Source organism: Thunnus thynnus, chromosome 15 (genome assembly GCF_963924715.1).
Source record: "Thunnus thynnus chromosome 15, fThuThy2.1, whole genome shotgun sequence".
NCBI classification, from domain to species: Eukaryota; Metazoa; Chordata; class Actinopteri; order Scombriformes; family Scombridae; genus Thunnus; species Thunnus thynnus.
Genome location: NC_089531.1, coordinates 27,139,078 through 27,427,435, shown reverse-complemented (window position 1 = coordinate 27,427,435; position 288,358 = coordinate 27,139,078). Strand labels below are relative to the sequence as shown.

General features: G+C 39.8%; 3 protein-coding genes and 3 long non-coding RNA genes across 11 annotated transcripts; 5 read left to right on the top strand and 1 right to left on the bottom strand.

Moving 5' to 3' along the window:
- The first annotated feature begins 5,579 nt into the window (after nucleotides 1-5,579).
- On the top strand, nucleotides 5,580-8,514 carry LOC137198016 (uncharacterized). Its single transcript, XR_010931566.1, has 2 exons — nucleotides 5,580-6,786; nucleotides 6,980-8,514. It is a non-coding gene; the product is annotated as an uncharacterized lncRNA (long non-coding RNA).
- An 11,291-nt stretch (nucleotides 8,515-19,805) lies between these two features.
- foxo6b (forkhead box O6 b) lies at nucleotides 19,806-63,061 on the top strand. Its single transcript, XM_067611598.1, has 2 exons — nucleotides 19,806-21,361; nucleotides 58,792-63,061. Exons 1-2 carry the CDS (start codon nucleotides 20,864-20,866, stop codon nucleotides 60,517-60,519), a joined length of 2,226 nt encoding a protein of 741 aa, XP_067467699.1. The 5' UTR covers nucleotides 19,806-20,863; the 3' UTR covers nucleotides 60,520-63,061.
- Nucleotides 63,062-134,157: 71,096 nt separating this feature from the next.
- On the top strand, nucleotides 134,158-137,282 carry LOC137198378 (schlafen-like protein 1). Of its 2 annotated transcripts, XM_067612166.1 has the most exons (7): nucleotides 134,158-134,264; nucleotides 134,416-134,463; nucleotides 134,826-134,887; nucleotides 134,990-135,204; nucleotides 135,771-135,867; nucleotides 136,420-136,826; nucleotides 136,938-137,282. In XM_067612166.1, exons 3-7 carry the CDS (start codon nucleotides 134,830-134,832, stop codon nucleotides 137,217-137,219), a joined length of 1,059 nt encoding a protein of 352 aa, XP_067468267.1. In that variant the 5' UTR covers nucleotides 134,158-134,264; nucleotides 134,416-134,463; nucleotides 134,826-134,829; the 3' UTR covers nucleotides 137,220-137,282. The 2 variants fall into 2 exon arrangements, with proteins under 2 accessions (XP_067468267.1, XP_067468266.1); XM_067612165.1 differs by having other exon boundaries at nucleotides 134,159-134,264; nucleotides 134,826-135,204.
- An 8,793-nt stretch (nucleotides 137,283-146,075) lies between these two features.
- On the top strand, nucleotides 146,076-270,322 carry LOC137198013 (uncharacterized). Of its 5 annotated transcripts, XR_010931563.1 has the most exons (11): nucleotides 146,076-147,184; nucleotides 163,001-163,106; nucleotides 174,850-174,966; nucleotides 201,736-201,922; nucleotides 207,877-208,047; nucleotides 208,134-208,221; nucleotides 209,892-209,986; nucleotides 237,333-239,307; nucleotides 260,230-260,330; nucleotides 260,440-260,482; nucleotides 269,621-270,322. It is a non-coding gene; the product is annotated as an uncharacterized lncRNA (long non-coding RNA). The 5 variants fall into 5 exon arrangements; XR_010931562.1 differs by having other exon boundaries at nucleotides 207,877-208,221; nucleotides 209,895-209,986; XR_010931561.1 differs by having other exon boundaries at nucleotides 207,877-208,221.
- On the bottom strand, nucleotides 168,894-172,961 carry cited4a (Cbp/p300-interacting transactivator, with Glu/Asp-rich carboxy-terminal domain, 4a). Its single transcript, XM_067611596.1, has 2 exons — nucleotides 172,313-172,961; nucleotides 168,894-170,761 (listed from the first exon to the last, which is right to left on the bottom strand). The coding sequence occupies exon 2, from the start codon at nucleotides 170,743-170,745 to the stop codon at nucleotides 170,041-170,043; it is 705 nt and encodes a 234-aa protein (XP_067467697.1). The 5' UTR covers nucleotides 170,746-170,761; nucleotides 172,313-172,961; the 3' UTR covers nucleotides 168,894-170,040.
- On the top strand, nucleotides 178,630-187,436 carry LOC137198014 (uncharacterized). Its single transcript, XR_010931565.1, has 3 exons — nucleotides 178,630-179,926; nucleotides 180,758-181,423; nucleotides 181,512-187,436. It is a non-coding gene; the product is annotated as an uncharacterized lncRNA (long non-coding RNA).
- Nucleotides 270,323-288,358: the final 18,036 nt, after the last annotated feature.

The window sequence follows — 288,358 nt, the reverse complement described above, 5'->3', positions numbered from 1 at the left end:
ATGTAAGTGAAACTGACTATTAGTTTATTACCGTAGCAAAAGCTGGCTACCTGTGCTGAACAAGTCTGGGCAGCATACAGCCAGGAGGGTCTGTTCCTCACAGGAACAGTGTGATAGTCCAGAGAGCAAATGCACTCCAGGAATCAAACATTAAAACTTTTAAATGTGTGACCAGCCTTCTGGTTTAACAGGAAGTGCAGCAGTTTGCTTTCATATAAGAAGTACACTGGCATGAAATTAGCCTAACCAGCCACCTGCCACCTCACTTAAAAAAAGAGCCTCAAAACACAGCCGCAACAATTTACACACCAGTGTTTATCAGTGTTACCCTTTTTCATAATTGTAATCTGAGCTGTTTGTAGACACAATTTATTTTCCATCTGTTCCAGTTGTATTGGAGTGCTTCTTTTTTGTGAGAAAACAAAGTGCTTGTCGAAATGCCACAAGCAATGTTAATGACAATCTCAATGTAGTTTAGTTGCTCACAAAAGCCCTCACTGTCCTCCATGTTTAATAGGCAGCATGTCATTATTTAATCATAAAGCAAAGCCTCTGAGTACTTGCCTTTGCATGCACATCACTACAGCCTCTTCTAGCTAATACCGACATGACAGTTTGCTGGGAGGATGGTGTTGCACCTTTGACTTGCTCTTCTGACTTTTTAGGTGGTACAATATTGAAGTTGTACTGGAGTATTTTAAGACGGTGTTGCAATATTTATGTTCTTAACGCAATTAACTGACTAATGATTTATCATTAACATTCCTAGCCACTTGTAAATATGAAATATCACAATCGAATGTGCAGATTACATCACATTTACTTTCATGCACATTCATGTTCCCCACAGGATGAACATGATTAGACTTTTAATTATCCTGAGCATCAGAATAGATGTATAAATTTACCCAATATTACCTACCTGGAGGTTTTTCTATGGATATTGAATACTTGCCAACATCCACCACAGCATGTCATGGCTCATTTTTAGGAAAAGGCATCGGTGAGCTGGTTGGATACTCTGAAACAACACCAGAGATGGTGCTTTTTAGCCATGCTAGCAGCATCAGGGGAAGCAATGTCGGCCTCTTGGTCCACCAGACAGAAACGTCTCAACCGTAATGACATTTTGTACAAATAGTTGGGGTTAAAATTTCAATTTGTCCAGTACTTCACTTTATACCAAATAGAGACAAAAATGTAGCAAACCTGCTAACAAGCTAACTAACATGGTGGACATGGTAAACAATACCTGTATTTGCAACTTTTCGCTGTGTGTACAGTTTGTCAACAACTCTTTTGTAATTCATCAGCCAACCAACCTAATTGTCTGAAAACTACATACCTTGCCAGATGTGAATCATTGTAGAATTACAATGGAAAATGTTGTTTTTGTTACCTGGTCAGGGACACCTCTCCCAAGACTTCACCTCAACGTGGTGAAAGAAAACAAGCTAGACGAGGTGAGATCAATTATCTACTGCTCATCAACATCCGCTGTGACCTCACTGACCTCAGCCATGAACTGAGCAGTCTGACCTCAGAGACAGGACGTGTGCTGGGTGCATTCTGGGGCCAAAACAAACCATTAAGAGTCTAAGAAATACATTTTCCATGACATCCAAAATAAAAAATAGATAAAGAAAAATGCATAATTAATAAATGGCTGAATGTCCTAGTTTGTGTCAGTGATTTAGCATCATGTGTTGGCCATATGTAGAGTATATTGGTATGTTTTCTATCTTGGCCCATACACATTTAAGCTGGGACTAACCTGGACAAAACAAATAACTTCATTTACAGAGTGTGCACTATAATGAGGGCTAAACCAGTGCCACTGACACCCTGTTTGACCAACATGTCTGTAGTTTCACAGACTCTGTTCCTCTCCCCATGCAGAACAGCACCAATAACCATCCTTTAATGAAATATATGTCACATATAATTTAATTTGTTTAATTACTGATCATGCTGTAACAGTGTCTATTTCTCTTTATGTGTTATATCATTTGAAGTTTAAAGCTGGATTCACATTTCTTTGTTTTTTGGCCACTTGGGGGCAGTGAAGCAAGCAGTAAACAGAACATTGACATATTATCACCCTATGAAGTTGATATGGCAAACTTCTTAAAAATGTACATGTTCAACTGACATGGAGCAACACTGGCATTCATTTGAACCTAGTCTGGTTTCCAACAGCTCCTGAGAACAATATCTGTCTCTTAAGTTGCTAAATTGTCTGCTGGTCATTGGAGCTGGGTAGACAGTTTACTGTGGGTTTATCAGAGTTTTTCTTGCTGCAGGAAACAGGTTCTGTTAAAGTTACAGGTTGTAAAAACACAATGAAAAAAACACCCAATGAACTTCAAGATGCTAGAAGGGAACAACACAGATGGTTCCTAATTGTTCTTTAAGCACTACACATTCTTTGAGAAATTGAAAAATACTGATAAGTGCAGCTTAACAAATCTATAAAAACAAAAATAGGGGACACAAAGTTTAAAGTGTGTGTCCTAAGACATGTAGAAATGATAGTCATTGTGCACTGCACTTTTTCATTCAGTTTGTGAAAAGCTCTTCTATTGGTGAAAAGATGTACAAAATATCACTGACATTGAACTTCATATTAATGTGTCCTTTCAGTTATTTGCTGCTTACATATGCAGTGTGGTAGCTACACAGCAGTGGAGGCTGGTCCATAGAGGCAGAGGAGATTGCTCCTCCTCTATTTTTTGAGAGGTAAGAGGAGATCAAAATATAAAAAAGAATATTTGGTTGAAATAAACCATTACCAATCTCAGTATTATTTATAAAATATTTCTCTCTTCTTTGGAAAAAATCCATTATTGAAATTCTGGTTAAAATGCTTCAACAGCGACACCTGCAGGGCAGGAGGAGAAAGGGCAGTGTGTGTGAAGTGGTGGTGGGGGGCAGTGGGGGAGAGTGAGGTGGAGTGGGGGACAGAGGAGGACGGGTGCCTGCTGTCCTCCGCAGGGTGGGCTCTCTTACATCGATTTAATGCTAATGCTTTTCATGCTAATCTATGATTGGCCAAGACACGTAAAATGACGCTCCAAGGGAGGACGTCCTCCCTAACCAATCAACAATCAGAATGCAATATTGACATCACGTTGGTCCAATGATAGTTTCCAGATTTCATCTTCAATTCTCTCCACTGTAAGGCAGAGTAGCAGCAGTAGATAACGAGCAGTAGATAGCTCCTTGTGTTAGCCAATGCAACAGTTAGCTTGTTGTGGCAGCCTGTAGGAGTCTTTATACATCCATGGAGGGACTGTTAAGGACTGTTGTTAAGCTAACGGTGAGAATGGATTTGGATTATGCAGCGCAGCAGCAGCAGGACACCGCCAGGGAGCGGCTGGAGAGAGTTCCGTTAACTAACAAACAAGATGACCAACACCTACAAATGGACGCTATGACATGAATACTTCATCTCCATGAAAGAAAGGAGAAGATGTCAGATAACGTGAGTCAGATACAGCTTCTCTCTCTCTGTCTCTTTGGTCGGTAATATCATCTCTGATGGTTAAATGTCTCTGTTGCTGTTGTGTGAATTTATCTCCTCAACAAGAATGCAACAGAGATCATATAATGTGCTGTAGGTAGTTTGCTTGTTGAAGTTACAGTGAACTGTCTGAAGTCACTCATTCATTGGAATTGATCCAGTTTTTAATTGAGTGGTTGTTCAGTCAGCTGTTGATGTTGTGTGATTAGTGAATGAGTGTGGAGGAGGTCTGGCTGCTTGTTGTGACATTTTCTTCAGTTTGTTTTTAAAGCTGAGTCGTATATTGAGTAATAAGCTTAAAGTAACCAGAATAACAAGTGTTAACATGTCAGCTTTGTAGACTATATTTAGTATGTCGTGCATATAGATAAGAGTGTGTAAGTCATGTATGTGATACATGCATTAATACTTTCTGATGTGAACCTACACTTTTAGATCTGTGAATGTTTTTAGTGTTCAATCTTTCTAGTATTCAGCACTGATTTGAACCTCAGAGTATCAAATTACAACCTTTGTGGTACTTTATATATTTCTATATACTAAGAAAATAGATAGGAAACACATGTAAATCATGTGATATGTTGTCTGTTTTTGATGAGAACATAAATCTGTTGTCACAATAGAACAATACTATAAATTTGAATTTCGCTTTGTTGGTTAAATGACACATTCTAAACCACTGCACGGCTAAAATGAGCACTTCTTTGTTTAGAAACAATATGTGTATGTTATGTCTTCACCACTCGGGTTTTTGTTTTTGAAAGCAAATTGTTTTATTGGCATATAAAATTGCCCCCCAGCCCTCCAATTTCATCAGATAGAGACTATGGTATAGTATGATGTAGTTTGTTGTAAGATTCCATGTTGGTTTTCCTCCTGTCCTCCCCAATTTTTTGAGTCACCAGCAGCCACTGACCTACAGACACATTGATACATTGTAAACAGTGATCCAACATTGCATTCATACTGGAATGAAGTGAGAAAGATCAGCAGCTGCTTACTGTTAAATGTAAATGTAAATACCCAGTTTGGGTCAATATAGCACCTACACAATAAATGTTACCCAGAAAGCCACTCAAGACAAGGGGTTGTTTTAACCCAGTTTTAGTCTTTTAGTTCCAGTTTTAATTTTTATTTTACTGTTGGGTTATATACCCAAACTAAAGCTTGTTACAACAGATTGCTACTGGGTAAAGTTACTGGTGCTATATTGACCCAAACTGGGTAAAAGTTTAACTCAGTGATTTTCATTGTGCAGGAAAATACACTGTACAACTCACTCCAACTGTTTACATGCTATGTCAGATGGGACTTACCTTGTATCCTCCTGCAGAAACTGATCATTGATGAAAAGAAATGCTACTACTATTCTGTCAATATCGTCATCAATACAAAAATCTGTATCAGTGATCAACATTATGGCACCTAATGAGGTTTAGGTATTACTTTTAATATTAAGAATAGAACCTATAATAGTTAGTGGCAGCCTAAAACCTGAAAATTAGATGAGCTGCATAATATATGAAATGTGAAATAAATATAAGAGAGATAAGAGATTTGTTAGCATTGATCAGAGCTTAACAAATTTTGCCAACTGGGAACTGGATCTGAACAATCTGAACCCATCCTTACACATTACTCATGGTTATTTTATCCATTTTATTATAAAACTATATTGATCAGTGCACAGTTAAGCCTGTAATTGTAAAAGCTGGCAGCAAATTTCTTGACAAAGTGAGCAATAGAAATAATATGGTGAGCACTGGCAGTTGTCAAAACCAAAAAAAAAAGGCAAATTAATTCTCAGTTGTTCTTTTAAAATTGTATGTGACCCTGATTTAATAGACTTAAATCCATAACGGCAACAAAGCCAAAGCAAGTTAGTCATTGAGGCTAGTGTGTTTTCCTTCAGCGGCTGAGAGAATTTAGTTCATCAGATGTTATCTTGTGAAAGACACTACACTGGCACTATGGTAACTATGAGCGTGTGGGTGTTTGCAATTTCAGAACAGCTTCTTTGACTTGTTAAAAATGTTCATTTTAAAACATTTGAACACAAGATTCCATCCAGCTACTAGTTTAGGGTTTTGAGTAAATCACAGAACGTTGGGAACTGCTTCTAATATGGCAATTTAATATTTACATTTTTGAAAATGGTTGGCAGGTGTGACTTGATATCCATGGCTGAAATTTGTTTGTGAATGTCTGCACAGTAGTTTCTCTAGTCACTAAGTAGGTATATCGTGTTTATTGCCCTTTGCAGAGACTTTTCCGCACCAGGAAGAGAAAAAATTCTGAGTGAGAAACATCATAATGGCATCAAAAATGTTGTTTCTGCTATTTGTCTCATTTCCATGTTTCACTGCCATTGTAAAGAAATCAATGAAAACCGGTCTTCGGCCCTGGTGTTTCACTGCAGCACATGGAACTTTCCTGGGATGACCACGCCTGGATCCACACAAGCTCAGCACGTTCCATTAGTCCCCACCATGTCATCTGGGGCATCTACACGGCTGTGCATTCTTGGGCAAAAAGCCCAGACCCAATACAGCGCTGCCCAAGGGGAGCTGGCAGCAGGGGGAGGATGAAGAGCTGAAAGGCCTGCTGGGATTGCTTGAAGAGGAGACGGAACTAGACTCGCACAGATTCAATCTTTGTTCGCCACTGTTGTTTCTCAGCAGGGTGTTTAAAATAGTCTGAATTCAAAGGGGAATCACTGTTACCTTTTGAAAAAACCCCCCTGAATGCGAGCAGCACCAAACTCCAGATGCATTTGCAAAAGAAATCCAGCATGTCTTTGGATCTGACAAAGCTGAAGATTGACAGCTGTAGAGGCATTAATAATTCACAGCTTGTGCTGGTTGTTATTTTACACAAAAGGGAAGTTTTACTTGAGGTAGCCCCAGAAAACAAAATCCAAACGGCGTCCTCCATAAATCATAAGTTTAAGAAATTAGCATAGACATTTTGTTATTAAAATTGAAATGTGATTCCAGACTTTTGGAACACACTAAAATTTATTTTTTTACGCTTCTCTGGTTGAAATATTTCTCATTAATCTGTGGAATAACTTGGAATAAATTGTCAAACTTTATGATACAGAAACAGACTTCAGAGTTCAACAACAGCAAGCACATCTCCACCTTAACCATCAAGGAGTGCAACCTCGACATCAGAGGCCAAAGAGGAGGAGGAGGAGGAGGAGGAAGAGGAGGAGGAGGAGGAGTTCCTGTGTGTCCTTCAGTGATGAAGAGTAAATCCAGGTAAACAGACAAAAACATACACTTGATATATTCCCTCCACAGAGGATGTTGAGCCCTTTATTGGACGCTTCAGGAACCTGATTCAGTTAAACAAGTTAAATTTCTTTTGGGAGCTGAATTTTTTTTTTTTTTTTTTTGCCTTTACCAATCAGTATTGAGTAACATATCCAATGTATCTGACATTTCCAAATAGATCTGGACACAGCATCTACCTATTTCAATGACTGAATAAATCTGAGATGCAGGCGGTGATTCAGAGGTCTGGAACCAGGCAAGTCTCATATGCAAGTAAAGTGCCTATGCCAATGATAAATCCTACACATTCAAGCTGCATTCAAAAAGAACTAGAGCCATGTTTCTTGAAAAAAAAAAAAAAGGTGAGTGATTTTGTGTGTGTATGTTTTTATTTTTTTCAATACAAATGTCAAGGATTAAGAAAAGATTAGAGACATAAACCTCTGTGCTGGTTTAGAGCTGCAACTAAAGATAATTTTCATTATTTCATAGTTTGGTATATAAAATATATAAAACATCAAAAAACAAAACAAAAATGCCCGTCATGATTTCCTAGAGCCCAAGGTGACATCACATGTCTTGTTTTGTTTGGTCAACATCCCAAAATCCAACGAGAATCAAAGTCCTGTAATGTAAGATAAACAGAAGCATCAAATATTTAGCTCTTTTGCTTGAAAAATGTTCTTTTTATATGATCTCAAGTCACTATGTGTAGACTGTTAATGTGATCATATAATCTTTCAAATTGTTCTGTGCACGTTTTTATTTAAACATGACACTCCCAGTGAATATGAATCCTACATATAGTGGGTCTGAGTAGTGATCTCAGTTGCCTGCAACATTACTTTCCACCCTCTGAATGACTTAATTGTCACTTAATGTCACTCAGTGTAATTGAATCATTATTTAAAGATGATTGAAGTAGATAATACCTCCAGAAAACTATTAGTGACCCAAGCGTTTTATAAAGGCATTCAGAAACAGTCTCTTTTCTACTGTTTGTACATACAGTACAAGTAGTTACATCCACCTGTTGTCCATGTGGAGGATGGTAGTTATTGAAAGTTCTCCTTTTTGACCACAAGCTACTGTACTCAAGTTAATATTTGCCCATTGATTTCAATCTTTATGGACAAAATTAACTAATATCAAAATAAATATGTATCAGTGATCCAATTATCGCCTATACGTTTCATCTGTTTTTGTTTTCAGATAATGTTAGCTTGAGAACTAGTTTGCTAACTATGCTATCAGAGCAGGTAACTACTGCTGTTACATTGTTAGGCTGAACTTCCTGACTTATAATCCATAAGAAGCTTTTGCACACTCAATCTTGCTCTATTGAGCCAAAGTTTCAGTTTTTATCAGAGCATGATGAAACCACAAGCGCTTTGGATATTCTCAACATATGATTGTCTCTCTAACGTTAATAAGCTGTTAGCTGTTAGCCTGTTAGCATAGGCAGTTGCTGAAGAGGTAGTGCAATAACTTGCTATGCCATAAACAATGCCATTAATGTAATGAAACTAAATGTAATATGTTCAATGAATTAGCCAAAACATAAAATCTTCATAGTATGTAGTTTCTTTTTCACTGGTTATTACGTTACTGACTTTGTAACCATTTTTTAGCTGAATAATGGCAGTTTTAATAATACTGTCTGTTTTTGAAAACCAATTTAAATTAAAGTGATAATTCTTTAGATTTTCATTATATCAAGCCCCATTTTTTATGCTCACTATGGCTGACGCTGTAGGCATTCAATATATTTATGATCAGTGATTGTTTCTCTATGTAGTAGTTTTCATACTTATTGGCAGAATCCACCTTTTCTGCAAGGATTCAAATTCCGTACCCACTTACAATGGATTCACAGGAAACGTTTATACACATGGCGGTCCGATTGATAGTCTGGGATTTTCAAAACATACATACCGTTACGGCAAGTACCCACAGGCCAAATCAAAAAGAACTGAAATCTTTAACGTACCTATTAAAGCAGCATTAATTGTTTTTTTTCATTTGGACTCTTGTTTCTGGCTGCCTGACAGTTTCTAAGTCCAATGTTCACTCACCTTTTCGCACCATTTGGTTTCCACTAACTCTTAATAGTTGCTGAAAAGTGCTTCCTGCTGCAAATGAGGTAGATGAGAATGGAGTTAGTCACCTGTAAAAACAAAACAATGAGCTAAAAGAGGCTAAAAAAAAAGCTTTGCACAGCTGACAAAACTGCAAGCCACACCTGTCACATTACAGGTTTGTGCCATTGTTTTTATTAGAATAATAATTACTGCAGCTTATTTACTTAATTCCAAAATGCACCTACATGTAGACCACAGCTCTCCTTTTTTGTCTTATCTGGCTGGTTATACATTTAGACATTATATGAGCAGATTCCAATTGTGGATGTGTACAGATTTATTATAAAGACTCCCTGGATAGTGTAATTGAATACAGTTACTGTAAGCCGTGACCATAAGAACATAAGGAGAAAATGTATTATTCTGAGGACACAAACAACGCTATATCTGATATCTTATTGGAGATTTAAATTTGCAAACACTGTACTAGCTGCATAAGGTAAGTTCTAACTATTGCAGCTTTGTGCAGAAATTAAGAGTTCTTATATTCTTTCTGTCTCATATACAGTATATTTTTCCTGACTGCTGACTGTATGAGTTCTGCCTCATTTGAATTAAATCTGGTCAGTAGATGGTGTACTCATAAAAATAGGAAGAAAATGTCACAAGCCAGGAAAGGAACAGTAGACAAACCTGTAATAGACTGTGACAAGGCTATGAACTGCGGGTGAAGACTGACATCAAAGGAACTCAATAAAGAAACCGTTATTTGTGACAGCGAAATCAATGTTTTTTTATTCTCTTTTTCTATTTTTAAACCAGAATGTGGCTTTTCAAGCAAGTGCTATTGTCAGATATTTATGAAACACTTAGAGTGAGAGGGCTATAATTGATATGACTGTTATTAGAATTCATCTATGCTTGATATTTGTATAATAAACTATAATCCATACTTCTCACTTGGCTGTGTGGAATGATGTGGAGGAGGATTAGTGAGTCCCTAGAGAAATCTCCCACTGAGCTTACTTTACTTTCATGTACTCACTTTTGTCTGCACGCTGCCAATGGTGCCATCTATGGCAAAAAAAAAAAAACCCTTGAGAGTGCTAATTAAGTGATCTTTTTTAGCAAACTGATTTTGATAGCATGTCTCTAGCACATGCTAAATGTGTCATTTTCTTCCCATGTTGATGAAGATGTTCTCTGAAGATTTTGAGCACCTATCTGTTCTTTCTTTTTGAATCACATCCTGATTGGTGACAGGTATTGCTTTTGAAATGGCTCAGCTACGCTTTTCAAATCCAGTATGTTTTTTTTCCACTGCTTTATTTTTCATATTATGGCTGTACTGAACTCTCTTAACAGCCATTAATAATTGTCCTTACCACATAATGAAGTGTCTCTATGCCTGGAAATATGCTGCCTGCTGCTAGATAAAGCTCCAGACACCCTTCAGCAGCAAGGCGTGCAACCTTAAATTTTGTTGTTTTTCCACTAGAGGGCAACAAATGTACTGTAATCCACAAACACCCCCCTATGTCTCCTTCACTCCACAGTCCTCTAGATGCCAATCACATCCATTTTTTATTTTACAAAAATATTTGCAAGACTATAGTCATAGACAGCCTATTGTGGATATAAAAATGCCATATATTCTAATGAGAAACACCTCCAGTGGCCTCAGATTTCAGAATATTGAGACAATGATGGCAAATAGAAAACTAAAGCCTTGTTTCACCTCATACCTCTTCTTTGTAAAAGTGATGCAATAAATGATGCCAAATTGTTTCCTTTTTTACACAGTAAAGGCTGAATTTGTGTTTTTTATGCATTAAATGAAATATAAGAGTATATTGCGGCTGTGAATAAAGCACACATTGCATAGCTTCCACCTTTAGGGGTCTCTCAAGCTCTGTGCAGGCCCTGCTGTCTAGCCAGTACAGATAAATGGCACCTCGTTAATCAAATCTGCATGAGTGCGCTCAGGTTGCCATGGCAATAATTATCAGAGCTGCCTAATTAACTTTCTCAATTGCTTAATGATATACGACCCTCTGAACTCCCTCATTTTTTTCCCTCTAATCCAAGTTGTTGTGTTTTTATTCCTCCATTTTCACTCCCCAGTGTTAACCCGTGACCGCCAAGATAATAGAAATTATAGAGAAATTAAATTCAGCACCACATCATTTCCTGTTGGCCCACGCAAGCCTGTTCCAGGGCTGAAAATGGGTGGTGTCAGACTTCACATGCATGTACAATGCGTTGGCATTCACACACGGCCGAATGCTGACGCATGTGGCCCGCGTGTCTGGCCTGTACAGTGTGTGACTCGCATTTACTTTGTCTTCTGCTGTGACCTCGTGTGACAGCTGACTGAAGGTTGGGAGCAGTGGCCCTGTCGTCCCTGATCAGCCAGGCGAAACTCTTGAGATACACCAAGACAGGGGGAATCGTACCTGGTGACACCCACCCTGCCATCCCCTGTCACAGCCGGCCTCCCGTACTGTCTACCACCTTTCTCTACAGCCTCCTGTCAGCCTGCAGCCCCCTCACTAGCTACAATCCACACTGAACCCAAATTGTTCTCAGCTAGCATATTCATATCTTTTAGTCATGAGTTTAAAAGTTCTTTGTGGAAAACGGCTTTCTTGGGCCAAAAGTGTCCTTTTATTTATAAGTATTGAGAGTACTGTCCAGTCACTCTCCAACTCTTTTACAGCTTTTCAAAGAACAAAACTCTGGAAGAAACACTGAAGCCTAGTTCATTTATCAGAAAAGGCTCCAGATTATGAGTATCAGCCCAAAATATGAATATCTCCCCCCTTAACACCTCATTTATGGAACTGAGAATGTCAGCAAAATGACTTTATTTGTTTGGTCAAAATCGACATTTGTTAAAACGTTTGTTAAAAGAAAAGGAAATTCATTGACAACTGGGCAAACTCCATGTGCTAATGAAGATAATGTGATATGATCAAAAGCTCCAGAACAGTTACTAAATGGATCTTCAGGTGAGATTGTTCTCTCAACTTCTGAATGTAACAAACCTCAGCCTAATATATAGTTTAGGTTGGAGGAGACCAGTTTTGTTCGCGCTGCTCCTCCTTTTGAACCCTCAGTTGTGTCGGTCGTGCAAAGGCCATGTAACTCAGAAAAATGGCTGTCCAGACTCATGCCTGAGTTCTGGGATCAGTTCTGGGTCAGCAGACCGCAAGGCCTGGAAGAGTTCATGTGATTAACTTTCTGCAACCACCATCAGGAAGCTTTATAGGACTGGGTCAAATCAAGCCCTGGCAAAAACCTTACAGCGTGGTTACCACCAATGTCTGCCATATGTCTGGCACCACCCGCTGACACAGTGTGATGCTATTCTCCCTTTTTATTTCCAACATAACCTAATTTCACAAAAACCTAACCTTCCCCCATTGCCTTTTTCGCTCAGAAGACCTACCCGTGCTTTAATTGTACCTGCTTGCTTTTGTTGCTTTAAAGCCAGTGGGGAAAAGTGGCAGGGGAAAGATTATCTTTGTAACACCTCTGCACTGCATCGCTGTGTATTTTTTCCTCTTGTGAGTGGATTTCATGGTTGAGAGTGCAATTTGAAATAGGATTAACAGTAGGTGTTGGGTAGTGTTAGCTAAACCTCTTTATGTCAGGTATGGCAGAGAGAAGTCTGTCATTGCGTCTGCCTGAACCCTTTCACATTGAACATTGCTTGAGGGGGGATTCTTTAAATATTACTTAAACTGTGTTTGTATTCATCAAAGGGGCTGTGAGGCAGGCAGGCACAACACAATGTTGTGGTTTCTACCTATAAAAAGCAGAAGAAAGAATCCACGCGTGCAGTATTAGACAACCTCAACATGTACTGCCAATATGGGAGTAAAATGCAGCCTTTTGTTTTATGGAAAAAACCTCCGAAAAGTGCTCTGTCTTTTTTTTGTCTCGGTGCCTCGGTGACATTGGGAGGCCACATAGTTGGCTGCGGCCCAGACCCATGGAGAGGATGCATTCCTGGGATGGCCATCGGCAGAGTACAGGCTGAGATGCCCAACCCTCCGCTCCCACAGTTTCCGCACACAGCAGAGAGTCCCGCTGGAAAACAACAGTTTCGGCAGTCTTATGTAACTGGGGTTGGTTGTAAAGAGAAGGGAGGGCTGGAGGGAGGGATTATGGACTGATGGAGAGAAAGAAGAAAAAAATGGGTTGTTTAAGGCTGAACATTGAAACTAAGTTATGTACAGTAACTGACTTGCCCAAAGACATTTTATAACCTGATGCAGAGATTCCCAACCAGGTGCCACGGAGGCCAAACAGTATACAGGTTTTCACTTTAGAAAAGCATTACAGCAGGTGATTTCACTGATTACTTCTTTGGTTGAATGTGTGCTTATCAATGACCTGCACTGCTTAGTGTTTGATATTAACAAAACAACATGTTTTAGCTGTATTAGCCCTTGCAAAAATTCTTTCTTAAGACTTAAAAATTGCACTAATTAATAGAGGTGTAATGGTACATGTATTCGTCCCAAACTGTCACGGTATGAACGTTATGGTTCGGTGCATGCAGCTGTTGAAGCTGATGAATACGCTCCTTGACCTGAACAATTACTGGCAAAACAGTTTAATAATCCACTTAGTCCGACATGTGGAACAATAATTCTAGAGCGTGAGTTCTACTCAGAACGTTTTGGCAGTATACCATTAGCATGCTCATGGATTTGTTAGCTGGCTTAGCCAAGGTAGCCTAGGTTACCCTGTCATCAGGATGACAAATGAGAGACCCCTGACACTAACTGAGTGCAACATTATTATAAAAATATGCTACGTCATCTCCGTAGTGAAACAATACCCGTCTTCTTGTCCCCCTCGCTTCTCTGTGATGGTCGGCTTTTCACTCTCTAAGTCTCCTCTAAGTGAAGCCGTTCAGAATTATTTGATTTCTGATGTGGTCAGACAGCATGTTGTAAGAACCAGTTCTGAGAGACAGAAAAATGTAGTTAAAAAGTATTGCAGTAAAAGTAGTGGTTTGGTCCCTCTGACTGATATATTATCATATATGACATCATTAGATTATTAATACTGAAGTATCAGTGTGTAAACAGCATGTTACTGTTGTATCTGCTGGTGGTGGAGCTAGTTTGAACTACTTTATATACAGTTAGACCATAAATCAGCATAAAACAGCTGTCAGCAGGTGTCCTGACTCTTTGCAAAAAACATGAGGGTTGTTCCCCTTTTCCACTGCAGCACAGTAAACTGTTTCAGTAATAGTTATGGCCAATGAGCCATTGTTGGATGTCTATATTTTTCAAAATGAAAGACCAAAATTTATTTTCTACCTTTCTTTTTTTCCTGCTGTACCAAAATTGTACCGAACCGTGACCCCTAAACCAAGGTACATACCGACAGGTGAACTTGGTGTATTGTTACACCCCTACTAATCAATATTTCTATATTAACAATAGATCAAATGAGTAATGTGTAAATGGTTACTAGTAGTGTTGAACTTAGAGAATTCTTCCTCAGCAACACAGAGCATTTTAGCATCTTTAAGCTAAGTGCTTTGATTTTATGGCTAATAACTTTACTATTTTTGTTAATTCTTGCCGCTCTCATCAACATTATTGCTAGTAGCAGAAGGTAGCTGTTTTCAGTGGAAAAAGTTAGGGGCCGGCTAGTAGAGCATTTAGCAGCTAAAGAGCCAGATATTTCTTCAGGAATTGGTGGAAACCAAAACAGAGCTAAAAGGAAAGTGGATATTGGAATACTGGGCACAAACATAACTTCAAATAAATGTCTATAGGTTGCACCATGACTGGTGATTGTGTGAACAGCCATTTGTTTTACTAACACCGTCGCCATCAACTGTTTAATATGCCAATGTTGTGTTTACAGCTAGTTTCATTGCCCCCAAGTGGCCAAACAAATCAGTTATTACTGCTTTAAAGGATAATTCCTCAGCATTACATCCTGTATTTGATGTTTGTAGTTTTGGCCATCATTTTCATTGGTTCTGATAACATTGCTAAATAGAAGTCTAATGGGACAACGGCCAGTTGATCAGCCAAAAGTTCAATCAGACTATCTAAACCACTTCATTTGAAGGTAAAAACCACAAGTGAGGGCACCTGAAATTTTGCTAATAATCCCTCATTGCACAGGTGAAATATGTGCATGCATTAATATGGTGTATGATCAAAGCTGAATCAGGAAGTTGGTCTGTATACTGTTTGCAAATGACAGCTTGGATAATAATTTTACCATTTGCCTTTTATGTCCTCTTTTACATAAGTTTCTCAAACCTGGTGGTTAATTAAAAACCTGTCTGATAGTCTGACTGTTATTCTTGTTCCATCTAACTTCTGTATAATGTTGTTGAAAAGATCTGGTGAAGAAGCTTTAGTATAATCTTATTATTACCAGTAGGATTAATGGCTAAAACAAAGACCAGTTTTCATAAACCAGAAATATCCTTTAAAAGCTTACTGGTTCAAGCACCTTGAAGGAGCTGTAAGGTCCTGACACATTTACTCCCTCTGTGTTGGGTTGGCATGAGGACATCCATGGGCCATGGTTGCATCTCAGTTTTATGATTAAATAAAGTGAAACAGGTGAGTCAAAAAGTCAGTGTGCAACCATCTCTTTCTTTCTGTTTTGCCTCATTATGAGCACAGAAGAGCACATCCCAACTTTCCTGATTGAAAGCATCGATGGCAGCAGTCAGTGTTACTCAACAGTTGAAAGCCTCGGGGTTTCCCAAGGCAGGGAGTGGCATCCCCCCTCTGTCAGTAAACACATCAATAATCCTGCAGGTTGACTGACTGGCTCACTGGATAAGGCATGAAAATGAAGGAGGAAGACCTGTGGAGAAGAGGCAATTAGTGTTCACTCTAAGGTATACAGGCGCCTTGGACTAGTTAGTGATGGAGTGTTGAGAAGGAAAGTAAACCCTGAGCCCCAGTTGGTGATCAGCCTAATGCAAACAACCGTCAAGAGAAAAGAAAAATCTGTTAGTTTCTCAGAAAGGCATGAACTTTTTCTCTTTTAGAACATATTTACAGTTAGCGTTCATAAACTGGACACTACTTACCAAGCTGTATACTATGTATACTATTTAAATGAATACTTAGACATTTTAGACAGCACACTCTTTGTCATTTTACCCTGAGTTAAAAAAAAAAAAATCAATAATAATTTCGTCTCTGTGTGTCCAGTAGCCAACTGTGTTGGATGTGTTTAGTATAACTTTAACACACACACACACACACACACACACACACACACACACACACAAAACACAAACAAACCTGGAGGCAGGGGTTAACAGCTAGCCTAGCTCTGTCAAATCACAAAAAACTTCCAACAGTTCAAAGCTGCCCTTTACACACACTGAAATGTAAAAACAAGACAGAGTGGTTTATACATTACACAAGTCTCCGTGACAAAGTAGGTCATGTCAGAACCTTACAAAACAACCCACATAAGCATTTACTTATCTGCCACCTCTATGATTAAAGCTGCATTAGTTGATTTTTAGGCAACTTGGGGACAGTGGAACAGGGTTTATGAAGTTGTTGTGGTGAATGTGTTAGCAAATACTTGCAACATTAGCAATAATTTGGTGTTTACTACATGACGCCAACTAGGCAGGTAGTGTACAGTGTTTGGTTTTTGTTTTTTTAGAACTTGTTTGCTTCAAACAGCTGTGTGACGGTGGAAACAAGGTTGATGAGAGCAGTAAGACTGAACCAAAGCCGGAAAATTTACGGGCCTTAAAACTAAAATAAGTTGAGATGACAATGAAGAAGGAGATGACTAACTGCAAAGTTGGGTGATAGTTCTGTGGGTTTGTTACTGTGGGTTACTATATACTACTACCCTTCTCAACATTCATAGACTTTTGATCCATTGTTAATATAAAAACATTGGATTAGTGCACCTATTAGATTTGGTTATGCTTAGGCAAAAAAGTTTACTTCAAGTACTTCAAGGTTCAGGTAGGATCATGATCATGGTCAAAAGAAAACAAAGTCAAAACATCCAACCATCCACTCCAACTGCTTAACTTTATGGCACTAGGACTGTGTCATCCTGAGTCACAGTCAGTTATAATTGGCCTGACTGCAAGAGGTTGTCAGGAAAACATAAACATAGCTTGTTTTAATGGTTTGAAGAACTAATTAAGCCAGATGATTTTCTGGTCTACAACATGTAGATTGGAAATATGCTAGCAATTTCCCTCTACTTTCAGTATTTGTGCTAGGGTAACACATCCTAGACCTACAGTATATCTGCACTAGATGCACAGAGATGAAATCATATCAATCCTCTTATCTGACTGTAGGTTTGATGGCAAGCATATTTCCCCAAATTTTGGATTGTTCCTTTAAACTAGATATATTTCTGCCATCCTGAAGCATGCTTATTAGCATGGTTATTTACCCTTTGTTACATCCCTTCATTTGGGCATCTGTGGACATAGAGATCAATAAGAGGAGGCAGCTTGAGGGAGGTTGTAGTGACAGTCAATATGCATATCATGAATACTTGATGATGAGATAATAGGGGGACAATGGATAAACATGAATCTCACATGGATCCAGTTGGCAGAATCAGTTGTCTGTCAAATAATTGCTGGAAATGAAACACTGACGCAAAAATATGTTTCTTGGAAGAAGGAACTGTTCAGTCTTGTAGTCATATTTTGCACAAATGGCCAGAGTATCTTTGACAAATCCACTGCCTCTGTGTGAAATTGTGTAATTCTCTGTCTGCCTCATGTCGTGTCCAGCCGTGTGACTCATGTTTCTCATGTTTACGCTGCGGCGGTACATCACCTAGCCGTGATGACGAGGACTTTTGCTGTAAGCCACAGCTAAACACCCTATATCCACCCTCCTGGCATGGCTTCAGTGTTTTCATTCCATATGATAGGAGTCACACCACATTCCTGTTACAACTTCTCTGCGGCGCATAAAAATCTCCTCTCAAAACCGCAGAGCCATGTGTTTTGAATTTTCCCTCTGTTTGTTCCCATTTACAGCATCTCTCTCCACTTTTTCTTCTGCTCTTTCTCTCTTTCTCTCTCTCTAACACACACACACACACACACACACACACACACACAAACACACACACAGATTGCTTGCTCTCTTCATGTTGATAGGCCCATTTAGTCCTCATGAAAGCATTCCATTTAGGTGCATTTGAGGTTATGGTTGTCACTGACAACCGGCTGTCAGAGAGTGGCAGCCTCTATCAGTGTTGGGGGTTTCCAGAGGAGCTTACAACAGACAGAGCAGCTATTGATGGAGCCCGCTTTATGGACTTAGACCCACCAAAGGCGATGGTGTGTGACAAAGACAGTGAGGGGAGTTTGTAGTTTGATTCGTTGACCCCCGCAAGCTTATATCATGAGGTTGTGATGAGCTGCGCTGTGTAGATGGGGAAAAAGAACCCCATCTGCTAAATTATTTGATTTTTAGTATAATACACTGTTTCATATGTTAAGAGAATAGTTGAAACTAGATGGTTGCAACAGCAAAAACCCTGCAATTAAGATGGAAAAACAAACAAAAATAGGGATGAAAAATATGCAAATGAAAAAAAGTAGAATGTGAACAATCTTGAAAGTTTTGAGGGACTCTGCTGGTGAGAATATAAACAAAATAAGTAGTCTAGCAGCACCCATAATTGAGCCCAATTCCATCGCAGCAACTTTTCAAGGCACCGAGGAACCATTTCAGGAAGTGAGGAACCTTACCTTCTCTTTAGTTCCTCAGTCTTATTTCTTGGTACTAAAAGAGTCCTTGCTCTGGAGGGTTGTACTTCCTCCTCTATTTGGTCAAAGAGAGGCAATGACGGACACTGACATCATCTGTATTTTATTTATGTATTTGTCTTGGTGAATTTAGGGTTTTGTTTAGCAACCATGGAGGATTACATTCTACATTTAAAAAACAGACCAGTAACTCCAGGATTGTGTCCATACTGGAGAATTCCTCACCTCATCATCTACATCCAATGCCAACATTCAGCGCCAATGCAGGAAGTCATTTGTCCTTTACCTAGCAAAACAGATCAGCCTGACTTTCATGCCAAAGTTTACATCCTGTCACAGACCATGGAGCTTAAAAAATGTTACTGAACATAATCTGGAGTTTTGGAGAATCATCCAATACCGACATTCTTGTGTGACAATAGGGATGTAAAAAATATACACATATATATTTTAAAAGCTAATTTGAGTATTTTTGTACTCGAAATCTTTAAATTCAGCTGCATTTTGGACAAGAATATAATGAACAAGTAAAGACTTAAACAAAAATCTAAATAATACATTTTAGGGATAAGCGTGTTAGAGGGACACTCCTGACCTCGGTATCTGGAAAATCCTTACTACAGCCCTGAGAGAAGGTATTAATATTCACATATACATGGATTTACTCCTAGTTATTTGCAGCTGCAGGGGGTGGCTTATGGATTACTACATTAGAAAATACATAAATGTTGACCAAAGGTCATTATGAATCATAAACGCTATAAATCAAGGCTAGGCTCCTTCATTAATCTAATCTACACAGAAACACTATGTGTAACCTTCATATGGTTTTATACATGAAGAGTATAGGCTGTTTGCCTGTAGAGCATCTATAAAAAAAACACACAGGCAGGAAGAATTTCAAACATTAAATTATATTAATAGCAACAAGTTTTCTTTGGAGAGACATGAATTCATTGATTTGATGCACGGTTTGTCTTAATTAGGACATTTAAAAAGAAGAAGAAAACAGGAAAATTAAAGTTAACATTCATCTTTAATTAGAGATAATTCAATTAAAACTCACCTTGACTGTCACTTGTGAAGAAATGGATGAAAACATTATGATGAACTATGTGATTAAATTTGTCTTATGCTGCATTTAAATGACTGCTTTTTGAAATGTATTGTTGGGAACATCACACGCAAACACACACACACGCTCACACACACACACCCTTCCCACACCCTCCTCCTCCTCCTCCTCCTCCTCCTCTGGAAACCTGTTCTGGAGGGAGTGACTTGATCCAGGCGGCGTCCAATTATATGGAAGCAGCACTTATTCCACTTTATTCCAGGCTACAGTTAAGTGGCTTGAAGCCTGCAGAGACACACGGGCTTGTAGTATAAAGGCAGAGCAATAGGAAGAGAGACGGTACCCATGTGACATGTGAACGGAAAAGCTAAAGACAAAGGTAGAAATATCTACTATAAGAAGTGAAGCGTCTGGCGGCGTGCAGAGGAGACACAGAGGATGCTCCAAATCAAATCCATGAAGGCATTTTTTTTTTCTCGTCTGGAAATTCACGGCTTCATATAAATGATTCATGAGAGCCTGTTTCTATTTGTAAGGGAGTAATTGCGCTCGCAGTGAGTTTTCATTTCAGCTGAAGCCGGTCACCAGCCAATCTGCAGAGAGACGGTAGAAAAAAGCTGGGATGAGACCCTGGAGAAAATTATAAAGTCAATTAATTTGGGAGTTGATAAGCGTTCCTTTTAACCTGCACTGGACCTCATCTGTCAAAGGGATCAACTGTTGCTGCAGCCGGAGCGAGCTCAGAGACATTCTCCAAGTGTGTCTGGCTTTCATAATGGATGTTTGACCGTCACTTGGTCCTGCATGCAGCCACACAGCCGGTGTTGTGCAATTAACATGGAAGAGAGACTGATACTGTTGTTGATGCCTCGGATACACCTTCATCTGTCCTGATGTGATGCCACATTGTTGCACCAAGGAGAATGATAATATCCCACACCGCTGCCGGCTTTTACATGTTGGTTGATCATCTCTGTGTGTGAAACAATACAGTTTGTTCTTTTTTCTTTTGTATAAGGGCACAGTTTGGGCATTTTAACTCACTGGCAGACGTCAAAATTGACAAGCTTTTTGTTATAGTGACCTTGCCCGGTTTTGACATCTATTCAGCGGGAGATCATCATGCTGATGATGATGGAGAACAGCGGCATGGATGCGCATCAGGTTGATATCGATTCGGAATTTGAGCCTCACAGCCGGTCGCGGTCGTGCACCTGGCCGCTGCCGTGTCCGGAGGATTTCCCCGGGGGAGAAGAGGCGAGCCGAGGTCTGGCCCTGGCATCGGTCAAAGTGGAGCAGTACAACGTGCCCGCATGCCGGGCCGAGAGAAAGGGCGGCGCACCGGCGGAGATCAAGCACCCAGCCGGCGCCCCGGCCCCGGTCGTGGCCGCTCCTGCCTGCATGTCCGGGGCTGCGCTCGACGTGGCCGGCCAGCTGCGCAAAGCCAAGTCCTCCCGGCGGAACGCGTGGGGAAACCTGTCATATGCAGACCTCATCACCCGTGCCATCGAGAGCACCCCGGAGAAGAGACTCACCCTGTCCCAAATTTATGACTGGATGGTTCGCTTTGTTCCTTATTTCAAGGATAAAGGCGACAGCAACAGTTCAGCCGGATGGAAGGTAGGCCACATGAAAGAATTTTCTGATACCACATGGTGAAGGTTTTAGAGGAGAAGCTACACTATATTTAGCCTCAGTCTGTGTCTGCAGCATAACTCCTTTTCTGCATATTTGAAAGCCACATAATTGACCCTTGGTTCCAGCAATTTATGTCAGTGGCGGGTCCTCATGTCACTCCACACTACGGTGTGTGGAAAGGGGCGGAGAGCATGGTTGGATAAGGGTTCACTGGGTTCATCGTATTTAGGGATGCAGCCTATGCATATAGGAGAACCCACACTCCCCCTCTTTATGGTTCTCTTTGGATAGGCAAGTCTAACGCGCTGTGACGCATTCATAAAGTGTCTGGTTTCAAGCCTATATTTCTTTGCGTTATCAGGTCACGCCGGGGACAATGTGTGCCTCCGCGACTGGAGCGTCACCCATGCCGCCGGTTGGGTGCTCGGGATAAACCGTTTGGAGCCACCCCGCCCCCCGCGCACGTTGAATTACGCACGGGCTGCGCGAAAGCATGGCACAAGGCGAGGGGTTTAAAGGACAATAACAAGAGATGATGACATGGAGTGTCACAGCAAACAGATGTAACTACAGATTATCCCTTAAATTCAAATTAATATGAGGTTAATCTAATAGATTGGTTGCTGTAATCTACTTAAATTTACCACCCATTCTGTGTGAGGATTAGTAGTCTTTTGTTTCCAAGCCCTGTACTGTAGCTTCCCCGCACACACTTCTTGATGTTGTAGGTTGACAAAGTTTTGCTTCCACGTGTCACTTTCTTTTTTTTTATTTCAGCCATTTCAGAGCAAGCTGAATATCCTCTAAATCACTTCTGCTGCTTAAAACTGCAGTTCAGTTAATTCATCATAAATGTACACTGTGTTCCAATATCTGGACTCCTGGCATTAAATGTTAATTGTCTAAAGTGGGCTTTAAGTCATATTTAAACACAAGTATATGTCATCTGAATTAGATATTTTTAGGAAAGGAAAAGAAAAAAAAACCCCGCAAGACATATTCAAAAAAAATTTGATCTGCTGTGTTTCCACTCTTATTTTATGACTGTTTATTGAGGTGTTTAATCAAATGGCGATAAGGGTCACTGCAATTGATGAGAATTTCTGCAATGGATGCACATTGTTAACTCCAACAGAAGTGGGGAGTAACTCCAATAACTCCCCTCTTGTTAAATTGACAGCAGGAGTTGGTATTTACTGGCATTATTCTGTCCAGGAGCTTTAAAAAGAGATACATCAACATTATCGTAATGATGTCTGGGAGGCACATTTAAAGGGCCACTCCAGTGATTTAGTATTTTACTTCCATAATGTTGGGGGACTCACAGAAGACAGATTAAAAAAAAAATGTTCAAAATTGAACCATCAGAGGCAGAGATATCCTAATGTTTAGTCTGACCCTAGATTGAATCAAACTCAAAAACACTGGATCCTACATTTACCATAATGCAACTCAACTGTATCTTTTATTAGACTCTCTTTCAAACTCCTCACCTCCGATTTGTAATACAGGTTTTCTGTTAAAAATATGAAGTCTTGAACCCAAGCCGAGATAACCCTGATGACATCACTCTGACATCATCGGGGTTATTTTTTTCAAACAGAAGACAACAACTGTTATCACAGGCTGAGCGATACTCGTTGTGACGAGTAAACGGGAATTCATGTGTAGAATCGGCGGAGAGCCCCTTTAATACTCTTTTGATGCTTTTGAAATTGCGCTTTGCTGTTTTCTTCTTTACTGAGACAGCCAGGCGATACTGTAAGAAGAACACAGAAGAAGAGGAAACACAAGTTGCTTTGGGATTAACAGGCATTTTACACCATCCGAATGTCTGACGCTCAAGTTGATCCAAAATCCTCTATCTGCCGCTGCTGTCATGTTATCATATCGTTACAGCAGTTTTTGATAAGTGCCATTGTCTCCCTCCTTTTCTCTCACACACATAAACAGGGTTTCTTAAACGCTTGCCTCTGCCTCGACATCTCATTTGGCTCCGTACCAGCTTCCAACTGAGCAGTATTAAGATGCAGATTAATCTCAATAAAATCACCATTTGATTTAGGACTGAGCGGAGTGGCAACAACCCCTGTCCAATCTTTATGGTATGGGGGTTTTAAAATTGGATTTAAAGCATGGCTTAATTCCCGGGGCCTTGTTTGTGCTGCCCAGGGATGCCCAGCTTGATGCCTGCTCCTGTCCCAGCTTTGCACGGAGGTTTTGATTGGCCGGCCTGGCAGGAAGCTGATTGGTGGAGAGAGGCTCCAAGTCAAGGCGAAAAACAACTTGATTCAATCATAATAACACTCCTCAACAACAACAAAAAAAAAAAAAGGGGGGGGGGGGGGGGAGAGACACATGCACGCACATGTTGGACTGTAACAGTTGGCAGTGATTTTAATGAGATTTGAAGCACCGAGGTACAGAATATGTATACTCCCTCACACATTCCTGTATGTTTCTGCTTAGATTGGGGGGGGTATATATGGATGGATGGTTGGATGGGATGAGTGGGAGGGAAATAAGATCCAGTCAGAGTCTTGCTATTAAAAGCAGTCTTTAAGAGCTGTTGTGTAATCCTGTCTGAGAGCTGCTGCTCAATTCAGCCGCCGGGCTCTTTGTCTTCATCTGGGCCAGCAGCTTCTCCTGCCTCTTAATACCACACACACACACACACACACACACACACACACACACACACACACACACACACACACACACACAATGTTGCTTAAGCATCTGGCAGCAGGGTTACCATGATGACTATGTATGGATTTCTCTGACTGTGGTTCAGTAATTGCGGTCAAGTGTTTTGGCCATGTTTGTTATTGCATCTGAGGTGGGAGGCTGTGTTTGGTCATGTGAAGTGAGTTCAGTTCTGTAGGTGGTCATGGTGGTGGTGGTAGTTGGGGGGGGGGGCGGGGGGGGGGGGGGGGTATGATGCACGCACACACACTGTTATGTTCATTTCACAAGTGGCTCTGCGTGGGAATGGATGTGCTGAGCTGTGGCCTGTCTGCAGGCTGTACTGTACACAGATTCAGCACCAGGCAGGTAGAAGCTCATGACTCTACCTGAAGGCTTCACAAAGCAGCACGTTGAAGGCACATCGTGGGTGTATGACTGTTGTAATCAGACTGTGATATAATGAATAGCTAGAAGGCAAACAACAAGCAGCAAGACACGAGGATCAATTATAAATTCAGAGAGGCATTAATTCCTGTTTTTTTTGTCCTAAACTTATGAACGTTTGGTCCGTTTTATGGTATTTTTCACGTGGTGAGAGTTTCTTTGTTTTTGTCATGCAGCACCTTAGAGACGGCTACAAACATTAATTATCTAAAGTTGTGTACAGTAATTGCACATGAATGCACAATTCTGGCAAATGTTTTGATCGGTTTGAAGCTGCGTGTTCACACAGACTTCTGTCAAAATGATAGATAATCCCTGCACACAGTATACAGAAGAGTTCTGCTACCTGACACGAACACTACAGGTCGAGACAAAGAATGAGGCTTCAGGTCAAGTTTAATATGTTTTGTGGGTTTGGATTAATTTCAAATTTATTAATTTACTATTTTTCATTCTCTGACTGTGCCAGTCATCTGCATCCGTTCGTGTCAAGTGTTGCAAGTAGATGTACAGTGCCTGACTGGAAGAAAGAAAGAGACAGATACTGTGTCCGGAATCACTTATTCACTGGTTCCTATTTAAAAGCAAGTCCAAACACTGAATCATCATCATTTTGCGTCATCACTAACAGGTGTAGAGTTGTAGAAAGTCTATCTATAAAAGTGTGACGCATTGCATTGTGGAATTGTTAGCAGAAAGTAGTGTGAATGTCATGGACACTCCTTCTAGTGTACAATGAGGACACATGACAGACAGTGAATATGGTGTATAGAGTGTAGCCAATGCGTTTCATTAGCCTGCCGAGCTAACAGTATCCATCAGTATCGAGTCAGTTTGGGTCTCAAATTTGCAGGCACCAGTAAGCACTGGTTATGTCATAGGTACAAGCTGATCTCAGATCTCAGTTTTAGGTCTTTGCAGAAGTTTGTTTAGTATAAAATATACAATGAGTAAAAATAGTAAAAAGTCGCTTATTAAATAGTCAATTATATACATACAGTACAGTACAGAAAACCCTTCAATAACAGACACAAGATAAGTTGAAACATGATAATTGGGCAATACACCGAAAAAGGTCTATTTAAGAAATTTACAGTGATGATGGTGTGCATGAGCATTTATTTATTTTTAAAAATTTCTACTCATGCAGACAGGAAAATATTCTTTATAAAGTAGTATGGTACGCTGTATATATGGAAACACTTTTAATTAGAACATAAAAAGATTTATGTCAGCCTTAAAAATAGTCAAGCTGACTTTAAGTAAGTTTACCTTCATCTACTGTATAACGTTGATTGCTGACAAAGTGGATCTTTTCCTCTAATATGCTTGTAATGCATCTCAATGCACTTGACGTAAAGTATTACCGCCCACGCTGATGGCCATCACCTTGCTCTGCCGACATCCCAGTTGCAGCATATAGAGAAGGAGAATAAGGTGCAAAGAAAAAGAGAGAGAGAGAGAGAGAGAAAAGAGGAGGCAAGGAGACATTTTGAAGAACAAGGTATTATTTGTCTTGCCAATAAAACCCTTTTTGAATTGAATTCAGAATTGAGTGGGAGAGGGAGAGAGGCGGAAAGAGAAAAGATAGAGCGAGTGCGAGAGTGGTGGCGGTGGCCCCTGCTGCTGAGCACATTGATAGCAGCCTTAATGCCTGTGATGCTCCAGCGCCAGCCGAGACAGAGGGGAATTGGTTGGAGATGGTGGAACAGGCTTAGAGGGTTCCCTGTGCCAGCCGGCCTGGCGCTGGCTCAACAGAAAGCCCTCTGCACTGCTACACAGTTATTGTTATTATCACAAAGGCGCAGCAGAAGGAGAGGCAGCTCTCGAGTTGGCGGGCTTGGTGCTGGGTTAACCGGGGGTGGGGAATGGGAAGAGGAATTTGGAAGGCAAAGGGGGTTGGTTGTTGAATCTGGAGACCACAGTAAAACTCATCTGATCAGTCCTGTGAATGGAGAGAAAACAGTTGGGAAAAGTCGTTGGGGGCTTGAATGGAAAGGAGGCCATGCAGAGATGGACAGATTTTGATCCGAGAGGATCAGTTGCCTTGTCAGTTGATGCAGAGCTACAAAAGGCCTTTGAATAGAGTGCAGGCAGCTATCACTTCAATCTGTAGAAGAACTTGGATGTAAACAAGGGATGCACCGGCAGTGGAGGCGGGGTGTTCACTGCTTAAATGAGTCATAGTGGTTGGAATAGAACATAATATTCTCGCCCTCAGCCCTCACACTTCAATCAGTTGGAATAAATCAGCTGGAATAAAATGTTGAGAAACACTCTACAGACGGAAATTCCAGAGAGAAAACCGAGTCCAGACACACAACAGTCAGTCAGGCAGGCGGATCTTGGGAATCATGCCTGGTTGTGTGTCGTAAAATGTCGGCCCAGCACACATTCTCTCCATGTTGTCTACCAGACCTCAGGGCTTCAAAATGTTCTAGTGTCTGGCTTGGACGATGAGCAAAGTGCTAGTCAAAAAACATTCAGTCTTCTGTCCTCACTGTCACACTGTGACTCAGGAACAAGTCACCACGTAATGCTGTTACACTACTAACAAGGACCATACCAGGAGTTTAGCATGTGTTGTGTGCTTTAGATCACAACTAAACATTTTGCAAACCATGTTGCGTTTTAGAAATTTGGTTGTCTTTGGTGTACTGCTCCAGTCAGCTGTTGATTTCCATTCAATTTGCTATGATATGACAATCTATTTGCAGACTCTTTAAACTTGCCTGAGCTGTGTAACCCATTAAAGTAGCTCCTTGACTGATATTTAACTTTGAACGTTGTGTTGACTACACTGGGCAGCCATTGGATTCCATTCATTTTAGTATTGTATGAAAACCTACCAGCATACTTTTGAACCTTGTTTAAGTTATGTAATCCCCTACAGCAGGGGTACCCACAGTTTTTTGGCTTGCGAGCAACTTTTAAAACGACCAGCTCAACATGATCTAACAACCAAAAAAAAAAAAAAAAAAACCCCAAAATCTCATTGGTGAAAATACATGATGTACATGAATGAAAATGTACATATCATTACTGTATGGACCCTCCACATTACAATACATATCAATATATTTAAGGCCTCTACCTTATTCTGATGACTTACACTCAATGGAGTCAGCCAGAGTTGCATAATCCGCACAGTAGCTGCTGGTAGCTAGTCTCAAGCAGGCCTCCAAATAATCATCAGTCATAGTGGAACGGTATTTGGACTTAATAATCTTCATGTGGGAAAAGGCTGACTCATATAAATAAGTCAAGCCGAAAAGTGCACTCAATGAGGTAGCACATATCCTCATATTTGGATACTTTTCCTCCAAGAGTAAGTTCCAAAACTGTCCAGATGGGCCCGCACCTTCACTTGAATGTCAGCCTGCAATGACAAGATCTCGTTTGAAAGCATTAACTGAGCTGATCATGTCGACCGCCGTTTTGTCATTTCCTTGCAGCTCTAAATTAAGCTCATTCAACATGTTGGTCAGATCTGTTTAAAATGCCAAATCTAGCAGCCACTGATCATCATGAAGTTGTTTGTATTCTGCATGTTTAACGCCAAAGACAAACTCCCTTATCTCCGGATGGAGCTCTTGAAATCCCTGTAAGAATTTCAACGTCGGCGTGTTGCAAGAGGTCAGTGCGGTTGCAGTCAGCCTCCTCCAGATATGCACGAAACAGCTGCCTTTGAAGAGATCTTGCTCGAATAGAACAGACGATTTTCATTGACACATCCATGACCCCTTTCATGTACAGCATTTTTGCACATAGTGCTTGTTGGTGTATTATGCTGTGATTATTAAGGAAGTTGGGAAATGTGTCCTCCTCCTATTATTTGGCAATGAATCCATTAGAGCGGCCCACCATCGTAGATGCACCATCGGTGGTGACACCAACTTAGACATTGGAAGCTGGGTTTTGTCAACAAAGTTTTTGAGTGTCTGAAAAATGTCCTCACCCGAGTGTGTTCTTTCATTGGTAACATTGTTAATAGTTCCTCTTTCACTGTCATGTCTTTTAACACCATCCTGATGAAAAAAGTGATAAATGCACAATTGCACTGTATCACTTAGGTCCATGGAATCATCTTGCTGCAGTGAGAAAAGCTCGCAGTCTACTATGTCCTTTCAAACTTGCTGTGTCAAATCATCAGCCATTACTTCACCGCACCATGTAACTGTGCTTCTGGGTAACTGAACAGCTTTCATAGTGGATACTATTTCAGGTTTGTTTTAAAATCCTGAAATGAGTGGAAGGCCTTTTTATGTTTTATGATGGTATGACTCACCCGGAATGATGCCTCGGTGGCTGCCTTTGCTTTTAAATTCGGCTGTGTGAAAAGTGACTGCTGTCCGATTAACCGTGATTTCAGTTCCCTCACCTTTCTCTTTCTCATCTCGCTTTTGGCACATTGCTGTCGTAGTTTTTATGAAGGGTTTGAAAGTGCCTCTCCACATTTCCTTTCTTTGGAATAGCGATGCTAGTTTTGCATTTCAGGCAAGCGCACTTCGAATAGCACATGGTGAAAAAAAAGACTTCCTCCCCTTCTGCATGGAAGTGGTAAGTTTTCGGCTTCTTACTTGGTCCAGCACTCATCTTTTTATCATTCTTTTGCTATTACATATTAATTTGAATTGGTGGGCTAGGTTGCTTTGAATGAATGAGGTTAGTTCACTAGAGTTTTCTGTTAGCTAGCTTTGCATTCTGGGATTCTGCGCAGTGCTGACTACAGAAGACGTACAACACTTTAACAAGTTAGTTGTAATGGTAAACTAATGTAACAAAGTTCTCATCAGCAGCAGATTGGCCGCTCTTCATGTCAATCATGTGAAAGAGGGCACAGGGAGGAGGGAGGAAATTTGAAAAATCTGATATTAAGATTTGAATTTTTTAAAAAATGGCACACAGTCTACCAGCATGGCCTTTCCAATCGACTAGTCGATCACGATCGATGTATTACAGTGCATTACAATGACCTTAAATTTGGAAATAATTTTTGTCAGTTACATTATTGCTGTGAGATAATGCAGTGCATACATTTCAAAGCAGTCTGCCCTTCAATTGGACAAACGCTCAATGATAATGTAATATTGACAAAAATCTATGCTAACTGGTCTAACCTAATCTAATTAAGTTATAACAAATGAGACCTTACCTGTAATTTGTGTGAGATGATTCAAACGCAACCACCTAGCATAATCCTAAACTGCTTAGAATACGCATGGTAGAGCTGCTTCACTTGAGTGACAAGCTAACGTGACTGTAACACAGTTGCATTCTACAAAGTTGGCAAACAGCCTTAACTTGATCAAATCATTGGCCTCTATGGTATTGAATCCAAAGTACGTCTACACATTACTTCTCAGATGGTTTGGTGTCATCACTTGCTAGTTTAGTCAGTTTCCGAAGATAACAATTGCCTAGTTTACTGATAAATTATGAATTTGGACATTACAGATCAAATTTTAGATTTTTTTTTTACCACATTCAAATACATTTGAATATGACATATGGGAATGAATGGAAGTCGATGGTAGCAGATAGATAGCATCATAGTTTGCAAAATGACTACTTGTGACGTAAGATATATGGGATTGATTGATTTTCACACTATACAGAATTGAATGGCAATCTATGGCTGTGTGGAGCGAAGACAACATGCATCCAGAATTTGTTAAACACAACAGCACAGTTTGCAAAATGGGTACATCACATGTACCCATTTTGTACCCATGTGATGTGATTGTTTGATTTTGGAAACCAAACAATGGAAACCAAAGGCTGCCTGGAAGGTAGGAAAAATACATCAAAAACTGTAAACAGTCAGCAAAAATGTGAAGTTTACATGATTTGATGTTAAGGAGCTAAAACTTGCAGATTGGTGTAGTGATAGTATGAAAGCTATGAGAGGGTTATTGTAAATCACTAAATTCTTTATTTTTCTGCTATATTTAATTTGACAAACTGTGAGTAACAATACAAAACACACAAAAAATGTTTCATGAAACACTTTCAACTAACCTTGAAAGACAGCCATTACACAAGGAGCTGATTTTGAAATACAGTCGCCCTAACAAACCCAATACATCAACTCATAGCAGCAACAAACTGATTATAATCCCAATGGAATCAGTGCAAAAATCTTATAATGTAATCATGCATCTGAAATTGCACTAAATTTTAATGTGATTAATGACACAGTTGCTTCATAAAGTATTCAACCCCCTAACTTTGTGCATATTGTACTCATTATACTATGCACCAATTTTAATAAATCATCATGCACTCACAGTGTGTTTATAATGGGCTTTTGATGCCTTATAATGCCTTATGAGCACCACTTCAAGTAATGTGTTGCCCTTATTTTTACTGCAAATGGGATTCCTTTTTGAGTTCCTGCACATGCTAAAATGGGTTTGATAGAAGTTTGTATGGATCTGAAGATTCGGTGTGTGTGTGTTTGTGTGTGCATCTGCTCTTGTTGTTGTGTTGCTCGGTCTGATGGGAGTCCAGGTCCAGGGGGTACAGCTCTAGTTAATAATTCAGATGAGGCTCATTATCAAGGCAGCACAGATCTCTCTCTGATTCCACCTTAATTGCAGGCAGGATGTGCCTCTCAGACACTCTCAAAGTCACTCCCCCTCCTGTCTGCAGCTGCAAATGACTACCACACTCTCTCTCTCTCTCTCACACACACACACACACAAGCACACACGGGTCTCCACTGGTACTGTTCCAGACCTCACCTCTTCACAGCAGGTCCCCTCGCTGACATCAGGCCAGTATCTTTACGTGAGCAGGTGAATGGACATTTGGAGATGAGTAGATAAATCCCACTCAGAGCTTACTGACTATCACAGTGTATTGTCTCAGAGGCCAGGCATGTGCTCCTATTATGAGTCACTTACATTTTTAATCAGATCTTCATGAGGGCTTTCTCCTGTTGGAGGGCCCAGAAAAGCAAGATTGATGGGAGGTAATCAGTCAGAGGACAGCAGCTCTGTGATTAATGCTGCCGGAGAGTGAAACTCTCAGCGTCACGCTGTACAACCTGGATCACGGCTTTTCAACCCCAAAACTTCTGCAGAGTTGAAGAGGGGAGGGCATGTAAAAACAAGAGCACTGCTGCTGCTTGACAAGTAGAATCAGACTTGTGTTCCATTTAAATTATGGCCTGCTATTTCACAGTGAAGTTATTGTTAAAAAATGTGATTGCACCAGATATCACAATTAATATCAGTCAAACAGAACAAATTTACAATGCCTATATGTTAGTGTATGAAGTATAAACTAACATGCCACAACGTATCAATGTGTAGATCCTAGGTCCTTCTTAAAGATTTGTTGGTCATGGTGAGCTGTAAGGTATGTGAATAAATGTGTCTAGCATTTGTGCTGCTTGTGTTCTTAGAAACATTAGCAGTTATTAGTCGTAGCCTGCTATTGTCAAGTCAAAGACAAATTTCTGGAGTGGGAATGGTATTCTGAGTCGCTGAATCGATGCAGTTGTGATAGGTGGACATCGCTTTTTCATTGGGGAGCTTTTAAGTGGACATTTATACTAATGTTAATGATAATGGTCTTCTCTGCAACTCAATAGACCTAGTGTAGTGTTCGGGACTCTTAGACTTAGATCTCTGACTTACTTTTGAATAAAGAAGTGAAAGGAAATCAATGGCCCCCCAACCCAATGAGGTGAGGTAGACCAGCACAGCCAGGGCTAGGGTAAGAAAACCTATCACATTCAACAACTTATTCATATTTAGAATTTCCTTTTAGGTACAAAAAAAATTCATCCGCCTGTCATGTACAGTTAATTTCCACGGGTTATCAACACCTATTTGATTTAAAAATTATAATCCTTAATCTGAATACATTTGGAGTTTAAAATAAGTACAAATACAGTAAATAAATAACTTCATGTAAAATGTATGTTTTGCAATTACTGCAATAGTGTCGTAGTCTAGATCACAACCTTTTTAAAAGCAGACATTTTGATTAGTCATAATAGGAAATAAAGCACAGGTGTAACTAATAACATTAACAATGTCTCCATTGTATTCAAGTGTCTCAGTAAATCAGGACAGCATGACAGTGAGTTAGCCTTGTTTGGGACTAGCCCGGATGTTTTCAATGGAAAAGTTTTGAAAAGCGTCTGGCACTGCTCTTCATTGGAGGTGGGGAACCAGTTGGTCTTGAAGGCTTCTCTCTTGTAAAACAAAAAATACAGTTTGGAAACACATCTGATAAAGCATAAGTTTCACTGTTGTGTCAGTTGTCCAAGTCAGGGGGGAAAACCACCCACTGCAATGGCGATTCTCACTGTGAAGTACCAGTGGTACTTTTCTCTGTCCGAGGAAGATACCGCACTTGAAAAATAACTTGGACAAGTGACACAAAAGTAAGATTTATGCTTTATAAGAAGTCTTTTCAAACAGTATGTTTCAGTTTTACAAGAGAAAAGACCTCAAGGAGCGGGACTAAGTGGTTGGTTTGGCAAAGGTACGTCTGGTTAACTTCCCCGCCTTCGATAAAGAGCAGTGCACAACCGCTTTGGGTAAACCGTTCTTCCTTTATAGTTGTCTTGGTATGGATTTGTGATATCAAAGTGTTGCCAGCTGTAATAGTAGCTTCAAATTTTTTCAGATCCACTAATTTCACTACTGACACGACTACATTTGCAGAAGGATTTGAAGCTCAGTGGTGTGAGATTTCTTCTTTTTACTGGGTGATATTTTTGTGAAACAAACTTGGCCGCAAGTGGAATAGAACATGTAGCCTTATGGAGCTTTATGGCTGTGTTGATTATGTTGATGATCAAATCTCATGTATGTGCACCTCCTTGTGAACAGGTGGCATTCATCAAGTTGAAGAGCGCTTTGTGGCAAGTTTGTGCAGTTACGATCTGATGTGGAACATTAATACGGGCAAGGCACAAGGAAAAAGTAAAAGAGGTTTAAGGATAAGAAGACAAAAATGTTCTTGCATGAGGCCCAATAACTGAGTTAATTCAGAAGAGCTAAAATAGTATCTGACAATTGGAGAGTTTCAAAACTACTACGGATTTGTACAGTGAAAGATGCTGAAATGTTAATTATTTGATGGAGATTAATATTGCAGTGGTTAAAGAACACTGTAGTAAAAAGCTAATCTATCATTGTACAAAACTATCAATCACCCTTAATGCGTATTGTTCTCAGTGTCATTCAGTCATGTTCAGGTGATGTTCAGCATCAATCAAGTCACATTCATTTGCTGGCAATTGAATCAATTTCCATTAAAGATGTCTGTAATTGCACTTTGATCATAGTTGATAAAAGCCAGTTGAAAATTAAAGCCATTAGTGTCTAAAGAACAGGATCATTGGCTGTGTTTTAACCAGACTTATTTGCTCATTGTCTTTTGTAAAGTCTATTAAAGCAGTTGCTACACTCAGGAAGGTGTCTGCTAACGATGTCAAGTTGAGTCTAGACATAGAAAAAGAACAACACGCCTACTGTCTATTGTCAGCACAAAGACGGGTCAGGGAAGAGTATTTTCTCTAATGAATATTCATCAGTCCAACGGCATATTCGGACAAATTACAATAAAAGCCTTTCAAGCCAAAGCTGAATAGAAATAATTTACAATCTAGTCATTTTGGAGATTATTAATCAAACATCATTAAACTGCTTTAAATCACAGTTAAGCAGATTTATACTATGGTATGTACAGATCGTACAAATTGTGTGTGTGTGTGTGTGTGTGTGTGTGCGTGCGGTCGGTCCGGGAGGCAGACAGAGGTTAGCAGCGTAAGACGGCCTCTCAGTGGAATTCTGTGTCAGTTTGATGAAAATAGGTCAGGATTCAGAGCCCGGCGTTTAGCATTCGGCCCATGTGATGGCTGACGCCGAGCCTGACGACAGCTAGCCTCGAATGAACTCCAGACTCTTTCTGTCTCTGCATTTCTCCCTCCCTCCATCCCCACCTCCCTCCTCTCTGTCTTTTTCCCTCCCCATTTCTCTGTAATCTAAACTCTGTCCTGTCATCCTCTGTCTCTCTGCTGTGGCTTCCATCGCTTTGAGCTCACGTACAGAAATTCAAATCTGCGGCCGTAGATTAAGCTCGCTCCTCCACAGAAATTGCACTTAAATCCACAATAGTCTGCGTCTGGTAGAATTTATTTGATTTAGATGTACTTTTGAGTATTGTAGTCCCGCTTTTGAGAGAGAAAATAGATGTGCTGTGAAGTTTTATGAGGATAATATTTCAACTGTGGCCAGCAGTGACCTAACTTAGCATAAGGTCTACAATATGTTTGGTCACCACTAGAAGGGCTTGATTTATTACACTCCTACAGTGCAGGCCCTCATCTCTCATGTCTGCCATGCCTTAAAAATGATACTCTTAAAGGTGAATTCGCTTACAGATTAGCCAGTTCAATGTTTGGTTAAATCAGAGGCACAATTGAATCACAACAGCCACCTCTGGAGCGTGGAGAATTGGCTGTACACAAATAATGAGTAAATGTAAAGCTAACAACAAGAGGAGATAATTGAAAAGACTGCTGCAAGGTCAATTCTGGTAAGTGAATTTTCAGATAAGGTTGGTTTGTGTACAAATAGATTACCAAGACAGAAAAAGGTTGTTTCATACCCTTCAAAACACTGTCTTGTTGCCTTAGAGGGGTCGCTGTCTTAGCCAGCAGCTAATTTAGCAAAACAGCTAATGTAATTGTGAACACTAGCCACAGTACTTCTAGTTTTTGCTCTGATAGCACCATCCACCACGACTGAGGTGTTTATCAGTTCATCTATCCAACACTATTGCAAGATATTTACGATTACTGGCCAGATTGTCTTAAAATTTAGTATGGATATCCATAGTCTCCAGATTTTAATTCATAATGATTTTGATTAGCCCATTAGTCTTCCTTTACTGCCATTGGGAGGACACATTTTAGAACATTTGGGAGTACTGCAGCACCAAAGCAAACAGCTGATTTAATAAAAAAGAGGTGCAACACTTTCTCAAGGATGTAAATGGTGGATTTATTTAAAAAAATCAAAGGCATAATATTTAGATAGTAATTAATTTTAGTGGAAGTATATTCATGCTCCCAAGAGGATGAACTCTTATGAGTGAAATAACCCCATATACACCTTTACCTGAACAAATTCTGTATTATTAATCTACAACTAATAAGGCTCTGAGAATTGTAAAATCATAAGTAAGTTTTTAGTTCTTTTCAGCATCTTCATATTGTTCACTGCAGTGATCATTTCAGACTGTAAGCCCACTAGCTTCATTTTTAGGTTCCTGATTTGCTGTCAACAGATCCATCAGTAAATGAGAGAAAATCAGATGTGTTTACAACAAGTAAAATAATCACATATATCAGCAATTAAAAAATCACCTCTGGTAACTAATCTGGTTTTCAGTGATTTGAATACTGCGGACTTGTCTTGACCGCAAAAGTACGATATCAACTAATTAGTGTTTGCTAATTCTGTGGCCCCATCATGTAGAGGGGCCCTGTGTCAAAATCTAGTTGTAAGATCCTATTATTTTTTATTGTATTGGGCTCACATGTGGACACTCCTAAATTAAGTGTTAAATCAAATTACCACAAACGAACCAACATACAGACTACCTGGTGTACTGGCTAGTCTCTGGGTGTCTGTGTCTATAATGACACTGTCATGTGTAGATAGCGGTAGATGGGGGATCAATACGGGCCCAACAGTAAACCCCCTATCAGGTTTATATGGCCATTCTAATAACATTCAGCAATAAAAGTAATCATGTTTGTTTATTCCTGAAGAGAAGACCACGTCATTAGTTTAGAAAAGCCGCTCAAAGTTGTTCAATAGCTGAGTACTTCCAATATGGTTGCCAGCATATCAGTAATGTCACCTGAAAGTCCTCTTTAGAAGAATAATAAGTTGGATGCTTGCACAAGTGTACATGTCCGTTGTGTTTATTTTCTGTAAAGCTTGATTTGTCTGTTTCCTCCTTTGTCAGCCTTTACCTTGTGAAGTGTTAGATTGCTCCTCCCTAACTGATTTATTGGCCCTCTGAAAGTCTGACTTCATCAAATCCTTGATACCGCTAGTCATATATACTGTCTTTGATGAGTGCCAGCGAAGTCGATGTGTGGATTTAATAGCAGCATTAATCTGGCTGTTTAATGGTGTTGTTGAGTGGAAGGTGGTTACCGCAAGACGCAGCACTAAAAGATGAGTTATGGGACCAGCCGGCGAACGATGAAAGGGCAAAATGCAAAGCAGTTGTGATGTGGAGGAGAGTGGCGGAATTAAACAAGGTCTTCCTATACTGTACAGGGGGAGAGGACTAAAGCTAGTTACTGAACATGGTGTGAATTAACATTTCAGACATCACTGTCTTAAGTTTGCAGCAAGTTGTCACCGGTTTGTAGGTGTTGCTAAACACAGTCTGAGGTGATATTTTATTTGTTGGCACCATTTGCGTCTCTGCTAATTTACTGAGACTACATGATAATTTATTCTCATGTCACATTTTATCAGATTACACAAATGTGCTTCATTTCTCATCTCATCATAACTGCGTTTAGCTAATGAACCTTGTACAACATCATACACCTTTTTTTCAGGTGTTTTTTTCCAAAACAGTCAAAATTGCAGCTTGTCGTTTTTTTGTAATGAGGCCCAGTAAGGACTTTATGCCATGTTTAATTGGATGTGGTTATGAAAAAGGTTACACCAGTATACTCTGATGATAATAAGCTTTTATTATGTATTGTGTGCCATCAGCCAACTGTACTTAAATACAATTTTGGGATACATCATTTTTCTCCACTACATTTACATACAAATCATGAGCAGCTCATGAAATATGATATTAATATTGATTAAACTGCCCAAAAAACTAATTAAAATGAGCTTTCTTACACTTTAATTCATCAGTAATAAAAATACTTTTACTTTAGGTATACTAATACTAATATAATAATACTAATACTGCTAAGACTAATACTAATACTAATAATACTAATTCTAATACTTCTATAGTTATGTAAATATAAAAACTCTCATCTAACAACTGCATCTCACAGTCCTCATCAGCGGACGGAGTTTCTTCCATTAATAAATACTAATAATATATTGAATGCAGAGTTTTGCTTGTAATTAGCTTCTTATTATGAGTGATGGGCTTTTACATGAACACCATTTTCTATCAAAGTTGGAACAGTTTTTGTTATTTCACTGGAAGTGATGTCACATTCTTCCTTCCACCAATCAGGATGTATGCTTTACTATTTATGGTGCCAGCCCACTGTCAATCAAATCTGATCAAACTACTCTGTCACAGTCCTGATGAAGCAGATCTGTTAAACTGTGAATAGATTATAAATGAGGATAATATTTCTGAACGTTAACTGTTGCATATTCAGTCATAAATATTATAGAGGAATACTTTTATGAAGATTTGAAGTCAACCAAGCTTTAAGTAAAATTCCACCACTGATTACCTGAATCTAATACATCATTTTGACCAGCTGCTGTCACATGACTGTAATCAAAATGATAATATCAAGAGTTTAAATGATGTTTTTTCACCCTGATTGATAACAATACTCTTGGAGGTAGTGTGAACATTTAAAAATATTGAATTATCAAAAAGCATTCAATTTGCTATTTTAATCAATTTCCACATATATTGACAGATCTAGTGTAAGATGCCAGCTGAAGCAAACAGTAATGAAGCCGACGCGAGGACAGAGGAGGACGGGATGGTCGTAGCGCTGCGATTGCGTGACTGAGCAGTGCACGGACCTATGTAATTCTCGCAAGACGGATATTAAAGACGCAGCACTGAGGCCTTCCCTCCGCTCTGTCCCTGCACTCCCTCTCTCCCTCGCCTTCCCCATTCTCCCTTTCCCTCTCTTTCCCTTTCTGTCTACGTCTCTGCTAATGATCTGCTCCGCCTGTCGCTGCCTGGCTGACTGATGCCCACTGACAGCCCCACTCATGTGGAAAGGCTGCAACCCTCCACCCCTCCCCTTCACACACACACACACACACACACACACACACACACACACACACACACAAACAGAGTAATGAACTCCTACACATCCGAATGCTACATATTTACTATGCATGTGTGACACACATGCGCCATGCACGCCAACTTGCATAAGCGCTCACGGTGAGATAGATAGATCTACATTAACAAATCACGCCCATTTGTTCAGTCACATGTCAACAGACATATATGTAGAACAGATGACAAACACACAAATAGACCACACCACAGTATGCCTTATCCACAGATAGCACTCATCCTCTTCTATACTGTGTAGCATCCTTATAGAGCAGCTGACTTCCCATCCATGCATTTTTATGCAAATGACAACATATTGAATTAGATGAGCTAAATGGGAAATGGCACATCTCAGTGAAATTCCTGCAATGTCGCAAAATAGTTTTTTGTTTGCTTGAGGCAGAAAACTTTTCGTTGATAAAGAAATAATGTAATAAATAGAGATGGGAATGTATTAGTCATATGAATAATATTCAGGTTTGACACGATAAGCTTGGTAAATGCCTCAGTCTTTCAACAGTTAGTGTTGAAAACATAAAATATTTCTGTTCTGACAAAATAACAAAAGAAAAGGACTCATAGTTGTATGACATTTACTTTGTTTGCATTTGTAGAAAGCATCATATGACACCACGTACGGTATTTACACATTCAGAAAACCTATTTATCCACTAGAAATACTACCCACTATTGCTGTAATATTGCAGCAATATTATATTGCACTATGTTTGCAGAATGCAAACATAGTGCCTCCTTTAAAAAAAAAAAAGGGCTTTGGTTGACAACTCTAATCGAAACATTTAAAAAAAAAACTGCTGGTAGGTGAGATTTTCTCCCAATATTAAATGTATTTATGCGCACATTAACCAGCCTGAGATGAGGCAGAAGCACTCCAGTGGTGCTCAGAAATAAATCGTCGCCACTTCACATATTTAGCAACACCTACAAATTGCAGCTTGTGGATGTAGCCTACTTTCTCAATAAAATAATAACTGGAAAATCTCCATTCTTTCATTAGAGTGTGCTCAAGCACTAACGCGGTATTCTCCTGCTGCTCGTGCTCTTAATTACTAATTGGCCCTTACTAATAATAAACAGTCATGCATATGGAAATCTGATCAAAATAGCTTATTTGAATCAATTCAGGGTAATTTATTCACACAGACACCCAGTGAAGTATTGATCAACTCTACAATAAATATATAATCAATCTGTTATATATATCAATGAATGACAGTGAATTGTTCAGATCTGATTTTTAACAGGATACCAATTTATCTAACCGTACACGGCTCAGTCCCGCCCCAGCATCTCAACATCAGGGCCCTGCCTGGGGAGTTTCAGGGAGGTAAGAAATGAGGTCAGTAAGCAACACTCTGATGCAGGGCGACACCCCTGGGCTCCCCTCAGTCCCAGCCTGCACACGGCCCACAATCCCCCAGCTGATGGCTCAGCCTTGCCGTTACACTCAGCCGGGGTTACGCAAGGCTCTGTGAGGCCTGCCGGCTCTGGCACAGATTAGAGCGGGAGACTCGGCCAGGTTCTTCACTGCTGTACAGTTTACACGAAATATATCTGGGCTGGAGACCAATATGAGAGTTAAAGAGGAATACAGATCATACTGTAGTGGATCGGGGACTGTAATCTTCTGCCAGTGCATAGTTTTTTTTTGATTTAATAGAATATTGGGTACCACTTTTTCATAAGGCACATTAGAAAGTCAGACCTTGTGACTTATAATTGATGGCTTTTATAATGGTTAATAAAGTAATACTTTATAGATCAGTTATATGCCATTAATAGCAGTAAGGTTTGGGTAGTCAGGTAATAAAAAATAGTCATCAATAGATGTGATGAGCTTCTCACTGTCTAATAATCCTACAGTTATACATGTCATTAAGTCATCAATAAAGTCTAGTGATCATCAATTCTATAGTTACACTAATAACTGCATGACTAATAAATTGTCATTGATAAAGAGACATGAGTTATTAACATTATGGATGGTTGTAAGTCATTTATAAAGGACTTTTTACAATAATCCATCAGGTCTGCAGTTGTAAATGTTAAAACATATCAACTACTGGATGAAGATCAACACCAACCAGATTTTTCACAACTTCGCATCCCATAATGTGTTCTCAATAACGGCTAATAACTGTCCTATGCAGTTCTATAGGAATGGTGACATCAGTCTCATAGTCCACCACTTTTGTCCAGACTGAAATATCTCAATATCTATTGGATGGATTACCATAAAATTTCGCACATTCATGATTCCCATGTGATGAATCGAAATGACTTCGGTGACCCTGTGACTTTTTCCGCAAGTGCCACCATATAATTGACATTTGAGGTTTTGAATTAAATGTCTCCACAACCGTTGAATTACCATGAAATTTGATACACTCATCCATGTTCCCTCTGATCCTTTAACTTTTCCTCTAGTGCCATCCTAAGGTCAAATTTTCAATTTGTCCTTAACTTTGGTTTATAACCAAGTACCTGCAAAGCTAATGACACTCCCATCATCATCAGCTGCACTTTGTGGTTTGGTGCTAATTAGCTAATGTTAGCATAGCGTTTAGCTCAAAGCACAGCTGCCCCTAAAAGCAAAGCCTCACAGAGCTGCTAGCATGGCTGTAGACTCTTCTGGTGAATTACAGGATATTTGTACAAGTCAGTCAATTCAAATAATGAGGTTAGAGGGGAAATCTTTGGTGAAACTGCTTACAACTCATATGTATATGTAGCTTGTGAAAAGGAGTCATACATAGACACTGCTTCATTTTAAGGGATCATAAGCCAAAGCGGTCGGGAACCACTGCTTTATTACAATCTATAGAATTATATTAAACAATATCTTATTTTTAGTTATTCATATTAATAAACAATTCAATCTCCTGATGAAGCCCATGTAAGCATTTCTGTTCAAACATACATGTCTAACAAGAAATGAAACGAAACAGGACTGTTAGAAAAGTTTGACACACACACACACACACACAAAAAAAACACACTGAAAAACAAAAACCCATTATCATTTTGTTTCAATTAACAGGACGGGTTTCCAACTTTGTTAGCTGCCGTCTGACCGTCGAGAACATTGAACTTAACTTCGCAGTTCAAGAAAACGCGACGGCGCTTAGATGTGCAGCAGCAGGAACTTCAAGCCTCTAATGAAGTTTCTTGTCTACTCTTTGAAAGACTGAATGCTCTGCTATACTCCACCCCTCAGCTATCAGCTTGACCCCCCTCCCCTCCCACTTCACACACGCACACACACACACACAAACACGCACACACAAACACACACACACACACGTGCAGACACTCAAACACACACAAAAAAAAACACACATTCCAGCATCCCCATTAGCAATTCATGAGCGGCGTCTCATTAGACTTTAAGTTTTACCATAGGCCTCTGAAGTATATGGCTGGAGCAGTTATTAATATTTCATAGTCTCCCATTGAGGAGCTAAAAACGAAGTCGACCCGCTTCCACTACAAAGTGACTCGCGCTCCTCTCTTCTTCTACTTCTTTTTTACCCCCTCTTCTCCCTGTTCGTTAGACTGTCTCTCTCTTTCCCTCTCCTTGCCTTTCGCTCCTACGCCGTCGCTTTCTCTCTTCAGCTTCCTCGCTTCCGATCCCTCTCTGCCACACAGACCTTAACTCAAACTGACTTAATTGGGCTGTCTTTGTTCTGGGAAATGTGGGCATACCTTCCCCTTCTCCCCAGCAGAGAGAGAAAAGAGAAGTAGAAAGTGAAGAGGGGAGGGAAACGACAGAGGAGGAGGGAAACCATGGAGGAGAAAACTGAGTGAACCCCGATTACTCTATGAGTACTCCCTGTGCCATGCTTGGTTTAGGGGCGCTCAGGGGTGGCGGGGGGGGGATGGAATGATGAGAGTGTGTGTGTGTTTGTGTGTGTGCGTCTGTGTCTGTGTGTGGAGAGGAAGATGGGGAGGGGAGTCTCGAGGGTTCATGGGGTGTCTGTCAGACTGGCAGACAGGAGCTCTGCCCCCGAAACAAACCCATGCATGAATAAGTCAATAAAGCCATGTCTGTGTGTGTGTGTGTGTGTGTCTGAGGGTGAGGATGAGTGAAGAGAGGGAATAGGAGAGCATCAGATGAGGATGAGGGTGATGAGGCTTCTTGTTTCCCAGCGTCTGTGACAATGAGACAGACGCCACATTCCCTCACAATGAGAACCAGACCGAGGTGCAGAGAGAGAGAGAGAGGGAGAGAGAGAGAGAGAGAGAGAGGAGCACTTTGAATTGGTTGGGACATTTACAGCATGTTGGCTCATTGCACGAAATTGGTTGGAAGCAAAACTATGTGGATGCTCTGTGCTGCATGTGTATGTGTGTGTGTGTGTGTGTTCTACACAGGCCTAAAACTGAGACCTGAACTCAGCTGAACCCGACTAAACCTGGCTGGTACCACTGAATGTGAGACCCAAACCTGACTCAATATCTGAGGCTATTTGTTTGTTATTCATTTTTTTCAAAGACAAAGAGATATACTTGGTTCAGATTGACAACAAAATATTTTCTTGCTTATATAAAAACACTGCCAAAAGTATATGGACGCTCTTATTAATCTCAATCCAAAACCGTGGGCATTAATCTATTGCTATAACTTATATAACTCTTCGGGCTTTCTGCTAGATTTTGGAACCTAACTGCAGGGATTTGCTCCCATTCAGCCACAAGAGCATTACGTAGGTCCAACACTGATGTTTCGTGATAACGCTTGGCTTACAGTCGGTGTTCATCCCAAAAGTGTTGAATGGGGTTGAGGTCGAGGCTATGTGCAGGCCAGTCAAGTTCTTCCACACCAAACTGGGAAAAACATTTCTTTATTGTGCTGGCTTTGTGCACTGGGCCATTGTCACGAAGAAACAGGAAAAATTCTTCCCTATACTGGTGCCACAAAGTTGTACTGAGGTCTAATTGGGACTAAAGGACCTCACCCAAATCATGAAAAACATCCCCAAACTACAAGGGTGTCCACATAGTTTTGATCATATAATGTAATTAATCGAACAACATCCAAATTGTGGCCGGGCAGCCCTCCAGCACAAAGCACCAGTAGCTTATACCAGCTAATAAGGCATTCCTCTTGTGTGTTTGGTAGCAATGCCACAAATTGCAACCAGTTGCCAGCACTATGGCACGTCATATATAGCAGATCATAACTGTTAATTATCTGCTTACCTTTTTGTCCATACCAAGATCAACTCTGTCTTTTCTCAACGTTGGCCAGATGAAAATGGCCGGTAAACTCTGAATGTTTTTCCCAGCTGAGTTTGACAGTCATAAATGAGAACAAAATGAAATACAGTCATGATTACGATGCTCTCTATTAGTAGAAGTTGTGGAGTTATGTGGAATTCTTCACAGCCCTGAACCAGGCCTTTATCCACATCTTTAAAGCCTGACTCAATTAAACCCGACAAGTACTGGCCTATGTGATGTAAACTCCTTCCAAGACCTGAAGCTATAATTTTTTACTTTTATTTCACACAGTCAGAGAGAGAAAGAAACACATTTCTTGATCAATTCTTGATGAATTACACCCAAAAATAACCAAACCTAACCCAATCCAATCCCAAAGCTTTATGCAAAAAAACAGCCTGAACCCAACCCAAAACCTAATACTTTGTTGGGACTTGTCAAGTTCAGGGTGGGTAGCAGAACTCTAAGCAAATGAGTTTTAAAGTAGTTGTGACTGTATGCTAATAACGCCCTCCTTAAACAAGTTTTTGATTTATTTCATCCATTCCGAACTGTTAGCTCACCAGGCTAATGCAAGTTGAGGGCTATGCTGCCATCTTTCCCTTTTTTAGCATGCAAGTAACCATACCTTGACCAGAGTTTCTTTACCATTACAGCAATCTTTCCTTAACCTTTATCATATTGTGGTTGTAATGTGCAGATATTGTAAAAAATTAAAAGAGAATAACGAAATGTTGGTATTAGATGTTAAAAAAAACGAATGCAGGGTTCTTCACAACCGTCCAATATCAATGTAATGTCTGACAACAGGGTTGGACACACATGGGAGGAGATGATGTGGCACAGTCAGTCAGTGAGAGAAAAGGGGAAATTTCTTGATAAATAACATTTGAAACCCACCCGAAATCAGGAGCTTTACGCAACAAAACGGGCGTCCTGCCACCCGACCTCAAACCTAATACTTTGTTGCGACCTGCTGGGTTCAGATCAGGTAAGCAGAGCTCACTGAGTGTAGGGGTGAGGGTGTAGGCGCTTTAGGTGTTAATAGGTTGTAGCTTTGCAATTACGGCGCCCCTGACGCACATGTGCACACGAACCAGTCCCTGGCAATGAAAAGAATGATTTAATAAGAACGAATGAAGTAAGACAGAGAAAAGGAAAGAGAGAAGAGAAATGTGGGGAAGAGGGAAGGGGGGGCGGGGGGGTTACAAACAGTGACAAAGAGAAAGAAATGGAGGATGGAAACAATTCAGTGTCCTTGGAAACCAATAAGGCTAATTTGAATTTGAGACTGAGTACTTCTCCTCTCTTCTTTTGCCTTGTATGACCTCCGCCTCGCCCTTCTTCTGCGTTCCCCAATCAGTTTAATCTCTCTCTGCTCATCCCTCCCAGATGCTCTCCCTCTCTCCCTCTCTTTTCTCTCTCTCTCCCATCCGTCGTTCATTACCGCTCACTCTCACCAAAGCAGATTTCTTTCCATGACGGATGGGCTCTGTGAACGCTCGTCCAAAAGCACTGTCAGATCTTCTGCTCGCGTAGTAAAAGCCGAGAGGCGGGCGGTTCACTTGGGGACATGCGTGGCATTATGGGATGGGGATTGAGGGAGTCAAGAAGGGGTTTTGGGTCGGGAGGGGGTATTTAGCGTCATTTTGGCGTCTTTGTCAACGCCTGGATCTCGTTGTGGTTGGCCAGGCAATGATCATGTTGTCCATGGGAAAGCTGCCGCACGCACATTGCTGCTTTCAAAGGAGAAGGGGGACTTTTTTTTTTTTCCCAAGGTCTCCCTCTTTTCCTGCTCTCACCCCATCAATTTCCCCCGCGCATTATTTCAACAGTCTCTGTGGTTCTTCAACAAGCTCGTTGCCTCGCAGGCATCTTTACAAGTCACCCTCTTTCAACATCTTAACCATAACCCCCTCCAGCCTTTCTCTCCTCACTTCGTTCTGCCCTCACTTTTCCTCCCCGTCTCTCTTTCTCTCTCTGTCTACGATGGTCAGGTCTCATGGGGGAAGACAGTTGGCAGGATGCAGACTTGCTGCCATGGCAACAGGAACCCTCCCTCTCCCTCAGGTCTCCTTAGCAACTAGTAGCTTGGCATTGTAGTAATGAGCTGGCCCAGCATGCCATGCTAGTGAAGCACGAGATGTGTGTGAGTGTTAGTGTGTGTGCGTTTGTGTGGCTTTGTCTTGCGAAGGGTGATATGCACACTGTCAGAGTGGGGTTTTATTTCTACCATGATGTCAACTGATGATACAGAATGAAAAGTTCTGTTAACTTTGTCAATATGGATATCCTCTCTCCCCACGTCTCGTCAGTTTCTCTTCATTTTCCAAATACATATCCTGTCTTGGATTTACGACAGTCAACACACATCACAAATTGGCACTTCAAAAGAGCACACCTGATGAGAGATGTGTTTCTCTTAAAAGAAATTTGGGTTCTCAAAAAAGTGTGACAGTGTGAATTGGCAAAATTGTTCTCTGGGAGTCAAGTCATATTCCCATGGGTTGAAGAGTATTTTCAAAGCTAGCTGAATAAAAAGAGACTGATTGAATCAAACAAAACTGTGAAGTATTTATTGTAGGCTATAAGTGTGTATTCTTCCCATAAATTTCATATCATTACTATTCCTATCCAGCTTTGGTATTTGAATGTGGGCCCCAAGGCAGGTATCGAGTTACAGAGATGCAATTAAAGATGAAGCTAATGATGATCCATTATGAACAGAGACACGCCACCCAGGTTGCAGTGAAATATGATCCTGATAAATCTGTGTATGTGTTTTGCTGTGATAAATATTGCCATCAGGGGTCAATATGAGAATTACGCTTCATGAAATGTGGCTCATTTAAAGTTTTGCAGAGTGCTGATGTGATGTTCGTTTTCCAGACCTCTGAATCTCTGCCCACGTCTCAGAATTTGTCAGCAATTTCAATAGGTCTGGTGTTGTGCTCATTGACGGCTGATTCAACTGTGCCAATCAGAGCCTTGTAGGCGAGAATAAGAATGGAGGCATCATCTTCCTGTACCAGAGCCAGAAAAAATAGATACATTCATGAAAACCAGTGACAGAATGACAGAAACATTGCCACAAAAATGACGACAAATGTGGATGAGAACGATTTGTTTGGGTTTGAACGGGTCTGCAATAATTCTGTCTCTTCTTGCTGGCTGTGAAGCAATGCATTCATAGAGCAACTACACTGTAAAAGACTGGGGACAAAATCTGCAGTCCTCATACCTCATAAAATGCAAGTTCAGCTGAAGCTAATATGATTCTTCAGCACTCTCAGTTAGCCAAATCGAGTGGGTATCTCCATATAGGTCTACTTCTGGTGTTTTGCCCCAGCAACAAAGCTACTTGTGACTACCAAGAAGTACCCCTTTGCTGTGGCTCAACAAAGAAAGACTGTATTTTCTTTTAAAAAGAAAATACAGAAAATACACACACTTACACACTTTTGTAAAACAACTACTCTGTAGGAAAAATGAGCCAAGATCCACAGTCCTTGTTCTGTGCAAAAATGTATTCCTATATGTATTCCTGTATTGTGTCCTGGCAGTCACGTGTAGATTTATTGCTGCCATTGAACCTACAAAGTATCCGTCCACCCCAGCTCAGCAAAGAAACACTTTAAAAGAAAACCATAACTAGAAATACCCACTATAATTGGCTAACACACACTGCTGAAACCTCATGTTAGCTTAGGCTAAACTGCCATCTTCCAACGTACTGTACTGTAGCAGTCACCCATTTGTGGGACTTGCTATCATTTCTCTGTCTCCCTGTTCCAAATTTGGATAGTTGCATGTTTGGGTTGATTGGAGGGTTAAGCAGATCACCTGTGTGCAGAGTGTGTGGACTGGCTCCCAGGTGGTGATTGAGAGCAGCTGGGTGCGTTCCCGTCTCGGCCAATCGGGGTGTGATAACGCCCTTTTTCTGGGGTTTAAGAGAGGAGAGAAACTGCACACCATGGTCACTCTGTTCTTTCCTCCACTGGTTGCAGATCTCATTTGAAAAGATTGTCAGACAGAAACTCTGGCCTGTTCAGGCCCTTTTGTGTCTTTTTTTCTGGTCTTTTTCTTTCTGATGTGAGGGTACCTTTTGAGGGAATACCATGACATAAACCAAGTATCCTGCATTGGTTTCTTAGTGCCCATTTAGCAAGAAGTTGTGCTTCCCCCGTGATAGCCTAAACACCTGCAGTTTCCCATTGTGCAACACCTTGTGAGGTTTCTCCAAGTGAATATTATTTGTTTTTTCTTTTATTTCTTTATGTGGCTGGGAGCTGGTTTTCCGACTCCTTACAGAACATCTATGTTCAAGGGGAATCAGTACCGCCACAGTACATATGAATGTTCTGAACCTATCCTTTTTAAATCAACATTTTTCTTCAGTCATAGTGAAAACAGTTAAACACTGCTAGCCACCACCAATTTTTGTGTGGATTGAAAATGATATTGTAGAGATGGATACGTTACTCACTGTAATTGTTTAGGGCAAAATGAAATAATATAGCAACCCCTCCCAGACTGGATGAATTAAGTGAAACAAAATGGCAATTTAGTCTGATAAACAGGTTATTGATGATCTATGTTGAATTAGTGAATTCAACTTAGTAGTTTGATATTTTTATCAAGCAGCAGTTTGGGGACAAGGGTGCTCAACCTCTGAGTATTCAACAATACATCCTTTTTATTAAACAAATAATGAATTTTCAGTACAAAATGTTGACAGTAATGATAAAGGAGCTCTTCAGTGCATATTTAGATTAAAGCAAACTAACCTTTTTAATTGAGGTACAGACATTTTACTAAATTTGATCACCTCTTCTTCAGAGGTCTATTATTCATTCAAGGCTACAACATTCTCTGTTTGGAATCTCTCTAAGTTTGGATAAAAGGTCAAAGGTGGAACTTATTATTTGAAGATAAGAGGAAAGTTGTTATTCTTATAGCAAGTTGTGGCAGTATCTGAAGTATGTTCCCATCTATCCAACACCTGAAGTCAATCCAGCCTTTGTTGCTTTTTATTACTGTGCCATTCAGAACGTCTCATCCTGTGTTTCTGCCAGTGTATCAGCTTTTGACTGTGGATCAGTGCATTTTGTTGGAGTTGTCTTACAGCCTCAGTGTGTGGATGGATGTGACAGCTGAGTGTTGAGGTGGGTGGTGCTCTCCTGAGACCCGGTGGCAGGTGTGATCAGGCCTGTTTCTCAGCTTCTCCTTTGGCTCCCATAGGTGTCACGATGCTCCACCTGGCGTGTGAAAGCTCCCAGGGGAAGGATAGAAATCACAGCCGTGGAGGTCACTCCTTTTATGACTGTGAGGCAAACGTGTAGGTGACAAACTACATTTACTCTTGTTACTATAATTGAAGGTTCTTTTTTCTGTATTCGCACTATGTGTGAAGCTCTTTTGGATGCCAGTCTTTTAGAACCCAGCCGTATCTTATCTGTATCATCGTGCAGAGAATACATTAGACTAGTTATAATACTAAATAGTTGTTAGGTTCTTTTGTTTTTTGCTAGTTCACAAGGCTCGAAGCTAGCAAACTAGTAAAAGAACAAGCTTGTCTTGCTAATTGTCTAAATGTTTGATAGCTAAAATCAAAAGAACTTAAGTGTATGTATTTTGTAATTGCTGGAAAACAGAGTTAATAATGTCATGCAATATACATTGCATGGGAACAACAGAAGAAACTGTTGCTTCATTGTTCCTCTGGTTCATTCAGCAGCTAGCTTGTAGGTTTTACCAGAGAGAAGCCAAAGAGACAAAGCAGAAAAGTTTACACCAGTACAAATCAAAAAGATGAGGGATGAGAGAAAACATCCCTTTTTTATTGTTTTTATCCATTAAAAACTTTCCCCCAAAAACCATTACAAAGTGAAAAGAAAAGAGCTAAATATCTGAACATGAGACACAAAAAAGGATGATGTAATTTTAATTAAGTAAATGGAACAAAAGAGCATTTTTTAAATTTTATCCCAGCCACACAGTAGAGGCCAAAATGTTGGACCTGACCTGAAATGGACCTGTGGAAAATCTACCCAAACCATTAATTTTCAAAAAAAAGAGAGACCTGACCCGAATAGACCAGAACATAACAGACCTGAACAGAGAGAACACAAACACCGGCAGCAGCCTGATGCACTATCAATTAATTTCGATCTATTAACAAGCAGCCACAGTGGGAAATAATAATAATAATAATAATAATAATAATAATAATAATAATAATAATAATAATAATAATAATAATAATAACCTAAAAGATCGAATGTAAAGTTATAGAAAAAACCCCATTAATTTATATGCCTCAAACACATTTATAACATATAATAATAGTAGCTGATAATCCTATCCACCTCCTGTACAAACAATAAAACCTTCTGTAGCAAACTTGGTGATAGATAGACAAAAGACAACGTTCTAACCTATTTACTCTTTATTTTATTATAAATTAATGATAGATGTAAAATCTGTGAATCAAATTCCAAAAATCCCCATTTTACAGCATAAATCTTGTAGACGACTGATTTTCCTTAAATAATTTTGTCTTCAGTTCCCTTGTCAGAACCTTTTTCTCATCTTTGACTGTTTGCATAAAACAGGAGCTAACAGCTGATACCAGTTGGTTTTTCCTTTTAACTTGTTCCTCACGTCGATTCTCTTCAGTTTACATTCTGCTCTCACTCAAAACACACACCTTGTGGTCAGAGATGATACGCATACACTTGGGTATTGGATATATTGACATACAGACTCCAGACCTGCAGCAGTAAAAGGACCTGACGTGATTAGCCTGTGTAGAACATGGACCTGGTCTGACTGTCTTGGTTCCTCAGAACTTAGTGCTTCATTCACATTTTAAGCAAAGTAAAAGTCCTCGAGCAGGACATGTAGGTGTTCCTTCCTCCTCCGGTGTTCGTGATGTAAGGATGGCCAACAGGAAGGAAGCACCACTCATGGCCACTCTGGGTCCGTCAGTCTTTACAGAGCTGGCTGTGGCCTGAGGACCGGGCATCTCTGGCATGCAGGGAGGATTTTCCGATCCCCTGCCCCGCTTTCAGATGCTCGTTAATCTGCCGGCTCTATTTTTATCTGCCCTCTCCTCCCGCCCCCGGGCTCTCCGCCTTTACTCGGCTCCTAATGTCCATGGAGGGAGAGGCTGCCTCGGCAGGCCGGCAGCTCCAATTAGAGGCCTCTCCGCTGGGGATTGGGCTCGCTGTCCGCCCTTAGCCCCTCAGGCTCTCTTCCTGTCTACCTTTCTCAGGTTAGCCTCAGACAACGCCTCGGTCCCTGCCTCTCTCTACCCGTCTTTTCCCTCCCTGTCTGCCTTGTTTCTCTGTCTTCCCCCCAACAGAGCTTGTGGAGCTCCACAGGGAGTAAGGGGGAGTGAAAGGCCTTCTGTCGCCTGAGGGCTGGTGCTAGTCCCTTGGCTGTACTTTGAGGAGAAACTAACTGGTGCACCTTTTCAGGAGGCGGCCTCAGTACAAATGCTGGAGACACTAACTCTGATTGTATTGTCACAGATACTGCAAGTAAACAACTGTACCTTCTGCTTGTACTGTAAACGCTATTACTCATCCAGGAGGGTTCTTCAAAGACTCTTTGACAAGGACCAGGACAAAGACACCAATTACAAAGACCTACAAATACCCAGTCTTGTTCTCAGAGGGTTCCTTGTTTTAACCTACTGAATTACAGCATTCTGTCTTTTTTCTTTTTTTCTTCACATCACAATGTTCTTTACATTTAGTCTTTATCAAATGGTTCTTAATGCCACTGTCAAATGATCTACTAGGTGGTGCATGTCTCAGCCATTTTCTGGTGCTACAGTAAATTAAACAGTTCAGTTATTGTTACAGCCACTATGTAATATATCAGTATTTGCAACTTTCCACACTGCATTGGCGGTGATGTTTTAATGTTAGCAGCAGCACTATTGTTGTCTTTATTGTAACTGATTGGTCTATGCTGTTGCTGGCCTTATACACAACTAAGTTATTGTGTTCCTTAAATGTTCCTAGCTACACTGCATTCCTCTGGATGCTCTGACCTATTATTTCCCTGCAATCCACCAAAAGAATAGCATCTTTCTTCCCAGCTTAGCCCCCACCCGAACTCCACATGCTCACACCTTCTCCAACCCCATTAATCCCTCAGCCTCCCACTTCTTTATTTCCCTTCAAAGAGACAAGCGCTGCCCGTGACATCAGTCACAGGAAGTGAATCTTTAGCGTTGACTAATTTCCATCGATTGCCTCCAGACAGGCTTAGCAGACGAGACCCATTCCCACACAGAGCCTGGCTGCTCTCATTTAAGTCTCTCCCCGCCTGCAGAAAACGCTCCACAATGAACGCAGTCAGCGCTTTTATCTTCTCCCCCACTCCTGCTTATTATCAAATAAATGCGCAGCATAGAGAGATACCCATTGACAGGACCGTGCATAATGACTCCTGGCTGTGTGAAATGGATTAATAAATAATGGTTGAGCAAGGGGAGAAAACGGCTTTGCTTAGTCCCACTACTTCTCAACAAGGCTGCGTAGAACAATCTCCACAACACTTGGCTAGATCGTGCCGTACCACATCTAATGGAGCACTGCAAGGAATTTAAAACGCAACCTTCCTCTTGAATGTGCTGTGGAATGCGTCATAAATTAGGGGTGGGCTCCTTAAAATGTGAAGCAGAAAGCACTATAAAATCCACTACATGATGTTCTACTGAATCCTCAAAAGAATCCCCTCCAAGAGACTTCTCTCCTGTGAGGATAGAGAGGTAAAAGCAGCCTATAAAAATGTCCAGGAGCAGAACTCCTCTGCAAACTGAACTCCTCTGCAACCCCGTCTCGCTGCTGACAGAGCTGCAGCAGAAGGTAAATCAGTTTCCTCTTTGCTTCTGCTTTCACGCTCTCATGAGTATACCAACGGTTCAAACACACATATCCTGCAGTTTCCATGTGCAAACTCAATTGAACAGGCACACAGTCGAGTCTACAAACACCAGAGGCCTCCTTGTTTTTAACAAAGCGTTCCCATCTATTGCCTCTCAGTGACATATTGCTTCATTAACACTCTTGGCTTTGTGTATATTGACAGCTTCTTCAAAATGGCAGAGAGTGAAAGTGTTCCTGCCGTCTGCTCTGCACCAAAGGGGCTTAAACAGACTATAAAACCCAAACTGAGGCTGTGATAGTGAAATGTGCTCTGACTGCCACTGTACCTCTGTGCCAAAGTAATAAGTCTGTCTGAGACACGGGGTGAAAAGGTCTCAATCTCCTTAACGCTAGATTAAGGAGCAGCTTGATCAAGGCGTCTTAAGTGCTTCATTTTGGAATCAGGATCAATAGCCGCTAAGAAGAATTGAGCTTGGAGCTTGGGTAGGTAGAACTGATTGAATAGAGGCTAATGACTTCTCAGAAGGCCCTTACAGCGAAGGAATGGGTCATACAGTATATCCTGCTCTTGTGTCTTGTATTTTAGCATTTTATTTCCATTCCTTTAAATGATACAGAAAAGGTTAATCTATCCCACCAGCTCAGGTTGACACAACAAGCACATAAAATAACATGGTCTTGTATTAGCGTGGACATACTAACATGTAGTGAAAAACATGTTTTGGACAGTAAGGCTGTGATGTGACGTAGCAGGGGTCAATCCGGCCGTTTTTGAGGACCCATGAAAACCTGTGCTTGTTTTTCTTGGCTTCCAATAACTGTCCGACCAATTACGTCTATCAATGCCGCGCCCACCCTCAATCTCCATGATCCGACCAATCCCCACCCTGTCTCTGTGGTTGCAGGGTGAAACCCAGCTGAGGAGTGCCCAGAATTAACCAGGATTAGCCTCGGATTGTCGGGGATTACTCAGGCTGGAGAGGGATTAAGTATGATTGCCAGTTTGGGGTGGGTGGGGGGCGTGAATGTGTGTGTGTGTGAGTCTGGGTGCGCGTACACATGGAGGTGAACATGTGTCAAGTTGTGAAATATATATATGGTGGCGTATGTTTACATGTGTAACGTGTGGGTACAGTACCACCTGGACCGGAAAGTCTGGAAAAAAATGGAGCTGATTTTATTGACATTACTTTGACTGTAAACATTATATTTTTGAGGTTTGGAAAGGTCTGACTTTTTTTTTCCTTATAGCATAATAGTCTAGTTTTAGTTATATTTTGATACAAGTTGATGTATAGAATTAATATAGGAAACTTGTATCTGCTCAGTCAAAGCTCAGTTGTGAGAATTGCCTGTAACAGAGAGACAGCAAGAGGGAAAAGGGTGCAAAGAGTTACATTATTCTCGTTGCTATGCAACACAAACTGGAAAATTTGCAATAGATGTAATTAACGCTAGCCACATAACCCACAATAAAAAAGGGACAAGGAGGCTGAAAATAATAATAATAATCAAGAAAATTAGCCATTGCTCTGTTATTGCTATTCTGAAATGGAGGATGTAGGCACATGGTATCCTGCTAAAGAGAACACAGTTTCTGACCGTTTAAAATACAGTTTGGAGACAATAAAAATGTACTGTTGGTACAGCAGGTGGATGAAATAACAGCACCTCATAGTGTGACATAATCTAGTACAACTGTAGAGTTGAGTCCACTTTTCTTGGCCTGAAACAGTCTCAACAAAAACTACAAAGGATGTACGTATTTCTGTAAGAAAAGCTGTACTGTATTGCATCAGACTGTCCAGATGTTCCCGTTATTGTGTCCATGTGTATGTTCAAGTTGTAATTCCAAGAGGAGTACATTAAAAGCCACCCCCAAACACACATTAAAAAAAAGGATGAGACACGTAAGAGCCACCCTTAACCCCTTACCACAAAAACAGTATTCAAACATGACAAAACAATCCCAACTCAAGGTCCACTTGTTAGCTTTTTCTGGTGAGTTTGACAATATCACACAGTCTTCATCAGTAGGTTGACATAATAAGCATGATTAACATGTTGATGCTTAACTTTTGATGCTTAAAATGACAAGCAGGTTAGGGTTCATCTTATAAATGCATAGCTATAAATATAAGTTCTATGGATGAAATCATAGCAGCTACTGACCTTGCATGTCAACAGATCTAACACCATGACAATGGAGATAACTCAGTCCACTGAAGACAGTGTGATATGCTTGAAAGCTTTAGAAAAAAACTTGTACTGTGTGAACCTTGAGTTGGGATTTTCCTTGACATTGACGAACTTCTTTCAATGTCAAGGCTTAATATTCAAACTGCATTATATCTAAATGTTCAGCTGTAATTATACAGCATATACAGTGGAGTGAGATGATGTAGTTCAAAGTCATATTGGCCTGTCACTATCAGTATTTATCACCATGCTGAACACTGACCAGTATGTTCAAACCAAGCCATAAATATTTGCCTGGTCTGGCATTTTGAAAAGGAATCCTGTGTGCAGATAGATCTGTGTGTCCATGGGCCATTAGCTAACCACTGGACTGACTATCCCCTGACTCAGTGAAAGCAGCAGTGTGTCAGGGTCAAACTCAGTCACTATTTATGTATAATATACAGTAGTAGAGCTGGATACAGTGCAGTGCATTCCCTGTAGAGGGGCAGGGTGGATGTGAGGACAGATTCAGTCACCGTTTTCTCTGCAACAGTCCATCTCCTCCTGCATTAGCAGAAAGCCAAAGGCTGAGAGCAGAGGGAACCGGCTTCTCCACTTCAGAATCAGTCTTTCTGTCAAGTTAATATATATACAGTGAGGCAGGGATGGGCAGCCGTGTGCCATGGAAGGCTGATAGTCTGCAAGTTTTCATTCCAACCAAGGACCACGCTGAAAAATTTCACTGATCAGCTCCTCCTCTGTGGCTGACAGCGTACTAATCAGTGCCATCTCCTGTTATATAATATTTGATTGCAATAAAAAAAACGCAGTGCTGGACTCTGAATTATTTTCTTTTTGAAATGTTGTGGTGGTGTTTTTCCTCGTTGATGTAACTAGCCATCAGTCACAGTGGATGGTATTGTGATGCCGTTTAAAGTCGAAGAATGTAGCGTGATTGATTATGCATTTATTTTCTTGATAAATTGCACAGTGGCTGTCAATTGAAAACCCTTACCCTGAGTTGATTCATGTTGATCAGATGCCACACACATGAGAATGAATATGTTTGTCGAGAAATTTAGTTCCATCAAGAAAACTGCAGCACATCTTGAAGAGCTCTAGAGGCCTCTATATGTAGCGTCACTCCAACCTCTTCTAATTTGTTGAGGATTCATTGGCTTCTTATTGCTCCCCTGTGTTCAGATAATAGGCCCTTACAATCACAAATCATCATGTTTGGAGACTGAAGTGTTGAAATTAGGTGGTGAAGGTGTTCAGTATTGGCACCAAACTTTCACTATTAGCAGTTCAGATCCAAAAATGTCAAGAATTTGAAAAGATGTTAGTTGAATATATATATATATGAGAGAGAAGACAATGCAGAGAGCAGCCACATTATAGTATAGTATGATATATCAGCAGGTGAAGGAACAGCAGTTTACTATTGTGGTGTAATTGTTGCTCTGGTAGTTGTATGTATGCTCTCCTCCTCTCTCACACACACACACACACACACACACACACACACACACACAAACTGCTAATCACAGCTTGGTACAGGTAGTGAGGCATTGGAACTACTGGTGATTGAGCCTCCCTGGTGGATTGGAAGCAGGAATCTGACAGACTCAGATAAAAGGCTGTTTGGAGTTGCCTGCAGCATCAAACAGCATCAGCCCCCTCTCCTCCCCCGCTTCCCCCCCATCTCCTACCCACCATCACCTCCCCTCTCTTCATTTCTCCCTCTTTTGGTTTACTCTGTTGCCATGGCTACGCCCAGCCGTCATGTTGAGGAGGAACCTGTCAGGGCGCCGCTCTCAGATCACCTGACGCGGGTCACCTCCACTTGCGGCCTCTTTCACACGGCGTCATCGTTCAATTTGGCTTTGATTAAGTCTGCGCTTCATAGCGCGCCGCGGTTGAGAAGTGCAGTCGGCTTATTTCGCCGCTGAACATTGAGCTCGTGCAATTTTTTTGCCGACCTGGTGTTTTGAAGAGCACCCCTCTGAACAGCAGAGAAAAAAAAAAACACATCCAATCCAATTGCCACATCTGTGAAGAGAGTGTAGTCAAAGCAGCGTGATTTGAGTGGAGGATGGGATGAAATTACCTGTTTGGAGTCATGCTGAGGGGATGGGTGTATGTGGAGGGGGCTTTTCTACATGAATGAGAATAGTAGTAGGTAGGATACAAGACTGATTTGAAACCCACTTAAGGTTGAATTCCCCCTGTAAACACTTTGCAAGAAACCTATTACCTGCTGTTCTGGATGCTGTGCTTTTCATAATATGTTGAAACAACAAAAAGCCGTCACCTCTTTTAGTTGGCTGTCCAGTTCTCAGCAATGTGGCTCAGTATGCAGCCAGAATAGAGGAAGGGGTACATATGCTGACTGTATGGATTGCGCTGAAGGGTGAAATGTAAGCTGGCCCCCCTCGAACACAGATTTGCATCTCCTGCTGTTTGTTTCCGATATTCCGCTCGCCTATCAGCGTGAATGAATGAATGAACGAAGGAGGGGAAGAAGGGGGTTGGAAGTTGTATAAGGTGATGAGAGGATGGATGTGGAGAGAGGGAGCGAGTGAGCAATGTCGTGATCAAGAGACGGTGAGACACAGAGAGGGAGATGAATGGGACTGAGAGCAGGAAAATTGGACAGGAGGCGGGGAGTGAATGAAGATAGAGAATGGCCCGAGATATCAGGAGACAGAGATTGTGAGCTATGTGCAGGTAATAAACAAGGCAGAAATAGATAGATATCTCAAGAGAGGAAAAGAAAAGTGTGATTGCGCGCTTGAGGTAGAGGATGGAGGTGGAGGTGGAGGGGTGGGGGGTTGGGGGTTGTTGCTCCCAAAAGATCAGAAAAGAGCGAAGAGGCAAAAGAGAGGAAAGAAAGAGAAGGCGGAAAAGCGAGGGGAGGAAAGCTGGAGAGAGTGTGAATAATGACACAAGCAGGAAAGATTTGGATGAACATGCTGTACTTAGACTAACTTGGCCAGCTGAGATGATGTGTATCCCTGCTAAGCTCTCCTTTAGGCAGGCTTAGATCTCATCAACTTACACCAGGTTGGCACCGGCTTCAAATGCTGCTGGATTAACTATACAGCTGCCACTCAGACAGTTAAACAGGGGTCTGGAGAGGCTTATCCTATACATCCCCCCGCACTCCACATTCACCCACAACCACCGCCGCCGTCCTCCTTCAAAGCTAACTTGCAGGAAGACTTTATCATAACGATATCCGCTGCTGTTGCCTCTGGTCATGTTAATTGTGTCATGATTTTAAAAGAGGTTAAATGAGCATGTCCCCCCCCCCCCTCCACTTCCCCCGTTTACTTCCCCTCTATCTTATTCCAGGCCTATGTATGAGTGTTTCTTTTTTCATTCTGGTGCTCTTCCAGTTCTTCTCCTGCCAAATCACGCCTCCCCCTCCCTCCCCGTCTCTGGCTGGAACTCAGGCTCTCATATTTGGAGGCCCTGCAATCGATATGGGCTGTCTGTGATTGGGTTGCCTCGCGTGATTCATTTCTGTAACCTTGGTGATGGTTTGATGTGGAGGCTGCACCCATGTCCATATTATGACTCAGTGAGCGCGTGTGGAGAGGAGAGGCTGGTCAGGGGAGGTATCGATTGGTCTTTCACTCTCCCTGCCCTCTTTGCTCTCCCCTCCATCTCCCTCTCTTTCTTTATCCATCTTTTTTCTCACTCGCAGTGCAGCCTTGATAGTTTGGCCATAATTTGAAATGACTTTGTGTTCTCAAGAAATGATTATTTAACCCTAAATGTTCCCTCAGGTGTTAATGTTTATCTCTTTTCTCTCTCCCTTTTCCATCTCCTTCTCCCTCTCTCCTACCATCTTCTTCCCATCTTTCTCTCTTATTCCAGAATTCGATCAGGCACAATCTGTCCCTGCACAGTCGCTTCATCCGTGTGCAAAACGAAGGGACGGGGAAGAGTTCCTGGTGGATGCTGAACCCAGAAGGAGGGAAGATGGGCAAGGGACCCAGACGACGTGCAGCCTCTATAGACAACGGCACCCGCTTTCTGAAGACCAAGGGTCGCATTAGCAGGAAGAGAGCGGGGGCCATAGGCCTTGGTCGGGGACAAGGTCAAGGACCTGGACCTGCAATGCAGGGCTCTCCAGAGCATGGCAGTCCAGCTGGGAAAGGAGGTGTTGGCATGGGGGGTGAGGAGTACGACACCTGGACAGATCTCCATTCTCGCACCTCCTCCTCTGCCTCCACCCTGAGTGGCTGTCTGTCCCCGATCCTGGCTGAGGCAGAGGCTGATGAACCAGAGGAGGGGGGGCTGTCCTGTTCAGCCTCACCACGACTGTACCCCAGCCCCACCAGCACCCGCTCCCCGGCCCTGGGCACTGGAGGCCACTGCCCCACTGTGGAGCTGCCACAGCTGACTGATCTGACTGGGGCTATCAGTCTAGACGAGAGCGGCTATCCCCAGCCACCGCAAATCAAATGCAACGGATATCCCTACGTGCCTGGGCCCAAGGCAGAGGGCTCCTACTGCGGGCCTATGTATGGGCAACCCTCTATGGGTATGCTCCGGCACCACACTCCCATGGAGACCATCCAGGAAAACAAGCCAACCAGCTTCCAGCGCCCAATGAGGGGCTACTCAGAGACCAATGCTCTGCAGAGTCTTCTTACTGGAGGTCCTCCGTATTGCAACAAAGACACAGTGCTGGGCCAGGGACGGGAAACACACACACTAATGACACAGGGAACCAATGGCATTCACAACCAGCACAGCCACAATCAGAATCGAAGCCACAATCATAACCACAGTCACAGCCAGGATCACGCACACAATGCCAGTCTACACAATGGCCACGGCTCAGTCCATGACCAGAACACAACCCACCATCAGAACCACAATCAGGGTCACAAACACCAAGCCAGCCTCGACTACAGCCACAGCCACAAACCCCACCCCGCCCATGACTACGGTCCGAGTCAGGAGCACGGTCACAGTAACAAAGTAAACCCCAGCCATGACCACAACCCTCGCTCTAGCCAGAGCCACATGCACAACCACAACCCCCACAACCCTCATAACCCTATGCACAGTGGGCCTCACCCCCAGGCCCTCTCCCCACGGGTGAGCACTGACATACTGCAGCCCTACAGCCTCAAGACCTCTAACCACTACGGGCCCCGTCCTCACCTCCCCACATCGCCATCCCTGCCACCTAACCCTGCTGGTGTCATGGACGTTCCCCAGGACCCTTGCCGCCTGGCGTCTGCACCTCACCCCCGTCACCAGCCTTACCCCGGAGCTCACCATCAGGGTATGACCGACTCCTGGCACGGCTACTACCACAACAACCACCAGTCGGGGAACACTGGTTACCAGGGGCAACAGCACAACTCCCATAGTAGAATGGCTGCTAACTTGGAGATGGAGAACGTCCCCAACAGCCTGGACTGTGATGTAGATTCCATCCTGCTCAATGACTTTATGGACACAGAGAGCATGGACTTTAACTTTGACGGCTCTCTGTCCCAAGGCGTGGGCATGGGGATGGGCATGAGCTTAGGGGCGTTTGCTTGCCCTCCACCGGCGCACAGCAACCAGAGCTGGGTGCCAGGGTGAACCCAGGCCCAAGGGCTTGCATAAACACATGACTGGAACGCTCACCCAGTGGGCCAGGCTGCTGGTGGGCTGTACCCTTGGACTGACTGACTGTGATTCTGTTTCTCTGAGACTGTAGAACAAAATACGTATTGTCATTTTGTTTCCTGGGGACTCCCTACACACCCACATCCTACTCTTCCTCTCTTTCTCCCCCCTTTTTATAAAGCCTTCTGTCTCCATATTGAACCTGCCCCCAATGAGCCCATCGCTAAAGCCCCCACTGTTCATGCCCTTCAGTTATTTTTTTAGTTTTTTTTTTATGCTCTCCTCCCAATGTCGTCCTGCCTGTCCCAAGCTCTCAAGCACTTTACATCCATCCTTTCATTCAGATGCAGTAACACAAAGACCAGGCAAAGTCACGTTGTTTGTTGGCTTAAGTTTAATGTATGCAATCCACTTTACAGTATTATCTCCTCCTACAAAGGAGGTGTTGTTTTTGACTTGAGAACATGATCAAACAGCTGCATAAATAGGTTTCAATGTAGAGGTGTTCTCAGATTGGGGGTTATAAGGCAGGGGAGGCTTTGAGGTTTAAGGATGAAGAAAAAAGGAGGTTTTTTAGAAGAAGTGGGAATAAGAACTAAAGGGATGGAGGGATAGAAAGGAAGGAAACTCCAGGGTCAGTGTGACTTCTCCTCTCTCGGTGGACAGCGGTGTTTCCTGTTCTGCTCAGTGCAGCAGGACAGTCATCCATCAGGCAACCATCAGCACCACTCCATTGAAATGCAACGTCCCTTCTTTAATCTCCAAAGTAATGCCAGAGTGATGCATCACTATTGCAAATCTAATGTGCCACTCTGTGTTTTTTCAACCCCCCCCTCTCCCTCTTCAACTCCGGACACACCGGCTTAATGTGTTTTGGCGAAAGTGATGATTAAAGTCACTCTGCACTAAATGGGGGAGGGATTGAAAGGGGTGGTGTTGGGGAGGGGGGCATTGAGGGGAGATGATAGGAGAGGAGAAATGCAAATATTCCCTCTGTGCCTCTTCCTCTCCATTTTGTGGATTTATGTAGCTTTCCCCATAATGAAATAAGCAACGATCAGAGCCTGCTGTACATCCTGAGGAGCTCTCTGATTGGCCTGCACTGGGCTGCCTCAGCGTGGCTCCTTCACCGGCTGACCCCAGAACAGCTTAGCGAGCAGCTGTGGTCAGGCGAAGATGTTGATGGAGCTGCCGTCCTCAGACCCCAGGCAACCTTGTCTAATTCACTAACACCCAGGTTCAAGCCCACTATGTGCTTTTACTCCTGTGAATTGCACGCTGATGAACAGCGTCAGCAGATTACTATTTGGTGCTATCTCCTCTTCCCAGGCTCCCTCCTATCGCGCCGCCCCATCCCGAGGTTACTCGGAGGGTAAACAAGAGTAATTAACCGCCAAACAAGATGGATGATTTATGCAAGTGTGTGTATTCGCTCATCGGCACAAAGTCATAATTCTTCCCCCCGCCAAGCACAAGGAGGGCGATTTTTGAGAGGTTGCGCCCAGTGACAAGGTAAAGCGGCTGGCAAGTGGTGTGCTTACATCGTCCTTCAAGTCCTTCAAGTCCTTCAAGCAGCCCCTTTACAAGCGTTCCCCGCCCCGTCCTGGCCCTAGCTTTACTTTGCTGTCGTCTTTTCTTGTGCTTGTTCTGTGATTGTGCATTTGTCTGTCCTGTTTCAATACAAGCGTGGATAGGAGCTTTCGTGTGCATTTTATTTTCTTCGTCTCCAGAGGGGGACAACAGGCAAAGGGGGCAATCGCCAACTCTTGTCCTGGCACCATTCCCACTCAAGATAGAGAGAATAGGAACAAGAGAGAGAAGAAAGGTAGATAGATACAGCGGGAGACTGGATGGGAGGGAGGGAGCTAGATGAGTAGGCAGGATCTGTGAGACTGGGGAGAGATTTTCCAGCTCGGTAGCTTTCTGTAGAATTGGCTGTTTGAATCAGGCCAAATGTCAAGTGCTACTCAGCCAGCTTCGGCGAGCTTTGACCAGAAAGCCACTTCTCCCTCATGATCAAGGACAATGACGGGTATTTCCATACAGATTCCTTTTGCTTTCTTCTTTCCTTTTCATGAGTTAAGATGGCCCATTGTTGTAACCCAACTGTAATTTTTTTCTCTGGCCTGTGTGCACTTGTGTGTCAAGCTTCTCGTGGGTGTGTGAGTGTGTGTGTGTGCGTGTGTGTAGCACAGTGATGTACAAGAGAACTGATTAAGGGAATATTGTTGAGAACTAACTTGCCCTGGTATTGTCCAGGCCTGGCTGAGTGCAGCATACATAATATATACAGTTTATATTTATTGGTTAGGGAGATGGGTCTATGGAGGACCGCTCAGACCCGTCACTGCTTTGTCTTCTTTATGACACAGAGGCAGAATGCTATTTCAGTTTGACTACATTTCATTCTGTACATAATCTATATTGAGAAAATTGTATTCTAATTTTTTTGCAAATATCAATTTCTTTTCTAAAATGATGTATCTGCTCATCTGGTGACCGTAAAATAAAAACAAATAAGAACATAGATGTTTTTTTGTGTCTCTTTGTTATTTGCATACACAATGTACACTGCTGCCAGGTGAAAACCTTGTATCTTCTGCATATTAACTCTGAAAGAACTATGAAAAGCAGTTTGTTTTTTGTCAGACCCACATTAGGTCAAATCAGATTTATTTATAGAGCTCAAAATCACAAAGTACAGTTTGTTGCCTTAGAGGGCTTTACAATCTGAACAGCATACTGTCATTAGATTAGGTGTGTTTTATACAAAGTGGGCAGAAATATCAGTAGTAAAATGACAATATGGAGAAGTAGAGAATGACAATAAAAGGTAAAGAAAGTGCAAACATATGTGAAGTATATGGATCAGAGAAGACATTAAGCAACTTCCAGATGCTGGCAAGTGCCGGTAGGACATTATAGACTTCCAGTTCATTACAACTTTATTATAATGCTACACTAATGAATGCAAGATCAGGAAACACAGGTCAAAAAGCATGAGGAGTCAAGACAACAGACAGATTATCTAACGTCTCTTTTATTTGAAGGTAAAATGGAAAGTGAGTGCACAAAAATGTATGTAATAATCCATCATTGCACAGGAGAACTGTCCACACAATGGTAAGTAGAGTAGGCCAGAGGAAGGTGGTCTGTAAACTGATGTTTACAGTGGACACTTTGGGTAATCATTTTACTGTTTGTGCTCATTTATTTCCCAAGTAAGTTTGATTAAACTAGAGGTTGTGGTTCTTGTCCTGGCTGACATATTTCAAGTGATGATACCATGTTTCCAGATGCTAGCAACCTGGTCAGTACAATGTTATTATTACAGATAGAAATAATGACCAAAACAACACAAATAAGCACCAAGATGAAATAGATTGGAATGATCCTTTCATTTTAATTGACTTTTTTTTTTTTAAACAATCAAACACAAAAATCACTGGAGTTATGAGCTTTTCACACTAACAGTAGTCATACAAGCTAATATATAACACAGTTGAACATCAGTGAACATGTGTTATTATATCACAAGATACATCATTAGTTGAATGTGTGGGAGTATATGCACATGCATGTGTTGGAGAACTGTTTTTATAGAACACACATTCCTGTGTTGAGTATGAATGTTTGTGCATGTGTGTCTGCGTATACGTGTGTGTGTGTTGTGTTGTTTGAGTATTCAGTATATGGCAGCATGCATGCATGTGTTTTTTGCCGTGTGTATGTATATAACATAAGGTGTGCTCGTGAATATTAAATGTATGTCTTAGGATTCACGTCTCTGTGTGCACACGTGTGTGCTATGAGAGTGTATTTAACTCACCAGTGTATCACCCCATACCACAGTTTTGGGACTGTCTGAGTGTGTATTTGTGCGTGACTGCCTGCATGTGTACATGTGTTCGTTCCTGTGGTCTGTCATAGGCTACTTTTGGGGACGAATTTCAGACTCAGGACCAGTTAATTTGGGACGGCTTGTCTAATTTGGGACAAAAGCCATGTCCTGAATTGGGGAAAAAGCAGTTTTTTGGGTCAGTGGTTAAGGTTAGGGTGAGGGTTAGGGTTAGGCAAGTAGTGATGATGGTTAGGGTTAGGGTGAGTCTCCAGGAAATGAATGTAAGTTTATGTAATGTCCCCAAAAGTGACCATGGTCTGATGTGTGTGTGTGTGTGTGTGTGTATGTTTTGGTGTGTGTGTGTCTAGTCTAGCGCCTGTGCGATAAGGCTCGTTAGCAACCCGATGCCGTGCCACAGCTGTGTCTGTCCCAGCGGAGGCTTCCTCACTGAGGGACTGACTGCATCTGCACCACTATACTGTGCCACACACACAAACACACACACACACTCACACACACACACACACGACTGAGTCCTCATTGCCCCCTCACCTTTGTTGCTGTGTGTGTGGTGTGAGCCTGCGGAGAGAAAGTCAAACTAATACATAGTTAGTTAGCAGCAGCTCACCTGACAAGATGGCTGATCCCTGTACACCTGGGAAGATGGCGGCACCTGGTGCTACACACACACACACACACACACACACACACACACACACACTGTCAAAAGCCAACAACAGCTCTCCATCATTCCCAGCTCACACCGTTTTTTTATAAGATATGCCTCTCGGATGCTAGTTAGTTCATTTGGTAGAGAGAGGAAGGTTAGTGTGAGACAGAATGCATAATAAGGACGGGCTCCTGCTGCACTCCATGCAAATGTGAAGTCTGATGTGTCAGAGCTGTGATGGATCTGTTCTGACAGACACGGTGACAGCCTGGTGACAGCAACTTAAAAACCTACACTCCTCTCTCACTCTCTCCCTCCTCGTATATGTTTACAACGAGAGCATCTTAATGCACTTTTCCTCCCTAATCTTCCATGTTCCTCTGCAGCTAGTTCAGAGATGTCTCCATATTTCACAGGATTTGGAATTGTGTGATCTAACAAAGGTTGTAGGCTGATATGCAAGCTCTACATTAGTGTATGATATCTGCATAAACTGTATGATGCTGTATAATGCATAGTGCATATGTCAGAAAATATAAGTGAGAGACACTGAACTCTCCACTGAAATCCAGAATACTAGTGCTGCCCATCCTACCAATCAACCCCTTTATAAATGACTCATGCAATACAAAGGTGAAGCTTTGCAAATATTGTAAACTTCTTGATAGATAATTTCATGCCTATATCGTTACTGAAAAGAGGACTTCTATTTAGGTGAATATAATTACACATTGTCAACTGTAAATCAGAATATAAATGAAAGCAGCCCTCAGTAACAAGCTACACCAAACAGATCATCCTATTTCAAGTTTAATCAGTGACAATACCTCATATAAATCATTTAATTTATGGAGTTTTGTTGGAATGCAACAAATTCACCAAAAACTCAAATGATCAACTTCCTCGTTCGCATCTGCACAGACTATTACGAGAGTGAGTCAATTTTAACTACATAGAAAAGCTTCTGTGCAAATTCCACACACAAAGGGATCAATAACACGTACTATTCATAGTAAAAGGCCAGTATTGCCAAATATTGGTATAACTACACTGTACTTTTGTCTTTACTTGTGCATCACATGAGCCTTACACTCTATTTTCCTTGTATAGTGTGTAAGTATACACATTTTTCTAAAATATAGTTTTTAAAAACTAAAATAAATAAATAAATTGTGTTAAGCTTTTTTGATGGTGTGTTTTTTAAGATGATCCAACTTTTTTTTAAAAAAAAAGGCAGAAAGGGAACATTTCAATCAGGTGCTCAACCTCAAAAAACCAACAAAAAACCCCAAAACAAAACAAATCGGTTCAAAATTAGAAAAAGGTGGCAGACTGCCATAGCAGTCAATGCCTGTGGAGATTCGTATTTTATCAAAATATCATTGCTGACGTGTTTTGGCCAGAGGCCCTCCTCAGAGCATGAATAGAGGCCAATGCAATGAAAAGAAAGGGTGATGGTGGGCCATGTTTGGCCTCTATGTAATGTCTTGCATCATCTGGATTACCTGTTCTGATGGCTGTTTTGTGCTCGAAATATGGACTTTAGGAGTTCTTTTATTTTTGTCTGCTAACCTCTGTGAAGGTAACTTTAGATGTGGACATTGTGTGCAATGTAATTATGCTTAAAAATGCAAGAGCTTTAAACATCCATTAACAGGTGAAAAGTTTTCCATAAATTGTAACTCCACAAACTCCACTACATGTTGATAAAGTGAAGCCGGAAGAACACAAAAAGTGAAAGTAAGTGTTCTGATGAGTATTACTTACTATATCATGACAGGATGGAATATATTCCTGATATTAAGCCATGACCACTTACCAAAGAACAAGCAACTCTACAACCACCCTAGTGGCTCCATGAGGCGGTACTTATAGTCACAGTATTACTTTAAGCTAAATGCTAACATGCTGATGTTCAGCTGGTATATATCTTAGTACAGTATGTCAGTGAGCAAACTTTTGCGAATAAGCACTTAACACAAAGTACAGCTGAGGCTGATGGGAATGTCATTAGTTTTGCAGGTATTTGGTCATAAACTAAAGTACTGGGCAAGTTGAAATCTTGACCTGATGATGGTGCTAGATGAAAAGTCAGAAAGATTTATCCTCTAGGAACCATAAATGTCTGTAAAAAAATACCATGGCAATCCATCCTGTAGTTGTTGAGATATTTCAGTCTGGACCAAAGATTGACTGACATTGCTATCTCTGGCTAGACTGGTAGCCTTTCAAAAAACAAAGTACGCTGTCTTTAAATCATCAACCATTTTAAAAAATGTGTTTGTAGTTGGCTTATCTGGTCAGTTTCAGTGAGAGTTATCTCATAATGTAGCATTAAATGGAAAACATTGCTGCTATGGTTAACCACTGCTTAATTTACCTTGTGCACTAATTTAGAACAGTGGACGAACTGTACACCGAATCTGAAAGGATGCCCACCAGCCAATCAGAAATGAGTTTCTGAGCCTAATAAATGGGAAGAATTGTCTCAAGACTAACAGTAGCATGTAAAGCTAAAAATAACCATATTTGAGGAATCTTTTTCACTGGACTGCAACAATATTTATCTTGTATTTGACGTTTGATTTCTCTTTCACAAAGGATGTAAAATGTGACACTGGTGGTCAACGGACATACTGCACAGTTATGTGTCATGATCCTGTCTCAGTGGCCTCCTGACCCCATGCAGCTCCCTGAGAGCCAGTGGGACAGGCTGATGGGACTTCCTGCTGGCAAATGCGTATACAGTGAGCTCACTGCTGTGGTTTATTACAGCAGAGTCTCCCCAGGGATTCAGCTGATGGCGAACATCAAAGCTGTGCCTGGCATATTAGAACAGCGAGAATGTGGGTGGAGGTCATCTCCAATGAATTCTGCCTCATATATGGGACAAACGCCTTCAGCACGTTGCATGAATGCTCATTATCAATTCATGGAGCCATTGAACACTCCCTGTTTCTCTTCAAATTCTTTTTTTTTCCTTGTCTTTAAAGAGAGCTGAGTTTTTTTTTTTTTCTTTTTGAGCATGAATTTCGACAATTCAAACTTCCGCTCAATGACAAGCTACGAGTCCCACGCTGGAAAAAAGGTCCCATGTGTTTGAAGCATCTAGGCCGCTCCATCTTTTTGATCAGCAGCTCGGCTGTGAATTCTGCAGATCAGAAAGTGGATCAGAGGCTCCCTGGGGACCGCCATTTACGTCTGCCACCAGCAGAGGATAGAGAACGTAATTAAGAGTTTGTTAAGATGCCCAAATTCCTTCTCATTTCCACACGCCTCCCTCCATTCGCCTCCCACCCCTCCTCCTCCTGCACCCAGTAGCTCTGATCTCGCCACAGATTAAACCTCTCATTCCCCGAGAAGACGGAGCCATGGAGGGGAGCTGAATCTCCAGCCACACAGGCTGATTATCTTAAAGAGTAATTAGTGAGTGTGACAATCCCAGAGACAGAGCGCTGTGTCGACATGATGGAGATGGATTATTCTGACTGGGGTGTACACAGGCCCCTCTGAAAGGCACAAGAAAGAAAAGTGCATGTGTTGCATGTGCGTTAATTATCGGTGTCACTCATTCTTTATGTGTCTTTATGTGCTTGTTAGTAATTACTGTTCATGTATGTGTATGTATCGGTGTCAGTCAGTCAGTCAGCAAGCAACTTCAAACCACCGCAAGGCAACAATTATCCCCTCAATAATACACGGCTCAGGCTTAGTACATACTGTGAGATTTGAGACTGAATGCTAATTGATCTGGAAGTTGATTGTTACTTTTGTGGGGGAGGGTGAAGACTTGAAAACAGATCTTTCTTGCATAGAAATCTGTCTGGGTCAGTCAGTATGAGAATATATTTCATATTTTATGAACTTATACAGTTCTATTAAGTAATTGGAATCACAAGCGACTAATTAAAAAGGCATAAAGAGCTATCAAAAACAGTTTTGATATAGTGTGCAAAAGATGAAAAATTGAGGAGATATGTGAGGAGTCTTTGGTGATTAGAACTCACTGTGACATTATTGTTTTACACCATGAGCTGTACACGAAATATACCCCTGAAGGAGTCTGGACACTGGTGGTGGTGAAAAAGTGAAAGTAAAACCTAAGCTGAGTTATATTAAGTGTTTACTGAGTGGAGATGTATGTGTCACTATATTAAAACAGTTGCACCAAGCAAATTTGTTCTTATGTAAAGATTAGTTGTTGCTTATAGGCCTATATGACCTGTTTTAGAGAGAAGAGTAAAAGATCAATCAATCAATCAATCTTTATTTATATAGCGCCATATCACAACAGAAGTCATCTCAAGGCACTTTTCACATAGAGCAGGTCAGACCATACTCTTTAATTTACAGAGACCCAACAGTTCCCCCATGAGCAAGCACTTGGCGACAGCGGTAAGGAAAAACTCCCCTTTAACGGGTAGAAACCTCAAGCAGACCCCGGCTCTTGGTGGGCGGCCATCTGCTTTGACCGGTTGGGTTGAGAGAGAGAAAGAGAGAGGGAAAGGGGGAGGGGGGACAGAAGAAAAACAATGACAACAACAAACAACAACAAGCACAAGCAGCAACAGCCAGGGAAGGATGCCATCAGGACTGTGAAGGACCGCGAAGGTTCGGCCCGGGAGTCAGGTTTTTCTGTGAGATGAGAAAGCACAAAAAACTCCGGGGAAGAAGCAAAGTTAGTGACATGCATTGATGTTACATGAATGCATACAGATGGAGAGGAGGAGGAGGAGAGAGGAGCTCAGTGCATCATGGGAAGTCCCCCAGTAGTCTAGGCCTATAGCAGCATAACTAAGGGCTGATCCAAGGCGAGCCTGGTCGGCCCTAACTATAAGCTTTATCAAAAAGGAAAGTTTTAAGCCTACTCTTAAACATAGAGAGGGTGTCTGCACCCCGGACTGAATCCGGTAGATGGTTCCATAGAAGAGGAGCCTGATAGCTGAAGGCTCTGCCTCCCATTCTACTTTAAAGACTGTAGGGACCACCAGTAAGCCTGCATACTGGGAGCGCAGTGTTCTAGTGGGATAATACGGTATTATGAGCTCTTCAAGATATGATGGTGCCTGACCATTAAGGGCTTTGTAAGAGGTAATGGGATATGGTTGACATATTTGTCTTGGCACTTGATCAAGATTCTGTTGAATAATGATGTAACTGGCAAGATTTAAAATTCAGTCTGAACTGAATGAATACTTCTAACTCTTAAACACACATATTTGAAAATGTATGCACATATATATACAAGAAATACCCACATTTACAGTGGATTGGCTTTTATGTACTGTTTTGGCTTCTAAAACTCATGGAACTATTCGCTACAGTTACTTCCTGTTTAGTAGTTGATAAGAACTCAGGATGGACTTTACTCACAGGGTTAATTAAGGATTCACGAATAGCTGGTGCAACCCAAACCTGAAGTGGAATTCCTGATGAACTTACTTGACGGATCCTTTAAACAGCCAGTTGTGATGGAGGTGAATGGGTTGGAGGTGGGTGGGATGGTCAGTCATCAGAATAAAATGTTGACCATTGTACATTTCTGCAAACCACGGATATGTTTAATCTCCATGTTGCAATGCGTTTAATACGTAGCCTATCAACATTTCTACATTACGTATCAAAGGAAAAGTGAAGTCGTTCAGATGACATCTATATGAGCTCACTTCCATGTCTGGAGGAGGCCAGTTGAGTGGTTGGCTAGAGAGTTCACATCAAATCAGCAGAGACCACTGTTTGAGACCACTGCTCGCTTCACATTTCAACTGATGTTGGGACATCTGCAGCCGTTTTTCTGGTGACAAAAACCAGGTATTTTAACACAAACCATGATCTTTTCCTAACCCTAACAAAGTGGTTTTTGTGCCTGAACCTAACCAGACCTTAACTACATTGTTGTCACACCATAAAACATAATGATTCACCTGATAATGGTCATTTAATGTAGCATTAAATGACATGTGAAATGCTTAAAATGCGATCAACATTGCAACACAGAGACTGAAACATAGAGATTCAACATATCCGTGATTTGCAGAAACATACAATGCCAAAGTTTTATTCTGGCGACTGGGTTGATCAGACACCAAAATGACAGCTGGCAGCAGCAGGAAAAGTAACAGGTTTAAAGTTTAACAGCAACAAGATAATTCACACACAAAGCTCATGGCAAAATCAGTTTGGTTGAAGTGAAAAATGTGAACGCCCTCTGTCAGAGGACTGAGTTGGAAGCAGGAAAGGAAAATCTAAGTTTATAGTGAGTGTAAACATAAAAGATCCCAACTGAACTTTTGCTAAGCTTCATAAGCAGCTCCTTTTTATTAATACAGTATTTAAAATTACTCAAAGGTGCACTCCCTGATTCTATTATTGTACCTAATAATGCCTCTAAATCCCCATATTTCCTCCCAGCTCACTGTTGATGTTTTAAATTTCAAGATTTATTCATTCAGTGTGCTTCTGAAAAAGTCTTTTCAATTCTTTTGATTGGAGTTTCCATTAATTCTTAGATGTTTTTTTCAGCCAAGCATTCATTATACATAACTGAAGAAGCAAAGCCAATGCTTTGGTAATCAGCAATTGTCCCAGCTTTTGTCTAATGAAATTTATTACACATTTCTTTATTTAAACACTATTGACAGTAGTCTGCTGGAGAAAAAAATCCATTTGTCCAACCATTACCTTCTGGCCTGCCTGCTGTCTGCAGCTGCTCATCAGTATGCGGACATTGTTGTCTCGTGATAATTTTCAGAATCCTTGCACAACGCCCTTACTTTACTAGTATAGATCATTTGTCTATGAAAAGTAAAGTACTGGGCTTTTGATGGGGTAGTGGGCAGGCTGCAGCAATTTAGACTGACGAGAGGAGACATGAGAGCTTTTATAGGCATTCGGGTAAAACAGGCTACATAACCCGACATATTGGAAATAACTGGTTTTGGTGATCCTGCACACATGATTAGTAATTGATGAAACAGAGATAGGCATAAAGATTATCTATTTAATATACTGCCCATTCCAGAGAGGCAGGCATCTCTCCCTGCAGGCACTGAGGATAGATTTATATTTTATAATATACTGTAACTCTACTTTTACTTTTATTACATTTTCCTGTTTCTGCTCAGTCAAATTACAAATGAATGACCATGAATTGTCTGTGAAATAATTTGGAATACAGTTCATTAAATGCAAGGTGAGCTCAGACAAAAAGCTGAGCTGTGTTACGGTTTCCAAATCCATGTGCAAATATTGCACCAAAAAATCCAAATCTAGACAGTCTTGAGTGAACTTGTTGAAGGTTTGTTCCAAACTAGGGAAATTCTGCAGTTTGTTCTTTAAAGACTTTCTAGTCTTAGCTCAATCTCTGTGTCATTAACTCCTAATACATGATGCTTGGTTATATCATTTTTTAAAATTTGTATAGCACTTTTGAAGTTATGCTAAAAGTGCTTTCCAGGGTGAAGTAAAATGAAATGCAAAAAACTAAATATATATATAAAGCTTTATAATTTCAACACAATACATACAGTAGAAAGAACATTAAAAAAATCAATATGGGATCACTGTAGGACAGAAACAGTAAAATAGTCATGCAAATCCAGCATATTAAATACAAAAAGATGAAATCAGACATGTGACGTGAAAGAAAAACTGTATACATGAACTGGAAGCTGCTGCCATCTCAGTGAAACTATATGTTGGTTGATTGCATGTATATCATTTCTTTGCTTTTAACACTAGCAGAATTTAGCGATCCTACTTCTAGCCACTCTCTGCTGCCCCTGGGACTTTTTCTTGTTGACTCCATGTTGAGATGCCAAAACAAGCAGCAGAGAAAACAGATCAATGAAACACCATATCAGATGATGGAAAAAGCTGCGAGAGAGGAGTGTTAGCGGAGAGAAGCGAAGATCAAACTGGGCAAACAAGGGTGACATCATCACCTCTCGCAAACTACCATCACACCACAGAGTTTGAAAGCGGTTCCTTCGTGATCTAACTTTAAAGTGGCTTTAAATCCCAGATCTGAGATTGATTATCAAAATGTAAAAGTATAAATCACTTTTACAGTTTACACAGACTGTCCTCTAAAAGTAGAACTCTCTATAGCTGTTTTCACATATGAACTCTGGACAGTGGGCCTTATTCACTAATATGTGCAAATAAATGCTCTTTGCACACAAAATAAGTGTGCGTGCAAAATTACCATCAGATTCATGAGACATTCACACCGGCCCATTTTGTTCTTACCACCGTGCGTATGTTAGTGAATCAGAATCATTCTATATTGACAGGCACGTGCCCACTATTGGTGATTAGAATACTACCACGTCCCCTTTTCTCTATATAAGGAAAGCTCTGTTGGAGCAGTGCAACAGTGGAGAGAGCTGTCACTCATTGCAAAGAGGGTCATGATGGTAAAAATGTAGAAAAACTTTCCTGCTAGTGAAATACAAACAATAGTTTCAGAAGTAGAAGCAAGAAAAGGCAGATTTGGCTGGTAAACATGTCATTGGCATAACCGTTTGGAGCCCAACTGTGAATCCTGTACACAGCCTGCATACCTGTTGCACCACTACCACACACTACCCTGTGGAACTGATCTAAATAAATCTCTACTGCTGCATCAGGTGTGCATAGTGTTTTGTCTCTGTCCACAAGAGGCTGTGATGTCCTGAAAGCAGAGCGTCCCTCCCTGTGCCACTACTGAACTGTCAGGCTGTGAGGACACCGAACAGGCTGCTGGTTAACCAGCTGCATGTATCACGGCCGAATCTGATGGGGGAAATTAATCGGTGTCATATTCCCATATGGAAATTTGGAATTTTTCGAGCTTTTCATCAGAAATAAAACAGCTTTCACTTTACGAGAAATCACAGGAAGTCCTCTGTCCCATTAGCGCTAGCTACACAACGGAACATGCAGGCCCAGTCAAAACAATGCAGCTTAGCTGGCCTGCTGCGTTTATCCAGTGCCAGCCACATGTGTAAAATAGTGACTGTGAATGAGAGGAGAGTTGACTACTGGAAGTCAAAGACGTCATATTTAAGTTTATGTTCTGTCTGTTCGACAGCTGTTTGATAAATTCCTTGTACCATCTCCTTTACTGCCAGATGTTGCACTTATGGCAGCGAGCAGTTGTAGCCCACTCACTCGCTGTGAATTCTCCGGAGAACATTACACAGTCTTTGTACTGGGAAGCTGGCAGGGTAAAGTCTGTTTAATATCCGGTCTGACTGATTCGGACATTTGTATTAACACATACAGCTCCTCCAGGTAATGTCTGGAGGACGGGGTTATTAGTAATTTCACCTAAATCCAACTGAAGTTGTAATCACTGGTTGATTTGATGACACTGGTGGTAACTGAAATGTGTTTTAAAAATAAAAGGTTCCAGAGTTCTGTTCAAAATGATGTGCATCAACCACTTGGGGCAGCAACCACACCTTGAGCTGCCACAGAAGAACAAAAGAAGAGTAACTTGTGTATCTGTTTACAGCACAACCAAACAAACTGGAGGAAACCAAGCTTTGGCTGTAGCCACTGGCTTCAACCATATCACGATGCACCACGTGCACTGATTCAATCATGTACGTACATGCATACATTGTTTCCTGTGAATACTGTATGCAGTATTCAATTTAAATCTTGCGTGGGAGATGTGGAGTCAGTAACAGAAGAGAGTCAGAAAACAACGAATGCTGTTAAAATGCTAGCCATAAATAGTATCAAAACTGAGGTTCTATATAATATCACTCAAGCTTAAGCTGAAAATAAGACATAGCTGACATAAAATAGACCAACACTATTGATAGACAAGAGCATTGATTCTGGACAATTCAGCAAATCCATGATTGCATTCAGTCAGGCACGTGGCAGCTAGGGTTAAAGTTCTGGAAATGTTATGCTTATGGTTAATAAAAATGCAAATATTGAGTGCAGGTCTGTGGTGGAATTGGAGGTCTGGTCTCTTGCATGTAAGTCAGACATGCTAACACTCATCCACCCCTTGACCACTCTTACCCTTATTTTCCCACCTTGCATGAAGGACACACTCTTTCCTGGCTGGGTAAAAATGGACATAGTTCTTAAGGATACTGGGCTGCTAAAATGGTTGTGGTGAATGTGTTAACAGTCCTGTTTCTGGTGACCTGGTGAATGTAAGTCCAATATTCACTCTTTGAGCTCTGTTTTGGTCCAACTCCTGAAAAAATGTTTGGCTGCACTATGCTCCTACTACATTCACCAGCTGGCTGCTAACTTTGTCTGTTAGCCGTCTAGTGCTGGGCAGACACATAATCATTTGACCCAAAAATATTGATTTGTGCATCTCTAGGGATTATAACTTTAATGAAAGATTTACGTAGATCTTCCCCGTAGTAACGAAATCAACAACTCAGCACCATAGCAAACTGCAACATAGTATATGATGTGTTTTTTTTTTCCATTTTTTAATAACTAGGAGAAGTGATGGCCAGAAAAGAAAAATGACTCTAACACTTCATCAACTGAAAAGCTCACATCGTGTGACTGACAGATGATCTCTGGGAAATACACCACAACACAAAAAACACCACAAAGACCACTTAGCACCAAAAATTGTGACAAACTAAAAGATTTTTTTCAGGGCCATAATTCACAGTGCCTGTAACACAAGTGTGTGTGTGTCCGTTAAGCAAACTGAGGTTTGCATGAGCCACAAAAATTCTGTCAGGAATGTTGATTCTTCTCCATCTTACCATGACTAAAACTCCATTTCAGAGGATATGTGAGGAAACCTGCAGGATGAGAGCAGACTGAGATGCAGGAGAGGGCAGGAGGAGTTAGATTGGATGGCAGGTAGATTGCATCTATCACAGAGGAATCATCTCCCTCAAAACACTGTCCGCCTCTAGTCTCCTCTCTCTTATTTTTAGGTAAGGGGGGCAATTCTCTGCAATTCCCGAGGTGTCAGCCAGCGCTATCATATCACAGTCTTGCCATCCAGCTCTGGCTAGCTTGAAACAGAAGGGGTGACGTTGAGCCAGGCGATAGACATCTCATTACACTTTCATATGCTGCTAACCGCCGCGGGTTGGCCGGCTGGTCAAAGAAAGCCGAACACAGCTTCATTGATTCAGATGGCTGCTTTGCTCTGCAGCCCAGAGGCAGGTGCTTCACTCCTTTCCCCACGTTAATTAATTTCCTAACGCATCACTCTTTGTCATTCCCCGCAGTCACATCGGCTGCTCTGTTTCCTTTGGCACTACTTTTATCAAAGCTAGATGTTTGACATCAAAAAGGTCTGCTGCGGTGCCGAAGGCCTGAACCCCTCATCGTCCATGGCCGGGATTTGACCTGGTCTGGCGTCAGCTGAGCTGTCAGCCAGAATGCAGCCTGAGCTGACAGTGTCTCTCTGTCTCAACCCCAACACTAGAGTCATTATTTCTTTGCTGCAGCGGTCCCTGCAGCAGGCCGGGCATATGGCTGACATACATCGCCCAGGGTTACGCCTGGGGGCTGGCGTCACTTCTCTGTAGGCCTCGGCTCCCTGGAGAAGCAGGTGGTGCTAGATAACAGCTGCTGGATGCAGCAGGAATGGTCTTTCCTCTCATGCACCCTCAATTCCCCTTCTCCCCAATCCAACCGGTAGGCTCTGTACACCAGTGGTTTTCTTTCAACAGTGAGCCAAGGAGGCCCAAGACTACTTAGAGGTCTGTCTGCATATGTATGTCTTCAGTCACATGTCTGATTGTACTGGTGCCATCAAATGAGGTCATGTTTACAGTTTCATATGAATGTCCCTCTGTTGTGGTATTCATGAGGTGAACGTTTTCTGGTAGTTCCACACTGATGATTTTAAAAAATGACAAAACCCATAGCTGTCTTTGTCATTTGCTCTTGTTCATTAATGAGCTCATTAAAATGATGAAAACCTACTGCTAGGCATAATTTGCACTCCACTTCCCATGTCCAAAACCAGATCAGTACTCCTAGGAATAATGTCCACACTGGACGATTCTGCACCTCAAAATGTATGTCCAATGCCAGCGTTCATCAGGAAGTTGTACGTCCTTCAAGAATTAAAAAGATGTTGGGATTGATTGAAATCTGGGGTTTTGCAGTCCATTCAATATTAATGTTGTCTAGCAATAGGGTTGCCAAAACAAGAGCTCAAGTTCCATTTATGGGCATCACATTTCTCTGTTTAAATATGACTAAGTTTCATTTACAGCTTTTGCCAATTTCACAGGAGTAGATCGAGGAGTACATCCAGAATTTTTGATGCTTAGAGCAGCAAGGACACGCCACTGACCATTAACATACTTTGTTTAAAGTGAAAAAAGCCACAGATTGCGTGACTCCCCTAAAGTATAGAAACAATGGATAGATTATAAAGTGTTTGCGCTGAAACCTTTTTGAAGTCAGGTTTTCAAACTGATTTTTTTTTTTTTTAATCAAATTTTGACCCCTTTGCAATAAGCTGAATAAAAACAGAAAATCACTGATTTTATTTCAAAAAGTACAAGTTGAAATGAACCTTAAACATAACTCAAAGACAAAAGGAAACCCCTCTGATGTTGGGATGGTAGTGGTACTCAGCTGAGGACTGTAGACCCAGTAGCTGCAGCTTCACACAGGTCAGAGAAGGTAACATCAGTGCTGCCTCACTACCTCTGATCTGCTCTGACAACAAGCCTGTCATTTGGCTGACAGCTCTTCTGTATTTAGCTGGTTGAGACCAGTTGTTTCTGACTCTAGAGTGGTTTAACTGACCATAAGCACACTGTAATCACACAAATCTGGCACAGGTCTTGATGAGATGGGGGTTTTGTGTTATGGCTGAAAGACATCCTTGAGCTTTGCTCGGTGTTACTGATCTGACCAACTACAGGGAGCACTGTACATGATCTCAGAACATCATTTTAAGAGCGCTTACGTATTTGCTCTTAACTACACATTTGCATGTGCATGATGGCTTCCCTGCATATCCTGCACACCTTTGGATCATTGGTTGTGCACATGCTCAAAAATGAACGCTACGTACATGTCCACATGATGCAATTAAGCACATGTTGTTTGGGGGCAGTGAAGTTCGGTTGACTGCAGACTCTGAACAATTAACAACAGCAACTACTGTATGGTGGAAAGTTTAGAAGGGAAAATGATAGAGCTTTTTAGTCATTTTTTTGCAAAGTATACAATATGGTAACCCCTTGAAATGTCGCCATGTTTTGGTATGTTTGTGTTACGCAAAACTGGAAATCATCATCGTCATCAAAGATGCCCATGGATTTTTTAAAATATATATATATATATATATATATATATATTAGAAAAACGGGAGATAGATGGTAGGAAACAAGGTGAAAGAAGGAGATAGGGAATGACAGTGGGAGGGCAGGCATTGTAACCACACAACACCTTGTGGTTATCCTTAATCCTCAGAACATGCAAAGTACGCAGGCAACTATGTGAACAATGCTACTCATATGGCAGCTACTTGGCCACATGCAGGCATTGTTAAAGGAATAGTTTGACAAAGCAGAGATGATCAATTTTATCCTCTTTGTTTAATTCATACACAGAAATGTAAAAGCTGCAAGTTGTGGTTTTATGGGGAGTTAGGTGCTATAACTGCATCAGGCTGCTGGTCTCCATGTTACCCCCAGTAAAACCACAAATAGTTGTTTTTGCATTATTGCAAACAATGAGATACAATATGTTAGTTAATTAGTTTTAAACATGTTGGTCGGTATATTTCTGAACTTTGGAGAGCATCAAGCTAGCTGTTGCTCCCTGCTTCCAGGTTTTTATGCTAAGCTAGACCTCCTGGCTCCAGCTCTGGACTTACATGATAGTTATCGATCTTGTTATCTAACTTTAAGCAAGAAAGTGTTTTTCTCAAAACTTCTGCCTGCATCAGGTGAACTCAGTGTTGGTGAACTCCACTATCAGCTCACACCACTTTTCAAAGCTATTTTAAAATGAATTTCTACCATATCATAATATCATATTCAGAGAATTGTGTTTGTTTGTACTTTAACCTTGGCTTGCTCTTGCACCCGGTTGGGTGTAAAAAGTTGTAAATGGAGTTTCCCCCCCCAAATCCTTCTCCCAGACTTTCCAACCAATGAACAAAAGCACTGCTTCCATGTGGCTTCTCTTGATAAATTACAGCGTGCTTGAAGTTTTGCCACATTAAAAATAACCTGAGCAATATGTAGATGTAACAAACCACAAGCTTATGCTCTGCTTCAGGCCAAAGCAAACACACTTTATGTTTGCAAATACCTTTAAAAAGAGAGAGAGAGAGGCCATTACCAGGCCACAGTGACCTAGAGCAAACCTCGCTCTCTCTCTCTCCATCTCGCTCTTTATCTCTCCCAGCCGCTTTGCAGCCATACTGGTACTAATTGAAAGTGCAGTGAAATATAGATGAACACAGGAAGCAAGCAGGCTGTTCCTTCCTTTTCCTCTCTTGCATCCTCCATCTCATCTCTCATCCCTCTTTATCCTTTTATCTCTTTATCTTGTCTTTCTCTCTCCCCCCGCTGCTCTCTTTGTCTCTCTATCGCTAACTCTCTTCATCAAGAATCTAGACATGTGAGGTGTAAGGGTGAAGGTTTGGTTTTAGAAGTGGGGGGCACTATGAAGTCAAGCTTTTTCAAAGTCCCCCTCCACTCAAAAATGTGTTTTTCTTCTTATTCCTTCAGTTGGATGTTTGAGCTTCTCTGTGCAGAATGATGTATGAGCAGAGTTTGTTCTCACATTCATCGGCCTAAAGTGGAGAGTTTCTCTGTTCTCATCAAAAATCTGAGTGTATTTACAAGCATGATTTGTGACATCACAACTAGTCTGGAAGCTAAACATGGTCCAGTATGCAACTTATATATACATAAGTGTGATGTGGAAACTTGAAGACTCCAGTGCACAAACACTGGGAATGGACTTTTCAGAATGGAGCAGTTCAACTTTTGAACTTTTGAAATGAACAATATTTACATATTCATAGATTCTACATTTTTAGATGAGGGAGAGGAAGGAGATGTCATTTTAAGGATTTTTACTATGGAAAAACATATCATATATATGGTGAAGATTTAATGAAGTGTTCTTGCTCATTTTTAAATTGAATGACTTTTATAACTTTTATAAGCATTTTGAAGAAACATCATATGACACCAACCAGAGAGTAGCATTAGCAAAGTGAAGCACCAAACTTTAGTGCTAACAAACAAGCCCTCCAGCCAATACACACTGCAACACTTTAAATTACTTCCAGCCAGCTCTGATCACGCCTAAAAGTCTACAGCCTGCTTCATTGAAACAAAGATCTGTACAGCATTGTGGAGAATGATGCAGATCCAACACTCAGGACACATTATACAGTACATATCGACAGGCAGAGGACTATAACATCTTCCAAATTATTGAAGTTTTTAGAAAGTTTTTTAAAAACCTATGTACTCCCACACACTTTATTTGTTTGGACAGACTTTGTTGGCCTGTTATGTTTCATAGAACAATTCAGTGGACTAAGACAGGAGAACTTGTAGTGTACTGGAGTAAGAGCCTGGAGATATTGCCTCCTTTTCTATTAAAGTTATTTTGAATCAAGAATGAATCCAATCGAAACACCAAAAATTTAAACTGATTCCCACCTCTGCTGCCCAAACTGTAAAAAACAAAAGACCAAAAGTGCCCAAAAGTATGTGAACAATGGTGTATTTCTAGCATTCAGAATGCTAGAAATACACTATATATATGTATCTATATATTTCAATCAAACTACCAATAATGCATTATGATGACATTGCATATTGCCTATAACTGGTGTCTAAACATGAATGCACTAACCCTACTTCAAAACACATTCTTTGATTGGGACCTGATTTTTAATGATTGGTAATGTTCCCAGCTTTAATAAACACAGCACTGTCCTTCACAACTTTTACGGATATTCAAATCTACTGTCTTGTAGGACATGCTTCCTAACCTTTTTTGTTGTTATCACTCAGTACAGTAATAAGTAATATTTGCTTGTGAACCCTTGTCACATGTTGCATGTCCATAAGATGTAAGCAGTTCAGTCAAAGAGTAATTTTCTTGCCCCGTGTAGGTAAAACTATAAGTGTTCACTAGAAAGAAGGAAAATTAGAGAAAATATGTATGAAAAATGTAAAGATTTTGTAGTGGAATTTGTAGTTTAGTGGCAGCACATCATCCTCTCAGGCTGCACAGGACCCACAAACTCCAGCAGTCAAAGGTTTAGGGCAGCCTGTATGTATCCTGAAAGGTAAAACTTGGGGCAAAAAAGTGGATTTGAGGATGACCCAGATGAGCGTATCAACATTTTTATCAACTAGGACCTTCTCTCATGGTGGACAGACAGCGAGAGGACAAAGATTAGACTGGTTTTAGTGAGTAAATCAAGCTGAAGTTGAGCTGGATGAAGGGACACAAATGAGATCTTAAAAAGTGGAGTGGAAATGAAATCCTTAGGGTCTTGCAGCTTGTAGTAAAGGGTTACAACCTGCTGACCATCTGTGTGTGTAAGAGGAGCTGTGATTGGCTGCATTGTATACACACCGACACACACACACACACACACACACGCCATGTTGACTGCGAGCCTCCGGTTCACACGCGGCAAAGAACTCAAGGTTACCAGGCCTGCAGGGGCTCACTCTGCTCCAAGAAAATGTCTCTGAGCGTCAGCACTTTCACTTTATGACTGCCTCATGCAGACACACACACACACACACACACACATACACCCACAGAGCTCGCTACAGTAGTTGCTGCTGCGTGATCATTTGATATGGTTATCTGTATAAGCTAATGTTCTGTGTCTGTGACTGTGCGAGGAGAGAGAGAGGGAAAAAAGCTTGTTTGTGCGTTTGTGTGCGAGTGTTTTGAGTTGATCCCACTGAAAGTCACCTCTGATAGCCATTATACACCCACGCGCTGAAATATCCTTCAATTTCTCTTACCCCCTACCAGCTCACTCCCCCACAACGCACACTAAACAGACATGGTTTGTTGCTATGTTTTTCTGATTTGCAGGGGATTTACAACAGTGCCACGGCCATATTAAAAGGGTGGTATATGCTTCATGGACTGGCTGGTGGATCTTAAGCACAGCAGTAGATCTGTGACGCGCCGCTGACTGGAATGAGTTTAGATTTTGAGGTTTGGGAATCAAAAAAAGTGATTCTGACCATCAATCAGTTTCTTTCCACCGCATATTGTAATATCTTTGGGGATTGGAGTCAAGGTGTGGCTCTTTGTGTGTGAGTAAATTTATGTATGCGCATGTTTCTTTGCTTTTGAGCATCTTGTTTGTGTGTGTGTGTGAGTGTGTGTAGAGCCCTGGCTGTGATTTGAACGTGTGCATCGCGCGCAATTACGCAGGGAGGCCTGTCCGCCTTTATTTGTATGTGTGTGAGTTGTATGAGGCTGTAAATCACCTCTGTGCCTTTGTCGTGCCGCTGCCCGCCTCTCAGTCTGTGTTCTGTGATAGATCCTGACAAGCTGCTGTCTGAATTATTGATTCTCTGATCTGAAAGTTTGATGCTTAGCCTGAGGGCTGGATTAACCTGCCGACAGCACCGCCGTCTCCCCTCACAGCACAGACGTACACACACACATGCATATTCAAGTACATGCATGTGCACATATACACACACGCACACACCAGGTAACAGTTGACGTCGTGTGTGTGTGTGGACCCTCCCCTCGGCTAGTTAGACAGAGCTGCAGATGACATACAGCCTCCCACCCACACATACTGTACAAGCAGGCTGATTTCACTCTGCTGCTCTGTCTGCTCATTTGTCCTCCTGACCCCCCTGAATGGCTCTGGGTGGGTGGGTATCATGGGTGGGGGGTGATCAGAGCTTCGAACGGGAGACTATAATTCTCCATGTGAGTAAAATTCTCCCTGAGTTAGCAGCTCCTTGAGGCAGCGTAAGCCATCAACAGAGTTTATTTCAAATAAAATTATAAAAGAATAATAAAATAAAGACATTCAGCGAAGAAGATTTTGTTGCAGGTTTTAAAACTATTTTATGAAGCTGTGATCAGGGAGGAACCTCCACAGCACTGCATGTAGAAAAAAACTGTGTTGCTTGAGTGCTGTTCCCATTCAAGCTTGAAGAAATAGGTCAACATTTTGGGAAATACACACATTCATTCATTCATTCATTCAGAGAGTTAAATAAAAGATTGATACCAACCTAATGTCTAGGTGAAGTGCAGAGCTGGAGTCTGGATGAGGTTAGCTTAGCTTAGCATAAAGACTAGAAGCTGGGGGAAACATCTAGCCTGACTCTATACAAAGTTTAAATATTGTCCTGCCTGGTTTGTTTAAGGGGACACAAACATAAATATAAAAGTGACAGTGACACAAAGTTGTGGTTTTAAAGCAGTTTATTTATCAGTCCAGCACTTCTCCAGCTAGCGTCTCCAGTTGTAGCACAGGTTGCCATGTACAGTCATTGACAATGGTACCCAACCTGCCCACCTCACTGTAACTCTAGGAGGTTACTGTGCCTGGCTGTTGTTCGCCAAAAAATAGTTCCAGCATGTCATTCCACCTAAAGCCACAAATTCTTTGTTTTTGCATTTTGGTTTGTGTGCATGTTAAATAATAATAAAAAAGATGCAATGTGTTAATTAGTCAGCTTTGAAAGCATTTTTGAAGGTGTGTTTTTGAACTTTCTCTCTGCTTCTAGTCTTTATGCTAAGCTAAGCTAACCCCCTCCCAGCTCCAGCTTCATGCTAAATGCACAGACGTGAGATTGAAATCGATTGTCTCATCTAACTCTTGGAAAGAAGGGAAATGAGCCAATTTATTTAGTTATTCTTTTAAAGAATCCACACACACTCTGGTAGCTATGTGACATCTGACATCTCTTCAACAGACAGAGAGTTTATAGCTTTTCATTTGTGGTTTTTTTATTCATGATGGTTTCAATTTTGAACAAAAATACAAAATAGTGTTGTAATTCTGCTTTTTTTCTTCTCTTTAGATGTGAAGCACCTCATGAGCTGGTGTCACTCACTCACATCAACCTTCCAAACCTGTTTCTGAACTTGTAAACATTAGTAATCCTGTTAGTGAGGAACAAGGCAAAATATTGTATCCGTACCTCCATCCACTTCTTTTGTGTAAAAGTTTTTCCTTTAGTGCTCATCCAATATAGTTCAAGCACTTTCATTCAAAGTAGGAGCTGATACAGTGCAGTATATCACTGATGTGAGGTCAGATGGTTTCTGCTCAATTTAGCTGGATTGGATTGCCTGAGGAGGAAAAATGTTGCTGGAGAGGTAGATTATATTGGACTGTTTTTGGTGTCAGCAGACATCCAGGCTTTTTTTTTCACCTTGTTCAAATATTAAACTAACCTACCTCGCCCTTGTTCTGGCAACATCTAAACAGTACCGAGCAGCCTTTATTGTTACATGCAGTATAGTATAGTATAAAACACCAATGCATGTTCTGAGCAGTAACATTACTGTACAATCAGGGAGGCAATGTGTAAATAATAGTTATTTAAAGAAAATCATAGAGGGATGTTGAAATCTTCTCTTTTACCCTCTCCTTCTCTTTATTGCAGTTCTCTCACACTCAGCTCAGCTCATCATTAAGTGTACATATGTGTCTGCCTGCAGATATACACAGTCTCACAGTACTTTTTCACACATACCAGTGTCTGTGTGGAAAGTGACTTATGCATCATTTATACAGGATGAATGGTGTTTCACATATATGGCACTACTGTATGTCCTTCTTTAAACTCTGTCTAGAGAGGACTTTTCATCATCAGAGACAGTCAGTGACAGCCCTGCGTGTGGCTTGTTTGGTTATGAAAGTGACTTACCATTAGGTTTACAGTTACACTTAAAAATGACTAAAGATCTTGTTGGTTTTTTTTGGTTTTTTTTTTAAGCAAATGTTGCAAAAAATATGTGTGTGGAAGCAAAGAAAGCACATGGGCTGGTGGTCATGTATATTGTATAATGTGATTTTATTTCATGAATCAAACATGCCAGCTGTGGCTATGTTTTGTCACTGATAGTAATGATCCTGTCAAACTGTTTCCACACCTGATTTCCAGCGAAATTGAAGAATAATGGTCATTGGCTGACTAATCATTTACATCCTCCAAAAAACCAAAAACATAACCTCAGTGTTATCAATGGTAACTCTGACCCTCATTATCAAGCATTATTGTAAAGTAGCCAGACTATATAGCTATATTATTACTGTTATCTGCGTTGACAATCTGTTTCTGAAGTTTGAATGAATTTGCGCCCCTTCAAAAATTTTTGGATTTACCACTCCCCTGCTGTGATATCCCGTCTTGTTCAATGACTACATGACAAATTGACAAATTGTCAATTTCTCTTGATGTTTCAGCTGAGTGATTTGTTACAAATGAAGGGTTTCATTTGGAACACGTTCCCTGTTTGGAAACGGCCATAAAAAAAGTATTCTTGAGTGATCAGATGACAGATGAAGGTATATAGTGTAGTATATAGTATGTTGTAGATTTAGCAGTAAAGTAATTACAGCCTTGTTAGGAGGTGCCATAAACTAATGGCCTACATCAAACAGTGCTGCTGTCTGTATTGTTAAAATGCAAGTCGCTTTATTTATCGGTCTCTCTGCCGTCAGTCCTGAACCTCTCTCCCTCTCTCTCCCTCTCTCTCCCTCTCTCTCCCTCTGTCTCCTCCTGTGTGCTGTTTCTCTTTGCTTATCTGTCACATTGCTGAGGTGAGTCCTCTGTCTCCTGATTTATTCATGATTCGACTTTTAATATCATTCACTATGACACTGGAGTCTGCATCTCAAATTAAAATCCTTCAGGCAAAAGTGTGTGCTCAGTGTGTGTGTGTGTGTGTGTGTGTGTGTTTGTTTGAGAGAGAAAAAAAGACTGAAAATCTACTGTATCTCCATCGGTTTATACGGCACGGTGAGAGCAGATGCTTAAATAATCCATTATCTGATTACATGAGGGCGCTGCATGCTAATGCACAACTGCAATACTATATGTTTTCTCACAAATATATCAAAGGTTTGTTTATTTATATATATATATATATATATATATATATATATATATATATATATATATATACATATATATATATATATTTAGAGAGAGAGAGACTTTATATAAAGTGTGTGACTTGTCTTTGTCAGTCTCTCTGGTAATGTGGCATCTCAACAATTAGCCAGGTGTAATTGAGTGGGGTACATGATTGTCACTGGCAATTGCAGTGATGGAAATGCACGCCATTCAAGAGTGTGTGGGTGTTAACTACGAGCGTGGCTCCATGTGTGTCTCCGTGTTTTAATGGGCGCTATAAGCTTTGATGGAACATTACCAGTTTGTTCATGAGCGTATGTCAACATATGTGGGTGGAAAGGTGCGCTTCTGAAGAGCTTTCTCTGTTTAAACATGTGGGTGGGATTTTGTATGTGTTTATCAGTATATTGGAGAATTTGTCAGTTGGAAGTGACAAAGAAGGGGCAAAAGCCAAGTGAAGACTTAAAGACACTGAAGTGTTTTTACACGGCGGTATTGTTTTCTGTCCGTGTTGCCTCCTATACGTTTGTCGATTCTTGATGACAACATGCACCCACACTTTGTAGCTGCTGATTGCAATCTGCTTGTTCTCACCTCACACCTGATCCTGTAGCTTCCACTGCTTCTTTTTTCTCCTGCTCTGCGTTCCACAAAGAAACTCAGTTGCTTGGAAATGCAATTTTGAGCTCAGGTCTGTTATGAATGACAGCACCAACACTTTAATGATATGGTGGTTGCACCCTTTACACCCTCCGTCTGTGTCATTACAGGCTTTCACACACACACACACACACACACACACACACACACACACACACACACACAAAAAAAATGCATGTGATCTAAAGGCATTCTGGTGGAAAGAATTCAGAGGAATTCTGTGTTCTGTCTGCTTGCTCTTGGGCCGGGAAGTCATTATGTGTGTTACCACCTGGCCCTCCTTTTACCCATAATGCCGTATTGCTCTGCGGTAACAAATACCCCAAGGACGATAAAGGGACGACATAGGATGGAGATGAAGAGGAGGGTGGGTGCATGTTGTGCCTCAGAGTGAGGGCATGGCTCAGCAGGCTCGGCGGTGTCCCCTCGATGCTAGCTGGTTTTTGATGTTGAGAACTCGGAGTGGGCTTGGTTTTTAATGTTATGCAACTTTGAAGATGGAGTGTTTGAAGTTATGCATGAGTTGGACTCATTTCCAGCTTCTTCCTGATTTGTTTTTGTTTTTTTTGTTTTTTTTTACCATCTCTTTCTTCTCTTAGAGCTTTTTTTTCTTTTTTCTATGAGGGGCACAAGTTATGTGTTTGAAGTGAAGGAATGTTTCAAGGGTATCTGCTGAAGCGCCCATTGTGGTAGTGGTCTTTGCTGTGCTCATCCCTTAATTGTGTCTCTTAAGTAATTGTTGCTGCTGTGTTTCCTCATTTGGTCTCTCCTACAGAATCTACTGTATTTCTCTTTCTTTAAATTGTGATGTCTCTCTTAGGACTTTCTATTTATAGCCCTTTAAATAGAATATAGGGGAGAATTAGTGCAATCTTTTGTTAGTTTGAATTAAGGTCAATGGAAGGTGAAAGATTAAACAGTGAGTGAAAGGAATTTCAATTGGCTGACTTCTAAACTCAAGTTAACATATGTCCCTTAAAGAGACACTATGTGACTTTTGAAATGAAAAGTTAAATTCATAAGTAATAAAACACACTCTTGCTCAATTCAGTACACTCAGAATTTTTTGCTACAGCCTTACTCGGTAACATGGTACCAAGTAATGTTAGTTAATGTTATACTGAGTCAGTTTGTTGTCTTGTTTAACTTCTTCTCTATCACTGATACACCATGTTATAGCATTTATCACAATCCTGTAAATACCACCTGTGGCAACTCAACAGGCAACGGTGGCAACTGTTCAGCAGTTACATAAGCTCACTTTAAAGGTGCATTATGGGTTGGTTTTATTGGCCCTTTTTTTGGAGCAGTGGAACAAGGTGTAAACACACCACTGACATATTATCATCTTGTGATCTTGTTAAGGCAAACATATTGGCAACCTATTGCCTGTTTACAGGCAGGCATGGAGCCACATTAGCATTTGTTTGAAGTTGAGTTTCTGGACGGCTGACAAATGTAAGGCTAATATTCACTCCTCTTTTAGGTCTGATTTAGCCTCTTATCACAGCTTTTTCACTGAAAACAGCTGCCTGCTATGAGATTGATGAGAGCTGTATGAGTGAAACAAAACGGAAAATTTGAAGGCTGTTAAACCAAAACAATGAGCTAAAAAGGGTTAAAAAGCTCCACAGAGCTGAGTGGAACTGCAAAACTGAGTGATAATTCTCTGTGGTTTTGTCACTTTGAGCTACACTTTTCTTATTACACATAGTTTATCAATTGTTAATATGGGAATTTTGATTGGTGCAGCTTCACAGCCACAAATAAATTTAAGCATCTTTAGCTTCTGTAACATGACATATTTCTGTGCGAAACAGAATATGTAAATGGGGTTTTATTTCAAGAGGGATTTGATCAAATTAGTCTGAGTTTTCATTTGATCAGAGGTGGGCATGGAGACTCAAAAGAAATGGAAGACTCTTTTTGGGACCACTGTGACCTAAAATCAATGGAGTAGCTGAGCTAGCACTACTACTAGCGAGCTAATCTGCTACTATATTTCACTGTGTCTTTAAGTCTGTTTATTTAAAGTGTATATCTTTTTTTAAATCACATTTTCTGCCTCTTTTAGAAATGTGTACAGAGTATAAACATGTATAGTATACAGAGTATCTATTGATAGATGTGAAGATTTACTGGGTGACATTTAATCAGATGCCAGCCTCCTTAACAATGCCAACATGTATTTGATCTCGCCTCCTCTGAAGAATCTTATTTAAAATTTTAAGGAGTGCAATGAAAGCAATATTTCAGCTCGATACAGGATCTATTTTCATTCAGCTCCAGATTTCTCCATTTACTTCTCCCAATAAACAACACAGAGCTGCTCAGCACCATCTATTCCTTCAGCTGCTCCTCTCTGCCCCTTGTCAAAAAAGACAAATGATGTGAATCCTTCCTTTTAAGAACGTTGCAGCCCATTTTGGATCGTTCTGCGGGAGCAATAGCACTGTTCAATATTTAGGATTAGGCTTTGACAGGATGGAGGAGGAACCATTATCCCATTGTCGTGTGAAGCTGGAGAGAGCGGTTTGGATCTCTGTGATGTGCACTTTTAATGAGGCCCATTAAATCAAGTGGCAGTTCCTCACAAGGAAAAGTTGGTTGGTGTTTAATAGTTTCACCGCAAGCTTACATAAGCCCCCTTAATTCAGCGCTCGGGCGCTCTTTCCGGGCAGCGCCGGGAGAAGGCTCCCTTGCTCCGCCGAGAGGCACGCAACAGCAATTAGCCGTCCTCTGGAGTCTTAATTAGGCAGCCACGTCGACCTGAAGATGAGCGCGTGAGAGGACCACACGTCGGTCAACAGCCAAACAAAAATAGATGAAAAAATAGAGGCTCCAATTAATTACAGACTCCAAATGAGCATCCAAGTAGTAGCAGGCCTTGAGAGGCAAGTGGAATAAAGTCAGGCAGGGCTGCTTAAACTCTACTGTAGTGATGGAGGGGTGCCACCAGTTAATACTCCGTCTTTTACATCAGTCCCTACATGCAGAGCTCACTTTAGTGATGTGGAGGAACGCTTATCAAGAAGCTTGCAGCGCCTCAGGGCAAACTGATCTGAGTGATCTTAGATTGTATGCTATATGTTTTTTAATTAGCTCGTAACTGACTTTGAGGGGCTATTGTCTCCACTAGCTTATCCTTCATTTGCTTAATTGGCATTCAGTGCATGCGCTACTTTTTTTGTGTGTGTGTGTGTGTGTATGTGTGTGCCACCTGCTTTTGTTCCACCTCTTTTCCTCAGTGTGAAGCAGGTACTGCTTACTGTGGCCATGGTGATGAGAAACAGCATCAGAGAGGATGACAAAAGACAATTGCCATGGTGACGGCGTACAATACTTGGCATTCATGTGCCAACGGTTAAGATGATTCGGTGAAGATTTCAGAAATGGCCGTTACGTCGGTGATGAGAATTACCATTATAATGACATAGAGTGCTCAAGGAGCAACAGTGACAGAAGCGAGGGCTTCGGTGATGAGTGTTGCGACGACGAACATCACGGTCTCGATAGTGACGGCGCTGAGGCCTGATGCCCACAGCGCAGGCTTCTGTACCAGATTACAGCAGGTCTACAGGCAGAAGACAGCAGCCTCTCGTTAACTTTAATGAGATAAAGACATGCCCTGCTCTTTGTCTGGGGAGTTCTCTTTGTGTTTGTGTGTGTGTGTGTGTGTGTGTCTCTGTAAATGTGTGTGTGTGTGTCTTTTGGAGGAATGCTGTTCTGCCGCGACCACAGTAACCTCACAAAGATAACACAAACAGAATAATGTCATGTATAAGAGGAGAATGTCAAATCTGATCATCAGTCATTTGTATTCCCTTTGATTCTTCTGCGTGTAGAGTTCTGCATTAACCATGTTTGCGCTGTATACTGTTGATGTTTGGCTTATTTGCAAATGAGGAATGCTCTTGCTTCAACAGACCTTGACAGCTGACATTTTACCAATGCTACTTTGCATCTGTGTGAAAAACTAAATGTGTGTGCGCGCCTGTAAACTGAGTACATCTTTGCATGTTTCTATTTGTGTGTTGGTGAGAGTGTGTGGCTGGGCGCCATGTGAGTCTCTAAGTGACAGCACCCCCTCTAGTTGGCGCATCTTTGTCTCAGAAACTAATGGCACAGAGAGAATCAATTACCGCCATAATGTTGGTGATATGCCAGAGCTGCTGGGCGGTGGAGGAGAGAATAAGCCTTTCCCATGCGCCCTCCGATTTCACCCACCTCTCTTCCTCCTCCTCCTACTTTTCCTTCTCCTTGTCCTCACATGTCAACCGATGGCCGGTTTCAGATGCTGACATGTCCCCTCTCTTCCCGTCATCAGGCCTCTGTGGATCACCGCAGGGAGATGGCATCCATTCCAGACACTCCCGAGAAGCCGCAGTCGCACCCCGTCATCAGAGAAACCGAGGATCCCACCAGTGAGGCGGGGAGGTGCAGAGAGACACATAGTTCCGCTCCACCACTCAGTGTGGCAATACTTTACAATTAAGTTCTTTAAGCACTGTAGGTCATGCTCAGTGATTTTGAGTAAGTGAGCTGGTGATCTTTATACTCGCTGTACACTGCTGCTAATCTGTTCAGTATGTTGCTAAAGGGCACGTTGGCAGGACACATGGTTGTTAAAGGGGCACTTCAGTGATTTTACATGTCAGATTTACTACTCATGAGGAGCACTACTCAGCCTGTGAGAACAGTTGTATAATATCTTCTGTGGCTCAAGTCTGACAAAACAACTCTGATGACATCATAGTGAAGTCATCAGGGTCATCTCAGCTTGGCATGGACACTACCAATAATAACAGAAAGCCTGTATTAAAAATTGTGGATGTAATGTTGGAAAGATGTAGTGGGTGTTTGTGAGGCAGAAGGGATGTAACAAAAGATGCTATGAAATTGCATTATGGGAAATGTAGGATCCAGGCTTTTTGGGAATAGAAAACAGTATATCTTGACCTCTGCTGCTTGAATTTTGAGCATTTAATAGAAGTATTTTATGAAAGCGCAACACTAAATCACTTAAGTGACCCTTCAGTAGTGATCGACTTGAAGCTTTAAGCTTGCACTTGACTTGCTTGTGAACCTGAGGCAGGACATTCATAACAGTCGAATCTGAAAACTCTTTGCTGTGAGCCTTCTGCAACTCTTAAATGACCTCTCTGAAAAGGTCGGAGACTCTTCACTTTCAAGTTTCATGTTTCCTCTTAAAGTCCCTGAACTGAATTGAATTTTTATGTGAAGTTTTTGTTTAAAAACAGAATGAAACAAATCTAGTGAAAGTTGGTGCAGTCTCTGTGTTGCCCATCCATAATGATCTGTGCCCGGATCAGATCAAAGGGTTGGGGGGGGTAGCAGTGTTGTCTTTTTAGAAACTATCACTCGGAGTGCCAACTATGAAAATTGTAAAATTCTAGCTACAGTGGCTTTAAAAAATGGACTTCTTTCAAAATAGATTCAAAACTGCTTTTCTTACATTATATATTAATTTATATTTATATATCTTTGTATATTGTATTTAGCATTCAGCACATATACCTATATTCATATTATGTATATTTACATTATTTAGTATAATACATAGCTATAGCTTTCTGTGTCTACTTGTCAAGCCATGATAATACCTGAATAAAGCTTGCAGAATTGCACAACTGATTTAATTATATTTGCACAAATATTTTCATTATTCATGTTAATGGTCTATTGGTATATACTGTATATACTTTATATATACACTGTATATGTATACATATATGTATGTATATATATCTACCATTTATGAACTGTTTAAAGTCCTATTAAAATTGCATTTCTTTAATCTCTTATATTATTTTATTTATTTCATTTTAAAAAACTGTCCTACCTCTTAAGTTTTGTTTTGTGCCATTTTAACATGAATAAAGTCTAATTCTATTTTATTTTATCTTATCTTCTCTTATCTTATAATTATTTTCAGTTTATTTCAATTGTTTTATCTAAGTTTTTTATTTTATCTTCACAGTCATGTATCTTACCCTCATATCTTATACATAATTGGTCTACTTGGTTTTTATCCAGTAATGCACTCAAATAAATAAAGTAAATAACAGTTTTTTCATGTATAATTAAAAAAAAAAAAAAAAAAAAAAAAAGTTAAATACTGATACCTTGTATTTGTCAGTGTGGAATGAAGCCACCAGGAGCTCAAATTTTTCCATCCCCCACATTCAAGCTGAACTGAATTTTCCCGCCAAAACTTCTCATAAATTCTCTTTTAATTCTCTTGACAAGCTGCTGAAAAGCATTTTCACCAGCATGGGATGGTAAATCACTGCACTGCAATACAGGATTCAAATGATAAAATATATTGAGTATCCCATTAATGCCTCATTACAATCAGTTCTGTGAAGTATCAGTAAATTCTGCTTTCAAATAGTCTGGCTGTTTGAATTATTTAAGAGTGTTTGTTGATGTCAGTAATCATACAGGAATAGAGAAGGATGCTGGGATTATCTGCAGGTCTGTTTAAATACACCTGATGTAAAACCACAAATATTTGAAGTAGAAAGTCTTCTCTGCACACTGCATTTTTTAATACAGGGTTTCTCAACAGCCAAACAGCATGAACAGCCACATGAAAAGCTTGTGGCTGTAGCTAGAGTACATAAACGGTCTCAACACGCTGACTGTTGAATTTAAAGGGCCACAGAAAAAGAACAAGATGCTTTGTACGACCTGTTTTCTAAAGCCCAGCCACCAGAAACGAACATCGTCTCAGCCGTGATCTTGCACGCTGAGATTTTCAAATTATCCACCAAACAGGATCAGATTGTCTCTCTTCTTTCACAGCTTCAAACAGTGTGCTAGAAGAGAGAGGAGGAGGAGGGTTCGGCTGAGAGAGAAAGAGAGGTGGACGGAGGCATCTGACAAACTCATCTGCAACGTAGAGGAGAAGCAGAGTGTCTGTGGTAGGAAAACTAAAAGAGATGTCTGTCTTCTGCTGTTACAGTAAATAGCTTTTATATACTTGGATAAAAAAAAACGTACCCTACCCTGGCTTTGAAAGCTGTCTCGTCTAGACGTGGTAAACGGGCTACATTTGAAGTGTTGCCAAATAAAAGATGAGCTGTTACTCAAAGGCCTCCTCACTCTCTTTATCTTCCCTCAGTCTCTCCTCCCTCTGAAGTTTCTACCATTCGTTGCTGATGGCACCTGTTTTCAGGAGGACAAGCAAAAAAGTTAGCAACACAGAAAAAGAAATACTTCTCCATAGGGGTGTTCACATATAAACTTTAGCTTTCGGTCAGTTAAATCATAAAAAAAGTCAGAGTTGGTTGTGGTCAGGAGGCTGCGCTGTCAGAAGAAAAGCTATTAGCTTTTTTTTCTCTATAATATATTCTATAGCATTTTCTGAAATTATAATTAAAATAACACAAAAAGCTCTTTTTTACGCAAGTGTATTGTTGCCATCATGTCAAAAAAAAATGTGCTCAGTTTCTCGTTTTAACAAGAAAACAGTTTCTTGTTTTAATGAGAGAAAGTTTCTTGTTATGAGAAAAGTTTTCTGGTTTTTTCCTTATTACAAAATTCACTGATAAAGTTTTCATGTCAAGGAAGTAATCCATAATACATCCATGTATAAGCAGTGCATATATGTAACCATGGTAATGGTGGGTCATGGTAACAAGTAAGTTACACAGAATTTCCCCAAACAATCAGAAAGTGAAAAGTGTTTAAAACAAGACTTTGCTGTGCTCCTGTCAGTCTGTGTTTTAGCAGTTACTCATTAACAGAGTGAAACACAGTGACCACACAGTCATTATCTCCCCTGGAATATTACCATCCTGTTTCTACCTGTCTGTCATTATCCATATCATGGTACAGATCTACTTGTAGTTTTTACCAATAATATCATAATGAATCATTTCACCATGAGCTCTTTTTGAACACCAGAGAAGAAATCAGCACATAAAGAGCTACATAACATGTTGTTTTTCTCGTTATAATTAGACCGTGTCATGCTGTAATGAAAAGTTTTTCTTGTTATATCATGAAACTGTGCAAATATTTTTTTGTCATAATGGCAGCAATACGCTGCTGTATATTTATTACTAGCAGTAGTAATGAAATGAGTAATGAGACAATAGTTGTAATAGCAGCAGGAGAATTAGTTAATTTGTTCATTTAAAATGACATTTCTGAAGATTTCTTTACTTTTTTCATCATTTACAAATTGCAGATTTCTTCATCGATCCATATTCTGTATTTTACACCATAGTGGCAGATTTCTTCTTCCATATCATTTCTCAGTTTCCTCCTATATTTAAGATTTTTTGCATATATTGAAGGTATTTTTACTTATTTCTACCACATGATGCTTTTCATCATGTTTGAATTGGAAGGACTCTGACCGCTGTACAGAATGCAGTTTCCATGAGTAAGGTATGCTTTTGTCTGGTGCTCTGAGGTCTAAGACAATAATGATGTATTGTTGCCTTTTATTTTGGTCCACCTCATGTTCAAACTGACTCATTACCATTGAACCAAGAGTACGAGCTCACTCTTATTCTTAACTGATTGTGAGCATTGTTAGTTGAGACTGTAGCTGGATGTCATGATTAATGGTCATGGGCAGGTAGAAATAGGAAAAAACAAAGTGTTCTTACCACAAAGTTTAAGACAATAACTCCCACGTCATACAGTGATTATGCAGAGGTGTGAAAGTAGGCAGTATTTGAACTTCTCACTCAAGTTTTCTCTCAAAAATCTAGTTTTAACATTTCTTCAGATTCTGCTCACAAAGAGCATAAAGTTGTGTTAAAATTGCTTCAGACTAACTGATTTAGAGAAACCTTGGGTCCATGTGGTACAGTGTACTTAATGGGAATATGGAGGTGACATGGCACCAATAGGGGTCAATAGGGGCCTAACAACCAGTTCTTGCACAGGGTCTTCTAGCAGTTTAATCCAGCCATGTAGCTGTTGTTCAAGTATTTCAAAGTTCTACTGTAAGCACCATTATATTTCCCTGTTGTTGTATACTGTTACTGTTTGCAGCTCCAACAACCAAGTTTAGTTATCTTATGATCAAAAATGAGCACATGCACAGTCAGTTACCAGAAGTGCAGAGGGAGAGCCCAGGAATGGGCTTTAGGCCTTCAGCCCACAGGGTGGAGAGTCTAGTGGCTGTGTAGGAATGTGTTTAGCCAGACTCGAGACTCATCGCTCAACCTCTCAGGTCAGATTGCCGGTAGCCCTGTGGGAAAGAGGCTGCATTATCAAGAGCCATGGTATGGGCTGGGTTTGATGAGGTGGATGACCAGTGGTTGAATCATGTAAGATCACAGGTTTCTGTGGGCAAAAATTTCCTTTTCCCCCCCAGCACTGACAGTAAGGACAGTATTTTAAGTCTGCGGGCAAAGATTCCGATAGTGTGAGATGGTTGTATTCATCACTCGTTAGGCAGCTTCGTCTCTACACATACATACACACGCACGCACACACACACTATAAACACCATGTACTAGCATTCCTACCCACAAACGTGTTTTCATGCAACACATTCGCATGCACCACACACCATTCCAGCTGTAATGATGGAGAGTTCCCGCCCCTCTGTGCCACTGCAGGGGATGTCAGTGGGACAGATATGACAGTTCAGTTCTGCAGAGAGGAGTTTCAGTCTGGAGGTGCACTATACAGCTGCAGTGGAAGTTAGAGTCTTCAGACAACATGTAGAAGGATATAAGATAATCTAACATATCTTCTGTCAACCATAAAGTCCCTCAGCAAGAAAAGGAAAGTAAAGTTGTAACAGAGCAACTCAACATATTGAGATTGACACACATGCAGAGAAATGCTACTATTTGGCAGAAAAGATGCTTTTCAAATATATTAAAGCTGCACACTATGAAGTATAGTGTTTCCTTAAAGTCCCCCTCCACTCAAAAATGTGTTTTGGCTTACTGTTGGATGTTTGAGCTTCACTGTGCAGAATGATGGTGCAGAGTTTGTGCAGAGTATCATCAGATGAAAGTTAAAATTCATCTGCTGAAAGTGGAAAGTTTCTCTGTACTCACCTTAAATCTGATTTTAAGTCATGTACCTACAAGCATAATTTGTGACATCACAATTATCACAGTATGCTCTTATTCAAAAGGCAACATAAAAAAGACAACATAAAGAAATACTACTACTACTACTACTACTACTATCATCATCATCATCATCAATAATAATAAAGGGCATACGGTGTAAAACATATGCCAAATCAAATATGCAGATGATAAATCAGATTTCCATACCAGATTGGTCAAGGCCTGGGTTACCAACGGCCACCACTGGTACTGTTGACCAGCAGGGTGCCGGTGTAAACTAAGCTACTGTTGGGCGAAGGAGAGGGAGAGGGGGAAGGCATGTCAGGAGGCAGCAGGAGAGGGGGGAGGGTAGGAGTGTGGATCTGAGAGTTGGAACTTTGAATGTCAGCAATATGACTGCTAAAGGGAGAGAGCTGGCTGATATGATGGAGAGAAGGGAGGTAGGTATACTGTGTGTGCAAGAGACCAGGTGGAAGGGATGAAAGACCAAGAGCTTCGAAGGTGGGTGCTGTTCTACCATGGTGTGGATGGGAGGAGACATGGGGTAGGGGTAATCCTGAAGGAAGAGTATGTCAAGAGTGTGTTGGAAGTGAAGAGAGTGTTGAACAGAGTGATGAGTATAAAGCTGGAAACTGGAGGTGTGATGATGAATATTATCAGCTCTTATGCCCTGCAAGTTGGGTGTGAGATGGAAAAGAAAGAAGAGTTCTGGAGTGAGTTGGATGAAGTGGTGGTGAAGAGTATACCCAAGGAGAAGAGAGTGGTGACTGGAGCTGACTTCAATGGGCATGTTGGTGAAGGGAACAGAGGTGATGGGCAGGTATGGTGTCAAGGAGAGGAATGTGGAAGGACAGATGGTGGTGGATTTTGCAAAAAGGATGTGGTGAATATGTATTTCAAGAAGAGGGAGGAGCACAGAGTGACGTATAAGAGTGGAGGATGGTGCACACAAGTGGACTATGTCTTATGCTGGAGGTGCAATCTGAAAGAGATTGGAGGCTGCAAGGTGGTGGCAGGGAAGAACGTAGCTAGGCAACATTGGATGGTGGTCTGTAGGATGACCTTGGAGACCAAGAAGAAGAAGAAAGTGAAGGCAGAGCCAATGATCAAATGGTGGAAGGTGAAGAAGGAAGACTGATGTGTGGAGTTCAGGGAGGAGTTAAGACAGGCGCTGGATGGAAGTGAAGAACAGCTAGGAAGGTACTTGGTGTGTCATCTGGACAGAGGAGACTTGGTGGTGGAATGAGGAAATACAGGAAAGCATACAGAGGAAGAGGTTGGCAAAGAAGAAGTGGGATAGCCAGAGAGATGAGGAACGTAGACAAGAGTACAAGGACATGCAGTGTAGGGCGTAGAGAGAGGTGGCTAAGGCTAAGGAATAGGCGTAGTAGGTGTATTGGCAAGTTGTATGAGAGATTGGATAATAAGGAAAGAGAAAAGGACTTGTACCGATTGACTAGGCAGAGGGACTAACCTGGGAAGGATGTCCAGCAGGTTGGAGTGATGAAGGATAGAGATGGGAATGTGCTGACTAGCAAGGAGAGTGTGTTGAGAAGGTGGAAGGAGTACTTTCAGGGGCTGATGAATGAAGAAAATGAGAGAGAGAAGGTTGGATGATGTGGGGATAGTGAATCAGGAAGTGCAGTGGATTAGCAAGAAGGAGGTGAGGACAGCTATGACAAGAATGAAGAGTGGAAAGGCAGTTGGTCCAGATGACATACCTGTGGAGGCATGGAGATGTTTAGGAGAGATGGCAGTCGAGTTCCTAACTAGATTGTTTAACACAATCTTGGAAAGTGAGAGGATGCCTGAGGAGTGTACTGGTACCAATTTTCAAGAATAAGGGTAATGTGCAGAGCTGTAGTAAGTACAGAGGTATAAAGTTCATCAGCCAAAGCATGAAGTTATGGAAAGAGTAGTGGAAGCTACTGTAGGTTAAGAGGAGAGGTGATGATTAATGAGCAGCAGTATGGTTTCATGCCAGGAAAGAGCACTACAGATGCAATGTTTGCTTTGAGATTGTTGAAGGAGAAATATAGAGAAGGTCAGAAGGAGTTGCATTGTGTCTTTGTGGATCTAGAGAAAGCATATGACAGGGTGCCGAGAGAGGTATTGTATGAGGAAGTCAGGAGTGGCAGAGAAGTATGTGAGAATGGTGCAGGATATGTATGAGGGCAGTGTGACAGTGGTGAGGCATGCAGTTGGAGTGACGGATGGGTTCAGGGTGGAGGTGGGATTACATCAAGGATCAACTCTGAGCCCTCTCTTATTTGCAATGGTGATGGAAGGGTTCACGGACGAGATCAAGCAGGAGTCTCTGTGGACTATGATGTTTGCGGATGACATTGTGATCTGTAGTGAGAGTAGGGAGCAGGTTGAGGAGAGCCTGGAGAGGTGGAGGTCTGCACTGGAGAGAAGAGGAATGAAAGTCAGTAGGAGCAAGATGGAATATGCGTGTGAATGGGGGAGATGACAGCAGAATGGTGTGGATGCAAGGAGTAGAGGTGGTGAAGGTGGAAGAGTTTAAACACTTTGGGTTAACTGTTCAAAGTAATGGGTAGTGTAGAAGAGAGGTGAAGAAGAGAGTGCAGGCAGGGTGGAGTGGGTGTAGAAGAGTGTCAGGAGTGATTTGCAACAGAATGATACCAGGAAGAGTGAAAGGGAAGGTTTACAAGACTATGTTGTATGGTTTGGAGGTGGCAGCACTGATGAAAAAACAGGAGGTTGAGCTGGAGGTGTCAGAGTTGAAGATACTAAGATTTTCATTGGGAGTGACGAGGATGGACGGGATTAGAAATGAGTATATTAGAGGGACAGCTCAGGTTGGATGGTTTGGAGACAAAGCAAGAGAGGTGAGCTTGAGATGGTTTGGATATGTGCAGAGGAGTGATGCTGGTTATACTGGGAGAAGGATGCTGAAGATGGAGCTGCTAGGCAGGAGTAAAAGACGAAGGCCGAAGAGGAGGTTTATGGATATGGTGAGGGAAGACATGCAGGTGGTTGGAGCAACGGAGGAAGATGAAGAGGAGAGACAGAGATGGAAACAGATGATCCGCTGTGGCGACCCCTAACAGGAACAGCCAAAATAATTATAATCATTATTTTGTTTTTTAATTTATTTATGTTTCCTTTTGACTAAGAGCACACTGTGATAATTGATGTTATTATTATATTATTATTGAATGCCCACTCTCTATCAAAATGTCTCCAAATGCCACATTTTCTGGTTCCATGAATGACTTTCAAGTCAAGTTTTCTGTCGCTGATTGTAGCCTTGAATATAAATGATTTATGGGTTTTATTTTATTTATTTTTGCATGCATAGTTTTTTGAATCTTTAATTGATAAATTATTAATTACTCCTCTGACAACCAAATATTAAGCAAAATTCAACTCTTCATTAAATCATTATTATTCTAGATGTCTTGTCCATAGTTTTATACATATTTCCTCAAAATTTAGTTTGGGATCTTTGGAAACTTTAAGCTCTTGAGTAGAATTTGTAAAGTTGTGGGTTTGAATAATATATGGCTGCACCACCTGAATCTGTAAGTATTGTCCCACTGCCTGGGCGCTGCTTGGGTGAAACAATTCTTGCTCATGATCCTGATAACTTTAAAGAAGCTGGCATGTTTGCATGTTTGAGCTTACTTAAGGATTTGTTGCTTTGACAACAGCTCCAGATACATTTTAAGATACCTCTGGAGAACTGAAATATCCAGACTCATGTCCAATCAAATTAATTTACAGTGTAACTAAGTTTACCTTGTACAAAGAGCAGACCCTATCAGACAAATATCCCTAAGAGATCCTGTAATGCACAATTAAAAGTACAATTAATAAGAAACCAGAAAAAGAGAAGACTGGATGGTGCATGAAGAAATCTGCAGAACCAGTAACAGCAGCATACAGCCAGTGAAAATAAGCAGCATGAATGATATGAGCGAGAGTGTGAATTTATCTGTTCATAAACACTGCCTCACTAACATATTTTAACATGATTGTTGATTGCAGGAGTTGGCTGATGCTAATCATCAGATAACATGCGTTGCCTCATTGCTGGCATGCTCCAAAAAATAAGTTATTTAGAATATTAAAAGCCAGTTTTATCTCTGTTGCTTTCCAATGTATTTGAGAACATTTTGTTGTATATAGCCTACAGTATACACTATTTGATTCTGGTACACATTTATGCAACATATTTTCCCACCGCCATCCCACTATAGGGTGCAGGACCTGGTTGCTAGGAGACTTCTGATGCAACTGCAAAGCTTTTTTAGATAAAAAAAAAACACAACATGACCTCACGATCAATTAGTTTGGCCAACAATAGTCTGTAAACAGGCGTTGGCTCAGTTTACAGTGTGTGAATCTATCTGTACACTATGTCCTCATTAACATTCATGAGTAGTAGAGTAGAGGGAAGTTTGAGATATTGTGCTACATGTGTACACAGAGTTTCTCTCCATAACTTTGTGTATGTGTTGTGTGTGCCTTCTACCCGAGGGACATCACAGCAGTATCTCATTTCACATGAAAAGGCCCGGGCTCGCGGGAAACTGTTTGTGCGGCGAGCACTGCCTCCACCATGCATCTCCCCCGCCACCCCCCCAAAAAAATAAAGAAGAATTTTTGATTACAGTAACAAGCCCATAAATTATGCAGGGCGAGCTGAGGATGATGAGCTGATGAAAGACAGCCCCTTTTAACCTTTTTCCCGGCAGAGGAAGAATCACCCTCCCTCCCTGCTCGGCCACATGCAGCGAGGGAGAGTCAGAGACTGGGTCTAGACATTAGGGTGATATGTTCGGGGTGGGGGGTCTCTATTTTCAGTCTGTGAGTGGGAATACATTCTGAAACATGATGGCCTTGCGCTGCATCTGTTTCAATAACTTCTCCTGCTCGGCTCTGTTTCACTGGCGTCACCGGAGAAGGAAGATTCCAATTGATTCTGCTGCTGTCGCCATTTTTGTCATGGAAAATGTTTTGTGCTTTCTACTGCTGTGATGTGTATACTTGTGTGTGTGTGTGTGTGTGTATATGTGTGTGTGTGTGTGTGTGTGTGCGTGCGTGTGTGTGCTGAGGGCTGGGGGAAAGCTGTTGATGTCGGCTTCGATCAGTGTGGCTGCTGGGAGCATCCTAGTAGGAAACGGGCACGCCACTTTCAGAGTGGCTGGTTGCTAATGTGTTCCTGTGTAACACAATACACACTCCCCACCCCCCTGCTATCATCACTACTACTACAACACACACTCATTGACTCAAACATACCTGCCACATAACACATACAGTCACACCAGGGTTGCAAACAAAGACAATGCTAACAACTTTGGAAACATGACAACTCAACAGTTTGGTTCTTTTAAAAGATAAGGCTGGGTATATTGTATACTTTTCTTATTAACAAGCTAAACTTATGAAAAGACCAAAACAACAGTACATTTATCCTCATAAGAAGTGTTATGTGTGATCTTATTCCTTTAAGCCATAGAGAAGAAAAAAAAACATATCAATGAACCACACTGTTGCATTGGGTGACATGTTCATGAACACACACACTGTAGTTTATTTTGACTCAATGCCACATACACTGTCTTGCAGCCAGAAATGCTTAGTAGAGCACTAAACAGTGATTAATCCACCACTGAAAATAGTCCTCAACAAATGCACTATTCTATCCTGTTTGAGTAATGTTTGTTAGCAACTACAGTGTCCAGCTGTTTTGGGAACTGAGCCTTTTTAAAAAAGAAAATACATTCACATTTCTGTGGGAACCAATGGCCTTGGAGTTGAAGCAGGCAGGATAGGTGAGATGGAAGGTATCTTATGGAGTTATGGCCACAGTGACTTTGACCCTTGACCTTTGACTATCAAATTCTAATCAGTTCATCCTTGAGTCCAAGTGGACGTTTGTGCCAGATGTAATGAAATTCTCTCCAGTTGTTCCTGAGATATCGAGTTCATTAATTCATGAATCAGTTAACTGATTCGATAATAATAAAGTGTGATAAATCATTTATTGTATATATAAACAAACATATAAAACAAAGCAATCAAAGAACAATAAAAAAAGACTTCCCAGTTCCCTATCTTCTCATATCCTATTCCCATGTCTACTCACTGAAGCTCTTTTTAAAGTTAGTTTACCTAAAATCTTATTTCAAGGTTAAGGGGGTAATAATAAAACAATATTAAACAATAATTAACATACATGGACAAATCACAAATATACATACATAAATATATCACAAATATACATTCACATGTATTCATTTACATACATACATCTTATACAGTATATTTTATGAAAATGTATACAGTATCAAGGAAATTCCTGATATTTCTAGTAACTCTACCCAACAAATAATCTTCAGGGATTTTGTTGCTTTTAACTTTGGAGAGCTCTACATGGGTGAGAATAATCCATTTATATATCATATATGCATAGCTTATAACTGATCTAGAAAACATTAGTAAATGGTAAATTAACCATTAATAAAACTATGGCTTACAATTTACAAACATCGTATAAAGGGTACCATATTATAAAGTGGTGCAGAATTCAGCGAAAAAGCCAGCTTTATACTTAAAGGCAGTATCAGTACAAAGTTTTGAGTGAAATAGTTCATTATTGACATTGGAAAAAGTAGTTTGACAAAATAAGCTTAACTCAAAGTCCACTTACTAGCTTTAAGGGCTTTCAATCACATCTCATGGCCCACATCAGTGGATATAGTTTGCTCAGATTTGAAAATAGAAAACCACCTTTTTTTTGGAAAGAGCTAGTAGTTGGAAGAGCTGGTAAGTTAACCCCACTAGACTAGATTATTGTTAAAAAACATAAATACATGGTGAATGCACTATCATCATTTTAATAAAAACATGTGATTATACTGGGGAAAAAATATAGAGTTGAATTGTGTACTACACACAGTTTTTAACACCATAATATGAATTAAACAAATGTATTTTTATATTTTTCTGATTACAACAAAATAACTGTGCTTTAAATTGAGCTTATTGTAATGTTCTAATTCATCACAATTCATATCAAGCATTATGCTTCAGTTTAAACACAAAGAAATATGAGGAAAGATTCACACATGTGCATCTACACATGCACCCGAGGATATTTTGGCATCTTCCCAAATCCCATATCCCGCACAATGAGCCATTGTAGTTAGCTATGATAATGAGCTCAATATGCCCTCCTCAGGAATGTGTGAAAACGGGGCTGTTTCAGTGTAGAAATGCCCTCTTTCCCACAGTCTTAAAGAGGCAGTGGCCCCTCCGAAACATGACTGGCATACAAATGCCTTTGTGCCTCAGTACGGGGCCAACATTTTGGCGGGTGGGCAGACGGCCGGGCGCGAGAGGGCTCCCTGGCTGCTGCCCAAAATCCACAACGGCCATATGCAGAGGAGGTGGAGAAGCATCTCCCTAGTGCCTAGAGGTTAACTGTGGACCAGCAGGGCAGTGAGCTCTGATTAGTGATTAGTGAATGAGGGAGCAGGCGTCGGGCTCGGAAAAGCACTCAGATATACGAGCCAAGATGGTTATGGAGGAGATGGTGCCAAGATGAAAACATTACAGGTGGGAGGGGGAGGAGAGAGGGCAGTCTGTGGGTACATATTACATATATACAGTATGTATAAAGGTGTGAAACTCCTCAGAACACAAAGCTAATTTGATCTTGTAGTTTCAATTAAAATATACTGGAGAACAAAGATCAGAGAAATAATGTAAAAAATGTGTTTGGAAGCCAAACACATTTTCAAGTAAAGTTCTGTCTTGTGGTAGGAAATTGGCTACTATTCATTTTATTTTTACCTTAGAGCTTATAAGATTATTTAGAGTAACAATCAAGAGACACACTCAAGAGAAAATAAGTGAAAAGAAAATGAATAGAAAACAGACGCACACTCCAACACATAAGGAAGTTTTAGTGAAACTTTTTTTGGTGAAAAGGTCCTCAAACCTAAACAACAAAAAGTTTTTCATTGCCTTTCACCGTAAGCCTCATGAGCGTTTTCTGAAGGGTTGCACCCAATGTTAAGATTTGGTTAAAGCTGTACTATTTAATCTTTTATATGAATGGTGAGTAAAATTACTACTTGTAATGTCAAAGGTATTGTTCATAGTGACAAACCCACAGATGATTATTGCCTATCTGCAGTTCCCCTCAGGTTCACTAAGCTTTTTAGCCTCTTTCAGCTTATTGTTTTGGTTTTACAGCCCGCAACTTTACTGGTTTGGTTCATTCACACCATTCAACCTTGTTTCCAGCAAAAAGTAGGCAGCTGTTCTGCTCAGTGCCAAATGGCAGACAGTCAAGTTTAGCTAGCTGATTAACACAGTGAACTTTCAAAGAACTAGATATAATCTCCAGAGGAGAACAAAAAATAACAGAAAAGAAGAGTGAATATTGGACTTACATTCACCAGGTGTCCAGAAACAGGTGTTTAAGTTCACCATATTAACTTTATAAGGCCATAATATGCCATACATGTGGGTATTTTAGCTTGAAAAAGAATGAAACAAAAAAAGAAAACAAAAACGGATTCTTGCTGCTTTAAACTTGCATTAATCAGTCATTGTATTTGTCCCCAACTGCTTTCAGGTTTAAGGTTAGGGAAAGATTATTATTAGATCATTAAGATTACACGTTGGTGACCAGTCCATCCATCCCAACCTCCTTCCTAAGATGTTTTGTGGCACTACAATGACATCATTCTGCATTTTCTTTTCCAGCTAAATGTTAACGTAGGTCATTTTAAGCAACAAATGCTTTCATTTTTCTTGTGTGGACAGTTTTTAATGAACACTGAAATGTTAATTACCTGAAAGGAATTCTAAATGTGCTTTACAATAAGAAAAAAAAAAACTGGAAGACACAGTCAAGACAAAATCAGTGAAAAACAATATATGAACAGATGAAAAGGGTTTTAGATGTAGGACTTTGTCATGATGTAGGGCTGAGAAAACCGACATCTCAATAAGCAAAGAAAAGCCATTTGTTTGTTCCATTTTTAGCTCTATTTCATATAAAAAAAAATTTCAAATACAAATACTCAAAGCTTCCAGTGGTTGAGAGCAGTTATTCTCTTTCCAGACTTCCTCTGAAGACTGAATGATTTGGAGTTGATGCTAAAGAGAACAGTTCTCAGCTCAGCGCGAGGTCTGGTTTTGATTTTTTCCGCTGCCTCTCCAGGATCTCTGAGTTCTTAGTCCCCGACTGGTGGTCCTGACCTAGCGGGCCAACACGTGGGAGGTCCCGACAGCTTGGGTCAGTCTCAACCGAGGTATCAGGACCTGTAACAGCTTCAGCTGGAGGGGAGGGAAGGAAAAAGGTGGAGGGTGACGGCTGGAGGAATTGGCTGAAAGCCTGCAGTTAAAGAGCAAACTGCACCGCCACACATCCTGTACAACTTCAGGGGGTCTGCACTGAATCCAGCAGCTAGTAAAATACTTGTGACTGAACTGAAATACTTGTTGGCCTGAAATTAGAACTTTGCATGTTTTTATTGGAATTTTTCACCTTCAGTTCAACCTTTTGACATGCAAATGCGGATTATGTTCAAAATTATTAGCAAAATTCTAATATATTAGAAAATGCCCTGACGAATTGGAAGTGGATTTACCCATTTGAATTCAAGTTTATGAAAGCCATTAATTTGCAATATTTTTGGATTGAAGCCAGATGCCAATATATTGCTGATATTCAACATATTTAAAGATAAAAGAATACCCCACTGATTTGGCATTGCACTCCTACAACACTGTGGGACTCATGATGGTCAGTTTTTTAATCAAAATTGGTGTAGCAAAATCAGAGATGTCTTTTTATTCCATGCTTTCTTCTTCCTTGTCAGAACCTAATGCCTACATAACCTAAAATGGAACCTGACTGCTGACAATTCAGTAAGAGATACTAAGAGAACAATTCAGATACTCTCGAACAGCTGGAAACAGATTTTGATGTGTAAGATTGAGGAATTGAGTTCCCCTTTAATGATCTGTCTGCCTAAATGACCACCAAAATACTAACAGACTGTTTAACCACAGGTAACTACAGCATCTCCTATGGGTCAGGATCCTTACAATGGCTTCAAAAAGTTAATGAATGCTGCCTAATAAAGTGTGGCTAGTTCATGAGATCCAAACTTTTTGTTATCACAGTGTACAGTACGCTCAATATTGATTGGTCCACTGGTAAAACAAAAACATTTTGTTAAGTCACAGGAGTAAAGAAATGATATATAACAGATTTAGAAATGACTAGGTCATCTCAAAGGAGAAGTTTATAAAAACAGAAGTTCAGAAGTTTCAGAAGTTTAAAAACTGCATAAAATGTAGGGTAATACAGAAGATTTCATGTCACTGTCTTCAATTCATTTGTTTCTTAAACTTTCAAGTAGGTCAGACTGCCATACTGCAAGAGGGTCAAATTTGTACTGTGTCAGTGGCAAGATAGATTTCAAACCTTTTGGAGCTATGGGCACTAAAATATCTGAAATTCAGTCAGTTTCTTTGTAGAAGATTAAGTTGTGGACAAAGTGCAGCCTCCAATAACATCAGTGTGAACAACAGTGTGATTGATTTTACAGTGGGACTCGTCTGACTTCATGTTCGCCCTGAGATGACTTTTGTTGTGATTTGGCACTATACAAATAAAAATTGATTGATTGATTGATTGATGTTTAAAATGTGTTTAAGATGTGTTGAAGATCCTCCCACATCTGCGGATATATATAGATGTTGACTGTTGAATAAAAAGACTCAAAAGATATCTATGAATAGATCCCTTCACCCAATCACATCATTACTTCTGGTGATTGTTGGCAAATATGATTATTGTCATAATTGCTAAAGAAGGTAATAAGTAACTGTCACTGCATGTTAGCTTTGCAAGGAAAAACTACTGTATGTATTTTGACCATTTCAAAAGAGTACAGAACTTTATAGTGTGGCGAAGAATGTGGTAAATAAATCCAATCAGATTCAGTTTATGTATGTTTCTTTTTTTATTTCTGACACAGTAAATAAGCATGTTGATGGTTCAAATAAGAACAAAGCCATAACAACATTTGTCACATTTTCAATTCTGCTTTTGTTTTTAAGTTACAGTCCTTAAGATTTCCATACTGGTTGATTTGGTGACAGAAATATAACAGAAGAGCAGCTGCTGTAGGTCTATCTGTTTACAGTAAGGCCAACCACACGTGTGTTGTAGGTGGGCAGGCAATTTGAATCCAGGGCGGTAATGGTGGACTCTGCCACTAACAATGAAAACTAAAAAATGCCCACCATAAATAGTATTAAAAACAGAGTTTGATGTGATGAAAATGTTGAGGATTATAACTTAAAGATATTTCATATAACTTACATCATTGTGCTACTGCTTAACATGTTGTACACTGAATTTACATCGTTAACATTTACATCAGCCAGAAAATGTGGCTAAACTAGGATTAGGTGACTTTACCTCCCATTACATCACTGATCAAAATTCCAAACTTCCCTTCAAGATTTCATGTCTAAATCTTAGAAAACAAAAGTACTGAAAGTTACTCTGCTTTAATTTGTAGTTCTCTTCAGCTTTTCTCCCTCTGTGCTTCTTTAGTTTTCTGTCTCTCACACACGCGAGCATATTTCCTATTAACAAAACTCCCACCTCATATTCGCACACATGCATTGTACACAAACACACTTATTCCTTAACTTTAATCTTTATTTACTAATCTTTAGCATGAACACAACATCCACACATAGACAAGCACTGACACATTTTAAGGCATTAATCCATGTTCCCTATTTTGATACTTTCATGCTCATCAGCATGGTGGAAAGCAAGGATGTGTGTGTTTTTGGGTATTTAGACATCACTCTGGGATGCCAGTGGGCCACTGAGCAGTCAGGGTGTCGTTGCAAAAGTCCAATCAGCATGGTGGGAAACAGCAGGGCTCCCAGCAGTGCATCTATCTTCAAGGCCAGGCTATAAGACGGAACATAATGATGAAAAATCCGAAGTCTGAAGGAAATGATACCAAAATCTTGTCATTATCGACTAACCCCCATGTCAGTGGAAACTTATTTGAAGTTCATACAACCACCCAACCTATCAGCAACTTCGCACTCACTTTCTCACTCTCCCTAACCAGTTCTTTGGTTCTCAACTTGCTCAGGTACAAATCTGTCTTCCTTGACAACCTGTTATATATTTAGCTATTATATGAGTGCAGTCAATTCTCCAATGGGCCTCCGTGACAGCACCAGCTGTGGTTGCTAGGAGAACTGTGAAAACGATGCCAAAGCCTTTATATTGGAGCTACAGCGAAGGAATGAATGACCACAATGAATGTACTTGGTGGGAAAGAAAAACAACAAAGAGAATGCAACTGAGGATCAAAGTGAGAAATGCAAGTGTCATGTTCATTCATGTTGCTGCTGCTGTTTCCTTACAGTAGTCATTTATCTCCACAATATGATACAGAATTCCAACTGCATGTTTCACAACTTCCTCTATGGTTCACTTCTCTATGAATGTTTCAAACAGGTGAAGTCACTGAGGCCTGATTGTTCATTAAAAACTTTCAAAGGTCTCTGAACAGCTGGTGCAGCATGGTGTTCTGAAACCAGTTGATTGCACTGTGAACCCAAATAGCCTTCATTATGTCTTATTGTTTTAGGCATTAGAACCAGTTGCTGGCAACTTGTAAACAAGCTGCATTGTGCTGTTTCTGTTGCCATGCTACACACAAAAAAACACCTTTTTTTGTACCCAAAACTCTCAGTAATACTTTGGCTGCAAAACATTAAGCCACTGAAAGGAAAATAATGCTTCTATGTTGTCTTGAAACTAACTTGTGAAATCTATAATATGTGACTTTTGAAAGAAGAACTAACTAAATATTCTATTTCAAAGCAATAAAACCCATCCTTGTTCAATTCAGATTCACTTAGGGTCTTTGCTTATACAGCCTTATGACCAGTAGCTTATGGTGGCTAATGTTAGCAAACTTTAGATATTTCTGTATAAGTGGGTCACAGATAGGGCAGGGTGATATGGCCAAAAATGTTATCATAATAAAAATTTTCACATAAGTTGATGATTATCACAATAAATCATTATTTCTTTCCAGTTTAAAGGCTGATTTTTGCTCCTGAGTGAAAGTTAAAGAAGCCCGATGCTTAATTGTGATTTTAAATTATTCTTTATGGTCATAAAAAAAAAAACACCAGCGGGACATTTCAAAAATCTTAGGTAGAACATTCAAAACAATTAGAATGATCAAACATTTTTTCAACATCAAAATATGCATGAGTAAAATTAAGTAAAATCCTTTGCCAGTCCTTTTTCCTCAACAGATTAATTATATTAATAGAAAAATTAAGTGCTGTAGTGTGATACACATGTAAGATGGCTCAGACTGCAAAGTTAGTTAGTGTCCAGTAACACATGATGACATAAGCATTTAAATTCCAACTAAATTATACAAATGAAAACAACCACAATAATGTTAACCTCCAGAAATCACCTCTGCCCAGATTAAGTTGTGACCTCAAGTACTGTAGTAAACTTATTGTCTCATTTGCGGTTGCCGGCGTTCCTGTGTTACTGGTAGTGTTTTGCAGTTCTCAACCCCGGTAATTTTGCTATATTCTTCAGTGGCTGATTACCTGCTGTACATTTTAACTTGCACTAGTTCTGCTCAAGCATTCAGCTCTCTCCTTCTTTTAGCAACTTTCATTAATCCCACAGTTGTTTACACGCTATTCAGATCTGCTAGTTACTTTAGCTTAGCAGTTAGCGATAGCTTCTCTCTCTCCCTTTCACTCTCCTGCTCTCTCTTGCTCGGTGTGTCTAATGTTTAGCTATTCCCCTGCCTCCTTTAGTGATAATGGTACATGTAATAAATGTAGTTTATTTTCCATGTTGGAGGTGAGGCTCCAATTGGAAGGGTGGCTCCACACTATGGGAACCCAATCGTTAGCTACTGTAGTTGGCCAGCCCACTCAGCGCAGCTCCTGCGATAGCTTCTCTCCCTCTCAGTTTAATTATATTGAACATTTATTGAACATTTGTTATATATCTATCGAGGAAAAGTAAATTATTTTTATTGTTTTATCGCCCAGCCCTAGTCACAGTTGTGGAAAGTAGGGGTGTGCCTGAATACAAATACGTTATTTGGCAAAGCACATGGGGTTTTTTTATTTTATTTTATTTTATTTATTTATTTCGTACAAATGTTTTAAAATTATTTGTTTTTGGGAAGAAAAAAAAAGTCAAATACCAGCATGCAGGTCATTATATCGCTATCTCACTCTCTCTCTTCTGCTCTGCTGTTATGTCTATCAGCAGGTCTCAATGAGGGGAGTCACATCCACCTGCTACATGACACACATTTCCTTATTTGGATGGCACTTCTGGAGTTGGGGGTGCTCCCCAGAGATAAAGCTGAGCTATGACACACACAAAGTGCTCCGAAGGGACTCTCCATAACTTGTTGTTCCCTTTCTCCTTTCCACAAAGTTAGGTTGTAAAAAATAGGCAGTAAATGAAAAGTGGAAAGCAAGAATCGCCTTTGAAGTTCTACCCCACACGTTATGTGCTGTCTGTGTTATGGGTGTATAAATAAGTAGAGGTCTGTCTGCACATTAGTCATGCACTCGGTTTAGCTCAGTAGTCAGCGCAGTCATCTATGATCTGGGAGACTCAAGTTTGAGACCCAGTGTGGAAACCTCCTTCATAAGATAGTTTATTCATAAACACTTATTTTACCACTTTAATATCCTAAAATTAAAAGCGTAATAAAAACAAAAACTGGATTTTTACACCTATTTCCAAACAAATACAAATACAAATACTGGGCTCTCTGCACATCCATAGTGGAAAGGGGGGGGCTCTGTGGTTTCAGGGTTGCCACGGGTGCACAGGCGTGTGCGCATAGACTACAAAATCTGATTGATATCATTTGACAAACTGTAAATAAAATATAACAAGGTGAGACAACCCTCCGCTTGAACAATAAAACGCTAATCAAAATCATTCTAGATACTGTTGGCAGTGCACAAAACAACAGCTGATGACTTAATCTTTCTGTAAGTGCACTCTCCTGTGTATCTGTAGTAAATATAGGAATGCTGTTGTTACCACTAAGGGAGAGAATAATGATACAAAGTAATATAAATAGAACAGTATGTTTAATAGTTACAGTAAACTGGAATTAATTTACATCTTACAATATTATATACACAGGGTGCCAACATCTTCTCAAATTTCCAAACCTTACCCAAGATAGTTTAAACACCTTTTAGCTAACAGTAGTAAAATTAAATCATACAATCAAGTTGACATTTTCTCATTTGTGTAAACACGTCACAAAAAACACAACTTTCAAAAACAACTACCATGTTTCAATTTTAATGTTGCTATACATCATGTGCACACAAATGGAAAATGAAATCTCAAGTGATTTCATTGAAATATGGTCAGCCACTGACTTCGCTATGTTACAGGCTGTGACACAGGTAAGCAAACATAAAATACATGTATTTTTGAACACATACTATAGAGAGTATGATGATGCAAGTCAAATGTGGTTACATAGCATGGGAGTGTGGAGTGCAAAGCAGGCTACTGCACACTAAACCAAATGACATGTTTGGTCTTTTAATTTGTGCCTTTGGGTCTAAAAGGTGAAGGAGAATTCCATAAAAATACATCCTTGTGGAGAAAGAGAGTGGCCTACATTCCCAATAAAGTATTATCATGGCACAGAAATAAGGCAAAAAACAATTTTGTGCAGAGAACACATCAAAATGTACTGCTGGTATTGTATGTCAATACTTGAAAATATGAAAACAGACAGCTCCTAAAACAAACAAAAATGATTGTCATGTTCATATTTGAAGAATCTTAATGCAATGTTGCAGTCAACATTTCAGGAAAGGTATCTTCCATTCCACAGGTCAGACAAGGCTGTCATTTTAGACACTCTCCTTTTTCAATTCAGTATGTGAAAATATATATAGCACTAAACTGTTTCACCAGCGCAAACGATGACAGTTTGATGAGTCACAGTTGAGAACAAGCACCAACCATCACTGCTTACTCTGTTTTGCTGCTTCCTCCAGTTAGTTCATCGGATCCTAGATTTGTCTACACGCTGCACGCTGGTCTGCAGACCTTCTGGTAGCTGCCCACTTCCTGACATAATTTGTGGCATCCCAAGAGTTAAGAGGAGGTCCAACCACTTTAATGGACATTAGAGCAGAGACATTTTCAATTTTCATTTGTGAGTGCAACAGTGTCACAACTGCATTTCAGAGAAACCTCTCTCACACTCTGCACTACTCACAGCAATGGTTTCCACTGGACTTGTGCATTGATGCACTGGCATTCTCCTTAAAATCCCTCTAACTCTGCTTAACACCAGAGAATCCTATACAAAAGATTGCATAGCTCTCTTACTTCATTTCTCCATACATAAATAGTAGAGAGCTTGGTCATGTGTTCTTATCCAACACACTGACTTTTTGAAAGAGTGATTCCTCTTCATTTGTGACCACTCTTGTTATCGTGCTTTTGCATAGTGCTTCATAGAACATTCTGGGATCTATTACATTCTGCCTGCTGTCACTCTGTAGTGTTGTGTTTTCAAAAGCACCTTGCTGCACAGCCTCAAATGCAGTTTTGTAGAATGGACGACTGTCTGGTTCCCGCTCATGGTATTGAAAACATCTAGCTGCCTTTCTTATCAGATTGACTGATTGAGACAGTCTAATGTCTCTGGACTGCAGAGACTCAGACAGGTCCTTAAGCTCCTCAAGTGCGTCCATCATCGACCCAAGGTTTTTAACAAAAGCAATTGAACTCAACTTTGCTGGTAGCCCCTCATACATACATCTTTCACTAGAATTTTGGTTCACATCTTAACTTGCAGCTGTGAGGTGATTGTAGAGTGCAGCAGACATCGTCAAAACAGCGTTCACTGTTCTGAAAGATGAAGCAACTCACCTTATCCCTAAGACTTTGCCAGTTCTTCTTAAACATACACCTACTTCAGAGACTACAGCATCAAGCTCTCTTAAGTTCTTTGGTGACTGATTATACAGACAGTCCAACATGTCAAGAAAAGCTGTGAAGTGGTTGGTCTCTGTGTAGTGCTTGACTGCATCTGATAAAGACAGCTCCAACCTATGGTTCAGACAATGCCAGCCTATGAGGCCTGGGAACTTACTTTGCAGCTTTGAGTACTCTCCTTTTTTTTTTTTTTTTTGCCTACCATTACAGAGGCTCCATCAGAGCAGAATCCCACAAGACATTCTTTAAGAAAAGCATCATCTAGGCCATGTTTCAGCAGGCAGTTCAGTAGTTCACTAGTGATTCCATCTGTGGTTGTATTCTCTAGCTCAAGAAGATCTAAGAAGAAGGTCAACGGCTCTGAGCTATCAACTGACATTGTGAGGTACACAATAAGACAAGACTTTTTACTTAACAGGATACTTTCATCCACACTAACAGTGAGCTTTGCTCGGGTCACTCTGATACTTGCAGATAATGCTTGCCTCATTTCTTTTGATATGAAATGTACAATGTCTGTACGTGTGAGATTTGAATAAAGAACACAGCCAACATTTACCCCATTTATCATCTGTAGCCTGTTAGTCCTGGATGATCAGAGTAAGGCCTGTTATTTTTGGCAATATAGTATGCTGTTCTGAAGACATTGTGGGTTAAAGCTAAAATTTCAGCTTGTGTTTTAAGAAAGCTTGATTCTAGAGCTTTCTTGTCTTGTATTTTCTGTATATCTTCTGCTAATTTGTGACTGTGCGAGACACCGTGTTCATTTATTTTCTTTCTCAAATATTTCATTTACTTCTTGTTGTTGCCATATAGGCCTACCCTACAGCTCTGCCATTCACTAGAGAATGTGTACCTCAGTTTTCCTGTTCTCATTGCCCCAAGTGACCCTGCTTCCCCGTATGATTTGCATCCAGATTTTTTATTTTTAACTATAAGAAATGGGTAAAACTTGGTGAAATATTCAAATTGATTTCTATTCCAGCAGTCAAGTAAGCTCTCATTTGCTGCTCCTACACTGCTCCCCTCTCCTGCTCCTCTATCCTGTCCAAGCTACTCTGCTCCTCTCTCATCACCTGCCCTGTTCTGCTCAACTCTGCATTTAAATGAGGAGAATTAATAAAGGAAAAGGAAAACCTTAATATTAAGTGAAAGCACTGATGGCATGATATGATGATGACAAATCTGAGAACAGATTGAAAATGTGCCAAGGGACAATAAACTTGAACTAGCTTGGCCATTCAGTTTGGTACTTTTAGATCAAGAAATGAAATTATGATTTGATTACCTATTGAACATATTACAAAAGATACAAATGGCTTTGGCACATGTGCCTAGGTAAGCTAGATCAGTAGTGATGTCGGATGTACCGTTTGAAGAAGTGCATAAGCGTCCTCCTCTTTGCTTCAGTAATTTCTCTCTCCTGTACAAGTTGCTCTGCTCCTCTCTCCTGTGCTCCGAAAATACACACTTTTAACCCAAACCATGATCTTTCCCTAACTCTAACCAAGTGTGTTTTTGTGCCTGAACCTAATAAGACCTTAACCACAGCATTATCACACCATAACACATAATCATTTTTTAACAAGCACACCAAAACACACTAAGATATTAAGGGCAAAAGACAGAGGTAACCTGATCTGAATGCCTAACCATAAAAATAGCAGTGCATCATTATTGGTTATCAGACACTGATCATGTTTATTACCCGACAGAGTCAGACTGGCCATCGGGAGCACCAGGAGAAATCCCAGTGGGCCAGTTGCTATCTGGACCACCTGAGTAGCCCATTACACAAAAACACAAGAGTGAGTGTGCTGTTTGAGCAGCCCATTATACAAGAACCAGAATGGGAAAGATGCATCATTGGCCCAGCAGCAACACCCTACCACCCACCATTAACAATGTGTTAATAGAGGTCTCCCTCTGACAGCAGGAAATGGTTAAAGACTTTATTTGCCTCTTCATCATTCATTTAAAATTTAAATTGACTTATCAAACAGACTTTTCCCAATTCACTCACTTCTTCTGATGAATTCAGTGTCATGTTTCACAAAGCAGAATTCTGATTTGATGAAATCTCATGTTATAAAAATTGCATGGACGTGTTCTTCATAATGTCAAACAGTAACATTAATGTTACACATCTTACTTTGGTTTATTTAACTTAGTTCACAGAAAGCTGAGTCAGTTTGCCGACTTTAGAACATGCCACAAATACACATTTCAACGGTAATTGCTAGTGGTGGTCACAGCTGTTCAGCAAAAGTTAAGTAGTCTGGTTTGAACTTACTGCAGTATGTAGTTATACAAACTGGCCACAAAAACAGTCAACATGCCCTGTGCACACTGAGCCTTGTGTACTTTACTGCACTTGAATCGGAAAGTAGGGCTAATTTTTCCAGCTGTTTTTGTGATTTTACAAAATCAACAGAAAATGTTCCCTCTTTGTGTGGATGATGTTGGCCAATGATACACCAAATCCTAAAATCCTTGAAATTTGGTTCGGACAGTCGTGCCCTCCTCAGGATGAATTGTTTTTCTGTTTTTTTTCATGACCAAATTGTTGAGTTTTCTGCAATCACAAATTTGAATTGTGCACTTCTCTACTCTGCTTTTAAATCTGTGGAGCATGCATGTCATCTGACCTCACAAGTTTATTAATCCTATCTGGGACAATAGTGAAACTAATCTAACTTGTTTTATGAGCTCATGTTTAATGAACTCTGTAAGCCTTGCATTTTCTTTGAGGATTACTACTTTAAGGGCTTGGATGACCTCCATGTTAGACCTTCCCACTTTCCCATCCTTCCATCCCTCCTCAGGCAGACAGCAGGGGCAGATGGGTGTCCACTAGGGCAGACTCCAGGGTGTGTTTGACACCCAGCTGGGAACTCAGGCCTCAACCTCGTCAGCACTCCCCCACGGCTTTGAAAGGAATGTGGGGAAGTTTTTCTGCAACTGTCGATGATACGTACTCCTTTCATCAGAAATAACTCATAATAAGTCACAAGAATGAACTATTTTTCCCCTCTCAGTAGAACATGCATGTATGCGGCTGCTATGTGCTCTCCCCCAATGGCCACCAGTCTGACTGGAGGATGCTGCTGTTGAGGTTATGGAGATCACGCTGCAGATATTATGCAGAGATAACAATATTTGATTTACTGCAACAGTGTGATCATATATATATACACACTGTGTATCTTCTTGATCTGATAAAAACTTTAAGGTCAGATCTGGATGCACTTGGAGAGCACAGTATGAATGTAAAACCCATTCGATGCACATACCCGCCTATCAGTTCTGATCCTTTCTCCCCTTTTGTGTTTAACTACCATTCAGATTTAAGAGAAAAGTGTGCAAAGAGCACTTCAAGTGTCCCCTTTTCATATATTCTTTAAGAGGAAAATTCCCGTCAAAACAACAGTGTTTTAATTTGAGTGGAGTTCTTGATAGTTTGCTGTAGTGTGGTAGTTTTACATAGAATCACAATGATGCAGTTTATCAAAATGAGGATATCAATAAGTGCTTTAAAAGGTCTTGTCTTGAAGGAATACTCCCATAAAGTAGGAGGACGTGCAAGAGAAAGATGAAAATGGAATAATCAAAGTTGATGCAGTGGAGGCCGAGATATCCTTACTTTAGAATTTGAATGAAAAGCCCCAATAACACTGGACAGTATATTTCCCATAATACAAATTAATTGTGGCTTTTTGTTAAACTATTCCTGCCTGGTAAATGCCCACATCTTTTAAACTAACACCCTGAGTTTCTAATGTAGGTTTTCTGTTTAGTCCCTAATCCCAAACTGAAATAATCCTGATGACATCATCTGGGTTATTTGTTCAGACATGACAGAACTCCTTCCAGCACGGCCATAGCTACTGCTGACGACACTGCAGCCATGTCCTCTGAAATATTTAATGACATAAAGAGGAGTTTACGTTATTTGATTATACACAAACTGAATTATACATGTTGGGTTAGTCAGTTCGACTATCTTAAAATTTGACAATTTTAGGCAAAAAAGGGATGTTTTACTCTCCACCATAATACAGACATGGCAGTGTAGAGAAGGAAACTTTCTGTGAAACTTTCTCATTTTCTTTCAGGGCTCAGATTTTGTTTTTAGACATTGGTTGGTGAGCAGTTGAAACATTTCTCAGATGGGTTGTGTTCTGTTGGAGGAATTTCTGATATCTGAGTGTAGTATTCCTCAAGACTAGTAAACTGACTTTAGTGTCTTAAATCTGTGGAGTTCCTCTTTGAGGTGTCTATTTGTGTAGCCATATAGTTTACAGTGGAATGGAGTGAATGGTACTTTGGGGGTTTTTTCTGTGTATCTTTTTCTTCAACAGAAAATATCTAAATGAAATGTGTCCACAGAAAGGTCTATCTTTTGTCCTGAGTAATCGAAAGGTGTTGCTGTTAATTTTTTTCAAATACATATTTTCAATCCTGTGAGCAGCACAAAAGGAATTCCCCTCACCTCCGTTGAATGGAGGTGGAGGCAGATATCTCAAATCCCAAACGAATAAAACCAAAACTGTCTGCATTTACTGATGCCACAAAAGGTGTTTGTGTAAATTTGTTTATGTGTATTGGATGAATTGATGTTGAGTTACTTCAATTTAAGCCTTTAAAATCAATACAATCAATCAAGTTTTTGTGTCCCTTTTTATTTGTTATATTTGATCAGGGAGAGAGTGGTCTTTTATTTTGAATTTTAAAATGGGATTTAAATGTACTTCCACTAAGAATAACATATTTTATATATGATTTTTTTGTTAAATTAGCAGATGCCCTTGAAATTACTGTAGAGTTTGTTTTCTTTCTTAAAATGACCTGCTTTAGTAGATCTACAATACTAAATATACTGTATCTGTTATATAAGAGTGCAAGTTGAATTCTTGATCTGTTTTGCTCTATTCTATTTTTCCATTCACTTTTCAAGGAATTTTCCATTCTTTTTTTTTTGTTGCTTTTTCTTTTCTCGTCATTTTTGTCTCATCCACTCTTGTCAGGCAGGGTTTAATCTCATTTATTCCACTCTTCTTTTTCTCAAGGTCTAGGACTATGGCATTGTATGTGCATTAACGTCTCCTCCGACCATTCCCCCGAGCCACTCCAAAGAGCAGGGATTAATATCAATTATAGACGGGTGGGAAAGTTCCCCACCATGTGCCAGATCCTTAATAGGGACATGTGTAAGTCATTACCTCAACACTTTGGGCTCCCAACACAGTTTAAGTATGTGTGTGCATGCATGTGTGTGTGTGTGTGAGAGAGAAAGAGAGAGATGATTGATGATAAAGAGGAACAGAGTAAAAGGGGTAGTTGACTATTTCTTTCTAGTTTGATAAAGCTCAGAAAAATGCAGAGAAAGTGAGTTTATATTCTCAGAGAAGCGTCTGTTCTCTTTTGAAAACTGATGAGAGGCTCTATGGTGACAAACCTTCTATCAGAACTTTAAAAAACCTCTTTCTCAGCTTCCATTGCTTTCACCAGCTCATACACCCACGCCCACACGCACACACACACACACACCTCCATCAGCAGCAGCAGCAGCACCAGCAGTCGGCCTGGTTCCATCAGAGCTCTGTGTTGTTGACAGTGTTGAAGGCCTCAGCTCAGACAGCTCTGACACAGCTTCTCTCTTCTCTCCTCTCCCTTCCTTTCCCATTCCGTTGCCTTGCGTTTGTGCATGGCTGATCACAGTCCTGCCGGCCTCTCTGACTGCTTCACAGGCTCAGCTGGAAAAAAAATGCAGGCCGTCTGATGAATGGATGCCATGACGGGGGTCAGAGCGATATATGGGTTAGCCAATACTGGTCCTGATCTCATTAAAATATGGAATAGCTGCCAGTCATTTTCGACTGAGGTTGAGTTTAAAATGCAGACTGATATATCATGTTATTGGCATTATGAAAGCTTTTACTTATCTTTATATTTGCACTCATGTCCTCCTTGATTTAGTTTAAGTCCTGCCTGAAGCTAACACACTGGTAGGAATTTCCCTCCGGTCTTTAGTGGAGAATTTTAGGGCTGAAAGTCTTTTACAAAGACTGAGGATGTGAGAAAAGAAATGATTCCTATTGTTTCTTACTGGAAATGGAAATTTGACAATGAATACAGTTGGCTATGCATCACGTAAGTTTTATTACACTACAGTAAAGCTGGATTTATACTTGTGAGTCACAGCGTACAGCAATCTGGCCATATATGGATTGCCATGGATTCCAGAGAGTTGAAGTTCAATGCCACTATCATATAGTCAACTTATAACACTTGGAGTCCGTTAGGGGATTGTTCTGGGCCCCCTCTTGTTTTTGTTATCTGTAAATTTTGTTGGATTGGCTTCTACTGAAAATGTATTTTTATATGCTGATGACTCAGCCAGTTTGACCAGGAGTCACACATAAAAAAATCAGGTGCCTCTCGGGAAGGGTTGTTTTATTGTTCGGTGGATGTTTTGGATTTTAACAATTATTAGCTATTTCACATGACTAAATTAGTATGTTGTACACACTGTCACTTTGTGATGTTGAGCAACAATTGGAAGGTTTGCCTTGTCTAGATAACTACTGAAGACAAAATGAAGCATCTAACTCCCTGTAAAACCTTTTTTTAAAAAATATTTCTGTTAAAGATTAAACAAACAAGATACATTGTGTCAATAGTAAACTGTAGATGTGTTAATAAGCATTTTTTTTTTAACTTTTAAGTGCCAGGCTAGCTGCTTCCACTCTTTTTGGTAAAGTAAGCTAACCACCTCCTGACTCCTGCTCCGTACTTAACCCAGACATGAAAGTGGTATCAATCTTCTCATTTAACTCATTCAAAAATTTCCATAATCCCAGAATAACTGTCTCTATGTTAGTATCTAGAGATAACAACTTATCTGAATCCTCAGTTCTGTGAGAACCTTATGTATCCTCTTGAAAGCCTTAAGTGGAAAAAGCATGATGCTAAAAGGCATTCTAAGGTTACAACTGATATAATAATTTAAGGTTAAGTTAATTAAGTATGTTTATACAGGAAAACCTTGCCATGTACAATTTAAAGACAGGGTGTTCCCTATCCTCCATTGCTCCTCAAATAGCTCCTTGCATCTCTCTCCCTTTTCTCTCCCTAGAGACTCGCAGTGGACAGATGACCTCGCTCGCAGCCAGCACTCTGGAGCGAGCTGAGCCAGCCAGCCAGGCTCCAAGTCACTCCCAGTGCTCTCCGCTGATTATAGTGGGTGGATAGGAAAGCGGTGGAGGTGTTGAGTCTCAGACACAGAGAGCCACAAAACTGGTGCTGCTGCTCTGTGGAGCTGAGACAATGCCTTTTTACAAGAGGGATGGATCAGCACAGCGAATAGAAGCCAATAAATCCACATCGCAGTGGAAGGCGAGACAACACCATGTGCTCTTTGTTTTATGTTTTCTGTGTGTATCTGTGTGTGTCTGTATGTGCATGATTCTGTGTGTTTGTATGTGTCTGTATTTAAGTGTCTTCACCTCAAAAGGAGTGGCCCTCATCACACAGCTACTATTGTTGCAAGCCTCTCCGCCTTCCCTCCCTCTGCTTCACAATGCCTCAGTGGTGGTGCAGGAGGAGAGGAAGGGAGGCGAGAGAGAGTGCGTTGTTGAGTTGGACCGGTAGGGGAGGGGAGGGGGTGAGGAGGAGTTACAGGAGGGGAGGTGGTGATGTGAGCCTGGGCAGACTCCTCGGAGCCGGACGCGAAGCTCCGATTATAGTGGCGGGGGACCGCAGCGAGACGTCGCCCAGCAACACCAGCAGCTCTGCCCGTAAATCATGTCACTGGGGCTCCTCAGTGGCGCCCCGAGCCTCCCATCCAGTCTGTCAGCATCCCGGCTGGGGCCAGGGGCCTTCTAGGCCTAAGGGCCAACAGGACCAGAGCTGGGGTTGAGGACATTTGGGTCAGAGTCCATCTAAAGACACTTCACCTGCCTTCAAAAGTAGAATATCTAACTTGTAACTCTGTCCTAAATGGAAGCATTTCATGACCCTTGGCCCATTCAAAAATTGAAACAAAGGTTCTTTAGTTACTGCTCATTCTGGTACTCCTATACTGTGCCCAGTAGCAAGCATACAAGGAAACAGCATCTAAGGTTACTTGACTCAGCACTGAGACAGATTAGGGTCAAATGATGAGAAATCCCAAATGAAAGCTAAAAGAATCTCCTGACCTGTCTGTCTCTTTCACTAGTTGTAAAAAACCAGTTTGCTCAAATATCAATCCCTCATTTCATCAAGACGGAGTAAAAGGCATCATATCTTGCAAATACGAATAAAAATGACAGATTACTTACACTGCAAAGGGTTCATTGAAGGGGACACAACTGTCACAAAGGGTCATCAGCCTTTCACTCGCTCTGATGAGAGCTTACTGGCCCAAACATATTAGTGCTTTGTAACGGTTGCTTACCCTTCAGTAATCCTACACTCTTAACAAAAAGGGTCTGTCCAAAAATGGTCTTATAGGCTTGTACTGTTACAGAATCGTCTTTGGGAAGCTTTGAGAAGTGTTCCCTATAGGGACATATTGAAATGCTTGTGCATACATTTATTACTGTGCTGCAAAGAAGCATCTTTTAGTTTTAGTATGAATTACATTTTTAAACACTCTACAAAGGTTTCTTCAGGTCACTATGGTCACCGTTGAACAATTGCTCTAACCAAAATTAAGAACAATTCTTCAGTGCTGAAGTGCTGATACTGTCACAGCCCAAACTATATTTAAGAAAACTTTAATTAATGAATAAACCAGACCTCTGAAAATCAGTTCAGTAATCATGAGCAAGACAATGATCTGTTCTCCTTTTTTATTCTCATAAAAGGTGCTAGCCGAGACCTTTTTAACAACCACTGTGCTTTTGACTCAGATTTGAGTCATTACCCAGCAAGCATTTGATGGATGGCAAAGAGTGAGAAGTGGTCAGTTCAACATTACCCATAAAAAAAGCCCCAGATTTTCACAATATGATATTACAGCATGGGAGACATTGATATTGAAACAGCTGTAGAAAGTGTTCTGGACTGATGGTAGAAAGTCTGGGGCTGGAATTTAGAAAACAATTAAAATGTTTTCTGTGCTGCTGTGTTGGGTAATTCATACCTTAACCAAGGGTATGTGTAGTCAGATGCATTTAAATTTAATTTAATGTATTTTTCTGATTATAATTATTACAACTCGAGTATTGTATTTGTAGATTTGGCCATCTCTTTTTTTTAGCTTAAAATAAAATTGTAACCACCATCATAATTACTAAGACAATAGAGCAAGAATTACAACCAGTCAGATGATCAGACAGGTTGTAAACAAGCTAAAAGTTTAGCCAAATTATGCCACCACTTTATTTGGCAAAACCAAAATAGGGCACAACCGAAATGTTGGTAATCTTTAATTGAAAATTGGAAAATTTAATCAAGAAACTGATAATCAGAATTGACAGTTTGGGTAATAATTCTAATGTCCACTGTCATTTTCTCTTGCAAAACAATTAGGCTGAACTATGAGGGATCTCAGCAAGTAACACGTAAGTACACTTTCACATATTACATGTGGCATCTCTTGCTGTCAGACAATTCAATGCATATCTACATACACATTTCATGATCCCATACAAAAATGACACAGATACATACACTGCCATTCAAAGCCCATTTGATACAATTTGAATTTGCCATGATAAGCATTTTATATTTTTACTTTTTAAATAATAAAGAAAATTATTACACAGTAGTTAACACAGGCAGTTATTAACTTTTTGGCCAGTCACTAATGAGGATGAATATAAATTTTTCACAAGATGCTGCTGGCTGGGTGTCATCCTTCTGACTTTGCTGTTTTTAATATGGTGCTATGTGTCTGTAAAAAAAAAAAAGCACACATCATATTTTCTAAATCAACGTCGTGTTTTGAAGACTGCTAATACAATGTTAAGATTTCAGACAGTGAACACGACATTTCTTTCAGTGTGGGAATGTTATGAACGGCTTGAAGCAGGTCTGTTATAGGGGATAGAGGCGAGCTAACTTTTGACAGCTATATTGATTTTTTTCCTCCAAGTTTCATGCAGAATTTGTGTCAGATCTGTAATTATATATCGATGTAGCTGAATCTCCGACTCTTGTATCAATTTTTCCGATATGTATCGGTTTATCTTCACACTATGAAAATAGGACCCGAGTTGTAATAAACTGTAATTATCCTTTAATTTGTTGTTTTGACTTGAATTTTACTAAATCTACATTGGACTTCTGTAACTGGATGATTATTTGAGCCACATTAGCGAGTCTATGTGTTTTGTGTGCTTTTGGAAGTTGTATTCAAGTCCAACAGTCCTCATTAACACCCTTCTTCTTGAATCATTTTCTCTCCCTAATATAATCTGATAGACCTCGTTGGCCTGGATGAGTGGCACCCTGCCCATCTCTATCCAGGCCCCGGCCATGCTAACATGTCATTTGGATGCCCCTACTTGCCCTCCTAGCGCCCTGCAGCGTCTGGCAACCCTGTAAACCCAGAGTCAGTGTCTCGTTAGCATGCCGGTGGCCACTCCATCTCGCCGTCGAGCAAGGTCACCGGAGACTGAAGGTGGTCGGAGTGCATTGGAGTGAGTTGGTGGAGGATAGAGGGATGGGGGGGTCGAGTCAGTCTACGCTATTAGCATTCACCGGCTCCCCGCGCATCGCTAAATTTTTCAGTAACCTCCAGCTGCTTGATGTTGGAGCAAATCACCAGAGAGGCTCACCGCGTGCCTATCCGCCTTAACACCCCTCTTCCCCCCTCAAACCACCCTTCAGCCCCCCTACCCCCTCCCATCTTCTCCCCCTCCGGAGTGCCGTCTCATCCAGGCCTCTTCACTTATTCATGTGTTTATTTATTATTTCATCGGCTGCGTCTGAGCCAGAGAGAGGAGGCATCTAGTTGTGAGAACAGTCATTAATTCATTAAAGCCTCTCCCTCTCTCCTCCTCTCTCCTCTCCTATCCATCTCTTTCTTTATCTCCCCATCTCCACTGGAGGGGACCCTTCCCTCCCGCACAAACACACAGCCATGCTGTCATTCCTCTGTTGCCCTCTTGTCTCTTTTACTCCACCTTCACACTCTTTTCCCCCTTTTCATTTGCTATAAACCAATTCCTTCCACCTCTTTCATTCACTTTCTCACTCCTTCTGTTTCCCCCCTGCCTATAGATATGTTGAAGGACAGGTGCTTGGCTATGTTCAAAGGCAGAGAGGGAGAAAGTGTAGAAGCTGCCCAGTGATCGAAACTGATATCTGGCAAAATAAGTCTATGTGGGTAGATTCACAGATCAATAAGAGCTATAGAACCATGAAGAAGCTCTTCATCCCCTCTTCCCCTCTGGATGTCCATCTTCTTCTCTGCCATATCTTTACTTTCGTCTATAAATGAAAAAAGAGGTTTCACAACTCCAAAGGCTGGGTCGTTTGAGTTCACTGAGACCTGAATAGTGTTCAAGCATTCCGATGCTAAGAGCAGATGCGTGAAATAAGATTTAACTGTCAAGAGACCAAAGCGAAACAAATGCCAAATTGACGTAGAATGTTGTGTACGTACTGCATCTTGATTTTAAAGAGTTACTCTCACCATGGGTGCAACGGCGGAAAAGGAAGTGTTGCTTTGTGACAAAGACAAGAGCAGACACTTCTGCCAGGCTCCTTCACATATTTTATTCTTTTGTCTGTCTCGGGTGAATGGACCTGGAGATGGGAAGGAAAAATATGTAAGAACATCTGAGACCATAACCTCTTGTGTTACTGCTGAGACATTTTTTTCACTCCAGGTGTAGCACTATTCCTCACAGTACACATGACTCCTCTCTATCATGTTACCATCAGTAGTCAGACTAGTTGGCCGATGTGTGTATGTGTGCCTCCTCAGGGGCCAGTGTAGGGGCCCTGGCGGCTGCTCTGAGGGTTATGTATGGGAGCAAGGCTCCAAGGTGCTGGCAGGCCTGTCTGGGTTATTAATGACAGCGATAGACCGGACCTCACACACTCCATCACCTAACGCCTTACACACCACCAGCTCATCTACCACGCTGACACCTGGCAGCCTCACCCTGCCTCACCTTGCCACCAAACCAGCACAGGAGCGATGCTTTCTGGGGGCCCCTGACAACATTTTGGCTTGGCTGTCAGCCACCTCTGAGCCTGAAGTTGCTCCTATCCTGTCTGTTTTAATGACATCATGGTTAACGTGATGGCATAGGTTTAACCAATCAAAGGTGACAACCAGTGTCACCCTTGTTAGCCAAAGCTAAAAGGAGAGTGAATATTGGACTTACATTCATCAAGTGGCAGGAAACACAACTCCAAACGAATTATTTTTTGTGTCTGCTGGATATGTAAATAGGTAAGTGTTTGCTTACATGTTAAGCCATGACAACTTTAATAATATATCTAATAAACTAACTATCTAATATATCAGATGTTGTATTTACAGGTTGTTCTGCTGACCTCAAGTGGTCAAAAAATTAGTTATTGCAGCTTTAAATCTAAACTTAATAATAAGACATTATGCATACTTGCAAGAAATATCATCAAAATCATTCATTAGGATAAGATCAGGTAATGGGTTTTCAGTATCAGTTTAGTATTGATCTACAATATACCATATTGGCCCAAATATAAGGCAACCCTAATTATAAGACGACCCCCTCTTCTCCAACACCTGCTTTTGGAAAAAGGCTTAATATACATCACACTATAATCACATACTCACACACTCACAGAGGTCAAAATTATGTTCTCTGGCAGTTAGCATTTTTCAGACTGCCTGTCTTTTTGAGCTCCTCATCATCTGTGACAGTGGTAATTGGCAGACGTAAAGACGTCGGAAGACGCTTTGACTTGTTTTCACTCATCATGAGTTTATTTCCTCCGTGGCAGACAAACACTTCAGAGACTCCTGCAGGTTAAAATGAGCTAACCAAACACTTTTAGGGCTGACTGACTCTAACACACTCACTATAAACAAACTGGAAGAAACTCGCTAGCCTAACAACATTAAAGCTACAAACAACCTGGAATGCAGCACTCTCTGTAGACTTTCTCCACAAAAAGAATATCTGATGTTGTGAACATTTCATTGTCTAGTCATTGAATATAGAACGAAATATACTTTTTCAAATTTAATTTCCAGAATAAATATTTGTTTCATATTTGTGCCAATAAGGCTTACAGCTACAGTTAACAATTACTCTCCCTTTTGTCAAATGTCAAAAACAAGTGACAAATGTCCAACATAATTTTCCAGAGACCAACACATCAAGAGATATTACATTTAATAATATAAAACAAAGAAAATCCTGCAAATCCTCACATTTGGGAAGCTGGAAGATAATCATTGGCACCTTTGCTTCATAAATTAATTAAATTATGAATCATTGTTGACTCATTGTCGTACATGTATTATATACATATGCATAATGTCCATACTATCAGAGATAGATAACAGACTGATTTATTTTTTAATAAATAAATATGTTCAGATATGTTTAAGCCTGCAGGGAGGTTTCCAAAGAGTTCAGATGTGAAATCCTGTCTTTATATTCCGCTGTAATGCAATTAGAGTTTGTTTCTTAACTCAAAAAATGTCTTAATAGGCCATTACTCATCTTTTCCGAGGGAAAAGTAATTCATAACACCACATATTTTTCCATGACACCCTGTAGTTTATCACTACATCCTCTCTTCCCTTCACAAATTAGTCATGAGCCAGTTGTCTCCCCTGTGATTGATCGCTGTTCTCACCAATTCTTTGCTCAGTAAAATCAAAGTCGCAGAGTTACTTCCACCTAGAGAGAGTCATATTTACTGCCATTTCTCATAGAATCAAGCTTCACATAAGAGGACAACTAGAAAACAGATTGTGGGATCAGTAGGGATTTAGTTTTTGGATAATTCAATTGATATTTAGAAGGGATCAAGAAATAGATTTGTTACACTACTTGAGACTGAGGAAATAATAACATTACCATAAAGCATCACTGATCTCGAAGGGCATTGTAATGATTCTGGGGCTGTAATTATCATTTGCAAGGTCACAGTAAATTGAAAGACACAATATCTGATCAACAAAAATAAGCTTAACAGGCCGGTGGAATTAGAGAAAAATCTTTTTTTTTAAAGAACTCTGACCACTGTCATGAAATGGTACAATACACAACAATGATTTCTGCCTCCTGCTCTTTCTCAGCTGCCTTCACGTGTTCCCGTGCCAGTGCAGCTGCCAGTCAACCCAGCGGAGGACTGGAGGGCAGAAATGAACAGAAATGAGAGGAGGAATGGGGTGAGATTGGCAGGCGTGAGGAAGGCCACAAAAGGTGAAGAAACCCGAGTGAAAGAACCAACGGAGGTGTGTGTGTGTGCGTGCGTGTGTGTGTGTGTGTGTGTGTGAGGGGGAGGCGTGATAGAGAGTGTGAAAGAGAGGTGGGAAAAGAAAAAAAGGGGGGACTGAGGAGAGACGAATGAAAGAGAGAATGAAAACAGAATAAAAATAGAGGCTGAGAGGAATCCTCATTTTTCATTTCAGCCGGTGGACTCGACGCCTCGAGATCAGACAATCAGACCTGATGGCTTTGGGAGGCTCAGCCAGCTTAGGGCTCGGAAAATGATGGGAGGATGATGAGGAGGGTTAGAGAATCTCAGCGAGGAATAGAGGAAGGAGGAGGAGGAGGAGAAAAGAAATGGTGTTGGAGTAAATAACAGCAACACAAAAGGACAAAGGATTCAGAGATGGAGATTGCAGAAGAGCTGTACCACTGGCAGAGGAAGTGGGGTGATTTTTCTGCTGAGGGCGATGTACGGTTTTGGACTGGATGGGGTATTGTTTAGTGTCACCAAACAGACCCCGACCACCAACACGTCCCTGGGCGTAAACAGCCGAGTCGAAGGTGAAGGGCAGCGGGGACGGATGGACAGATGGCCGGATGGAACGATGGAATTTCTTCTTTTAAGAAAGCCGTCAGCGCCGGGTTTATGTGTCCTTCACCCTGATCCCATAGGAATAGCATTAAAACACCACCTCCCCTCCTTCTCCCCCGTTTTCTCCCTCTCTCTCTGTCTCTCCTTCTCTCTCCACCCCCTCTCTCATTAAAACTGTGCGCCTCGGCTTCTAATTAAATCCCACTTGAAAGTCTTAAAAGTCAGACTCAGATTGATTCAATTTGCATTTCTGAACAGGGAACATTGCCTAAAAGGATTAATAAATCGGTTGAAAATGCCTCTTTCTGCAATGTGCTGTTGTTGCTTGTAAGACAACACCCATCCAATACCTCTTTTTCTCGCATTCTTTCACTCTTTTCAACACATTCACTCTGCAAACACACACACATACACACAAACCAGGCCCTTAAAGCAATGAACCTAGTTGCCCATTCATCCATTTGTCCAGACACACACATGCTTGCACACACATACTCCTCGCTGTGATTCCTCCCTTCAGTCGTCAATTGAATTCACATGTTCGCGAAAAACACTGTGTCCTTAAAAGTGGTGAACATACACACATCACATCTTGCATCTGCACACGCACTCGCTTGTGCACGCTCATGCAAAGCACAGTCCTACACGCACACACACACGCACACACACACACAAACACATACACACTTGCCACATTCACACACAGCAGCAATGTAACACCGTTGGCAGACCTCCAAATTTTTCAGCAGAATGTGATGGAAGCATGCAGGGGAGGATGGCGAGTGTGTGCGTGTTTGGGGGGAGAGGGGTGAGAGATATAAAGCAAAAGAGAGTGAAAGAGAAAGAAGGGGGTGTGGGGGGGAGGGAGGCAATCGCTCAAACAAGGCACGCTGGGGGATTAAAAAAGCAATAGGAAGATTGGCATGAAGAACCTCAGCAATGTTGACGTGCCGTTGATGACTCACTTGGGTGATAATATGCGAGGTGCACTGCTGCAAGAGGAAGACTGGCCACGGGTCAATGACTCTCCTCTCCCCGGGGCACACCGAGTCAGCTAACTTACCGAGTCCCAAGACCTCACAGTCACTCCTCACATTCCCTGTGAAGTGGCTATTTATGTCTACACCCACCATAATTACAGTCTGCTATTGTTGCGAACAGATCTAGTGCTAAAAACTATGAATTGATTAGTCAATTAACAGAAAACTTGGGTTTTGGGGAACTATGATGGGCATCTTTCACTATTCTCCGACATTTTATGAACTAAATGATTAATTGACTGTTTGCTTGACACCTCCCTCTAGCAGTAATTGTCCAATAATAGCTTAGCAACTGTAACTATGCATTGCAGGTTTGTCAAGCTGTGGATTTCGCCACATGTTGAAGTGGTGTACATGGTACTGTAGTGTGAGAGATAATCAGCATTTAAAGCATTAGAGCAAAAGCAAAGGTGTAAGGAACAATTGTGTGTTTGCCTGCTCTAACCTAAGCTGAAAACATTAGCACACCTGGCTATCTAGCATAGGCTACTACCTACAGTATTGAACATTACTTTACACGGAGCACATCATTAACTAACTAAATTAGTTTATGGGTTAAAGGTGATGTTAGAAAAAGCTCAGTATATTATTAGCACAACCATTGTATTTCCTCACTGAGTAGAAGCCAGTCCTAGATGCTATATCAGTGTTTAGGCTAACGTTAGCAGCTCTGTGCTGTTCAGTTTAAGCTACATGTGAAAGCATTACTTTGCCAGACACATCAGTTATTCCTCATCCTAAAAGCATGTTCTCTTGCAACGTGAAAAGGGTTTGAAAGTAAGAGGAATGAACTAAGTAGCCAAACAGGGTTATGTTAGAACACTATTCCGGTTACAGAGCTGGCTAGCTTGTTGTGCTACATATCACAACCGCTTGACTTTTTGAAAAATTTAATGTACACGGAACTACTCTCTGGAGAGTGAAAATTGCTGCTATTAGTCTTGGGATCCATTTCTAAACAAACTTACATGCCCAAAACTCTTTGTGGTGAGGGAACATGTCACTCAATGCAACAGTGTGGCTCATTGATGTGTTTTTAATAGTTTTTGGACAACAACGAAGATCTACAGCACAAAGGAATAAGATATATCAGGCTTTGGATACACGCACAATACTTGTAAGTAGGATGAGTTCATTGTTGGTTTGGATCTGCACATGAGATTTATTGACAATAGGAAAAATACAGAAAATTGCCAGCCATAATCTCTAAGACCACTTTTACAAGAGTCTTGTTTTAAAAGGAATACGTCGGAAATAATAAAAAAATCAAAAGTATGTGGTCGCTGGCTATGATATGAGAAGCATTTTGTGCACTTCTGAAATGTTGGGCCCATTGTCACAAAATTTACTAAGAATTTCCAGTGGTATGTGCCATGTGAGAACAGAAAGCTTGACAGATGAAACAATGAGGGAGGGGGCCTAGGGGACAGTCAATAGATAAGAAAATAATCAACAGATGAATTGATCATGAGAATAATCAGCAGTTGTAGTCCTACATCTATCTAAGAAATTAAAACTGTATATACATATAACATGAGGGAGGTTAGGTGACGTGTCTGGAGATTTACATGTGTGACCTCAGTAAAGCTACGGCCCTAGTAGTTACCATTTAAATAAGACTCTTCTCGAGGAGGTTCCACTAAAAAAATAGTTACTCACTGTATGATTTCCTTCACTAGAAATGATTCCAGTTTAAGAATTAAAAAATACAAACAAAGCCAGTCTTCCCATATGGAAGACTTGGCTTGAAATCCTATTTACATGAACACAAAATTGACATGAAACCATTTGGTGTAATCCATTTCTGCCCTCCAGCAGCTCTCTGCTACAGCATTTCCTCTGAATATTTCAGTTTCATGTTCATGTTACAATGACTGCTGGTTTACTCTGCAAAATGTCTTTTTCCATTGTGTTTGAATTGCATAGAAACCACTGCCTTGACACGGATCTTCAGAGAGCCTTTGTTTCAGGCATCAGCAGATTGGCACTGCTTACACTTAGGATCATATTATCTACTCAGTTCTTGATCATCTCAGGCTGAAGCAGCACATGGCCTTTCTTCACTGAGGTCATTTGCTGGGCTCCTATGTGTTGACCTCAGATTCAGGACATCAACACAACCAGGGGAAAACATGGCTCTTAACTTAGAACAACACTGACCTCAAGTGGCTATTTAACAACATCTCATTGACTAAAATAGAACTGTAGCCACAACACTCTTACATATTGTGTTTATGATATTATGTTCTGATTACAGTAATTATCATGCACTCACAATGTGCTTATACTGCTCTTCTGATGTTTTATAATGTGGAATGAGCACCACTACAGGTATAGTGTAACAGCTTCACAACAGACTGTATTTGTGCTCAGCGTTCTGCTCCACTTACTCAGTCAGTGAGGATGTGCTTGTGTACATTCCACTATTTAGTCAGTAAATGGCATGGAAAAAGAGATGAACTTTAAGAAATGTGGCTAAATTCCATTTCTCTGTAAATAACACTCTGGGTCCCTTCAGTGTGTGTACAATTACCCATCAAGTACTGTGCACAAAGTAGAATACACATGACATCTTCATTATATTTAAACTTGAGCTCTGGAAACATAGATAAAGAACACTAGATGCAACATTATGTCATAAATCATGGGATAACTGTCCACCATCTTACGTGGGTATTGTTTACAATCATCTCCTATTAGCAACAACTGTGGTTGTCAGCTGTGCAGCACATAACTGCTTTACCAAAAGGACCACAGAGACCAGGGAGGCTGTCAATATAGAGTAGATGAGAGGTTTTTTTAACATGTGGGTCAACTTTGTACCCGTCAGTCATTATAAAAGTTAGTGAACTAGGTAACTAACATCAACTAATGTTAAGTCACCAAGTAACTAAGTAACTAAGTTCTAAGTCAAAGTTATTGCTGAATGCTAGCTCTCAGCATTGATCTGTTAGCTAAACAGATATATAGCCAGCAAACCTTGTTTTAATGCTAGCTATGCTAACTTAGAGGTCAGAGATAACGTTTAGTAATGTTATTGATTGAATGATTATTTTTTTATTTCAAATATATTAAAATGACAAAATAAAACATATAGGCAGCAAAACAAAACAAATAAAAATAACAGCAAACTTTCAGTAAACAATAATAACCATTCAGTGTTCTAAAAGGGCGTAGGATGAAGTAAAGAACTTTTCTAGTCCTACCCTATTTTTAATACCTTATCAATCAAATGAAAGCCAAAAACATTCAAAACAACACGAGAGAATAAAGATAACTAACATAGTTATAACAAAGGTATCAATATCACCCTAACATTTGACCACTAAGCAGCTGTCAGTCAACTGTAAAGTAAACATACAAGCTTGCAATTTTGCTAAATTCCTGCAATTTGTCCGTATTATCATCATAAATTTAATATCCATATTTTTATGTGATGAGCATAATAGACAATTGCGAGGAGTCCATCAGGAGTTCTGCTGAAGGCAAAACTTGCTTTATCAACAAAAATAACTCCTTATTTACAGTTAGCAAGATTCTTCAGCCTCTCCTCTTATTATCAAAACAAACCCCATGCCTGTTAACTGAGAAAACAAAACAAAACAGCAAAACAGGAAGTATTTGCCATGTATGTGTGTGTGTATGTGTGTGTGAGTGTGTGACAGAGAGGGAGAGAGAGAGAGAGAGAGAGAGAGCTTTCCTTAAGTATAATTTATGAAATTAATCAATATATTAATATATTACAGTAGCTTCTCTCTTGTGTCTATGATTGTAATTGCCTGTCAATACAGGCCAAAATACAGAATTTTATTTAGGATTTCAACATAAGATATTGTTTAATATAGTATATTAGCCATTCAGAATACCAAAGACAGTTCTTACATATTAAGTAGGCACAGCTGTCTTACACTCATTACTTTTAATGAAAAACAGTATTGGTGTATTGGTAGAAATATACAAGGATTATAAAGACAACATAAGCCTCTGACACCATAGGTTCCAATTCCAGCAAGTTTGGAAACTGGACCCAGGAAAGATGGCTGCCATATGGTTCCATCCCAGAATGGCAGGTCATTATGACACGTTGCATCTTTTATATCTGTCTGGAAACCAACCTCCTCTCTTGGAATACACAAATCTAAACACAAATTGTTTTTTTTTAAATTTAATTTGCAAATTTACTTTGGAATATGCATCATTTAAACACTGTAGCAACTGAAATAACAAATGTTTTAAATACATTTTGCTTTAGTATATTGTGGTCCTCCTTAAAACAAGAAGACCCACCTTAAAGGGTAACTACACACTTTTTTCCTCATTTTTTTGTGCTGTACACATTATCCAATAGCTTCTTGTTAGTATATGATGTTAATACAGATGATGTTTCCAACAATACACATATTGTGCGTAAAAACTGCTTTTTCTGTTCAAAATGATCATCCACAGTTTAGAGGGACACTAACAGGTTGACTTTCACCAGCGTAGCAGGAAAAGGTAAGATGCTCAACTGTACATTGCTGTATAGCTGCACACACTCATAAACTTTGTCATCATCAGCCTAGTGCCAGCACTGCTCCCTCGCCATGCCTCGTGGCTTTGATTGATCATTGTTTTGATCAGCCTTGACTTGATGATTTATCAAGCCTCCTCGTGTTCATTTATCTATTTAGCACACTGACGCCCCCTTATTATCATCTCACACTGTGTATCTTATGCTGAATCACACACAATAAGCTTCTAGACTTCCAGACAACTTACTGTTTGTCTAAAAACTCACATGTGGCGACCTGTAAAATACAGAGCTTTCTAAGTTATTGTTCTGCTGTATTGTCAAGCAGCTTTTTTGTTATTCACAGCATAATGCATCAGCGACACAAAAGCCCAGAACCCTGCAAGTGGAGCAGGAGGATGAACCCAGGTACGAGGAGTGATGTACAGACCTCTGCCTCCTCGACTCCTTCCACATCAGCTCATGTAAGGACCGGTCTGCTACAATCAAACCAATCTGTTCGCTCAACAGTTGCCAGTAGAGCTAAGAAAAGTAAAAGGAACAGAGCCAATCGTGCCTGGACATGGAAACGTTTTGGCTTTAAAGGGAGAATGAGACTGAGGGGCTCCAAACGGCCTAAAAAGAAGAGACGCTCTGGGCGTTCCACCCTTCAGCCACAGAGCACACAGCAAAGCAGCGACAGTGCAGCTCAAATCCAGACTGGTCAACAGATAACATCACCACAGGTGAGATCAGAGTCACCAAGAATCACTAGAGCTGGAAGGATACATTGACAGGCTAATAACATCAGCTGATATTGTGTCACACATAAATAGATATGAGTGTGAATGTTGGCACAAATGCAAAAAAAACAAAAATTGTAAACAGCAAGAAATATTTTAGTGGCTGCATTTTTATGAATATTTGACTTCTCAATTAATCTTTTATAGAATTTTATGTTTTTATTTAATAATTTAAAATAATTTTAGTGATGTTTAGTGTTCAAAATTTATATTACTGTCATAAAGTGTTTTGTTCAACTGTAAAATATATTTACTCAGACATATATTTATCACAAAATGTTTTATGTTATGTATTTTTTGTTACTGTATGTATGAATATTAGCTCATATACATTTATTTCATGTATTGATATTGGTACTGGCTTCCAAACGGCCTCTACCAATGACCTTGATGACATAGAGATGAATCCACTATATGATTGTAATGATTTCAGTTTGTAACAATATGACACTTCACTGACCTGCTTCACTGACCCAGTCTATTTTGTTCCTTCTCTCTATGACACCCAGTCTATTAGTGAACAGGACATCACCAGTTGCCAGTGGCTCTACTATGGGGCTCACATTGGCAATGAGACCCGCAACATTGAGTTCAAAGTCGGTGGAGGTAATATTACAACAGCTGACAAGTTATATCCTGTTAAAATTGTTAGGCCTTGGGTGGTAGATGGGGCTGGAAAATGTCAGACAATAGTGAAAAATGATGATTACAATTTCCCAAAGACCAAGCTGATGTCTTCAAATGCCTCGTTTTTTTCCGACCAACAGTCTTCAAAACTTAGAAATATTCAATTAACAACGTTAGAAAATATGAGGGGTGTCACATCCTCACATTTGAGAAGCTGGAAAGAGAAAATCTACAGCATGAATATTACTGATTGATATTGTGTGTTTACATTTGTGAATGATTTGTTCATTAGCGCTCTGTATAAATGTATTTGCAGCTGTGCATTATTTAATAGTTAAATTGAATTTGCTCAACTTATTCCTGTCCTATTGAGTTTTTAAAATTCACTAAATTGCTGTTTTAGAAAAAAAAAATGTTGCAAGTGATGATTGTGTCATGCACTCCATTCAATTTTAAGTAAGATAAAAGGTGATGAAGACCATGGGGGTCAGAGACAGAACCAAACATAAACATGAAACTTCCTTCCTTCAGGAAGTTACATGCAGCATAATTTCTGCCAACACGTTTGTGTCTACGCAAGTGCCTTCCTGAACAGCGGGGGAGGCAGTCTGGTGGTCGGGGTGAATGACAGCGGAATGGTTCGTGGTCTGTACTTCAGCCATGAAGAGGAGGACAAGACTCGCCTGCAGGTGGACAGGAGTGTGAGGCTCATCCATCCTCCTCTCCTTCCCCACCAGTACAGCCTGCGGTTCCTACCTGTGGTAAAACCTGGGGTGGAGGAACACTGCTTCAAAGTGCTGTGCCTCACTTTCAGAGCACCTCCAGCTTTCAATGAGCCAACCCTCTATCAGACTGACCAAGGGAAGGTGTACATGAGGCGGGATGGGAGTGTCGAGGGGCCCCTGGCTAACTCTGTCATCCTGGAGTGGTCCAAACATGTAAGAAAGTCCATGACTATTATTTTTATTATATACAAAATACATATTTGTATCAAAATGACAAATATATTTCAAGTGCTGACATGCTGTGTGTATGTGTGTGTGTTCAAGATGTGGATTGGAAAAGTGCAGCAGCTGGAAAAGTGCCTGCGTACATCTAGGACTGATATCCACAGGCTACGCCAGCTCATTACTCCACTGTACCACATCATAGCCTCATTACAGGAACAGCAGAGGACCACTCCACCCAGGAGTTCTTCATCAAGCCCAAGCTCAGCAGCCAGCCCTGTCCGACCTCCTGTGGGAAGTCCATATGTCAGGCCAGCTCACAACAGCAGAGCCCCAGATCTGGCACTGGAATCCCCTCCACCTCCAGAACACAGGCAGATGTGAATTTGTCTGGCTGTGAAGTTTAGCTGAGATGCAGAGTAGTAAAATAAATTCAACAAAATTATAGTCACTGACTATGAGTTCTTATTCTTCTCTCAATCATTCCTCAGCTACACTTTAATTAAAGCTGTGCCGACCAATCATTTTATATCAACAATGGATCAAATGATTGTGTGTAATGTGAGAGGTTTCACTAAGAGGGATGAACCCACAGACATTATCACCCAACTCTGCAGTTCCACTCAGCTCTATGAAGCCTTTTAGCTTCTTTTAGCTCATCGTTTTGGTTTTCTGGCTCTCATCAGCTTCACTTCCAGCAGCTGTTTTCTGCCAAGTGCTGATAAACCCCGCTGTACCCTACATGTCCAGCACCATGACAATTTAGTGAATCGCTGGTGACCATATGGGAGCATTTAGCAGTTTCAGAGCCTGATATATCCCTCATGAGTTGGTGGAGACCAAAACAGAGCCAAATAGAAAGTCAAAATTGCATCCAGACTAGCCATTAGCAATCTTTCATCGCACATTTCTTTCAGTCTTTCTGGGAAAAAAACAAAAACATGTTCCTGGGGTTTACTAAATCATCTACTGTAGGCTACCACAGAACTTGCTATTAGTTTTAGTTGAAACCTTCATGATCTTAACTAAGCGCAACACTCATTTGTTAGTATGCAAAAAAATGCTGCTCCAGAGGATTTGGACTTTTTTTTCAGAATGATATAATCAGGGTATACCATCGGTCAACTGAGAACATTATATAAGTATTTTCACAGGCTGAACAGTACTCCCTGTGACTAGTAACTTGACTTTGACATGTAATAGTGGTGGAGTGCCGCTTTTAAGTGCATAAATGCAGACAGGAAGCTCGTGTCAGGTTCTTTGTTCCTGTGAAAACAAGTGCAAATCTCTCAGCCATGTGGGTCTCAATGTAATTTAACACAAAAACCAGCAGGGGGCAACAGAGTATCAGCACTGTTTTTACCTCGGCCCCTGCGCTTCGTGGAAGGAGAGGCAGTGCCCACTCATTGGTGATTAAGGTTCTGGTGATGAGTCACGAGGAGGAGGTGGGAGGGGGATGGGACAGAGAGATAAAGAGAAAGAGGAGAAAGAGAGGGGGGGGGGGGGGTTGGGTTGGGTGGGGGAGGGCTGTTACATTACCTCCAGGTGTCCTCTCACGTTGCCAGGAGGCTGACAGATTTCTGCTGTCTGGCCATGAATCTGCCTGCTCTGTGCTCTCCTGCCAGGGTCCCTGCCTGTCCGTTTATCTACAGCACACGTCCATTCAGAACATGCACGAGTACTCTCCATTCAGGGCGGCGGTCAATTCAACAAAGTCCCTGTATCAGATGTTATATTCTCCGAATCCTTTTAAATTAATAGAATTAATATATGCGGGTGAAAGGAGCAATTATGATAAGACAAAGAGAAAAAGTCTGTCTTTATTGTATTTGTGATGACATGAGTTTCACGTTGCTTTGTTTTTGAAATACCTGCTTGATCTTTGGTCTCAGTTCTAATGATAAAAAATTCAAAATTAGGGTTAGAATTTTATCCACAATATTTATTGTATATTTAAAACTCAAGTTTACAAACCAGGTTTCACTTTTTTTAATCTATACAAAACATTTCATAGCCAGCTTCCCCTTTCTGATTTGAGTTTCATGTCACATATCCGGTTCTGTTCTTCTTTCAGCCCTGCGACAAACATCTGTGGAGGGTTTTTTTTCCTTTCTTTTTTTTTTTCACTTCTTATCTCACATGTTTTATTTGTGCGGTTGACTTGGTTCAAGTATAACGTGCATGCAGTAGCAGCAGCAGCTGTGTGTTAGTGTTGATCAGCCAGCTAAGCTGCACGGGGGTGGCTGACTAAGTCTTCTTACCATGCAGAAACTTTGCTTCCCTCCTCCCAGCCTGCCCACACATGGAGTGTCACGTTGTGTTTTGTTGTTCTTGTGGCCGGGTGTTGTCATAGAAGGGGAATCGTAAATGCACGTATACAAACTGTAGACTCTCACGTAGAGTCTGACCAGCATTTACAGGGACGGACAAAACAAAAAGGGAAATAACTGCCTTTTGTGTTGTCTCACAGCAGTTGTTCCAGGACCAGCCTATAGCCCAGGATTATATTCATTGTACATATGTGACTTTTGCTCAAGTGTACTTTGGTAGCAGTCTTCCTCATGAACTGACTCCTCAAAAATAAAATACATGCTTTGTTAATGTCAGCCTTGATGAAACACAGTCCATTTGTGACAGCAGTGAAAGTTTGTGTGTGTGTGTACACGTGTCTGAGTCATGCCACATGTGTATAGGCAGGGGAATATCTCTGCATATATGTAGCACATACACTCTTTTCAAGTTGTATCTGTTTTTGAGCGTGTCGCACATCAACATCCAGATGTGTCTTTAAAAAAGGTACAAAAAGCAATGTTTTCCAGACTTCTTGAAACCTACAAGGTTGCTCTCTTCACACCAGTGGTGTGAATTTATACGCCTGAGTCAACATGTGTATCACACCTCCTAGAAATATCTGAGAAACCCCCGTCTTCCATAAGCTGGCACATCTGACTCATGTCATCCGTCACCGTCCTGTTGATGTCCGCCGAACGCGTCCCTTTCAACAGAAACTCAAAAAGTGCATTTCACTTTTCTGGAACCGTTTGCTTATTTTTCTCCCATGTGTGCAGTCTCTAATATTTGCATAGAATTGTCATAGCTTTTAAATGTTAGAGACATCCTCTTATGGCAACAGTGACTCAGCCGAGCAAACCAGTCATATATTTACAGGGTGATGTGTTCAATAAAACTCTATGTAGACTATGACCTCCGGCTGATGATCATCAGAAGGCAAACAGTCACCAGTGTAAACAAACATCAAGGATATCTGCAGGAAAGCATTTGCTAGCTTCCTTCAATTCTGTCCTCATGTAACACTATTTCAGGAAACACAGAGGTACATAAAACTGAACAGTGGATAAAGTCTGCAAATAATTCACCACATTGGTTGTCCTTGAATGAGAATACTGTTTGTGCCTGATTGTACATGCAGATGCACAGTATATAAAGTCTGCAGCGCACTACCTAGGTTGTCCTCCAGTTTGCCTAGTCAACAAATGGCATGCATTTGTTAGCTCAGGCAAGGAAGCAAAATTAATCTAAGAGGATAATAGCTGCTTCAGATATGGAAGATGTTTGAGCAATCGCTAGCAGAGTAATGCCATGCTTGTTAGTGAGGCTCAGGAGGAAGATGGCAGTGACTGCTGTGCTCCAATCAAATCAAAATGACAGAGTGACCTTGGAGAGGCAAAGAGAGGATATATTTTTAGCCAGTCATTCTACTAGGGATGCTCTTTTCCCTGTCTTCTGTTTTTTCCTTTTTGCTCAAATGCTGGCCGCCTGGCTTCTATAGGGACGCCTGTTTACAGAACAGAGCTCATGAGACGATCAGGCCTTTCAGCCGAGGGAGTAGAGAGGGTGGATTGACTGCTTCACATCACTTGCAAGTATTTTTCATGCTGTGTCAATAAAAAGGCCTGTCTTTGCGTGCTGGGTGCAGGGAAGAAAGCTTGACTTAACAACTGAAATCAAGTCTCCAAGGTGTTTCTCTGGGAGCTGTTTCTCACTGAGCTGTTGTAATACAACTTTTTCTTTATTTCTTTGGTTTGATTGTTCCTGCCTGTCATGATGATATGGATAAATATTGGCTCAATAGCACAGATAATCATGTAGGATGCAGGAGAGAGAAAGCTAGTTTACCTCAAGTCAGTGGTGGGAGTGACTCACGCAACGGTCCACATTTATCAATCTAACGTAGAAACCAGCACAGATCCGAGTGCAGAAATCATGTTACGACAGGGTTCACGTAATTCATTCGTATCTCACCAATCACAGCATAAGACTGATCGGGTGTTGATAAATGTGATGGCTGAAAACTTGTCATTTAAATATCATGCCCCTATGTATTCTCAGTTTAGAGGCCTCACCCCTACAGTGAGATTTGATTAGCTTCCACACACGTCCAAATTGATAAATGCCAAGCTTTATGTGGAAATGACTGTACGCCCAGTTTTCTGTCATATGTTCGTTTGATAAATGAGGGCCAATACACTTGCTTTTAACTATACATGTGTGTGTGCCTGATGTTTACCCTGTGAATCCTATGTCCCTTCGGAAGATTGGTTGTATGACTCGTCAGAAATTAATGCAACACACCTGCAAGATGAAATGAAGGATATAGATGGTGAGGGCAGTTATTTAACACGAAAACAATGGTGAAAACTTTAGAAAAGAACCAAATTGCAATTCACAATTACCCATGTTTACCCATATTAATGGCATTTCTGCAGTGAGTTCAACATTAACAATATAGTATCATCTTTTCCATGTGTAGTTGTGCAAAATCCAAACCACTCGTACAAACTGATTTGTTCTCAAGTGGCATGTACAAATCATTTAAGAGTACTTATTGCACTCACTGAGAATTGTCTCTGAGTTACGAACAAAATTCACGAGTGGTCCAGACCCGTCGTATGAGTCATGAACAGACAGTTTGACTTTCTCCAAAGGGCAAGAAATATTTGTTTAACTAAAGAATATAGTATAATTAAAATGAAAGAATTTTGAGTTCAAATATGATACCAAAATTAACATAAAATATATTTAACTAAAACTCAAAAAAAAAAAAAAAAATTCCGTTCATCATATCATAATGATCATGGCTGCGGATTTACAGAGAAGTTTTTTAGATTTAAATTTTTATCAGCTTCTACATTTCAGTAGTAGTTGTAAACAGCTGCCTCAGCGTCTCTCTGCAGGTCTCTGTCAAGTATCATTTTCTGTTGCAGCTGACAGTGTAACTGTAGGCTATAATATTCTCTCCTCTAATATAATAATAATAATAACTTTATATCGCACTTTTCAAAAACAAGTTAGTGAGTTCTTTACAAAGACATTAAGACAAGAGAAATTACCAGATGAATAATAAATAAAAGAATTGTTACAGTAATAATGAAAAGCAAAGTATGAATTACTAAAACACAGTAAAAACAAGTAAAGTAAAAATGGAAGAATAACCAATTCGAGAGAGATAGTGAAAAAGTGAAAAACCTGACTGAAATTTAGCAAAGAGACTGTTGCCATTCATATGTTCGGTGAGCTGCCCAGCAACTATTTTTTCCAAGACCTTAGCCAGGAAGGGTTTAGATATTGGGCGGAGGTTAGCTAAAACAGATGAATCAAGAGATGGCTTTTTGAGAAATGGTTGAACTGTAGTGGATTTAAAATAATCAGGCTCTTGACCAGATAAAAGTGAGGAATTGATAAATTTCTTTGAAGTGAGTTGGAAGGATGTCCAGTGAACAGGAGGATGATTTTCATTATAGTAAGGACATTGGTTAGATAGTTAGTAGTGACTGATTTAACGTGACTGACTTAACATGACTTACGTGCAATTTTAACTTCCAAATTACATTTTTTCACGAGATCCCTCAGCCTTTTAAGGTGGGTGGAAAGTTTTGTAGTTTTGCGTTCTGCTTTACAGCAAGTTCTCTTTCATAAATGGATTTCATCATTAAGCCAGGGCTGAGATGACATGTTAGCCTTTTTAAGCCATTTACACTAGTGGAATTAAAAGAATTTAAAAAAGCCAAGGTGTTTATTGAGGAGCACAGCAGGAGGTCAGAGAAGGCCAGGGCTTGGCAGAATTTATCTGCTGATGGTGAAAAAATGAGAGCGAGTGGGTTGTACATCACAGCTCATGGTACTGGAAAATGAGGTATTAAACAAAATAAGTTTATTGTCAGTAACCCCAATTTCTCTGCAAAGCACATTATTCAGTAAACAACCAGCGGATATTCAGGCATAACAATACAGAACAGAAACAGAAAACCTACAGTGGACTTGGGTGGCCTATATACTAAAATACAGAGAATTTTTGTTGACCCTTTCAAAACGAAAGGCAAATTTTCAAAAGAAGAGAATAAACCAAGATCAAATCAAAAAGCTATTTATATATAGCACTGCTAAATGACCACCACATCTGGTTATCCTGTGTTCATTTAAGAGAGTGTAAGCTGGTGGAGAGCATTCAACAAGAGGAATTCTGTCACCATCAGACAGCCAAGTTTCTGTTAGCAGGAAAAAGTCAATATTCTAAGAAGTAATGAGATCATTGCATATGAGAGATTTGTTAGCTAGTGACCTGACACTGAGCAAAGCAAAACTAATGTGCTCTAATTGATTATTGGCCATGATAGTGCAGCTGCAGTGAACAAGGGAGAGGTTATCCATGTTAATAGATCTATGAGGTAGATGAGTGTGTGGCCTGTTACTGAGAAGTATTGGGATGTCAGATACAGGGCCAGGATTAGGAGGTTTGTGGGTGGATAATCAGTCAGTTGATAGACTAATAATGTGTGAGATAAATCTGTTTTCCAGTAGGCTTGTGCCCCTCCTATTGTGGTGAAGGTTATCATTTCTGAAAAGATCTCTCCTTGCCCAAAAGGAATAAAAATTACAGATTAAGCTGTGACCAGTTGCAAAGCAAAAATTCTGCAGCCACTGGTCAACGCCATAAAGACGACTGAACCACCCACAGCCTTTCCTCATATGGGAATCAATCCAGAGAAGATACACTGTTTACCCAGACTCTCAATTGTTTCTGCAAAGAGCTCAAAGTTCTGCAGAAGTTTTACAGATTGTCTGATCTTAATTTGTGCATACATGTACAATAACAGTGTGGACAGTGGGATGACAGTCTAGGACAGGAGGGATGTTTTTAACACCGGAAAAGCAGTAGGTAATTCCCCTAGGTAATTCCACAAACCTGATTATTGAATCCCCAATTAAGAGGAACTCCGGGTCTCTGTGGGTGCACCTCTGGGAAAGAGGTCGGAATGGTCAGCTTGGTCAGCCAAAGTGACCAACGCGGCTGTGTCCAGAAGTTGTGCAACCTGTTGCTGTGACCACTCAGCAGCAGGGGAGGCTGCAACATGGGACCGTTTCCTCTTGGGAGATGTCACCGGAGAGTTGTCAAGGGAACAGGGAGAGGGACCCCACTTCTTGACCCCTCAAGAGGCTCTCGGAGGGCGGTGCTGGGGAGAGGATGTTCCGCTGTCTCTCAGGTCCGTCAGGTCCACCAGTGGTGCAAAGCAGTTTGACAGTGGGAGGAAATTCTCAACGCCCGTCGGGACGAAGACAGGAAGACAGACCCTACGACTCCACTTGACAACAGCAGCCCAGGAGGAGGGCTCACTAACAGTACATTCAGTTTCATCTGGCAAAAGAACCAGGGGGACACCTGGAATGATGCCAGGCTCCAATGCAGCTAGCTGAGAGCCAAGTTGAGCTTGCTGCTCAAGGAGTTAATTGATCAGAGATTCAGTGGCTCTCACCTCTGATTTAACACCAAACAAAACATTGGCGGTAACCATCTTGGCCAGTTGTACCACAAGTCTGGTATTGGTGGCTTGGCTGTTTGACGGAATCAGGAATAATATCCACAGGAGTATCTGCTCCCTTGGGCCTCCTGGAACTATGCTGTGGTGTCCACACAGCAGCTGCCAGTGGCCTGAAAACTGTGAGAACCAGGCCAAGCAAATCTGAGAGCAATGCAAAATTGCAGGTCAGTTAAAAAGATTTAAAAGTCATTGAAACCATCATTCACCTCACTTATTCCACAAGGAAACTTTTAAATATCACGGATTATAAACAGCACTGCTGCTGAACAAGTCACAGTCATGTTGTCATCACTATGTACAGCTCTTGAAAACAACTTAAAATACAGATGTCCGATGACTAAAATCCTTTATCCGTTTAAAAGATATAGTTAAAAACAAAGATCTGAAAAGTGTACTGTAAAAATTAAAGACAGAAAGTCAAATATGCTAATGATCAAATCTCACAAACACACATGTGGCATTCATCAGGCTGAAACAAGCAATTTATATTTGTGCAGTTAGGAGAGTTTTTTGAATATGACTTGGAACACTTGTACGAGCAAGCCTCAGAAAAAAGTTGGAGAGATTTAGGATCATGATACGAAAATGTTCTTGCATGAGGCACATTGTCTCCCTTAAATGCACTTAAACACACAGCCTCCTAGTTATAATTCAAAGTCAGAGATATCAGGAATTTCTGACTATGACACCTCTCAAATAGCAATAGGAAGTACAGAAGTGTCAGCAAACCAATGGCAAAAGTTGCTAGATTGCAGCTACATCTAAATAACATCCAATAAACTGATCAAGTGATTTATATAATTAAAAATGAGGTATACACTGTTTGTGTGTATCTGGTTTCATTTGTTTGTGACACAGTGAAAATAGTTAATTTGGGCTTTTTATGGCCAGCAATCAGGTAACCATTGTGGAATAATAATAATTGGAATAATGATAGGCTTTCTCTCTGTTCTGCCAACATAACATGAATGCAATATTAATATCTATTTTTTTTTTCACTAACAAAGACCACGCCATTTGAACGGTATAAAAAGTAGTTTTATTTGGATTGTCGAGAGGGTCCAGGATTGGATGAGGATAGTGTATGATGGGCTGGATGGGCGTTGAGGAGAGGGATGAAGGGGGTCCATTGCCGGGGGGATGAATGGGAGCTGAAGGTTGGTCTGGGTCGTGTATGGTGGGATGATAGGGTCGAGGAGAGGGATGAAGGGGGTCGATGGCATGGGGATGACTGGGGACCAAACAGAATCACAAAGAGGCTGGAGCATCTAGGAACCATGTCTCGATGAGCTTTCTGCTTCGTCATCCCCCAAAGTTAACTTCGTTGGACTAAGTAAGAACGGGCCCTAGCTAGGGCTGAAGCAGTCTGTTGGAATCATCGGTGTGCCAGTGCAGGGGGCGCTGGGTAGGGAACCAGAACTGGAAAGCCTGGCTTTGTAGGCCGTGGAGGGGCAGGCTGGCGGAGGCCAGAGTGAAAGTGCTCACGGGCACAGTATTAACGATGGCTGGAGCAAGGGGATCGGCAATGGGGGGTGCTGAAGACACAGAAAAAACATTTGGGTGTTGGGGAAAGGAGGGGAACAGGGATAGAACAGTAGGAAATTGAGTGGGTCCATCAGAGGGAGCACCGTGGCTCGGTGCAACTGTTGCTGTGGTAATGGCAGGACCGGAGGTGGCTGAGGGAAGAAACATAAAAGAAGGAGCTGCTGGAGCAGGTGGAGCCGAAAGTGTAGAGTTAGCTGCAGCTGAAGGAAGGGAAGAGGAGAAGATGAGGGGATGTATGTGCGGGGGTTGATTGTGCAGCCTGCGGACACAGGGATGAGAGAAAAGACGAAAAAACGCGAGACAGATCAGACAGGAAGGGAGCAGGCACAGGGGAAGATACGACCTGGCCCAGCAGAGGGCTGAAGCAGTTGGCTGCGCCGTGACGTCATCGACGTGCGGCGTACAGGTGGCGCTGGGCGGGGAACCCGGAAGTGGGCGGCCGTCGGGAGCGGTGGTGGAGGTGGAGGCAGAGAGGAGCAGAAAGAACCTGACTTTGATGTCGGTTCGGCGAAACGGGATTTGTATCTGAAGTTCAGCCGGGACTGAAGAAGTCTGGGCTCTGTTGTAGTAGGCGGCGTTGTGACGTCATCGGTGTGCGGCGGCCCGGCGGCGGACAAAGCACACGGAAGAGCGGGAGGATTTGAGCTGCCAGCGAGAGGGTTGATGGAAGTAGAAAGTTTGTCTTTATCTTCGTTTCGTAGGAGTGGGACGACCGTCTCCTTGAGAGCTCGCCGTAGGTGAGCAAACATCCGGTTGAAGATGTTAATTGCTTGGAAAAGAGTCCGAGTGGGCTATCGCGTGGATGCGTGTGGAGCGTCTGGATCCCAGCTGATCAGAAGCGCGGCGTCTGGTGGAGAAGGGTTCCATGTGGATGTTGTGGTGAAGGAGATATCTCGTTGGTACTTCTGGATCTAGTCGTGGGCGCTATGTTGCTGAGGAACGTAGATCACAGAGCACGAGCGGGAGGTAAGCGTTTGCCTGTGCATGCAGGCTGAATGACATGGCGTCCTGGGACACCACGCTGTAACAGAGCTATCATTGCTGTTATCAGTAACACCTGTACTGTAACTGACATGACGTAATGTTAATGTCTGCTTTGAAAAAACGAGTGGTTTTAAACAAATCCACCATTAAACTCAATAGACTGTCTCACAGCAGACAGACATTTTGACTAATCATAGTAAGAAAAGCACAGTTATAACTAATAATACTGATGATGGCTCTGTTCATTTTAGGTGTTTCATACCTGAACATAGTTTGTAATATTCATAATAATAAATAGGTCAATAGGTAATAGGTAAAATTTGTGTTCATCCGTTATTTGACTTCAACAGAAAATTAATGGCTCACATAATATGCTTAAAATATGGACATTTTGTAAAGACCCATGGTAAACCCACACAGGTGTTTTCAGTTATGTTGCCTGATTAGACCTCCTCTCACGACTGTGTGGGCATGTAAAGACCTTAACAGACTGACATTTTCCTTCACTCCTTTTAAAGTGGCTTTTTAAGCATTATGTTACATAATTGAAGCAGCAGATAAGTGTGGGCTTCAATATTAATCTAAAATTAAACATGTCATACAACTCTTCTCCAACATATCGCATTTCATCCTGTCTTCATCTGGGTTACCCTAGCACCCTACAATAAAGTAGGGTGGACACAACTTCATCAGTGAGGGAAGGCAAAATAGGAAGTGTTGGAGCACACTTGTGAGATGTCTTTAATTTTGGACAACTCACAGCTTTATTATTACATCGCTCTCAACCGGATATTTAGCCCGCTTGATATCTTTTCAACTGCGAGCGAGCTCTCGGATCATGTCTTTTGAACAGTTCACAAATAGTGATCGAGCGCCGAGGTAATGCCGATTCGCCTCTGATTTGCGGGCTTTTGTCAGCGATCTCCAAAAACTGTCACACAGTGGAAAATCAGGGCTAAAATCATGTAGCATGAACTTAGCATAATGTTAGCTAATGTTAGCAAACTTAAGGTAGACATTGCTGTATTAACTGACATTTCTGAGTCATTTTTCTGACTTGATAATTCTTTACTTGTATTATTGTTACACTAAATTTACCATTATTACATCACTGTCACTTGTATCTACAGTGTTACTTAGTCTTGCTTTAAATTAACTTGGTAGCTTGCAACACTAGGTTGGTCATACTTCATATCAAACCATTATTGGCACAGAGACATTTCTAAAATTGATTTTTATAATGGAGCCAGAAATAGCCCTACATTTATGTGGCAGCTGCAAACCCACAATACAACTCTTAAATACCAAATAAATAAGGTCATAATGAAATTCAACTAGTAGAGTAGCAGCATGTACATTAGATCCCAGAGGATTGCCTGACAATAGATACATTTCCACCCAAAGTCCAGAATATCTGCAAAAGAAAATACAAAATAATATGCATCTCCATCCACTACTGTGTAGGAATTCATGCACTCAAATAGCTTTATGATTCTAATGGGGGAATTATGAATTATTATTGTGTACGACTCAAATATGAAATTCATCCAGCGACATAACTGAATGACTATCAAATGGGCAACCATGTGAAAACATGATGAAAATATGGCAATTATGTTTTTATATGAATTAATTTAAGGAACCTTACAGCATTTTCATCGCTTCAGATGTACTTCAGAATATACCAATAATTCCACCTACCAAAGTTTCCAAAGCTTTTTTTGCAATAGATAAACTTTACTGTTCAAATTTCTGTTTTTTCCACTCAGTTTATTTCATGTGCAAATTGAAAATCTGCATAAAAACATGTGGGTGGAAACACTTAATCTCCTGGTTCCCTAAAACCTGCTTTGACAATCCAAATAATTGCCATTCTGCTGTTTCTGTGTAGAAACATGCCAGAGGAGTTTGAATAACTGCAAAGTAATCCTCATCTCTGAATCTATTCATTAAGATAACCTGTGTTTAAGTAGCAATGATCAGAGCATTGTATCAATCTGATTATAGCTGAATTATTAGTGTGCATGTAAACACACTGAGTAAGAATAAAAGAGAGAGCATACGTTGGGGGAGGGGAGTCTGGTAGTTAGTGAGTCCTCAAGGACACAGTGTGCTGTGGGAGCCTGAACTGAGGTGTTGCAGGGAGGCAGCGTGGATAAGAGGAGGAGGGAGGGGGATGGGGAGGAAGGACTGCTGACGCATTTAGGAGCTGGTGGAGGGAGGGTTGCTGACGTCTGGACAGCCATGCAAATCTAGGAAACCAAGGAGATGGCCCTGGTCCAAAGTCTGTCTGATGAACCGTGGTGATTTCTGGCAAAAGATGAAATGAAGCAATGGGGAGGCTCAAACGACAAGTTTGCATTTCTCTCTTTCGCTGTTTGGCAGAGCTCCTCTGTGTTTCACAGAGAGAGTTCCACTTAACTGAAGAGCAGCATCTTGACAAGGGGGTTTTGGACACAGATAACAGTGCACTTTGCTCGGCTTTTCTAAAGCACAAAGTGAAATGAAAAACAAAACGGACCTAGAAGTGCCTGATGCAGAACCGTTAGTATTCACTGTCACAAATTTAGTTCAATTTGATTATGACTGAATAAAACTGTGCGGATGATAAAGCCCATCAGTTGCATGTATATACAAAGATAAAACAAACATACAGGTTGTCTACACAGAACACATTTCAGCCACACAACAGATAAGCCTCAGTTCGAATCAGTACAGCTGTCTACACTGTTGGCATTACATCTTGTGCTTCATGCTCTGTGCAATATCACACTTGCACATTTGGAGCAGGGTTAGGGTCAAGTTATTGTAGCAGTAGGAAATGAAGTTATAGATTGTTTTGGCTGCTCTGTAGTGCTCAGTTTGGAGCACCCAGAGCAATAGCAGCAGTGTTCTAGCAAAGAGGTGGCTCCAAATCAATGCATTAATTCCCTCAAAGCTACATTATCATCAACTTCATTCTGTTTATCCCCTTGGCCAGATTTGGCTGCTGGTGCACATACTGTATACTGCTGTGTCTGACATGGACAGATCTACAGTAAATGAACCGTTTTTGGTTTAATCCAGTTTAATTTTGGACTGAGGTATGATGATATGCTGTGGGTCTTCGCTGTTGAACACAACATAGTGTTATGTTTGACATTTTTAGTATTTTATGGGATGACAGATTGATCTTCATTTTATTGGAAAAACCTCACACTGCAGCTTGTTGATGCATTTAATCTGCATTGAAAACACAGGATATTGTCTGTTTACCAAGGAATCACAAATTCTCATGTAAATTGATTAAATGATTGGTTTAAACATCCTCTCACAGTAGGAGTGCTTCACCAAACAAACAAAACAAATTGATTATTGGCTTAAAAACATCAATTTAATTAGTATTTTACTGTCACAGTGAACTACAAGAACAATGAACTATCAGTAAAAACCTACTATAAAAACACATCTTTTTGCCATGTATGTCTTTCCTTGTAATTTTTCAATTGTGCATCTGAAGTTATCTCTATTGGGAAGAGGATTAGGGCCACATGGGGAAAATTTATGTGAGTTCTAAGTTTAAAGTCAAATTTTTCACGTGGCCTTATCCTCTTCCATATCTCTACCAGTGTTTTCTCACCAAAAAATATATAAAAGTGGACATAGTGTATGATGCTATATAACCTGTAGTGATATGGAAGTCAGAGCTGCTTGTTATAATAAGATTTTCACAGTTACCATTTACATCCATTCTTGGAGACTGTATCACATTACACAAGCTGCTGTAAGGGTTCATTATGTAACACAACCAGAAAACATCCTGGAGAGACACAATTAACATTATTTAGATAGTCAAATAACATTACAACCCCTTCACCCCTCATTCACATGCAGCAGGTTTGATCTTAAAGTTGTATTACTCCTGAGTGTATTATCTTGACCAAGTAACTTCTATTAGACTGAATGTTGATAGAATATTTGCTGCTGAGTTACCACTGTGGCTTCAGACAGTTTAGACCTTAAAGCCTAGGCTGCAGGAGCTGCACCATGTCAAATATTGACTTATTTAAGTATGTGTGTGAAACCGCTTCCCAAGTTCAAGGCTCACAGAGCAAACAGAGCTTCTTCACTGCGGCTGATTAAAAGAGTAGGAAAGGAAACGGGCAATAAATTGTCATAAAATATTAAAGGTTACCCCAGTTCACCTTAGCTTTATTCTGCTGTCTGATTTTCATATCCTTCATACACATTAGTGTGCACTGTGTTTATAGTGCTATACTTGATGTAGAAAACAATACACAGTATAAAGTTAGAGTTTAGTTACTGTCATTCCTGATTAGTGATAAAGAGACATGTTTGCTTAACCCTCCTGTTGTCCTCGGGTCAAATTTGACCCGTTTTCAAATGTCTTTATATCAGAAATATGGATTTCTTTCATCTAATTGAAAATCAAATTGATGGTTCCATACCACACACTTTGCAAGTAAAAAGTAATGATCACTGCTTTCATAGAATTTTGGGTGTTTGATTAAAATTTATAGCACCTGTGCACTTCAAAATTGACCCGGGCGGACAAAAGTTGCTTGGTTGATGGGGAAGACAACAGGAGGGTTAAAGTTACTACAAGGAACATTCATTTCGGGTTGATTTTGGCTGTGGACAAAAGCGGCAGTGTTTTCCTGGAATGAACTCTGCTTTTCCCATGAGCACCACTGCCTCGTGTTGTAAAGATCTTGGCTAGCACGTACATTTGTTTATTTTTAATACTATTTTCCGTCTTTAAACACAGCTGTTTGTAAGATGCACAGCGATGAGGTCATGTATCTGTTTGTGGGTATGTAAGATTAAGAACTGTTATATGACAATGGAGAAACAAAGTAAACTTTCTTTTAGTACTGTTCATACACCTAGGTAACATGTAAGATGCAACCAAATCTGATTGCAGGGTTGTGTGGAGGTATGGGTGTGTTTATTTGTACTTTAGAATGTAACTGCCATGAAGCAATCAGAAAATGTTTTATTTCTCTGATTCACTGCTTTGTTCTCGCTACCGCCGCTCCCCCTCTTCATTCCCTCTGAAATTCACTCTGGTCTTTACTTTAACGTTTTCAAAGGAAGAGAAATGTCCTCCCCTTGTCCTAGTAACGTCTTTGTACTCCTTCATGCTACAGTGTTACATGTAATGTAAACAGGCTCTTCTGGTCTGACTGCTGTAAATCGTTTTGTCTGGTTTTGCAGGGAATCTGACCCGGTGGCAGGCATTTAGGAGAAACCAATCTTCTCACTGATGGTCTCGGTTGTAGGTCATATAGAAGCATCATGAGACTTGTTTCATAACCAGTTAAAAGTTCCTATTTAAAGTAGTAACTTTAAATTGTGTTTGATCTCTAAAAAGCCAAATTACCATATTTGTAATTGCATAAGGACTATGTGCTGTACATATAACTAAAATGAAGCCAGTGTGGAAATTATTGAAAATTTCCCACCTTTTTCATAGATTTTCCTTCATCATGCAGAGCTGCACTAGTTATTCTTGATAGCTGGGAAACTTTTTCATTCTTCATGGATAATTCAGGCATGAAATGTTTTATACATTTAGGTCATTTATTATGAAATCATGTTGTGAAACTTAAGACCTGGGTATGGTATGGTAAGACGTAGATTTAAAAGAACACCCCAGATACCATGACTCATTGTTTTGTCTTGGTTCCAGAGTAACACTATAAATAATACTACGGTATTTAATGGGGCAATGATCAGCTTACTCATCACGAGGAGTTCAACACAATCTGTAAAAACAGTTCTGTAATGTACTATGTGGCTCTAGAGGAAGCTTCCTAGTCTGAAAAAATGTAACCCTCATGATGTCACAGTGATGTCATCATGGTTTTCTCAGCTTGGGCAGGACGTGGGTGTTTGTAAAACAGTTGACAGGACGCCTCAAACCACAAACAAGGTCAATTATGACTCTTTCTTTTATCAATTTTTGATCCATGGAGGGTTTATATTTGTAAAACTTTCCTTGAGCCGAGAAAAGCAATTTAAAAATCCATGATGTCATCACAATGTAAAGTCTGCGGGCAGAGCGGGAAAGCATGGGAGGGGTCAGCGTGAGAAACACTACTGTGCAAATTCAGTGGGCTGCACAACACAGAGGCAAACCCAGAAGGTAGAAACTCTTTTTGGCGTATGTACCAGCCAAGTAGTTCTTATTGGACTGAATGGGCGCCATTTTCAGTTTGGTATCCAGCTCTTATAATACATCCATGATCTGGAGCTTAACTCACACTAGGAAGTAAAAGTCAGGATATCTCTGCCTCTGTTGCTTCGTTGTTGGCCATTCTTTTAATTATCCATGATATTGGCCACCACTTTGGTCTAGACTGAAATATATAACTATTGCATGGATTGCCATGGAATTTGGTACAGACATCCCTCAGGATAAATTATAAGTTAAGGCTTTGTTGACGTTTTGTTTACTGCCATCATCAGGTCAATGTTTTCAGCTGTACTTTGTGTTTAGTGTTAATTAGCAAATGTTAGCATACTAATGCACAAAACAGACAGCGACCATGGTAAACATTTCCTGCTAACCGGTACTATGTTAGCATTGTTATTGTGAGTAACATTAGCGTTTCACTGAAAGCAGAGCTGCTAGCATAACTGTAAACTCCTAAGGGACCAGTATACCCTAATTTTTTCTGTGAAACTTTATGTCAGCTTATTTCATTAATTAATTACAATTAAATCATAGTTGACATGTACTTTGTGTTTAGCGCTAATTAGCAAATGTTAGCATACTAACACACAAAACAAACAGCGACAATGGTAAACATTTCCTGCTAACTGTCACTATGTTAGCTGTAAACTCTTAAGGGGCCAGTATACCCTCATTTTCTCTGTGTGAAACTTTATGTCAGTTTATTTCATTAATTAATTACAATCAAATCATAACTGACATTCAATGCCAAAATACCTGAACAAGAGTGAAATGTTAAATGTTATTCAAGTTTCATCAAAGGAGTAAGCAGCTATTAGTTGTTCAAAACAGCAGATGTAAAAAGCCTCCATACAATGGTTATTGGTCAATCCACTGTATTCTAGATCAACTGACATTAGATAGAAGTAGATGGGCGTTTATTTTTTGTCAACACTGGCATCACTTTTTAGTATTTAATCACTCTAGCTTCCTACAATCACCTCAGGACAGAACCCAGTTTATGGCAGTGAGAATAACACTTGATCTATGCACAATTACATCAGCAAGCACAAATCACATTTCCTCAAGCTGAGGGCATCTCAAACCACTCACACCATGTCTTGCTTCTACCAGATTGGCCCAGTCCACATTTGATGACCTGTTATTGAAGACAATTGCAGCTTGTTACTGCACTCATTATCCAAATGACACCATTCTGCATGTTGATTATTTCAAGCAACTGAGGGACTAAAGACAACATCAAAGCATCAAAGGAGAGCTGAAAATTTAAATTTGATCAAAATACTGATACCGTCTTGGTATTTATTTGTCATTTTAACATATCAGTTTCAATTATCGATCCATAATTTGAGTACTGAATAATTTTTTAATGCCTTTTTGTTTGACATTGCCATTTTTATGCCTTTAACCTTTGTTTGCTCTTGGTAGAGTCATTTTGTGTTCTCATGTTTACAGAGATATTTTGTAAAACAAATTCATGTGAACAGAATTTTTTTTTTAAAGGAAGGGGGGAAATGTCTTGAAAAATATCCGGATACTTGTGGTCAAGGCCTCAGACACCTGTCAATCAAGTATCTCTTCCCCCCGAATAGAGCCAATTGCTTAGATCTAGAAATGCACAGTTTTCCTTTTCAATTTTGGATGATTAGCAACATCAAAGGTGTGCTCACTGTCATTTTTCCCTCCAAATAAAGTGCTTTAGATAATCTGGCTAAACTGCTGTCATGTTTACAACCCGTCCAATCATCTGACTGATCACTGATTACTCCATCGGACCTTTTTGCTGCTACCTCACCGCATTCTCAGAACTCAGCTGTTCACTTGGCGAGTACAATGTTGATGGAGTGGATTGTGTGAATGATTTGGAAACTCAGGCACTGGGCCTCTGTCATTATTCATTTCCACCATTTCTCTAATGGAGAATATTGTTATTTACAGTGGTAGAGCAAGAACTCAGATCATTTAATTAAGTAAAACTATTGATGCCACACTGTAAAAATACTCTTTTAAACATAACAGAAGTATTCTTAATAAAATGAAAAGAAAAAACTAACTACTTTATATATTGCTTGATAGTTTAATCTATAATGATGCATCTTATTGTATTTGTGGATCATATATTTTGTGTTTCAAAATTTCACCACATCATCCAGGCCTGACCACTCTCAAGGACTTCCTTAGTAAGGCCAATTCATGCTCTCCGTGTTCTGTATCCATGGACAGCTGTGGACTTGCACACAGACCGCGGACACGGTTCCATTCATACTTTTCAGGGGTCCGTGGACACAGACACGTTCCACATATGAACACTAGTAAACAGGGTTGCAGCTTGATAACTTTCCAAAGTTGTAAAATTCAGTCTGTGAATATTACAAACCACTGTGATCGTATTTCATTGTCTCACCAACACGCCCACACCAACACAGCCCCTTGTATTGTTTTACACAGGAATGGTTTCAGTCCGAATGCAGCTGAGGAGTTCTTGTATGTTGCTGAACAACAAGAAAAAGTCGGAAAAAGAAAAGTGACAGCTTATGAGAACAGGATACAGTTCATATATACAGTAGACGAGACAGGCATTCCTGTTTGCTTGTCTAGCATATGCGCAGTTGGTGTACTTGCAATGTGTAAAGTCACACAAATTACAGTACAGTCACAAATTTTGGGCCTCCTCATGGACATGGGCAGATGACGATATTTACATCACATGGACCAACACGGATCCTCATGGCCACGTGGACACAGAAAGCATGAATTGGCCTTCAGGGGGAATCATCAGTGTGTATTCTGAGAACTCTTCTGCATGGTGGATCACACAGATCAGTTGGTCTTTGGAAATTACCTAGAAATCCAGGAGTCATTATGTCCTAATATGAGAAATAAAACATTCTAAGAAAGAGATGAGTATATATTTCTTATTAGCAAGAGTGTGTGTTCCATCATACAACCACCCTTGATAAAATAGAGCAAAAATAAATGGGTGAGATACACAATCTACGCACAATGTCTTAATGAGACGGAGTCATGTGTTAATAAGACTCATTCTCCGACGCCCAGCGCATCACCACCTACAACTGGTTAACAGCGTCATGTGATCAGCTGAGCTTTGTCTGCCTGGTCTCCAGATTCATGTTTCCCATTTAACTGTTGTTTATTCACACATCCTCACCTTATTTCCACAGTGGGCAAATAGACTGAGTGTGACACCAAGACAAATCAATTTGAGGCAACTTGAAAAAAAATCCATCCCCCGAATTATTTCCCCAAATGTACGAGGATGTTGTTCTCTACCACAAAGCTTCAACTGAATTTAAACCATCCTGAAAACATTTTAATAGATTCACACACACAATGAAATTAAGTGATTTGTTTCAGCTCTAGTTTAGGTGCAGTGATAATATGATAGATAAAGATAGTAATGAGATAGTAACTGATTTTTTAAAAATCAGATAATCTACAGTATGCATCTTTTGAGTAGATGGAGAATAATTCTGATCTCATTTGTTATGGCGGTACCTCCGCCTCAACTGAGTCATTCAGGAAAACAGCTGATCTCGGTATGTACTGATCTCTGCGTGTACTCTCACACAGGCATCAGGCATTCAGGCATCCTAGATAGGAGGAAGAACTGGCAGACAAGTCTAGTGTGTGAAGACACCCGCAATTATGTTTGAGTCATGGCTGCACCTGAACAGGCATTGACTTCTCAAAAAAGTAAGTGTTTCAAAACACGAGCTTCTGTCATGTCTTCTGCTGACTCACACAACAACAACTCCTGGCATAGACAGACAGATCTCTAGTCACAGAGTATTCTGGCCTTCTCACCCAGTATCCTTTTGAGAATATGTAAAATTTCATATAATTTCGAGTATACTGACACTCTTGGTTTTTTACTACTATTAGGGTCATGAATTTAAAGTTTTTCGTGAGCGTGGTGCTTGACAAAAGGGTATGGGATCATTAAATTCAATGTTTTTACCCGTTTGAAACACAAATGTGCTCAGAATATTTCCTAACAACCCAATTTAGACTATTTTGACTTGGACTTTTATTAATTCTTATGTAATTAAATTCTTAATACTTAGTCTGGACCACTTTGCTCCTGACTGAAGTATCTCAAAAAATATTGGACAAATTGTCATTAAATTTTTTTATGAATTTTACTTAAATCCTAATGACTTTGGTGATCATCTGACTTCTCATCTTGTGCCACCAGCAGGTCAAAGTTTACAATTATCCAGTACAATATCCTGATTGACACAAACTTTTGTACAAACATGAATGATTCCCAGAAAATAGCAATTCCCTTACTTTTCACCTACTATCTTCATTGGGTTGACATTTTTGCTTCAGAGTGAAATGACTATTAGATGAAATGTGTTTATCAGCCATGGAGTTTGGTATAAACATTCATGTTCCCCTAAGGATGTGTTGTAATAACTTGTCATCATCAGATCACAATTTCATTTTTTGGTTTGTGAAACTAATGACATACCCATCAGGCTCAGCTATACTTTGTGTTTGGTACTAATCAGCATACGTTAATATTCTAAGACACTAAAGTCAGATGGTGACCAGGGTACTATTATCTGATAAAAGCATTAGCATGTTAACATTGTAAGCATATTAACTGCCAGCAGCAGTTACAGCCTTACTGAGCTGCTAGTGTGGCTGTAGACTCTTTAAAGCCTAATTGGTCTAATTGTGGCACTAGATAAAAGATCAAGGGAGTCTTTCCCCTCAAGACCATGAATAGTTGGTAATGGAAATCTGGCAAGTAGTTTTCAAGATACTGAAAGGTCAGCGTGCACCAAAATCATTAAGAATTATCCTCTGGGGCCCATGATAAATGTCATGAAATTTTGGGCAGTAGTTTCTGGCAAACTAAAGTCCTGGATGGATTAATAGATGAACTGATTTACCAACCTGCCTTGCCATTTATAATGGGGCAAAAAAAAAATCACAGTTCACAGTTTCATAAAAAATGAAATAAAACTGGAACACCCTCTCTTATGGTTTGACACTGTAGTGACATTGTTACACATACCTTGGATAAATGTGGATCACCACTTTTCTTTTGTTTGTCTTGGCAGTCCCCACCACAGGGGCACCTACCTCACTTGAAGTCTGAGTTGAGTCATCTAGTGAGCTGGTGAGGTGAATGCGAGGTAATGATGATGAGGCCAGCTTCCTCAGACAGCGAGACCCAGCCGTCAGATTGTAGTGAAAAACAGACATGAGCAGACCCGAGAGAAACACAAAAGTGATAGTCATACACTCCTGACAGTCATACCTGCCTGTGAGAACTGTTTACAAGGAAATATGCAGATGATGACATCCGAGCTTGGGAAAGGGTGTGGTGTATGCTCTGGTATTCTTGAATCACACAGTTCTTTACAAACACTGAACTTCTGGATTTCGTTTTCAACTTGTACTTTTAGCAGTTTAGTATCACTGGGGAACAGAATGTTTAAAGAGTTTACACGGAACTATGATTAATCTGCAGAAAGCTGTGTTTAATAGCTAAAGTCCACCACTACACCAGGTAACTTAATTTAACTACACTGAGACAAACTGTGTTGTATGACTGGGATTAATCTATTGTGTGACGCTGTTCCTTCAATGGCTACACAAGAACGTTGCCTCTAGTAGCACTTTTAAAGTGCCAGCCCCTTCACCAGGTATGGCCCCCTAGGTGAAAATTAAGTATACTATATTATACTTTAATTATACTTCAAAGAAATTATATTTTTCTATAGTTAGACTGAAGGATTGATAGCATTCTTACTTCTGAGCATTAGCACAGAGCTTGAGCTAGGAGGCTAGCATAGCATAAAGCATAGCATAAAGGGGGAAACAGCTAGCTCGGCCCTGTTCAAAGTTTAAAAAAAACACCTAAAAAATAAAGTACCTAAAGCTCACTAATTAACTTGTTATATCTTGTTTGATGAATCACTACACAAACAGAAATGTAAAAACCACGATTAGTGATTTTAGGGGAAGTTACAATGTGTATGTCTTGATAAGCAACAGTTTCACCCACCGCCCAGCACTTCTGTTGCAATGTCTTCAGCTACAGTTTGGTTGCCACACATGGATGGTGAGCAGCATATCACTCCCCCTAAGACCACAAACTGCCATCTTTACATTTCTTTTTATTTAAAGATTAAACAAATGAGATGCTTACACATGAGTCATAAGGGTATTGATTGATGGGTTTTTTTTTAACGTTGTACAAAGCCAGGCTAGCTGTTTCATCCTATTTTCAGTCTTTGATGCTCTTTTTCATGTATTTTGATGTCAAAACATATATTGAAATTTTGTTTCACTGCACCACTTAAATGTGCATTATCCCTCTAGTAGGTATGTAAATAAATGCATAGCATTGAGCAATAATTCTTAGACTGTAAATTAGTGTATTTGTACACTTTGATCACTTTAAGTACAAGTAAAGTGAAGTGTCTTATATTTATCAGGCTTATACTGTGCAACTTCTTCTACTAATTATAATATGGCTTTTAGGAAATTTACTTTTGTTACATTTTAAAAATCTTTTTCAAAAAAATTACATTTTTTAACTAAGAAATTGCTCAAAGTCCGCTTACTAGCTTTGTTTCAGAACTTTCAACCATACCTAAAAAAAGCTAGTAAGTGGTCCTTGAGTTATGTCCATTATTTATTTTTTGTCACAATACTGTTTCCAAGGTCAAGAATGAGCTTTCACATTCAGTACTAAAGTACAGTAGTAGTGCATTTAAAATAAGTGTACAAATAGTTAGTAGTACTTCAATTGTAAGTTGGTGTATTCTCTCAAAGCACACAACAAAACAACACAAGATAATGACAGACACGCCTGGGCTTGTAACTGTCTGCCAGTTGTTGCTGAAAAGGCCAAACTGACTGCTGTCTAACTCACAGACGTGAGTTATCTATGTGACATTATTCTTTGTTTTAGATCAGTCTGACTTCTATCTGTCTCTCACATAAAGACATGTTTATAAAAGCAGATGCTGCTGTACAGTACCTGGCTATTACAGCAGCCTCATCTGTTGTGGGTCTAAAAGCCCTGGTGTCAGCAGTGCTTTAAAGTATTACCATGTCAGAGCCGATGTGGTGCACAGAGACACCCTGCTGTCCCATCAGGTGGACTTGGCAGTGCCAACCCAGCTCTGTGTCCTGGATTAGACTTGGCTGGCAGACATAACAAAGAGATTGGGGCTAAGAGATGGTTACACATGCAGGGCAGTTGACGGTGACGCTTCTGTTTGAAGTGAACCAGTCTGGTCAGAAGACAAAGGGACACCGTCTGTCAGAATCGCATTTTACAAAACATCTATCAAAACACATGAGACATTAATGTTTGTACTATACACAGCAAAGTGTGACTCCTCTGTAAATTTCTGCTTCACCGTGTGACCAGTGTGACCAGTTTCACGTCGAGACTGATGTCATTTCTCATTACACACATCCGCAACTACCAGCTAAATGCACTTGTGGCAACAAATTTTGCTTTTCTTTTCATATTCTGGAGGGATTTGCCGAAATTAGTAGTTTGACTGGCGCTGTGGCTGAGCAAGGAGAGAATGTGACTCAGTAAACAGACAGTACAGTACATTGTGTCCAGTCCTTCAAATTGCATTGATGGTTCATGCAATTACTGCTATTGTAAACCCAAGATTCAATCATAGATTTTACAATACATGCAAATGCAATTTTAGATTTTGAATACAGCTACAGTAGACACCATTATTATATAAATAGACACCTGTCTTATCAAATCACAATAGAATAATCCATTCTCACCAAGACAGCAAACGGTAGGTATGTTCACCCTAAAGAGGAAATAAACTAGAAACTTCAAGATAACATTGGTGCAATTTATTTTCCTATTTCCGTTAATGGAGCTGCTGCAGTAACTACATGGTTGAGCGGTTGTGATTGCAGTAGCCCACCACAATAATTTACTATGATCACAATTGTTGTCTTGCCTTCACATTAACATCATTGCTCTTCATTTCAAGTCAAAGTAAATATGTTTTCCAGTGTTATACACATCACTCCAAAGCAGTTTGTAGTCAATTTATGATCGATGTGGTAACAGACAGTTGGTGGCTATATTTTTCTCATTTTATTTAATAGATGCAGTGCTCTGTCTTGTATTTATTTTGTATTTGCTGTATATGCTGCAGTTCAAGATGAGACCAATTTTTTTTTAGCTGTGGATGGATACACACACAGGGACACACAGACACATCAACACACAGCACCTTTCTAAAACAGGATTTACAAAGTGCTTTACAGAGAATATAAAAAGACAAGAAATGATTTTCAACAATAAAAAGAATAAAACAAGGAAGAAAAATATACAAGAGTAACACAATAAAAACTAAATAGAACAAAATGAAAACACAGTGAAAAATTACAATAGAACAAAACCACAAGTTTAAGAGATTGCGGTAAACGTCCAGTCTGTAGAAATATGTTTTAAGAAGTGTTTTAAAAGACGACATAGACTTAGTCAACCTGATCTCTTCAGGGAAGCTGTTCTAAAGTCTAGGAGCTCTGACTGTGAAGGCTCCTTTGTTTTCCAGTGTAGGAACAGCCAGAAGAGCTGCATTTGTGGACCTCAGGGGTAGCTGGGAGCCAGCCCCATCTGGGCTTTAAAAGTTATAGGTAAAATTTTAAAATCAATCCTCAAATTAACTGGCAACCAGTGCAAAGATGCTAGAATGGGCGTGATGTGCTCTTGTTTTTTTGGCACCTGTTAATGGTGGCTGCATTTTGTACTAATTGTATTTTTAAAAAGGGTTTTTTTGCTACAGAGAAAAACAAGTTGCAATAATCAAGGCGTGATGAAATGAAGGCATGAGTAAGAGTTTCCAGGATTATGGTGGATAGAAATGGCTTAATCTTTGAGTTTCTCCTAAATTGATAGAAAAAAAATTGCGCAATTCAATTGAGACAATGAAACTGAGGTTGCTGTCAAATAAAACACCAACATTTTTACACTGCTGAGTGATATAGTTGGAGTAAGAACCAGGTTTCTCTGTGATTTTAGGGTTACAACATCAGCACCAATTACAAGGACCTCAGTTTCAGAAAACCCACAGTGCAGTTTTGAACTAGAGGACCAGTACTCGCCACAACCAACATAAAAATAAGAAATCCTATTTTTGAGGTAGGACTTAAACCAACCCAGACCAAAGACAAAGTCAGTAACCAATGAAGTAGATCATTAAAGAGTATTGTTATTGTATACAAGCTTTTATATACATTATATACAAATTGGGTCAGAGACTAAGGATGGTATATCTACAGTAAAAACAATTTTCTAGTCACTACTTTTATGACAATAAAAAGCAAACATCCTATTTAGGCCACAGAAACATACAAGGACTAATAGAGCTATATGAGAGTGGTGTGAGCTGAACTGCAGTTGATGGCCCTGATATTGTGTGAAAAAGGGAAAGCATGTATTTATCGGGGACCAACAGTTCATACTCTGTATACTGGTCTTAAAGGGACATTAGATTAAGACTACACCACATGTTTTAAAGGGCTTGTAATTATGGTATTTCTGTTTTGTTTTGTTTTTTCAGTTGGCGAGAAAATGGTTCCAGATTGAGACATACGCCAGTGTTCAACCTAAAAATGGCATTGCATTAAAAAAAAGATGAAGCTGCATGGTGGGGCATGTTGCTACAGGTACCAGTGAGACAAAGAAACACGATCCATGACAGCTGGTTTAAGTGATACATTCATGAATTGGAGGGAGTATCAGCTGCTTAAACACTGTGCAGTGGTTTATAATTCTCTGAGGCAGGTTTCTACAACTCTGGAAAGTTATCGACAGGAACAATCATTTGATTGGTGGCTTGGCAATACGGTGTTCACACAATGCACGGTGTTGTCGGACGACTTTGTGTTAAATTGTGGCAAAATTTGAGCCAACCTTTTTGCTAGACAATCCTGGGTTTTTTTTGCTTTTTTTTGCTTCCTACACCTTTGATGGTGGTCTGAACAGAGTTTTTACAGCAAAAGTGCAAGTTCAACATTACGCAGAGCAAGGCCATAATTTCCAATGGCAAGGGTGTTTGCACTCAGCTGAACAAGCCATGGCAGTGAGCGCTACGCAAATTTGCCAAAGTTCAACTAAATTTGACTTCATACTGACCCCCATATAAACAGATTTTAACGATGCATCAAACCATGGCAGAAAATATGAGAGAGAACAATGATACGGGGTTGGAAATGTTTTTGCTGTTGCGTTTTTGGTCTGAGAACAGTGTAAGACTGATATATCTGTAAGCTGTAGTGCTCCTAGTTTGACCCATCAATCAATCAATCGCTACTACTGAGAAACTCATCAATATGTACCAATTTGCCACAATTATACAACGTGCAGATCAAATAGTCTTTTCAGGCCCATGAACAATTAGAGAACATTTTACCCTCTTCAGTCAGTCAGTTACAGACTAAATCCATTCCTTACTATCACTTTTTCTGCTCCATACAAGCTAAGAACTTTGGCAGTCTTTAAATCAGTTTGACAAATTGCAGTACATCTTTTAAGACCTCCCCTAAACCTCCAAACATTTCGGGTCACAGTTTGTTGATCTTTTCACACAGACCACTTCCTCTAGCTGTGTTAATATGAGGCGTAGAGAAGGCAAGCAAGATATCAGAGGAGCTTTAGGAAGACGGGTTAGATAGGATTAAGTGGTGTTCCATCAATGCTAGACTTGAGCTCACACAGTTTTTAAGGTTTTGCATTGCATATGTTTTTCAAATACCAGGCTGAATTGGATTTACCCAGCTATTACAACCACATCTGATACATGTAAATTGAAGGACCATTGGAAAAATTGACTCATCGATTTCAGTTGTTCCCAAAATTAAATAATTCTTGGAGAAAATATTTCAATTACTCAGTCTAATAATTGGAGGAAAGAAAGTCACCTTTGACTGTGCTCTTGCTGTAATGGGTTGCTCTGAGGGGGCCTTTGAGCAACCATATGAGGCCCAGAAGGCTCTCATGTTTGGTATGCTTACAGTTAGAGGAGTTATTCTGAGAGTCGATATGAAGCTCTCCTCGTTGCTTTAGGAAGTGGCACAATGATACAGTTTCCTGTTTATATTTAGAGGAGATAAGCCTCTCCTCGGCTAAGTCTTATTCAAAACGTGTGCAGATTTGAGGACCTTTATCAGGAAATCAAATTATACTGCTGTAAGTTTGCTGTACACTAAGTTTGCTTCAACACATACTTAAAGCAGCATAAATTATTTCTTTTTAATAAAAAGTTGTGAGTACAACAGTCTCTTGGTATCACCTTATAAAGTTTTTATGGCTAATGTGTTAGCAAACAGTTGCCTTGTTACACATCCAACAGAGCAGAACAACATTAACATTCATTTGGAGTTTGTGTCCACCTGACAAATTCAAATCCAGCGCTCACTCCCTTTTAGCTCTGTTTTGGTCTCAACCAACTCCTGAGGAAAAATATCTGCATTTAGAACCTAAATGCATTTTTTTATGTGCAGTTAGTTGCTAACCGTGTCTGTCGGCTATGTGCTGCTGGGCATGTAGAGTAAAGTAGGTTGATCTGAGTTTGTTCACTGTAACCAGCTGCTTGTAACGTTGCAAGCCAAAAAACCTAGAACCATTAGCCTAAACTCCTGCACAGTCAGGTGATAATTCTCTGTGGGTTTGTCGCCATAAGCAACACCTTTCACATCACACACTAGATCTGGTGTTAATATAAAAATATTGATTAGTGTAGCTTTAAATTATTACATGCTGTCACATCCCTGTAATCTTAGCCTGCAGCTAGAAGCAGGGAGATACTTCCAGATCCAGTGCAGTCCTGTGTGCCAGCTACTGTACCAGGACTCAACAACTTCATGTATGATCTCCATTAATATATCACTCATTTTTCAACTCAACTTCTGTGTCAGTGTATACTCATACTGCAGAGATAAAATAGGGTAATACAGGAGTATTTCTATCCCTTAAACAAACATGTTATGGACTTCTTCAGCATGGACTGAGCATACAGCTCCAGGCATCAAGATAGAGGGCAGCCGGTAGGTTTTTTTTTGCAAGGATCGACCATAACATCCCTGAAAGCCCATTTGCTGTAGTGTTTTAATATTTTCTGCAACATCATTTGCTGCTGCTCCATCTCCTTCTGTCTCTGTGGTATTGGTGGATGGGGTACTTGCAGTTTTGTCGACTGAAACATTACCTTGTATCCATCCTAGTAGGCTGCATAATTGTAAGGTGCACTGAATTTGCAAGCATAGACACAGTAGTAAGTGGTGCATTTCACTTACAGCAGGAAACAGGTGTGAGACACTAAAGTAACACACATGAAATATGGCATATATGATGTCTTACAGCTGGGAAACATGACCTTCAAAAAGTGTTTTCTTAACTTTTTTTTTTTCATTATTTCCTTACTTTTAATTAATTTTTTCCGTGTCTCCTTTTTTCATTATTTCTCCACTCATATGCCTTCCTTTTTCATTTTATTCAATTGCAGTTTTTTCTCCATTGGGGCTGTTTTACTATGTTATATTAATAGTTTCTTTCACCATGTTCGTTCATTGGTTACAGGTATAACGGTAGAGCAGAAATTCTCATGTGTGTGATTGACGCCTGTGCTTACAGTATTCACTTATGTTTGACTGTTTGACCCTGGCAGAGACCTGTGTGGGGTCGATTTTTGGTCTTGTTTTTAATTTTGTAGCCAGTATAATAAAGGCTTTTTATCTTTTTGTACTTAGCCAAAGCAGGAAACTGTCCCGTAAAAAAAAAAACTATAGACACACTGTGGTGGTTGCTTTATGACTTTTTGTGTATAAAACGTTACTATGGATACATTTCTGTAGAAAAGATATTGCTGCTGCTGCTTGTCTACTTACTAGCTGCGACTTCTTCATTATCTAAAATTTCTTCAGCCAGCCAATACAGAAATTGAAAAGTCACTTTGGAGGGCTCTTAACTTCTGTAGATGTTATGTTTGCATGAATATTCACGAGGAGTATGTCATATTATTCTGAGACTGTCTTCACAAAAAAAAAAAAAAAATGACATAATCAGCAAGTGCCCAAAACAACATGTATACATGTAAGTGACAAAGGGAATCAGGTGATTGTCTAGTGTTATTATACAGCGTACACGTAGAGAGGTGTGGGTGGATGGATGGGTCAACAAAAGGTCAGACTTTAATACAAGAGACAGCTGTTAGATGTGTTTTTTCCATTTACAAAGAAACATTTCGCTTTCCTGTGGATAAAATTTACAGACACTATCTGTAAGCTGTCAATGATTCCATCAATACTGCGTTCGTCACAATATTAGACTACTAATCCCTCTAGTCTGCTGCAGGTTTGCACAACCGGTTCTCATAGTTTTCAAAAGTGTACTAAGAACAGCTCAAGGACAAAAGCAGCACGTGTATTTCAGGTCTTCTTAATATGACTTTACCGCACAGCTAATTAGAATTTTAATGAGATTATTTTTATATTTGTCTCTATATATCCCTACAGAAATGCTTTTCTAATGGCAGCGAGATGGTAAAACAAAACCTGTAGCTGACCTACAATGAGCTCTTCATTCAGTTCAGCTGAGGTGAACTGAGTTGACAATGTCAGCATAAGGTCACATAGGAAGAAAAACACGCGTCATGTAGAATGATTGATTACATCAGTCGTCGCGGCAGGATGTCTCTATAAGATTATGAGCTGTTTGTAATAGATTTTTGAAGATGGGCAGATGCATATGTGTTATATCATATTAAACAGGATAAAATAGAACATGACTACTGTTATTCTGGTCACATTTCGGTTAGCACTTTATATTACCCAATGAGTTAAAAAAAAATACATTAAAAACAAAATGTGGTTCCAGCTTTGTGTTGACAATGCTGACTCACTACTGTTTAAGATATATTCTATAGATTGTACTTGTACTGTGGGCGGCGAAGTGTCTAAAACCCACAACATAACAAAACTCAGGCGAATAGATAGCATCTCAAAGCAGTTTCAGCAGTATAAACCACTAAGACAAGTATAGTATTATCCATTTATCAAATCCGTCTATCATCTTTTGACGACCAACGATGGTTAAAGGAATCACTGACATACAAAAAAAACCCATTTTCTTTAAATAAATATTTTATTTGAAAATAAATACATTTTCTTAAAATAGAATCAATAACATTACAAAAGCTTTGGGGAAATGGGAAAGGAGGAGGAGGGGGGGGGGTTACCCAAATGAATTATGTGTAATTTGGAACAAGGAGTACAATCTCACACGTTTATCTACCATCTTAAGATGAGTTCCCACAAAGTTTTGTACTGTACATTCTCAGCTGCTTTGTGGGAAAAGTGGTGGCATCCCTCACGTTGGCTTTAACATGCAGTCTACTTGGTCTTAAAGCTTCAGGCCACGCACCCAAACAACTGGTATACTCGGACTGTATCTACACACTCGTTTCGTAAAAATGTAGGATATAATCTCTTGTCAACACATTGAAATCGGCCACTGATTTTACATTTACATCTGACAATGTTTTTTCGAAAGTACCTTAAATGTGTCTAGATCAACTTCACCTCTAGTCTACAGTACAAAGATACAATACACATGAAGGCGGCGCTTTTTTTGATATAGCAGTAATCGCAGGCCACTGTCGCTAAGGCCAGAAGTATTTCCATCTTATCATGTCAATGTATCATGTGAGGTCACGAGTTTGTCTGACTGCAGTTCGCCAGGCAGAAAGTGCCACTTTACAGCAATGTTTCAATGCCCATTATTTTACTGGAGAGCTTGGAGATGGCAGATCTCCAGAGAGACAGGGACAGCACAGTTGTATTGGAACAGATTAACACAGTGCACCAGCGCAGCCCTGACCTCTCTGACAGCTCCACAAATAGCATTACGAGTGCAGGAAGTTCTCCCTCGACCGGCCTGCAGCGGCAAAGCAGCAACCTTGACAAAAACCTAATTACCTACTGTGCTAGGAAAAAAAAAAAGAAGAAAAAAGCGCCACAGAACATGTCCGTTTTATAATTATTGAGTCATTGGAGAATGTGCAAGCCGACCTCAATTAAGACAAGCGTGTGAGAACATGTAATTTAAATCTAATCAGTAGAAAAGCAGCAGAGTAAGCTAATCTATGGCAAAAAAAAACAACAACTTTGCACGCTTTGTGGTCTTCGCTCGCTCTTCCCGCCTAGTGAAATCAATGCCACAGGTAGCGGCAGCTTTAAATAATGATTAAACTAAGTGCTGCCGGGGAGTGCTGTGTCCACATTGTGTGGACACAGCACTCTCTCCCCTCTCCCCGCCCAGCCTCCAATCAGCTTCAGCACACCGGTCCATGGTTTAGGGAGGACACCGCCATTTGATGGGTTTTAGATGCCTCACTGCGCTGACCACACACAGATGTACACAAATAACACACAGATGTAAATTCCGCAATCACGCACTTCTTTTTTTTTTTTTTTTTTTTTTTTTTTTAAACCAATCCCGCTTTTAGAAAAAAAAAAAAAATCAGGTCTGTGACCAAACAGCTCCTGATAGCACTGGCTGCTTTTTTTTTTATGTTTGGCTTCTCGTGAGTCTTGCAACAGGCCACAGTTTCTCATACTAATTAGCTTCCTCCCTCTCTAACTCTTCTTGCTATTCTATTAAGCAGTAACCCAGGATTTGCTTGCAATGAGCACCTAAATGTTTGACTCAGAGCAGTGAGACTGCAGAGCCATTTTCTACAGATGAATGCTTATTTTAAGCCAACACTCCAAGCAATGTGCTACTTTGCCAGTGATTCAGACACAGTTAATTAGCAGGGAACAGATGCAATACATTTAATGATAGCTGATTTGATCAGAGTCAGGTAAATGACACTGAAAGCTAAATAATCAATGTAGCACATTTCAACCAGCCAATCCCGAATAAACCCTGTCAGTCAGGAATGCTGTGCAACCTCACTCCCTTGCCCTTGAAGGAAATGTGTGAACTACTTGTAGGAACCTTCTTGGTTTTGAAGAGCCAGCCTTCAATATGCACATAAATTGCTGGGAAAAAAAACCTCCTCTTAATCCCTTCATCCTTGTATAAACAAATTCAGAGGACAGCCATTTATAAATTTGTAAAACATCTGCTACTAGTCTAATTGAAGGTGTCATCAGAGATAAAATACATTTAGAGATGCCACAGAATCTAGCAGACCCAGATGGACAGTCTTTTCAGGTCGCCTTCCCCCGTTGTGTGTGTTAAGTTTACAATTATCCCAAAGCCTTGGCACCGCAGGCACATGTGCTGAGGGCCAGATGGGTACAGACAGAGTCCGCTGCATCACAATGCCTCAATTTGGCCAAAGACCACAGATCTTACTGGCACCGGCTCAAAGAGGAGAAACTTGGTGCTTTTGGTGCGTTTTATTCGCATTACAATTCTTCATCAACTCACAGGCAGGGTCAGTGTGAAGTCTTACTAGACACTGTCAAATACACAGACACAGAAACACCCAAACAGAACAGAGAGATTGTCTCCTCTTGCTGTGCTACTGTGGCCACTCAGTCATTCTTTGGGGTGTCCAGTCCAAACAGACCAACCAGCATCCAGCCGCTTTGTTCAACAGCTCACCGTGCTCGGCTGCTGTTTGCACACAAAGTCTGATATAAAGTCAAACTCATTCTGTCCAAGGAAGAGCTCTGGCAGCTCCTGAACACGGTCCAACCCAAACTCCAGCACCAGTGAAGTCAGAACCTCCTCATCGATCAGATCCATGTCCATGCCATTTAGCCCCAAAGGGGCGGCTATGTGCTGCATACCTGAAAGCTGGGCTGGACCCATCCGGTATTGAGCACCATTGGGCAGGTGGTGGCCATTGGCCGTGCTGAGCGGATGTCCGTGATACTGAGTGTTGAGTTTCTGCAGGTGCATGCTGGCCATGAGCTGCTGGGAGGTGAGGTACTGCTGTGGGTGTCCACCCTGCTGCTGCTGCTGCTGCTGTTGCTGCTGCTGCTGCTGCTGAGGGTGCATGTGGTGGTGCTGCTGCTGGGGGCCCTGGTTGTTGTACATCATGTTCCCAGACATCATCTGATGGTGATGGTTGGCCATCGGAGCTCCGTTCACAGGGCCTGCCATCCCTCCAGGCCCCACCATACCCGACCTCTGTCTCATGGCCGCCTCCATGTTGCTCTGAGGATTCCTGCCATAGTGCATCACCTGACCGTTGGGCAGGCTGCGCATGCCCGGCTGGCCATTGTGCTGCGGAGGTCCGTTCATGCCCATCCTGAAGCCGTGGGTCATGGGCATCATCATGTGTTCAGCCATGGCTGCTCTTGTCACCCTGGAAACAATATTTGTGAACAACAGTCAAGCCCAGTTCTTAATTCAACCCATAGTCACAGTTACATAATTGTTTTAAAAAAACCCATGATTTAAAGGGGCACTCCACAGATTTCACACATCAAGTTAAGTTTCATCATCATGAGGAGTACTTTCCTGCCCGTGTGTACAAAGTGGCTCTGGAGGCAGCTCTCTACAATAAAAAAATATCCCTGATGATGTCATCGTAATGTCATCAGGGTTTGGGCTTGACCCAGTCTGTATTACTAATTGGATGTGTGAGATTGGATGATGTGAGCATTTAGTAGACATGGAGGGTCTAACAAAAGAAACGCTATGAACTTGCATTGTGGGAAATGTAGAATCCAGCATTTTTGTAGCTTCAAACATACTAGATACTAAAAGTCAGCATATCTCGGCTTTTGCTGCTTCAATTTAGACCATTCTTCCTTTAATCTGTCTCTTGTGAGTCCTCCAAAGTTATAGTAGTACAATACTAAATCACTTGAGTACCCCTTTAAAACAATACAATTAAATAAAAACACCTTCATTGTCTTGAGCAGGAGCCCTTTCTCTACCGAAACTATTCCTCCACGCCTCCATAGTTCCTCTTTCTTTATTGGATACTTCCAGTCACATAGGAAGTGTCTCCTAAAAAACCCACTTCAAACCTCCAAAATTACACCATCAGTGAATTACCACTGGATATCCCACCAGACGAGGGAGGGCAGCAATACCCTTGCAGCCAAAAGGACGCAGAGGAATGCTTCTCCAGACCACACACACCTCTTCCCCTTCACACACACACACACACACAGCCTCCTCATACAATCATTACAAAAGATCTCCAATTAAGATAAAATACAGATGACAAACAGATCCTGCTCAGCTGAAGCCGTAATTTGTCGTCAAACGTGATTGGCTTGTTAAAATTGATCATATTCTTTTACAACCTGCTTCTAAATGGGATGATCATAAAAAGACATCCAGAGCGAGCCATGCACTGCTCCTTACTGTGTGTCTGGCTGTGAAAAACAAAGACATTTCAGGCTTTTAAATCCCCCCCCCCCCAAAAAAAAATTGAACTCTGGTGTTGCTCCGGGCTGCCTGTGGCAAATCAAGCCTTTTTAGTGCTGATCAAACAAGACAGCAACACTTCCCTCAATAGCCTAAATCCTTAGAATATTCTGCTCTTGTGTTACCTAATTATACCCTATCTGCGGAGCCTTTTTGCAGATCTGGATTAACATTCAGCCAAATGCCACTTTGTAAATAGATAGTCTGAGGGAGGATAATAATTTCTGGCATTATTACACAAGCATGAAACCTCTTTTTTTTTTTTTTTTTAAATCCTCGGAGACTGTGTATGTGGGTTATTTGACATTATTCTAAAGAATAAATAACAAGGTGAAAATGAGATTGATCTCGCTGCCTGTAACCACATCTAATCAGTCTGAATTTATTATGTAAAGAAATGAGAAACTAGTCTGTAATACAAAGGCAAAGTGTTGCCTCTCTACCTGCTTTAGGAGTAACAGAAGACGACACCTACCCGATGTAATAACGTGAAATCCGTACGGAGAAGTTGGATCGGCGCCGGGTCTTTTTTCTCCAGCTGATGCTCCGGCTACAAGCAGCCCTGCAGCGGATTCAAACTCTGCGGCGTCTCGGCAGTCAGAGGAGTTTGTTTTCTGGGTCAACTCGGGGATTATATACATCTATAAAGCACGGAGAGAGCGAGCGAGAGAGAGAGGGAGAGAGATAGCGAGATAGAGAGAGGAGGAGCTACCGTCCTCTCTGTCTCCTTTGTTGCCATTGGTCCTCCCCCTTAATCACTGTGCAAAGAAACATTCACTAACTACCTCTCCACTGATCCACCGGAGCAGCAGAGCCCCGCTCAGCACAGCAGTAGGATATATACTGGAGAGATTTCACTGCCGTTTGCCTTCATTACCCTTTACACCATTATCTGTAATGATCCTTACTCTCTTACCTGAAAGCTTTTCTGTTTAAAGAGCAGCAGGGAAGGATTCCTCAGGCAGCAAGCAACGCAGAACCACTGAGAAAGAAAAATGATTTGAACAAAAATTCTTTCCAGCAACACATTTAAATGGATTTGTAGAGAATTCATAGTGCTTTGTAATGAATGTTTTTGAATGAAACCAGCAGTATTAAAAGTCCAAAAGGAAATAAAATGATTGTTTCATCATTTTTTAATAGCTAATGATGACAAAAATTCATTATCTGTTTACAGCAAAATTCCATTACCTTGACTTTCAAGCTCACCTTGTCTCCCAAACAATATCTTGAATAGCACTAATTTGCAAAAGCAAATACAAATAAAAAAGGCCACATATGACAAAAGCTGTGACTCAAACAACAGTAGAAAATACAGACACAAATGGAACAAAAAAAACAACAAAGTTACAAAAACATTTTTAAAGTAACAGCATGAAATTTTTTTTTTTTTTTTTTTTTTTTTTTTTAATAAACTCATCCGCAAAGCCTCAATATGTTCACACTGAACGGATCTGTAAAATATTCACTGTCCATTTATTTTGTCTTCCTAACAATATCTGCTCATGGCAGCTAAAGCATAATGACTGTCTTTATGGTTATGTTTAGGCAGTTAGAGTTTGGGAAAGATTGTGGTTTTGGTAAAATGTTTTAAAAAGTCTGGCTTGACGCACGAGATCAGATTGTTTATTTTTTCGAATCTTGGCCAAACCATGATCTTTCCCTAACACAGCTGACTAGGTGTGTTGATGTTGAATATAAAGTTAACAGCATGTTAAGTAAACTACATATGATTCAGCCACCGCAGTGATTTCCCAAACTTGATGAAACATGAACAGGTTATTTCAGTATTTCAATATGTAGTATTCTGTGAGAAAACAGATTTTGTTATTAAACATGGCCATATATGAGTATAAATATGTTGCCATGTCCATTTTTGGTTAAAACAATATTCAGTGATTCAGTGATGTTAGTGGATGTAACTTTAAAAATAACATATACTTCCCCTTACAAATGAGAAGTTGAACTCATAATCAATAAAACAAACTTTTACCCAATTCAGTACATTCAGGGGATTTTCTGCTCAGCCTTACTGGGCCTGATATGAGCAGTAACTAATGGTGGCAAATGTTAACAAACCTAATAACGATATAGAGTCTGTCTGTATATTTCTCCTGCAGTAATACTACTATTTCCCTACCTTTTTAGCATGTCACAGACAAACATTGCAAAGGTTAAAAAAGTTGAACAGGAAGTAAACACACTTCACCAGGAGACATTTTTGTCGTTCCCTGCTTGCGGTCCTGTTTATGGATGGATTATGAGAACTGGATACCTGGCGGTCCTTCTTTGGCTGAGCCAGATGACTTCCTGCTGTCTTTCTCTGCACATATTATGGACATAGTTTTATTTTTTATAACACAGTTTTACTGATTTGTCTTTTTGAGACTATTTTCACATTTTATAAGTCATGTTGGGGTGTTTCTGGCAGCGTTTTCCAGCTATTTCTTTTACTATGGTTTTGTACTAGTCTTTTTGGGTCAGTTGGTGTCACATGAGCTGCAGTACCAACTGTGGCCACTGTGACAAAACTGCCTCATAAGACGGCGCTGCTCCTGGAGGCTTGTGGTCTCATTCCACTCGCGCTAATGACATTTGAAAAGCAACTAACTCTGGAAAATCAAGAAAAATAAAGGGAAATTTAATAAGCATTGATCTTGTAATTACTAAATATGTGGCTGCTGTTCAGCAAACGCTACAGTGTCTCACTTTAAGATTACTGAAAGCCTCTGTTATTTGGGCAAGGTAGGGGTAACATCTTTACTGTAAAAACATGCCATGGATGAGTCTACATGGTCCACACCTTTTCAGATGAAAATTTTTTTTTTTTTTAATACAAAAATCATACAAAGAGTATATTCTGTATCTGTGATTTACTATTATTTATTATCTCTGATCTCCATTGCGTTGGTCATAACTACAAGATAAAAATGTGGCTTATCTTTTAATGCAAAAGCTATGATACACTCCACTGACGTGTGTGTTAAAGACATGATACCTTGTTCTTTACAGCAAGATGGAAATCAAACCACCTCCATCCAGCTCCTGAGCCAGCACGCACCAGCTAGTCCTTTTGTTTTGGCCTCCCTCCCTGTGTGGAGAAAGTCAAGCCCCCTCAGCAGGAGCTTGGTATGTATTCCTGTTGACATACACACACACCCTCCGCTGCAGAGGAATGTGTCCTATTTTTGGGCCCCTAAAGTCAGCTAGACTCGCAGCCTCTTTCTAATGCTCGATTCACTTGACCATTGTGTTTTCTCTCTTTCGGGAGGACGCTGTATGTTTTTGATCTGCAGCCGCAGTCTCCTCCATTTATTTTTGAAGGAGCTGTTGTTGTCAGCAGTGACGAGTACGTACTGTAGCTTGACTCAGGCTTACATTGTTAAATACAGCTGGACTTTGGGTGCAGATTTCCAGTGATGGAACTAAGTACATTTACTCAAGTAGGGAATTCCTTTATACTCACATTTATACACAACGCTACATTTATTTCACAGCTATAGCTACTAGTTACTTTTCAGATTAGCATTTTGCATACAGACAATTTATAATCAGTTTATAAAATATGATGCATTGTTAAAGATTAAACTACTCAGCAGTATATAAAGCAGTTAAATGAGTAGTTTGACATTTTGGGAAATACTTATTCATTTAATTGCCTACAGTTAGATGAGAAAATTGATACCACAAACAAGTGTATCTCCAAAATAAAACCATTCCTTTAAAATTAGATCCACCTAAACCAACTACAACATTAAAGTAATGTCATTAATAATTATTCAGTAATATAATACTCAAAGGCCTCCTCTTGTATGTTTATTATAGAACAATTTTGAATAGTGTATTATAGTGTTTATAGTCTGGTGTTGATATTGTTATGCTTTTCTTGCTAGCAAGTGATCTGAATACTTCTTCCACCACTGCAGATTTCAGATAGCGCTACTGTAAAGGCAACAGAACAACACGTTTTTGTATTATGTCAGTGAGAGTTTGATCCAGGGATAAAATGTCTTTTCCTAGATGCCAAAGGACAACACATCATTCATTTGTGCACTGCTCCGCTGAATGCTGTCAAGTGCTGTTAGACACGGCTGGATGTAATAACGTGACAACCCTTCAGACTGCTTATTTTACCTCATCTGCTTGTCTGAGAATTACTTGCTGGTCCGAGTGAGACAGAAAATGTGTTCTGACAGTTAACCAATGAAACGGTTACTCTTGGTTATTGATCATGTGCGCTGTGCTCCATCTATATCGGTGACTCACTGATCCAACATACTAATCTTCTGCAGCCTTGAACCAGCAAATGCTATCAAGTGAATATTATTGTGTCTTTATGTAATGACCACACAGTTTTTATGCAAAGGTAGGAGGGACGGATTGAATGTAATTTGTTTATGTTCAACTCCTAGAACAAAGACAACAACAGGGGCTAGCACTGATTCACTATCTCTCTGCCTGTTTGTCTCTTTCTTTCTATCAAGCCTACTCATTTTCTTATTTTCCTCCCTCGCACTGTATACGTCCAGGTTTCATATTACTCATTGCTTCTTGTTCCCTGTTCTTCCCGCCCCCGCAGCGCCCCCACCCCTGTCCATTCACACTGACTGTTTCTCTTTTGTATGCTTATTCCAATAAAGGCTTTATGTATTGTCACAACATGATTAATGCAGTTTTCGCAAAAGGCAATTATTGCCAGCAGAAGGGCAGAGCCACACACGAGGTAATCACAACAGACCACTGCTCGAGCTGCAGCTCCCGCTCTGCCACTTGCCCTCATCCAGAGAGAGAGCACCGGGAAATAGATCTGTAAAAAGGTCATTGGAATAAATTGCCTCTTAGGTACAGTAAATGTGTTTCTATGTGTCCTCCGGCAGCGAAAACCGCCTCTGAAGTCATTGAGCTGTATGAGTGGCATATTCATTAGACAGTCTGTTATGACATTTGTGATAAATAAGAAGATTATGGGTGTTTTCACATTTTGTTTATTTGATAAGAACTGCTTAAGTACAGCTGTAAGGACATATTTTATTTTATTCTTTAAGCAACACAGCAGGAGAAGTGAGGCGCTAACTGCTGGGCTCTAATTAGCTGGTGTGTTGACTTGAGTTCGGCTGAAATGTCTTAGAGCGTGACATTCACATAGTGATATTTTAGAAAAACAGATAGGACGCTGGAATCCAACTTAGCCTCCAGTGTTGAGAACTGTAAGCTTGGATGCTATTTGAAAAGGGATTTTTTTTTTTTTAACATCGTGGAAAAAAATGATAGCCATGTCAGAGGGGAACCTAATCTGTCTGATGTTTAGTTGTGAGCGTTTAGATCATCAAACAACTCAAGACGTATGATCGCACAGCTGGTGGTATGAGGGTTAAAATACAGTGCGTTCACAAAAGTAAATGAAATAAACAAAGTAAATGAAAGAATGTAAACACAGCATGAAACAGCCTGATCATGGACCATACAGTGTTGTGGCAATGCTTTCAACAAAGAAATCTGACACTGAGCTATAAATTAAAAGTCCACATTGTAGGTATCTATGACGAGACTGCAGGTAATAAGCATAAATCTGGGAGTCTACAGCCATTCGAACAGCTCAGTGACACTGAGGAGTTCAGCCAGTGCTGTGAGCTAAAAGCTAGCATTAGCATGCTCACATTGACACTGTTAACATGTTGTTTAGTAGGTTAAATTTACCATATTCACCACTTACTGTGTTCACTATTACAACTTTATCTTAGTTTAGCGTGACTTTGCTATTTTGCCCCAAATACAAGTAGCCTACAGGTGATAGAATGTTATTAGTCGTGCAAGTAGTTCAGACACAAACCAAAGTACAAAGTGAAATCTCAATCTTACAATCAACAAAATGATCACACTTCATCCTGAGGGGAACATGAATGTCTGTACCAAATTGCCTGGCAATATATCCATTAGATGATCCATCATCATTCATCCTCTTCTGTACAAAATGTTCATTGCAATCCATCCAGTATTTGTCGAGATATTTCAGTCTGGCCCAAAATGCTGGACCAACCGAACCACTGACATTGCCATGCATAGAGCCGTACCACTAGCATGGCTAAAAATTATGCCAAATATAATATTTTGAACTGCTGGCTCTTTCAAAAAGTATTTTAAATGTGCCTTTTCTTCCAACAATTATTGTATATTTTTTCCCCCAGAATTTTGTCCTTGTGAGGGTAAACAATTTAGATCATTATGACACACTACTGAGACCATGATTCCACCTCTAACAATAATAATAATAATAATGTATATATATACACACTCATATATAATAGTAGCATGTAGCGTGTATTTGACCTGTAATTTCAACCAATTCTACAATGAATCTAGAGAGAATCTTAGTGCCTTATACACATCCTTTCACCAGTGGACAAAGATGAGAATACCAGTCTCATATATCTGTCTAACCACAGTGTTCACTTCCTCGTTGTGTGTCTAACAATAGCGGGGGGTGGGGGTGGGGGGCTCCTCTCCTCCTTCCTTTCCCTCCTCTTGCACTACTCAGTAGGGAGGGGCGTCCCACCTGCTGCGCCAGGTAGTAGAAACAAGAGCATATGTTGTTTTATTAGTCTGTGTTTGTGTGTGAGCAGCCATGTCCGTTCATGCATGTGTGCTCGAGGTGCTGTTTCTCCACTAATGTCTGTGTTTGCATGGTGGGGGAGGGGAGGGGTGGGTGGGCCGGCCTCTCAGATTCCTGGGTCTCTTGGTGTGAGCTCTGTTGTGCTCCAGTGGTTCCATTTGGCCAACATCACCACCCACCCCCTCCTCTCCAGCCCCTCTAACCCCCATTAGGCAATCTTTACAAGATTTGCCTGCCAAGATCAGGTCTGAACCTGGTAATTCTTTTATTATCCCTTCACACACTGTAGCTGCAGATGTACCAGACATGATGGAGTTGTAACTAATGTAAATGTGACTTGGAATAACAAAGTGCAACTGAACACAAGGCTGCAACAGGAAACTGTTGTAGTGCTGGTTAGTCTGTCAAACAACTTCCCTTTTCAGAGAAAGAGAGATGCTGATAAATCCCCTTGACAAATTATTTTATCAGATATTGAGAATAAGATTGTCACAAAACTCTTCTTTATAGTTAATCAACTTTATTTTTATTGAAACTGTGCGCTGGAAATTTAAAGGGTCAAAAACTTCTTTCTAGTGGTATCTGGCCATGGTTTAATTTAAAACCAGGTTTTTTGATATCCATCCTAGAGATTTCTGCCTGCTTTCAATGCAGTGGAGGTGGGTGGAATTTTGCTTGTGGTGCTTACTTTTCTCACAAACCATGTCCCAGATACTCAGGATAATCCACAGAATACACTGTCAACAGTTTCACAGAAACTTTTTCTTTGGTCAAAAGCAGTTCCACTAGAAACTGTCCACAATGAGGACTGTGGGTTTTCCAGAGAAACTAACACATTCATTGACTGTGTAACCGAATAATTACACGTCATATTTACGAGAAACACGGTTTCTGTAATCAGCGAAGGTGATTAGAAAAGCTTAATTTAACCAGAGAAATGCTGACACAAGTGGAAGCGTGGGGAAACAAATGGAATTATGAGACTGTCTTCTTTGTTTACAATCATCTATATTTATGTTTTCCTGACAAACCTGCTTTCGCAGTCATGATGACTGACCTCCATCAGAAGCAAAGGTGGAAATAGCATGATGTTGTTCTGCCAACAAAAGTTATAGGAATGTGATACGGTAGGGTGGATGGTTGGTTGTACAAAGCATGTAATGGCAACACCAGGAAACAGGGTTTGCGTCCATCTTCTATACAGTCAACTCTGGTTTCTTTAACCCATTAAAGGAATAATTTGACATTTTGGGAAATCATTTGCTTTTGTTCCAAGAGTGAGATCAGAGGTTCAGTAGGGGAGAGTTGCCTTAAATGTAACTGTTGTAACTCGCACGTTTTCTCTTGCTACATAAATGCCATCATGACCTCATCACATCAGCATGTGGTCAGTGCAGTACTAAACATCCCTGAAAAAAATATCAACAGGATTCGTCCACTCTGCAGGGAATGGTGGCTGGAAAACCAGTTTAGCACAAAGTAAGTGAAAATTATAGTATATTGTATTATATAGTATATAATATATAGAGTATATAATTGGAGTATAAGCTTGCGTTTGTATGTTGTGGAGCTAATATTCACATGGTTCTCTGCATGTATCTTTTCTTTGTCAGTTAGCATAGTTTTTACATGTCATGCATGCTAGTTCTGGTCTGTAAAGAACAGCAAAGCATGGGTGCGACCAACGGCTCATTTGTAACACATTACGTTTTAACTACCTAGATAGCACAGCCTGATTATTCTCCCCTTTGTAAACTTTTCCTAAATGCCACCAAATAGGGAGAGGAAGATAGGGTTAGTTCCTAGGGATGTGCTAGACAAAGCATCAGAATAAGTCATCAGACAGGATCTGTACGAAGTGTGGCAAAAGCACATTGCATATGTCATGTCACTCTGTACAGGTATTGTAAGACAAGGACGAGCCTGGAGGAGAAGGGTAGCCAGGAGCTTTCAAAGTCAGGGTATAAGAGCCACTTTAGAATCTTTTCACAGGAGCAGGAGAAGAAACTAATGACTAATTTTATGAGGGCAGCTGGACCTTACTTTGGATTATGCCACAAGGACGTGAAGATAGATTGAAACAACAGTAGCTTGGTCATCATACATTAAAATAGAGTTTTGTATTTCACAATATTGAATTCATAGTTACATAAATGGTAAGTAACATGAGAAATTCATGGTCTTAAATTTATCATTAAAATAAATCAGAAACTTGACTTTATAAGATAAAATGTTATGTGAAAAGTCGTGGAAAAAGAACTACAATTAAATATGATAAATTAGAAGGAAATGTAACCTTACATTTTTCAGGTCTGCAGACTTGCATACCACCTGGAAAACCAAATACCCAGAGGCATGGCAAGAGAAAGAAATGGCAGAGAAGGACTGGTTTATTGGATTTATGAAGAGGCACCAATGTTTGTCAATACAGTGTCCACAGGCTGCTAGCCTTTCCTGTGCCACCAGCTTCAACCAATTCAACGTCCAAGCCTTCCTCAACCTGGCTGATGCCTGGGAACGACAGTCCAGACACCAAACAAAACTGTCCACCAAGGTGGTGAAACAAATAGGGGCAAAGAGAGGGGCACCCCATCACCATGGCCTTTGCAGTTAATTCACAAAGTAACAGTGTACCTCCCCAATTCATCTTTCCCAGAAAGAAGTTCCAGTTCTTCATGATTAATGGCGGACCCACTGGCTGCATTGGCACAGCCAGTGGACCAGGCTGGATACAGAAGGATGATTTCATTGTGTTTCTCCAGCACTTTGTGAGGCACATCCTTAGGTGATCCTTCTTCTTGACAACCATGCCTCATGCTTGTCCATCCAGGGGACTGACTTCTACAGGGAACACAGAGTCATTTTGTTTCCCTCCTCATAACTCCCACAAACTCCAACTCCTGGACAGGAGTGTGTACAGGCCTTTGAAGAGGTATGTCAACACCGCCATTGACAGCTGGATGAAGAACAATCCAGGTAAATAATATAAATAAGATATGAGAGAACTTAATAATAATAATAATAATAATAATGTGAGTGCTGTCTCTCCTGCACATGGCCCAAGTTCTGCTCGTCCCACTGGCTCTCCTGCCTCTCCTGGCGTTCAAGGTTGCCCCTTCCATTTCAGGAGGGGGCAGCTGGAGGACCATCCACAGCAGCTGGAAGTACAGAGTGTTTCAATCCTGCTGCTGTTCGCCCTTACCCAAAGGCTGGACCCAGAAAAGCCACCACCGAGGGGAGAAAGAGGAGGACAACAGCTATAAAGCTATATAACAGATAGCTATATAACAGACACACCAACAAAACTGGCCTTGGAAGAGGAGAGAGAAAAGCAAGTTGCACCACACAGCTCCAAGCTCCCAAAGAAAAAGCAAACAGCAGCTACCTGGGAGAAGAGAAACGCAGAATGCCAGGTTTGTGGGGAGGACTTTGTTTCATTGAAGCCTGGAGAAGTGTGGTTGTGATGCTGGAGCTGTAAAGAGTGGACCCATGAGGGGTGCACAGAGAAAGGGAAAATCTGCTTGTCACTATTGTTAACTTGATAAACCTACAGCAGGAAATGGGGTCCATGGAAAAAATCAAATCAGATTCATCAAATACAATTAAAATGGCACACATTTTATTTTTTTGGATTCTTTAAGCCATTGAGAGGTTGTAGTCTTACCTTGGGAAAAAAAGTAATTAACCAGCTCACAAGAGCAGCTTCATTTCTGGATGAAATATTGTTTATGCACTGTATGCATCCATTTTTGTATGGTTTAATGTAATATTTAAATGCTGACAAGAAGTTTTTCATACCATGGCCTTGTATGTCTGTCTTTTGGTCAATAAAACTTGCAAATATAAATGGACTGTGTGGCTATGTAAAGCCTAGTGACTTGGGTTGTTGCTACATTGCTACATTTTTGACTCTCCAGGGCTGTGCAGATACGCACAGGCCTCCCAAAAAAGCATGCACTGTATTGGCCAATACTCTTTGTTCAGTCAGATGTCATTCAATTATATTCTAGATCAAAACTATGTGGGTGTGATCAATGTTCTTGCCAACATTGAAGGAAACTAGTATATCCAGTAAGTTTTAATAGTATTATGTTCATACATTATCTGATCACATCCTTGGTATGAAATCAATGTTGTTTGACTGAAATAATGTTGATTTGCCATGAAAACTGTTTGTCTAATGCTGTTTTTTAGCCATGTTACAACCGCAGCTCATGCTGTTACAATTGAGACTCACATGTGCTTCAGTTGTAACATCAGGCAGCGTCCACTTTCAGTTTAATTCCTCACCAATTGTTTTCTCTATTGAAAAACTTTGATAGCAGACACATGTAGGTTGTTTGTCTGGAAATATTACACATGTAAGTAAGAAAAAACGTGAAAAGTGAAAAATGTCAAAATTGTGGCGGCTCTCCCCTACTACCGTCATGATGTGCGTCAAGTTCAGAGCAAGAGTCAGGAGCCAGTTTGTCAAGAAACAGTTTCAACACATAACTTTTCCCTAAAACCACAAATTGTCATTTTTACATTACTGCTTGTATACAGATTAAACACATAAGTGTTAAAGAGTAAACTAGAGATGTTGGTAGGTGTATTTTTGGCTAATTGTTTCCCCATACTTCCAGTCTTTATGCTAAGCTCAGCTAATCACCTTCTGGCTGTAGCTCCATGTTAAACCTTCAATAATTAAACCTTTAATAATTTTCTGGCCAGCAGAAACAAGTTGTGAACACAACTTTGACTTATCAACTTTTAAGTTGATAAATTGAACTTGTTAGCAAACAGTTGCTCATTTCCACATCCAGCAGTTACAGAGCAACATTCATTTGGAGTTGTGTCTCTGTCCATATGGTGAATGAAAGTCCAAAATTCACTATCGTTTAGCTCTGTTTTTGCTCTCTACCAACTCCTGAGGGAAATATCTGGCTCTTTCTGAGAACATCTTTCTGAGAATGGCATTCTTGAAAATTTTCCATCTGGCTTCAGAGCGAATCATAGTATAGAGACAGCTCTTGTCAATGTTTTAAATAATCTCAGATTAAATACTTATTGAGGAAATATATCTGTACTCATTCTCCTCAACACTATTGACCACAATCTTTTACTTAGCTGTTTTGAGAAATGGGTTGGTCTCTCTGGTACAATTCTAAGCTAGTTTTGATCATATATTACTGGAAGGGAATTCTGTCAGAATCGGGGGTCACAGAAACAGCAAACATTGACTTGGTGTGGCCCAAGACAGTGAGGACCTTTGCTGTTCTCAGTCAACATGCTGCTACTAGGATCCATAATCCGTCAGCATGGCATGACAGCTATGCAGATGACACACAACTGTATGTGTCTGTGAGGCCAGATGACCCAAGTACTCTGTCCAGTCTAACTGATTGTGTGTCAGCCATTAATGAATGGATGAGCAAGAACTTCCTAAAGCTAAATGAATACAAGACTGAGATCCTTCTAGTTGGCCCAAGAAATAAGAGGGAACCTGTTCTTGCTAAACTGGGACATCTGGCATCACAGACATGACCACAAGTAAGAAACCTCAGTGCCATTGTCGATTCTGACGTCAATTTTAAAGCCTATTTTAATTCATTGACCAAAACTGCCTTTTATCATTTACGCAATATAGTGAAGGTGAGACCTCTACTGAGCCAGCAAGATGCTGAAAAGCTTGTTCATGCTTTTATTTCTAGTCGTCTTGATTACTGCAATGCTCTATATACTGGCCTACCATTGCAAAACTACAGACTATCAGAATGCTGCTGCCAGGGTTTTAACAAAAACTAGAATGAAAGATTACATAACTGTTGTTTTACATGACCCACACTGGCTCCTTGTATCTTTTAGAACTGATTTTAAAGTCTCTCTCTTAGTTTTTAAGACACTAAATGATCTCGCCACCTCTTACATCACAGACTCTATCGTTTTATGATCCTCCACGTCCCCTAAGATCCTCTACAGCTGCTCTTTTAACTGTTCCCAAGGTCACCACTAAAACCTTTGGGGATGCTGCTTGTAGCCACTATGCCCCAAAAATATTGAACACCCTACCTTTAAATATTAGACATGCTGACTCAGTGGACAGTTTTTAATGACAACTCAAAACATATTTTTAATATAGCCGATAACTAGCAACTATCTGTTTTTAATTTTTTATGATCCTCTCTCATTTCTATTTAATGACTGTGTAACTGTGTAAATACTAGTTTATAAATAGTAACACTCATTTCTCATTTCTTCCTTATGTATGTGTATGCTTTTAAACTTGTGTTATGGGTGTTTTTGTTTTTGCTGCTGAACTGTAAAGCACTTAGAGCTGCATCCTGTGCATGAAAGGTGCTATAGAAATAAAGTTCATTCATTCATTCTTTAGCTGCTAAATGCTCCACTATGTTCACAAGCTACAGTAGTCACTAAGGTTGCAGGCTGGACAGCTATACAATGAGCTTAAACAAAATTAAAGCTTCATAAGGTGTAGTCAAGCTGCAGAGTCGGGTGATAATTTTCTGTTGGTTCATCGCTACAAGCAATGCCTCTCACGTTACACATTGTAATTTGATATGCTGTTATAAAAATATTGATTATAGCCTCTTTAAAGCACTGAGGTGGTATCAATCCTCTCATCTAGCTCTCGAAAAGAAAGCAAATAAGTGTATTTCCTACAATGTTGAACTATTTTTGGTTTTCCCAAACCTAATCAAGTAGTTTCAGTTGCCTAAATCTGACCACACTGTTACTCTACCAGGTCAGTTGTTTTTTGAACAAATATATGAGTCATTATGAGAGGCTCTTGTACTTTCACTTGTGTTTAGAAAAATTCAATTTTAATACTGATAAGTGCCCCTGGCTCTGTTGACACAGCAGGCCTTTACTGCTTCTGTCTGATTCTTTTGGATAATTATTCAAATCTATTCTAGGACACAACCCATATCTGATACCAATATGAGCTGACAGCAAGGTCGAGCAGACCTTGCTGTCTGCGTCAGAGTAAGAATAAAAGATGTCACATTTGTTTTTGTAACAACACTAAGCTTTTCCTGCATGTTTTAAAAAACCTTTGGTTGAAATCAGCCCACATACCAATCATGTCACTGTTTGGCTTTCTTTCCATCATTAGATTTGGTTGTCTTCCATACTGATGCTGGCTCAGCCAAACCGCCAAACAGTGTGGAATGAATGAGTGATGATTTTCATATTGTCATGGCAATACTGACTAATTCCAATTTGAGTTTTTAAATACTAATAGCATGTGTACATGTTGCTTGTCTCTGGGTTCAATTTTACACTACATGTGCTTATTGATCAAGCCTGAAGTGAAAAATGTGACCGTGTTTTTCACCCTTATTATAAAAATATAAGGTCTGTATAACACAAATGGGAAAAAAGGGAAGTGGGACTCTTGCAGTTTCACTGTGAATACAGATACCGAATGACTTGCCAAGACATTTTTACAGTGTCATGAGTAACAGCGGCACAATGTGCCTGTTAGTATACAGCCATCAAGACTGTCTGTTTATTCTGAGTAGTGGTAATGCCCTATGAGTCACTGCTGCATGGTCTCCCGTTTTGAAATACTTTATTCTAACAGGAACTCATAAAATAATATGAAAGGAGCACAAACTCTGAGACGGAGATGACGTTGGTGTCATAGGAAAATCACATATGATGCAGGTCTCCTGAACGTTGTCTGACCCTTTCATGTGACGCTGCTGTCACAGGTTAACCTCCTGTCTCATTGTTCACAGAGACATCAGCCAGCCACTGTAGTTTCATAACAGCATAACCATAGAATTACACAGAACTACAGTAGCCTACATAGATACCAAATCAAGTTTCAATCTCAGTCCTATCTGTATTTGCTCTTCCTTCTTTTTAAATAGAGATAAATGTTTAAATGTCATTAATTTTTCAACATATTACTGTTGATACTACACGTATCAACATTTTTGCCACTTGCCACATATGTTAAGGAGGACATATTATGCTTTTTTTATATACTGTTATGATGTCAGATGTTAAACATGGTCAAGGTTCCAAAACTTGAGGTGAACACATGTGAAATGCTGCCTGCAAGTCAAAAGCCAGGGCTTCAATGCCTCATATCCAATGTTACCTCTACTTGCTCCTTGTGATGACATCAGATTGTTTGCACATGCCCACAAACAACTTTACATTCCGTAGCCTTAGTCGCTAAGTTTGTTCCATGGGTTGTTTGTGTTGTCCACTCACATATTTCAGATCGGAACGAGAAAAAGAAGTGAAATTCTTCTACTACGGTTTGTTTACGTAGAGGAGGGGGGCCTTAAAGAGACAGGTGCTAAAACAGCCTTTTTCAGACAGAGGCTGAAGTGAGGGGCTGCATAAAGGATGTTTTTTGTAAATGTAAATTATGCAAAGATATTCCAGTAGAGCCCCAGAATAAAATATACATGGAAATGTGCATGATACATCTCTACATCATTTATCATTATGTTGACACAAAATGTAATCAAAACAAATAAACGTAATCCTAAAGAACGTATTCGCGATAGCAGTTTAGTAGTACTTAAATGTAGTTTCTAGAGGACAGGGTTGTAAATACATCTGAAATACACTGTAAATGAAGTTTGGATGTTTTTGTCTGTTTGTTTGTTTATCTTGTATTTTATATATAGATCTACAAACATATTTTTGCCATGTCTCATAATAACTATGCTTATTACTACTATGTGTGTGTGTGTGTATTATATATCACACATCAATAAACATGTTATTCTAATTTATTCATGTTATATTTACATTATTTCATTGTGTTTGATTATTTATGTATTATGCATAAATACAAATGTATACTATAGACCAGTGGTTCCCAATCGACCGCCTTAAAGCTAAACAACATATTAAAAAAATACCCGGCCTGGTGATTATGAAAGTTATCTTAAAGCAAGAAAACCTCAAGATGTTAAAAACAAAGACCAAATTTCTACACATACATCAGTTGCCTCCCTCATTATGACACCTGCTTCTTCTATCTGATTTTTACTTGTTTTCAGTGTAGCACACACAGCCAGAATAATACATCATATATTTTTTAGCATTGATATGCCAATAATGACAGTGAACAATATTCACATATGTATGTATACCACTGTACACCAGGAATCCCAGAACAGTCCTCGCCTTGTGATATCAGACAGCAACTGTTCTACATAACAGGAGGTACATTTAATAATATATCATACAAAAATTGTAAAGCAGCAGGTCAGGACCACTCTGGGATTTCTGTTGTTTTGTGTTATTCTTATAGACTTACTATACAGTACACAGACATGTGAGAATCTTGTATATTATCAGTATCGGTTTGTCTTTTCTGAGATATAAAATATATTATTCTTTACTCAACATGCAAAGAAAAGAAAACATAATAAGAAAGTAGATCACAGGTGTAGTCTAGCTTATGAAGCAGCTCAGTCCCCCTTAGGAATTTCCTTTATATTGGAGGATTCGGCAGCACAGAATTTACATCCAGTACCAACATTCAGTACAAATTCATGAAGAAGGAAGGAAGATTTGGAGGTCACAGATGGATGGGCTTGAAATATGTTTGATTTTATACAGCAGCCTTGCATTCACATCTGCTCTTAGACCAATGAGTAATGCTGTCTTTTTTAATGAAAGTGTCATAGTTGCCCTGCCTCAACCATACCTTGACCTTATAGTTGCAGCCATGCACGGATATTGTTGGGATGATTAATATCAAACATGTTGAATATAATCCAGGCTTTAGCAAAATCCTCCAATATCATAGTATTGGTGAGTAGGTTGTTACAAAGACACCAGTGCTGGTTGACTGCAGTACTGTACAGTATGTGCGTTTAGATGAATCCAGGTTGAAGGTGGAAGGAAACAAGCTGCCATTCCTGCAGTTGCATCTCACCTTTAAACCAATGCAGTAATGCACAATAAGGTATGGAAGGCTTTTATCTGTAACTGCTTTTGCCAAAAAATCTGACCACTTTTCAACCAAATCTTGTCTAGTTTGAACAGACGGCTAGACGTCTTTTCACCTGCAAATTAAAAAACAGCTCTGACTGTTCTGTGCTGTTATCACCTGCTTCAACAATAAACTTGAACTTTGGGGAAAAAACAACAGAAATTGAGCAGCATAACCAACCATGCAGCTAAAGAACAGAAAGCCTGTCCTCTGAAATGTGTTTTCTGGACAAAATTGTACTTTTACAGTTTCATGTGCTTGAGATTTCATCTCATTAAAATGTAATAAGTATGTTTTTTAAAAGTAATGCCAGCAAAAGGTCATACAGCACTTTCACATTCACATTGTGGAGGTCGGACAAAAAGGTTCAACATCAAACATTGGAGCTTTAACTGTCAGTTAATTTCACTAAGCTCAGTTCTTCAGTGCAACATTTATAGCGCACACTTTTATGGTTTATAGGTTGCTACACTGTTACCACAAGTAAAAGTCAAGAGAAATGCATCTAACCTTTCAAGAAACATTTTTGCAATAAGAAATTCAAAACAACAAACGCAATGAGGAAACAAGTGCACATGACAGAAGGGCTAAAAGCGAATGCATGCTCATTCTAAGGCGGCTTGTGTGTGTGTGTACACTTCGGAGAGTTAATATGGCACTACATGGAATATGTGTCACTTAAGTGCATGTAAACTCACTGAATGAAACTCAGTACAGACACTTCAGCTGCATCTAAAGCCAGAAGCACTCTCTCCAGGCTCAGAGCAGTCACTCTGTGATGAATGTCTCTTTCTGGAAGATAAATCAATGCATCAGTCAATTTCACTTCTAGCAGCTGTTCAACTTTTCAACATTTCAACACAATTACTAGTAGAAGCACCTATTTACTTGCGTATTAGCCTTTGTCATAACTAGTGTAAACAGCTATTGAAATACTTGGTCATTTTCCAGCCATTACTGGGTCACTACTGTGGAAGCAATGCTGGAAAATTAGGGTTGTCATTCAGAGTGGACACCAATTGTCATTTATACCTTAAAATGAACTTGTCTGGAGCTACGGTTTAAAGTCCTCGGCTCAGCTCAGCAAACACGCAGCAACTTGGCAACGTTTTGGCAACGTGCTCACACTCACTCTGCTTGTTGTTGCTAAGACAAGTTGTGAACTTAGTGCCGGGAGCACAGGGTCCAGTTTGCTATTCTTAGCACTCGTGGAATGCTGTTTCTCCGCCCTGTTATTTTGTTTGCTCACTCCTCACTTCGGTCATGTTAGGAAACTTGTGTTTGGCCTGACTGCTCTTTGCCAGGATAACAACTGGCCCCCGAGGCCTGTGACGTGCTCTTGAACTGTTACTGAGAAGAGGAGTTGTGAATAACAAGCTGCCTGATGACTTTTACGAGAAATCCCTAGGTATTGTGAATGGTAAATGGTAAATGGACTGCTTTTATATAGTGCTGTTCTAGTCTTCCCACCGCTCAAAGCACTTTACACTAAATGCCAACATTCACCCATTCAAACATACATTCATACACTGATGGCTGCCAACCTGCTCATCAGGAGGCGTTTCTGATGCTCACACACACACACACACACACACACACACACCAATATGGGGGAGCAATTTGGGGTTCAGTATCTTGCCCAAGGACACTTGGGCACTGACTGGAGGAGCCCTTGGATTGAACCGTCGATCTATACATGGTATAGATTATGTGTCATCTTGAGACATTTCTTCCAGGAAGTAGTGAATCTGTATGCATGAGCAGGTGATTACGTGTTTGAAAACAGTTTCATACCTGCCAACATTTAGGTTTCAAAATACGAGAGGTTTTTTCGGTGGGGCGGTGGGTTTACTTGAGTTGACGACAGTTGTAAGTGCAACAAAACCATTGCATGTAGAAAGCCAATAAGTACTTTATCTAACCACCTGTTCGACAAGCATAAACATGTAGAAACGTGTAAAAGCAGTGTCCCATCCACAAAACCACAACCACAGCGTGGTTAAGCTAATAACAGGAAAGCTGTCTGTATGAGTTTGCCACATATCTTAAAATTTGGGAAATTCTTGTAAACGTAGCTTCTGGCTGAGATCAACCAGCCCCTCCTTTCATTTTCAGCCGCAAACTGAGCAGAATGAGGGCCTGAGTCAGCGCAGTGATGAGTGACGCACGTAAGGCAGGGTCGTTCACGCATGCTCACCTCCGTGTCTGAGTTGGGTTGCCAGGCACCACGATACATATCCCACACACAGAAACTGAGAAACACCCATTTGATTTGTATCACTATGAAATTGTGAGATTAACGAGATAAATTACCAATCAGGAGCACAGCAGGAGAAAGGGTTAAAAATAGGGAGACTCCTGCGAAAATCGGTATGCAGTTTGTGAGAAGGTGTGTGAGGAAAAAGAATGAGCAACATTCTTGACATGGCCTTAGCGAGGCACTTAGCCTCACAGTGCTCCAGTAGAAGACTGTGGTTGTACAGGGCAGCTCTCAAGTGTGAATGTGTGGAGCTGCATGAATGAAGCAGAGTCTTACTGAAAGAGAGGTTCAATTTCCCTGGATAGCTAAAGGTTAAAAAAATACTCGAAATGCTGCAATAGATAGACATAGTGTTCTACACCAATCAAAACAACATACATCCATCTGTATTTGTACCTCAAGTGTTTCTCACATTTGTAAGTCTTTATCATGATTGTTTACAATATTTCTTTATTTTAATCTTTGGACTGCATGTAACTATTAAACACCAGCTGACACTACACAACAAAAACAACTTACTCAATACTGACAAGTTCTTGAAACAACTTTTTCACATCAACTCAGGTTCTAGGAATGGGTAAACTTTTTTATTTGCATATCCATAGTTTATTTAAAACAGCTGGTTAGAAACATTCAGTGTCACTTACAAATGTATATGTTACCATCAAACATATATTTGTTGCTATATACATATAAGTCTAATTGTTAAATGGGTGAATATTACTTTTAACCATATTAGACAGCAATCCCCGTGGTTGACTATACTCACATGATAGCTGAGGTCAAGAGCTCTCTATAACAGTTGGTCCTATGTCTGAAGCTCCTTCTGTTCCTGAATTATAAGCCTTCAAACATGCACTGAGGTCAAGGTTCAAAGGTCAGGTCAGCAAAGCAGGAGCCATACAGAATCTTCATACTGACATATGTTACTTTCCAGGCTGAGAGCTTTCAAACAATGTATTTGGTTTAGCTCTACGGCAATTTTTAATTTTCTCATTTCATGGACACAAGCCATCCCAGGCCTAGTTTCAGAGAGCACTTTGAAGGCTCAATATGTAAAATGAAGCCTTTTGTTTGTTTGTTTTTTCCTTTTTTTACTGGAAATATCGACCAAAATGAGTCACCTTCAGAGATTACAATACTGTTGACAATCTAGGGCACTGAGGGCACTTTGAACTAGAAATGTTAATCTGGGAACCATATTTCACAGAATATGTGAAAACTCTGACATGCCACTAGTGCTAGATTAACAGTCAGGGAATAAACAAAGTAACTCATCCAAAGATTAATTTTCTGGGAACTATGAATGTATGTAACAAATGTTATAGAAATCCAATTCAACAATTGTTGAGATACTTAACTCAAAATCAAAATTGTTAACCTCATGGTGGCAGTAAAGTAAAAGTCGGGGGATCACCAAAGTCATTAGGATTCATCCTCTGACGACTATGAATGTCTGTACCAAATTTTATAGCAATCCATCCAATAGTTAGTGAGATATTTATAATAAGTCTGGACCAAAGTCGTGGACTGAACAACTAACATGGCCTCCCACATAGTTACACTGCTATGGCTCATACTTTGTCATTAAATCAGGGCCAAACTACTGTACATAGATATGGTTTAATAACAACATGTATGCTCTGTATGTATTACACTCTCTTATAGCCATGTACAATCATTTACCATTTGTTTATAATATAATTTGCATTATATTTAGTTATATAGTTTTCAACTGAAACTAAAAACTCTTTATATGCCAATTGTTTTTTTTAAAAACCTGTTACTGAAAAGAAAAAAGTGAGTTGCGTCTTCAGCTAAACATCGGCATCTACAGTAGCCACTCTCCAAGGCCAAAGGAATCACATACTGTACTCAGATACTTAATTTGACGATCATTCCTCTTAAGTGTAATCAGTGACTACAAGCAGAATCTACATGTTCTCAGGTCGTACAGAATGTCCTGATAGTCTGTCAGTTGTGTCAGATTGTTTTCCTTCCTTCTCTTCCTCCTCCACCAAAAACACTGGCTGCTTGAGTTCTTGGTATCCAGCAGGGTGATCACATGTCTCCTAGTCTTGAGTAAATCACACAGCACAGAGTAAGATGGGCTGGACAAAGGAAAATAGGCTGATAGACAGAGAGGAGAGAGGTGGTGGTGGGAAGGGAGGGGGGGGGGGCAGGGTGGCATAGAGCACGTGTTTGAAGTAGCCCTGCTCATACCCATCCAGATGAGCGAGAGAGCACGTGGACGGGGGAGGAGGGACCGGAGTGACGGGCTGGAGGCAGGGAGGGAGGGGAGGGAGGGGAGGGAGGCTGTCTGAGGGGAAAACAGGCACCTCTGCAACAGGAGGCAACAACACCATGTGACAGCTCCATTATTGTTGCAAATAACTTCACTTTCACGGTGAATGATAAGATACAGTATGTCATGTGATAGAAAAGCAGAGCCCAGAATTGTTATCATTATTAATGGAGAGCTGGCCCACAGTAACTTTCTATGTAAAGCATAACATAGCTTGAGTTTTACTACAAATTGAGTCTTATTTTGACAAGTTAGGACATTAGCTAGCTTTTCTTCCAGACTAAAAATGATCAGGCTAGCAACAGGCTGTGTCTTGTACTCTGATGGTTTAGTTTGTAAAATGCAATCTCTCTGATCTACTGAATGCCCCGTTGTGCTCAGGAAACTAAGCAACAGTTGTTCTCTTTGTTAACACAAAATGTAGTGAACTGGTGAGCTGTGTTTAACGGATGATCCTGACACTAATTGTTTGGGAGGTAATGTGTGGAGGTGTTTTTTGACATTATAGAAAGAGGAAACATTGTCTGACATTGTTAGCTTGTCAGTCAACTGAGGCAGCAGAAGCACCAGGAATCAACATCAATTCTACCATATATTTTAGGATTAGGCATCGCATTCATATTGATTCAAAGGATTTACGTGTTAGTTTGAAGCGGCGACTACCGTAGCTTGAGGCTGAAGCCGATGTGGAAGTACCTTAAAGTGCAACAGCACTGATGGCGGCTAGATGCTCCAACTGACTCCCATTCAAAAAGCCTCAGTTTCACTCTAGAAATACTAAGTCAATAACTTTTTTCAACAAGTTATTATGGTCTCAATCGCTAAATTAAGGCCCGTCAATAGGTGTGCTGGTGGTCATTTGGAAATTATTGCTCCATTAATAAGTTTGAAGACTTATAATAGCTTTGATGTCTGTCGTGTTGGCATTTATTGACAGTTGGCTCACTTGCTGATCCCCCCGGCTCCAGGACTTGCACTGAGTCAGACTATTGTCACAATATTTCACTAAATTTAATGTTACTTGATTATGAGACCTGCCTTGTTAGCTAACATTAGCCCGAGAGTGCAGCGCTCGGTGTTCCCAGTAAGCAAGCATTAGCTGGTGGGGTGTATTTCCAGAGAAAGGCAACACCCTGCACTTATCTGGAAAGTCCTGGCTTCAAACGGAAAAGATGGCACCAACCAGAAGCTGTAAACCCGCTTCAAACCCGCTCCAGAGCAAACCAATGGGTGACGTCACATCTTGCTATTTCCACCTTTATATACAGTCTATGGTTAGTTCTCATAATCTTTACTTGATTTTTTGAAAAAGTGTTAGTCCATCACCAAAACTAACCACTGTAGATTTATCAAAGTTCAAAGACCAACCTCCTGGTTTAACTTTGAAGCACCGTACTTGCTGTAGTTGTACACACTGTTTACCAACATTTCAGATGCTCTCAGTTTCAGTTTTACCTTCAAATAAAGGTGGCCAAGCTGTTGGCTGGTTTACAACCTGTCTAATCATCTGACTGCTTGTGCCTCTTGCCCTTATGGACTTTGTTGTAGCAATGTCATATATAATAAAAAGCCTGAATGTTACCTTGGTTTGGCAGATTCCATAATTTAGCAGAGGAATGCATTTCCTTAAATAGTTTATCACTATGTTAGGGCTTATTGCCAAAACGGCTACTATAGTTTATCTCTTATTTCTTTTTCCTACTGTGCTGCATCAATATGTGCATGTTCTGAACAACAGGATTCAAACAGTTTCCCAGATAATCTGGAAAATCTCATTCGGGTTAAGTAAACTTATTTGTAATGGATTTTTCACACTATGTGCAGCCTTGGGCAAAGACGCTTTTAAACTGGAACCAATAAACAATACATTGTATTTAGTGCTGAGATCTGGGAGCATGGCATCTTCACTTCCAAATCCAACCTGGAAAGAAACACAAGATACAAGGACCTATTGCTCCATATGCACAATTCAAATTTTATATTTTCCCATGATTAGCTTGTAGCTTTTTTGGATGTTGAATATTGGTTTTCAACAATAAATAAGGATATGTAAAGGAAAACAAAACATATACATAACTACATAGCTTGTAGCTTTTTAGCTAGGTTAGCTGCATGTTCTTGTCTTTTGTTGTATTGAAAAGGCCAGAGGGAACAGTGGAAGCATGCAACGGTTAGCCAGTGGGAGGGTTTGTCTCAGATTAGCCCTGGGCTAATAGTTTTTTGACCCTTACAACCTGGAATGCGGGATGTCCCACTTTTCCCAGGGCAAAATTAGCACCACTCCAGGACAGAATTACCCTAAACTTTTCAGGATTGTACCCAAAAACACAGGATTACAATTAGAAGTCTCAACATTAACAATGGAGTTTCTTTCTTTTCTAGTGAAATCTCAACATGTTGCATCTTGTTAGCATTCTGAAAATGTGACCATGAGTGAACATGAGGCTTACTGTCAGCCATATGTATATAAATACAAGTGTGACCAGGCTTAGCTAACCCCGGGCTTTTATATCCCTAAGGGTTTAGGTAGCCATGCAGGGAGAAAAACATTGAACATAATTTCCCTGCTAAAACTTTAGCTGTTCCCAAGATTAGCTAGCTAATTTCACAAGTGTTAACCTGAAGTAACCTGAAATATAGTCAGTAAGAATAGATTTTGTCCAGAGACTGAAACCTATGTTACAAATAGAAAAATCATATTTAAAAAATTCCCTCTAAGTTGATAGTTGTGTGACCTCTGTTTAATAATTTCTCACACTGACAAATTTAGATCATTTACATGAGTGGGTGTAGAAATGTTGGAAGCAAACGATATTAGATGCAGAGACTCTGCCAAACCTTAGGGTTGAGCGAATTAACAGCCCTGCTCAGCAAGGTGAAAGATAAATCAACATCGCTGTAACCTTGTTGAAGATTCACTGTATATTTCTGTGCTGCAGAGGCTCCAGTGTGTTCGGCACTGAGCCATGCTGACACATTACATGCTGCCGGAGCACACCTGCTGGGTTTTGGTCTCCTTCTCCCTTTTCTCCTCCTCCTTCTTGCCTCCACTTCCCACCCTCCCCCACGACCCCCCCCTCACCCCCCTATCTAAACCCAACCCGGTTTCCTGGCAATGTGGTGAGAGAGCCGTTGGGCTGCGTCTTTGTTTGCGTTCCCTCGGCTTCCTCTTTTTTTTTTTTTTTGCTGAGTGCTTCAGCAGAGCAAAGATAGTTAGAGCAGCGCACCCCTCCCCCCACCACAGTATCCACGCCTCAGCATGGTGCTACATGCCAAGCGACCTGAGACGCTCCCTGACTCGCAGTTCAATCCACTGACTTTTACTGGCATGGCTGTTTATCACAAACACTGTGGCCAAAGCACGCAGTACGGCAGTTTCTGCGTTCAGACTATAATGAGGTGGTTGGTTGTTTGGTTTGATAGATAAATAATTCAGTATCCTCACAGATTCAAAACAGATTACTGTTTATATCACTACTAACAATTATACGTTTGAGAGCATTGATTATACAGTTGCACACACTAATCAATATTTATAACAATGAAAAGTGCCTCCAAATTTGAGATCATGTAGTGTTTGTGTCTGCCTGTTTGATTAAGATTATAGCAGCAACTGCCAACACTGACATTCTTTAAATTCTCTGTCTTCCTGGTTGGATTTTCTAGGCTTTTAAATGCTTGTTGTTGGATCAGGTGGCACTGCGCTCAACTTTTTCTGTACAGCAACCATTATTTAGTATGATAGAAACGTATTTTTACACAACAGTTAAACAAAGAGTAATTTTTGTGCAAAATTGTGATGTGAATAAATGAACAAAACCCAAACAATTCTCTGCGGTTCACTTCTCTTAAAACTAATGGACAGGGATTAGATTCCAGGAAGCCTATCCAAGCATGCATTGGGTGCCAGGCAGGGAAATACCTTGTCTGTTCATACCTGTGGGAAATGTACAGTCACCATTTGACTTGGCCGGTATCTGTTTGCATTGTGAGAGGAAATCTGAGCACAAGGGAAGACCAACACAAACACAGGGAAAACATGCAAACTACATCAGAGAGCCACCTGCAGATCTCTCGTCTGAACAGCACAATTAAAAATGTAGAAGTGGGCACATTATATAATCTCCTTACTGACAGGTCTGTGAAGCCTGGCTCATTGCTCAACTTACCCATGATGGAAACATATGGTCCGTGTTCAGCTGTTATGAGTACACATACACAAGATTAAGTGATGATAGGTGACTAGCATTAAAAGAGGACATCTTATGGTATGAGAGTTACTGCACACTGTATGGTTTTGACATCCAAAGTGTTAGAAATTGCTTACTTAAAGATGTGGCAGCTTAAACTGCATGTTACGATACATGATTACATATTGTAACTGTGGTTCTATGAGTACAGCTAGAGACATCCAACTCTCTGTACACTTAAACATTCCTCTCTTCAGAGAATATATATTTATACAGAATATGTACCCGTTTTTTTTTTTTCAAAAGTAACTATTGAGCTCAAACAAAATGTTCTGCCAAACACAGACTCGTTTTACAAGTGAATAGACAGGCACAGTTGGAAATAGGAGGGAACAAAGTCCCGTCTCCGCCCAGAGCCAGCACTCTAAGCAGCATAAATAAATAGTATAAATATTTAATTGCACATTCTTCTTTCTTTAAAAGTGGTTCCACCTTTAGGGAATAACGTGTATTCGCTATCTTGTCAAGTCAAGTCAATTTTATTTGTATAGCCCAACATCACAAATCACAAATTTGCCTCAGGGGGCTTTACAATCTGTACAGCAATACAACATCTTTTGCCCTTAGAATCTCTTGCTTCTTGCGGAGAACTTGATCAGAAGATTGATACCACTCTCATGTCTGTATGGTAAATAAGAAGCTACAGCCAGCAGCCAATTAGCTTAGCTTAGCACACTTTCTGGAGTCTTGACATCACCATGATTTGGCCGGGCAACCAGCAGAGACTCCATCGTTATTAAAGGTGCAGTGTGTAGAATTTAGTGGCATTTGGCGGAACGGACTTGGCAGAAATGGAATATAATATTCATAAGTATGTTTTAATTGGTGTATAATCACCTGAAAATAAGAATTGTTGTGTTTTCATTACCTCCAAATGAGCCCTTTATATCTACATAGGGAGCAGGTCCTCTTCCATGGAGCCCGCCATGTTGCGCTGCCATTTTTCCACAGTAGCCCAGAATGGACAAACTCAACACTGGCTCTAGAATATAAATATAATTTTTCATAGACTATGTCACACCTATTTTTCCTTTTTCTGATTTCTTTTCAGGACAAACATGCTCTGAGATTTGGGACTACAGTTCCCATCATGCTTTGGGTGATGTAAACAGAGCATATAATCTTGACCTGGAGACAGTGAACACAGTTAGGGTAATCCTGTGAAATCTGGTACCGACATTCGTGTTCACTTTAGGATGAATTGTAACAACTTTGATGATCCTCTGGCTTTTCTAGCTTCTGCATGCTGCATTAGCTGAGAGAACTTCCTATTTGTACTGTAACCATGAATATAGGAAATTATATCATGCCATCGTTTTGTCTATGGTTTTCTAAGTAGAGTCATTTTTTCAGCAATAGACAGCGGAAATACTGCTATGAGTGGAAAGACTAAGTCACACTCCAGGAATGTGTATATGATGTTTCAGTTTGACTGAGATATGACTCTGTGAAGAAGAGGAAGATGTATGATTTTTTTTTTATGCAAATCATGTCAATCAGGTTTTAAGGGTTAAATCATAATAGCTGAAGCAGATTTCAGAGTTCAGCTTCCATGTATTCATACCGCACAACACCTTCACCTCCTACCCAAAAAGGAATTTAGTTCCTGCTAGTTCAGGAACTTCCTGACTTAGATCTCATGCACTCTATGTTTTTAACTCATTTAATGGAGTTTTCTTGTAAATGGATAGTTTGACATATTGGGAAGAGGAAATAAGTGTTCTTGCTAAGAGGTGGATGAGAAGATCACTCATATCTACCTGTTAAATACAAGGCTACAGTCACGGGTTAGCGTAGCATAAAGACAGGGAATCTGCTCGCAATGGTAGCAAAATCCACCTAACAACACCTCTAAAGCTCACTAAAACAAGTTATATCTCATTGGTTTATTCCTCATAACAGTTTGTGGTTTTATGGGGGGGTTATGTAACAAGGTGCAGTTAAACATTTGGATTATTGTGGTGTCCTATCAGTAAGTATATTGACTAACTGGCCAATCTCCAACTGGGTATATTCTTTAACAGTATACAAGCATTAGCAAATATGAAGCGGTAAAAGACACTTACTGCAATGATGCTTACAAGCTCTGGAGAAAAAACAGACACAGATTTGAATTATAATTAACTGAGTTAAATCCATATTTTATGAATTGTTAGACTGGCTCCCCATACAAAACAGGCAGCATGTTAAAGATTCATCGAGGAGCGCAATCAACCCCCGGGGGTAACAACACAGAAGAAAGCAGATACATAATGAGCTCTGGAATATACATAATTTCAAGAGACAGCCTAAAGAAATAAGACAGTACGAGTAGATTGATTAATGGAAACCAAAAGTTCTGAACTTGATTAATGTTTGTTTGGATCCACTATCGATCCCCTGTTGAAGTGTACATGGCTTGTGTTGTGACTTGCCATGTGTCAGTTTGTTAAAATGCTTGTTGACCCTTTTTACGGATTAACTTTTCCACAACACCCATTCATCTATCAATTTTTTGGACTAGAGGTAAACAGGTCATCTGTCAATCACAGGTCCAAACACATTCACAGGCAGTTTTAGTTCTCAGCTTAACCTGCAGAGCTTTGAATAGTGAAGGGGACCTGGAAATCAGGGTCTTTATGTGTTAGTAAAAGTCCAGTCACAGTTGCAGGAATTCAGCACACTCTTAGTGCTATTGAAAGTAAGGTATGATACATTGGAAAACCAACACCATGTCTGTTTCCACTTCCTGTTCTGAGGGGGTGAGAATTAACTAGTCACTGAATAGTTCCTTTCTATGAGGATTGAGTGATATCTCCATTTGCAGAGATTTGTTTGGCACCAGAAAATAGCCAGAAGTGGGACAACCATGCAAGAACATCCTCTCATTGAAATTAAAAGGCAGATATTTGTAGCTGTGGCGTGCTGAGTAACAGTAATCAGCATGAGTTGCAAACTTGAAGAACGAGCTGATTGTGGTTTGGTCCCAGAGTGATGGATTCACAGTCAGCTGCCTGCTGGTCCCTCTGGTCTCCTGTTGAGCTGTTTGGCTTAAAGGGAAACTGTGGATTTATATAACTGGGGTTTTATATTTGTAGCTCTAACTCTTGCCCCGTCTGACCTATTGTTAGTGATATCAACACGTTCTGAGATCAAAAATATGAAAATACTTTTTTTTTTTTGGTCCACTTGGGGCAGCGGAGGAGGCTGTTAACACCTTAGAAATCTGTTATCACCTTACAATGTTCTGGAAAATGTTTTATTATTTACACATCCAGTGAGCAACATGAGTATTCATTTGGAGAGGTGTTTCAGGCCACCTGATGAATGTAAGTCCAATATTCATTCTCCTTTTAAAAACACCTGGTTCTATACCTGCTAAATGCTCTTTTATGTTCACCAAAAAGATGCTAACTTTATCTGTCTGTCATTTGGTACTGGGCAAGTAGTTTACAGTCAGTTTAGCGGAAGAAATTTTCCTGAATACAAATGTAAAGCAACTGCCTGTGGCACACCGTTAAACCAAAACAATGAGCTGAAAGGTGCTAAAAAGCTCCATAGAGCTGAGACAAGCTGCAGAGTTAAGTGAAATTCTCTGTGGGTTTGCCCATACAAGCAACTCCTTTCATATTAAACATAGTCATTTGATCCATTGTTCATATAAAAATTCTTAGTGGTGCAGCTTTAAATACTGTATCTGTGTTTAACTGGAAAACCAAGGCCATCACCAAAGGGGCTTTCGGTGCAACACTGCTTACATTCAGTCCTCCTGGACACTTTTATTTTCACACCATGCCTCAAACACAACAACAGCACTGAGAAAATACCCCTCGCTCTTCTTGTTTGCTGGCTTTGCTCCACAATTAGTGTTTGAATGAATCATCCTGAAGGGCTTACTTTCATGATGCCGTTGCTGCTCTTGTTTTCACCGGGGTGATAATGATGAGGAACAGGAGTTATTAATACACACATTTCCTTTGGGGGCTCAGTCTCACACACAGTCAAAATGGAAGTTGACACTACTCTGAGAGGTTTTCACAAGCTGCCCACAATAACTTTAGTGTTTTGCTTAGCTACAATTGAGGATAAACAGTTGTAATGTTTGGGATCCCCAGGTAGTCTCTCTAAATTACTTTAAAAATGCCTCAAATGTAAGCTGGGTATTATATACATAAGCCTAAATGAGCCCAACAGGAATCTTGTAGCTTATATGATAATAAACGAGCAAAGATCAAGCAGAAACTGTTTAAGTCAAATTGGAAGTTATTAGTAACAGTCACATTAGAGCCACTGTTCCCTCTACACCAACTAACAGATGTGGCCTACATCTAATAATTCATAATTTAATAAATAGTAATATCTTGTCAGTCAACATTCACTGCTCCACTTTGTCCCCAGACAGTAAGAGGACATAAAGAGGTTTGGGAAATTTGTTAGATTACAGCAGCAGAGTTTGATTGTTTGCTGAATAGAGGCCCATGAAGAAAACTGTCTTTATTTTTGATGTTCTTTTCATTACAGTGACTGATGAGGAAACATCCCAAAGTAAACACATGTCCATTTGGCTGAAGGATCCCTGCTGTTGTTCTTCTAAACAACCTCACCTCCCCCTCCTGTCTCTAGTTTCCCAGTGCATTGTGGGATGGCAAATAAACAAATCCAGGCGGAGGAGGAGTCCAATGTTCAGCCTCCACACCAGGGATCTGTGGTAGAGTGTTTCTCAAAGCCAGCTGAAGCACCAGAGCTGAGTCACTCTCACTGTGAATCAGCCTGCACTTAAACATGTCATTTTCAACACATCTGTGTGTTCAGGCAACACACAACACTGTACATCCATCCATACATTTTAAAACAATATCAAACTTTTTGGTCCATCTGAGGAAACCCATAGACTCTAGGAACAAATAGTACCAAAATTCAGGAAAGAAATAGGGAACATAAATGCAAATAGTATAAATACTGTTTACAATGGAAATATAGAAATGACAAGAATATCCAGTAAAATGGTCACATAGAAATTTGAATATTATCTATATGTATGCATGAAAAATACAGACAACATGACACTGATCATTGATATGACATAATTGAAGTAAGCCATGAGTGGGGTAAGAAATATTAACAAGACTAAGAGTCTGCAGCCATGCTAGCTGCTCTATGAGACTGTACTTAGCTTAACTTTGCTTTGTAGCTTAGCTTTGAACAAAATGTCAATGCTAGCATGGCAACATGCTCACAATGACAACACTAACATGCTCATGTTTAGCTGGCAATGTTTACTATGTCCACCATTCTAGTTAAGTCTATTAGCATAATAGCACTTGTTAATTAGCACAATACACAAGTTAAAGCTGATGCTAATGTCATTAGCAATTTTGCTGCTATTTGGTCATAAAGTAAAGTATTGGACAAAATGCAAATTTGACCTGATGGTGCTAGATAGACCCTATTCACAACAGATGTTTTGTCTTGTCAAAGCAGGAAAAGCTGTAGGTAATAACACTAACGATGGTTTGATTGCATTAATTGTCCCAGTAAGTCATGTCAGTGAGTGAGCAATCACAACAGCAGGTCCTGGAACTGGCTCACCTAAATGGAATGCAGCCAGCATTCATGTTATTAATTCCACCTGTGCTTTTCCTGTTTCAACAAGTCAAAATGTCTGCTGTGAAAAGGGTCCATTCATCCTGTGTAGGACATCAATGTTCATTCGACATTTCATGGCAATAAATTCAATAGTGGTTGAGATATTTTGCTCAAAACCACATGTCTGGATACTGCTGTAGCTTCAGGGTTTAAAAGCTGACTATGAACTGTAAAATCCCTAGTTGATGGTCAGTTCTTTTGTTACATCTCTCTCCCTCATTTCTTGTCATCTCTCTATTGTCTATTAAAAAAATTACAAATGCCCCCCCAAAATACTATAAAAAAATAATGTCAACCTTATGGTGGCCCTAAAGGAACAGTCAGGGAATCATTAGAACACATCCACTGGGCACCATGGACACAGTATCTGTACCAAATTTTATGGTGATCCACGCAACAGTTGTCAAGACATTTCACTAAAAGATACAAATGTCAATGCCATGGTGGCGCTAGAGGAAAAGTCAGGGGATCACCAAAGTGATTATGACCCATTCTCTGGGGGCCATGAATATCTGTACAGTTGTCCATTCAGTAATTGTTGAGATATTTCAGTCTGGATGACCATCAAGGTTGGAAATCTTAAAAATGTTATTAAACATTTTTACTTGTTCTTTTTTAAAAATGGTTGAAAATTACATTTTCTAACATAAAACACATTGTAAATATAATACAATATAATAATATTGATGAAAATTAAAAGAATTCACATGGAAATAGAAAATATGCAAAAATATATGAAAAAATATAAATTGTAATAAATATAAATTAAGAGGAAACATCAACAAACACAATACACTTGTATGCGTGTCTTACATAACAATGAGAGCAATACTGAATTATGATGACAAAGTGAACTGACATCATGAAAACATATGTCATATTCACATCAACACATATACAAAGAAATTTACATTGAACACAATTGATTTTATCAAACACATTCCATATACAGAGACAGTTGTGTTGTCACTTATCATTTATCATTATATCTTGTGTTATTGCTCCAACACCCCTACTACATGTAATATATGTAGATAATGACACAAACTTTAAATTCTCAGTGCAGTGGGAGTCTGCTCTGCTGCTTCCGCTCACTGTCACCATGGCGATCCCTGGGGAAAGGTCATGAGCTGCCCGGCTGGGATGTTTAAAGGTCTGCAGATTGGCTATTGATGCTGATGACACGAGACTCGCTGGCACACACTGGTCATCCTTCAGCTGGCTCATATTCAAACTTTGCTCTTTCAGAGGATCATTTTCACAAAGCTCCTCAGTTCCCTGCTTGATGCTGTGCACAGTACAGCCTCAGCTGACAAGCGTTTCTTAAGGCTGATACTAACATTTTTGAAACAATGCTGCAAATACCTGACAACTTCACAATTTTGACATTGTTATGTCAAAAATGATGAATACTGAAACACATACTCATAAAATTGTATTAGGTGAGTTAACAGCTCTTTGTACACATCATGTGCAAATTCATTTTGGCAATCCAGTCAGTGAAGAGCACTCCTGGTCCATTTAAAAACACAGAAAACATTACCCACATTTTACGAGTGTTTAGCTAACAAGACACATCTGCCCACTTAGCACTTGCTCATTTATTTCTGTACAGAGTGCACATTTCACTTCTCTCTATAAAACCTTCATTTCAGCTTTTCACACATTTGTTTACATTTGTTCCATCAAATGTACACTAATTATATCTGGTAACAGAAATCTGCTTTCATTAAATTGCAAGTGTAGACACCTGCAGGCTTGCTACAGTATTTTTTTTTTCCATCTGAAGGCTTTGCAGAATTGACAGATTATGGTTGAGAAGTGGTGGAGTTGAGTGTGCAGGTGAAGAGAGTGGAGAGTGAGCAAGGGACACATTAACCTACATGTGTTTTGGACCTAAAAGGCCTTCAAAAGCTATCAGCACATGTGTTGTGTAGAGAAACCTTCAATTTAAATAATAACAATGTAATGTAGCATAAGATCAACCAGAGACAGACAGAATAATATTAAATCAAGATAATAGTAATAAAATAATAATTCCATGGCAAGGTTTTGCACATGTGGCTGCTGGATTTTTTAAATCATTAAGGAGTGACAGAACCTTTTCCCCCAATGAATATGCAAAAGTATGCAGCAAGATGCCAACATTATACAGGTGTACAAGCTCAGTGTTTGCAAAAACGTGGCAGAGACAGACAGACCAAGGGCCCCGTCACACCACCTTTATGACAGCAGAGGATCGCAGAGGTAAATCCACACAGATCTTTTGTGCAGACTTAAACTTTGGTGGATTTTGACATGCAAATTGACTAATAGCAGCTTTCTTTAACCTAAGCCCGAGGAAGCCTACAAAAGGTTTTCACCCGATGAAGAAATTTAATTGGAATGAATAGACTGGAATGGACACCATCTTCAATCAATCAATCAATCAAACTTTGTTTGTACAGCACCTTTCATACACTTTAATTCAGTTCAATTCAATTCAATTCAAAGAGCTCCACAGATGACTGATAATAAAACAGTACAAATGTAAATAGTAAAACAATTTGAGACTAATGCACACAAGAAATAAAAATGATGAAAATGCAAACTAATAAAACTGATTTAATAAAAAAAAACAATAAAATGTATTTAAAATTAAACAAAATATAATAATAATAACCTATAAATGGTACAAAAACATTTCTTGAGTAAACTGCGCAGAACAATTTTGTTCTGTTAGTTAGGCTTCGTGGGCTATTGAGGCTGGCTAGCATCTTTCTGGCTAGCTCACCAGAAAGAGTGGTTTACCAACTAGCTCTGAAAATAGTGTGCTTCCAGCACTGCCTGTTCTGCGAGGATGCAATAATGAATTTTGTTGTGCCACTTCCTGGTCTAAGCAGGTATTTAGGGAAAGGCAATTACAGCAAGTTTACATAGCATTACATACTGTCCATTTAAAAGATACACATATACAGAGACCACCATGTACTGTATACCATATGCAACGGCTGCACCGCATAAAATAGTTTTTCACAGAAGTGACTCTGACAGTAATAAAGGTCTGGTTGCATATTATCAAAGCTGAGAAAATCAACTTGACTTCTAAATACAGTTTGCTCACTGATGTCATCCAACAGAGACAAAACAGTCACATCTCATTAGAGATGCAGGTATCACACACAACCAAAATACATACATCACAGCAGGGAGTTCAGTGCATGGGGTTTTATATTGATTGCAGAGAGGTAGATTAGTTGGAATGTTTAACGTTTTTAAGCTCTGCATTACAAGCAACAAAACTATATGTCTGAATCAGTTGAGTTAGTGAGTTGAAAACTGGAAGAAGTTTATTACTGTTCCATGAAATTTCAAACATCATCAAAATTACATGAAACAGTACTTTTTGCTGTATAGCAGATGACAGTACAGGTATTTCCAGAGTTGTGGTTTCTGTTTATTTTAGCAAACAAAATCTAATTTACCAGCCATCATGCCAACGATTAAGTACAGCCAAGGATTATTGCCAAGTTAACAGGAATTATTCAAACTACCTGGAATACTACAATATTTTATTGAGTTTTACAGTTTTTTCTTTATCTTATAAAAAACAGTAGAGAAAACAATCCCAACTCACGGTCCTCTTACTGGCTGATTCCCTAGCTTTTGACCATATCATATTATCTTCATCAGCAGGTTGAGTCTGCTCTTTTAAAAATTATTGGATATTATTATTCCTCCAAATAACACTAGTCAGGTGCTCTTCTTGGAAACATATCACATGCAGTTTGTCTTGCCTTCACCTGATCTTCAGCCAACTTATAGTCATGTGACATGATATCAACATTTTGATTGGCTTTTGCAATAACTCAGTTGGACAATATTTTAATAGTTTAATCTACAACATCACTTCAGTCACTTTCAGGAAGTGATACAACTATGATTGTTACATTGAAGTGTTTTTAGCCATGCTAGGTGTATGTCAGTTGGTCCGTCCACCACTGATTTGTGGATGGACTGCAGTATGAATTGTAGTACCTTTTGTATCTAGTGTCATCATCAGGTCAGATTTTCAATTTGTCCAAAACTTTGGTTTATGACCAAATACTGTATGTGCTTACCTAATGACATTCCCTAGCAATTAGCTAATTAGCAAATGTAAGCATGCTAACACGCTACACTAAGATGGCAAACACAGCATGCCTGCCAAACATCAGCATGTTAACAATGTCATTGTGAGCAGATTAGCATGTTAACATTAGCAATTAGCTCAAAAAGTTTCACTGTGCCTCAGTACAGGCTCACAGAATCAGTATCAAGTAACCAAGTAACCAAGGTGCTTGTCAGATGGTCCAACAATATCTGAAACTGCCTCCCCACACCGTTCCAATGTCCAAATTGGGCGGTTGCATCCAACAACTTTCCAAAATCAACAGTCTGGCATTCATGCACTTCACGCACTAATTGGCCAGGTGTGCAAAGGTCAATAAGCAGGGTTTGAATTCCTCCCTTGAGCTCTCTTTGCCATTCTTTACACAACTACAGTATGTCTGTCGTTTTTTGTATATACAAAAGAGGACAACACTAATGCCTTCCAGCTGGCTCGGACTGGCAATCTGGCAATTCTGGCAAATGCCAGATGGGCTGGCCCACCTAGTTGGCCACAAGGCCACCAACAATATAGGCAAAAAAAATTGTGGGAAAAAAAATTCAATCTGCCAGCTGCAGCCCACTTGATGTTGGAACAGCCCATCTGATTGGGGGTTACACGGTCCCAACTGTCAATAGGCTACCTATACTGTAAGGTGGGTGCAGGGGGTGCTACCGTTGTCCTCCCCCCACCCCTTCAAGTGGATGCGTCTATCTATGAAATATCAGAAGTCAAGCGGGAAGACTGGAGGTTGAATTGAAAATTACCTTAGCCTATACAAATGGATAAAGGGCCAAAAAAGCGAAAAGATGGAGCAGAAGAGCAAAAAGCCGAGAAAAACAAAAAAATATTGTGGCTGATGCTGTAAAATGTTTTAATGTGGACAGATGAGCAGGCTGATTCCAGTGGAGAGCAGGGGCAAGAAGAGGACGCCACTGCGAGGACGAGCGAAATGTGCATGACAACCTTCAGCAGGTGATACTGCTAACGTTAGCTCATGTGTGACAATGTTAACAGCAGCACTCCGGACCTGACCCTCTCTCTCCGTTACGCAAGTGGTATGCGGCAGCTTTTCAACTTTAAAATTCATCAAGAAAACATTACGAAACACTACATCTTGAAGCGTCCATGCTTATGTCTACAGAAAAAGACTTTCTTATGGCTTTAGACTCTGATGGAATAATCATCAAGATGACAGAGAAGAGCGCACTGATGTCTTCTCACTGCCTAAGGTAGGACATGCTACTCTATTCATTTCACCGCTGTGCTATGCTGTTTTTTAAAATGATGTCAGCTGATTAGTCACCCTGGGTCCGTGCCAATAGGGTGCAGGCCTGCTGCTTGTCACAGCCTGACAATACCAGTGAAAGAACGTTAAGATAGCGTCATTTGCATGAATTCCTGGCAGTTAAGCCTGATGTGTGAATTGCATCAGATCAGCTGCAAACACAATGTCAGATGATTGACTATAAATAGCTCTCACATTTCCAGATCATCATAGGAAAGCTTTTGTCCAGTGTGAAAATTAAGTTTTGGCTATTGTGTTTCATGATGACTGGATTGCATTTTGTCATTTTGTCACGACATATGATTGTCATATTTGTTCTATTTGTGATGTTACAGATAGTAGCATAAATGTGCTAAGAGTTGGGATGCCCATATCAATTATCAAACCAATAAAATCCTAAGTGCGCCTATGCCATTTATTTATTTATTACATTATTTTATGAAACCCTGTAAGTACACCTGTTGTTAGGGTGCCATCTTGATACCCATTGCTTAGCCTATATGTTATAAATAGCCTGATATTGTTTTATGCACCTCATAAGTGTGTATCTTGGGGAAAAATGGGGCCTGACCAGATGAAAATTTCTAGGGCCAAATCTTGTTCCCAGTCTGACCCTGCCTCCCAGGAAAGATTGTCCAAAGGGGTACACTGTTATCCCCATTTGCACGATTCATCATGTCTTTCCCCTCCACATGACGGCCAGCTTTTCACAGCTTTGGGTGTGGCAGCTCAGAACAGCTATTACACTTTCACCTTTCGACGCAGTTGGGTAACACATGGTACGAACTACTCGGCTTGGAGCATCCCCCTCCCTTAAGTCTTGTTAATTAATATCAGATTACACATTTGATTAATTATGCAAAAAGAAAAATGTGACAATATCAAATTCGGTTTAAAAAACTACAGGGACCCAGTAGAAATTTGCCTTTGTATCCATTGGTTGATGAATGTTCAGAAACACAGACACTATGAAGCAATATTTCCCACCTGCACATGATGAGAAATGTAATATGATTTATGGCATTTTACCTGCTTTTACCATTTGTTCTTTTTCCACATCCCTTTCTCAAATATAGTTACTATATGTGTCTGCAGGGCAGAGCGAATGTGCAGCGGTACTCACATTGACACATCAAATTGGTTTTTACACATTCCAGGCTTTGCGTTGGGAGATATTTGTGCATGTTTTTGCAGCTATGTATATTCCCAGTGTTCAAGGTTTTCAGACACACATATAGTGTGCATGGTACAAAATAACAGAAAGAAACATGTTTTCCTCACCAGGAATATAGTAAAGACATAGCTTAAAAAATAAACTTCTCATGCACTAGGTAAAACAAGCTTTCACAAGGGTTAAACAGCAAATCGTTAAGAAGGAGATGCACACAGTTTGATTAATTGCTTTCCACAGCAATGAACTGTCTTGATTATCCACAGGCAACGTCCCTGCTCGCTGTTTGCATTATGACCCACTTCTGCCTCCAATTTCAAAACACTTAGGCAATGTAGGGCAGCAGTTATGCAGCTCCAAACCACTCAGCCAGCCAAACAATGACACACAGTAACACTGTGTAGTGGGGCAGTATTTTATCAAAGCAGAATGATTTGTTCCAGCAGGTACCAAGCCTGCAGGGACAAAAACAGATGGAGATTCGGAGAGAGGCAATGGTTGCTGTGGAGTTAGCAGAACAGCATTTGGCAGAGTGAAGGTGAGAAAGATCAGAAGTCAGACTGATAAAAGACAACAAAAAAACTCGTCCACTGTACGATACATGTACACTGGCTTGTGTGTGAAGTAAAATATGATGGTGAGTTTTGGAGAAAGAGCTGCTTCCAAGCCCTGCTCACACAAGATAAATATGATGTGTGAATCTCATGTAATTTACAGGATACTTGAAGTCAAACTGAAATGAAATCACATTTTTAACCAATTGAATCAGTAGCCAAAAGGAAGAATTTTATATTTTCTATTTTTTTTTATATTTTCTGCCTGTGCATTAACTAGTTGGAATGCAATGTATCTTTGCCTAATTAGCTTCATTCAGCTTCAGCTCTCAGTTTAGATACTAAATGATGATATCCTGTTCTTTAAAATGGCTATAATCAATATACTGTATAAAGGCCTATTAACAACGGATCACATTACTACTTCTATGTGAAAGAGGTTGCTCATAGTGACAGACTTGCAGAGCATTATCACCCAGCAGCTCTACAGGATTTTAAAATTTAGGTCATTGTTTTGATTTTACAGCCTGCACAGACAGTTGATTGTGGTGAAAAAGGTCTGATAAAACCATTGTACACTACCTGTCCAGCACCAAACAGCAGACAGACACAGTTAGCGACGAGCTGGTGAACATTGCTGTTAGCAGCTAAAGAGCCACATATTTCCCTCAGGAGTTGGTAGAGACCAAAAACAGTCATTATTGTTGATCTTGAAGAAGGCCTGAGGGCAGAACCATCTAAATTAAAGAGAAATGCATATGGAGCCAGAGTATGTGACACTTTTTTCCTACTCTCAGGGACCAAAAACAGACCAAAAAGCGGAGTGAATACTGGATTTACATTTGCCAGTTGGACAGAAACACGACTCCAAATGAATGCTAATGTTGCTCCATATCGGCTGGAGGTGTAAATAGATGTGTTTCCGAGCAACGAAAATATTGAGATGCACAGACACGCATGGGGATTGAAAACAAAGCAGAATGACTGAGAGCTTATGATAAGATCAACATGTGAAATTGTTTTTGTCACTTAAACTGCACAAATCACAAAAGGCATGGATGGAAAATGTTCACCAACCCAAGAAAGAAACCTCCTGGTTGCGCCAAGTGCATAATTAGCTTCAGCGATCTGGTCAGAGCCCTGGATTTTATGAAGGCGATGGAGGGTTTTACACAAAAACTGCAAGAAGAACAAGAAATGTTTGTTTTAAAGGATTTGGCTGGCAATTTTCTGTATTTTTCTTATTGCCAACAACTTTGTACTACATTATACATACATTTCTCAAAGAACTGCAGAACAAAGTCAGGAGGTCGTGTTATGTAGCACAACAAGCTAATGAACATCTGTAAACTGAACCGCGTTTCTGCACATGCGCAGTGACAAGTTACCATCTTATCGCTTTTTTTACTCTTTGGAGCCATTTCTAAACAAACCAGGGTAACTACTATCTTCAAGGATGAAGGAACATGTCACCCAGTGCAGCGGTGTGTCTCATTGGCATGTTTTTAATAGTTTTTGGACAATAACAGAGGTCTATGGCAAAGAGGAATACAATACTTGTAAGTAGGTCAATTCATTGTTGGTTTGGCTCTGCACTTGAGATTTGTTGACACTAAGAAAAATATAGAAAATCGCAGCCTTATCCTTTAAGGTAGACAGTTTATACTGTTACATGTGGTTATGACTATTTAATGAATTTTGCAGGCACTATGACCAAAGCCTTGGTGATGACGTTCATGTGTGCCAATCAACAGCTGTGCACACTGATAGCATTGGATGTAAAATGCATCATGTTGTTATGCTTAGGCTTATAATTTTTTAGAGAATTCTTTTTTTAAAAAAGGTATGCAGAGTCTCTGTTGTATGTTGTGTATTATGTTACAGATATAATAACAGGAATGACTGTGTCTGTGCTCTTTAACTTGTCCAGCAGGCAAACAGCAGGAATTTCATGCTAACATCGCTAATGCTAACAGGAATTTTACTAGTTTCCAGCAAGTTGCTTTATTTCTTAATATTGAAAATGTCCATGTATAAGCTATCATGACATTGTGAATACATTTTTTACCTTTCATATTAGCTTCAGATAAATTTTTAAATACATTTTTGCACAGAAGGAGGACTGTGGATTTTGTCCCCTGTCACTTACATTGTAAGTGCATTATGAAAGGATCTTCTACTGGTCAGTATGAACAGGAGGAAAGATTACAGCAAGAAACACCTGACTGTTGTTTTCAGACAGACTTGAAAAATTATGAACCTGTCCTTTAAAGAGTATTTCTGATATGTCCTTAAGATCTCTTTTCTTCCTTTAAAACATTCTCAATGAATTTCAAAATCATTTTCACAGTTTGTCACAAATGTGTAAATCACTTTAACCTGACTTTCGACTGCAAAAAGTAATTGTGATTTCACTCGGAGTTGAAATTCACCAAAGAGCTGTACACAGTCAAGATTTTACAATTTGCTCTTCATGGTTTAGCAAAGCACAGCAAAATGCTGTAAAATACTTCAAAGTCTTCCTTCACGGTCGCTGTCATCTGTTATGACAGGAGAAAGATGGGAACTGTGCATCTAAGAGAAGACAAAGAAAAATAAATTGTGCCAAAACAGACAAGCAAACAGGTTGCTCTCCATAAATTATTTAGGCACCACTGGGGCCAATCACAGATAAGTATAATCCCTCCACATTTTGTTAAAATTAGACCAGTGAAACTTTTGACCTTGAAGTCTAACCGCTTGTATTGAGTCGATCTCTTCAAAGTGGAACCACTAAAGTATTTTCCACCTCCCGACATTGTGCAAAACCACAGAACATTTTGATTTTTTGTGACCATCCCAGTTATTAAATCTTCCATATATATCAGAAAATCTCTACAAATGTATACACCAGATATCATCATCATAAACATCATCTTTTTGTGTGTAAGTCACTGTGTACGATAATATGTTTTCCAGTGTAAAAAGTCTTACACATGAGGCAGTAAGCCGTGCAAGAACTGTGAAAAGTAAGAGCCAATTTACATCAGTCAGCTCAACATTAGCACAGACATGTTTTCATCTGTCTCACGCTGATGTGTTGTGAATTTCACAGACCAGGTTAAGAGATTAGAACTAATTCAGTGAATTGGACAGGAGGCAGGAATATGCTGCTGCAATGACATACACTTAATGTGCCACCGGAGGCAATGTGAGCACTTAGGTCATTAAACACACACTTGTACTTACCGTGTTTGGATAACACATATGATTAGTTTACACATGGGTAGGCTGGCTTTTTCAGGCAGCCGTAAGAATAACCTGTTATATGTGAAGGCTATTCTGGAATCCTCAGCTGTTAGCCGTAAAACTCATAATACTGTCCATATTTTAATTTAGCTTTCTGTCGTAGTTTGACAGAAATTTTAATGGACAACACCATAATGCATTTGTGAATCATTATACATTTGTGCATTTTCACATTGGTCTTGAAAATTAACTGTCAGTTGTGTTATATTTAATAGCATCCACTCCTTCCGTTTGTAATAACATGTTGTTTCAGCAAATATATATTTTATATTTGCTGATTCTCATACTCATTACTTACAAAAAAAAAATTGCCACTAGTTACTCACAACGACAATGCTAACATGCTGATATTTAGAATGTTCATCTTGTTTTGTGTGTTAGCATGCTAACATTTGCTAACTGCTAACTTACACTAAACACAAATGACCAAAATTATTACTATTTATCCCAAAACTAATTATTACAATTCAAAACCACAAATGTCAAGTGGCACTGGAGAGAAATCAGTAGGATTCATCATCTGGGGACCATGCATATCTGTGCAAAGGTAGACCAACAGCTAGCATCACTAGCATGGCTAATAAAAAATACTGATGAACAAGCTTTTAATTAAACAGGGTAAGTCAGCATATGAAAACTCCTTCCTGCACAACTTTCCCACATTGGAGTCCAACAATTTCTGTAGTTTTCCAAAACCAAATATAAATTTAAACATTCACACCCACCTCTCACAGTGATTGGCCGAGTGTGTGGAGGTGAGTAAGAAGAATTTGAACTGCTCTCTTTTTTCACACTGTGAATGTCTTCCAGGAGAGACTGTATGCAGTTAGCCCCATATTAGAACTATTATTATGTCTCGTCCCACTCTATGACAGCAGACTGTGTTTGGAATGGCTGTAACTATAAACACTTTTGCCTTCCAACGTGGTAATTAATGCAACTACTTTGCATTAGCAATTACATTTTAGGGGGAGAACTAAAAGCTGCCTCAAAACACTCACTGACTACTTTTTTTAAATAGCTTATTCCTTTTTCGGTGCTTGTTCCAATAATATTCATGCATAGCAAGTCTGGTTAAGGTTAGAGAGCAATGCTGCTAAATGATAAAAGTCTAGTATGACAGAAATGAAGCTTGTACATCAGGGTCACTTCAACCTTCCCACTCTTACTTTTCACTGCACTATATGAACGTCACACTACTTCCTGTGTTGGCACGGAATGTTCTGCCTAGCTTTGTTTTGCACAGAACAGAATTGCCGCTTATAAATACAATTCAAAGAGGACAAGGTTGATCTCTATTATGTGTCCAAAAGATATGTGTAGAGTAACACGTAGAATTTCCCTGCTTTGTAGCATAAGGTTCTGCAGTTATGAAGGACACAGTGACTGCACACAACACACACGTCGCATGAAAAATTCAAGTTTGATAGACAGGAAGTTAAGTTCTGTGAAGTGCATACTGAAAGCACACAGGATAACTACTAAAATACACTGTGTTACAGCATGAATGGCTGAGTATTCACCCGCATTATAAAACACAGCTGGCACACAACTGTGGTAGAGTGCTTGCTATTTTTCCTACACATTAGTTATGATTTCAATGAAAACTTGAGATTATTCCTTTGGTAGAAAGTAGTTCTAATAAAAACTGTGGGCTTTTACAGAGTAACAATGATAAAAGACATGTTGCTGTTGTGACTTTTTTAAAGGTCACGTTTTAATGCTGTGAGCACCACAAATTAAATTCCATTCACATCCATTGCACCACGGTGCAGGCAGAAATCTCAAGACATCAGTATGCATCAAATGAACTAGAACAGCAAAAGTATTTATATCTGTTACGGATGGCCTGCCATCATAGAGTAGTGGTAGTAGTATAAATAGTACAAATGGGGATATCAGTGCATGCAGTCTATCTTCCAAAGCATTCATGGGGTCCTGTGTGGACTGTGTGGGCACACCTGTTATTTTGGTTCATGTACTAAAGGGAATGGGTGAAGTGGAATTTAGACCAGTGAGTATGATGATTAATAAATATACTCTCAGCCAGTCACATCACCGGTCTCATAGCTCTGAAACAGCTGAGCCAATTACAGTGAAGCATGACAACATCATACTCCACAAATTTAGAGATGCTTCCTCAGGAAATCATATTGTTGTCTGGAAGGTGCAATGTGAACACACAACACCATCATTTTTTACAGTTAATGACATTACAATGACCGTTTAGTCATTTAAGGCTATGTGATCACATCAATCTGATACTATTTCTACTGTATCTCATGTTAATACTCAACACAATGTGTAAGACCAAATTACCAACAACTGGCTTTGCACTGCTTCGTTTGAATGAACCTCACACCTGTGCACCATGAGCACAAAGTGAATTTAAAGGTCAGGAAAATACTGAACTGTCTGAGTGCTGCTTGTGCTGATTGTTGCGCCACCATGAACAAAGGGCTCATTTTGCTCCACTGGATTGTACAAAAATTACGGAAATTGTTGAGGAATTAAAATACATGAGAAAGAAGTTCAAAGGCTGCACACTTTCACACTTCAGGGAGACATTTTTACATGTCAGACCGGTACTAGCGCAGGTGTAGAGTAATAAATAACATGAAGCATGGCTGCATTCCATTTACGTGTGAAGGTTTCATGGCTGGCTCACTGGCTTTGCTTACTGGGACATCTAAATGGAACAGAGCCAGTATTAATGTCAACATGTCTGCTGTGAAAAGAGTCTATTTCTGCATGAAGTGGGAGTGTTTGTCGAATTGTTGGCTTTGTTACAAATATTTCTGGACTCATCCCCAAACATAGCTACAGCGTTACTTCTGTAGGAATTTTCCTGACAAATAATCTGACAGACACAAAGGGCCAGACATTTACTAAGAAAATTACATTTTGTGAATTCATACAGTTGTTTTCATTTCATTTGCAGCTCAATCTGCATGTATTCAGCGCCACATTTACTACTACGACAGTAGCTCATTACACAGTCAACTCCTGGACTGCACCAGAGACAGCTCTGCAAGATGCATTCTGTGGCAAAATGGGACAAATCTGCAAAGGGAAGGAGGGAGCCATCAAGGAAGAAATCAATATTCATTCAAACCCTCACACGACTCTCCAAAAGAGCGTTTTGAGTAGGCTTGCTATGGCCAGTGTGTGTGTGTGTGTGTGTGTGTGTGTGTGTGTGTGTGTGTGTGTGTGTGTGTGTGTGTGTGTGTGTGTGTGTGTGTGTGTGTGTGTGTGTGTGTGTGTGTGTGTGGTGTGTGTGTGTGTGTGTGTGTGTTAAGTGGAGGAGGGGTCAGACTTTTGTGTTTCAAATTGAGCCTGGCTGAGGAATGTGGGTCGTGAAGGGCAGGAGAACAAAAAAAAGTTGGATTCACAGGGATTACTGACAACACTGAATGACAGCGCTTTAACTCATTCATTTTCTGTGACTCATGTTTTATTCATCCTTTCTTTAATCAGGTAGTTTAACTGAAATCAAGATGTCTTTTTAAAGGAGTGCCCTGACAACAAAAACACATTCACAGAATAGATTTGAATGTACTTTGGCGACAGAGTTTAAATTTATGGGGGGGGAATGGTAACGCCATATCAGTCCTAGCATCTCTCTGAAAGCCCCAGATGACGCAGAGCATTTAGAATAGCAAATATGAAAGCTTTCATGAGCTGGCAAGAGGCTGAATCATTACTGCGTTCTATCAATCAGCCCTCGAATGCGGCAAAAGAGCCATTTATTCATCTGACAGTGTCTCTGTCTATTTAAAAAAAGCAAGCTTTGATTTAGACTGTTTCCTTCATGTCTGCGACAAAATTACTGAAGCCTCTATATTGAGCACTGACGATAACAAATACACAGTCTCATGCATAGTCACACAAGGATTGACATACGCCAGCCAGAGCGAGTGAAGCAGCTTGGCTGGGCTTGTTCACGGCCTTAATCAATGGGAGGCTTAGCTGGTGACACAAACGATCATGGCAGCAGCAGAAGCCACAGACTGTAGCAAATCCCAGCTCATCTCATTACCACAGATGCATGAGAGGAGCCATATTCTGCCAGATCTGTCACTGTGAACGTTCAGGGGGTGGACAAAAATATGAAACAGCTAGCTATATACAGTATGTAAACATCTGGCAATGTACAAACATCCAGAAGCTAATCAACTGTGCTGATACGAGTGTGTACAGATTGTGTTTGGCGTATGTTGTCAGTCTTCATGCTGCTCAGCTCACCACATTACAGGTGTTACAGTATGTGTAGCATTTTAACACTAAAAAATCATCAGTGTTAAAATGCTACATATACTGTATTTGTATAATTATGATAAACAATTGAGGTTTTATATTAACAATGTATTAAATGACTGTGTCACATGAAACGTGTCGCCTGTAGTGATGAGTCCACAGAGAATTAGCACTGAACTCTGCAGTTCCCCACAACTATATGGAGCTTTTTAGCTTTTTGTAGTTTATTGTTTTAGTTTTGTGGCACACAACTTTACTATTGTTGCGCAGCTTCACTGTTCTTTACAGCAAAAAAACTCTAATCAACCCATTGTAGGCCAGGAGTTGGTGGATACTCAAACAGAGCTAAAAGGAGAGTGAATATTGGGCTTGTATTTGTCAGGTGGGCACAGACATAAATAAATGCTAAGGTTGCTATCTATTGGAAGTGGAATTAGGCAGTTGTTTGCCAACACATTCACCATAATGACTTTATAAGGTTGCTTGGTTGGTTCCAAGCAGGTAGTTCCGGGTCTGAAAAGTGAAGCCAATGCAAAAGTGCCTTAAACCTGCATTGCCTCTAATGACCAGCAGGGGGCAACTCCACTGACTCTAAAAAGAAGTCTGTTTGTATGGAAGTCTATGAGAAAATGGCCCTACTTTTCACTTGATTTTTTACCTCAGTAAACAATTTCCTAATGAGTTTATGGTCTCAATTGCCATTATCAAGTCTTCTTCAATACAGCATGATGTTCATTTTGTAAACTATGGTCCCATTTAATTTAAATTTGACGATAAAGCAGGGTATGCTTTAGGGTGTGACAAGTTGCAACCACGGCGACAACGTTAGTTAGGTAAAGTAACCATGGCGTAACCCCAAATTCACAGAGTATAGGCATAGCCTTAGCGGTCATTATTTAAGTGTGTTTTCTGTTCATTTGTAAAATTTTGGTCGCCTAAAACATCTTGTTCAGTGTTTGGTTGTACTAAAAGACCCTCTAAGGAGTCGGCTGTTCAGTTTTTCCAGTAAGTGCATTTTGTTTTAATAGTTTTAAGCACGTTTTTCAATAGTGAAAATTAGTATTAGCATTAGCATTATCACAATAAACCATAGACTATAAATGCACTGTGCTAACCAAGCTAGCAGCTAGCGTTAGGGTCAGCTCCACCCTCTTGTCCAAATGTGGTCACTTCTGGCTCCAAAAATCCAAGATGGCAAGAGTCAAAATGCCAAACTGGAGGCTTCAAAATGCAAGTCCACAAACCAATGGGTGATGTCACGTTGGCTACGTCTATTTTTTTATACAGTCTATGGTTGGTTCAGCTTGGTTTGCTGCCCCCAAGTTGACAACAACATCAATGATGCAGCTTTAAGATTTGGAACTGATGCTTTAGTTTCCTTTTTAATTTAGTTAGTGTTTACTAATGCCCATATGGGTCTGTTTTGGAATTAAACAACAGAAAAGTATAACAGTTAGACTCTAATACACCTGAAATCTACTGATGAGTGATAGGCACAAGTACAATAAGACTGTGTTAAATTGAGGCAGGTGTCATATTGAGTTATGCAATTACATGAATATTTGTGGTGGTAAGTGGTAAACATCTGAATCTTTCCTGTTGTCGCGTTCAAGCATGTGAATGTGGAATTATATTGACATTATTAAAAATATTTGCAGACAATATAATTTCTATTCCATTATATGTACTGCACTGCTGTTTTTTCCACTGCAGTATCCAATATGTTGTTGCTATGGGAACAACAGGATACAAAGAACTATGGGACGGTTTTGGTCATTCAGTGACCATCTGCTTTACACTTAAAATTTCTATTCATACTGTATTCATACTTAACCATACTTACGCTGCAGATTATTTTGAGAACATATAAAAGCAATTACTGACAGATCTCTTCAAGCTGACACATACTGTTAATCATCTTCATATGACTGGCCTGTGCAGCTGTGCCTTTGTAGTTGAAATTTATTTACTTCAAAGTAAAAGCCTGTTTTAATGTGGTATTTCTATTATACTTTCAAACCACTGTTGTGATCAGCATGTTTGTTTTTTATGGATGATCATGCTAATAATACATTCAGTAGTCAGTCATGATAAAAACAGAAAGCCTATCACACTCAAGAAAGATCCAAATAAGAGGAAGCACAAGTCCTTCTCCTTTGTAGCCCTGAATCAAACAGATATATTTAGACCTGCTGCTCTGAGCTGTACAAACCTAGTGGTATTCCCCTCTCAATCTGTACAGCTGTGTTCTGCCGCCGCAGCACAGCCAGGGGTCTTCCACACTGTCAAAGGCTTTGTTGAAAGAATACCCACACTGAATCAATCCCTTATGTAGTGGACACAGGAGCCGATTCACAGCTATAGGTTCCTCATAGCTGATCCATGTTTTTGTACAAAGCTCACTGTTGTGTAGACAGGAGCCAAGCTGTCTTCCCATGACCAGCAGGACCGGCCATGTCTAAAGCAGTGTCAGGGCAGTGTGACGGTCCAGTGTCACGGATAAAAGGACATGAGTGGCCACTGGCTCCCACTTTGCTGTGGAAAATAGTGAGCAGCTTGTGTCAGAAGTGACCCAGAATATTTGATAACAGGAATTGAGAGCAAGACAAGCGTACATGACAAGAGTACAGGGATATAGATGCCTAAAATTGTGGATTCATGTGGAAGTCTCAAGTATCAAAAGTACTGGACACAAGTACTATTTGAATCTCTTGAGGTACAATCAACCTTGCAACCTGAACACTGGAACATCCTGACAGCTAGTATAAGAACAGGGAGAAAGTGGTTGTGTATTCCTTTTTGGACATTCTGTACAGTACCTCTGTGATTATCTGCCTGCTGTCTTGTAAGCCCCGGGCAGAGTAAGCTTCAATGTCCTCATTTGGGGCTTTGGGTGGCAACATGCAGCCACATTTTTTTCACTACAGTACTAGACGTCATGCATATCATTGTTTAGACTAGAAAATGTAATTCTGCTTTTCACAGCATGATCGAATCAAAAGGCTCAAGCAGTAAGGCTCATTTGCTGAACATAGAGTCTTTTTGACCTTCAGCTGGACATAAAAGCAATGCCTGTACGATGACATATATAGCGCTAATAGGACATTCCAGTCCAAAAAGGCTACTTATATTCCTTGAAACGAATGCATCAGTGTTATTATGTCAATGTAATATAGAAAAAATCTACCACATATGAATGTCCTCATTGAAAATACTGCTCATCTCACCTTTGGACCCTAATTACTCTATTATCTGTTTAAGCTACACTAGCTTGTGAGCTCAATGGCTGGTTGTGTCAATTGAACACTTTGGTACACATATTCAAGGTCCCAGAGAGATGAATCCTAATGACTTTTGTAATCTCCCAAAAGGACCATCATCAAGTCAAAAATTCAATTTTACCAGCACTTTGGTTTATCACCAAATACTTGAGAAAATGGCATTCCCATCAACTTCAGCTGAACTTTGTTATTAGTGCTAATTAAACTGTTAATTAAAGCATGTTAGAATGTTAAAATGCTGGCACATGCTGTTAGCATGCTGCTGAACTACAATGGTCAAAAAGTCAACATTATACCCACGAAAAAATAGGCATTTATCAGTTAGGAAACATCTATATTGAATGTTTCTGCAAACTGTTCACTGCCAACACAACATGATCATACTCAACATAACTGCAAAATGTTGACTTCCCTTACAATATTCCTTCTCTGTAACTTCAATCTTATTACCTCTGATATGTACTTTCCAATGTTGTGTTTTTCTGGTGTCTTTCTGTATTGATTAATCTTCACTTTTTATAGTATGTTGTATCTGTGGAGCTTCCTGTGTGGACCTGCAACTATTATTGTGAGCTGCCTTTTCCTTGTGTACTTGCTATAAAAGTTATTATAAGAATCCTATCCTTTTTGCCCTGATGAAGATCTAGTGACCAAAACTTTGTTTTCATCATTAGATACTTGAACTGAACCCAAGTGTGCAGGGCCTTCCTTGCTCCATATTTGATGTGTTTTACCCTTTGTCATGAGTGGAGTGAGGTTCTTAAAAGTATTTTTAGGCTTCTCAAAGCACTTGTTAGGGAAAGATCTGTCATCTCGGTTAAATATTGAAAAAGCCGATACCGATTTGAAGCATGAGTCAGTACTTAACTAAAACCAATTTTTTACCTACCCTTAACCATGTGTTTTTGTTGCCAAACCTAACAACAGGTGAGAAGCAGAGTGTGTTTCTTTTGGTCAAGTCCTGTGCTCTGTACGTCCATCCTTCCAGATTGTCTCCATATGACAGACAGCAAAGGCATCGAAAAGTGTTTGGCAAATCAAATTAGTGGTATATAAAGATATTTCTTAAAAGACTGGGCAACACACTTCATATCATGCACAAAGCTGATGCTCAGAAGTTTTTTGGTTGTGGCATCTCAACAGCTGCAGATGCTTCCAGATGTACGGCCATTTGTTAATCACTTATTTACATCACCTACACATGGCTAAAAAATAGTGCAGCTGGTTTCAGTTAGTTTTTCTCATATTTCTGCATTTTCTTGTGATTTGTCACACTGTATCACTGTTTCTCTGTTTGCCCCCTCTTTTATCCAACAGACAGAAGGTCTCTTCAACACACACAGTACAAACTCCAAGTGGTTAAGGAACACAAAGAGGGATTGAGATGATGGGTGGGGCTGAGTGGAAGAGGACAGAGGGATAAGTGTCAGAGAGAGGACAAAGACAACAGCATCTGACTGCAGATGATTGTTTCAGTCATTAGCATGGGTTTGGGCCTTCACAGAAATCTCAGCAGGGCTTTTCTCTAATGACAGGCAAAGCTTTTATTGAGCAAATGATGATGTTGAAGTGGAGCTAATATGACTACTCCCACTTCTCCATCTTCCTGTGAAGACCTTATATTTCTTAAGTTTTTAAAACAAATTGTCACAAAATATATCATGCTACTGAAAGACCGTACAGACTAGACCTCCAGTTTGACAGCAGTAAAGTGGCGCAATAACAGAAAGAATTCCCAGCAGACAAAAAGAGAAATCTCCAGCCACTGATAAGCAGCCTGACCTTATCTAGCATTACCTATCATATGATACCTAAAATTCCTTCCTGTGTTCAGTGACTGGGCACAGAAACCTTCACTGCTTTCTTATTTATCTACTCCTTTTCTTGTTGCATTTCTGCATTCTGTAGAATAAAAATATATATCACAGAGTTTGAGATTTTGTAACCTCCCCAACTGATTAAAAAACAAAAAGAAGTAAAATAAAAATCAAGACATACTTTTAGACTACAGCAGTGTTGCTAGATTTGGCCCCAGTTGGGCTTCTTTTAATTTGATTGGACAGGTAAAAACTAATTCAAGTGGCTTGTGATACTTTGGGATACTTTTTGTACTATTTGGTTGGTTTTGCCCGGACATGGAGTTATAGATACAATCAGGTGAATCAGTCCTTTCTCTTCTCCAGTTGTTAAGATCAAGACTGAGAGGGCACTGAGTTCAATAGAGTTACTGATAGGGACACTGATGGGGGTGGATTCAATGTTCTGATTGGGCTCCTTGATGTCAGTCAGATCTATCAGCATTAGACTAAAGTCATAACTGAAGACAGCCGCATGTGTATCAGCAGAGATCAATAATGTACTCAGTCACCATTCATATTCCTCAGGCTGTCAGCTGTAAGCAGTTTTCTGCCATATGTTTTAAGTCCTGTTCTTTTAACTCCTGTCCTACTTGTCATGCATCTGCTTGTGTTCAGACAATAAAATGATCAGCTGCTGGAAGGCCACCATAGATGATTTATTTGTTACTTAGATTGTTTCTTCGTTAGCCTTTTTTCGAACCAGAGTAGTGGACTGCTGGACAGACCAACCAACTGAAGATGCTAAAAGCCTTTTCACATCTGGCACAAATATCCATGTAGATTAAACCCTCACATCGCCCCCACAAAACAATTCAGGACCACCTCAGTGTGAATTGTCATATGCAGAGAGAAAGGCTCAACCAGTACAATAATAACCTTCACATGCATGACATATTCACAAAAAAGGAATCAACCACAAACATGCAAACAATGTGTCTGTGATTATTGAGTGTTGTTGTCAGTTTCAGACACAAAGACTTTTCTGGAGTGAGGATGAATTTAATAAAGCTTGTGACTCTATTGTCACTCTGTCATCTTTTACCACATTGCTGTGCCAGCAGTCAGTCTGACAGCATTGTATTTTATTACATAACACATTGTGCAGTACAGCAAAAGTTGATTGTCTATAAGCCAACAGTGTAGCGGACATAAAATCCATTGGGACAGGATTTATTTCTCAAGAGGAGGTTGAGTGATTTTAATATAACATACACTGGTCAGTAATCCTGTATCTGTGATTTTTCACCCAAAGAGACCTTTGCATTTTAAAAGTGTATCTCCGGGTTTTAGAGCTTGGCTTCCTGAATTTTGCTTAGCTGATTGATGCTAACTTGTTAACGCCAACACTCAGTCAATTCATCCACTGAAAGAAAAAATAAGAAACAATGAAAGAGCCAGACCTTGCAAGCTCATCAAGTGGGCTGTTGTAGTTTCATGTGGTTTTGTCATGGTTAGTCTGCCTTTATAATGAGTTAAATGTATTTAAAGCCTTAGAAATGGTTTCAAATGTTAAATGTTTCTGTATAAAATTTAGTAAAGTCTTCTTGACTGAATAAGCAAAAAGATGTAGAGTTTGAGGGAAAAAAATATTTGAATACTCCAAAACTCTGCTAATCTATTTAATCAGGACTCTGTGGATGTGGCAACATTAGCAAACAACCACACAACTTTCATCACGTTTAGATTCAGATGTTACTAAACTCTGATTGGTGTGTGGAAATAATGTGACCTTTTTTCCAAATGAGCCTTGCCCACTTTAAACCAGTGAGAAAAGCTCAGATAAAGACACAAATACAGAAACTTTTCTTGAGAAAAAACAAACACTCTTCTAACTTTGGCAGAAAATAGCATGTTCATGTAGGAGCCCACTGATCACAGTAAGAAGCTAATTGAGAAAATATGTTGTCAGGGTCTTTAATTCTGTCACCTTGCAGACACTGGACCTTTATTACTGTAATGTCATCACAGGAGCTCAGAAAGAACCATTTAAGTAGTTTGCAGCAGTCTGTGTAAATAATTAAATAACTGGTAAAAATGCACATTTTTTTACATTAATAACAATAAATTAAATAAGTTTAATAAGCCTCCTGGTAAAAAGGGTCACATGGTCTTCTTGCAGAATATCCTTGTCTATTACAAAAAACATCTCCCACTGTAGTATGAATCCCTTCCAAATGGGGCTATAGATTATGTCAACAGTTTCTGCCCTGATACTAATGTATTATAATCCACAGTTAATGCAGTTCAAAGGTAAAATGGAAAGCACAATGCCAAATATTGCTCAGGGTTGGTTTTAGTGCTTTATATGCAGCCTCTTGCATTGTAAACAATAATCTGCTACTTTCTAGAATAGATTTTTTGAAACAGTTGTATTTGTTATTGTTGTTTAAATTTCAGGCTGAAATGAAAGTTTGCATGCAGAGATTCTTAATGTGTACATTTTACATATCCAGGGGCTGTAAAACCAGCTTTGGAAACCCTCCTCGGAGCAAAATTTAAGTCATGAATTGGAGAAAAAAAAGGAAGCAGGTAGCAGCTTTCATGTTGACAATGTATTTACTTTGGTTGTCAACAGCGGTGCAGGCTGCCATAACAGCATCTAATCAACATGGTGGGGAGTGCCTCTGATAAGATAGATCACTGTGAATTTCTGACAATGAGCTGAATGCAGGTCCTTAGAGAGACAATAGTCTGCAAAACAGTGCGTGATACACAAGATGTAACATGAGCCATGGCCATGTCAGGAGTCAGAGAGCCTGCTGAATCTTCCTGAAATACTAGTTCCCTAACCAGCTCATTGGAATGACACCGGCTGTCTTTGCCTTATGACCTCTGCTGTGCTCTTCCCAGGCAGCCTGATTATATAAGCTGTTATCCAATCGAAGTCTGTCTGGATCGCACAGTCCTCTGTGTGCCTGTTTGTTTGCATAGTATATAGCTGAGAGCAGTACAAAAAAACCTAGATATTTGAAAGAGCTTTATGTAACTAAAAGCCACACGGTTTGCCATCACAATACCTGTGTGGCACTGTTGTAAGGTGAGACACAACTCATAATATAATCACAGATGACAGTTTGGGTATACAACTGATCCATGTGGGTGTTATTGACCAAGCTTTATTCAGAAAACCTCCCGTCGCTCTGTTTGTCATGAAAGCCTGAGAAAGTGTTTCCTGTACTTGCAGAGCTGATCGAACTAGGATGAAAGCCAGTTAGTGGGCAGAGAGCGAATGGCAGGTTCCCACTCAGAGTGCAGAATGTACACCTTTAGAGGAACAAGAGGACGTTCTGTCACAGTTGAGTTGTTGACTGCCTTCTTACAAGTAGGCATGAACCATGATTATTGCCAAGCTTGCAAAGGCGCAAGGTGAGAGCTTAAGGCTACAGTACACATATGGCTCTTTTCCACCATTAAAGAGCCCCAGGAACAAACTTATAAGGTCCCTTTTGCACATTGCTGTTTGGCTTGTGTTTGACTAATTAGTAATCTCTAGTCACTGGACCTGACTGGGCAGATAAAGTTCCCAAGTGCCTAAAATGCTTTCTGAGCCACTGGTAAGGTTCCTGTTTATGGGGTCAGAAAAGTGACAGTTAAATTTTGGCTCTGAAAATAAAATTTGGCATTGAAAGCAAAACCTGAACTGAAAAAATAAACATTGGCATTGAAACATTTGTATTGGAAAAAGTTGTATTGGCACTGAAACAAGTATTGGCACTGAAAAATAAAACACAGGCATTTAAAAAAAACATTACAATCTTACAATCTTATTATCTTATTTTCTTTTGATGTTTTTTTTGGATAATGATGTGTTTTTCAATGTCAATCTTCAGCTTTTTCTTCATGTCTGTCTTTTTTCAGTGACAGGGTTTTTTTATGCTGTCTGTTTTTTTTCAGTGTCACTGGTTTTCAGTTTCAACTTTCTGTCACTGTTTTGGTGTAGAGAGGACAGGTTTGAGGAAGAGACTACATACCATAGACTGTATAAAAATGATGGACATTAGGGATAGACGCTAACATTTTTAAGCACTGGCCCCACGAGCCAACAAGTCCCTAAATTTGGTGGTCCAAATGTAAACTTGTGTAAAAACAATACAGAAAAGGCAATTTAATGCAACTTAACACAGCCTTCCTTAACTGTGAAAAGTCAATAAATGAAAATGATTGAATATGCCTTATAAATAAAAGAAGTTGACAAAGAAAATGTTTTGAAGAACCCATATTTGTTTATATATTTATTTATTTATTTTTATATTTTAAAGCCATATTTAACAGGTGAACAAGTTAGTTACTTGAACAAGCCTCTGATGAGTAGATCAAATCCACCTGAGTGTCATCTGAACGCTTCAGTGGAAGGGATACAACTCAAGCAAATCTGACCTTTCGTACAAAGGAGTTAAGTTGATCAATGCTACAAATTTGCTTAAATTTGATTGCTGACCTAGAAATAGTGCTGAATCTTAAATATATCTTCTATATTTTACATGTCGTAACATCTTGTGTTTCTGAAGTTTCTGCATCCTCAAACTTTCTGATTATTTCCAGGTTTAAATAAAAATATTAGAGATTTGTGATCTCAGGCTTTTGGACTCCACTGTATATAATTGGTTTTCTAAGGTTATAATGTTAAAGGATAATTGATCATACATGCACATGAGCTGCTGCTGATAATAAACTAATTTTTAGACTGAGACTTGCAGTTTTTGTATGATGAAATCTCTGACAGTGCCACAGCACCACCAGTAGGGGGAGTGAGGTGTCACCTTTTTCTGCACTTTTATCTGCCCACACATTACCCGTCAACCACTCTCCCCTGTGTATTAAAGCAAGATGTCAGCTGTTGTTGAGAATGTTGTCAAATGTGAAGCGTAATCTATACAGACAGCTGTTTAAGTCACACATACATCCCGCCGTATATGTGTTTTGAACGTGTTAACAGTATCTATATTGATTGATCAAGGCTCCCAGTCTGTCTGTGAGCTCACCCGTTTCTCTGAGTGAGTCCCTTCACTCGCTACAGTTGGCGGGGAAATAAAGTCAATGAATCAATAAATACAAACACTGTTGATTTCTTCCCATGGAGCCGACATGCAAACTATTTTGGTTTAGTTAATCTCTGCTAATCTCAGTGAGAGAGAGTCAGTCAGCCTGGTGAAGGCAGGTTAGCTGGCCGCTGGTCAGGAGCTGCTGCTGCCAGACGGCTGCTTCTGTGGACAGAGACGTGTAACGCAGGTCAGAGTCAGTGTGGATTGAACGGTTAGAACATGTTTACTCACGTCTCACTTCCTTTGTGAATTCCCAGTAACATTGTGTTGGCGAAGGCTTGCAGTATGGGGATAAAACATGGTGGCCACAGGGGGCCACCTACATGAAATATTTGGTAGCCATAGAGTAACTTTTTGTGGCCACGGGCCATCGGGCCATGGTTGATGTCGAACTCTGGATGTAGCCATCCTGACATCACCCATTGGTTTGTGGACTCATGTTTTGAAGCCTCAAGTTTGTCATTTTGACCTTCACCATCTTGGATTTTTGGATCCAGAAGTGATATCTTGGACAAGAAGGTGTAGTGACCCTAACGCAAGCTAAACTTTAAATTAGCTAAAAGTAAGATTGTACTGTTGCTGAATTGCCGAACTGATTTGCGAAACAATGTTAGCTAACTTTGCCAGCCCACCCACCTAACATTAGCTCGCTGAACGGACAGGACTGGGCTGTGGAGATGGGACATTCGTGAAGGAGTCGAATCAGAGTCGGCTCTTTTAAGTGTAATGTGGTTATCAACAGGGCTGCCAACTCTCACGCATTGATTGTGAGACTCATGCAATTGACACTTTCACACCATGCATCCATTGGAATTAGATACTTGTCGTGACGCCATTTCATTCAAGATTCAAGATGTAGTTTATTGTCATTTTCTTGTATATTTGCATACAAAAAAAAACAAAATGCTGTTCCTCCCAGCCCACAGCAGTGCAACAAACAACAGAAAGGATAAAGATATACTGTATGTCTAAAAATCCCCTTTAAAAAATGATAAAAACATATACCAAGAGGGAAAAAAAGAAAGAATGAGCAGCTAGCAGCAGAGAGAAAAGTACATGTCTCAGTTCGATGTAGATAGCTCCTGCATGTCAACAAGTGACCAGCACTGATGGGGGAGTTATATAATCCATTTTGCTGTCCAGAGAACATTAGGCAACAGTTAGCCTAGCTTGCACTCCTCCACACTTGCCCCACTTCCACATCTTGTCGCACCGCTTTAGATGTTTTCTCTCCGGCACAGCTCCAGGCAAGTCCATGGTCCACTGGGTGTAGCAGACCAAGCACACTCAGCTGATTTAGCTCCCAGCCAGTATTTCTCATAGCGGAACTAGGAGAGGCAGCTGCAAACATCCGTTGCACTGCCATCACACCAGTTCATGGAGAGAGAGAGAGAGAGAATACCACCAACAAGGATTCCTTAATTTCTCTTTGTCTTCCCAAAATAACTCTTCTTTTAGCTTCCTCTGTGCTGTTTCTCCTTTGGAATGTCAGTGACATTGGCAGGTAGCAGTTAGCAGTTGACAGCTAGCTAGTTATTTTGATTTACAAAATATGTCCAAAGATAATACTTCCTCTTCTTTTCTTGATGATTAATGCTGTTACCTCTTCTTTAGAGTCTCACTTTCAAGTCCAAGTTTGAGATGTATTCAAGAGCCCAACTCCGGTGCAGCCACTCTCTCTCATTGGTTGTTTGTACTTGCATTTATTAGACTTTGAAGGAGGCCTTGTGAGTATTGAGAATAGCAACACTCATGTTTAACATTGTTTAACCAGGTTTAATTATGCAAATCATATTGTGATGTGTTGAAGGCTATTTCATTTATATAAACTGCTTGTCCTTGTTTCACCTTGAAGATGGCCTAGTACTCTGCAACCTACTACCATTTTAGGCTACATAATGTTTTTATAAATATAATTTCAAATATGAAATTCTTCTGATAATCATTTCCTGTCCTAATCCACCCAATTATATACTATTCTTGATACATACTATTCTTTCATAGCACCCTCAACCTAACTGATCTAGACTAGTACAGGTGGCGGATTCTTGAGTTAATCCAAATGGTTAAGTGGTGTAAAAATGCAAGAAATTATTTTGAATTACAATTTTTTTTCTGGGGGAGGAACCCCAGGCCCTCCCATCAATAATGTATCCTTCCAAGTTTTCTCCCCCATTTTAAAACATAACCAGGCGCCCATGCCCCCTCCCCCAACACCTTGCAGACATCAAGATAGCAGAGTCTGTGTCCAACAGTTTTTGTAATTTTTGGAAATCAAAAATCCAGGAAGCATGCTTGCTTCACGCGGTGATTTGCCAGGTGTGCAGAGGTGAGAAAGTAAGCAGAATTTGAACTTCTTTGTCAAGCTCTTTTTTTATTCTTCACACAGTTACTTCTGTCACTTTTCATGACAAACAAGTGCAACACCATGAATGCCTTTGATGAAAGAGATTCGGAAGGTGTGCTCCATTACCCCATTTGTATGATTCATCATGTCTCGCACCTCTTCACGACAGTAGGCTTTCCATCTCACCTTTAAATGTGTCCCTTCAGAACACAAACAGTTTTGCCTTCAGATGAGGTCAGACAACACATTGTACAAACTAACCAACTTCTGAGCATACCTTGGCCTTTAATTACTCTGGCTCTCGTTTCTAGAGTCAGAAATGCAGTTCCTGAGTTCCTAAAATGGCTCCCGGGTTCCTGGAAAAGTTGTGATGGTTAAAGGATAATAGTAGTGGGTATACCCTATGTTACAGTTGAGAGGGCGCTAGGAAGTGAGTTTTTTCTTACAAAGGGACCATTCCCCGGTTCTAACCTTTGTACATCTAATCAGCCAAGCATGATGTGCACAGAAAGGAATGAGAATGCACTCCTACCCCTCCAGTTGCTATTGGCAATGTAAAACAGGCTGATCCTACACATTGTGGTATTGATTCTGCTGGTGTATAGAGAGAATAGGTTCTGACCGTGTGATGATTGCGGTGTGTCTGTATTCATTTAGTCATGAGGTGTGAAAAGGAAGAGCTGATTCTGTAATCAGAGTCACACAGTGCCAGATCAATATAGTTTGAGACATGTTGCTGCAGAATATTACTCTGCTGACTCTAGGGCCACTTGCAGGGAGCCATGCTTCATAATCAAGTGCTCAAATCACATGAGATGTTTTTACTGTTCTGTGAAATCAGAAATCAATCATTTTTAGTGTTCACAGTATCCTGTTTGAAATGGACATAAAATAAGGAATAGCAGCTGCTGCCATCAAAAGGTATCAGTCAAGTGGAGCAGAGAAGCTAGAAGAAAAGGACGGTAGAATGAGGACAGTGGATCTTTGCAGCTTTTCTCTCTGGTCTCTGTCAGTTCAGTCAGCTGTGATTTCCATATCAATATTTGAGTGACACTGAATAATTTAGAGGCGTGCAGTGACACAACGGGATGCAAGGCTGAGTGGCGCCCTGCCACCGCTCGTATTGTTTGTGTGTGTAAGTGTGTGTGTGTGTATCTGTGCGTTTTTCAGGTTGCATTCAGAATATATATTCGGAAGTGAACTGACAGAAATTGAAAATGAAATCATGTATGTGAACCTCAGCACTGGGGAATAGGCTCTCAAACGGCCTGCCAAAGAGCCACTTGCTTCCATAAGAGCAGTTCTGACTAATACAAGTTAAGCTCAGGGAACATTCAGAGGTCATATTTATAAACCAAATATTCACTGTATGACTGATGACATGTATAGTATAGTATATTCACAGGGTAGAGGAATGAAAACATGCCAGAGAAGTAGCATCCATTTGATGTTGGTCACAACAACTTACATCGTTATCTAACATAAAGTGCATTAAAATTCTACAGCTACAATTCTCCTCTATAATGCAGTATAGTATCATAACATAGTGCAATATGGGAGAGGGAAACTATACTGAAGTCTTATATAATGTAGTAGAGTAGTGTTGGTGCGGAATGCACAATATCCAGTCAGTCCTGTGTAAAATTGTTTTTGTGAAGGCCAGTATAGTTAGGTTTACTCAGATTTAAAGGATTTAAAGCAGATATTGATATTTTTTATCATAACAATGTATCAAATTGCAGTGTATAATCTCAGAGGCATTGCTTGTAGTGATGAACCTACAGAGAATTTTCATTTCCAACCACAGCAGACAGCTGTTTTTAGAGAAAAAGCTCTTAAAAAACTACTATCCACTACCTTCTCAGCACCAAACAGCAGACAGACACAGTTAGCCGTAGAGTAGCTGGTGAACATATTTAGCAGCTAAGGAGCCAGATATTTCCCTCAGGAGTTGGTGTAGACCAAAAACATAAAAACTACAGGAGAGTGAATGGACTTACATTCACCCGATGGGCTGAAACATGACACTCAATGAATGATAATGTTGCTGGATGTGTAAAGAAGCAACTGTTAGCTAACAAGTTTGCCATATCATTTTAAATGGTAATGATATGTTAATGCTGTGTTCACTACTTGTTTCCGTTGCCCCCAAGTGGCCAAAAACTAATTTCATGCAGGTTTAAGTTAAATATAGATAATGCACAGTAGTATAGCATTTAGGTAATGTAGCATGCTGTATTACCATAGTGTAGCATAACGTAGTATATACCATACCGTAGCATAGTATAGCGTAATATGTATTAGTATAGCATACTATCTTATATCTTAATATACCTTAATGTAGCTTGTTGTAGTATACAATAGTATATTATATTGTAGTAATATATCATAAAATGTCAATGTATTATACTGAAGTATACCAAAGAGTAGCATACTGTAGTATAGCATAGTGTAGTACAACATAATACAGCATACTGTCATATAATAATAACCTCACATACTGTAGAATACTATAATGTTGTATACCATTGTTTATGTAAACTGTATATATGATATACAATAGTGTAGTATACTGAAAGTATTGTTGTATAGTAATATCTAGTATGATGCACTATAGTATAAAACAGTAGTTTGTATAGTTTAGCATAGTATACATATTATGCATAGAATGCATTGTATATCATACTATAATATATTATGCACAGAATGGATAGTATAGTATAGTATAATATAGTATAGTGTAGTGCCAACATATCTGCAGAATAGATTGGTATTGTGGTCAGTATCTGGTTTAAAGAGAGCGAGCGGCTGCTCTTTGCATTCCACTCAGCCACTGTTGACCCAGAGACTTTGCCCCTGTCTCTGTGACTGATCAGCCATTTATCAGCTCTGTATCTTGTGACTGGAGGCTGCTGTCACTGCCTTCCTCCCTCTGAGTTGCCTGGAGACTGTTGCTCCTCTATCCTCTTCAGGTACAAGCAGGGGTTAAATTGGGGTGGGGCTGTCTGCGGCTTAGCCCAGGCACATAGACCTGTCATCAGGGGACACTTAACTTTGCACAACTTCAACAGTGTATATGTTTTTACACTTTTCCCAGTCATAATATATTCAAACGACTAATACATGTATTCTTTGTAGCTGTAGAGAACATAGGCCTAAATGAGGTGATGTAAGAACTTGCGAATTCCAGAACCTTCACTGGGTTTCCCTTTTTTCTGTCAATGGGTTTCCTTAAAAGCTAGTGGATGGCAATGTAGGAAGAAAAATAGATCAGAAACTGATAGGTTTAACAACAGAATGTAAATTGCTCTGATATTCTGTTAAACAATGTTTAGATTTTACAAAATTATATTATAACTAAGTTTGCAGCAGGTTGCTTCCGATCTTTGGTAGCTGTTACATCAAGCTAGCTGACAAGCTCTAGTTCAAGTTAAACTATCAAGCAAGCTAGCACGTATTGAAATCTCTCAGCGTTGTCAGGACCATTGTGGTTTGAGCAGAATATCAGAGCAACTCAAATTACACCATTGCTAGGTAATACAGGCTAGTTTGACCATTTACTAGCCATAACATTAATTAACGAAAAGGAATTATCTTGCAGTCTTTGTCTTGCCTCTCATGGAGACAAGGCTTCATTTAATTTTAGTTTATTAAGCTTTTTTATACCCCTAGTTTCACTTAAGTTAGATAATGTGTATATGTTGCATAAATTTATTTTCTTTAAATTTCGAAGTCCTCCCACCCCCCCACATGTAACACATCCCAATTTAACCCCCAGGTACAAGGACAAGGGGGATAACGCACTAATCTGCTCTGGAATATTATGGCACCATGCAGTGTTTCTTAGTGGGATGCCTGGTTATTGCTTAACATGAAAAGAGGTGTTTTTGTTCCTAAATTTAATTAATTCAGTTAAATAATGTACCGGTATATGTTGTACATAGCTCAGGACTGCCATTGCAGCAAATTTTTAGCATTAATTTAACTCTACACATATGAATATATACAAAATACTATGTAAAAAAACTACTTTATATCAGATTGTAAGGTATATCAGAGTCAACTAAACAGTCTTTGTTAGATCTGAATAGCAGCATCAGAACTGAGTCAACAACCAACCTTCCAAACATCACTTAACTGCACATAATAGTCACTGAAAACTCAACACTTGAATATTTGGTGTGCACACAATCAATCTGTCTGGATACTGTCTCTGTGTTGGTGCTAACAGAGAGCAGTTAATGCTCACTAACAGATGCAGGATTGTCAAGGAGCATGAGAATAACATGAGAATATTGAACCCATAGCTTTGATAAACCATGCAGGATGTCAGTCAACCAGAAAGCAATAATTATTTTGATTAACATGGGTGTACAATTTAGGCAGGCTTATTTTAATATCTGAATTAATAATATCTGAATTCAGGTCAAAATGTCAGATTTCCTCAGTCTTTCTCTATTATTTATTGTGATTCACAGTGTGAATAATAAGAAGGCTGAGCAGGGAATGTAAATGTGCATTAGTTTGCTAGTTTGTCCTCACTGCTTCCAGAGTGGATGGTGGGTAGAAGAAAAATGCTCTTGCCGCTTTATTTCACTGGAAAGGGAGACAAGGAGTATAGATATTAAACATTTGTGAAGATAGTAGTTCGTCGCAGTCAGGAGAATAGGTGGACTAACTAGGGCCACAAGCTGAGAGAGGGCCTCCTAAAAAGTTATGTAGAAAGTTTTTCATGTGGTCCTCAAGTTTACATATCTAATCAGTTTTACTATTCATTTTTCATAACAGAGGGTTTTAGCTGAAATGTACAGAATTGCCAAGAAAACTAGGATATGGCAACTTTTGTTTCAGTTGAAACCAGTTGGCGCAAAGATGATACAGTTTGGCTAGTTTTTTTGTGTGCAGGCAAAAAAAAGTTGCCCCCCATCAATGCAGATTCCAAAGCCAAAATTTTTATTGGCTGTGATAGCTGATATATTTATAATGTTGGATGCCTCCACTCCATCAGAAATCCCATTGAATAAAGAATAAGTAAGGTGGGGTTTCAGGGATGTAAGTGACCACAGTGTTGGCCGTTCAAGTCCAGACAGCGCTCATGTTCCACGTCATAATCATTCTCACCACGGCTGTTAAAACACCACAGGAATGAATTTGCAGAAGAGGCAAATATATTAATTAAAAAAACACAAATGCTGTCTGTCTGTCTGTCTGTAAAGAACCAGACCAAGACTGCCTGAGAAGAACAGTCTCAACCCATTTCCATGCACACTTTGGTGGATTTGTTTGTGGTGTGAATGCAAAACCACAGTACTATGTGAGAATACAGTCACTATACAGACTCTCTTGAATAATGTAAAGGTTTAAGTTTAATTTACAGTTTTAATTATTTGAAATTTGTTTCTGAGAAATCATGTTTTGTACGTGACTTTGGCATGGTGGACAGCTCAAAATACTACAATACTCACGAGACAAGGCTGCTGTTGCTATGGAGAAGAAGCCAGTCAGAAGTGCGAATTAGATCAGTAGTGAATTCAGAATGCTTAGTTGTTGCAGCTGAGAACAAAGCACACCACATTGTTGAGATCATCCAAAATTAACCACAATTTATAAGTGAATTGATTTAAAATGGAGATTGTGTTTTCAGTTTTCTCAAAATTGTATTCCTTAGATTCCACCCACCACTAGCCATACATGTAGCATGGAACCTGATATTTTCTAACACAATTGTTCATCTTTTATACTGATGACTTAACTGGGAGAGTTTCGTGCCAATCTAAGCAATAGAAGTGCTCCAACTGTCGATTGTCTATGGACAAAATATATGGGATATTTACCCTCTGGTACCAGGGTTCCCAAAATAGCTCCTCCGACTTTGCACCTCTATGGAGATAACAGTGCACACATCTGGACAGTCTCTCCTCAAAGGCACTCAAGGTGTTTCACTTGGTTATACATGCAACAAAGTGACAGAGGTAGTTGTGAGATGAAAGAAGAAAGAGAGCTTAAGAGACAAGTACACACCCTGGTCACAGTCAAAAAGCACTTCAGTTGAAGTATACTGACTCCTTTACTTCCCAGCATTGACATGTTCTTCCAGAAAAGTGGCAGCTTTATCACATCACCCCCTCCTCCCCCAGATCAGTATATCCTTGCTACTGTATTTTGACTACTTCCTCACGCATGGCATGGTTTGGTTAAATTTACATTTATTTCCTACCACTTTAAGTGGCAGAAGTTGGACGTTTCAACCATTTATCCATTACTAATTACTATAACTGTGAGGGCCCCCTTGTACTTTGTGCTTGTACTTTCTGTACTTTCAACTGTTTATCCATTACTTTTAGCTAACTATTTTGACCATTTAGATAACTGTTTACACTTCTGCTCACTTGTGCAAGTTTTCATCCACTCTTACGTGATAATAGCTCAGTATGTGTGTATATATTGTTTTTAGTAAAATCGTAATTTCCTATGTAATCAAATTAGTTGATACTAGCACTCCTGGTTGGGAATCACTGTGCTACAATATGATACATCTGGTGTGTATTGCACTTGACTTATTGGTGATTGGTTTAATATGTAATCTTGTTACAGCACATCCTCTTAAGTATAAATGTAGTTGGAATCATGCACTGAATCATTTTGTCAAATTTTCAGAAATTTGCTTAAAATTTATCTGCTTTGACATTACAGTGTAGGTAAATGGCAAAATAAATCAGAGAATTATTATTTTAGTCACTATGTTGCTTCTGCAGGCATGACTTTATGCCAGAATTAGTGGATTTTGTCATTATTCCTCCATTGAAAACAATGACAAATGTCAAACCAATCCATAACTAGCTTTAGCATCAACCACTGTCTCTGGCCACCAGCCACTAAACATCCTTTGGGGACTTTGTTCTGGCTCCACAAACATGATGGGGACAGATATGACTGCTCCTATCTCCCTTTGATTTTTCCCTTCATTTCTCTTCCCATTTGTCTGCCTTGTCAATTTCAGGCTCCCCAGGCAGCCATATGGAAGCATGTAGCCAGGCTCATTGTTTTGTTGCACCAACTATTTCCTTCTTCTTTATAGCCTCTGGATACGTGAACCAGGCTCCATTTGGCACACACATACATTCATGGATAAAAAATTTTTAAAATGACAGGAAATCAGGAGAAAGGGAAAACGGGTAGAGAGGGGAGGGAGAGCAGTAAGACAGACATATGACTTGGGGCCATGTTTCTAATCTAATCCTCTGTTTGTCTTACAGGATCTCTACTCTTAAAGGACTTGACATCAAATTCAATAAGAAGATCTCAGGCTGGCATACCATGGAGCTCATTGGCTTTCAGTCCATGTTCTCTTCCTTTCTCTATCTCGGCTTCATCCTATTTCTCTCTGCGCACTCTTACCGGTCAATACTGTTGGGTTGGAGGTCAAAGTGATGAAGGATTCAAGGATTCAAGGAGCTTTATTTGTCACATGCACAGAGATACAAAGTAAAACATGCAGTGAAATGAAGGGGATGCTCAGTTACTGTGCAAGAATGTCCAAAGGATCAACAATAGAATAAGTAAATAGATAAAATAAGATAAATAGTATATGGTAAAATAAAAAATACTAGTGCAAGATGACACTATTTACTAATCTTCAAATTAGGTAAAACTATATACACATACAAATCTTACCAGTTTCCAGAATCAACCAGTATTTACAGTTAAAGTGACCTGGTGTGCAAGTGATAGTGGCAGTAACAAAGAGTGTGTGCAGTATTGCAAGAGTGTCCATCTGTGTGTGGAAATTTATGTTAAAGTGAAGTGTGTGTGTTGATCCAGATGGCCTGAGGATAGAAACTCCTCTTCAGTCTTTCGGTTTTGGCCATGTGACTGCAGAGGCGTCTGCCTGACCTCAGCGGTCTAAACAGTCCATTGTTGGGGTGTGAAGTGTGTCTTATGATATTTTGGGCTCTCCTCCTCACCCTCCTGGTGTAGGGGGGGAAGGGTGGGAAGAGGTGCTCTGGTGGTGCGTTCAGCTGAACATATACCACTCTCTGCAGGGTGCCGCAGTCATGTTCCCATACCAGGCAGTGATGCTGCCTGTCAGGATGCTGCAGTCATGGGTATAGATGTTTATACAGCAGGGGGCTCAAGATGCAGCCTTTGGAAGCACCTGTGCTGAGGCTTAGTGGACCAGAAATCAGTCAACCCACCCGAACCACCTGAGCCTGGTTACTGATGAGGTGTGATGTGATGTTCAGTCCTAGGGTCCTTATCTTCATGGCCAGGGTGAGGGGGACCATGGTGTTGAATGCTGAGCTGTAGTGAATGAACAGCATTCTCACATAGTTCCCCAAAATCAACCCTGCATTGTAAGCAGTGGTGCTTTAAGTTAAAGTCGATCGTACAGCTCTGTCGACCCATGGTTTCTGGTGTACTGGTGGACTGGTGTAGCTCAATGCTACTTCTGTAAACTTGCTGACATCAGCCAAGGTCAAGCGGAACATTTCCCAGTCAACGTCACTGAGGGCATCTTGTAGCATGGCTTCTGAGTGGTCAGTCCAGTGATCGATTCTTTGTTTGTATTTTGGTAGGAGGAAAATAGCGGCATGGTCTGATATGTAGAACACCGGCAGTGAGACGGCTTTGTAGCTCTTCTTGAACTGCTTCTAGCAGTGGTGTTGTTGTCTGTTGATTACCTCCCGCAGCTTGGATATGGCAATGTCTGTGCTGGCTTGCGGAGGGATATAGACTGCTGTGATGATTACAGATGTGAACTCACGGGGCTGGTAGAAGGGACGCCACATGATGGTCAGATGCTCCAGGTGAGGATGGTAGGACAGGGAGAGAACAGTAATGTTCCTTAGATCTCACCACTTGTTGGTTGTCATGAAGCAGACTCCTCCACCTTTGGACTTGCTGGACTCCACCATTCTATCTGTGCGGACAATAGCTGCAAAGCCATGTTTTGGTGAAACAAAGGATGTTACAGTCCCTGATGTCCCACTGGAATGTTATCCTTGCTCTGATATTGTCCAGTTAGTTCTCCAGTGACTGGAGGTTTGCAAGCAAGATACTGGGCAAGGGTGGACAGTTTGCCTTGCTCCTCAGTCTGTTTCGGACCCCAACTTGTTTCCCTCTGTGTTTTTTGGGCCTTCTCTTCTTCCTGATGTTGTTCCCATTTTGCCAGCAGGCACTCCAGAGGATCTCCACTGGTCACGTCAGATTGGTCCCAGAGTTCACAAAATGGTAAGAGAACTGGCTCCTGATCTTCAAAAGTGTTTTATGACCATAAGAAGGGTATGAAGGGAGGTAAACAAAACACAAAAAAAGCGCAGTCGAGACAGAGCGAGACAGACGACGTCTGGACTCACTCACTGTATCTTGCAATTTTTCAGGCCCCACTCTGATCTGATTTAAAAGGGCAGCCATGATCTGAATCCATCACAGTGAAAGTTAACCATAAAAAATGTTCTTCCTGCTCATAAAAGCATGCACTGCACTTCTTCCACTTTGAAGTCTGACCTCAACATAAACTTGATACTCTTCATTTTTATTTCAAGAGGATCAACGTTTATTGCAAACTTGTGTCCAACTATGTGTGGTCTGAACTCTGTCTAAATTTATGTAAGAACTTCTGTTTTTTTCACATTTGCTGATGTGAACAACCCTCCCACGTGTAGTCCTTGAGTGTGGTCACCTTCCCCATGGTCACACGTCAAAATATAGCCTGGGATGGAAGAAGGGGGAGAAATAGGGGGAGAGATGGGGGGATAGAGGACAAAATGAGACACTGAGGGATGGTGGGGAGAATAGTAAAGGTGGAGGTTGTTGTGCTATTCATTATGAAAGAACCAAGGTTGTGAATATCCCTGCGCACTTAAACAAAGAGCTCTTGGGAAATGCAGTACACCTTACTGGATGTCCTACACTCTCTGCCAAGAGTGGTGGTTAAATTTATGTATGTTCAATATATTTCAGTGCTGTTTCTGATTGGGAGGCTATATATGTTGTCCTCATTTTGCATGGTTATAGATCTATAGTGATTCTTCTCCAGTGAAAAATTGATAGAGATGACAGAGTCTATAGCCATGCCAGCAACTCTTTGAGGCTGTACATAAGCACAATTGTGCTTTGAACTAAATGCTAACGTCAGCATGGTAGCGCGCTCCCAATGACAATGTTAACATGCTGATGTTTAGGGGGCAATGTTTACCATGTTCACTATCTTGGTTTAGCAAGGTTACCATGCTGACATTTGCTAATTAGCATTTAAGTACTGCTGTGGCTGATGAGAATATCATTATATGTCTGGCTCTCTATTCCTTAGTTGCCGTTGTACTCCAGTCCACCAAATACCCTCAGACTTTTTCCCTGTTTGTTCTACTGGACTGAGTGGGAGAATGCCCTTGTACAGGACATCGAATTTTGCTTTCACACTAGTGGTGAAATATGACTGGGAGTTTAACATTTGTTTCTGTAGATTTGAGTAATTTGTATTTACAGCCTCTATGTGCCATGTTTGAAATGCATCATCATTAAGTTGTAAATAAGAGAGTTTGCAGGTTATAGTGTACCTGTGTATGTAGGTTATATTCATGTATATTCTTGGACAGGTTTATATATGTTGATTAATTATTAGGATTGTGTTTCTTGGTTTTCTGCTGCTCTGGATTTCTCTTCCTGTGTCTGTTCTGCCTTTCCTTCCACACTTTCCCTCTACACCTGCCCTGCATCAGTCTTGTTAGCCCTGCCCTTTTCACAGTGTTTTCCCCAGCCTATCAGCTTCTTTCCCGTTCTCCTGTTTCATCTCATCATTCCCCTCACTTGAGTTTCTCCACCCATCTCCCCACCTGCACCTCATCTCCTCGTTAGTTTTAGTTAGTATCTCAGTCCTGTGTTTTAGTTCAGTTTCAGTCTCCCCTGTTTATTCTTTTCTGCTCTGCCTAGTTCTGTTTTGTTTTGTTATGCCTTCACACCTGAATCTTTATTAAAAAGAGACATTCTTCAGTTCATATTGGCTACTGCATCCTGCATTTGGGTCCATCTCCTGCTACTCCCTTCACAGGTATTTGGTTGTATTGGAAAGTTGGAATTTTGACCTGACAATGGCAGTAGATGACATTTCATGACCAAAGTTGCTAAAATTCATCCTGTGGGGTGCATGAATGTGTGTGCCAAATTTCATGGCAATCTGTCCATAGTTGTCAAGTCATTTCACTCAAAAGCAAAAATGTCAACCTAGTAGTGGCACTAGATGAAAGGTTGGGAAATCACCAAAATCATTAAGATACATTCAGTCTGTTTACATGCACTTAAACCTCCACTCAAATGTGTTTTTCTTCCTGTTCCTTAGGTTGGATGTTTGAGATTCATTGTACAGGATGATGTATGTGCAGAGTTTGACACTAGAAGGCTGTTTTCACATTCATCTGCTGAAAGTGGGAAGTTTCTGTGTTCTCATGGAAAATCATATTTTTAGGGGTGGGCTTACAAGCATGATTTGTGACATCACACCAAGTTTGGAAGCCGATCCTGGTACAATATTCAACTTACACAAGTGTGATGTGGAAACTTGAAGCCTCCAGTGCACATACACTGAAAATGGACTCTACAGTGAAGTAGAGACATCTCGTGTCCAGCAGTTAAACTTCTGAAATTAAGTATATTAAAATATTAATATGTGAATTTTTAATGAGGGAAAGGGAATAATGTCATTTTAAGGATTTTAACGTAAGTATACTTATTTTGTGGAAAAACCATGTTAGACACAAATTGTCTTAATATATGCCTGGAGAGGATCTTTAAGTAACCAGGTGACTCAGACAAACCAGGTTACACGAGTACTTGAAGAACATATTAACATGCACTGTAGTAACATGGTTACTGTAAATCCACATATATGCAGCAGATCAGTATCGGTAACCAGATTTCTCCCCTACGCCCGACCTTATTTTGGAAGTATGGCTTACTGATTTTGACTGTATAAGTGATAAACTTAGACTGTAAAAAACATGAACGTGGCCACCGTGACGTCACACATTGGTTTCTGAAGAGCGGTTTTGAAGCTCAAAGTGGGCGGCTCCGGCCGTTGCCATCATGGCAGTGCCTGATTCCACCTAACTCCCAGCTAATCCAAATGGGCAAAGAGATGGAGCTGAGGCGGGCTGAATGAAACCTGGTTGCTGAAACAAGCCACCCAGCCGCTGGTGACCTGTCACTCAAAGCAGCCACGTCCTTAATTATGCATGACTTTACAGCTTAATAACATTTAAATGGGTGAATTATTAAAAAAAAATTCACCCCCCCATACAGTTGTCATGAAAGGGGAAATTAGCTACAGAGACCAAAACCGTTTTTTGTACCAGGCTCTAAACATGTTTATTTCTGTTGTAAATTTGGGCATTTTAACATGGGGGTCTATGGGGATTGACTCACTTTTGGAGCCAGCCTCAAGTGGCCATTAGAGGAACTGCAGTTTTTGGCACTGATGCATTGGCTTCATTTTCCAGCCCCGGAGGTTACTGCTTGGTGATAAAAGACACAGTTTTCTCACTTTTTTGGAGGTGTGAGTGTGTGTGTGTGTGTAACTGACAGCACAGAGGAGAACAGACTGGAAGGCAGACTGTCTGAATTTAACAAACAGTCAAATGTTCAGCAGTGGAAACTGACTTATTTAGATTTCAACTTTGTGTTAATTTCAATTTTTGTTGAACTTTGGATGGATTTTTTTAAATACTTTATTTTTATTATTGACAAAAACAGAACAAACGGACTAAAGAACAACAGACAGACATTGTAGGTAAAGTAAAAACAAGGTGCTCCAAACAAAATAAATACATAGTAAAGAAATCCCTTCAGATTCAAATATAATATCCAGTTTTTCCAGTATTTTTTAAATTTTTCAGAGGCATGTCACAGAGAAAAAGTCAGTTGTTTCATAACATAAATTTCCTCAGCTATTTTTATCCATTCGGGGATTGTTGGTGACTCTTTGTTCAGCTATTTCCTGGTTATTGCTTTTTTACTTGCTGCTAGTAGTATCTGTAATAAATATCTGTCAGTTGTTTCATAACATAAATATCCTCAACTATTTTTATCCATTCGGGGATTGTTGGTGACTCTTTGTTCAACTATTTCCTGGTTATTGCTTTTTTACTTGCTGCTAGTAGTATCTGTAATAAATATCTGTCATGCTTTTTGAGCTCAGTTGGAATGTTTCCCAAGTAAATAACACTAAACTCAAAATCAACCTCTGAGCCGATTATTGATTGTATCTCTGTTACTACATCTAACCAATAAGGAGACATTTTAGAACACTCCCAAGAAATATGAAAAAGACCAGCAGACATACTATCACATATTCACCAATGTTCAGGTTTATTTTGTAACTTTTATATTTTCAGAGTTATGAAAGACCTTAAAGTGTTTCTCCAGGAGAATTCCCTCTACAGACCTCAGCTTGAGGTGGTACTGTGTTCTACATATGTTTAACCAATTATCATCTGTTAGCTTTATGTTAGCTTCTTTCTCCAACCTTGATTTATTGTAGAGAGACCCCTGTCTGCTTGTAAAGCTGAGTAAATCTTGGAAATCAGTCTTCTGTTAATATTACTTATATGTGCATCAAAGAGTATCTCAATCAGACTCAATTCTTTCTCTCCAATGTTTTTGATATTTTTGTCAAAATAATGTCTTAATTGAAGATATCTGAAGAAATCTTGTCTCTCTTAATGCTAAGTTTCTGAGAGGTGTTGAAAGGTATCTAAACATCTATTGGATGATATCATACAGCAGTTGCGAACCATGGTCTGGACCCTGGGCCTTGTAGGACCACATGTGGCAATAAAAAAATCAAACATGGCTATAAAAATAACAGACAGATTCCTGTCACATGGAAGTTCAGCATATTAAAGGTGTCTTTGCCCTAACTGGTCTCACAACAAACAAAGGTCATTCTGGAAAACCAGTCACACAAAGCTAGCTATCATGACATCACTAAATTTCAGTATGACATATGAACAACTAGGCCTACCTATTTTTGTGACAATAAATGAAACAAGCAAATTACATTGACTTATTTCACATATTTGTTTAGCTGGAATGAAAGTAAAATATCTAGAATAATCATTAGCTACTGTTGAACAACTAAAGATGGATCCAACACTAATCCAATATTTTTGTTTGTTTGAGCTTAGACATATTTGAATTTCATTGTAAATTAAATATCTCTCTGCCAGAAGTAAAAGCAGCAATGCCATACAAACAAGTTAAATGTGTTTGTGTCAGATGTCAACAATTTTTGAAATTAGTGCAGTATTGAGCGAGAGCGCTGCAGTCGGCCGTCGGACTGCAATGTAATCCTACAGAACAATAGCGCCCTGTCAGTGTACATCCACTAATAGTGCTTGTTTTTGCCACTGTCAGGCTCATATTAACATTATGGAAAGTACCATACAGAGAAATAAAACATTTTTCTTTACCTTTCGCTTGATCCGGTCTGTTTGTTATTGTGTTTAACGAAGTGTGCCAAAATTGTGATTTGTCCATCTCCCATTCCATTATATTAATCCAATGTTTGCTAAGAAATATTAGTCCAAGTTTATAACTATGATCTAGAAATGATTACTATTACTTCAGTGAATAAAAATAATTAAAATATTTATTAGGAGTACAAAAATTCTTTCATTATTTTTTCTTAGGCCTTTAGTGAACACCTTTCCCCTTGGTCATACAGTATGAAGTGATGCATCTTTTTCTCTCCATTTTGTCCCTTTTTCCAGACTAAAACATTTTTCTCCCCTGAAAACGGAGCTTTGCAGAAACGGTCTCTGGAGGGTGTTTAAACTGAAAACGCCAGCTTGGTGTTATAGTGTATATGGGGAAAACAGAGCTTTGTAGAAACTCTGTCATATCAGGGACAGTAGCGCTGCGTTTCATTGTATTTCATTGGAAGAGGAAGAAGAAACACAGCGACAATAACAACATTGAACATTAAAGTTATTCTCTTTATTGTCTACTTAATGACTTCTTTAGAGTTAAACATAGCTATCTACCACCTTTTTCTTGCTGAAACTGTAATCTGCTTGCAATAAACAAAATGTCAGGAAGCCACCGTGGACAGAAATAGTACACCATTTCTTCTTCACTGGTTTTCTGTGGCTGACTTGCACATCTGTCCTCCAAACATGCCCAGTAGGAGGAGAATTACCTGTTTTGGTCGTTTTAACGTGGATGGAGGTATTTGCAGAAACAAGCTGAAAGTCCTGCTGTGGATGTATGTTTTTGCTCGAAAATGGTGTTTTAGAATTTAGCCAGCTTAATGTAGATGTAGTCATATCCAACATATGTCTCATACAACTGATGTGCAAATTATTCTGTCTCACTGTATCTTACTTTCTCTCACTGTGATATAGCTATTGTCTCTGTCCATTTTGAAGATGAGAGGATAAAAAGCGTTGGTGGGTCAATGTACTGTAAGGATGGGGTTCTGTAACTGCCAGGTGGGGAGTAGAGGCTGAGCAGGGAGTGGAGGGGGTAGTTGTAGTGTGGTCAGAGGGGCGGGGAGGCTCGTGCTCATTGATTTCAAGGAACTGTGGCCGAGCGGTTTCCTGCTGCCCCTGCAATAAAAGGTCTGTGCTGGAAAATAATCAATGTGCAGGGATTCTTGCCTACTTGTTAGTACATTCTTTTTCCTGCTCGAGGTTCATGGCCTTATTACACCTGACACATCTGGCAGCAAAGACAGCAATTGCCCCAGACAGCATACAATGGATTATAACAGCTTCAGCAATAATATAGCTCTTGAAAAGAGAAATGTTGTTAGGTAAGCAGACTACACAGCCTGGGCAGCAGCTGCTGCCAATGGATTATGTATGTACATAGTAATCCAATATAGTCATGAGATATTGCAAAAAAAATTAAATTTCAGTAGAAGAGGTTCAAGAATCAAAATGGTTTTTATGTTTTAAAGATATTGACGAAATGTGTTTTTATGTTATATATTTTTTAAATAGTATACACTACCAGCCTTGATGAAGGACTGTCAATGACAATGTTTTATGATTCAGGGATGCTATATGAGTAAAACACCCTTTTCAGGCAGTCAATGTTAATAAAGTTGATTATTACGAATGATGAAGATACACACCCAACAGAGGCCAGGTGAACTTTTCAGCAACCATTCAGTATTCATATTAATGTCAAGTGTTTGCTAAGTAAAAACAGTACAACTTACCAGTATGGAGTGCAGGTAAAATCTATTAAATTCAATATAACCTGTGAAATATTCAGAGTGGCGCATTAAATCCTGCAACAGAAATGTTCATTCTCACATTAAATGGCTATGACATGTGCCATGACTCCACACATGTGTGATGATTATTTCATATTTTTCTTATTGTCAACAAATCTCATGTGTAGAGCCAAACCAACAATGAATTGATCTACTTACAAATATTGTGTGTGTATTCAAATTCTGATTCCTCTGTGCCATAGACCTCTGTTGTTGTCCAAAAACACATCAATGAGCCACACTGTTGCACTGGGTTTGTTTAGAAACAGCTCCAACAGCGACCACATTTTCAGTCTCCAGAGAGTAGTTCAGTTGACAGTGCTTCGCAAGCTTGTTCTGCTAGCTTGAGGCAGTGACGTCTGCCTTACACGGAACTACTCTCCTGAGACTGAAAACATGATCTCTGTTATTAGTCTTTGGGGCTGTTTCTAAACAAACTAACATGCCCAAACTCTTCAGGGCAAAGGAACATGTACATTACACAGCATTGGACAACAACGGAGCTCTATGGCACAGAGGAATACAATATATCAGACTTTGGATACACACATAATACTTGTTAGTAGGATCAATTCATGGTTGTTATGTTGGTTTGGCTCGGCAGATGAGATTTATTGACAATAAATAATAAAAATATAAAAATCATCAGCCAAATCCTTTGAAAGCATTAAACAAGTTCGGTATTTTGGGAAATACAATTCTTTGCTTTTTTATTCAAAAAAAAAAAAAAACAATATAGTTCTCATGTCTGTGCATTAAAAATCCCCTCCAGACATGACAAGACATGATGAGACATGACGACACGACATATAAAAATACTTTACTCTGAATAATAATTTGTGTCTGATGTGTTTTTTTCACAGACATGTTTAGTTACCATCTATTCCTTCTCCTTCATTGAAAAATCCAGAATCTATAAAGATGCAAATATTTTTCATTTAAAAAGTTGAACTGCTGGATACAAGATGGCTCCTACTTCACTGTAAAGTCCATTCTCAGTGTATGCACACTGGAGGCTTCAAGTTTCCACATCATACTTGTGTAGGTTGAATATCAGTCCACAACTGGCTCCAAACTAGTTGTGATGTCACAAATCATGCTTGCCAGTACACACCTTAAACCTAAGATTTAAGGTGAGTACAGACACTTTGCATCTTCAGTCAATGAATGCGAAAACAAACTCTGCACACACATCATTCTGCACAGTGAAGAGAACAACATCCTAATGAAGGAACAAGATGAAAACACATTTTTGAGTACAGGGGGACTTAAAACCAAGGCAAAAGGCTTCATACCTGATCTGAATGGCCACAATTAAAAGCAGGGCAAAATGTCTGCTGTGGAAAGATGTCTTCTGTGTATCTTTGTAGACTCAATGAGATGCATCATACAAATGGGGATATCTTTTCAATGGGGAAAATGCACACCCTCAGACCTTCCTCTTCTAGAAGACATTCATGGCGTTGCACATGGTTGCACAGATGAAAAGTGACATACCAAGCTGAGAATAAAAGAAGCTTGAGAGAGAAGTTTAGACCCTACGTACTGTCACACAACTGGCAAATCGTTGTGTAATGTGGGTGTGATTGTCAGATTGTTTCAGATGCTGTTAGACTATGTGGCAAGCACTTTGTTTGAAGCATACTGAGGCCTTTACTGTAAACTGAAAGTACAGCTTCTGGGAAGTGAGGTGCCATTTTACAGATGCTTTTTCACTCCATTCAGGGGTCCCAACTAATGACTCATTGGTCATAAGCCTGCTGTTCTACTGTCTCGGCCTCCCTAGCATCATGACACACCATTTATTCCAAAAGCACAATCTTGTAACAATGTCTCACTCTATAAAGTGAATGTACTCACATAGAGTCGGTGCTGTTTGAACAAGTTCATTGACTAAATCATAAAGCAAAGGCTTGTTTTCTTGTGAGTGTCTCTTGAATCTATCAGGCTATTGAGGCTCGATACAGACAGATGAGAGACACAGAGCAGATGCTGTTGAATGAAAGCCCTGTCAAGAACAGTGGTCTCAGACAGTCTCTCCTTTCTTCTGGACTCTCTCTTTGCTGTCTGAGAGCCCTCCAGCCACGCAGCCTCTTCCTCATCATCTGTTGGTGGCAGACATCAGGTCAGCTCAAAGCGGCAGCAGGTGGTCTGTAGTGACAGTCAACCTCTGAACTCTGGATGTGCTTCACTTGCGAGAGACTCGACTCAGTGCTGCTTTATAAAGTGAACCTGTGCAATGCAGTGTTCCCATACCTGCACTGATACTGCCAGTCAACAGCAGTTGATATAATTTGTCAGTAGAAAGTCCCTTGTTTTCCGCTAACCCAACAGGCAAGGAGCAAAGTTAGTGGGAGCTACAGTTGAGAAGTTGCATTCAGTATTGAGTTTCAGTACTCATAAGATGTGTGTGGTTTTTTTTTCTCACTGTTTAATCAAGCATTGAACCCTCCCAGTCAAATTCAAGATTGATTTCCCTTTGAGTCATCCTCTGATAAAGATGGAAAAAAATGCTCTTGCAGGTGTAGAAACACCACTTCAAACAGAAAAATAGTTATTAAAGTTAAGCACTGAGGATGAGATGACAAGAATCATCTGGTTTACGAAGAAAATCTCTTAGAATGTAACAGTGACTGAATAGGTTACTAAGGTTGATTTTTAGCCATGCTAGCAGCTCTAGGGGCAGTACTTCAGTCCAGACTGAAATATATGAACAACTATTTGGAGGATTGGCAAGAAATTTGGTACAAGACATTCATGTGGATTGATGAGGCCTACTAACTTTGGTGGTCCAATTTTTCACTTCTGCTGTGAAATATCTAATTACCTACTGGATGGATTGGCACACAATTTTGTACATTTATAGCTCCCAGAGGATATATTCATCTGACTTTGGTGATTCCTGACTTTTTATCTAGCTTTACCATGAGGTTCCAGTTTGTGGTTTGAGGGAAAAGTCTTGACAACTTTTGAATGCATTGCCATGAAATTTGGTTCAGACACTCATGTATACTCATGTAATAATTTTGGTAATCCCCTGACTTTTCAGCTAGTGCCATCATCAAGTCAAAATTTGGATTTGTCCTTTTTTTTCTGACTTTGTTTTGTTTTGTAACTATTTGATGTAAATAAGTGTAATTCTCAAGTTGATCAATGTGGAGTCTGGAGTCAGTAATAAGCAAGATGACAACTGTCTCATGGATGGGTCCAATGTTGGTCTGAAAGTGTGTTTGAAAGTGACATCAGTCTTGTTTTTACTAGGCCACCCTGGGAACTATTTTCAAAGTAAGGGCAACTTTCAGGCAACCAAATATGATGGTTGCTAGTGAAACACAGCCAGATCAGAAGTGTTTTATAGCAGGGTAGTTTATACTGTATCTGTAGTCTCCAGAGATCTTTCAAAGTTTTTCAGGGCAAGACTAAATTCATATCAGAAGTGCTTTAAGACAGATCAGTTAGGTCTCTGGTCTTGTTACAAAAATTGAGATTTTACTGAATAACTTGCTCATAGCCGGAAACATGAATGTTTTCATTCATAATAAAATAAAATAAAAATTTGGTTGGTTAGTAGCATAGTGTTGTGGACTGTAGGTGCAAGGTCTGCAGGGATATAATAATTAAATGCACTAACTGTGTCAGATGGCTAAACTAGCTCAGTCTGGTCTATGATATGGTCTTACAGACTTATCACTGGGCCATGAGTAACACACTGTTTCTCCTAACTGTTGGTACAGTATACAAAATAATTTCATCACTGTTTTGCAACAATAAAAAAATGAATCATCAGTAACTAAAAGCTGGTAGTAGCACATAAACATGTGCTGCAGTGGGTCATGCTGCAGTGAGGAAAGCACTGACACAACATTCCTCAAAACATGATGAAGAGAAAAATAACATTAAGCTCCTCCTTCTGTTCAATGATTTTCTTAATTCAGTCACACTGAGTCAAAGTCCTAGCAGTTACACAATGCAACAAAACCTGTCTGCTGCTTTCAGGTCAGATCGACAGGAAAGTCTAACACACATCCAAGTTAGCTCTCAAATCCTCATTTTCCACTGAAGTCTCACTCAAGTCTACAGCTCTCTCTGTTATATTCTATATTTCAAGCAACCCTTTGCGTCATATGACCAATTAACAGCAGTAATTCATGCACAATGACACATTCATTCTTAACATGCATAGCTAAATCATACCACACATTTTATGAGACAAGACATGCATGCAGGGAGCAGCTCTTGGGAAAGTCTCAAATTACAATGAGAAAACATCTGTGTTACACGGCACTCTGGGATGGTACAGTACTTGCCACACCCTGGCTCAAGTGGTTCCAAAATGTGTTTAGTAGTTTTAGTGTTGTAGTGCAGACTATGAAGTAGAGCAAACATCAAGTAAAGTTCAACCAGACATTCATTTTTTTTTTTAAATCCTTCATACCAGAATTGCCTTTAATTTGTCTTCTCTTCACTTTGATTGCTTGCACTGCCCATTAATGAACAAACCTTGCCTCTAGAACAAAAGTCAAAGGGTGCATTTAAAAAAAAAAAAACACTCGATTCCAGTCCCTTTAAATTTAGTGAAGTATGATTTAACTTGTTGCACCTAATTTAACCGCTCTGGTGTTGATACCACTTAGGAAAGCATAAAAAAACACTTGCATTTTGGGTAGTGTAGTACAGTAGTATGACCATGCTTCAGCTGTTCAGATAGACTAATTAAAAACATTCTATGGCAAAATACATTTAGAACTGAAAGCTATTAAAACAGAAGCTGAATTCTTTATAAAGTGACATAAGTAATCATGAAACAAGAGGATAAAATGATGATGGTCTGTATTCATATGCTCTTTATTGATTCTGTATGTTAACTGTAAAGTCAGTCACAGGTAATAATTTTAAAACATTATGAGTAAGTGGTCTGTGCTTCCCAGCCGTGCCTACAGTAAGTAGGTAAAGATTATTTATATAACACCTTTCACAGACACCAGTCACAAAGTACTTCACAGGCACACAAAGAAACAATAAATACAGTAGACAAATAAGATAACCAATAAATAAAACACACTGGAAAAAAACAAACGTTAAAACATAAAATACCACATGGTACCTAAATGCCTGTCTGAACAGATGGGTTTTTAACTGCTTTTTAAAAGAGTCCATCGAGTCCAGAGACCTCAGACTTTTAGGAAGACTTGCAAAGCGTAGCTGCTGCCAACTGGAATGTACAATCTCCCCAAGTCTTAAAACGTATCTGAGGGACAATTAGAAGATCCTGGTTAGAGGACCTAAGAGCTTGGTTCATGGTGTAGGCCTCTATAAATGAGCACCAAGATTTTAAAATGAATTCTAAAATTAACAGGAAACCAATGCAGAGGTTAAAATAGGTGTAATGTTGACCACCTTGGATCATATTAAAATCCTAACAGCAGCATTTTGTATGGTTTATAAGTGTTCCAAGGAAAATTTATTAAGGCACGTAAAAAGAGAATTACAGTAGACCAAATGTGAAGTGGTAAAAGCATATAATAGCATCTACATATCAGCTCCTGACAAAACAGACCTGAGTTTGGCCATGTTTCTTAGGTGAAAGAAACATGATCAAGTCAGTGTGCTAATATAAGCATCAAAACTCATGGATTGGTCAAAAATCAAAACAAGATTATGTAGACTAGACTGAGAAGACAAGGATAAAGCACCAAGGTTTTGCCTAATCACTGAGTGAAGGTTATCAGAAGCAATAATCAAGACTTCAGTTTTATCTGCATTTAACTGCAGGAAATGATTTGTCATCCAGTTCCTAATTGCATTTAAACAGTTGGTCAATACAAACAGTCTATCAGGTTGAGCATTTTCACACCACAATTGTAATGTAACTGTTTTCCATGCAAGCATAAATCCTTTTAATTCTGGCTTCATGTTTTCGGTGGTACTAGAATTAATAATGAATTGAAGTTGTTAATAATTACTTTTTACCTCACAATAATTTGTATATTTAAAACAAGGTTTATTTTTTATACAATCAACCTGAGTGTGAAATGTTCACAGTTTCATGACAATTTGTGGCCTTGTGAAATTTATTTGGCTGGCATGTTAAACAGAGGAACATTAGCATTCAGTTGGCAACCAGATAAATATAAATCCAATATTCCCTCTCCTTTTAGCTCTGTTTTGGTCTCCACCAAATCATGAGAAAAATATCTGACTCTTTAGCTGCTAAATTCTCCACTATGTTCACCAGTTAGTCACTAATGTACTGTCTGCTGCTGCTGGAAACAGCCAAAAGCCCTGCTAAACTAAAAAAATTCTTCACATAAAAGTTAATTAGTGCAGCTTTAAAATGTCGTAATACAAAACACATACGTAATTACCAAAGATATGGACAGATAATTTTGATGAATGTATTTTCAAGATTGAGAAATGCAATTGTGATGAATTGATAATCATTTTAACCATAGTCATTCAGCCTTACAGATGGGTTTACCAGTATTTTCATCTCCTGTGTCATGCTCCACACCATCTGGACTATCTGTGTATCTTTTCACTATAAATGTAATATTTCCATGCTACAAACGAGGGGAGTTGTTGGGTTATAGTTAAACATGTTGGGAAATATGTTCATTCACTCTTTTTATTCTGAGCATCAGTTTAGAAGATCAATACCACTCTTATGTCTGTGTGTTAAGTACAGATCTAGCCAGGAGGTGATTAGCCTAGCTTAGCATAAAGATTGGAAGCTGGGGGAAACAGCTAGCCTGCAACAACTGATTGTAATTTGTACATGTTTGTTTGTGATACAATGAGTTAGTGAGATACAGTGTGTTAATCAGTGAGCTTTAGAAGTGTTAGTTGCATATTTTTTAACAACTAACTGTTTTTAACAACTAACTGTTTCCCTCTGCTTCCAGTGTTTATGGCTCTAGCTCCCTCCTTGCAGTTTTTTATGATAGGTTACATGCATGGTTCAATACTGAGTATGTATCTTCACAAAGTCAACACAACAGCAACAATTATGGACAAAACTGTATCACATTTGCATTGGTTTTACACACAAAAAAGTATTCAGTGAGATGAGATAAACTTTAATGTCTCAAAGGAAATGTGTCTTGGGCTACAACCTTTAAATTTCCTGAATATTTTTCTCATTCAAACACAAACAACCAACAAAACTCTGTGGATCTGCAGCACATTTCACATGTTTACATCCGCACTTCAAAACTGAGTTTATGTTCAAAAACTATGTCATGTGCTGTCATATAGACAGCAATTTGCTAAATCATAACCACATTGAAATATATCTATATTCAACAACACCCCTACCGAAAAACAAGAAAAACTGTCAAAAATAAAGCCCATTGAAACCTTTCCGGCTGCTTCTCTGACTTGTTCCTGTAGAATACACCGTGGTATGTTCTAGAGAGGTACAAATCAAACTGTATTTTGTAATGAAAAGATCCCAAAGTGATATACTACTTTAAAGACTGCCATGAAAAGATGCATCATGTGTTGCCTGTTGTTAGTGTTTTTATCTCAGTGTGCTCTGATCGACACATGAGTTGTTGTGTTAGTCTGCTGGAAGGATTTGTTTTTGTGTGTAAAAAGAACTGCTGTGCCCAGCAGTGTGTTGGTAAAGTTGACTGTGTGAAGTGTATTGAACCATGCATGTAACCGATCATAAAAAACTGGGTCGCAATTTAGATGTAATAAGCCATACTTTGCATCAAATTAGACAAAAACTAGAAATAATATGCACTTTATTTGACAGTAATACAGTTATACCCTAATTAGACATCATACACCTAAATTATGCTGTAATTAGGAACTGCATATAATGCTGTATTAGACCCAAAATATACTATACTTAGACTTTATTATACAAAATTATACTCTAATTAGAAACCAAATAGGAGATCCTAATACACTACTAAAACCATTTTACAAGATCATAGTGTAATTAGAAATCAAATATAATGCAATATCAGATCCAAAATATGCTACAATTAGACACTATTGTACCTTTACTACCAAATTATGCTGTAATTAGACACCACATTAAATGCTGTCAACATGGGCCTATGATAGCTTAATTAGACAACACAGGCTGAAATTAGATGAATGTAATGCCATATTATACTGGGTATAGCCTTTATAATAGACAAAACAATGACAGCTCAGAGGACAATGCGTTATTTGGCCTTTACAGTTTTCACTTTCTTCTTTCACATGTCCCTCATAGCCTGGATGTTCTCCAGAGTCCCATGGAGTTTGTAATGAAATATTAATCCTTATACTAATATATGCAAATCTGTGCATCAATTAACCATGTTCATCTAGTAATACTATTTACTATTAACTAGAGATCAAGTAACAGTGACCCGTTGTTACACCAGTACAGATTTAACATGTGTTTTTGGTTAGGGTTAGATATGTGATTTCACTATTGTTTACGGTACAGTTCTTTTGTAATGTGTTGCAAATTACCATCTAAGAAAGTCTAATAAGGGTCTAACAGTAGGAAATAAAGATGCAATGTCCTGGCAGTTTTCATAGCCTAATGTTACTGGAGTCGGATGGTGATATGGCTTTAAATGGTCTGATGTCTTAACTGGTATGGGAATCGAGCGTCGAGGAAGCATGTATTACACTATGTATTACTACCTACAAACTCCATGGGACTCTGGAGAACATCCAGGCTACAAAGGACGTGTGAAGTAGCGACCAGATGTAGTTTGACTTTAGTTTACGGTACAGTTTTCTTCTAATGAGCAGCATATGACCGTGTAAGAAAGTGAAACAATGTTAAATAAAGGCCAAATAAATGTATTGTCCTCTGAGCTCTCAGTGTTTTATCTGACTGTTATAAAGGCTATGCCTGATATAATATGGCATTACATTTGTCTAATTACAGCCCGTGTAGTCTAATTAAGCTCTCATAGGCCCATGTTGGTAGCATTAAATGTGGTGTCTAATTACAGCAGAATTTGTTAGTAAGGGAAGAATAGCAACTAATTGTAGCATATTTTTGGATCTGATATGGAATTGTATTTGATTTCTAATTAGTATATAGAGTATAAAAGTATAATTTCGTACAATTGTGTAGTATAGGATAGTATATTTTGGGTCTAATACAGCATTATATGCAGTGTCTAATTACAGTATAATTTAGGTGTATTGTGTTTTTGTCTAATTTGATACAAAGTATGGCTTGTTACATCTTATTAGTGTACCGTAAAATAAAGTGCAACTAAAAACTATAGCGCACAGACATGAGAGGTATTGATCTACTTATGTATCTCTGGGAAAGAAAGCAAATAAGCATATTTCCTTTGGCTTTTGTGCCTGGTCAGTCACAAATATGTCAAAAAAAACATACAGAAAGCAACACTCAACTTTCACCATGACGCTTTCATTTTTCTATTGCCAGTAGCATGCTATCACAGTTAACTTGAGCATGATACTGAACAGTATATCCAGCTTTAAATATCACCTTTAAATGTAATAAAGACAGCTCTGGATGGTCTGACATGAACTGGCCAGTTGGTTGAACTACAAGATTACAGCCTTCCTCCTCTGATATCTTATGAATACTATTTCTGACCACATTCAAGTTGAAAGTGAATTTTCTGAATTTCCTTCGTGTTGAGTGTTCTCCTTACAAATGCATGGAATGAGAGTAATGTCAGCTGCCTGTGGATATGAAGTTGCTGTGTGTGGTGGTAGGTAGTCGGCTCCCTGAGAGGAGAGAAAGTGAACTGCTGGATGTGACCTCCTTTCTCGGCTTTACTGTTGTTTCTTAATGCAGACAAGAGCCTGGAAAGCTTGGGCTTTACATTACACTGTTTTTAGATAAAGTCGGCAGAGTGAAGTGACTGTGTGTGTGTTTGTATTTGTGTGTGTGTCTCTTCCTGTCAAATCCATCATGCTGTTGTTAAGGGGCTATGAAGTCTGCCACTGCCATGGACCTAAGTCTAAACACTTCCCCTCATTGTCTGTCCCCAGCTGAAGGAAGGAGTGGATGGAGAAAGACTGCATTTCCTTTCAACAAACTGTCACCTTGTGGGTTTCTGTTGAGCAGAAGTGCTTTTAAGGAGGCTAATAGGCAGCTGCTGGTGTGTCTCTCTTTTTTTTTTTTTTTTTTCACTGAGTGAATGGTTGTAGTCGTGGTGGCGGTGGTTCTAGATGGAGGGATGTTGGTAAGGAGATTTGTAACCTGAGCAGAGGTGCATCCCTGGAGTGTTAAGTTTAGAAAAAGGACAGGAGCTAGAGAGGCGGAGCGTGAAAAGAGAGGGTGAGAGGGGGAGATATTGGAACTGAGGAAGAGCAAGATTAAATTATCTGATTCTGTTTTAATAACTGCAAGCAATAGGAATAAAAACAAGAGCTGCCCAGGAAAACTAAGGCGAGACTGCGAAGGCTGGGATTAAGTTAATGATTACTGCTTTGACTCTAATAAACACTTCCCTCTGTCTGTCTCCCTTTCACACACATATTTACACACAACACATGCACAGACAAACTCTCATGTCATGCTTACTCTAGCACATCTTGCATCAAGAAACACTAACCACACGACCGGTATATTACATCACTATCAACCATAATCAGATTATAGCGGGTCAGAGTTCTGATCCCAAGACGTGTCATCTTCTATTTCTAAGGCAACATTTTGATCAGGTTAACATGATTATAATAGTTTTATTCCATGAAAATTACATTAAAAACACTGAATACTGAATATTCAAAAGATAAGATGCTGGCAACTTTTGATCTTCAACAGACGCATATCGTTTGAGCCCTAAACAACACACAGTATGTTACCCTGTTCTCTGCATGTCCATAGAGTAATGCTACACTCACAATAGCACGTGCGCACCCTGTCCATGAATCATTAACCATCTCCTGGTTGGGTAGAACAAGGGAATGAGGAAGGGAGGGGTGAGGAGGATGACACAATGTGAGAAATACAGAGAGAGAGAGAGAGAGGGAGAGAGTGGAACAAACAGTCTGCTTTTTATGGCATCTCTAAGATCCAAAACAAAGGATCTGTTTAGTTGCCTGCAGCATGATGGGAAGATTGGGATGAGAGGAGGAGGAGGGGTAGGGGGGGGGGGGGTTGGCAGTCAAGAACAGAGAAGCCCAGTAATCAGTTATGGTAGTTAGGTGAGAGAGTATGGCTGTTTGTGACATTGATATTTTTTATTTATCATCTCGCTGAACTGAATCATGTTTTTTTTTTTTTTTTATGTATCCACTTCTGACTTTGTTGCGTAAGCTAACACTTCCCACCTCTCAGAATCAATTCTGAGATACCAGTTTACATAATATCATCATGCCAGTCCAGTGTGATGAAAATTAATAGATAACTTGACAGTAAAAGCATTAAAGCACAATCTTGACCTCCATCGAAACAGTAGTTTAACAAAATAATCCCAAGTCATGGTCCACTTATATCCTTTTTCTGGACTTTCAACTGTGTCACGTGTCCTTCATCAGCGGACGGCGTTTGCTCCGTCATCATGGAAATGAATCTGTTGAACATAGACAGGATGTTGTTGATTTCTGTGGCTCTAAAACAGTTGTCGGCAAATAGTGGCCCGTGGGCCAAATCTGGCCTTCCAACAAAAGTATTTGGCCCCCTTGACAAAAGCTACAGTTTTTACTTTAATAGTTTGCATCAAAACTTTAACATGATTTTTCATATATCTGTTGTAGATAACTATATTATTTCAAGTCTAATATAATTCCCGATAAATATGACCTCTTATCATCTAATAATATTCAATGCCACTGCATGAAGAGATGCATGCAAACCAAGGCCAGTTCACCTTGTTCTGAGCCAGGCTGTTAAGGTCGCACTGCAGGCAACGTACTGCTAATGGACAGCGCCTGGTTCTGAAATTACATCTAATAAACATACCATATGAATGACACAGATGAATAATTTAATCATCTTCATTTGTATAAAACAAGTAGGGTACCCCATTAATTTAAACACAGTTTTATTGCCTATTTAATCATTTTATTTGACTATTTAGACAAAACAGATTTGTGTCTCATGAGCAGAAATAGGTGACAGTCAAACAGAAATGTCATGCTGATAAAAATTTTAGGCAGCAGCAACAACAACACTTTGTTTCAACTATAAATAAACCAGCAGGCCACTGTTAATTGTGTCTGGATAAACTATCAATTAAACTTCCAGTCTCTTACAACACATCACTAATTTGCACAAAGTTTTTTCCCCCAAGCAGTTCAGCAAAATTGCTCTGTTAGGCCATACTTACTAGTGTAAAAAATGACATCGACCATCTGTTACAATCCTATGGATGTTGGCTGCAGGCAGTCCTCCAGTGATTTTTGTGACAGTTGGTTTCTTGAATGTGTCTTTATTGCATTCATGGCAGAGAAAGAGGACTTGCAGTTGTATGTTGATCCAAACCTTGTAAGCAAACCTCATAATACAAGTTTTGTTAATTGTACTGTACTCTTGGGAACAGGCTATCCAAAATGCACAGACTGACTCTGCGCTACTGAAGGCATGCTTGATTTGGCTTGTTGACTGAAATTCCACCAACTCAGTCTTGATTGCCGCTGCATCCAGAGAGGGTAGTATTTCCATGGCCATGACAGTGGACAGAAATGTCCACATAGTTGGACTGTGAGAGGATCATGCTCAAAAGCAGCCTCTGGAACTACGAAATGTTGAAATCTCAAGGAAAAGTTGTCTATCAATGTCTTGATGAAAGTCTCCATTACTTTAGTCACAACAGCATGACCTGGCTGCCCCGCTTGCTGTTTTCTCAGTGCATTGAAGTGTAGGAGCCTTCCACATACCATGTCTGCTTGGAACAAGTCAAGTTTCTTTTTGATTTCCCTTGCAGCTACAGCTTGAGAGCAAGTGACCAAATGTATCAGCCAAAAATGAAAGGCCATGAAGTCCCCATTTTTTAGGATGTGAAGGTGGTCGGGCGTAACGTGCAACTTGCTCTCTTGAAGGAAATATATTACCTGGTCATACAGTTCCATAAAGTGCCCCAGGGCATCTCTCTTACCTAACCATCTCACATCATTATACAGAAGGAGATCGTTGTGCACTGCATCCTCTGATTCATTCATGAACTGTTGGAAAAGACGGTGTGCTTGATGTTTCTCTGACAAGTTTATCACATGCATGACTTTGTACAAAATTAAGTGCTGAACTAAAAGAAGTTATGGACAAAGCACACTCTGATGGATGACAGTGCAATCCGTTGATGTGAGGGGAAATTTCCTTTCAAGTTGCTGATCACTCCCGATGTCTTCTCACCATGGCTGGAGCCCCATCAGTTATGAGAGAGTTGACTTTTCCAATGATAGTTAGATAGTCCATGCAGAGTGAACAGTTCCTCCAGCTTTGAGAACATAATGTCACCTTTGGTAGACCCCTCAAGAGGGATCAATGCAAGCAGCTCTTTTTTGATCTCTTTTCCATCAAAACAATTAACAAAAATACACAGTGGAGCTACATCAGTCTTATCAGTACTTTCATCAATAGCCAAGGAAAAGAACTGTGCTTGACCTTTCTCCTCAATAATCACATTATGCACATCATCTGCCAGCGCAGATGCATTACACAGCATTGCACTGACCTTACAGACTGGGGGGCCTGTTTGATCACAGCAATCACGCTATCCATGGACTTATCAGTAACTAGTTCTTCCAACATACTAACCATGCAATCCTTTAGCACCTCGGCATCTGTGAAAGGCATGTTGTTAGCATGTTAGCACCCAAGCAGCTTTGAGAAATGCCATGGTAGCTCTTGTCAGTTGAGTTACACTTTGGACAAAAACTCAACTACTATGAGAGTAGTTGGCTGACAAGACTAATTTTTTGTTCTTCAGGTCTCTGTGTCAGGTGGGAAAGCAATGTTGAAATCGCCAAGCCTTGCTCCAAACTGTTTCATTACAAAGAAGGCACACCAGCATGGCGTTGGAAAATGAAGGTTAGACAAATGCATACTTCTCTGTCCATTTATCTTTAAAACTCCTGTTTTCACTATCCACTTTCCTTTTTTTTGATTTTGAGAAAGACATTGCACATTTTATCAACAGCAGCTGGCTTGCTTTGCTTTGATGGTCGCCTAGAAGACGCCTGGTGAGTCGAATAAACCATGGCAAGAGTAAATTAAACAGTGAACAAACTGTTTTATAAAATTGTTATTCCAATCTTGACTGAATTAACATGATAGTCAAACACAACATATTAAACATACAAACAACAACAGGCCTACATCTTCACTGTGCTTGTAAAACCAAGTTTGCCCCTCTTGAGCAATGCTGAAAAAAATCTGGCCCATGGTTGAACCTAATTGCCAACCCCTGCTCCAAAATAATTAATTATTACAATCATACAATAGACTGTGCAGACAACAAAGAGGGTTGACCAAAAAAGAAAAAATCAATTCAAGATCTAGTTATTATCTTTTTCTGGAGTGGGCTGAGTCGTACTTATAATGACTAAACTGATTCAGAGTTCATTTTTGGATTTGGCTTTTTATGGAGCTTTCAACAAAAGCAACAACAACATTTCCAAGGCCAAGAATGAACTCTAAATCATTTAATTTAAATGAAAACAAGATTACAACTAGAGGTAGGAATTATAACTCTTTTTTCCGAAACCAACAAGCACACCCACTTTGCGCAGCAGTTGATAAGATGTGAAAGTGGGCCTTCTTTACACAACTAGGCCTGCTTCCTTTGATTTATGTGTGCTACCAAGTGCAACACCATGAATGTCTTCAAGGACAGACTGTACAAAAGTGTATGCCATTATCCCCATCCATTTGATTTATTGCATTTAGACTACATAGACATGCAAAAGACATGTTTACTGATTCAAACTGTTTTGTTCCGTTCAGTAAAAACATGCTTTGTATAAGCTGACCACTTAATAACAAACAGCTATCTCCAACAGCGTTATCACATCATTGTGTTTCAATACCTTTCGTTGACTTTCAATAAGCTTTTAACCATGAAGTAATACACTCTATGTACAGTATTCCATGGCTGAGCTGACAGGCTTTCAGTCACAAGTGAAGTAAAAAGCAACTGATCCAGTTATGTCAGTGATGATTCAGTTCACTCAGAATTGAGGATTCATTCATGAACTGAACACCTGTAATTGCAATTTACTGCAGATAATGCAAGAAATGGTTGAATGCGTGTGATTGTGAGCCCAGAACATCTCAGGGTGTCTCTCAATGGCAAACACACTGCAAATTAGTAGGTAGAAATATGTGTCAGTGAGTGTTGACTCAGTCGGGGTGAGCGAGGGAGATGAATGACAGTCGTGACAAATGCTATAATTTATAGGTATCATATAACTCTTTATTGTGGCATTTTCTTGCAGCATATGAGCCAGTGGGAGAAACCATTCAGTCCTGCCAAACATCACTGATATATTCACTTTAAATTAATGTACAGCAGTAAAAATATGTTATTGATTTCTTAATGGGGCTTCATGACAGCTATTACAAAGTAAAATGAAAACCCAGCAGTCGCACCATATAAATCACTAACCTGTGGTTAGTGATTAAACACCTTGCTGACAGTGTCAACACAAACTGAAAGTCATTATAAGCAAAGAGTGCATTCTTGCAGGGCTGTTGTATTGTACAAATCTTTCTAATAAACTATATGTAAATATTGGATAGGATTCAATAAATTGCTGAAGATGACTTTGACTGATTTGAGACTGGAAAGAGGAGACAGAGGAATGAGGAACAAAGTCAAGCACCTTGGAGGTATAGTCATCAGCCTCAGCTTGTGTTTATCGCTAGTTAGCAAATCTTAGCATGCTAACACTCTTAACTAAGATGGTGAACATTGTAAACATTGTACCTGTTAAACATCAGCATGTTAGCATTGTCATTGTATCAGTATGCTGATGTTAGCGTTTAGCTCAAAGCACTGCTGTGACTAAGTACAGTTACACATGGCCGCTAGGGTGGCTGTAGCCTCTTACTCTTGTTCCTAAACTACTAGCGCTAAGTACTGGGGATCTAGATGCAAACGATTAAGGAAATAGGCTTAAAATATTGACATGATGTGCATAAAAGTATGACTGGGACATTCTGACTCTGACCTGTAACTTTGATACGCTTGAAAGATACAGATAAAGCAACTGACTGGATCCTGAATTGGGATTGTTTTGTCACACAAAACTACAAGTTTATTTTATTAAGCCTTTGCTGAATTCCAGCTTTGCCAAAACTTTCTGAAGATAATTTATATTCTAAATTAATTTATAATCAGTTTATTTAATCTATCTGTAATATCTTTACACAACTATATCATTTTTTTTGTCCAGTCATGCAATTACCACAACACATTGAGAAATTAAAAAAAGTCATTGATCACAAATTGCAACTCAAGCCCCTGAATATTCATTATTTTGGCAGCAATGATAACAAAAAAAACATGTTCTGTGTGCCACAATGCGTCATTGTGCACAAGATAATGCTCGCAAAGTGTATGTGTGTGGCAGCAAACAGCAGTGTGTTGCAGTAATGGCAGGGGGCAAGGATCGAGCGTAGCTGCAAGCTGTCACACTCCTGACTTAAAGAGGTAGTGCGCTAACTCTGCATACACACACACACACAGTAACACACCAGCTATTATACCCAAGCAGCCAGTCTGGAGGAAATGAAGCATCATTGTCATACGCAAGCACACACACACAGCACAGCCTGAAGTGTTCTCTTTTGTTGAGGAGGGCAACAAAAGACAGTGGGACAATGAGAGGAGGAGATGGCTGCCTCTGAGGGAGGCAATGAATGAAAGAAGAAGAAATGGAGGGAGGAGAAAAAGAACAGAGGTGGTGTTGTTGTGATGGACAGGTGAAGGCAGCCAGGGAAACAGGGTACTGGATGAGCAAATGCTGATTTGTATGGCATTTAACCACAGGCCACATGTCAGTGATGATGTAGGTGGTGTGGGGAATGTTAGTGTGCAGCACGAGACTAGGATATGCATTAGGTCACTTGCATGCAAGCAGGAGACGACTCTCAAGTAACCTTGTCTTTTTATCTAGGAATGGGGATTTTGCATAAACAGCATTTGTAAAAAACCAGGGACACAATCTGTGCCTGAATTGCTTTATTTCAGGGATTTATCGTAGCCCAAGGTCATTAACATGTCCTTGTTCTGACCAAACCTTGTGATTTGTCCTTCACTTTTAAATCCCAACCTCTCCACTCAGATCGCCTCAACATTCACATCACACTTACACCTTCTACCCGCCGAGTACTTGTGCGGCACACACGCACACACAGATGTGCACGTCTGTAGACAAGACATACATCTATATACACACAGCTCCCCACCCACACACCCTCTAGAGCTGAGCGGAGAAGGGCTGCAGATGCCTGATACCTCCCGTGCTCTGTCAGAGACCCAGTGGCAAGAAAGTGGCCGAATGCATGTGCAAGGATGGGGGTGGGATTAGAGCTATTTAAAGCTGTATGCGTCTGTCTCTCCAGGCTCAAGCACCAGATACGTTCTCCCCCTCCTTCTCTCTATTTTTTCCTTTTTCCACAGAAAGCATCCCATACACCACTGTGGCTCAGTAAAGCAGGCATGCAGGCCTTTGCTCCTGGGCTCAATCCACTTATGTAACATCGTCATTGGTGGAGAAGGAGCACCATCTGGGCCTGGGGCTACTGTACTCACTGTCCTTAGAGTGTGTGCTTGTGTGTGTGTACGTGCCTTTGTGAGTTTGTTTAACAGAGAGGGAAAGGGTATTACTGCTTATTATCTGTTTTCTCAGTCGTTAAAGGTGTTACAAGTCACATTTTTAAACATGAATCAGTATAGCACAATGTCTACACAGGCTGGGAAAGCAGCATGTTAGCATCACAGCACCTACATCTGTTTCTACACAGGACCAGTTCATGCACAGTATTAAGTGTACCTCACCTGCGCTTTAGGCAGCGCTCACAATCAACACAAACCAATACACAATCACCATCATTAACTTGAAGAAAATATGCAAGAATACACTTTTGGCGTGGGAACGTGTATAGCACTAGTGAAGTGTGATCCGTTGCACGGTAGATTGATTAAAATAGGTATTGATTAAAATAGAAGTCAATCATTTTTTGTCAGACGCATATAAGGCAACTAAAGATTGTGGGAAATAGGCTTGGGCGGTATCTATTTTTTCATAACTTCATACCTTCCTTACATTTCACCAGGGTATTTGTGTTAAAAAAAAAAAAAAAAAAAAAAAAACGTAAAAGCTGAGCTGCTGGTGATACTAGGTGATGCAAGTCATTATAGCATGTATGACATTGTCTAGCCTACAATGCTTTATATCTAATATGCAATTTACTTAATAAGACAAGTCTTGCTGGGTTTAAATACTTATGGCCCATAGAATAATGAATAGATAGGAAATAAATGCCCCTCTTCCATAGATTCTTGCTGGAAGACCCAATGACACTTGCCGCAGTGGATACCGACACATGAGTAGGCTGAACGGAGATTTTGTGTGGGTGATAGTAGCAGACTGGCAGTTGAATAAAATCATGTGGCTAATAAACTACTTTTGTTGTTGGAAGAAGTCATCTCAAGATAAAGTTATATTTTCATGATTCCACACCACTTGCAGTTGCCATCTTTCTCAGCTCAGCTTCCTGTTCCACCAGTAGAGATCGACCTCTGGTGGCGTGTGCTGTGCACTATAATACATCACCTCAATACAGCATCTCTATCAGTTTAACAGAAAGAGTGGCATCTGTATTTTTGACAGTATTGAAAATCATACCTTGGGGATTTCTAAATACCCTGGTGTACCGTAATACCTTGATACCACCCAAATATAATGTCTCCTGTGTACACAAGCTGTAACATTAATTGTGGTATTTTAGTATGATTAGCATAAAAGGATAAAACATCGGGGATGAAAGGTGTTTCTGAAATTCAAGACCACATTTGCCATAAAACTGTGGGTGCCACAGTTGTTTTTAGACTGTGGGTGATAAATGTGTCAGAATTGATTTCTCCATCTACCTTTTCATCAGCCTTTTGGCTTCTCATTCATATTTCCACTGTCAGATTTTCAGTGTTGTTGCTATTGCTACTGGGGGAGCTCAGTCAAATGAGGAATATAGGTAATCAAGTGTGGAGTGCCTCAGGGCTCTATCCTTGGCCCATAATCATTTTTACATGTTCCTCCTAGCACATGCCATCCATAGACACAGTATCAGGTTTCACTCTTATGCCGATGATACAAAACTTTATCTTTCCATTGATCCTAACAAGTTTACCCATCTAGACACACACCACTGCACAATTGACATTCAAATCCAGATGTTGCTTAATTTCTGTTAGAGAAATTTAGAAATTTTGCTTCATTAGCTCATGGAAAATTTCAGTTGACTGTCCCAATATCACCTAAAAGGAAATTCTGCAATATTTTTATCTGCATCTTATTCTCATAATTATGGCCATTCTGACTAAGGGTCATGTTAACTGTGCACTTGCCTCCAATGTAGGAATTTGGGAAATGCAACCTCAGCAAAACATAAATCTGGGAAAGCAGCACCTCCATAAAGCTTTCAAAATAAATTTAAGCTTTCCATAATTTTTTTGAAACACTTGTACCTGAATCCAATGGAAAATAAATACAGAAATGAGCTCCTTATGTTAACTATTGCAGCTAACTGCAAAAGGATATACTTCTGGAACAACTTGCCAGCTAATCAAGAAGCTATCAGATTCCCTTGATCTTCTCATTATATTTTGTATTGCTTGTTAGCTTATGAAAGCAATGGTCCTCTACACTCAACAATCAACACTTGCTTGACACCATTAATGCGGAACGCACACACAGCCACAGAGCAACTTGTATTTATAATTTTTTTCTGACACCAAACATGAATGCAAGTACTGTACCTTGACCTCTGCAATCAGACCCAAATCTGTATGACATTCTCAGTTCAAGACTAGTGTGGTTAAATAATAAAGTCTCACCTTCTCAGTGTTGGTTGTTTTTGTTGCTAGACTCAAATTTACACTAAGGATGACTGATTGATGTTAACAGTATTCTACCTAGCACTGTTATAATTGAGATACATGTTTTATGCTTCAAAGATAAAACAACATAAGAACTAAAAGTTGTCTGGCAGGCTGATGTGTTCCCTTATATGTAAGTTAACAAAGAGGCAAGGTAACTATACATCTACTACAATCTACAATCAGATCACAAACCAGTTGTTTGTTGTCATGCACCCTGTATCTCAGCCAAAGTGAACTTTAGCTGAGGCAGTTCTCCTAGTGGAGACGGAAAACTGTTTCCGTATTCTTCAATATTACTTCACTTGCATTGATTGTAGGCCAGTTTTTCATATTCTTAGACTCATTCCATAATGTATAGTGTTGAGAAGATTTATCGGCAGTAGACCTTGTCCTGCTGTCAATGGTTGTCATTGGGCTACAGCCAGTCTCAGCAGTGAAAGTGCCAAAAGGAAATTATATGCAAGTAGCTGTCCGGGATATTGCTACCCAAAATAGGTTTTAAAAGGATTCTCACTTAAACCCTCATGGACCTCTAGGTTGTTTTTCTGCCCTGACAGAACAATTTTCCACTGTTAGCTTAGTCACAGTGCTAGCTTGTTTACTTCAAGAGTGAAGGCTAGAATTCTCCCAGCCCAGACCTAAAATAAATTTGGTCTAAACTAGTGAAAGTTCAGCACCACAATGAGCAAGGGGAGCATTTTAAAATAGAAAACATGGTCTTATGTTCTGTTGCTTCAGCTAATATTCTTATGGGTATGCAGGTGCTCTGTGAAGGTGCTCCATCCTCCTCTCTTGCCTCTTCTGCCTTTTTTATTAGATTAATCTTTGCATTGTACACACTCTTTCCCTTGTCGTTCCAGATCTGCCATTCCGCACCTGTCAATTAGCTGTCTCTTGAGTGTGCCGCCTTAGTATCACCTGACCAAGTCATCTGTCCATCAAGCTGCTGTTCTTTTGCAGCCAGCTGCAGTATACTGAGGAAAAATGGCAGTTATTAGTCACTTAGATTGTCCTTTATGTTGTTGGCTTAATGTTCCATCCTTTGTTCTATTCTGCCTGCTTGCTTTAGCCCTCTGGATTTGTTTCCTTTCTGCCTGTTTTCTTGTAAATCTGCCTTTTGATCTAGTTTTAGACGGTTTTTATTATCACAGCTGTTCTGTCTTCTGAGTCTGCTTTGCAGTGCCAAATCTTTGATTCAGTGTTAACACCTGCAGTTTTTAACACAAATGTCATGATTCTTTTCTCATATGCAAATCCATTCAGATGGCATCAAACAGCAGGGGACTGTATTTCTGAGTTCATCTTTATATCTGAGATGGCGTAGCCTTTTTTTTTTTTTTTTGGGATAATAAAGCTCATCACTGTATAATCAGAGTAATTATTTTATTACTATGTTTGGTATGACGTTTAAAGTTATGTGCGCTATTACCAAGACATTATAGCAGCTGATTGGCTATTGATCAAAGAGTAGGGAAGCAGAAGTTATTTTAGGCCTCCAGGCTTTGAAGATAAATTATTTTCTGTATACCTATAGACAACCTATAGGTACCTGGCAGTTTCCAATTTCCCTATGCTGTATTACTATTTCAAAATTTTCTTTAGACAATATCCTTACTGTTACTTAACATAGAGACACAGGACTCTCTCTCAGATGATATAATGATCATATGAGTGTATGTTATGGCTATCAGTTTTAATGATCTCAGCCTTGTTTCTGAGAAATCATTAATCTTTTGTGCTAATTATTTAACTGTGAAAGTTTTGTGTCAATCCAAGCCATAGAGGTGCTCAAACTGTGAGTCACGTAACATTGTCTATGGGAAAAATGAATGACACTTTTACTTCCAGAACCAGAAGCGCCAAAATTGCTCCTTCTACTATACAGAAATTCAACCACTGAGGAATAAAGGCAGAATGTGACAGAAAATATCCTCCTTATTGAACTTGAAGTTTCATTTATTGATGAAGACCATTTGATTGAAAGAACACCCAATTCTACACTTCAGTATGTCAGACTTAGGGGAACCCTAAATTGCACTTTTTCCATTTTTTTGTTCACTAGAAGGGAACCCAGACAGAACCTCCAGCTCACCCCATTACAACAGTAACTCATAGGGCACTGCATTACATCCTCTTCATTTAAAGGGCACATCATGTTTTCTTGCTTTTGGGGGTACTATCACATTTTATCATATTGTGGTGGCACTTCATCATACTATGGGGGCACCATAGAGGGCACTTCATCATACTTTGTGGATCTTAGAGGTACTTCATCATACTGTGGAGGCACCTTAGAGGGTACTTCACCATACTGTAGGGGGAACTTAGAGGGCATTTTTTCAAACTGTGGGGGCAACTTAGAGGGCACTTTGGCTGTATTTTATTTTCTTGGGGGACCGACCCAAGTCTATCAGTGAACTTGAGATATTCATCTGATCTTTAATAGAACGTCAACAGTACAGAGAATACAACTCCCAAAGTGCATTTAATGGCAAGCTGAAGCTAAAAATCACACTTTGTAGAAATCTGATAAAACTGTACATTTATCAGTTTAAACCTGATCACTTTCAGACTTAGGGTCTATATTAGATTAATTCAGCAGCTACAGTCCTCAGCTGTAATGTGCCTCTCATTGACTTCTTCACCATAGCAACATATGCTAAGGCTTATGGGTACTGTAGTACTTAGAGCCATTCTTTCACACCAAAGTGATGGAAAAACATGATTTCTCAGAGACAAAGTCAAAATAATTAAACCTGGCCACAACATAAACCTATAGTATTGTAAAATAATCCCATGTTTCTGCTTTGAAACATACACTTTGAACCACCTGCTACTCCTACTTCACAACCCTATTATAAACTTATATCAACTGGGTCTATGCACTGTGGACCTGTACAAGATCTGCATGAGCTGATTCAGTCTCTGTTCAAGAACTTTCTGAGGCATTTACTGGGCGGGTCAAGCTAGTCATCTTTTCTCCAATTTGCAAAGTCTCCCCAAGTTCTCTGTCCATGTTATTTCATGCCTCAGCAACTAAATGGCACACAGTTGATCTGCTGCAGGTTACAAAAAAAACTCAGTAAGTGGTTTCAGTTCAAATGTGACCTGCTTCATTTTAGCAGAGGAAAAAGGCCAGCAGATGAGAGCGTGTGAGTGCTGTGCTGAGCCCTGCAGCCTGTTCACTCCCCCCTCTATGTTTCCTCCTGTGCAGAAGGGCCAGCAGTAATGACCTCCCTCCGCTCTGCAGAGCACCTTCAGCCTGGCCGTGGGCTGAGGCAATCTGTCGCTTGTTTGTGCCGGTGACATCTGCTCCCATGGGGACCCGGGATTATTTCTCCTCTCTTTTCCAAGCTCCTGAATGTAAACCTGTGTGTTTTTTGGATTTCATTGTATGTGGGGGTGTGATGAGTGAGAAAGACAGTGAGACGAGCACTTGCATACACAAATATTATTGTTGTCAAGTGAAAATTACAGTGTGACCAGGATGGTCAGTGTCTTAAGGCAGATATTTCACACTCATTTGAAGGGTAAATATATGCATGTCAGCAGAAAAAAACACATGCAATTTCTTCTGAGATGGGGTGTTGGCAAGTTACAATTGCTTGATGACACTGTGAGCCAGAATGCTGATTTGTTTCTGCATTTTGTTCCTGCAAGCTTGTTCCTGCTTTTATTCATGATATACTCTGCTTACTGTAATATATATCCAACGCCAGCTGCTGCACTGCTCACCTGTGACTGGTTGCTGGTGTGTGGTTAATATATAAACAGATTTACTCTTTACAAAAAATCAAGGGTGCATATGCAGCAGGGTGTAGAAAACATATAATTACAATTTCTTTTACAGAACAGTTAAATTATTAAGAAATAATGCAACTTATTGTAAACCAGTAAAATGACTTTTACGAATTTGTATGTGGCGTTTATCATTTTATTTTAAAACTATAAACTTTTTCACTGCATGTCTCACTTCAAGTTAGCTAACTAACCTGATACACATGGCAATTCCAAATTTCAGTTCACCACTACATGTACTCTTGGACTATGCAACACAAGTTCTTACAGGTAGTGAGAAATAAACTGTGAGTGTCCCAAACCATCAACAAGCAGTACAGGTTAAGGGTACAGAAGCTCGCCTCACACAAATAACATGAGCAATAATTTCAGGGAAGCTTACCCCATCCTATTCTCCAATCAAGTACAATCCTCAGGTACAAGATCAAGTACAGTAGAGCTAAAATGATTCATCGATTGGTCGATCGACAGAAAGTTAATCAGCAACTATTTTGATAACCAAATACTTGTTGGACTTACTTTTCAAGCAGAAATGCCAAGAATATGCTGGTTCCAGCTCCTTAAATGTCAGGATCTGCTGCTTTTCTCTGTTTTAGATCATTGTAAATTGAATATATTTGGGTTTTGGACTGTTGAGTGAACCAAACAAGACATATAAAGTTGTCACCTCAAGCTCTGGGAAATTGAGATAGACATTTTTCAGAATTTTCCAACATTATAGACATAGTTGCAGCTCTAAAGTACAGTCTGAGTTCTTTCCAGAGTTTGTATTATATACACTTCACAGTGTTTTAGGGTCTGATATGCCTTGGAATTCATGGATCTGTTCCTCATCTTCTTACTGGTACCTGAAACAATGGTACCTGGTACCTGAAACAATACAATCAAACAAATGCATCACCTTGCATTTTTTAAATGCAGGGCTGTTGTTGATCTGAACATCCACTTTGACTCCAACAATCTCTAATCTTAACCTAAACATAGCTGCATTAAAAGCCTGAATTAGGCCTATACCTAAACATAATCAATTTTAGTCTTATACCCAACCTTTAAATGTGGTGAGCCATAGTGCTTTTATAGCCATAACTCCATAAGTTGGCCCATGTGACCACTCATAATCATGATATTAGGTGGCCAAAGAGGTAATGTATTGTATTAATGTTTTCTTGTTAGCTAAACATTAGCTTAACATCAAGAAGGAAAAGGATATATAACAAATAAAACAGGGTAAAACAGAAAACCTTTGGAGCAGGAGAGGAAACAGGACAAGAGATGAGAGAGATGATGAGGGGAGTGAGAAATGAGTGAAAAGCAGAAGTTAAGAGAAGGAGAGAGGAGAAAAATGTGCAATGAGGAGCCAGGAGGAGAGTGGAGAATTGGTGAGAAGAGGACAGAAGTGGAAGTCTGGATTTGAGGAGCGAAGAAGAGAGAAGAAAGGGAGGAGTGAAAGAGAAAGTGGGGAAAAGAATGAAGGAGAGAATAGGAAATGAGATGCGGAAACTTGTGGAGAAAGCAGGTGAAGAGGAAGAGGGACAAGAGATGAAAATGTGTTGAGAAGAAAGGAGGGAAGAACAGAGGAGTAAAGGAGGGCAGAGGTGCCAGGAGCAGATGTACGAGAATAAGATATGCATAATCTTTTTAGCATCTTAAGTTTATGATGAGAAATCTCAGAAATCTACTTTTTTTGTTTTATATTTTCTTCTTTCAGTGGAGGATGTTTCCAGGGATGAATGAGTGAACTGAGAGTGAGAGAAGTTAAGAATAATAATATATGTCAATGTTGTTTATCTTACTATGCTATTCCCTAAAGAAATCTAATATAATTTGAGTGAATGTTCTTCTGTTGGCCTAATATTCAAGTCAGAGTAATGAAGACCACATTAACTTGGCACTGTTGGGTATCCTTGATTTGCAATTAGAGCAGCCCAGATTATTATGGGATGGATTCAAATGTAGCAGATTTGTCAGCTAAACATTAATTCTGTGAACTCTACTCTAGCACAGTATAACAAAAATAGGTTTCAAGATCAGTAATGCTGTTTACCCCAAATTCCTATCCTACCTATGTAATGTAACTTAAAAATAGTAAGCGTTATGGTCTCAGGATGATGAAGATAGTTGGAGAATGTTTTTTTTCTGGGCAACTATGTTTTTCCCAAATGATGTACAGATTTTTAGGCAATCCATTATCTCAAATGGCTTAAAAAATAGTGCACATAGCTGCCATAAATGGGTAAGAAATAGGTTCAGTTTAAGCCCCGAATGTTTACAACGTCTGGCTCTGCTCTGCCCCTGATCCAGATTATGACTACAAACACCACACACTAAAGGAAACAAAGTGGAGTAAAACACTAGGTTGCAACGTCCGTGGACTGTGAAACATGCAATTTGTCGAGGGGTGGGAAGATACTGTATGTAGTCAACTGTGTGTATGTGTGTGTTATATATTCACTGCACGACTACACAGCAGTGCTGTGGACCTAATCACAACTTACTGTCGGTCAGCATTCCAACAATCTGACTGCTCCCTGCACAGCAGATTCAAGCCATCGACTTACTGTGGATCTAAAGCAATTATGTCTGATCACTGACACAAATGGAGACAGAGGGAGAGAGGAAAGGGCTGGAGAGGGAAGAAAAGAGCAGGATCGTTTTAGATTATGGCAGTTAACAGTGATGTAGTATTTATATGCAGTTTTATCCTACAATACTTTGATCTACACAGTCACCATAATTACTCAATGAGTATTAAAGTGAGCACAATAAAAGAAATTGTGTGATTATCAGAGGTTTGTGTGGTTATTTTGCAGGAGGTGTTGGTTGCACATGATTTAATCAAGGTAACCAAGAGAATTACTGTGCATGATGACTAGCTACAGTATGCTTTGCTGTGGTGGTTGTCTAATTAGGCTGCAGATGTATCACGTATTTGGTCACACATATTTTACTCTGGGCATGAACATCACAAACATTGACTTCAAACGCTGCTGTTAGTGTGCAACCAGAAAATGTATGTTCAGTTTTGTGAAGATAAGAGGTGTATAATCAATGCTGCAGCTGTAGCCACATAAGCCAAATGACTTTTCTACTACCTATCATTACAGAACATTTATGTATTGCTATATTGTTTTTTTAAAACTCTTTACTGTCATAATATTGTTTTGAGATATTAGGTGGAAGTGTTACATTTTTATGTAATTCAGGGTTCCATTGAAAATATTAGGAAAAAAGACTGAAACTGAATCCCTATAAAACAAGCTCTCAATCACATATTGACGTAGATTGCTGCAATTTTGCTTAATTTCTTGTGGAAATCAAGCAAGGGCACGCCAGAAAACAGTATGGGTAACGTGAGTGTAAACTTAAAAGGCCACTGAGTCAGATGTACATAGATTTTGAAATGCGTAATTGTGTGTGACAGCATTTCCATACAGTTTTACTGCCGTGAAATGATGAGGTGGCTGTAGGTCTTAAGATCAATGTAGCTTGGCTGTCTCCCTTTATTACCCTGATTAGACATAGCCTAAATTAAACTGTAGGCTTTCTAAATGGGTTAAAGGCTTGGTTCACCCAAATTATAAAAAGTACATGTATTTTGTCACTCAATTCTCATGGTAGACTTCTAAGATATCTGCCTCCATCTTACAGTTACACACTGAAGGTGAATGGAATTTAATTTGTGATGATTACAGGATTGAAAATGTCCATGTAAAAAAATCAACAGCAATTTCTGTTCCCACAATGTCTGGTTTCTGGTTACTTTTCATAAATATTTCTTCAGTAAAAAGTAGTTCCAGTGAAAACCATTCATAATTAGGTCTGTGGATTATCCTCAGTAACATTGTTTTTGGAAAAACCAAGTTGCTGTTGAATTTTCAGCCACGTTTGTTGGTCGGTCAACCACTTTGGTCCAGACAGATATATCTCCACATCTACTGGATGGATTGTCATTAAATTTTGTACATACATTCATTGTCCCAAGAGGATGAACCCTACTGACTTTGGTGATCCCCTGACTTTTCATCTCGCACCACCAGCAGGTCAGAGTTTTCACTTATCCGATGAAATATCACAACACGCAAATGGTTTGTCATGAAATTTTGTACAGACATTCATGGTTCCTAGACAATGTAAACTGATGACTTTGGTGATCCCCTGACTTTACCTCTGGCACCACCTCAGGATGAATTGTAACTATGTGATCCCCTGACATATTATTTAGCGCCAACATCATGTCAAAATTTAAAATTGCTCAATACTTTTTATGACTGCCGACCTGCAAAATTAATGGCATTCACATTGAGAAAATTGCCAGTTATTATAGATAATTATCTAGCAAAGTAGAGCTTTATAAATGTATGTAAAGCTGCACTAATTAATCTCTTAACCCCTACGAAGCTTTTAGCCTCTTTTAGCTCATTGTTTTAGTTTTCTGGTCACAAACTCTGCACTCATCCTTATTATTTTTCAGCCACAAAACACTATGTGCCAGCAACAAATGGCAGACAGACAAAGTAAATAACCAGCTGGTGAATATAGCGGAGCATTTAGCAGCTGATTTTTCTCAGGAGTTGGTGGAGACCAAACTGAACTAAAATGAGGAATAATATTGGACTTAAACATGACTCCTAATAAATACTGTTTCTCTAACATGTTCACCATAGCAGTACAGCTTGTTCTGCAGCCCCCAAGGTGCCGAAACCATCAGTTAATACAGCTTTAACACTAAACACTCTACAGCAGGAATTTAGAACATGTTATAAAAGAAGGCATGAACAGACTAAAAATGATTTAAAATAAAATTGGTTTTAGGTAAAAAATGAAAAAGACAAAAGAAGTAAAGCAAGAATAAATTGCTCTTTAATTAAAGAGAAGTGCAATATTTTAAGAAGCTAAAAGATGACGCTTTCCTCCGGCAGGGCCATGTGAGTGTGTCTCTGGTTTGCTGAGTGCCTGCTGTGTACTTGTTTTCCATTTCACTGTTTTGATGACACAAGATTTACAAGAATTTGTTTTGGAGCTGAAGGAGTAATAGACTGTGGTAATGAGTGTTTTTACACACAGACCCAAAGCCTTATCCGAATGTGTGTTTCTTGTTAGTACATTTTGTTCTCCAGGGTCATGTTGGGAAAAAAACAACTTGTCACTGTCTTGGAACACAAACAAGATGGACTCAGAACATAGACGGGTTCAACTGATGTATTCGTCTGCCAATACAGCAGATTAATATTGTCTTGTAATTAAAAATACAGATATTGTACAACCAGAGCCAGCTTTCTCACATTTTCCCACATATGACAATAATATTTCACAACTGATTTTATGCTATTGCTGAGCTTGTTACTGAGCATCTAGGTGTCTTGCAATCATTTTAAACTGCAGTTTAGTTGGGATCTAATTGTCCATTTAATCATTTAGCTTAGTGATTATCAAGGACATATGTCTTTAAAAATAATTTTATCAGAACTAGATGTCAGTTACTTTTGCATCTATTGGTAGGATGTACAACCAGTGTAACAAACAGAATGTTACTCACACTGACACTCTGTCACTGTGGCCTCAAACTACATATGATTGTGATTTGCCACACAAGCGCAGTAAGAATCCAGCCAAGAAATGTCAGTGATCTGATGAGTCAAATTAGTTCCCCATCCAGAAGCTTACCACGCTAGGCATTTGTGTTACCAAGCTTGGTGACTATCTCAGATAGAAGTAAGTATCCAGTTCTAGGGAGGAATAAGGAAAGACTCCAATGATTTCCCCTGGCAGGCCTCTCATTTATCCCCACTGGGCAATCAGAGGCCAGGTATCGTGATAAGAAGGCTTTTCTGATTTTCAAACAGCCCTGTATTCCTAGGAATTACCTTCATATTGGAAGATTCTGCAGCGATTTACATCCAACACCAACATTTACTGTCAATGCAAGAAAGAGTATGTCCTTCATGTGACAAGGCAGATAGTAAGGGTGTAGAGGATGATGGATCACATCCAACATTTGCATCCCCTTACAGACCATCAGTTAAGGTTTGCTTTTCAAGATTTCACCACAATCTTTGCCTGACGTTTAGCATTGTAATTACCATGCCTTCATATAGTAAAAAATTATTTTTAAAGATAAACATATAACTGTAGCCACTGTCATTGATGCGCTTTACAGAATCATCCAAATATCAGCTTTCTGTCTGGTGATAGGGCTTGTTCAAATCCTCCAGTAGATGTTTTTCATTTGTTTCTTTTTTAAATTCTGTATTGTATAATCGGATATGTGTATATACAGTGTTATCTAAAGCATATGCTAAATGATAGCTAGCTTGGTGAGTATATAGTCAGCCACCAAGTCGACTAATCTTTGGTAGGCTATAAGACCACTGGTGTACCTGCTCATCTAGGGACCGTATGAAACATTGCAGGTCTCATTTAAAGATATTCATGGGATGTTGGAAGTTCAGAGATGGGACAAAACCTCATTAATCTGCAAAAAAGTTATAAAATCCATAATTTTAGCAGCTGGTTCTGACACTCCTTGTCCTTGTATTGGATTTAGCTGCTAAGATAGACTGCAATTTTAATTGTAAAAAAAAAAAAAAAAATTAATAAAAAAGTTTGATTCTCACCAAAATACACTATGTGCTTCTCCTTGAAGTCCAGATGAAAAGGCATTTCGAGAATATCTAACTTCCGTGATCGTGATGTATTTCCAAGTGAAACAGGACAGACAGCATAATGTTGGGAGGGATTTGATTTGAAAAAAGTGGGCGTATCATAATGAATCTTAGCTCTGTGCCACCAAGCGGTAACCTCCGGGGCTGAAAAATGAAGCCAATGCAGAAGTGCCAAAAACTGCAGTTCCTCGAATGGCCACTTGAGCCTGGCTCCAAAAGTGAGTCAATTCCCATAGACCCCCATGTTAAAATGCCCAACTTTACAGCAGAAAAGAACATGTTTACAGCCTGATACAAAAAATGTTTTTGGTCTCTATAGCTAATTTTCCCTTTCATGACAACTGTACAGTGGTTGAATTTTTTTGTAATTCTGCCGTTTAGATTTTATTAAGCTGTAAAGTTATGCATAGTTAAGGACGTGGCTGCTTTGAGTGACAGGTCGCTAGTCACTAGGTGGCTTGTTTCAGCAACCAGGCTTCATTCGGCCCGCCTCAACTCCACCTCTTTGCCCATTTGGATAAGCTGGGAGTTAGACGGAATCAGGCACTGCCAAGATAGCGACAGCCAGAGCCGTGCACTTTGAGCTTCATACATGTAGTGCGTTTTAAAACTCCATGGGGTAACTTTATGGCCATATAAACATCAAATGTATTTCTCTATCTATTTATTGCAAAGCTTTTATCTACACATTTTGAGACCTGAATTATTTACATTGTCTTGTGTTTTTCTTCTTCTCATTTATGGGCTTATTTTGCTATGTTTTTCAGTGCATTACTGCCACAATTGTCAATATGTAGAACTGCACAAAACTGAAAGATATCATGTCATCAGTCTTTGAGGTAAATATTTTTAATTTTTTTTATCAGGCAATTTGTTGCACAGGCCTAGCTTAGTACTAGTGGTCAGAAGCTCCTCAGAGTTCTTTGAAAATTGGTACAGTAACATTTTCTTAATTTCTGGCAAAAAGGAAGGATGCTAATTGTGATCAGTCAGTGGAGGAAGGACTCTCAAAGTCTCAAAAATTAACTTTGCTTGAAAACGAGAGGAGACCTTGCTCGGGAATGTTACAGCCCTTTGTTCACTGACTCTATTTTCACATGTAAAACAGAAATGCTGATATCTTTCTGCTCAGAGCTCTGTGTGCACAGTTACTGTTCTGTGTGCTCATTTCACAGCTCTGTGCATGCAACATTTATGAAACTAAATAAACACTGTAGCTTGTCTTCTGCTGTATGAGATGATACCACATGGTTTGCACTGCCTCTGTAATCTTTATGGAAACAATAACAATACAAGGGTACAACACAATAACAAAATGCTGTTTTCCAGTTTATTTTAATTGAAGCTGATTTTTTTGAAACAAAACTAAATGTCTTGAAGCTGATTGGGATTTTCCTTGATGCTCTCATGATGTTGCATTTGCTGGCAAGGCTTTTTCATTTTATTATCTTGTAATCTCTGAACGAAAAGTAACTAATGGTTTACTAGCAGTTAGTTCCTCATTTGTTCCTCATTTGTTCCCTGGTAACTACTCAAAATTGTGTGTACCTTATTGGAAAGTGTTACCAATGATTAAATAACTAGCCTATATAAATAACATTTTAAGAAGGCTCAATTTGTCTTTGTCTCCATAAGGTTATATTCAAAGGGGGCTCACATAAATCAAGGTTGGATTATGTAAAATATTAAACTGAAATTATTCAGTCAAACTGAAATAAAAACCAGTAGCAATCTGTTAAAATTTTGACACCCAAATTTGCACTGTTGACCAACAGCAAACCATCTTGACTGCGCTGACATTTAAAAAAAATGGAGAACTGGAGAGTTCAAAACAGTGGGGGCTCATAGCTTCTTAGCTGTTTTGCACCATCCACTTTATATAACGCTCCTCTCCCAGTGTATAAACATCTCTACAAAGGAGGCATTGTTTGCAGACCGTTATGAGTACAAATAGTAGCAATAAAGCTTGCTAGCTTGCTAACTGACAAGAAAGCAAGCTTGAAAAGGAGCTACTTATGACTGGCTAGTGCTAGCATGTTCCAGGATGGGGTAGCTAGCATATAGCTTGCAAGCTATAGTAGTTTGTCAACTGCCAGTCACTATGTCACCAAACCTCTGGCAATATTTTGTAAAGACGTGGTTGAATTTCACTTTGCCATTTTCTGGTATGAACAGGGTTCCGGTTACTTATTGAACTGGTTCACACAAATTACCAAAAACCAAACAAAACAAAAAACAACAATATGTTTTCTCCCTTACCTCTAGTAGTATCTAGGCATGTGCACAGTTTTGATTTTATTTACCCAGGTTTTGAGATATCTGTCTCTGAAACTTCACTTCCACCGCAGTATAATTAAGGTGAATGGAATTTTGTTTGTAGTGGTCAAGGAACTGAAATTTACACTAAAAACAGCAATATCTCTTTACAGAAACAGATTCCCTGTTGGTCTGGATTAACCCACAGACCTCATTGTGACCAGTTTTTGCTATAACTACTTTCTACAGAAGAAATATATGGTCCCTATAAAAATTGTTGACAGTGTGGCCTGTGGATCATCCTTCCACCAATTGGTTGCTATATCCTGCCCTCTTTTTTCATTATTTATCATTTATTATCATTATTTTCGGGCATTTTTATGCCTTCATTAGAAATGACAGTAAAGAGATGACAAAAAATTATGGGGCAGAGAGGGGGAATGACATGTAATAATGGTCCACAGTGAGACTCAAACCAGAGACCTTGGGGTTCATGGTTGGTGTCTTAACCCTTAAGCCACAGGGACACTGCATGCCCCCTGCACTCTAAGAAATGAAATGTTACATTTACTTAATTTAGTTATGTCAACCGGTGCCACATAACTAAGTTGAATAAATGAGGAAAAAAATAGAGAATTGATCATTACTAAATACTCACCAAACAGTATTGATTAAGTGCTACATCATTCAATTACGTGGAATTAACCTAACACACTCATGTTGAATTTACTTAAGACATTTAGGTTTGATTTACTAAACAGTTACATTCGATTTACTAAACACAATTATGTTTACCTAACACAGCTTAGTTGTATTAATGTAGGATTTTGTTGATTGTATCAAACATGACTGAATACTAAATGGTGTCTAAATGGCATCAAAGTGTGTGAGTGAAATAAATATAACTTAAGTAATTTTACCTCACCTGACTTTATTTAACAGTGTCAGGTCAGAAAAGGTTGAGAAATATGCTTCAAAAAAATGACATCAATATATTTGCCATAATACATTATGAAACCAAGGAAGCAAATGCAGAAAGATTTACCATTTTGTACCATTTGGCGCTTAATGTCACTTAATATTTAAAATAAATAAAAATATACAAAGAAATACATAAATAATATATAATAATAAATGTAATAATAAAAACAATATACAATATATACAATATAATAAATAAAAACAAATAGTTGCCCTGTTTATTCTTTAAAAAGTCAAGAATTACTAGAGCCCAATTTGATCAAATAGCCATTTTTGTGCATTCAACCATCAGCCAGTGTTCATAACTGAAAAACTAGAGAGTTCTTTTTTCTGCCGAGCCAGCAGTCCAAAATGCACATGCACTGAGTTTACAGTGATATGAAAACAGGCAACTGCAATAAGGAACAAATTACAGCAAATGTTTGGCACTTTTGGTTGATGGATGACAACAATCCTTTAAAAAACAAATCGATATTCTGTGTTTAGAGACCTTTTGTTTAGCCAGCAGTCCAAAATGTAAAAATGCTCAGTTTGCAGTCACATAACAGAAATATCAGCAAATGCTAACGAATGAGAAACACTATTCTGTCTTCTGATATCTTTTTTGTCAAGACAGTAGGCTAAAATGCTCTGTTTGCAGTGATATGAGACCAGGCAGCAACAAGTGCTAACAAATCACAATCAGCAAATATTTGGATGTGTTTGTTGAGGGATGACAAATATCATAAAAATCCATCAATATTCTGTCTTAAGACATCTTCTTTTGTCTAGAAAGCAGTCCATAATCCGAAGATATTCAGTTTGTTGTAACTTAACATCACCAAATGCTCAAAACTGAGAAACTGGAAACAAATGTCACAACTGTAGAAATTGCTTTTTTGGTCCAATGAATCTGAGTCTAAAGATATTCAGTTAACAACGGTTCACTGAACCTAACCCAAGTCTCATCGATTGCAAGTGAGATTATTCATGTAGTCTGTTTTTGAGGACCTGCACCTTTGTGGAAAGCCTGTTGCCATCCAACTCCATCAACAAGAAATTCAAATGTGTATGTCAAATCCTTGGGGTAACTCAAGTTTAGGCTGTAGATCAGGCCAAGCTGGACTGCATACCCATTTGCCACATCTCTAAGATCGTTCACCTTCTCCACCTTCTGTATTATGACGCCAACATAGTCAGGGGATCTGTTGGCTCTGCTCCATCATGTCAAATTACATAGATTCCCTAGACCATTTCCTCCATTTCTCCTCTTGCACCAGGATCATAAGAAATTCCCAAAGCTCACTGAGACATTTGGACAAAACAATATTTGGAGACAACAGTCGAAAACCTTAAGATGTTGAATTTATTATAAATTGATTATGATCTGATTATAAAAAGAGAAAAGAAGCAAATGTTCATGTTTGAAAATCTGTAAACAAGTAATGTTTGGCTTATTTGCTTATAAACAGTATTATCAAAATAGTTGCCAATTGCTTTGGTCGATCAACTAACCCAATGAATAAACTTATCGTTTTATCTCTGTCTAGAACATGGAAGATTTTGACTTGCATTGTCAAGCAGTGGCCAAATCAACTGAGCACAACCCTCAAATACAATGGTCACAAGTAATAACAGGTATTACTCGACCTTGCCTTAAAAAGTGCCAAGCTGACATACCAGTAAGAAATAGGAGTGCAGAAATTCTAAAGACATGTTTGAGCTGTACGCAGCAAACAAAAATACAAATTTGCAAGCAGGCAGGAGCACTTTGACAGTTTTGCAGCACAGACTTAATTTCACAAGCTGACATTTCAGCACACCTACAGTTATTCAGGACTTATCGTGAAGTAGAGCACACCTCCTTGCAAGTGTGAGCACAGAAGCTACACAATGATGTTTCAGCTAATTTAGAAAAAGTGATACCATTACATAGATTGTCTAGAGAACACAAGTTAATTTTCACATTGTAAAATGTCCTGTTCAGTACATATCTATTAAGGGTGTAACTGTACATGTATTCGTCCCGAACCATTACGGTTCGGTACATGCAGTCGTACTTTTCTGTGGGAGACCTGACCAAGACAGCACGCCAGTTACCTTTTTAAGTAGAAATAAAACACAACAGATAGGGAATACATACAGCAAACACACAAGGAAGTAACCATCCAATCCAGCTCGAATAAGGCAGTTGCAATTCTCAGTTACATGGACTTTTAACATGGCTTTAAATTTTTCCATAAATATATATTATTATATATGACATCATTAGATTATTAATACTGAGGCATCAGTGTGTAAGCACCATGTTACTGTTGTAGCTGCTGGCAGTGGAGCTAGTTTCAACTACTTTATATACAGTTAGACCATAAATCATCATAAATAGCTGTCAGCACGTGTCCTGACTCCCTGCAAGAAACATAAAGCTTGTTTTCCTTTTTCACTGCAGCACAACTGCACTGTTTCAGAAATAGTTTTGGCCAATGAGCCATCATTGGATATTTGCTTTTTTTTAAAAAAAAATAAAAGACCAAAATGTTATTTTCTACCTTTCTTTTTTTCCCTGCTGTACCGCAATTGTACCGCACCATGACCCCAAAACCGAGGTACATACCAAACAGTGAATTTTGTGTACCACTACACCCGTAATATCTATGTTGTCATGATTCTCATCAAAAATGTTTGGTTAGGCTATGGTTCACACTCTATGATGCAACTTACCAAGTACTCCTTCATGACTGTGTCAGGCTTTTCATTGAGGTAGCAGCATAGCCCTTTTAGGACACATTGCTGACAATTTTCAATGCTGGGATTCTGAGGAGATAACAACCCTTCACAATCTACACACAACTACATAAACTACACCATGTTCACATTACAGATTTTATTCAGCCTAAATGCCAGGAACCGATCACAAGGGACCATATTACGAAGTTGCTGAGTTGCAGAGTCGCTGAGTATAGTTTCCAAAGAAACGGATGCTTAACTCTGTGGCTCATCTGTAAGGTAACAGTAATGAGTTAGTAATAATAAATAATAATAATAATGAATTTAATTTGTACTGCGCTTTTCATTTGCAATGAATCTGAAAGTGCTATAGCATTAAAAACATATATAACATAAAGAAAATAAGAGTTAAGTTGAAAGATGAAGAGTACATGAAGAATGAACTGGGGCTAAGCTAATGTTGGCTAATACACTCACCGAGCATTTTATTAGGTACACCTGTGCTATCTCATGTAATCCAATACAACAGCTATGCCATAAATTCCAATTTTACAAAGCTTATATGTTTTCAGTTCTGATGTTCTGTATGGACAGTGTTTGTCTGATTATCGGTAGTTCTTAACTGTCGGTAAACTGTTATGAGCTGTTGGTGGATGTTTGTCATGTATTTGGTAGTTTGTCTTAAAATGTTTCTTCAGCAGAGTCCACAGCGGGTTTATCACATACTGGACAATGGGGCTGAATCAGGCTAGCTAACATTAGCAGTTCTATTTCCAGCCTGTCTGTGATGATGCATCTGATGCAGCTGGATTTGTTCCATTTCTTAGAAATGATCCCTGGTTAACTTTCACACAGCTTTGTAGAGATTTGTTTGATCTGTTTCATGTATTATGTATGTATTATTATGTATAATGTATTTTCCTCAGTAACATTGCCAGTAGCAAGTGCTAACAGGCTAAGCTAACACTGTGTCAGTGGTGTTGCACTAGCAGCAGTCTGGACAGAGGAGCTGCTAAACAGCCTGAGAAAACTACAACTATGGTCCCAATAAAAAGTAAAACTATAACTGTGGGTCTGTGTAACGCTTATCAGTTAAATTTTCCATTAAAGAAAAAGAAGTTCAAGCAACCATCTCACCATTCTCGCACCGGCTTTACTTGACAGCTTCCCACCCTGAGTGTGACATCAGAGGAAAATGGCCACCATGTGAATATGGTCCATTGAGGTCACTGCCTAGGCCCCTGAGCTCATTCACCACAACTCTCAGCAACAGCATCATCATCTCCATTATTTCCCCAACCAAGCAGCCAGAAGTAGCACAGATGAGTCAACAGCGTACTCATACATCTGGTGATATGTCGGAGTCACAAAACACAAGCACACAAGACTCAATTGTGCTGTGAGGTGTTTTTGGCGCAATCAACAGATTTCAATGGGCTGAAACAATTCCTTTATTCATTAGGCTGCACCTCTCTACTGAGCCGAGTTGTACGAAAACCCATGCTTGGTCCTGATTAGGCTGTGGAGAGCCACTTACTGATTTTCCCTTATGGTGTTGCAATCAGTGTAGGATCAGGATGAAACAGCCCAACTCTCCCCTGACAACTCCCACATCAGTAAATTACAACTAACTCACATCATTTTATGACTCTTGACACATGCTATTTTAATGTGCTGCATGACTCATTTTTTTGGCAAAAAAAAAATCAAATGCAAGATGCTCCTCAGTGGGACACTACAGTAATAATTTTGGACATTTTCATAGAAATAAATATTTGTTTTGCTCCTCACAGTATTGCACTGTGTCCGGTGTTACATACAATATTAGTAACAACAAAACACTTGCCATGAGTTTTATCTCAGATATACACAGGTTAGATTTTAATCAAATTTATCCCAATATGATCTCCCACTGTCTTCTGATGTGCATTAATCAACAATGCACAAGTAATCCCGGTGGTATTCTCAGTACGTAATGTATAATCGCCAACTAAAAGCCAACACAAACAAATAAAGGCTGGGTAAAAACCATTAAGAGGAGAGTGGAATAACTTGTAATAGTATGGGCCACATGGGAAATTCAACACAATGTACATTTCTGTTCATCCATTCGTACATTTTCTGCTGCTTACGTATGTCAGGGTCTATCAGCTAAGGAAAGTAGCCCACAGATACATTTTCCAGGATACTTCCTACAGCTCCTCCTGGAAGTTCCCTAGGCATTCCCAGTCCGGTGAAGGAGCACTGCTTAGCCAAGCACCTTCCAGATTTCCAAGTTCCTCACTCTGCCCCTAAGGTGAGCCAAGACAACCTGTGAAGGAAATACATTTCATTTGCTTGTATCCATAATCTCATTCTATGATCATAGATGATGATTGAAATATAAATTGACCATTAAATCAAGGGCTTTTTCTTCATGCTTAGCTCCCTTTTCACCGCAACAGCTCAGTACAACCTCCACATTACTGTCACCGCTGCACCAATCTGCCTATCGTTCTCACGCTCCATCTTATCCTCAACTTGGGTGAGCTCACCTCACTCAACTCACCCTCCTTACCTGGTGGGGCAAATCCATAATTTTCTGGAAGAATCAGACTTTGTCAGTCAAATTGGAGGTCACAGACTGAAGAAGCAAGGAGAACTACATCATCAGCATAAAGCAGAGATGCAATCCTGAGGTCACCAAACTGGACACTCTCCAGTCCTCAGCTGTGCCTGGAGAGTTGGTGAAAATCAAAAACGGAATGACAAGGAACAATGGGTTGGACTGCATCTGACAATTTTTCAAAATTTCTGAAACCAATGGTCCAAAATTCACACATGCAGCATGTAAAAGTCAGCAGGGTTTGAACTTCACTCAAGCTCTCTTATTTCACTCCTCACCCAACTACTTTTGTCACTTTTTGTGTGCGCAACCCAGTGCAACATCATGAATGCCTTTGAGGAGTGTCTATACGAAAGGATGCACCAGTTTCCCCTTTCGTACCATTCATCCTGTCTCGCCTATCCCTGTGACTGCAGGAGGGTTTTTGGCTACTTGCTACTGCTCAAGTGACACTTAATACAAACTGGTTCTTTGAAGGCATTCTGAACCCTTTTGGCTCTATATACACTTGTCATTTCAAGTGTCAGACAATTTCACAGACAATTTCACTAACAGATCATAAATCTGATTACAACCTGTCTTGGTTTTCCTGGACTACGTGCAAATAAGAGTCTGCCCTGATTGATGACCTGATTGGTAATGGTCAAAAACGCCAGAGCAGGAATAACTTGCACACTTAATGAATATCTTCTCTGCTATCATTAATTAATATTGTAAATACCAATGATTCAGTATTCTGTACATATACAAGATTAATTTCATTAGTTTAGATTTGACATCTCAAATGGCAAAACTGTAACATATTTCTGTTTTAATATTCAATATCAAAAGATTATTTTTTGAAAACAAGTACAAAAACAGCATACACACAGCGGATGCTGTGTAAATTTTTCCACCCCAAATGGTGTACTCATGCTGTGTTGCCATAGAAGCCTGTTTGAATGTGTAATTGCTAATGGGCTCATTAGTGAGGGGGAGAGATGTGAGAGGGGAAAGGGAAACGTCCAGTGTTGTGATGCAGCTTCTTTTCATGTTTACTGTGTTATATCTATGTGGTTAGATGCTCTTTAGAGGTTTCTTGTGCACCAACATCGCCTTTGGTTGTTTAAGAAAAAAATAGAATTTCAGCTACAAAAACAGCCGCAGTGTATTTCTTCCCCAGTGTCAAGGTTTTGGACTTGGTTCAACAGATCCCATCTCTTCTAAGTAAACATCCTCATGACAGAAATATTATTATCCACATTGGCACCAATACCTCCAATCAACAGTCCGAAGTACTAAAGCGCAGGGACTGCACAAAAACATTTTTATCTCTGCTCTGATTCCGTCTCTCCATCGAGGTGTAGGGCATTTTTGCAGGCTGCTCAGTCTCCACACATGGCTACAGTCAAAATGCTCCACACACTACTTGGTTTTAACTGATCATTTTATTCTTTTCTGGGAGCGTGCGTCATTTTTTAACAGAGATGGCATTCACCCCAGTCCCCAGGGCACCCGAGCCCTAGCTGCAAGCATTCTTCATGCTATCTCCACCACCACACACACATGACAAAGCATTCCTGCAACATACCTGCAGCTCGACCCTACTGAGCTTAGATCACCTGTTCAAACCAAGCTTTTAAATATTCTATTTTTAACTGATGGTCATGCAGTGGTATATAAACACAGAGTGATCAGAAACTTACTGACTGAAACCTGCTCCTGCAAACGGTGCTGATACGCATGGTGGAGGCTGTGCTGGTGAGACTAACTTTGGTCTACTCAATTCAAGGTCCCATACAATTCTTCCGACTGTAAATCATGCAAAAGTTATATGAGACAGCGATGCTAAACCTAAAGGCATATTTTGTGGTCACCTCAATGTTCATAGCCTATTCTTTAAACATGATGAAATTAAAACACTGCTAATAGAATCCAGTCTGCACTTTTTGTGCGTCAGTGAATCCTAGCTTCATTGTAGGATTCAAAGTAAGTGTAATTGACATCCCTTGATATAAATGCTTTAGGAAAGATAGAAAAACTGGTACAGGAGGGGAGGGAGTTGTAATCTATATAAGAAACTTGATTAAGTGTACAGAAATGGAGTTGGGGTATGATGTGCAATTTGAATATCTCGGTCTTAATGTCTGTTAATCTCCACAAACACACTTTAGGATCATGGTTTTGTACAACCCTCCTGCGTGTGACAGTGTATTCTATGAAGAAATGACTTAAAGCAATTTCCCATGAATCAGAAGTATTACTTTTTGGTGAATTTAAAATTAATTGGTTGGGTAAAAGCAAGAGGAAAAAAGCTCAAAATGGTAATGACAGGTTTGACTGAATCCAAAAAGAAGGTGATACCCGAATTACAAAATCTACAAGGTCACAAATTGATTTAATTTTTTTTAACATGGAAGAACGGATAATTAACCTAAGTCATACAACCTTGTGGCTGCCTTGTCTGATCACATTATGGTTTTAACAGCTAGGAAGTTGACAAAAAAGCGGCTACCAATTTATAGCAATTCCAAATCTTATCGTATCACACTGACTATCCTAAAATGTGGTTTGCCAATTCTGGAGAGTGAATTAAATAAAATGCACCAGAACAAAGTTCTGGATAAGGATGATACACACATTTGTTCTGATGAATTAATGAATCTTGTTGAAGGGATTGTTGGCAAGTTTTCTAAAAAAGCATAAGAACTCAAATAGGAAAAAACCCCACACATGGGTAAATGAGTCAATTTGAAAACTTATGAAACAAAGCCATCTGGCACTTCAAACTGCAGTAAGAAGCCACTCTAACACTGATATGGAATTGTATAAACATCTGAGAAATCATGTTTGTAAAGAATTGAGAAATGCAAAAGCTAAATATTATATCTCAGTAATCACAGAAGCAAGAGGAAATTGTTCTGTCATGTGGAAACAAAAAAATAGCATGATAAAGCCATATGGT

Coding starts and splice junctions, on each gene's coding strand:
- LOC137198378 (XM_067612165.1), top strand. CDS start 134,830: ATGCATCAGCGACACAAAAGCCCAGAACCCTGCAAGTGGAGCAGGAGG. Junction 135,205..135,770: donor AACAGATAACATCACCACAG/GTGAGATCAGAG, acceptor TATGACACCCAG/TCTATTAGTGAACAGGACAT. Junction 136,827..136,937: donor TCCTGGAGTGGTCCAAACAT/GTAAGAAAGTCC, acceptor TGTGTGTTCAAG/ATGTGGATTGGAAAAGTGCA.
- cited4a (XM_067611596.1), bottom strand. CDS start 170,745: ATGGCTGAACACATGATGATGCCCATGACCCACGGCTTCAGGATGGGC.
- foxo6b (XM_067611598.1), top strand. CDS start 20,864: ATGCTGATGATGATGGAGAACAGCGGCATGGATGCGCATCAGGTTGAT. Junction 21,362..58,791: donor ACAGTTCAGCCGGATGGAAG/GTAGGCCACATG, acceptor CTCTTATTCCAG/AATTCGATCAGGCACAATCT.